The sequence below is a fragment of the Rhopalosiphum padi genome, chromosome 2, assembly GCF_020882245.1.
Source record: "Rhopalosiphum padi isolate XX-2018 chromosome 2, ASM2088224v1, whole genome shotgun sequence".
Lineage (NCBI taxonomy): Eukaryota > Metazoa > Arthropoda > Insecta > Hemiptera > Aphididae > Rhopalosiphum > Rhopalosiphum padi.
The window spans coordinates 3,041,723-3,330,080 of NC_083598.1; the positions used below are offsets into that span (position 1 = coordinate 3,041,723).

The 288,358-nt window shown below is 28.5% G+C and overlaps 24 protein-coding genes, 1 long non-coding RNA gene and 1 other non-coding gene across 40 annotated transcripts; 11 read left to right on the plus strand and 15 right to left on the minus strand.

Moving 5' to 3' along the window:
- Nucleotides 1-252: 252 nt before the first annotated feature.
- Nucleotides 253-6,088, plus strand: LOC132922518 (probable cytochrome P450 28a5). Its single transcript, XM_060986084.1, has 3 exons — nucleotides 253-646; nucleotides 5,744-5,995; nucleotides 6,075-6,088. The coding sequence occupies exons 1-3, from the start codon at nucleotides 253-255 to the stop codon at nucleotides 6,086-6,088; spliced, it is 660 nt and encodes a 219-aa protein (XP_060842067.1).
- Nucleotides 6,089-10,128: 4,040 nt separating this feature from the next.
- On the plus strand, nucleotides 10,129-15,178 carry LOC132921026 (cytochrome P450 6k1-like). The gene is made up of 4 exons (XM_060983832.1): nucleotides 10,129-11,153; nucleotides 12,310-12,534; nucleotides 13,257-13,508; nucleotides 14,492-15,178. The coding sequence occupies exons 1-4, from the start codon at nucleotides 10,262-10,264 to the stop codon at nucleotides 14,662-14,664; spliced, it is 1,542 nt and encodes a 513-aa protein (XP_060839815.1). The 5' UTR covers nucleotides 10,129-10,261; the 3' UTR covers nucleotides 14,665-15,178.
- A 2,064-nt stretch (nucleotides 15,179-17,242) lies between these two features.
- Nucleotides 17,243-19,592, minus strand: LOC132921654 (small ribosomal subunit protein uS15). The gene is made up of 4 exons (XM_060984800.1): nucleotides 19,431-19,592; nucleotides 19,091-19,218; nucleotides 17,516-17,681; nucleotides 17,243-17,436 (listed from the first exon to the last, which is right to left on the minus strand). Exons 1-4 carry the CDS (start codon nucleotides 19,451-19,453, stop codon nucleotides 17,298-17,300), a joined length of 456 nt encoding a protein of 151 aa, XP_060840783.1. The 5' UTR covers nucleotides 19,454-19,592; the 3' UTR covers nucleotides 17,243-17,297.
- A 2,364-nt stretch (nucleotides 19,593-21,956) lies between these two features.
- Nucleotides 21,957-30,307, minus strand: LOC132921343 (protein arginine N-methyltransferase 7). Of its 3 annotated transcripts, none has more exons than XM_060984320.1 (13): nucleotides 30,168-30,307; nucleotides 29,228-29,334; nucleotides 28,668-28,853; nucleotides 26,691-26,795; nucleotides 26,478-26,627; nucleotides 26,204-26,419; nucleotides 25,077-25,309; nucleotides 24,705-25,013; nucleotides 24,393-24,600; nucleotides 24,184-24,324; nucleotides 23,848-24,075; nucleotides 22,655-22,818; nucleotides 21,957-22,361 (listed from the first exon to the last, which is right to left on the minus strand). In XM_060984320.1, exons 3-13 carry the CDS (start codon nucleotides 28,743-28,745, stop codon nucleotides 22,118-22,120), a joined length of 2,076 nt encoding a protein of 691 aa, XP_060840303.1. In that variant the 5' UTR covers nucleotides 28,746-28,853; nucleotides 29,228-29,334; nucleotides 30,168-30,307; the 3' UTR covers nucleotides 21,957-22,117. The 3 variants fall into 3 exon arrangements, with proteins under 3 accessions (XP_060840303.1, XP_060840302.1, XP_060840304.1); XM_060984319.1 differs by having other exon boundaries at nucleotides 30,164-30,182; XM_060984321.1 differs by lacking the exons at nucleotides 28,668-28,853; nucleotides 29,228-29,334; nucleotides 30,168-30,307 and adding an exon at nucleotides 27,474-27,841.
- A 4,118-nt stretch (nucleotides 30,308-34,425) lies between these two features.
- LOC132920049 (uncharacterized) lies at nucleotides 34,426-43,229 on the minus strand. Its single transcript, XM_060982089.1, has 9 exons — nucleotides 42,829-43,229; nucleotides 41,191-41,406; nucleotides 40,093-40,330; nucleotides 39,662-40,024; nucleotides 39,303-39,586; nucleotides 39,115-39,236; nucleotides 38,808-39,041; nucleotides 36,890-37,257; nucleotides 34,426-36,708 (listed from the first exon to the last, which is right to left on the minus strand). Exons 1-9 carry the CDS (start codon nucleotides 42,852-42,854, stop codon nucleotides 36,403-36,405), a joined length of 2,157 nt encoding a protein of 718 aa, XP_060838072.1. The 5' UTR covers nucleotides 42,855-43,229; the 3' UTR covers nucleotides 34,426-36,402.
- Nucleotides 43,230-43,383: 154 nt separating this feature from the next.
- Nucleotides 43,384-46,973, plus strand: LOC132920050 (actin-binding protein IPP). Of its 2 annotated transcripts, none has more exons than XM_060982091.1 (10): nucleotides 43,384-43,553; nucleotides 44,435-44,643; nucleotides 44,732-44,876; nucleotides 44,942-45,080; nucleotides 45,165-45,330; nucleotides 45,395-45,738; nucleotides 45,810-46,073; nucleotides 46,144-46,229; nucleotides 46,288-46,508; nucleotides 46,568-46,973. In XM_060982091.1, exons 2-10 carry the CDS (start codon nucleotides 44,461-44,463, stop codon nucleotides 46,796-46,798), a joined length of 1,779 nt encoding a protein of 592 aa, XP_060838074.1. In that variant the 5' UTR covers nucleotides 43,384-43,553; nucleotides 44,435-44,460; the 3' UTR covers nucleotides 46,799-46,973. The 2 variants fall into 2 exon arrangements, with proteins under 2 accessions (XP_060838074.1, XP_060838073.1); XM_060982090.1 differs by lacking the exon at nucleotides 43,384-43,553 and adding an exon at nucleotides 43,561-43,838.
- LOC132920047 (CCAAT/enhancer-binding protein zeta) lies at nucleotides 46,959-49,577 on the minus strand. The gene has a single exon (XM_060982086.1). The coding sequence runs from the start codon at nucleotides 49,431-49,433 to the stop codon at nucleotides 47,010-47,012; it is 2,424 nt and encodes an 807-aa protein (XP_060838069.1). The 5' UTR covers nucleotides 49,434-49,577; the 3' UTR covers nucleotides 46,959-47,009.
- Nucleotides 49,578-49,731: 154 nt separating this feature from the next.
- On the plus strand, nucleotides 49,732-57,677 carry LOC132920048 (WD repeat-containing protein 75). 2 transcript variants are annotated; one of them, XM_060982088.1, is made up of 16 exons: nucleotides 49,732-50,004; nucleotides 50,678-50,894; nucleotides 50,961-51,139; nucleotides 51,197-51,313; nucleotides 51,389-51,576; nucleotides 51,640-51,798; nucleotides 51,876-51,952; nucleotides 52,012-52,140; nucleotides 52,221-52,408; nucleotides 52,476-52,630; nucleotides 52,747-52,933; nucleotides 53,189-53,367; nucleotides 53,427-53,605; nucleotides 53,665-53,853; nucleotides 53,928-54,008; nucleotides 57,554-57,677. In XM_060982088.1, exons 1-15 carry the CDS (start codon nucleotides 49,925-49,927, stop codon nucleotides 54,006-54,008), a joined length of 2,304 nt encoding a protein of 767 aa, XP_060838071.1. In that variant the 5' UTR covers nucleotides 49,732-49,924; the 3' UTR covers nucleotides 57,554-57,677. The 2 variants fall into 2 exon arrangements, with proteins under 2 accessions (XP_060838071.1, XP_060838070.1); XM_060982087.1 differs by lacking the exon at nucleotides 57,554-57,677 and adding an exon at nucleotides 55,293-55,545.
- Nucleotides 53,991-59,036, minus strand: LOC132920051 (sodium channel protein Nach-like). 2 transcript variants are annotated; one of them, XM_060982092.1, is made up of 11 exons: nucleotides 58,813-59,036; nucleotides 57,509-57,703; nucleotides 56,526-56,673; nucleotides 56,263-56,396; nucleotides 56,068-56,155; nucleotides 55,636-55,790; nucleotides 55,303-55,433; nucleotides 55,060-55,225; nucleotides 54,908-55,005; nucleotides 54,252-54,421; nucleotides 53,991-54,194 (listed from the first exon to the last, which is right to left on the minus strand). In XM_060982092.1, exons 1-10 carry the CDS (start codon nucleotides 58,893-58,895, stop codon nucleotides 54,270-54,272), a joined length of 1,350 nt encoding a protein of 449 aa, XP_060838075.1. In that variant the 5' UTR covers nucleotides 58,896-59,036; the 3' UTR covers nucleotides 53,991-54,194; nucleotides 54,252-54,269. The 2 variants fall into 2 exon arrangements, 1 of the variants encoding a protein (XP_060838075.1); XR_009660688.1 differs by lacking the exons at nucleotides 53,991-54,194; nucleotides 54,252-54,421; nucleotides 54,908-55,005; ... (4 more) ...; nucleotides 57,509-57,703; nucleotides 58,813-59,036 and adding an exon at nucleotides 57,152-57,377 and having other exon boundaries at nucleotides 55,964-56,155.
- Nucleotides 59,037-60,489: 1,453 nt separating this feature from the next.
- On the minus strand, nucleotides 60,490-65,487 carry LOC132922533 (sodium channel protein Nach-like). The gene is made up of 10 exons (XM_060986102.1): nucleotides 65,215-65,487; nucleotides 63,926-64,120; nucleotides 63,312-63,465; nucleotides 63,045-63,178; nucleotides 62,851-62,938; nucleotides 62,395-62,549; nucleotides 61,470-61,600; nucleotides 61,225-61,390; nucleotides 61,073-61,170; nucleotides 60,490-60,653 (listed from the first exon to the last, which is right to left on the minus strand). Exons 1-10 carry the CDS (start codon nucleotides 65,295-65,297, stop codon nucleotides 60,502-60,504), a joined length of 1,356 nt encoding a protein of 451 aa, XP_060842085.1. The 5' UTR covers nucleotides 65,298-65,487; the 3' UTR covers nucleotides 60,490-60,501.
- Nucleotides 65,488-71,828: 6,341 nt separating this feature from the next.
- Nucleotides 71,829-141,266, plus strand: LOC132922453 (integrin alpha-PS2-like). Of its 2 annotated transcripts, XM_060985988.1 has the most exons (20): nucleotides 71,829-72,229; nucleotides 81,046-81,272; nucleotides 106,394-106,515; nucleotides 119,526-119,623; nucleotides 131,321-131,441; nucleotides 132,794-132,855; nucleotides 132,977-133,025; nucleotides 133,545-133,625; nucleotides 134,945-135,120; nucleotides 135,185-135,391; nucleotides 135,741-135,846; nucleotides 135,917-136,327; nucleotides 136,407-136,555; nucleotides 136,626-136,831; nucleotides 136,896-137,142; nucleotides 137,253-137,598; nucleotides 137,751-137,842; nucleotides 137,917-139,845; nucleotides 139,996-140,232; nucleotides 140,591-141,266. In XM_060985988.1, the coding sequence occupies exons 2-20, from the start codon at nucleotides 81,103-81,105 to the stop codon at nucleotides 140,696-140,698; spliced, it is 4,917 nt and encodes a 1,638-aa protein (XP_060841971.1). In that variant the 5' UTR covers nucleotides 71,829-72,229; nucleotides 81,046-81,102; the 3' UTR covers nucleotides 140,699-141,266. The 2 variants fall into 2 exon arrangements, with proteins under 2 accessions (XP_060841971.1, XP_060841972.1); XM_060985989.1 differs by lacking the exon at nucleotides 133,545-133,625.
- LOC132922454 (epimerase family protein SDR39U1-like) lies at nucleotides 140,400-145,660 on the minus strand. Its single transcript, XM_060985990.1, has 7 exons — nucleotides 145,396-145,660; nucleotides 144,395-144,516; nucleotides 144,115-144,325; nucleotides 143,039-143,188; nucleotides 142,777-142,967; nucleotides 142,449-142,718; nucleotides 140,400-140,719 (listed from the first exon to the last, which is right to left on the minus strand). Exons 1-6 carry the CDS (start codon nucleotides 145,448-145,450, stop codon nucleotides 142,497-142,499), a joined length of 951 nt encoding a protein of 316 aa, XP_060841973.1. The 5' UTR covers nucleotides 145,451-145,660; the 3' UTR covers nucleotides 140,400-140,719; nucleotides 142,449-142,496.
- A 128-nt stretch (nucleotides 145,661-145,788) lies between these two features.
- LOC132922482 (uncharacterized) lies at nucleotides 145,789-146,423 on the plus strand. Its single transcript, XR_009661022.1, has 2 exons — nucleotides 145,789-145,999; nucleotides 146,213-146,423. It is a non-coding gene; the product is annotated as an uncharacterized LOC132922482 (long non-coding RNA).
- A 668-nt stretch (nucleotides 146,424-147,091) lies between these two features.
- On the minus strand, nucleotides 147,092-148,746 carry LOC132922481 (epimerase family protein SDR39U1-like). Its single transcript, XM_060986034.1, has 5 exons — nucleotides 148,337-148,746; nucleotides 148,073-148,280; nucleotides 147,866-148,009; nucleotides 147,555-147,745; nucleotides 147,092-147,346 (listed from the first exon to the last, which is right to left on the minus strand). The coding sequence occupies exons 1-5, from the start codon at nucleotides 148,343-148,345 to the stop codon at nucleotides 147,122-147,124; spliced, it is 777 nt and encodes a 258-aa protein (XP_060842017.1). The 5' UTR covers nucleotides 148,346-148,746; the 3' UTR covers nucleotides 147,092-147,121.
- Nucleotides 148,747-149,142: 396 nt separating this feature from the next.
- LOC132920659 (SNF-related serine/threonine-protein kinase) lies at nucleotides 149,143-156,254 on the minus strand. Its single transcript, XM_060983216.1, has 8 exons — nucleotides 155,613-156,254; nucleotides 153,680-153,969; nucleotides 153,482-153,591; nucleotides 152,107-152,455; nucleotides 151,903-152,007; nucleotides 151,718-151,838; nucleotides 150,922-151,656; nucleotides 149,143-150,842 (listed from the first exon to the last, which is right to left on the minus strand). Exons 1-8 carry the CDS (start codon nucleotides 155,835-155,837, stop codon nucleotides 150,594-150,596), a joined length of 2,184 nt encoding a protein of 727 aa, XP_060839199.1. The 5' UTR covers nucleotides 155,838-156,254; the 3' UTR covers nucleotides 149,143-150,593.
- Nucleotides 156,255-158,712: 2,458 nt separating this feature from the next.
- On the minus strand, nucleotides 158,713-164,002 carry LOC132919646 (ATP-dependent RNA helicase p62-like). Of its 2 annotated transcripts, none has more exons than XM_060981402.1 (12): nucleotides 163,842-164,002; nucleotides 163,652-163,745; nucleotides 161,872-162,087; nucleotides 161,676-161,810; nucleotides 161,463-161,574; nucleotides 161,188-161,376; nucleotides 160,443-160,622; nucleotides 160,094-160,377; nucleotides 159,462-159,523; nucleotides 159,346-159,405; nucleotides 159,059-159,280; nucleotides 158,713-158,992 (listed from the first exon to the last, which is right to left on the minus strand). In XM_060981402.1, coding segments are annotated over exons 2-12 (1,548 nt in total). In that variant the 5' UTR covers nucleotides 163,654-163,745; nucleotides 163,842-164,002; the 3' UTR covers nucleotides 158,713-158,906. The 2 variants fall into 2 exon arrangements, with proteins under 2 accessions (XP_060837385.1, XP_060837384.1); XM_060981401.1 differs by having other exon boundaries at nucleotides 163,652-163,769; nucleotides 163,842-163,991.
- An 8,379-nt stretch (nucleotides 164,003-172,381) lies between these two features.
- Nucleotides 172,382-174,447, minus strand: LOC132922562 (vacuolar protein sorting-associated protein 33B). Its single transcript, XM_060986137.1, has 2 exons — nucleotides 174,037-174,447; nucleotides 172,382-173,978 (listed from the first exon to the last, which is right to left on the minus strand). The coding sequence occupies exons 1-2, from the start codon at nucleotides 174,186-174,188 to the stop codon at nucleotides 172,421-172,423; spliced, it is 1,710 nt and encodes a 569-aa protein (XP_060842120.1). The 5' UTR covers nucleotides 174,189-174,447; the 3' UTR covers nucleotides 172,382-172,420.
- Nucleotides 174,448-174,546: 99 nt separating this feature from the next.
- LOC132921175 (oligopeptidase A) lies at nucleotides 174,547-179,643 on the plus strand. Its single transcript, XM_060984040.1, has 14 exons — nucleotides 174,547-174,827; nucleotides 175,022-175,185; nucleotides 175,252-175,463; nucleotides 175,539-175,706; nucleotides 176,243-176,334; nucleotides 176,403-176,591; nucleotides 176,748-176,863; nucleotides 177,020-177,146; nucleotides 177,235-177,441; nucleotides 177,509-177,683; nucleotides 177,768-177,880; nucleotides 177,950-178,108; nucleotides 179,100-179,318; nucleotides 179,388-179,643. Exons 1-14 carry the CDS (start codon nucleotides 174,724-174,726, stop codon nucleotides 179,518-179,520), a joined length of 2,178 nt encoding a protein of 725 aa, XP_060840023.1. The 5' UTR covers nucleotides 174,547-174,723; the 3' UTR covers nucleotides 179,521-179,643.
- A 115-nt stretch (nucleotides 179,644-179,758) lies between these two features.
- On the plus strand, nucleotides 179,759-186,473 carry LOC132921174 (dynein regulatory complex protein 11). The gene is made up of 8 exons (XM_060984038.1): nucleotides 179,759-180,713; nucleotides 180,786-180,990; nucleotides 181,076-181,317; nucleotides 181,382-181,543; nucleotides 184,129-184,523; nucleotides 184,954-185,095; nucleotides 185,436-185,666; nucleotides 185,865-186,473. The coding sequence occupies exons 1-8, from the start codon at nucleotides 179,880-179,882 to the stop codon at nucleotides 186,084-186,086; spliced, it is 2,433 nt and encodes an 810-aa protein (XP_060840021.1). The 5' UTR covers nucleotides 179,759-179,879; the 3' UTR covers nucleotides 186,087-186,473.
- Nucleotides 183,449-183,571, plus strand: LOC132923554 (U5 spliceosomal RNA). The gene has a single exon (XR_009661209.1). It is a non-coding gene; the product is annotated as a U5 spliceosomal RNA (small nuclear RNA).
- A 914-nt stretch (nucleotides 186,474-187,387) lies between the features above and the next one.
- On the plus strand, nucleotides 187,388-187,878 carry LOC132920484 (anaphase-promoting complex subunit 13). 3 transcript variants are annotated; one of them, XM_060982903.1, is made up of 2 exons: nucleotides 187,388-187,541; nucleotides 187,629-187,878. In XM_060982903.1, the coding sequence occupies exon 2, from the start codon at nucleotides 187,645-187,647 to the stop codon at nucleotides 187,876-187,878; it is 234 nt and encodes a 77-aa protein (XP_060838886.1). In that variant the 5' UTR covers nucleotides 187,388-187,541; nucleotides 187,629-187,644. The 3 variants fall into 3 exon arrangements, with proteins under 3 accessions (XP_060838886.1, XP_060838888.1, XP_060838887.1); XM_060982905.1 differs by having other exon boundaries at nucleotides 187,390-187,568; XM_060982904.1 differs by having other exon boundaries at nucleotides 187,392-187,545.
- Nucleotides 187,879-187,888: 10 nt separating this feature from the next.
- On the plus strand, nucleotides 187,889-189,175 carry LOC132920483 (AN1-type zinc finger protein 1-like). Its single transcript, XM_060982902.1, has 3 exons — nucleotides 187,889-188,059; nucleotides 188,238-188,453; nucleotides 188,505-189,175. Exons 1-3 carry the CDS (start codon nucleotides 187,889-187,891, stop codon nucleotides 188,970-188,972), a joined length of 855 nt encoding a protein of 284 aa, XP_060838885.1. The 3' UTR covers nucleotides 188,973-189,175.
- Nucleotides 189,176-190,072: 897 nt separating this feature from the next.
- On the minus strand, nucleotides 190,073-191,897 carry LOC132922467 (dnaJ-like protein MG002 homolog). 3 transcript variants are annotated; one of them, XM_060986008.1, is made up of 3 exons: nucleotides 191,657-191,897; nucleotides 191,082-191,489; nucleotides 190,073-190,723 (listed from the first exon to the last, which is right to left on the minus strand). In XM_060986008.1, the coding sequence occupies exons 1-3, from the start codon at nucleotides 191,658-191,660 to the stop codon at nucleotides 190,134-190,136; spliced, it is 1,002 nt and encodes a 333-aa protein (XP_060841991.1). In that variant the 5' UTR covers nucleotides 191,661-191,897; the 3' UTR covers nucleotides 190,073-190,133. The 3 variants fall into 3 exon arrangements, with proteins under 3 accessions (XP_060841991.1, XP_060841993.1, XP_060841992.1); XM_060986010.1 differs by having other exon boundaries at nucleotides 191,082-191,502; XM_060986009.1 differs by having other exon boundaries at nucleotides 191,082-191,592.
- Nucleotides 191,898-192,816: 919 nt separating this feature from the next.
- LOC132920482 (general transcription and DNA repair factor IIH helicase subunit XPD) lies at nucleotides 192,817-195,600 on the minus strand. Its single transcript, XM_060982900.1, has 2 exons — nucleotides 193,642-195,600; nucleotides 192,817-193,387 (listed from the first exon to the last, which is right to left on the minus strand). Exons 1-2 carry the CDS (start codon nucleotides 195,440-195,442, stop codon nucleotides 192,918-192,920), a joined length of 2,271 nt encoding a protein of 756 aa, XP_060838883.1. The 5' UTR covers nucleotides 195,443-195,600; the 3' UTR covers nucleotides 192,817-192,917.
- A 3,565-nt stretch (nucleotides 195,601-199,165) lies between these two features.
- Nucleotides 199,166-265,312, minus strand: LOC132919369 (protein phosphatase Slingshot). 2 transcript variants are annotated; one of them, XM_060980936.1, is made up of 11 exons: nucleotides 265,070-265,312; nucleotides 244,061-244,116; nucleotides 225,858-226,131; nucleotides 220,713-220,891; nucleotides 219,268-219,333; nucleotides 205,880-206,074; nucleotides 205,510-205,779; nucleotides 204,171-204,317; nucleotides 203,578-204,089; nucleotides 201,773-201,992; nucleotides 199,166-201,434 (listed from the first exon to the last, which is right to left on the minus strand). In XM_060980936.1, exons 1-11 carry the CDS (start codon nucleotides 265,124-265,126, stop codon nucleotides 200,021-200,023), a joined length of 3,390 nt encoding a protein of 1,129 aa, XP_060836919.1. In that variant the 5' UTR covers nucleotides 265,127-265,312; the 3' UTR covers nucleotides 199,166-200,020. The 2 variants fall into 2 exon arrangements, with proteins under 2 accessions (XP_060836919.1, XP_060836918.1); XM_060980935.1 differs by lacking the exon at nucleotides 265,070-265,312 and adding an exon at nucleotides 260,925-261,603.
- A 4,689-nt stretch (nucleotides 265,313-270,001) lies between these two features.
- On the minus strand, nucleotides 270,002-282,704 carry LOC132920128 (choline/ethanolamine kinase). Of its 3 annotated transcripts, none has more exons than XM_060982234.1 (7): nucleotides 282,073-282,704; nucleotides 277,385-277,497; nucleotides 274,628-274,844; nucleotides 272,834-273,069; nucleotides 272,504-272,753; nucleotides 272,278-272,436; nucleotides 270,002-271,711 (listed from the first exon to the last, which is right to left on the minus strand). In XM_060982234.1, the coding sequence occupies exons 1-7, from the start codon at nucleotides 282,220-282,222 to the stop codon at nucleotides 271,646-271,648; spliced, it is 1,191 nt and encodes a 396-aa protein (XP_060838217.1). In that variant the 5' UTR covers nucleotides 282,223-282,704; the 3' UTR covers nucleotides 270,002-271,645. The 3 variants fall into 3 exon arrangements, with proteins under 3 accessions (XP_060838217.1, XP_060838219.1, XP_060838218.1); XM_060982236.1 differs by lacking the exon at nucleotides 282,073-282,704 and adding an exon at nucleotides 281,358-281,517; XM_060982235.1 differs by lacking the exon at nucleotides 282,073-282,704 and adding an exon at nucleotides 277,569-277,683.
- Nucleotides 282,705-288,358: the final 5,654 nt, after the last annotated feature.

The window sequence follows — 288,358 nt, forward strand, 5'->3', positions numbered from 1 at the left end:
TATATTATTTGATGTACTCTCTTTGTCCGTGTCTGGCTGATAATAAATAATTAAAAATAATATGTTGTTATTGCTAATGACAACCATTATATACTGTTGAAATATAAAATATTTGTCGTAATAATATCTATCTGAGACTACAGTTGATTTTCAGCGTTCTTTCTAAAAGCATATATCGAATAATTGTTAGGACAGTATTCACCTCGCTTCTCTTTTTTTCGTATATTATACGCGCATTCGCAACAAATCACGATGCAAGATAACTGCAATGATATTGAGATCGACCGCGAAATAAAACCGGACTCGATGGTTATTCCTATCGTGAAAAAACCGAAAAACCCGCAGACGACCGAGAAGATTTCGGAATTCTCCGGTTTAAAGGCGGCCAAACCGTTCTTCAGATCGATGCCAAACATCAAAATAACGATGTCCGGCGGCGATGGGGATGTACCGCGGCAGAGTCCCGTAGACGCGTCACTCGACGAGTATCGTCCGTCACCGATTCTGCTGCCCAACTACGCGGGGGCCGCAGATGAGGCGAATGATCGCCATAGTGAACGCCGCCGTGATGGCGCCTGCAGCATCAGAAGCCAAATCGCCGGTTCCCGCGTCGTTGTTACCACAACATTCCGGCGACGATCCGACGGTGAGCGCCGTCCAAGTCATTGGTCCGCCGGTGAGGCGATGCGTTTCCTTACCGAATATAAAGATAAGCGAGACGTTTGCCGAAATAGTAACAGAAATTTCGGCCGACGATTATTCGTCCGACGCGACACAAGAAATCGTTAGGAATGAGAAACGCAGATCTTTGTGGAAACGTACGAAAAGGGTTTTTCGTCGTTTGGTTTGCTGCTGCGCCTAGTACCTCAATATACGGCGTAGAATGTTATATATTTGTATCTATTTCAATGTATGTTAATTTATACAGTTCATTATATTCGGTGTACTTAAAATTTTGTTTGACACGAATAAACGTTTTTTTGTTAAGTTATTTTATCGTTTATTTCATTTTTTTTTTTTAAATTTAATTGCAAGATTAGTTTTTGACGTTTTTGTACGGCTTGTGAAAATTGTGAATAGTATGTCGTATGTACTTTTGTTTTTATTTTTTATTTGAACACAACCAAATCTCACCTGGTAACGCTCTCAGGCGCTCGGCGTAGCACACATTTATAGAATGACCCTAGCCATAAGACTTGGCCACGTTTTTTTGCACTTTAGCCGGTGACTTTTTCATCGCCTCAGTAGCAGTGCTTGAATTGTGGTTGAACGTGGGGTGACGGAGTACGTCTTCTTTTTTATTTTTTTGAGCATACCCCTTCTATGTATTTGAAACGGAACGCTAAAATCGTAACATTTGCTGTAGTGAATTTGTAAATCAACAGTTATTTCTGATGCAAAATTTACCTATAACCTATAGCCTTAATATTTGTATATTTGTAATTTGTATAGACTATGAAAAAAAAAGTTCATTAATAATAGTATAGGTAATTAATATTATCAATCGTTAGGCTGCGGAGACCACACCAAGACCATTTTCTATGCTACCGCTGCGATCCTAGATATTGTGAACGTGACTATTTTTCATGTGTTATTACAATATAAATAATAATATATATAAGAAGATTTCAAATCTATGAGTTTTTTTTCAACAAATTTTACACAAATTCACTTTTAACAGCGATTGGCCACAGTTGAATTCATTGCTCAGTTGTTATAGGAAACCTATAAAAAAAAATATTTATAACTATAGGTGCTTATAAATAATAAACTTACTAAATGCACGTGGATAAATGTATCACTAAGAAAAATTTTGTATAACATTCAATTATTATACAATTATTATACGTTGCAATTTCACACACTACTAAAAAAAAAAAAAAAAAAATTAACGTTTCGTAATGTGTACAATGATTCGAACAGAGTCGTATGTCATTCATTGGGTTTTTACGAATATACGTTCTGTTTGGGAAACTTACTTGAACACTCACGAATAATGTATTCCTTACAAATGACTGTTTATCGCGTAATAAGGGAATATATAAAAAAAATTAAATACACAAATATTTAATACAGACGTGACGATCAGTGTTTTCGCAACCGCAACTCTGGCAGTCTTGCGCCCGAACTGTGCCAGACTTATATAAGCCACGGAACAAAACCATGGTCGAATTTTGTTTGTGCATACCAGAGCTTGAGCTAAGGAAATGTTAGAGTTACGAATTAGTTATGAATAAAATCACTATTTAATAATTTGAGTAAAAGCGATATAATGTGCAGGCACAACATAATATGCTAAAAATCAAAAAAATCTCTGACAAAAAATATAGACATCAGATGCCTCCCTTAATCGCGCAAGTCTGCCCGGGTGGGTCTTGCTACGACGGAGGAAAGACAGTGAATGTCAATGCTGGACGTTTCACAGGGCCTTTTATACCTATAGTCCATTAGCGATAACACAGGACCGGTCCGGTGCAATTCACTTTGTAACAGCGATTGGCAACGGCTGAGTTCAGCTTTTATAGGATATCTAAAAAAAAAAAAAAAAATGTGTATAATGGATAATTATTAAAGGTCAAAATAATATTACAAACACCAAAGAAAATAATATAACGTTTTCGTAATGTGTACAATGTTTCGAACAGAGTCGTATGTCATTCAACGACGTCGCAGCCACCGAATAATCGGATCAGAATCGAATCGCACGCGTTGTCAGATCATTACAGCGGCACACGAGACGGGCAGCTCAAACGAGAGCGATACACCCGTAACGCGGAACTCTGACGAGTCACTGGAACTGTGCCATCTGCTCACTAGATCCGACGTACGCGCGAATCGTCATTTCTGCGGAACGTAACCTGCCGTAGCTCTGCGCGTGTCGACAATGTCGATAACGCACAGGGAAACGGGGTTTTTACGAATATACGTTCTGTTTGGGAAACTTACTCGAACACTCACGAATAATGTATTCTTACAAATGACTGTTTATCGATATAAAAAAAAAATAAAATACACAAATATTTAATACGGACCTGACGATCAGTGTTCGCGCAACCGCAAATCACCAAGCACTGAAACACTGGCAGTCTTGCGCCCGAACCCTGTCAGACTTATATAAGCCGCGGAACAAAGCCAAGGTCGGTTTGTGCATACCAGAGCTTGAGCTATGGAAATGTTAGAGCTACGAATTAGTTATGAATAAAATCACTATTTAATAATTTGAGTCAAAGCGATATAATGTGCAGGCAACATAATATGCTAAAAATCAAAAAATCTCTGACAAAAAATATAGACATCAGATGCCTTCCTTAATCGCGCAAGTCTGCCCGGGTGGGTCTTGCTACGACGGAGGAAAGACAGTGAATGAAAATGCTGGTCGTTTCACAGGGCCTTTTATACCCGATTCTTTAGCGATTACACAAGACCGGTATCGTGTTCTGTGACAGATAACAAGAGACCGTAGAAACCCCAATAATGCAATCGCCGATAAACACACAATTTAAATAAAAGTTATTATAAGAATAAAATAATTATAATAATAATAAAAATTGTAATATTAATAATAATAATAAGATTAAGAATAATAATAATAAAAAAAAAGGAAAAGAAGAATCTATAACCTTCCCCGAACGGAAAAATCCCCTCACAGACAAAAAATTAAAAGTTATAATATTAAACAATTATTTATTATGTACAAACTTTTCCAGAGTTTTTTCCAACCAGTTCATTTTGTATTCGCGTAATTTGCATCTTTTGAAAGCCGTGCGTGTATAATACGATTTTGTACGACCGTCGACGAGAGTCCCCCTGACGATTTTCTTCGTTCTCTTTTATTTTCGCCCATAGGATCGCGGACGCCGATCGACGTACGAGATATTTAATTTGTTATTAATAATATACGTTTGGTTCGAAGCCCATTTTTCGATGTACAATACTGTTTTTTTTTTATTCAATAAATTGAATTTTATCGTATTTATATTTTTTTTTGTTCTCGGTAGCTAAGGTTAGGTAAACTTAGGTTTAACCTTTACGTCATATATCTTTAACCACGGGTTGTGCTGTATACCATAAAAGTGTTTCTCGACGACGTTTGTGTCGCACAATACTGTATTCATGTACATGGTTGTATATGTAATAATACATGATAAGCATTTTGTAGGTATAACATGTTATATATCATTATAAATCGTAATTTAAATTATAATATCATTGGATGATGTGTAATAAATAAATAAGTGATTCTTTATTTTAAAATATTTTTATATAATAAATTTAATGATTTTTGTGGATTGCGGGTGGCTGAAGGGGATGTGGGGGCTTTACTTCCCCACACAGGTGATATGACATTGAATTTTGAGTGGAACGCACGTTAATCCAACATCCACTGAGTCCCCCTTCTAGTTTTTTCCAAATCAGGCACTGTACCTACCTGGTAATAAATAAAATAATAATTATAACAATTATACCCACACATCGACATCGCGTATCATCGCAATGTAAAGTAGGTATCTTATGAAACCGATTGATCGTGATTTTAAGTAAGTATATATTAATATTATTACATGTTATTTTGTCGATGTTTCAAATTATTCTGTTCACACTTATATTAGAAATGTTTTCCTTTAAAACATGATTGATATTTTTATTTCATAATCATTATTATTATACCAGTTGTAACTTGTATTTATTAATAGGTACATAATATTAAAATAAGTTCATTTACATAGCCCATAGGTGTACAACTATATTTATTGTAATATAAATAATATAATGACATAATTTGCAGGATGCATGGATGTGCAATTGCGTTGAAAATTCGATCAAAATCAACTTATACTTTATCGTTATTATTATAATTTTTTATTTGAATTGTTTAAACCTTGATTGGCTCGATTTGAACTCACCATATCCACTTCTTACCAGTACAACAAATAAATAAAATATAAGCTCGTTATACCCAAGCGCATAGGTGTAAATTGTCCTTGTTAGAAGGTGAGCTAAAATTATAAACATAGAACAGGCCCGCGGAGAACTTCGCCGCTCCCGCACCCCTTACATAAAAATTTTAAAATTATATTGTATAAAATATATATATTTTTATATATTTTTATATATATATATATTTATATAAAATGTATATAAAAACTTCAATATTATTTATTTAACGGCGTATATACATAACTTTTTATCGTTGTCGTTATAAAATATTAAAGTATAGCTCAATCATTTTACAATACAAAATTCATACATGTAGCTTAAATGTTCACATAACACATATACCTATCGGATATCCTGATTAGAAATTATGTTTTACATAACCCCCCAATTTTTCGAACGTTATTCACTAAAAATAATGATTTTAAAATTAAAAGTTATACTTTTTATTTTTAATTATCAATGTGGTTATAGTATACCGCATACGATAATGTATATTTTATAATACCTAATGACTTGTCAAATGTCGAGTATTTCGCACTTAAAGTAATCTATTATTTCGATTAAACAATAATTATAATATTATGTATGTCATGCAATTATTAATAGTAACCCATATCTAAATTGGCGAAGTAAAAATCAGTTTTCAACAGTTTGCAGTTATCGAAACATCACATTTTTGCATCTTTTATGCACTTCAACAAATGAAATAAAAACAATACCTAGAATCTAGATAAAAGTCGATTTTCTAAACAATTGATATTATGCGTAACGCTTCGTTTAGTTATAGTCATTAATCGTATTTCAGAGACTGCTCGAAAGTACTTTACTGCTTTTAGCATATTGAGAGTAGCTACAAAAACTTACACTCTACCCGACGAATCGTTTGTTATCGAAAAAGGACAAAAGCTTATTGTACCGATGTTCAGCATACGTCGTGATCCAAAATATTATCCCGACCCGATGAGATTTGATCCGGAACGATTTTCTATGGAACAAAAATTCCAACGTCCTAAAGGCACTTACTTGCCGTTCGGCGACGGGCCTCGAATATGCATAGGTTATAATATAATTTTATAATGTACTCGTAATTTAATATTGTTTTATCATATTTAATATTATGAAAATTTACATTTCAGCCAATAAGGCATAACCATAATATGACATATATCTAGATATTAGCAGAGTTGGGCAAAATCCTATCTACCCTAATAATTCGAATTATCTATTTATATAATTATTATTTGAAGAACAATTCTAATAATTTCCTAACAATACTATACAAAAAACAAATGTAATATAGAAAAATTTTAATTTGTTTAAATACTATTATACTAGGTGATTCTTTTATCATAAACTACCATTCATTGTTTCAAAAACTATTAATTTTTTTTAAAATATATCTTTGAAAATTAATCGAGTAATTTTTTATTCGAATAACATTGTTTTAAATTATTTTAATGATTTATTATTCGAAATAAAATATTAGGTAAGTATCTCAATTTCTAAATAATCATCTAAATAAAATTTGATTCGAATGACGCCCTCCTCTGCATACATATATCGGTATGATAACGTCGTATTTAATTTATTTAAAACTTGTACTTACATAATATTATATATATATATCTTTATTTAATTCAATATTATACATAGCCATAAGCGGTTTGCGGAATCAGAGATGAAATTGGCCCTGTCAAATATATTGTCAAAGTTCGAAGTTTTACCGTATGAACAAACCGAAATTCCCGTCGATATAAGAAGCGGAACGGGATTTATTACACCGAAAAACGGTATTGTATTAAAATTTTGACCGATCGTTGAACACTGAATTTGAGTTATATTATTTTGTACTTTCATATAGTCTCACAAAATAATAATATCTATTATCATATTACTAATTTCGTGTGTATATGTGCACGTTATGTGTGTGTGTGTGTGTGCATGTGTGTTGTATTAACGAGGTGTCAATGATGGACTCGTGAACAAGATTCCAGCATAACTAACAATAGTGAATAGGGAATGTTGTTCCTCTGTGGTCCCGCGATCTATAATATAACACTCCTATATATAGTGTACAAATATTTTAATATACAAAAATCGCATATATTAAAATTATATAATTCCGCCAAAAAATACATTAAAATTAAATAATATATTTTGCTATAAAAATTCAAAAGTTAAATAATAAACTTTAAATTCTTGATTATAATTAAATTAATAAAAATAAAAATTAGATGACTGTTATTTTTTTAAATTAAAATTGATGATTAAATATATTTCCAAATTTTGTTCATTAAAATTAAATCTTCTATCACTTAAAATATGTTTTAAACAAAGAAAAGCAACGTTCTACACTTCAGTTATTGGTGATGACGAATTGGTGAATACCTATTTAAAACAATTCAATAAGGTAGGCATTATATCAAAATTAACATGTTTTACCTAATGTTCTAACATAATTCTTTAGTTCATACACGACTTTATCTAAGGTTCATAGTAAGATAATAATTTTAGTATTTTCTTTTCAATTACATAGGTACATAAATTTATCTTTGAACAAGGAGTATTTGTTTATTATAAGTACCTATCTTCAATTTTTCAAAACACATTCATACTCTCAAATAGTACGTATTTTAAGTTTAGACAAGCGGAGTAGTGGACAAACATTTTACGAGTTAACACCCTACCACTCTGCGAATCTAAACTTTGAAATACTTATAACTCATTAACTACTCTCCCTAAATTCGATTTTTATGTATCAAAATACTCAGAAAATTATTCTGCTTAGGAAAATGGAATTAAAACTATGTTGTCGTTTAAAAAAGTAAAAAACTTTAAAAAATATAAGGATAAAAAAATATTTAAAAATATAATTTTTTAATAAAAACGTTGTTTTTTAACAACTTGAAACTATGTCAAAAAATTTTTTTTTCAAAAACATGAATATTTTTTTAAATAATGAGTGTTTTATGATAAAAGAATCATCCTGTCTTTTCAAAAAAAATATTACCTTTGTTAAATGTATAAAAAATTCATGGTTAGGTAGCTAACCTATTTGTGGATTGCTAATTATTACTATGTACTTCATAATAACTATATTACTACCTACCTAGCTTTAAAAATATAAGAGTAATAAAAATAAAAATTATTACTGAATTTTTAACATTAAATATTTAAATTTTAACAATTAATATAACTATACAAATTTTATAAATTGAAAATAGCAAGCATAAGTATAGGTAAGCTTATATAACATTGTTAAAATACACAATAATACATAGGTACATAAACAAAATATAAGTCCGCCGCAAAGTAAGCACCACTAACGGGCCACGTGCACAAATAGTTGCATATACCCATCGAAAATTTCAAAGTGCGGCGGGTCGCTACCAGCGGCCGACAGCGCACCAAGTCACCGAGTACTTACGGTTACCTATCCGGAAGTTGTTCCTCGGTACAGACTAATAATTACCGACGACCATTACCATGTGCCGGTAAACAACCGTACAGTTTCGAATGCCTACCCGGCAACTATAACCTGCTGCGGACACCAATGGTTGACAGACATAATCACTTACCGATCTCACGAGAGCTTAAATCAACAAATATCGATTTGATCGATTAACGAAAAATAAATACTCTTTTCGGAACGATCATCGTCGTGACCCACACCTGACTCGCCTAATCAAGCAATCGTCTCCGGACCAAAAGTTTTCCACCGCCGCCGCTTAAACAGGCACGACAAGAAATGTAATCCCATTTTACCATTGTATGGATGCATTATTTCGTTCAATAACATTGTAAATAGAGCTAAGACTTTCGTCTATGCTGGCCGGCTTAATAGACCTCACCAGTTAGATCCTCAACCACGATGCCACACTTTTTTTTCTGTACTCAGTTTATATTGTTTATAAGTATCAAAAGAACAAAGATGAGTAGTTGATAACAATAAATACGGAAATCGTCTCAAGAGGCGATGACATCACACAAAGAGTACACTTTACACTCTACAGTGTTTCAATGTAAATCATTTATTTGGCTTAAATTTCCAAACAAAACCGTAATTAAATTTTTTTTATTTTTCATCAAAATGTCGAATGACACTTCAAAAATAGAAAAATTATTCTACATAAATATAAAAAAATATATACAAATAAAACTATACGCCGAATATATGGAATCGACAACGTATTGCCGAATACGTGAATTCGGTAATTTGACAAAAATCACAGAATCGACAAAATTTGATTGTTTTTTTTTATGAATTAGGTAGACTTGTGAGTTATTGTAGGTTTGATAATACAATATTCCAGTACATGATAGACACAGATTTATGAACGATTATTAATGGTTTAATTTTAAATAAAAAGTTCAGGCAATAAATTTTTTATAGAAAAATCATTATTTATTATATACATTAATAAAGAAAAAAATTTTTTAAACTTTCCGACGGGTATCTCTCGTATCAAAAGTAAAACATGATTTTTTTTTTATTTGTTAAATACCTAATCCCTCTCGCTGACGTGTAAATAAATTTTTTACTACGCCATTTATGCGGGGTCAATGACACGATTCAAGCATAATATTATAGTGTTATATTATGCTCGTTATCGTTGGCGGGCATCACCAACTGCTATTTAGTATTTTCTACTTTATAATCAGTATAACGTCATCATTCATCAACAAATAACTAACAAAAATAGAACAAATATTTAAAAAGTAATTAGAAACTACATGAACGCGGGAAACCAATTATACAAATAAATAGGAATTGCAAAACGAATTGTCGGCCAAAAACCAAACACATTATTAAGATGATTAGTCAATTATATGATATGTTACCTTATTATAGGTAAAAAATGTTTCTGTTTATATTTCCAATACTAAGTTATGTGTCTAAATATAATTACTCATCTAACGTACATTAAAATATAATGGATAAAACATATTTTACGGAGAACAAAATGACAGTTTGTTTATTGACTGAGTAAAACATCAATTGGCACAGAGTGTTTATGTATTCAGTGCTCTCGAACCGTATCGGTCAAACGAATGGCCTTGTTCACATATTTTGTAATCATTAACGTGATATCCCCTCCGCAACATAAACATGCAAAATTAAATAAATAATCGCAAAAGAGATGGAGTACAACAAATAAATAAACAAAATATAAGCTCACGACACCCACACGTGCGTAATAATAGCGTACATCGCAGCTCATCAGTACTCGTTTGAACTTTCACATGCAAAGGATACGGTTGTCGTATTTTTAGTCGATAGGCGTTCGTATCAGTGCCTCGAGTCGTAAAATACAAGTCGATCATGTTATCGTTTCTCACCGACTTGTTGCTCGACAACGTCACCTATCTTAGCTGGATTGCCGTGTTCACGGCCATCTACTACTATTCCACATCGACGTACGATAAATGGCGGAAATTGAACATCCCATACATACCACCCATTCCGTTGTTCGGTAATGCGTTCAAAATGTTGACGAGATTCGAACATCCGATTGACATGTTCGAAAGGATGTACTACCTATTTCCGGACGCCAAACTGTTCGGGTACTACCAAATGAGAGATTCGATACTAATGGTCCGCGATCCAGAGCTGATCAACACGATACTGGTAAAGGACTTCTCGTACTTCACCGACCACGGTATAGACATGGACCCGTCCATGTCCGTGTTGGCCAGCAGTCTGTTTTTCTCCAACGGCCAGAGATGGCGGACGATGCGCCAAAAGTTGAGTCCGGGCTTCACGTCCGGCAAGCTGAAGGACACATACTGCCAGATCAACGAGTGCAGCGACGAAATGGTGTCCGGCATCGTCGAGACGCTCGAGAAGACCGACCGACTCGACGTGAAAACGATGACTGGAGGCTTTTCCACGGACGTGATCGGTACGTGCGCGTTCGGCCTGATGCTAGACACGATCAAGAACGACGACTCAAAGTTCCGCCGGTACGTCAAGATGATTTTCCAGAGCACCCCGAAACAGATAATCAGACAGATGCTGATGATGATCTGCCCTCGAGTGATGAAACTGTTTAAAATCAAAATGTTTTCGGAAGAGGCTGTCAAATTTTTCTATGACGTGTTCACCGACGTTATCAAGTACCGCGAAGAGCACGACGTGGTCCGGAACGATTTAACACAAACCCTTATGCATGCGCGTAAAGAGCTGGTGTTGAAGGAGAACTCGACCATCGAAGGTAACAATATTATTGTTGTTATACAGGGTGATTCATTTATCATAGAACATTCATTATTTTAAAAACTATCCATGTTTTCGAAAAAAAATTTTTACATAGTTTCAAGTTGTTAAAAAACAACAATTTTATTAAAAAATTATATTTTTAAAAATTTTTTATCCTTATAATTTTTTTTAAATTTTTTTACTTTTATGAATGACAACATAGAGTTTTAATTTCATATTCCAAAGCAGAATATTTTTCTGAGTATTTTGATATACAAAATTCGAGTTTAGGGAGAGTAGTTTATGGGTTATATGTATTTAAAGTTTAGATACGCGGAGTGGAGTGGTACGGGATTACCCCGCAAAATGTTTGTCCACTACTCCGCTTTTAAAAATAACTAAATTATTTAGTGTTAAATTATACAGCAATAAAAATATAAAATATTTTTGTACATAATTTACAATAAATTAGGAAAGCACTAAGTTTATTAAAAATTTATAAAAACAAATACAATATTACTTATCTGACCATTGTCCATTTAAAATACTTTTTAATACTTTTTACTTTAATTTGTAAATATATTATATTATTTATTAATTTTTTAAATTGCTTCACTTTAAAAAAGTTATTATTTGTACAAATTGTATACATTTTTATACACCTGTGCCTATGATATTTGTATTGATGTGACTTGTGAGTTATGATTATGTTGTTATTAATAACATTATGAAATTACTGTTTATCATTTCGAATTTTGATTAGATATATAAATATTTTATGTACCACTTAAATTCAAAATTCACGAAATTATTATCAAAAATAAAGCAAATTTAAACACTCAAAAATTAAAAATTAAGTTATAGACTATAGTGTACAAAAATATACCAATACAACACTCATATGTAATTATAATATACAATACTAATACTTTGTTATAAAAACGTGAACTTGCAGGGAAAAATATAAAGTACGAGAACATTTATCTATACCAATTTCAGCACTGTGTATAATGTAGAATATATTAAGTATACGACGTCACAATAATAATGGAATCAATTTATATTTTATCACGGTCATGCCACAGTTGTATACAATAATAACAACTGAAATAATAACATATAGTCGTGACTATTTAGGACCTCTTTTTTAGTGTTTAATATCTCGTTTGCAGATAAATTCACTGATGCTGACATAATCGCCAACGCTATTCTCATGTTCGCCGCCGGTTCGGAAACCGTGTCGTCTATGCTATCGTTTTGCCTGTACGAATTGGCGCTGAACAAGGAAATCCAAGACAAGTTACGTGCGGAAATATGGTCGGCGAATGCAAAACACGACGGACAGTTGAACAACGATTATTTGATGGATCTCCGTTACACCAACATGGTGTTGGAAGGTATGGCGTATACTACCATGAGTTGTTGTATAAACGAGTCGATTCGACATCCTCGCCACCCTCTTTTTCCTACCTAAAATGTTCAAGGTACTTGTGGGTGACACATAAATGCCATATTTTTAATACTTAGATTTTTGTACCACATCAAGAGTATAAACTGAGACGATACATAAACGTCTGTTTTATAACTCAGAACCTCCCTTTTTTCGCTGTGTAAAATATTCAGCGGATGATTTTTTTTGTAAATCTTAATGTATCTAAATTTAAACGTGTACTCAGTTACCAATTTGGCCAGTCATTAAACGTTATTCATTAAAGATAATGATTTTAAAATTAGAAGTTATACTAAATACTTATATTATTCATCTCCTGCAAGTATCAAGGTCGTTATAGCATGCGTCGTATATTTTATAATAATGACTTGTCGAGTATTGCGCGCCTAGAGTAATCCATTATTTCGATTAAACAATAATTATAATATTTTATACTTATGTCATGCAATCATCAAGACGTGTACTCCTTATAAAAATTGGCGAGGTAAAAATCAGTTTTCAGCAGTTTGCAGTTATCGAAACATCACATTTTTGCATCTTTTATGCACTTCAACAAATGAAATAAAAACAATACCTAGAATCTAGATAAAAGTCGATTTTGTAAACAATTGATATTGCGTAACGCTTCGTTTATTTCAATAATAATTATAGTCGTTTGTCGTATTTCAGAGACCGCTCGCAAATATTCCATTGCTTTTAGCATAATGAGAGTGGCTACAAAAACTTACACTCTGCCCGACGAATCATTTGTTTTCGAAAAAGGACAAAAGCTTATTATACCCATGTTCAGCATACATCGTGATCCAAAATACTATCCCGACCCGATGAGATTCGATCCGGAACGATTTTCTACGGAACAAAAATCGCAACGACCCAATGGCACTTACTTGCCGTTCGGCGACGGGCCTCGTCTGTGCATTGGTAAAAATATAATATTATAAATAATGTACTCGTACTTTAATATTATTTTATCATATTATTATGACATTTACATTTCAGTCAATAAGGCATGGCTATAATATATATGTATGACATAGGTATCGGCAGAGTTGGGCAAAACCTTTATGTAGACTAATATTATTCGAATGATTTATTTTTATAATTATTATTCGAATAAAAATTCAAATAAATTCCAAAAAATACTATACAAAATACAGATGTATTAAGAATAATTTTAATTAGTTTAAATACCTTTTTTTTTCGTGTTTGAAACCGACGCCCCCGTGGGAACTGCTTTCGCATTACTTCCACGGAGCTGTCATTGTTTGTTGGAAATCAATAAAATATAAGTGACGATTGAGGCAGTCAGGAAAGTCCCCGCGAGTAGCCCCCTTACATTCTACCAGTTGCAATACCTAATTCGACAGTTACGTTATTAATATTAATATGTAATTGTAATGTTGGCCGCCTTATAAGCATCTCGTACTGGTCCACTGTCCATGCCCTAGTTTAAATACTATAGTTTAATTATATAGTATATACGAGGAGGTTCTTTTATCACGAACCACTCATTATTTCAAGAAGTATTAACGTATTTTAATTATATATTTGAAAATTAGTCGAATAATTTTTTATTCGAAAAATATTGTTTTTAAATTATTCAAATAACTCATTATTCGAATAAAATATTAGGTATCAAAATTTCATTCGAATGACGACGCCCTACTCTGTATGATCACGTCGTATTTAATTTATTTACAACTTGTACGTACGTCGTACATATTAACAGGCACGTATACAAAATTTAGCAATACAAATTGTGCCGCAACATAATAAAACAACTTTTTCCTCGTTACTTGAAAATATTTCGTGGCGAGTGAGAGGTGAACCCAAAAATCCCCCCTATATACGTGCCTGGTACATAATATTATATACATTTATTTAATTTAATATTATACATATAGGCAAACGGTTTGCGGAATCAGAGATGAAATTGGCCCTGTCAAACGTATTGTCAAAGTTCGAAGTTTTACCGTGTGAACAAACCGAAATCCCCGTCGACATAAGAAGTGGATCGGGATTTATTACACCGAAAAACGGCATTGTCTTAAAATTTAGACAGATCATTGAACACTAAAATTGTACTCTCATAAAATAATAATATCTGTTATCATATTTCTAATTTCATGTGTGTATGTGCACGTTATGTGTGTGTGTGTTGCATTAACGAGGTGTCAATGATGCCTTCGTGAACAAGATTCCAGCATAACTAACAATAAGTTTATTACGCATCTACTGCACAGAGCCAATATTATTACCAAGTAATAAATAAAATAATAATAATAAAAATTATACCCACACATCGCGTGTCATCGTAATAGATAGTATAGGTATCTTATGAAACCGATTGATCGTAGGTACCATGTATTGTTAGTTGTTACATATTATTATTTTGTCGATATTTCAAATTATTCCGTCCACACTTATATTAGAAATGTTTTCCTTTAAAACTTGTTTGATATTTTTATGTCTTACCATTATACATTCTATTATATTTATTAAAAATATGTAGTTTTGTTATTTCTCTTTTTTATAAAACTAAAATGTTACTTAGGTATTGTTATTGGCAAATAAACGTTTATTATTTAATATTTTTGTTTATCATTATTGTGTATCGACTATTTGGTAAACTCTTCCCTAAGTGGCTGAGTATAAACGCCACCACAGTGAATAGTGAAAGTTGTTCTTTTGTGGTCCTGCGATCTATAATATAATATTCCTACATGCCTAAGGTACCAATATATTATAATTTATAAGTACACTGAATTTAAATTTTAATTGCATTGAAAACATACAAAAATTGCATTTTAAAATTATATAATTCCACCAGAAGTACCTACATAAAAATGACATAATAAATTGCATTATAAAAATCTTGAAGTTCTCGATTATAATTGAATTTAAAAAAAATCTGTTATTTTTTTTAAATTAAAATGGATAATTAAATACATTTCCAAATTATGGTCATTAAAATTAAATCTATCACTTAAAAAATGTTTGTACAAAAAATATTATGTTATACACTTTAGTTATTGGTGATGGTGCAATATTTATTTAAAATAATTCAATAAGGTAGGTGTTATATCAAAATTAACATTTGTTTATAGTAAGCTAAAGTAAGAATTTCTTAGTTCATAGTGAGAACTCATTATAAGAGTTAATAATTTTATAGCCTTTATTATTTTTAATTACATACATAAATTAATCTTTGGACCAGGAATATTTATTAAAATAGGTACCTACCTGTCTTCAATTTTTTTAAACATATTCATATTTTCATTTTCAATTTTCGATTCTTCCAAATTTGTAACTTGTAAGATTAACGGTTAACTCAGACCAATGTTATTATGTGAATGCTAAACCACATTTGACTGCATTATTTTATACAAACTTTTTCAGTTTATCCACACTCATAGCTATGTCTTAAACTTTCAATCACATTTTTAAATTTTGCAAAATTATTTGTATAGAAAAGTGCGATATTGAATCATGTTCCCCACCTTGTAATGATAGGTACGGGAAGTAAATGTATACTTATTATATCTGGCATTGTTTTTCTATATTATTTATTATCGATAGTGCTCTTTAGGAAATCTTTTTTCTTCTAAAATAAACAATATAAGTTACAAATGTATTTAGAATTTAAATATTAAATTTATTACCATTGTTAATTAATCTATTCGTATTATAATTAATTTAGGTAAGTCAAATATTGTGTTCATTTAAACACACAGAATTAAAAATTAAATAGGTAGAATGCATAAGTTAAAAGTTTAAAATGTATTATGGTATTACAAAATTTCCATTTATTTAGAGCATGTTATATCTTATATGGTTATATTCATGTATCTTTGGTCATTCAGTACATCATTGTAATTTATAATAAATTATGTCAATTGTAATACATAATGTACATGATTTTCAGACTATGGATAAATCCAAGTAATACACTACTGTTTATAATAATATAATAAAATAAAAGGGAGAATGTCACTATAATATGCTGAACATGAGCACTTAACCACACTATAATCTATAGATATTTGTCTATTTGATTCAACAAATAACACTTAATGTTTGGTTGCAATAACAGACGTAATAAGTACTGAAGAAGCTAAGTTACACTCAGATAAAATAAAATAAATTAAAAATATTCAAGTAATTTTATAGTAAACCACATTAGGCACAGATAGTAAAAGCCACTAAGATGACATATCTTACTGGAAGCCAAGTACCATATTTTACTGACAATTAAATTAAATATTCAAAACATTATGATCAAGTGATTTTCAATTATTTCAATAAGCTGATGAAATATACTAATATTAATACATAATTAAATCACTAATTTATGCAAAAGAGAGAAATATTTTTCTATTATCATGTATCATTTATTATTTGTAATAATATTATCAAGGAATATCTTAACACACTTTTTTTATGTTATAACTAAGACAGCATTTGGGGTATGATATTCAATGAGAATGACCAGTGCAAAATGTGTCAAAGTACAAAGAGAGAAACTTAACTAATCTAAGAGAACAGTCCAATGTGGTATTAGGTAGCTTATTTTCAAGTTGATAATAAAAGAGGAATTATTTCAAGGACTCATATGAAACAAAAAAAATACTAATAAATAAAAAAAAGAACATTGGTGAACTTAAATTGTAAATTGTATTTTTTCAAATGTCCGTACAAATAACAGTTTACTTAAGCAACCAAAGCGGAAGCAGTACTGGACTCGTATCTCCAGTTGGGGGCGATCTTTGATTTGCGTTTGTAGTACCTTGCCAAACGATGAATACGTGATTCAACCAAAATCAAACGGAATTTGGAATCTCTGTCTTTCCTGTACAAAACAATAAGAAAAACAATATTATAGCCTGTACAGTATACATAAGATATATTAACAGTACTGAAATCATTACCTGTTCCTTTCCAAATGTTTTCTGATTGCTACGGCTTTCTTGATCAAATGGTACAAATCTTCAGGGAGACCTGGAGCCAAACCCATAGCTTTCATGATTCTAAGAATTTTGTTTCCAGTCACAAATCTTACTTGAGCGACACCGTGGGAATCTCGCAAAATAACACCTGTCAAAAAATTTAATATTTAATATGTAAAATAAAAATTAAGAATAATTTGATTTAAAACATTAATAGCTCTCAGACAAATGCCTCGATAAGTCTGCACGATAAACCTTAAAAAATTGAAAACCAATTAAAAAAGGTGTTCAGAAAAAATATGTATAAAAATCATCATAGAGCATTTTGTCTTTTTAAATTTTAAAACCTTACAGCCTATAAGTTTAAGTGATCCATAAAATATAACATTTAATATTTTGATGTAATATAAAACTATAAATTTTTAACTTAGTTAATAATTATTTATTTAATACATTTTTCTGTTAAACAATAAAATTATACATACAAAATGATAAACATATTATAATAAAATAGGTAAAATATATCAAACAGAAGCTCTCAGACAAATGCCTCGATAAATCTGCATAGTAAAACTAATAAAACTGAAAACCAGTTAAATAAGTTGTTCAGAAATAATATGTATAGTGATCATCATAGAGCAATTTTCTTTTTACATTTTTAAAAATGCCTAGATTATTGATAATAAAACATTAGGTGGCCATTAAATTTGAATAACAGTTGTATATAAATGAATAATCAAAATCGATATTGATATACTACTGTATTACCTGATAAAAAAGTACTAATGAACAAAGTATATTAAATATTAATTCAGGTTGAGAAACATATGTGCATATACTTAAAATTCGTTCAACTTCCCAATATCAAAATTGAATACAAACTATATTCTCTTAAAATTATTTTTAATACACAAATATTTACAATTTCAATTGAGTGATAAGCAGCTCTCAGACAAATGCCTCGATAAGTCCTCATAATAAACCTTAAAAAACTGAAAACCAATTTAAAAAGGTGTTCAGATAATTGTAAAAGAATCATCATGGAGCTACTGTCAATCTATTAGAAAAAGGCTTAATGACCAATATTTAATTTATGTATTAAATGCAATATGTATAAAATACATTTAATAGTGTTTTAGAAGTTAACTTTCATAATTTATATTTTACAATTCTGATTATAATAGGTAGTCAAGTATATAACAATGAAAGTTGTATAATATTAAATTGTATCGCTCAGACAAATGCTTCAAAAAAAAAAAAATTCAAGCGTTTTCAGCACTAATAAATATTAAAATTATCATCAATGAGTTTAGTATTTATTGATCGTCAACGAATTCCAACGTAATAATAAATAAAAACTAATTGATTCCACAATCTTTGTCTTGGACGGACAATACTATCTAACAAACAACAATATTTATACCATGCTGTAAATCAACGGCAAAAATCGAGGCTTTTAAAACTGTCTCTGCAGCATAACAACATGGCGACTTAATCATAAATACTAATAAATATCTGTGCTTAATAAGCGAGAAAGTGCATAGGCCTGAGCATTACCAATTTTAGATGGTGTCAAACCCTTCTTGGCCAATTTGAAAATGTGGTCCTTGACATCCTCGGACGACGATTTCAGCCAGGTGGCTACGCTGCGGCGGTATGGAAGAGCCGACTTGGAAATACCTTTTCTGTAAACACATCGTAAAAGTCAGTTCGCACGATATACAACGAAACCAAAAAAACAGTCACGAGAATCAAATCGACCATCAACCACTGGCGGTACAGATAATCGATCAGATCGATTAAAAAATTATGTCGTGCGATTGGTATAGTGAATCGTAGCCGTGTCGATGTCGACGTTTTATATTTTTCACAAATATCGAATTATTATAATAATTACCCGGGTGTGTGCATCCGACCCATGTTGAAGTTTTTGTTTTACACTTTAAGAACGATAAAAAAATTATTCCACAATGGAGAAGTATGTAAAATCTCAAAAACGAAATCCTACACACACGTTTGACAAACTCCTCATAACCAAAAAGAATGGTGTTTGGTCTGTTCCCGTTCCACCAAGGAGATACAATCACCGGGATACGCACGCATACGCCAAGGAGCATCCGTCAATAACCGTGGTTTATTCTTCCAGAGCATATCGTTCCGTTCCTTGGAATGTTTAAAACTGCATAAGTTGGTACTTCTTACTTGGGACCTTGTCAAGTTTGTAGTGTTTGTACTTTGTACTGTTTGTAGCTTAATATTTTTTTGTACAATTACAATACAATTTACAATAGTAAAAATGTAAAATTACAAATTTAGTATTTACATTTACAATCACTTCCACTAATCAAATAGTAAATAGTAAATACTGTAAATAATCTGATCACGATTCACGATCTTTTACCTAAATCCTCTTACAAAATGTCTTGCTTGATGCTTGGACAGATATTGAAAAAAATAAAAATATTAATTAATATTTATGCGAAACGTGAATATGCAATTTGTTTGCGAACTGCTAAGTTGATCGAATCTACATAAGTATTCTTATCTATGCGACTATACTCTATTATAGTATTATCTACGACGTACAATTCAAAGCTTCAGAACATTGCCAAACATCAGTATTTTAGTTGAGTGATAGATGATATACAAAGCATTAAATGAAAGAACAAAATGGATAAATCAAATTAAAATTATTTTTTAAGCTACTTGACTGAATAAACTAAACATTTAACAAATTTATTCTGATCACGATTAGATATTAAAATACTGTCAGTTTGAACTACTTGTAAACGCAAAAATGGTTTTTGTCGTGATTTAGAGAATAAAGAAACGGTTTTGAATAATCTACAAGACAAAATAAATTTTGATCTAGGAAGTTGCATCTCATTCTATATACTCTCGATTAATAGCAGACCAATATTAAAATCTGAACCATATGAAGCCATGAAGGTATCTTTAATGTAGTGTCAATGAGATGCCTTCTTCTATCATGTCATCACACTCTGTTTATTAACATACAATTTTGCTTATTGAATCATATTGAATACAGATTATAATATTGCTTTTATTTTTTCTAATAAAAAAAAGTAAAATGTATATTTTGTCAATTTTAGGAAAAAATAGCATATTTAATTGATTCACATACACATATTTAATAATTTATTAAAAATTGATTTTTTCCTTAACCTAATATTATGTATTTTAAATAATATTAAATATAAAAACCAACATTATTTTATATAGGTATTTAATGTCGTTGTTGCACTTAAATATTAAATTGATGATAACAGTGCAATGAGCTTTTCACCCACATCGCGGTAATCATAGACATAATATATTATCTTATTGTAGATAAGTTATCGACAATATTGATATTTTGAAGTATTTTTTTTTTGGATTTTTGAGTAATTATTTTGTGTATACTTTTCTGTTTTTGCTCCTATAACTTCCGAGACCTAATCATAATCATAACTAGGGCTGGGATTTCAATGCAATGCACTTTGCTTTGTTTTTCAAAGCTTACTGTGCAATGCTCGTCTTGTCACAAATTTGTTTTATGTACATTTGAATGAGAATGAGAAAGTTTATTTTGCATTTTTTTGTTTTTAGGTCATTTTCTTAATTTTTTAGGGCATTTTAGAGGTTTTGGAGCATTTTTTGAGTTTTTGGAAACCAAGTGTATGAATTTAAAATTTTATGATTTTTACACCAACATGGTTTTTAAATAAATATAACAGATTATAAGTAGGTACTCGTAATTCGTATTATATTATCGGACAGGGTTTGAGTAACCTCTACCCGCATTTCCTGTTAAATAATAAAAAACCAACGTCCGATGATATTATCGTTCGACGTTCAGTACGAGTTTTGTCGTCGTTAACACCGTTTTATTACTCTAGTTAATTTTTGTTGATAATTTAATATAAAAATGCCAAAAGTAAAATGTTCGACAGCGAGTCGACTGTGTGCGTTTGTACAAGAATTTGGACATAATATTTTAAAATACATTTTTTAAAACTTTTTATTGTAATTTATACTAAAATTATTAAAAATAAAAAAATTTGTAGATCATAAAAGCATTTTTTTTAGGGCATTATTTAGAGTTTTTAGGTCATAAAAGCATTTTTTTTTTTGACATTTTTCGGAGTTTTTTAGGGCATTAAAATCCCAGCCCTAATTATAACCAATGTCCAATATAACTATTGTGTTTCTGAATTTTTGAAATTTATTAACTTTTCAGCAAATATGCAAATTCTGTTGGTAAGAAACATTTTTTAATTTTTTCATGATAAATTAGATGCAAAAGATCTGAATCTAAAAATCATAACTTAAATCTTAAGTTATAATATTCATTAGTTTCAGTTTATCATACTTTACAAATTTTAACAAAATAACTTTCCTTTCCTAAAAAATGAACACTAGATTTAATTTTTATTGTGAAGGTATTAATATAATATTATCTTTATGAGCATATAAATGATCATCCAGAAAATTTAACATTAATACACAAAACAATACTGTTATTATTGTTTTAAAATAGTAAAAAATAAATAAACTTCAATACAAAAATATGAATTTAGTAACTTAATGATCATAGGTATTACAAAAACTAACTAACAAATTGCCATTTTTACATAAAATAGCATCACAATTTATAACATCACCAGAACTAACATTTCTATATTTATTTAAAAAATAAATCCTTTGTCGTGCATAAGGATACCAATCTAAGTTATAGATCTTTCTGTTTGAAGCGCCAAATGAAATATGTATGTCCGTATCCAAACACCAATCTACCCAACAAACAAGTCCATGACAAATGCCTTCACTGTAAACAAATGGAATTCATCACATTAATTTAAAATAGTAAATAATAATCAACATATTATATTAGTGTGTCAATAATAAAAGTAATTGAATAGAGAAAAAAACTGTTTGAAATAATGATAAATGTGTTAAAATAATGAAAAACAAATTATGTGGGTAAATGAAAAATATTTAATTTAGTAAAATGTATATTATTTAACATAACAAAAACTATAAATAAACTACTTAAAAATGACAATACTGAGATATTTATTTTATTTAACATATATATTTATAAATACCAAATTCACTTACTTTTTGATTTTTACAGATAGTAAGTTTTTCAGTATTAAACTGGATTCATTTGCTATGCTTTCAAAATTCAAAGTAAACAAATCATAAGCATTTGATAGACTTTTGCTTGGGTATTCCCACAACGGTTTTTCTTCAAGTAATCCATCTGATATTTTTATGCTCTCCTAAAACAATACATTACATAAAATTCCATGATTTCAAAAGTTTATTGTTTAATGTAATGACTATTAGCCATATTCTAATAATAAAATGTTATGACTGATCCATGTCAATTTATAGAAAGAGAAAAATTAAAATACTTATAAAAGAAAAACTACCCTCTAACCCAATCACTGCATATAGCACCAATTGTTATTTAATATCATTCAAAATATTCCCATAATGCTGGATGTTATGCACTTTGTTATTCAATACACTGTAACGTCTGTAACTTGGTCAACATTATGATTAAACTATTCATTTTTGTCAGCATACCTTATGAGTATTAATTTAAAGTCTTAAATAAATATTTTAATTTTTCAGAAATTCTTTTTTTTTTTTGGACAACACTTTACTATGTTATATTTAATAAATTAGATAATAATATATTTTATTTAGCATTAGTCATATTGTACTGGAAATTAAGAAACAAAGAAATTTCAAAATTGCCTGATTATGAGCTAAATATAATATTTCTGATTTTAATGTAATGTACCATATTAAATAAAATGATCTATTATTTTAAATAAACACAATATAAGAAATAATTATCAAATAAACATTTTTAAATGTAGCAGAACCTCATTAATCTTGACAGCTGTTTAAGGATATTTCCATGAATTTTCCACATATTATCGTAATACTAAATATGTATCTTGTATATTATAATTTATAATACATATTCTTAAATCTATAATACACATTTTTTTGGTTATTTTTATTACCTAACCTAACCTTAAATCCAGACTTCCATTAAACCATTTAAACCAGACAACTAAGAGGCCCAATTAGCCTAGATTAATGAGATTCTACCATAATTACAAAGTAAATACAAAAATACTTAAATATAAATTTAAAAAAAATATACTTAGATTTTGTATATTTTTAAATAAACAATTCCACTTTAATAAATTAAAAATTGTATTTACTACTGTAACTATATTATTTTTAATTTAATAAAATTTTTAATAGTAAAAAAATTAAGAGTTTAATACCTGAACAATTTCATTGAATGGTATTATTTCAAATCCTTCAACTTCAGTCAACGGAGCTCGAATTTTCCATAAATCATCAAATTCTACTGCTTGTATTTTCACAGTTCCTTCTTTTGGAAATATATTAGTTTTTGGATTGACTTGCAACGAATGTCTCACAATATCAATCCATTCAGGTAAAATCCATTTAGACGGTTCCATAAATACTGTGCATATTTCTTCCTCATTCTATTACAAAATTAAATTAATACCCAATTTAAATATTTAATTATTATATAACTAATGAATTTTATAATATTTATTTCTATGTGATAATATTAAAATAAAAATATATACTTCTTTTTGTTTTGAAATTATTTCCAATACTTCTTTGTATGTTTTCAATAAAACAACTTTTTCTTCTAAATCATTAGATCTTATATATGAATGTAAAACTTTGCCAAAACTTTGAGGCCCACTAACATCATAGTAATAAACCTATATGTAACAATATTATTAGCAATTACTGTTAAATAATCAATAGGTTACAATATGAAAATAAATACCTTTGCTGCGCCAAATAGAGCTGCTGCAAGTCCCATAAATGACAAGTTGCCAACAAATAAACAAACACTATTGGGTTGAACATTTTTTTTCAATGCGGTTAAATAATTGTTTGTAAGATAATGATCATTCATTTGTCCTATAAGAGTCCTGCTGATAACTCTATGAAAATCACATTCGCAGTATGGAAAAGGAACATCTAAATATGAACTAAAACAGAATAGTGTGAATATAAATTATTAAATATATGAAAGGAACATAAATAAATAATAATGAAACTTTATAGACGTATCGTCATTAAAAATAATACCTACCTAGACTTATTGGAGTCAAACCAAAACGATAGTTCATCGTGGTAACCAATTAGATTAACTTCTTCATTTGTTTTTAGGTTCACTTCATTAGCAAAGTAATACACTCCTTGTATCCAATGGTCTCTCCAAGGTACGTTATTCTGTTTTAAATGCCATTTAGGAGCACAACTCAACATAATATCACCATCAGTGTCCATAGCTAAATCCCACCAAACAAATGCAGCATGAGCAATACCATTTTCTTTTGATTTACAACGAATAGCATTTTTGCGGTCGGTTATAACACCATTTTTATCACTCCAATTAAATCTATGAACATTTTTTAAACGGTATTATGTGTTATCAAAATAGTAACAGTTCATAATTTATTACCTGAACATCACTTGCGCAGGAATTAAAGTTTTAAAAGACTCTGTTGGTAGTTCACTGAGTTGTAAATCAAATACACTTTCAATACCTTGGCAATTCTTTATGTTATCGGGTATTTTAATCAATAACTTTTTATTATGATATACATCATTAACTCTATTAAAATTTCTTATATACTTGCTTTCGATTACTTGAGCATAAACAATAGCCTCTGAGGGTATTACAATACAATCATCCTAAAACAAAATGATTAAATAAAAATAATACAATAAATAAATAATTAGTTATTGTGGAATATATATTGTTGTTATTATTTTTAGAGTAACAAAATATATAATTATAAATGTTATAAATATTAACCTGGGAAAGAAACTTATAAAGGCCGCGGAGAAAGTAGGATTAACCTTTAACGTTGATAAGACAGAATACTTGATTGTCAGTCGAAGTAACAGAAATTATGGACTAAAACAACATATTGAGTTAGAGGAACATATATTTAGGAAAGTATCACAATTTAAATATCTGAGATCAATTATTACTCAAGATAATGAACTTAAGACAGAGGCGTCATCAAGAATACAATTAGCTAACAAGGGATACTATGGATTAAAAAGAGCACTAAAATTGAGAACCCTCTCTAAAAATTTAAAAATAAGAATGTATATGACATTATTACGACCTATTGTCCTGTACAGTCATTACGGTCATTGAGGAAAGCCGAAGAATAGAGACTAGGAGTATTTGAGAGAAAAGTTTTAAGAAAAATACATGAACCGGTTTTTGACAGTGAAACAAATGAATGAAGAAAATTACATAATTATGAACTCAAAATGCAGTTTCAGAGACCTGATATAGTTAAGATCACAAAAAGAAGACTCACGTGGGGAGGGGGCATGCCTGGCGTAAGCAAGGATCTCTAGTTAGCAGGTAATAGAGGAAGAGCCTATAGGTAAAAGACCTTTAGGAAGATTCAGATTGAAGTGGGAGGACTGTGTAAAAAAGGACTTAAAAAAGTTAGAACCAGGAGTCAAATGGAGGGAAGCTGCAGAGAACAGAGATTCAAGATTTGTATTTAGCGGTATGGTCTTAAAGGCCGAAAACCAAGAAAGAAGAAAAAGATAAATATTAACCGTTAATAGTTCTTGATGAGCATGATTGAACACTGAAATAGCTCCTTCACCAATCAGTTCTGTGTCAAAAACTTCTGTTACTAATAAATTCATACGATGAGGTAAGTCTACACCAACTTTTAACTTTTGAGAACTCTTATGGATAAGAACAATTTTGTCTTCTAAATAATTTGACTTTATTATTTCTTTTGCACATTTATAAGACTCTTCAAATTCCTATAAATAATCAAGAATTAATCTGAGTATGTTACAATAATAAGAATATGTTTAATACTTCACAAGCATAAACAGAATCGGCACCACATTTAGCAGCCATCATGGCCAATAGACCAGTACCAGTTCCAATGTCTAGGACGTGGACTTTTTTGTTAGCTTTGTGTAATCTAGTGATTTCTTTTTTTAATGCTTTATAATACAACTGATTCTGTAGGAAAAAATTGAAATTATATAAATTACTTTTTTAACACATATTATAACATATATTTACTCTATCACTATCGTAGAGCATATCTCCAAAAGCTGCTCTAGCAATGTTCTGATGATGATCAAACTCCATCATAGAATTAACTTCCCAATTTACATCCATAATATTCTAAAAGATAAAAATGATGTTAATGTTTGTTTTAAATATTATGATAAATAACAGTGCATGAATTATTTGTTTACATATACAGATTAATAATACACCATATTGAGACTAAGGGTACATCATTTTCGGTTTCATTGTTTATAATTTTATATAAACTAATTATAGATAACAAATAGCTATTTTATTTCTAAAAATAAGTTGAAATTCAACTATAAAATACACATAATATATTAGATTATTCATCAATTTACATTAAATTCTAATTAATAATGAAAAATAAAATATCTAATTAAATGTATGTTTTAGATTTAAAAAAATCATCTCAAAACATATTTTTGAAAAGCAAGCAATTTACGTTATTAGATATTTATTTTTTTTCTGACATTTACTATACAGTGTTTTTGTTGCCTTCGCAAATACTTTGCCACTTTTATTCATAATCATAATGCAAGTATACATTTTTTCAACTTGTCGAAAACGATGTCTATAATATTACTATATATTTATTAGAATTATGCTAACAGAACTCTTTGCAAATGTATAAAATTAATCTATAAATTCGTTTAATAATGTAAGTAGGTATCAATTATAATACAGAAAAAATTAATAATATCATTCAAAACGTATTTGTCTAACGTACAAAAAAATGGGTGCATACTATTTATCGATGATTTTACATACTTTGAGTTGATTAAAATAAATTATTATTATAGACCCTTGAATGTCTGGCGGTTTGATGGCCGCTAGCGATCTGGTGGCTGCAAAAATTTTGAAAATTTTCAACGCGCAAAACTAAAACACGATGCTGGCTATATAAATAATTAATTCATCGACTAGGTTCGCCGTTTCGTTGATAACGGATTGTGGTAGTGGTGATAACACGGTACAACAACAACAGACGAATCGAGTCGACCTTGAAATAATTGAGGACAGCGCTGCTGGACGTGTTGAATAAGTCTTCTTTTTGACACCACGATTTTTTAAATTGAACAATTTGATTAATTATTTCATTTATATCTTAATAGTGTTTGACACTTAAAAGATAAGATTTATGTAAATTCGATGAAAAGCATTAACTAAGATCTTGGTTATCTTATTTTTTTGTTAAATGTAAAAACATAAAACAATATTAAGCCACATCGACATAATTAATTTAACTATTAAAGAAAATTATTCAAATTATTGTAAATTATAAAAAATAAAAGGTATTATAAAACGATTGTGGTATATTATACTTGTATACAGTATACCGATACATGAATAATTTATTATTGTAAATTTGATTTTCAAATGCAATGAGTTGCAAAACAATATTCCTGATCTGATCAGTACCACAATTTAAATTCGTAATTATTTTAATCTTTGAAAAACAAATTAGTATTATTCTTGAAATTGTAATTAACGTAATTTTTGCATTGTCTAGAGTCTAGACATCTAGACTACTACATAGTACATTGTACATATGAGAGTTTACACTAGCATAACATATAATGGAGTTAATATATCATATATATGAAACAAATTAACTTGCAATTTTTTTTTTTGGCAATCAGACAACTGTTGATAATTTATACAAATTTAGATTACACAAAATACAATTAAGAGCTTGACTGTCGACAAAATTACATGGTATTATTATTCAAGATAATCATAACTATATACATAGTTGTTAGCTTGAGTAAATAAAGAGGTTAAGTTGTTTAGTGACATGGATATCACGGTTTTCACTTGAAAATCTAAAGCTTTTGATGTACAAAAATTCTCATTGAGAAAATATATTCAAAAATTGAATTATTTCAATATATTATAAATACAAAAATGAAAAAAAATATACTATTTTCGTATTTTTGGTAACTTCTTTTTTTAAATATTAACCTTCTTATTGTTATAATACTGCATCAATAATAGTTTTGGATTTTGCAGATAATATTGTTTAAATGTACTGAATCCCATGTGTTTTCCATCAATAGATCAGAATGTGTATACAAATTATAACTTAGTTTAAAAAATTATAGCAAATTACTATAGTTGTCAACTGTTTGTTTGGTCAAATACAGGAACCTGCAATTAAATATATAAATATATTATATTATATACAATTAGTTTTAAATAATTTAAGTCTTTTTTTATACATGATTATCTATCAAGATAGAAAATTAATTTCCTATTAAAAACATTATTAATCTATATTTCAACTGTATTGAGTAAGTAAGTAAGTATTACCATTAACAAATTCTCATTACAAATGGCAATACTTACATTATATAAACAAACGTTTATAGTAAAAATATATTATTAACATAATAATTTGTAAATGTTTATTTGGTTGTATGTTCAATAAATCTAAAAAATTAAGGCTTTACAGGAGTAAGGTAGCTCTAATTCAAAATCAATTATTTAATAAAAAAAAAAATAAAGATAATTATAAACCTTACCAAAATATTCATGTTAAGTTCTATGAGAACAAAAAGAAAATAGAAACACTGTGAACAATCATGCTAATCCAATCTACTGACATTTTTACGAGATCGATCAATAGAACCTTGAAAAAAAAAACTAGTTTCAATATACTTCATTTTAAATTATTTAGTATTTTTTATTATGAACACTTGTTTGTTATTGCTTTGCCATCTCACCATAATATGTTTATTGCTCTACCACTACCACTGGCCAGTCACAGGTAAACAATAAATTGAAAATTCCAATATTTCTTAATATGTTGTAATAATAATAGAAAAAGCACATAATAAAATAAAAAATGTATACTTATTATCAATAAATACAAAATTATAAGAAAATAATTGTTGTAAGTATTTAATTATAATGGAAGCTAGGACTGATGGGTTTATATTTTAAAGAAGTTTTAAAAGCATCTTGCCCATTAAGATCAACACGAATCTTGTCAAATACAAAGCCAGAAAGTTTCCCATGCTTTTTATTGCCCCGTTAGCAGAACCTCACAAATGTCTCAATAATTTGAAATTGTGCCCCTATGATCAATGAAATTATGAGTATGGTGTTATATTCCAGCTAGTCGTAGTTTGCCAACAGTCTGATAAAATTATAAATCTTGGTCTTATAATTTTTGTAAGATGGGTAATAATATTTTTTCTGATAGATTAAGAACCGAGTTATGGAACAATAATAAATATGAGTGGCATGACGATAAATTTATTTCAGTGAGGTGACGGGGTAATAACAAACAAGTACCTTATTATGTGTAATAGTTATAATACAAACGTAATATTGTAATCAATGTAATATCAGCTCTTTGTGACATTTTTATTGATTTTAAAGTAAAATTAAAAATAATTAGCAGTCACTATGTTGATAATCGTAATTTATAATTTAATACATTTTTTTAAACTTACATACTTGCTATTTTACTAGTTACTAGTTAATCCGATGTTAAGAATAAGTGTTGTATATTTTATCTTCACAGAGTTGAATTTTTCTATTTCTTGTGGTTGTCATAAACTGATTTTTCAAATTGGTTTACACATGGACATATAAATTTCGTGTTGACTAGATGATAATATTAATTCCTAAATATTTCGAACAATTAGCAAAAATTTAATTAAATGAGAAGAAATAAAGAGCTAATCAAATAAATAAATACTTTAAGAACTGTTATGCAATTGTTGGAATCCTGTTTTTTTTCATTTGTAAGTTGATCTATTAAATTATCTAATTTCTTTATTTTATTTTTTAAATCCACTGTTTGTTTATATAAATACTTAATTTTCTTATTTTGTTTGGCCACAGTTGATTGTGAAGCAATCCAATATTTTAATCTGTTATTTGGGCTATCAATATCACTGGGGTGTTTAAAATCACCCATAAAACACTTTCTTTTACTAAAACAAATATTTTATTTAACAATATGTAAACACAAAAATAATGTACATATGAATCTATACAACTCACTTATTTGGTCTAAATTTTTCTTCAACTGTGTTTTGTAGAAATGAAAGTGGAATTTCATTTATATTTTGTTTAACAGGTGCAGGTGAAACTGTATTCGTATTTTGAACAGCAGTTTTTGGTGATACGTGTTCTAACAATATTTTTACTGAAATTATATTTATATAATATATTCTAATGATAGTAGGTACACAATTTTAAATACAAAATAATATTGTAAGCATACAAGGTATAGCAGGTGTTACAGAGGGTTGTTCGGCATATACATCTGACAATGACAATGTCACAACTTCTTCTGCATCATGATCAGGATTTGACTTGTGAAATAATGATCTACAAACGTCTAAACATAATTTGTTAATAATTTTTTTTTTCTAATTTTGGATATCATGTGAATTTATAAACAACTTACTTTGGTTCATAATACTGGGTACAGCATTTTTTTTTAAACGTTTAGTTTGAAAAATACTAGTAGGTGTAATTTCATAATCCGAATCAGATAAAAAATGTAGCCCACAAACATTGGTACTATGACTTGTTGGTATGAACAAAGGGTTGTATTTCTTGAGAAATGTAATCCACAACTCTCGAATTTCGCCTTTAGGAAGCCTAAACATTTTGAAAGATGTCATAAAAATTAACTAATAAATAAAAACAAGAGACAAGCTTCTGCCTATACACAGGGAAGTATAAGTTTTTGAACACCTAATCAAAATGCAAAACACTTGATAATAAAATAAAGCATAATAATAATAAATTACCTGTGAAACTTAATACCTTGACCAGCTTTTGACTTGCAACCTTTAACAGAACACGAAGTAACCATTTCAAAGTGCCTAATTAAAACAAGATATGGACTACAAATTAAATTACGAAAAATTTATTAACTGTCAATGTATAATATATTGAAAATAATATAATTTAATTTAAACATGATAAAAAAATAAGTAAATAAATAATATATTGATTACGATTTAAAATCCTGAATGTCTTGATAATAAATTATCATCTCATAGTCCCGGTAGAATTATATTGAAACAATAACCTCAAATATATCGACGTGTGTCGTACTGTCGTAGTGTCGTGTACAACTGTATAAGTGCTTAGAACTTTATGAAAATAAAACTATAAATGCATAAAAGTTCAATGGTCAAAGGAAAGGCTAATTATTTTTATAGTTTATAGATCTATCGTCTAAGGGATGTGGTTCAACGGAATCCCAAATAAAAACCAAAAATATTATTAAATTATTTACCTATTCATTTTATTATATAGGCATTAGGTACTATATTATGCATATAATATAGAAATAACTAATAAGACTAATAAGTACGTAGGTACTAAACATTGTGGATTCTCATTATAACTGTAGTAACTCATTATTCCTGTACCTATATAAAATAACGATTGATTTTATTATATTAAGTAGGTATATCTATAGATATTATATTCTAATATTTTAGAAAAAACTAAAACTATACTACTAGAAGAAAAGTAAAAAAAAAATAGCATTTTAAATTTTAATAAGTACCTATAATTTGTTTTATTATTTTTATATAATATTATGATTTATGATAGTAATAATCATTACAGTATGTTTCAAAAATAATAATTTATAGGTAGGTACGCATGTATTAATAATGACAACAAAACACTTTGCCATTATACATAATATTGTTTTGTATGTCTATGGGAAATTGTTATTTACTGAAGTTTTTATTGCTCTATATTATATTATTATAGTTTATAATTTATATATATACATAATGATTTACCAACCATACAATTCTGATCGTTTAAACATCGTTTAATAAATGATTATTTTTTAAATTTTGGTGCACTCGATTCAAATTTGAGACTAGTTTATTGGTAATTAAAAGGTTTATACTAACTACTAAGGATAATATTCCTTAACAATGATTTGACAAAGATATAAGATAAGTACCTATATAAAATATTAGATCCAGTATTTTTTATTATACTTGGACCATTTTTACATACAAATGATAAATTAGATAATAGAATAATATTATTTACTAAAATTATCAAATCACCATAGTCAACAAATTTTTCAAACCCATTTTATCACGGATCAACAGATTATCCTTAACAATTGGTAGAGAATAGGGATTTTATATTACATGGGCTAACTAGTTAAGACAGGCAAAATATCCACGAAAAATTGTAGAGTATAGGTACATGAAAAAACTTTAAATAGGTATACAACAACTTTATTCATAAGTAAAAACATCTTTTTGTATTGAAAAAATATTTATTTTTAATACTGTAAAATGTCAATTGTATATACTAACGAACAAACATTAGATTTGCCAATTGCCATTAGTTAGGTCAATAACTTATCGACGATAAGATAATATTTCGGCCTATTAGTGCGAATAGATTAAAATATGCATAAGCACAACGCACCGCTGTGGCATTGTCGTCAAATTAAAATTCGACTGCCGCGATAACAATAAATATCTAACTATACGTAAAATAATATTGATTTTCATAATTCAATATTATTTAAAATACATGTTATATAGATTAATAAAGAAAATCATTTTTTTTTTCAGAAAATGCGTATGAAAATCTTGAAATATGCATTTTTCCATTAAAATTGACAAAACATGAAAGATTTGAATTTTAAATTTACCATGGTATTGTTCGGAATTTTAGCTTTGTTTGCTATAACCGTGAGTATATACAATAAGCGACTGCAACAATTTCCTGTTCTAGTAATTAAAATACCTATAGTTAAACAGTTAAATCTGTGATTATTATAGGTACTAAAATTAGATATTTAAATATTATTATACTTATTATATTATATTTTTATAATATAAAATATGAAATATAAATATAATATGACAACATAACTTTTAGATATCTATAATTCTTTAAATTTCACGCTCATTATTCGCATTTGAAACTTTGAAAGTTTTCTTATTGGCTCATGAATCATGACTGTAATTACGGCCTATGTTTACAATATTCATTTACACTACAGCTGGTTCAGCTCGGTTGTAATGTTGTTTAATAATTTATCTTTATTTCATGTAGTTTTGAATATTTATAAGTACCAAACTATAAATACATTTCCAATAATCACCAAAATGACTACTACTTATGTATTTAGCGAGATTGAAAATTTCATGAAATTGGAATTTTTCAATTTTTATGAAAATTAGCCATTAAAAAAACATCGTTTTTCTTTGAAAACCCGTGTTGCCACAAGCCCACAAATTATACAAAAATGGTTTAAACTTAATAATTTGATCGTTAAAATAATAAGTAAATACATACAAAGAATAAAATAGTCAATATTAATATATTATGTTGAACTTTTCCAGTATATAAAAAAAAATAAGAAACAAGATAAAGCACTAATCAGTACTTGATTATTTTACATGCTTTTAATAGATTTATTGTATTATGTTTTAAATACATTTTTAAAACACTTCTATCTATTGCTACCATAGATATTTGAATCACTGCCATGAATCAATACAATAAGATGTCAAGTGGATATTTTTAATTTACTTTCCAAATAGCTATATTTTGTAACTCGATGAGCTGTGTGATAACTTCAATAATATGTTCAAATAGCTTTGACAGAAACACAGGTGTTTCCAGATTCTTCGAATAAGCACTTAAAACTTTAAGATTTTACAATAATAAGTGAAGGTCAGAAACAAAACAAATAGTATTCACTTTTAATAGTTATGATTTATTATATCGTAATATATAATGTTGGCAAATATAGTCTCTATACCGGAAATCCGTTTTTACATCATAGAAATTCATTGAGTGCATAATATTCTACTCTTAACATAAAAAAAAAAAAAAAAACGAATCACCATTACAAATATTACCAATCACTTTATGTATAAGTAATTAAAACTTAAAAATAATTATCATTCATAGTGTCGTAAGATATTCTAAAAAGTATATAGCCAAAGTGTATATATAAACACAATGAACACAACTTAAACAACAAGATTTATAAAATAATAAATAATATATTTTCAAGACGTGTCTTACGAATATGACTACTAATTAATCCGTAATAAAAAAAAAAAAAAAAAACAAAACAAAACAAACAGTTTATTCTCATCATCATTCTTTGAGAGATTAAATTCAAGTTTCATGACGGATTTACAAGTTTAAATCGATTAATATCTCAACACAAAAAAAAATACCTATTAATAATATAGTGCAAATATGAATTATGTAAAAATGATCAACCCTGTCTATTTAAGCAACAAAAAAAAAAAAAGGATTTGTCATTTATATAATTTTAAGTTTTTGTCTTATCGTCATCATTAACAACAATAAACGATAGTAAATTTTAAAACATAAGTCGAGACATATATTTACTTATCATATATATATATGTATGTATATATAAATGTGGTTACTTAAATACAATCAATATTATAATATTATATATTATTTTACTCGTGTTTTAATAACACAGTTGAAATTATAGATATCGATGAATAGAGCAAAGGATAAACAGATTTACGTACTTAAATATATTATTATTATTATGTAATATATATATAAAAAAAAAAAACAATAGCATGAATAAAAGAAATGCACTTTAATGTAGAAACTTACAGAAGAACATTCAGTATTTTTTTATTTTTTTATTTTAATAATATGCGTTCTTGGTTCTAATTCAAACGCCATTATCTTTATTATTATCGACAAATTGGGTCACGTAATATAGAGCTTATACAAAAAACAAAAAAAAAAAAATAATAATGTTAACTTACACATTATTATTATTATTAATAATAATATAAACCTTAAAACTTTTCTTTGATCACTATTATAAAAAGAAAAAAAATAGAATAATAAAAAGAAAACATCTCAATAAAATAACAATATGATACACAAATATGATTTATTTGGAGAAAAAAAAAATCCGAGACGTTTTTTTTATTGGTCGACATATTATATTATATTGCACCACTACGCAAAACTTTAGTAGCTTTCCGCATTTTTATAAATAAATAGAAATACGAATTTTTTTTCACATCAGTCTTTCCATTTCCCCCAGATTTGTTAAAGATGCCACAGAAAAATATATCTAAAACACATTTTTCTTTTAATTGTTTTGTTTATCGTTTTAAATAAATCCCTTAAAATCTAAATTAGGGAACATCGCGCTATACATCGTTTAACAAATATCACAGATCGAGTATTATTATTTTTTACAATATAAATTAATAAGACAAATAAAAATTAATATCATAATGTTAATTTTATCGAGTTTTATACAATTTACATGGACTTGTTATAAAAAATTGACCCTTGGCAAAAAGAAAAAAAAGGAACTCATTCGAATTGTCTAAATATTCGTATAAAACACAATTTTTTTATACTTTTTATAAGACTAGTTTAAATATTTTATTTTAGGTTAGGAAGTAACCATATTTTGTCAATATATATATTATGCATTTCTTCTGGATGTTTCAAGTTTACTGTGCATTTCAAAAGAAAGTATTAGATTATAATAATAGATAATTAGCAATAAAGTTAACTTTATTAGTTAAATTTGGAATGTGACTTCATTTAGCAATTAAACACTGGAAGAAAAAAAAAATTAGCCCCTAAATCCAAAAAATTTTTATAAGAAGTCACAATCGTTATTTAAATTATATGTTTTATATTTAGTTTACTGTTGGACTGTTTGTGGCTGACCATAGTATGGATAACCTGCTTGCGGCACGGTGGTGTAGCCATTTGGAAATGCTTCTTGAGTAGCTGCTGGGGGGCGGTTCTGTTGGAAGAACTTGTGTGTAAGTAGAGGCTGTATGGAAGCATCGCCGGTATTATTCATCACATACTGTGGTGGCAAAGTACTTGCATACATGTCAGCCATATTAGAGAACTGACGTTGTTGGTTAAAGCGGTTTGGCTGATAGTTGGCACGTGGATTGTTAGTGTAGCCATTTTGTCCACGGTTATAGCCAACAGTGTTCTGTAATTGATTTAAAAAATATAAGACTAAGTATTATATTAGAAAAAACTTGACACTTAACTATTGATGATTCAATCAATTCACTTAGTATACTAATAAGTAAATATATAGTAAATCAATAGTCAAGAAAATATTAAATATAAATTGAAAATAATATATTGAATAACGATCAATATCATACCTGACTTTGTCCGTATTTTTGACCAGGATTTCCATTATACTGTTGTGTTTGATATTGTGGGTTTTGGAATTTGGGAACATTACGAGGAATACTGCCTGTCCCTGATTGATATGCTCCATTTTTGTGTTCATTATTATAATTTTTATTTTGGTAGTTTTGACCATTTCCAAAGGTTCCGCCATTAGTATAATTGGTTGCTCCATTACTATAACTGTTGAAATTATTTCCATAGCCGCCACCTCCTCCATAACCAGATCCATTTGTGTAATTAGGGTTAGCAGTTCTAGCATTATTTGATTGTCCATAAGGAGATTGAGTAGCCAGTGGTGTGTTTACATCACGATAACGATTGGTCCACTTAGCTCGACCTAATAATAATAATAAAAAATAAAATAAAATATTGCTATTTTATTTTTAACTATAAAAATGAAATAAGGTAGTATATCAAAACTAATTTTTCACTTTCATGGAAGTGCCATTACATTCTTTGCCCATATTTTATATGTAGGTTATAAGCTAGGAGATTTAACCAAAAAATAACAAATTTAATAGTAAAAAATAACATTAATTTTAGTTGTCCGAATGAGCATTTATTTTCATCTTTTAAAATAATATTATCAAACAACAGAAGGACTTTTGCATTTGAGAATTAAAAAAAACATTTGATATTATTTGAGTATTTTTATTCCAATGGTAAGAATTTCTTACCGAGGTAAGGTAAGGGTTAGGTTAGGTTAATAAAAAGTTATAAATTATTTAAACTGAATGATTGTAAAATCAAGATAATCTGTTTGAGAAGGACTGGTCCCATTTAAAAAGTGCAAATGGGGCTAATTAAATCCTCGGTTACTACTATTACGACAAAATTTGTATCAAGATTTGAAAAAATAACATTGATAAATAATATTTAAGTCGTTACAATAATTATCTATAATTACTATATATTTGATATTTATTAAAAAAAAATAAAAACAAAACCTGTTTGAGGAGGACTGGTCCCATTTGAAAAATGGCTAAAAATGGGGCTAATTAAATCCTCAGTTATTACTATTACGACAAAATTTGAATCAAGATTTAAAAAAATAACATTGATAAATTATATTTAAGTCGTTACTATAGTCATTTTACTCATTTATAATTTCTATATATTTGATATTAACTAGTGTTGGGTAGTAACGTAATGTGCGTTATTCGTTACTGTAACATAGTTACAATTTTCAGTAACGTTATGGTAATGGCAAGAGTAACGACATTAATTATTTATAAGTTACTTACCAGAAATTTACTTATATTTTTATATTTTAATTTTTAGGTGGGATATATATCCCGGTGTTACGAGGGCACTTCCGTGGCTCTTTAGTGTAGCTGGAGACATTATAGTTACCTTTTTTATTTTGTAACTTGTAACTTACCCAACACTGATATTAACTAAAATTAAAATAAATACTGTTTGAGGAGGACTGGTCCCATTTGAAAAGTGGCTAAAAATGGGGCTAATTAAATCCTCAGTAATTACTATTACGACAAAATTTGTATCAAGATTTAAAAAAAAATAACATTGATAAATTATATTTAAGTCGTTGCTATAGTAATTTTACGCATTTATAATTTCTATGTATTTGATATTAACTAAAATTAAAATAAATACTGTTTGAGGAGGACTGGTCCCATTTGCAAAGTACAAATGGGGCTAATTAAATCCTCAAATACTATTACGACAAAATTTATATCAATATTTGTAAAAAAAAATTGATATATTAGATTTATGTCGTTGAAAAGTATAAATATATTTGTATTTTACTCATATGTTTTATAAAAATTCAGGACATAGTTCAGCAAATAATTGTAAAAATACTATTAACTCAATTAATTTTCAAACAAAACTAGCCATAAGAGTGTTAAGGTTATTTATACATACTTGACATATGATTTTTTGCCATATTTGCCATTTCAATGAGTTCTTCTGGGACTACTTGATGAGCTTCTTCCAAGATTGAAATAAGATCTTTGGCTTGTCGCATATTATTTGTGGAAAAGAATGTATAAGCAATGCCTGCTTGTTTAGAACGACCCGTTCTGCCAATTCTATGTACATAATCTTCTGAAGAGTTGGGGTAATCAAAATTGATTACATATTTAACATCATCAACATCTAATAAATAGACAAATAATGTTAGAATTTTGAAAACTTCATTAAGAATTAATAGAAATAGAATTTTATTTACCTAAGCCTCGAGCAGCTACATCAGTAGCAACTAAGATAGGTGATTTACCATTCCTAAACTCATTTAATACATGATCTCTGTCTTGCTGAGATTTATCACCATGCATAGATGTTGCTATATATCTATTAACATAAAATTAATATGATTAGTATATTAGTAGGAGTACATTTTAAATTTTTTATAAGTACCCTTCATTTTTTATTTGTCTAGTCAGCTCATCAACTTTCTTTTTTTTTTCAACAAAGATAATGGCTTTAAATCCAGGTTCATTAGATATTTTCATTAAGAGATCAAACAATTTATAATCTTTTTCGTGATCTTCACAAACTTCAATTAACTGTTGAATATTATGGTTGGCAGCAAGTTCTAAAGAACCAACATTGATTTGAATGTAGTCAACTAAGAAATCTGCAGCTAATGCTTGAACTTCTTTTGGCCAAGTTGCAGACCACATTAATACTTGTCGGTCAGGCTAAAATAATTAATATGGAACAAATTTAAAAAAATATACATACAATAAAAATATATATTATAAAATATTATTTACCCTTATCTGTTCAATGATCTTCCTAATTTGAGGTTCAAATCCCATATCCAACATTCTGTCAGCTTCATCAAGTACTAAATAGGTCACACGTTTTAAATTTGTGGATCCACGTTCTAAGAAATCAATTAAACGCCCTGGAGTAGCAATAACAATTTCAACCCCATTTTGTAAATCATGAGCTTGAGGACCTTTAGGAGTACCACCAAAAATGCAAGTGTTACGTATACTTGAGCTAAACATTTTTGCAACACTTTGTATTTGTTGTGCTAATTCTCTTGTCGGAGCCAATACTAGAGCAATAGGTCCATCTCCACGTTGAAGAGGTTCTTGATTACTAATATGCACTGCTGCTGGTAACATGTACTGAAAATACATTTTTAATTTAAAACAAATTAATTTAAGTTTTAATACTTTAGAAAATTAATACATACCGCTAATGTTTTTCCAGAACCTGTCTGAGCAATACCTACAAGATCGCGACCACTTAATGCTATTGGCCATCCTTGAGCTTGGATTGCAGTGGGTTCAGAAAATCCTTGTTTTTTCAACTCTTGAACAACACTTTCAGGAAAATTACCTTCAATAAAGAATTGACTAGGATCAGGAACATTTGCCCCACGAATAGTGATCGCTTTGTCGACACGATATAAATTTACTTCATCTTGACTCCTAAAATTATAAAAATGTATTTTTTTTTTTTTGGTATAAATCTAGTTTAGTGCACACTCAGTTTTCTTCCACATTGATGGGATTTTCTATGCTAAAAACGATGGTGCAATCAGAATTGAACGGTCTAATTTAGTTTTTAAGTTATAACATTTTTATATTGTAAATATGTTAAATAACTCAATAGGGCACTGTTATTAGTACATTTTCATATACTGATATTTATTCTTTTTTTTTTTTTTAATTTTTAATATTATATTCCGTGTATTTTAGATAAATAAAGCATTGTGCGAATACGTAAAACACGTATAATCGCGAAATCCATGAGGCAGGAATTTAAAAACAAATGATTTTTACCAATTTGTTTTTGGACCATCATTCTTAAAAAGTTGATTTACTTAGATTGACTAGGCTTACTTGGGGTGGTGTTGTATAACAAATCCAGGGATATTTTCATTTTAAAATGTACGAGCGAGCGCAAAAAAAAATATGAAAAATTCGCGTAAGCACTAGGTTATCGAAAAAAGTGCAAAAAATCAATTTTTGTATGACATAATTGACTGTGCTCATCAAGAATTGTAAGGTCTTAACGTACCATTGCATCACACTCGAAGTATCTCGTTAAAAACATACTGGTTATTTGAGGATTAATGTAAACCAAAAATTTTGATCAGCTATAAGTTAAAAACTATTGATTTCCGCCAATTTTTTTACACCATCATTCTTAAAACGTGATTTACCTAGGTTTCTAAAAAAAAAATTTAAAAATTTGCGTGGGCGCTAAACTTGATTTGTTCCTTTTTTTTTTTATCCATAACACAAAGTCTTTAACCTTACAGGTTAAACCTAAAATAAAAATTTACCTGTTAACTGTGTCTACATGTGGAGCATAAAAATCTTTTTTGAATGGTTGTAGAGATTCACGAGTCCAGTTTGGTTTTCTTAATAATTCACCTGGGGCTTTATTCATTGGTTTAAACATTGCACCACCAAAATCTGCATTTTCTGTGTTGCCATTTTGAGATTTCCAAAATTGATTGCCATAGCCTTGATTTTGGGCTGTACGTGGTTGTTGATACCTTTAGTAATAAAAATAGTAAAAGGCAAACATGTATTCTAAAAATATTTTAATATTTTTTGGGAATTTGTAATACATGTTTGTTAATAAAAACATAAATAATAAATATGACTTTTAAAGGCATTGCATAATTATAAATTATCAAAACAAATTAATTTTGAAGGGGAATGCCATAAAATATTTAAAAATAGACTGTTATTTAAATAATTATCTATTTATTAAAATTATTTTAATTTAAGGGAAATAAAAGCATTGAAAGCAGACAGTTTTAGATTGAATTAAATTTTAATGCTACCTAGTTCATTTTTAACTTTTTTTATATAGTTATTAATTATTAAACTCAATAACTGGAATTAAATAGGTGGATTTTTAAACTAGTAATGAAATATTTACGATCAAATTATTAGACTAAACATTATAATATATATTTTTTAAGTACACTATTCATGCTTAGTTAAAGCTATAACTATTTGCCTTTAATAAATATTATCGTCTATAAAATAATGATCTATTTATAGCTTAGTAAATAAAAACGACACCAAGTAAACTGATTACATAAATTATAATCATTATGAAGATAATTAAGAAAAATATGTTAAATAGTCTAATAAATATGAATTAAATTATGTTAATAACTTTGAAGTTAAACTTTTTTTCTCAACAAACAATCAAGTAGAAATAAACTCGGTAACGTATAATATAGTACAATGATTGTTATATATATAACATAACACCATAATAAAACATTTAAAAATCAGGTATATAAAATAAATGACATACACAACACATAATTCTAATTTTACAACTAGATTATTTATAGATACTTAAGGTATACTTTGTTAAGAAACCTTTAATATCATGGTCAGCATTAATAGTAAATAGTAATTACTAATTATTTCACGGTACTCTCGTTATTAGTAAGAGAATCGATTGTTAACATTTTTGAATAGAAAAATCATTTAAATAATAGTATAGTATTTAAATGTTTTTAAAATTATCAACTTAATTTCAGAGTCTCGTGTCACTCGACATATCAATCATCATAACGTATTGATACGGCATTGTGAATCACAAACGTAATAAAGCGGCGTATCGGGGGGAAAGCAGTAGGTAAGAATACTCCCAAAATAGTAAAAATAAAGACCAATCCTAACTGTTTGGCTAAAATTTGTCTGTAACACGAAAAATAAATTTTGGTCTCAACAAACGAAAATACTAATCACAAAAAAAAAAAAAAAGATGCGATACAAACAATAGGACAAAGATTACAAATTACAAATGTTATTATAATAACCCAGACGAGACGATGACCGCAGCGTGCTCGACGGGTGCGTTATACGCAAGACAATTGAACCGTCACCACGGCATAATAGTAGTATAATATGAAACATTAATAATATTTTAAATCGTGTGTAATACTCACATTGGATAACCCGTGTTGTTATACATAATTTCGATGCAGTTTCAAACTGAATGTCGAGAGGACTAAAACGAGCCGACAAAGGACCAGACGGGGGGATATGATACTATTAATATTATAATAGGTGAGTATGGTCGCTTCGAAAACAACGCGTCGTTTATTGGACTTATTGGAGACAAAGCGTCGACGGCCGAAGATAACTCACCGGGAATGGTGAAAAACGGACAGGGGGGATTTTGTTCGGTAGGTTTTTCGGATCACGCACGGACTGACTTGTTTCGTTGCAAATGGGTACGGCGGAACGATTGTCGTTTCAAGACGGAGAAGCGGCCATGTTTGAAAGTACGTCCGTCGTCTGCCGCTCGTTCGTTCGGGTTCGACGTACGTCGCGCTCTCGCCCCTGCGTACACCAGCGATCGCCTCCCGGTGACGTAACGCGATGACTAATGGATGAAAAAATCACGCGCCCCTCTCTATTCTTCCATGAAATTTCGCGATTTCAAGGGTCGACCGAGTAATCCCCGGTCCCGGCATCCCCCGCCCACCGTACTAATGTGTCGGCGGCCGTTGTGTACTCGTCCGCGGGGCTGTTCATTGATACTTAAATTTGCATTGTAATTTTCTATTGACGACGCCGCCGCCGTCGATTTTACCCTTTTTTTCCGGACCATATGTTTACGATGCGCACTGATAACTCGTATCACCATTCACCAACACGGCAACATAATGTAATGTAATTAGGGCGTACAATTTTTTTTCTAACGTTGTTTTTTACTTAAGTCTATTACAGTAACAGTGTACTATAACTGTATTCACTATACAGTATACACCTACATTTCTTTATTTATACATATACGTTTTATCACCTCCCAATAATAATAATAATAATAATAAATAATAATATTCGTAATTGTTATTTTTTTTTTTCGAATTTCGTAACATTGTTCACACGCATTATTCTTCTCAGTAATCAATGTTGAATGTACAAATCAAGCATTTAGCATACGATTATGGTTTGTAACAATTATTGTTATTAACTTGTATATTACAGTATTGAACTATAATATTAAGTAATAAATAATATTCGAAATGTATGTAGCCATTATATAGATACACATAAGAATGGGTACACTAGCACAAACAAGTACATATTTAGTCCACATTTTATTTTTTCGTTAATGTTCCTGCACTAACATATTTGGACAATTGCAAATCTAAATATGTATAAATAAAACTTTCTACTGTCACCTTTGAAATCAATAGTCATATTCTCGTGTGTAATAGCGTTTGAACGTTTGCTACGTATAGTTATTCTTTATTAATTTTATATAATACATTTTTCAACAATAATTCTGTTTATTTGCAGTAAACTATTGATTATTGTTTTGTGTACTGTTCAAATATGTACTATTAGTTAAGATATCTAGTGTATGAAAATAAGTTTCTCTTACATATATGTCGCATGTTTTATGTCATATTGTTTAAACTATCCCATTAGACAAATTCTTAAACTACATATTATATTTAATACAATTCAAGTTTAAATATGAATAACTATTTTAATCATGTTTTAACTTATGAATTTAATTATATTTTCTTAAACTTTTAGTTCATTGATTTCTTAAACTATCTCTAATGGCACCAGCTGGAGAAGAAAATGGTGTGTTGGGTTGCACATCCAACTTGCCCACCTTTGATGTTTCAAACAAATATTATTCTAAGCCACATATTGAAGCATTTTTAAGAGGATTAAATAGTTTAAGAAAGAACAATGTTTTCTGTGATGTGCAACTTGTTTCCAAAGGATTTTGTATTAATGTATGAAAGAATTTAATTAATTTTTTGATTTTCTTTTTAAGATATATTTACACATTTATACTTAATATAAATTCAAACATTGTTGTAGGCGCACAGAGCAATTTTGGCTGCCAGTAGTCCATATTTTTATGCTATGTTTACTAATGGATTATTGGAAGCTGGTAAAAAATCTATTGAACTTCCTTCAGTTTCTCCCAATGTACTTGAAATACTTATTAACTTTATTTATTCTGGTAAAAAAATCCTTATACATAATATTTATTGAATATAATAATTAATTCAATGCTTAAAAATTAAGGAGAAATAAATATTTATCAAGAAAATGTAGAAGAACTAATGATAGCAGCAGATATGTTACAACTTAATGAAGCTGTAAATTGTTGTACTAAATTCATGAAAAGTGAATTAGATTCATCTAATGCTGTTGGACTACTTAGGTAATGATTAAAAATTATATATCTGTATAATGTTTTAATAATTTTATCCAAATGTACTACATTATATGTATTATATATTAAAAGGTTTGCAGATATGCACAATTTTACTGCTTTGCACAAATTATCAAAAGATTTTATTTATGGAAATTTTGTTCAAATTTGTGAAGAAGATGAATTGGGTGATTTATCTAAAGACCAATTTATTAACTTTCTCAATAGTGAATATCTTTGTGTAGATTCTGAACAACAGGTTAATCATTTATATTTATTTGGTAAATGTATTACTTAATATACTAAATTAAGTTTTTATTTAGGTGTTTCATGCAGCTATGAAATGGATTAAACATGATCTCTCCGACCGCCGTCGTTACATTTTTGAAATTCTTTCATGCATACGTATACCTTTAATGAGTACCCAGTTTCTAGAACGTGAAATTAATGATAATACAGATGCGAGCTTAAGAGTTGCCTTACGTTCTATTTATACTGACATAGCTGAACGCATTGGTAATTTAGTAGCTTTACAAGTTGAACCACGGTTAGGAGCCAAAAAAGATATATACATATTCGGTGGATCTAAGAGAGAAATACGTTCTGTTTGGTCTCGATATACTGAGTCTACATTTGAAACTGTTGTCAAATTCAACACATTCAGAAAGTAAGTATAATTTCCTTTTCTTTTTAAACTCATTATAATTGGTATACCTATTTTTTTTTTATATATCTTAGGGAATGGTGTGACATAAAACCAATGAATTTTGGTAGGATAATGCCAGGAGTAGCTATACTAAACGGATGTTTATATGTTGTTGGAGGCGAAAACGAATCACTTATCCTTTCAAATGGAGAATGTTATAATCCTATTGAAGACAAATGGACAGAAGTTGCTGATATGACTGTTCCACGATGTGAATTTGGAATGACTGCGTTAAATGGATATTTATATGCAATTGGAGGATGGGTTGGAGATGACATAGGTGGTTCTATTGAAATGTGAGTTTTATTGACATTATTATTTAAATTTGTTAGGATTAAATTTATTAAGATTCACTTTTGTCTACAGTTATTCACCATCATTAAATCAATGGACAATGTGTAATAGTGTGCTACCTGAACCACGATTTAGTATGGGAGCCGTGTCATTTGAAGGTGTTAAAAATAATGATTTAATAATGTATTGTAACTAACTTGTTGCAATTATAATTAGGTTTGATTTATATTGTGGGCGGGTGTACTCGCACTAAACGACATCTTCAAGACTTATTGAGTTTTAATCCAGTGACTGGAGAATGGTCTATTTTAGCACCAATGAAGGTTCCACGTAGTCAAATGGGAGTTGCAGTTTTACATAAAAATCTCTATGTAGTTGGTGGTATTACCAGCAATAATGAGGTTTTACATTTGGTTGAGCAATATGACTTTGAAGAAGTAATAATCATTAGCTTTTAGATATATATTATTGGTTTAATTGTTACAATATGTTACAGAATACTTGGAGTTTTATAACCCCAATGAAGGGTCAACGTGCAAGTCCAGCTGTTGCAGCTGCTGATGGAATGTTATATGTAATTGGCGGTGATATAACATACACAAGTAATTCATACAGGTCCCAAGTTACTATTTCTTCAGTGGAGAGATACAACATCTTAACTGAACAATGGGAAGATCTACCATCACTTCCAGAATCCAGAAGCGAGGCTGGTGTTGCTGTACTATAAATTATAAGCACAAATTCATCAGCATACATATATTTTTTAATTTTTTTAAAGAACTGTATGTATAATTATATTATGTATGTTTGTTATTATTCTACTAAGTTCAAACAAGAACGCACACTTATTTGTTTTATACCTGATCCTAATAATAAAAAACAATCAATTCAAAAACATCAAATATTTATTAAATTAACATTAATTGATAACACTGCAATTATCGGTTTTGAATACGATGTCGTTTTCTGTTTTTTCTACCATCTTCTAATCTTTTCCGCTTTCCACCACTTTTCTTTTTTTCCCATTCTAATTGTTTTTTTGAAGCATTGTCTCTTATTAATATGTCATCTCTTCCGCCAGATTTTTTTTTGCCAGCTGCATCCAACATGGCTGCAAACTTTTCAGCAGGCACAGCTAAGTCTGCCAAGTTCTTTGATTTACGTGGAACCACAAATTCATCATCATTGTCATCGTCACTATCAGATTCTTCTATGGGTTGCTTGACTTTTTTAGATTTAGCTTCCTTCTCAAAACCACGTGAAAAATCATATTTTTTCTTTTTCTTAGCACCCATCATGCCGTCTAATAACTCATTAAAATCATCACTATTAACACTGTCAACGTCACTAAACCCATCTTCGTCAGGATTTTCAACATTTTTATTCTGTTTTGGTCTTTGTTTTAAGTATTTGTATAAGAATACTTCATCTAAAGGTATTTGTTTCTCTTCATGTCTTAAATATTCTTCACTAACTACAGACATGCTTTTTAACCCTTTAGGGGCATAGTGTTTTCTAGATGTACCAACCGATCTAAATAGTTCTTCATTTTCTTCACCTTCACCCTGTCCTTGTCTAGGTTTTTTAGGGTTTTTGAATGAAAACCGATCAAGAAAATGTAATAAAGTGAAATCTGCTAGAGGGTTACCATCATAATATATCGATTTACCAGATATTAGTCTATTAGCAAAAGTTGCAACAGTAGGATGATAGTGTCGGCTTAGAGGAATAAGTTCAGCTAAAACTGCATGTTCACCTCCTGAAAATCTTGGATTTCTAGCGGTATAATCATAAAAATTTTTAATTTCTCGTTCCTTGGGCCCTTCTGGTAATTGTGGTTCTTTTATTATTTGAGGAGCTTTAACATGATACCAAGAAGATTTTAAAGGCGTTTCAGTTGAGTCTGTTAAATTTGATTGTACATCAAAATATTTTTCTTCTTCAATTTCTTCATCTTTAATTGTATCATTTAAAATAGGTAATGGTTTTGGAATAATTTCAGATTCAATGTCTTCGAATTTAGATTTACCAAGTATACCTTTATGTTTCTTCATTAATCGCGACGACATACAAAATATTCCAGTAACCATAGGAACTGGACAATATAAGCACATTTGAAATATACGTTTCATGAAAGCTACCATACGTTCGGGACATTTATCATCCCAAATGGATTTGTAAATTAAATGAATACATATAGCTTGATGTGACGTACTGATCAATCTTTCATCAAATATTTTTTTATACAGTGCACTATAGTACCTATCATTATTTTCCAATTGCCTGATCAACAACAAAGCCTGTAAAGATATGTTGAATGGAGCTAAATGGACAATTTTGTACATTGTTTGTATTTGTTCTGACTGAATACCACTTCTGACATGTGGATACGATTTATTAACACCAACTAGTAAAGCTCCTATGAGTCGCGAATCAATTGCTCCTGTTTTTACACATGCTTTGAAGAATGACAAATAAAGTTCAATTACTTCTTTTGCCATTTCTTTAGTGTCGATTTGAGTTAAAAAGCAAATACCATAGTATTGAGCTCTTTGTTTGATGTTTGAACGAAATAGTAATTTTCTCACTTCTTCAAAAATAGTTAGATTGAGATTTGATCGATGTTTCAAAACAAGCCGCAATGTATACATAGCTTTTGAAGCAACCTTATGAACTGTATCACCAAATTTGTTTACAAGATATTTAACAATCTGCATTTCACATTCAGTGCTACTGATTAATAATTTGTACATGGCTGAGATACTTTTTTCCCGATTTACCGGCACTGAGTCTAATCCAACAGTACTTAGAGCTTCGACAAAACCAGAGTATAAATTTTTCAGTTTTTCTTCAAACAACCAAGAGCTAAGCAACAGCTTACGTTGTTTCAAGTCGTCCACCTTTGACAACTCGCTCAACGGTTGATGTTCAAAAGGTAACAGTTCGGATTTCAATAATACTCTGGTGAATAATTCTGTTAAAGAATCAATGACGAGAGAACACTGTTGCTTTTTGCCAATTTTTACCATGTGCACAAGATTCTGCAACGCGGCGATGTTGTGCAAAGGATCTTCTTGGATCTTTATGGTGAGTGCTGCAATTTTGTCTGAATACGTACCTTGTTTCGCGATCTCGGTTATCCATGATTTCTTTTTATCGGTCTGTGGCTGATGTTCCAACACTTTTTCCGCTTCTGATCGCAGGGCTTCGATTTCGGACGCCGGAAGTTTGGTGCAATTTCCGAACGACGGTAAGCTTTCGTACCATTTGGGCAAGTCTATGTCATCAGCATCAGAATCCGAATATAGTTGATCGTAACCATCGTCGCCTTCTAACTCGCTTTCCGTTTCCGATGAACTCATAATTTTACCGCAATTGACCAACTACTAAATATGGAATGAAATTTGCAAAGATAAATTTCTTTTTTTTTAATGTTTTGTTAATTAAGTTAATGTATCGTAACTTGTTAATCGTGTCTAACGTTGTTTTGAATGTTTTCAATATTGTTATTTGTTATCCGAATTTTAAAATCAAGCATGAATATTTTTTTGGTTATTTTACAGTGTGACAGTGTGAACGAAAACCAAAAATGTTAATCATTTGATGATAAGAAACTGAAATGTTGACATATCTTGTGATTATATCCCGTCTTCTCACGTGGGTACTGAAATAGTATAAAGTTGATAATTTTTTTTATAAACAATTTATACTTACTATTTTATTACTTTCGAGTAACGACTAACGACTTACCTATTAGATATTATTATTGTGACTACTATACAATGTCTTCGGATAAGTGTTGACTGTTCGCCGTTTAGATTTCTGTTTTGTATAGGAAGTTAAAACAATCACAATGGAAGACAATATAGTCGTGAAAAAAGTCGAAGGCGGGAGTATCATAAGTCATCCGCCACTGTTTTCTGAAAATGGGAGGTTAGTAAAAATAGATTATATTCATTCTATATTAACTACTAAACGGTATTACGTAGATAAATAAACGTAAGATTGTACGTCTATATGAAATTATATTACCTATCTGGCTATCTGATTTACAAACTGGTTTTAATTCTTGATACAAATGTATTGGTTCTCATTTGTTCTTGAGGAGCCAAGTCGTAACTTGTATAAAATTTGCAAAAAAAAAATATTATGATTCTTAACTATTAAATATATTTGATATACCTGATTCCAATCAAATATGAAGATATCTAGGTTTGTTTAAAACCAAATATCAGCCTGATGCTTATTTTTCTGGATTTTTTAGATGACTCACTGGGAAATTTGAAAAAAAAATATAAAATTATAACATTTTAAATGATCACATTAATATTCAATTTTCTATCTAAAGATGTGTAGCATTTTGAACTTTTACCGACCCTTCCCCCCCTAAAATAACATTGAAAATCTCATAGGTAATTTCCTATTTTCACTTGGCTGATATTAATTTTGTTTTTTTTTTTTAATTGTATTTTATGTTTAATTATAATATACCCGAAAATATACCTAAACATTTTTAAACTTTAATAAGTAAACCAATAATATATTTTAGAAAATAATTTGATATTTTAACTGTTTATTAAATTTTAATTTTCAATATTAAATATAGATTCATATATGTGGGCTGTGGTGCAGACATCAATTGTTTTAGTGTGAGCTCCGGTAAATTAGTTGCCAGTTACACTGCTGATCAAAATTTTGGTAGGATTGTTAACTTATGTTTTCATCCATCTGATGATAAACAATTGGTTGCTATTCACTTGAATGCTGTTATTGTTTTTTGGAATTTGATTGGAACCCAAGCTGCCAAACTTTTGAAGCAACAAGTAATAATATTTAAACTTAGTATTTATAATTTCAATAATTATTTATTACCATTTTTTTGTTTAAAGGAATTGGATTTAAAAAAATATCATGTAGTAAGTGCAAAATGTTTGTCAAGAACTTATTGCTCTTATAATGTGGATTGTATTGCTGTATCATATAAATTACTAGAAACTAATAACAATGATATTAATATTGGTTTATTTGCATTGGAAGAAGGGACACTATTACACAAGTTTGATGAAAAGTAACTGATAGAACCATTAAAAAAAAAAATCATATTTAATGTATACATTTATTTTAGTTTGGAGAATTTGCCACATATTTGGTCAATAGGAGGTCTTGAAGATGTACCTTATATTGCCTTTGCTAATAAAAATATAATATATATTTACAATTTATTGAATTATAAAAAAAATAAGTATGTTAGTTTTAAATAAGAATATTTAAAAAATATTTAATCAGTGTTATTATTAACTGACATGTCTCTTGGTAGAATTAAATTAGGGTCAGGCAGAACAGTAACTGTCGTACAATGCCATCCTAATTCTAATACTCTTGCAATCGGAGATAACACGGGAAGAATTGTTTTGTATTATAATGTAACACATAAAAATACAAGATCTCAAACTGTTTACCATTGGCATACACTTCCTGTAAATGATGTTATATTTACCAGTAGTGGTAAGATAAACCATTTTTTTAACAAAATTAAATACATAGTAAAATGAATACATTTTATTTCAGGTAACAATTTTTATAGTGGAGGTGCTGAAAATGTGCTGGTCAAATGGTTTTGTGAAAATACAGAAACTAGACATTATTTACCTAGATTATCAGCCAATATTGTTCATTTATCTGTTACAGAAGATAGTCAATATGTTGCCGTGTCTACACAAAGCAATAGTAATGCTACTTAGTCAAATATATTATTTAAATAAAAACATCAAAGTATTTATTGTCATTCAATTTTTATTTTTTAGGCATTATAATAGTGAACTCACAAAACCGTATACATTCTGTTATACAGACATTCACTTGGGGAGTGCATGCTTCAAATGTAAATATTTTAATTAAATATTTTTTTTAAGATTTATCAATACTTTTAATTTATTTTAGGCTGATGAATTTGAAAAAGTCTTTCCAGCAGGTGTTGCATTCGATAGTCGTTCAAGATCCCTTGTAACAAATGGATTGCCTGGCCATATTCAATTTTTTTCACTCGACCAATCACAACTAGCATTTAATGTTAGTGTTTGTTCTTTTTAAGTATATTGATTTTATATGTAGGCAATGGTAATGAAATTTATGTTTGTGTATTTTAATAGCTGGATATTGTGTGTCAAAATTTTACGACCAGAACAAGAGATCAAGATGTATTCAATGCTGATGTTTGTTTATTGGCGATAAGTGATGATAGCTCATGGCTGGCAACGGTTGAACGAAGACCAATTGACGATAAATATGTAGTAGATGATGTTCTTAAGTTCTGGACATTTAATGAAAAATTGCAAATGTAATATACTAATATAGTAATATCTGTTATTTAAATTTGTTTTTAAATTAAATTTGTATTTTTTTAGCTATAAATTAAATACTTACACAAGTTCTGTAGATAGAATTTCAAAATTATGTTTTCGTCCATCAGTAGATTCTGACGGTTTACATATGGTTGCCACATTACATGAAAATGTATATAAACTTTGGTCTCCATATAATTTATCAGAAGACGAAAAAAGTAAATATGAAAATATTTCTTGATATCTTGATTAATGTATTAAAAATAAATATTGAAATGCTTCATATTTTATTTACTATATTATTATTGATAAATTTATATTTAATAATTTTTAGATCCAATTAAATCATGGCAACATGAGTATACGAGCAAGCTTTATCATAATCAACCATTACATGCAATTAGTTTCTCTGAGGATGGTTGTATATTGGCAGCTGCTTTTGGGCCAAGTATAGTTTTAAAAGTTCTCGACGACTCAGATGACTTCAAAACAAGCCTTACTCATGGGTTTGAACATATTAGGTAAATTTATCTATTTATTCAAGTAAAATTATAGTTAGTATTTTTTATTTTGCATGATTGGTTAAAGGCATACAAATAGAACAGTAACTAGGTTAACGTCACCATGCCCATTTTTTATGTCTTTTTTTTATTATTATAATTTTTGTTTTTTGTCATAATATAATATAGTATTATAGTATAAATATCTAACTATATTGATATTATTAAGTAGTGTTATTTGTTATTAATTATATTCTTTTATTTTGATACATATAGATTTTTAGAGTTTGGTAAAAACGCAAGCAGTTGGATGCTTGTTGCTGCATCAAGCACGAGACTTTTAATATGGAATGTGCTTAGTGAGACATTGCTTACAACTATTTGGGTTCAAGTTGAAAGATTAATAGCTGATCCAATGTCAGAATATATGGCTATTTTTACTACTAATAACGATTGTTAGTAAACTATGATTTGCATGAAGTTCATATTTAACTATTATATTATTTATTTTTAGTGTTTGTATTCACTCCAAATAGCAAAAATATAGTGTATAAAAAACAAAATATATTTGGCAACAATGACAAAAGCACTTCTATTTTGTGGGCATTATTTGCCCCAAAGTCAAATCATCAAAATGGACAACATTCGTCTTGGTTGGACAATTCTACATTGTACATGTTAACCAACCAACAAGTAATTTATTGTATTTTATGCTTGAGAATGGATAAATGTACTAATGATTCTACTTTTAGGAACTTTTAAAGTTTGAGAAGACTGACACTCTCCAAAAAATGATTGAAGCTTTTGTGGATGATAATTTTACTAATCTAACACCTCTAGGACGTATAATTTCTAACAAAGAAATTAGGTATACCACCAATGACACGAAAAAAATTCCCGAGTTTGAAACATTAATTGATGAAGATAAATCAGCATTTGAGGTAAGTTTATAATATTTCTTACATATTATTATAAGCTTATATTTGGTAATATTTTTTTTGTTTGTTTTATATAGATACTTGAAGAGCCAGCTCATTTAATGTTACCATTAGAGACACATCTTGAGCGTATTTTACTTGCATGCTTAAATACATAAGTAAGTATATAAAATAAAAAAAAACTATACTTAAATAATTTATAGAATGAAGTGTATATAATAATTAATTAAACTTGATTTAACTAATATTTTATTATGAGAATAACATTATTTATTTGTTACTTTAAGCATTTGTATAATGTGACTTCAAAAAATAAAATATGTGCATCTAAATTTTGTTCTGTCCTAAATAAATAAAATAAATGTTAGACATATTATAATGAAAAAGAGATTGTTATTTACCAATTATTCTACTATTTATTATTTTATCTTGAATTCAAGTTTTGACGTCTTAGATCTTTTTAAATTTGGAATTTTAACATTGCGCATACGTATAATAAAATAGTAAATAATTTCCAAAAAGCTTAATATACTTGCTCCAACAAATAATGCAACAGAACCTCCTAATGAAACTGTAAAATACATCTTAATAAATAAATTTTGAAAAACATAAGTTGACATTATTTTTATGTCAATTTTTGCATATTGTGGAGTTATGACATATAAAAGATCTGTTAAAGTAATTAAATAGTTCTTAAATGAAGTGGAGTGTCAAGCTAGAAAAAAAAATAATTCAATCAATCGTACATTAAAGATTTGAGAATTATAAAAATATAAAAATATGATTGAATAGTATACATTTTGAATCTAATTTAATTTAAAAATGTTATTCATTGATCAATAATAATATTAATTGTATTTTAAATGATCTATACCGGAATCATAATGAAATGTTAATACTAACTATAAATTATTTATTTAAATAGTAAAATGAATTTGTTTAAAATTTTTTAGTGTAGCTATACTAGCATTTATCATTTAACAATTATCATACTTCATAATGATATATTATAAAATAATCTTATGCATATGATTTAACTAAATTTAAACAATTCTACCTAAGACATCTAATCTTCCTCTAACAACATTGCGTTTAAGTCGCTCTGCTGGTAATCGGTCCATCATTAATTGTATAATTGATTCATTTTCATTAGTTCTATAAAATTAAATAATTTAATGTTTTGTTTTTGAAATGTGTAAGCAAACTTACATAAATGATTCAACTGTAATGACATTTATTTCAGCTTCAATACAGGAAGGTACACAATGACATTCTAAACCTGGACGCTTACTTTTCTTTTTTTTTAACACCGATAATTCTGCATAATGTGTATTTAAACATATAAGTCCATTTATATCACATTGTTCATTTGCTTCTATAGAAATTCCATATAATTTTGTTTATTATTATTATATATTATTTTTATTTTATATTATTTTTAGGAAAACATACTACTGTTAGGCATTAAATGAGAAGTACAATTACACATCTCTAGTTGCTTTCGACGACGGCAGTCTACAATGCAAGAACTATAACTGTATTTTGAACTGACAACTAGTTCATTCTCTAATGGAAATCTGCATCTAAACTTGTGTAAAAATATTGTAACATTACTATCACATTTTATTAAACTAACAAATCATTAAATAAAATTATATTTTGTTATAAATAAATAAAGATAGTTTACAACATCAATCTATTTGTTATACTAATTTTATTTATTTGTCAACCTTAAATGTAACAAAATGTGATATAATATATTTTTCATAGAAAAAATGTTCTCACCTGCGTTGCGTAATGCCAACAAATTTGACTTCATCTTCATTTTCAATGTCTTTAATAACAAACTTATATTGTTTAAAAATACCCATCATGGCAGGTAAAATGTCAGTACTTATTGTATTATAATATGGTACGTCTACTACTGAGTGAATAAAAACCTATGCACAATGTACATACTAAAGAATAAGATGATTGTAAAACACATAAGGTGATATAGATCACCAAAACTCATACTAATACCAGAACTACGGCTATGTTAAAAATAGTAGATGTTTAATAATAATAATCATTAAACCCTATATTTTCAAATCTTGTAAATGTAATGCATAGCTCAAAGTATTGAGTTTATTTAGTTATATAAGTTTTAGTACAACAATTTGGCTGGTATGAACAGTCATTAATCATTATGATTGGGATAATATAAATTTGAATCACCTGACTAGGTGATGACAATTTTATGAGTAAATTGCTTGGACCTGTACCCCGGTTTGAATACATGTTAATGTAATCATCAGAATCTGGCCTGTAAAAATAATTAAGATTAGAAAATTACAACATATTAATGCTATGTAAGTCTTTCATTTATAACTTGGTACATGTTTACATGACCATATTATGTGCCATACTAACGATTCGTTTTCCATTGTAAGTGTGTAGCAAATTCCCAGTTCCGTTTCAGTAAGAACAAAATGCTTACAACAGTCAAACTCACGATTGTCATTCCAAGTGCAATTTAAAAATACTTCATCGCAAGTACTTCTTGTCTGGATAAAAATTAATTAGGTACATATATTTTATTAACTATTCAAAATACTAATAGGTATGGTATGATATTACAATTTCTGTTTAGTTATTCGTGTACAAATAATTAGTTAAAATCAACGGCCACTTACAGACATTGCTATTTTACTGAAATTATTTTTCGGGCAATTATATTGTCCAGTCATACAAAATTCATTGATATAATAGGAAGTTCCTTTGAAGTAAGTTATCTCTTTTACAATTTCATCCAAATTGAAATTCCTATTGTTACCAAATATCCTAAACGCAATATCAATAATTGTATTAGGTATTTAATATTAATACGACGGCTAGTAGGTACTCGCCTACTAATACTTGACTTGAGACAATCTTGACTGAGTACTAAAGGTATGCTTATTTTGACAGCCCATTTGTGCCAAATTTACTTGAGTAAACATTTTACATTAACGACTTGGTTAATTCATATTTTTAAATACGTCGTGTTTGTAACGTAAAATAAATTAATAAAGTTATTTTTATAAGTCTATAGATTTTAATACTTTGTATATTATTATTTTTATTAACTACTATTACCTATAGTCTATAGTTTATAGTATACCAATACTGATTTTTGTTTCAAAAAAATATGTATTATTGGTTATTATTTAAAAAAAATTCCTACAATTGACTACGATTTAAATAAAATTGTAATAAAATCTTCACGCCTGATAATTATTATTTAATCGATTGTTATTTGAGAATAAATTATATTACCTACCTTATTATAATTATATCAGGTACATCTGGCGCAAATTGGCTGTCGGAAAAAATGTACCTTTTTTATTTTGATACAAATGGGCTGTCCACAAAACGAATTAATTTTTTTTACGTAAATAGGCGATGCCCGGTTATATTATTTAGTTAAATTCTTGTGTTATCACTTATCAGAGTTGTACATCTATTATTTTTTATTTCTAAGTCAAGCATCGACAAATGACAATTATTCATTATAAATTAATAATATATTATTATTATATATTATACTTATCAACTATTGTATATATTATTATAGGATATGATATAGACATAGTAGATAATCAATGGTGCAACGTGTGAAAATTAAAATCTATTTAACTTGTTTGCCAATTTCTGAATGTTAGCAACGTTATTCATTTCGCAGACGCTGACCGCCGGAAAAGTCGTTTGAAACTCCAACGAACTGGTTTCCACTACGAAACTAATAGCGTTCGTCTGATACGCTTCCCAGGAGTTCATCATCAACAACGCGGAACCAAACCAACTCAGAATACAACAAATTAACCAAAACAACCTGTTTGTAATAAAATTCTATTATTTTATGATAAGAATCGAATTATTTGTATTAATATTGGGATTGGGCTATTATCCTTATTCCTTAATAAATAGAAAAAATGATTCTCAATAATCTCAATCAACAAAAAAGTTTGTAGGTATTGCTACAAAATATTCTTAAGATGGTAAAAAACTAATTTGAAAATTTGGTCTTTAAGTATATTTAAATGTTTTAAATAGTCTTAATAAATTAATTATTAAAAGGTAAAATGGGGGGGGGTGATTTATATTGTATATTATAAAATTTATGATAGAAAAACGAAATATATCATTTATTACCTATTTAATAGCTCTAATTTAGCTAGGTAATATAGGTATACTTGAATTATTAAATCCATACAGTCGACAGAAGATTAAATTGTAAGTAAAATATAAAACCAAAATAATTTTTTTATATGTATGTACATAGGTATCTATATGGTACCAATAGTCAATAGATTATAATTTATTCTTTTTCGATTTTATCATTTTTACCGTTTCAGGCTTTTATTCATCATATTATACGTATATACTATATATCTATTACCTAGTACTCGTATATCAAATAATATTCCTCAATAAATAATAATACCAATAAATATTAATTATATCTTAAAATGTATCTGTAATATTTCTGTTCAATTATATAGGGACATCAAATTATATTATACTTCTACCTATATTATCAGGTACGTACACAGGGCTGTGGCCTGTGGGTGTTTTGGGACTTTTGGGTGTTTAAATACGCCTCGAAATATTTGGGTTTTTGTATGATTATTTATTTATTCAATTTTAATGTTAATATTGTTTTAACAATGTTTATATTTTAAAAAGTATTGTAAGAATACCTAATTATCATAAAACAGTTTTGTATATTTATTAACAAAAGTTCTACTTTTCAATAACTGATTTTCAAAAACTCCACCTAAAACTTTTTTCTAAATACGTCCCACTCGTCCCAGTATCATTATTTCTTATACAACTTTGCCCTTTGGTTCCTAATATACATGCATAATATATATTTATTAAATTTACCCGTATACCGTAACGGCATAGCGTACACTTATATAGATATTTTAATATACTCACCTTTCCGTCCAGTGACACTTGACGTTGCTCACATAGTGAAGACCGTGTATGGTCGATTGATCCGCAAATTCTTTTAATATCATTGCTCCTATTTTCCTATAATGTATTGTCAGGACGGTTTTCTCGTTATTTATGAGGTGAGATCTAGTACAGTTTGCAATCGGTAAGAGCAGCACTCAATATAATAATACAATATGATTTCACTATATTAATGTCAGTCCTGTCCATTATTTGTCATCGAAATAATATTATTGAAAAAATGTTAACTTATTCGGCGTCCTATCAGATACGATCTTTATTAAATATGCAGATTGCATAGGTATTGCACGGTAGACCAATACTATTCGAGGTGCAGTATATATAACTAATAATAACAGTAATTCAAGTTTGAAAAATATAGTCACGCTAAAAAAGGAAAAAAATGATGGTGTACATGATAATAATTATCAAGTCACACGACATACAGGTACCTTATTCTGTTGTTTATTAGTTATAACTTATATTATAAATATTATATATTATTATTATAATACCATGATGGCGGTTATATAATATAATGTATTTATGTGTATATATGCACAGTCGTATATCTAAAAGTTAATTTTTCTATTACCTCTATAGTAGTGCAGTATATTTCCGCTCCTAAACAAAATTAGGAACTAGGAAATCGTCATTTTTGATTTTAAGTTTTTTAAATTATTTGTTTGATATTACTTATTATTAGTGTACTGGTCGGAGTTAATAAATAATAAACATTAAAAAATCACGAAATATATTAGTAAAAACAATGTTTTATAGAAATAAATTATGATTTTTGTTTTTCATAAGCATAAAAACAAGTTATATCAATGTTATTCAATTATTAATTTATGAAAAAAAAATAGTTTAACATTAACGATCGTAGTAAAATAAGTGACACACATTATATGCTACTTTTAAAACATAATAATGTTGGATATACTCGTAGGTAGACTTTTCCATCTTTTTTGCATCTACTAAATAGCTTCAATAAAATCTATATTTTTCTATAAATTGTATAGTTAAATATGCCATATAAACACTATATATTATCATAGAATTATAAAATTTGCTCTAAAAACTGAAAATGTTGAAATATACTCCTAAAATATAATATTTTATTTAAATAAAATTTTATTAAGTAATCAAAACAAAAACGATGAATATAAGATCACACAAAGAAATTAAATACCACCAATAACTCGAAAAAATTCCTTAATTTGAAATATTATTTGATGAAGATAAATCAGTATTTGTAGTAAGTTTATAATATTACTTATATATTTAATAAGCTTATATTTGGTAATATTTTTTTTATTTGTTTTATATAGATACTTAAAATGCCAACTTATTTAATGTTACCATTAGAGACTCATCTTGAGCGTATTTTACTTGCATGCTTAAATACATAAGTAATTATATAAAATAATTTACAGAATAAAGCGTATAGTATATAATAATTAATTAAATTTGATTTAACTAATATTTTAGTAATATTTATAAATAACATTCTTTGTTTGTTATTTTAATCATTTGTATTTTGTATAATATGACTTCAATAATATAAAATATGTGTATCTAAATTTTGTTCTGTCCTAAATAAATAAAATAAATGTTAGACATATTATAATGAAATATAGATTGTTATTTACCTATTATTCTACTAATTTATTATTTTATCTTGAATTCACATTTTGACGTATTAGATCTTTTTAATTTTGGAATTTTAACATTGCGCATACGTATAAGGAAAAAGTAAATAATTTCCAAAAAGCTTAATATGCTTGCTCCAACAAATAATGTAAAAGATCCTCCCAATGAAACTGTAAAATACATCTTAATAAATAAATTTTGAAAAATAGAAGTTAACATTAATTTATTGTCGTTTTTTTTTACATATTGTGGAGTTATGACATACAAAAGGTTTATTAAGATAATTAAATAGCTGTTAAATAAAGCCGAGTGTCAAGCTAGATAATAATTTAATCAAAAAATTCTATTCATTAATCAATAATGAAAATAATTGTACATTAAATGATCTATACACGAATTAGGTAAAATGAAATGTTAATACTAAATATCAATTATTTATTTAAATAGTAAAATGCATTTATGTTTCAAATTTCTTTATTGTGGCTATACTAGCATTTATCATTTAACAATTATCATACTTCCTAGTTCATAATGATATATAATAAAATAATCTTAAACATTTGATTTAACTACATTTTAACACCTTTACCTAAGATGTCTAATCTTCCTCTAACGACATTTCGTTTAAGCCGCTCTGCTGGTAAATGGTCCATCATTAATTGTATAATTGATTCATTTTCATTAGTTCTATAAAATTAAATAATTTAATGTTTTGTTTTTGAAATTTGTAAGAAAACTTACTTAAATGATTCAACTGTTATAATATTTATTTCAGGTTCAATACAGGAGGGTACACAAAGACATTCTAAACCCGGACGTTTACTTTCCTTCCTTTTTAACACCGATAATTCTGCATAATGTGTATTTAAACACATAAGTCCATTAATATCACATTGTTCACTTGCTTCTATAAAAATTCCATATTATTTTGTTTATTATTATAATTATATATTTTTTTATTTTATATTATTTTTAGGAAAACATACTACTGTTAGGCATTAAATGAGAAGTACAATTACACATCTCTAGTTGCTTTCTACGACGACAGTCTACAATGCAAGAACTATAACTGTATTTTGAACTGACAACTAGTTCATTCTCTAATGGAAATCTGCATCTAAACTTGTATAAAAATATTGTAACATTACTATCACATTTTATTAAAATAACAAATCATTAAATCAAATTATATTTTTTTATGAATAAATGAATATAGTTCAATGGCGTATTTTTTTTTTTTTTTTTTTACTGTCTTGCGGAAGCTGTAATTATGAGTTAAATTCCATTATTATGAGTATTATGACTATAAAATAGTACATATTCGCCTATCATGCGTTGATAATTTCATTATTTTGTAATGCCTTGTTTTTTCAACTTTGGTTAGAAACTTGATTGAGGTAATGAGGTCGAGTATGGGACAAGATCGCTTAGTTGGATTGGCTTTATTAAATATTCATAGACATGACATTCAAATAGATGAGATCATTTTATATCTTTGCTGTCACGAAAAATGAGATATAGAGTTTATATTATAATTATTTTGTGACTACCTATGACTATAGACAGACTATATTATATTAAAATTTAAACTCCTGATCATTTATTTTGGATCATAATTGAACAAGTTTGAACAAGTATCTAAAACCTTAACCAATTAAAAAAAAATAAACTATTGTATTCAAATTTCCTTATATTTTAACAGCTGAGAGATTTTCGTATTTTGCCCCCCCCCCCCCCCCATGAAAAATTATTTCAAATATGCCACAGTTTAGTTATATCAATTTATTTGTTATACAAATTATATTTATTTATCGACTTTAAATGTAGCAAAATGTATGTTTATTATAAGTTTTTCAAATACTTATAAATAGATGTTATAGTGATTAAATATCATAGGAAAAATTTTCTCACCTGCGTTTTGTAATGCTAACCAATTTGACTTCGTCTTCATTTTCAATGTCTTTAATAACAAACTTATGTCGATTAAAAATACCCATCATGGCAGGTAAAATGTCATTACTTATTGAATTATAATATGGTACGTCTACTACTGAGTGAATAAAAACCTATGCACAATGTACATACTAAAGAATAAGATGATTGTAAAACACATAAAGGTGATATAGATTAACTTTTAAGTATTTACTAAAATTTAGATTCGCAAAACTCATACTAATACCAGAACTACGGCTATGTCAAAAATAATAGAGATACAATAATAATAATTATTAAAACCCTGTATTTTCAAATTTTGTAAATACAATGCATAGCATAAAGTATTAAGTTTTACAATGTTTTAGTATAACGATTTGGTTGGTATGAACAGTCATTAATCATTATAATTGGCATAATATAAATTTGAATCACCTGACTAGGCGATGACAATTTTATGAGTAAATTGCTTGGACCAGTTTCCCGGTTTGAATACATGTTAATGTAATCATCAGAATCTGGCCTGTAATAATTAATTCGTACATTAAAAATTACAATATTTTAATGGGTATGTTAGTTTTTCATTTATAACTACATATTTACATGGCCATATTATGTGCCATACTAACGATTCGTTTTCCATTGTAAGTGTGTAGCAAATTCCTAGTTCTGTTTCAGTAAGAACAAAATGCTTACAACAATCAAACTCACGATTGTCTTTCCAAATGCAATTTAAAAACACTTCATCGCAAGTACTTCTCGTCTGAATAAAAATTGAATACATATATTTTATTAACTATTCGAAATACTTATAGGTATAATATGATATATTGATATAACAATTTTTGTTTAGTTATTCGTGTGCAAATAATTATTTAAAAACAACGACCACTCACAGACATAACTATTTTACTGAAATTATTTTTCGGGCAATTATATTGTCCAGTCATACAAAATTCATTAATATTATTTGAATTAATTTTTCCTTCGAAGTAAGTTATCTCTTTTACAATCTCGTCCAAATTGAAACTCCTATTGTTACCAAAAATCCTAAACTCAATATCAATAACTTTGTTAAATAAAATTAGTACAACTGTCAGTACTTGACTCAGGACAACCCCGATTGAGTAGTACAACTACATTTTCAGATAGTTAATCGTACTATAGGTCGCATAATGCGGTAACCACTTTTTTACGGTTTTTTTTTTACATAATTACATTATATTGGTCTGTATTACGAGTTTAAAGATATAATAATGATAATTTTTGGTTAAGGATAGCAAATTCTGATTATATTAGTTATAATATTTAGTTAGAAAGTAACGAAAATTGTAAGCCATCTATTATATTTTATTTCCAAGTAGTCAAGCACCGACAACTATTTATTGTAAATAAATAATATATTATTATTATATTATACTTAATACTTATTGACTATTGCATGTACTATAGGATATGATAATAATAAATAATCAATGGTGAAGCGGTTGAAAATTAAAATCTATTTAACTTGTTTGCCAATTTCTCAATGTTATCAACGTTATTCTTTTCGCATACGCTGACCGCAGGAAAAGTCGTTTGAAACTCCAACGAGCTGGTTTCCACTACGAAACTAATAGCGTTCGTCTGATACGATTCCCAGGAGTTCATCATCAACAACGCGGAACCAAACCAACTCAGAATACAACAAATTAACCAAAACAACCTGTTTGTAATAAAATTCTATTATTTTATGATAAGAATCAAATTATTTGTATTAATATTGGACTATTATCCTTAACAGTTAATACTTAAATAGTTAAATAATTACAAGTGGAAAAAATGATTCTCAATCAACAAAAAAGTTTGTAGGTATTTCTACAGAACATTCAAGATGGTTAAAAACTAATTTGAAAATTTGACCCTTAAGTATATTTAAAAGTTTTAAATAGTTTTAATAAATTCACTATTAAAAGGCAGAATGAGGGTGATTAATCTTGTATATTATGAAGTTTATGATAGAAAAACGAAATATATAATTTATTATCTGTTTAATAGCTCTAATTTGGCTAGGTATACTTGAATTATTAATTCTAGACAGAAGATTAAATTGTAAATAAAATATAATGACAAAGTAATTTTTTTTTAATGTATATGTACGTATATATGCATGAAATTGGTGTACCAAAAGGTAATAATTTATTATTTTTCGATTTTTAGCATTTTTACCGTTTCAGGCTTTTATTCATAATTTTATATTATATACTTAGTACTCGTACACCAAGAATATTATTCAATAATACCAATAAATATCAATTAAATCTTAAAACTAATCTGTAATATTATATCTGTTCAATTATAAGGATATAGGATTATATATTTCTACCAATATTATCATTACTTCTCAGTTCTTATACAATTTTGGCCTTTGATACATAATAATATATTACATTAAATCTACTCATAGGCTGTAGCGTATACATATAGTGTGGTATATGCCAATAGGACACATATTAGAATAAACAATAAACAACATAAATACTAGACAATAATTATAGAATTTAGGTCAATGAAGCAAATTAACGGAGACAATAAATGTATTAGATATTTAAGAGAAAATCTATCGGAATGTGAACAAGGGATTCTTAGTCTTACCGAAAGTCACGGTACGGAAAGTACTGTTATCAGAGGACGAATTTATATGTGCTTGAATAAAGATATACCATTGAAATTATAATTTGTTTGTGTTTATTTAAATTTTAAAGTATGTATATGTTTCACGTTAGTACGTATACAACAATAAGTATATGGTATACTCACCTTTCCGTCCAGTGACCTTTGACGTTGCTCACATAGTGAAGACCGTGTATGGTAGATTGATCGGCAAATTCTTTTAAAATCATATTGCTCCTATTTTCCTATAATGTATTGTGTCAGGACGGTTTTATCGTTATTTATGGTGTGAGATCTATAAATTATAATATATAATATGATCTTACTATATTAAAATCAGTCCTGTCGGTTGTTCGTCATCGAGATAATATTATTATTGAAAAAAATATTAACTCACTTGAGGTCCTGATACTATCAGACTGATAGATACGATCTTTATTAAATATGCAGATTGCATAGATATTGTACGGTAAACCAGACCAATACTGTTCGCGGTGCTGTATCTATACCTAATATACCTAATAATAACAGTAATTCAAGTTTGAAAAATAGTCACGCTAAAAAAAGGAAAAAAAATGATGGTATACGTGATAATAATTAATAAGTCACACGACATGCAGGTACCTTATCGTGTTGTAGATATACTATAGCACCCCCCCCCCCCCCACCGAAAAACTAACGATGTTTTGTCATCATTTAAAAGCATTATAAATGTATCCAGTATTGACTTGATCTACTGCCCACCAAAATTTCAAACACTATTTGCGCCTATGGGTATATTTCCACCTCTGAACAAACTTAGGAACTAGGAAATTGTTATTTTTGATTTTAAGTTTTTTAAATTATTTGTTTGATATTACTTATTATTGTAGTGGCCGGAGTTAATAAGTATTATAAAATCACGAAATATGTTCTTAAAAACACTTAATGAGCGGTAAAATATGCTGGTAAAAACCATGTTTTACATAAAAAAAATTATGATCTTTGTTTTTTTAATAAGTAGTGGCCCGGTTTTATATGGAATAAAAATCTATAAAATATGCAGATTTATATCATAAATATGCAAAATGATTTTTTTACAAATTAACAAACTACGGTTTTGATAAAAAATATTACATAAATATATTATGTATAAAAATGTTTAAAAAAAAAAAAATGCGAAATAAAATTTTTAATGACATTGTGTAAGTATAAAAGTATTATAAATTAATTAAAGTATTATATTTTATTATTATTATTATTATTATTACTATTTTAAAATTCAAAATAACATTATTTTAATGAAATCGTGTTTAAATATTTTATTATAAATGATGTATTATGTTTTATATAAAATTATTATTATTTGACGAGTACTACCTAGCATGAAATTATAAAATTCGATTTAAAGTTTTCGAATACGTATTGTTCAATATATGTGTACATAATATACTGATATCTAATGTGGACGTGTTTGGGTAATAACAAATTTACCACTAGAAAATCCAATATTTGTTGTCAACTTTCGATAACGATGTCGATCACTTAAAGATGTATACATTATTATAATGGGTTATTTATAATCGACAGTAGGTATCTTTACAGACGCAAATTCTATCAAATATGAAAAAAAATGCAAAAAAACAATTAACTATAGAATCTAACATTACGAAACGTTGACATTTATAATCAAAATTGTTTTAGGTAAATTGTAGATTTAAATCCGGGCCCTATAATAATAAGTAAAAAAACAAGTTATATCAATTTTATTAATTATTAATTTATGAAAAAAATAGTTTTAACATTAATAATAATGGTAAGTTACGTGACACAAATAATATGCTACTTTTAATATATAATGTTGGATATCGATAGACTTTTTCATCTTTTTTACATCTACTAAATTGCTTTCATGAAATCTATATTTTTCTAGAAAATGTTAAGTGAAATAAGCCATAATTAACACTAAATATTACCTTAGAATTATACAATTTTTTATAAAAACTGTACAATGTTGAAATAAATGAAATAAACTCCTAAATAATAATCGTTCAAAACTAAAATTGTTTGTATTGTAATAATGTAATTCTCAGAAAAATATACTTCTATCGTTGCGGAATATGAAATAAAAAAATTTATGGTATCATTAAAAAAAATATAAAAAGATAACGCTAATAAAAAAAATCACATCAAAAATGTTGTTTTGTAATAAACTAATAACTTAAAAAAAAAATTAAATAAAATATTTACAAAAACGATAATACTTTTTGAAAAAACAATATTGTATACTTTAAAAAGAATCATGATGTATATTGTATTTTAACTATAACTGTTAAATGTTAAGGTCATACAATTAATATTATTTTAATAATTTAATATGATTATATAATTACCATCTGAATCATCTGATTATTCTGATTTATTTTTATCTATAGTTAATAGTTATGTATAGAAAAATCTGTTAAAAGGAATTATAGGGGTAAAAACCGTATAGTAGTTCTATACGTCTCTGATTTCACAAATTTATTTATGGGGTTGTTGGGCTACACCTCTACCTCTTCAAAAAAAAAAAATGTTTCTAGTTGGGCCAATAATACATGAACACTATGAATAATACCTATAGCTAGTAATTGGTATTATACTTTATGCCTACAATGTAAGCCCTATATATACCTAAAGAGTATACTTATAATTGGAAAATCTTCAATAACGTACTATTAAATCATGTAATAATGTATTATCTTTAATATTAGATTCGTCGGTTTCTACATAGTCACGACCCATTTGTGCGTAATACCTATCTTTCGACTCTCTGTACAAAACGTATTATATATTAAACACGTTTTTGTGTATTAAAATAAAAAAAGCGCACCGTAATAATATAACGCGACTCGAAGGGGCTGTCGGTTGCAGCAGTGAGTAAGTACACCAATTAAACAAACACAATATTTTTAATTTTATAGTTATACATACAATAACTTACCTAAACGTGTATAATATACTCACGATAACTATATTATACACATGAGTACGTTTACGTATACTTAGTGCCCCCCGGTGAACTTTCTCCCAGATTTATATATTTTATACTCACATATGTACCTATTATACTATTTATATGTCTGTAGCTTGTACATTGTACACATTATAAAGCAAACGGTTTGTTTACAATCTCGTTATATGATAAATATATATATGTTGTGTTCGAACGAAAATGTTTTGTTATAGGTATTCGTTATTATAATTACATTAATGAATCCGTGGATAATTGGACCGGTACAATATAACATTGAAAAACAAATAAAATAATATCGGTTAATGAATGCCTACTCACAAAAAATACAAAATATTAAATGTTTATATTAACCATATTATACAGAATGTCCCGTGAGGATTTACCCATTGCAATATCTCTTGAAATAATGGAGATATCATAATAATTATTCTGGTTTTTTAATAAGATTCACAGGTACAAGAACTACAAATATTTCATGTTTTAATTTATATTAATATGTTTTGGTAAAAAACTTAAAAAATATATTTTTATGTATAATTATTTTCAAAAAAATTGAAGATAGCCATTTTGTAGAGATTATTTTTCTGAAAATATTGACGTTTCAAAATTTTAATTTCATTAATCTCCTGATTTTTAATATTTTTTCTAGTTTCAAAAAATATGCGAATTATTTAATACGTTAGTAGTATTATTGCATCAAGCAATGACGCGCGTATTCGTGTGGTCGGCGAACTAATCGGCCGGCTTCTAGAAACTAGAAAAAATAGTAAAAATCAGGAGATTAATGAAATTAAAATTTTGAAACGTCAATATTTTCAGAAAAATAATCTCTACAAAATGGCTATCTTCAATTTTTTGAAAATAATTACATAAAAAAATATATTTTTTAAGTTTTTACCAAAACATTAATATAAATTAAAACATGAAATGCCTATTTGTAGTTATTGTCCCTGTGAATCTTATTAAAAAACCAAAATTATGTAAATCTCTATTATTTCAAGAGGTATCACATTGGGTAAATCCTCACGGGACATCCTGTATATACCTGTATAATGTATTAAATTGAGTTATTACTCACTATATACGTATTTCATCATGTGACTATATATGAGCTAGAAAATAAATATCTGTTATAAGACATGTCAATAATTATTATGATTTATAGTATTAATAATAATAAAATAATCAAAATTTATCATTCACCAATTAATGAGGGTTCTTTTTTATATAATTGAGAAATATATTCTATAAGGATTATTATATTATTTATATTATACATTTTGTTAAATGTAAGTAATCAAAAATAAACGATTAATATAGATCACACAAATGTCTGGGATATATAAATACATTATAATATATCATATATGTGGATGTGTGTGTGTATTATAATAAAATAGAAAAGTGTTCAGGTACATATACAATAATCCATTGTCTAGTTTAAAAAAATATTCTTACTTATCTTGTACACTAAATACACATAGCTTCTATATAAGTTAACAGACTTTAAAACATTATGTGAAATAACTATTGCATAATGTTGGTCGTTGGATATACAAACACAACATTTTGCGAAGTTCATAAAAAACCATAATAATAATTAAGCCACAAATTGTATTAAGAAAAAACAGAAAATAACTGTTATAATATTTTGTATGAAGAAAAACAATTTGGGTTGACACAGTACCGATTAGCTTGTAATTCATATTACTTGCGACACCGGACACACAAGATAAAAATCCGATTTAATAGGGTTTATAATTTCAATTTATCAGCCGTCCATATTATGACAAAAATATCCCAGCGACCGCAATAAGTCATTCACATTCTGGTAACACCGTTTTCCAAAATAAAGCAGCGCGCCAAATCGTGTTGACACGCTCGAAGAAGACCAATGACAGTTTTTCGGGGACTTTGTGAATGTTTCGGAGGTTGATTTTCGATAGATGTGTCCACAATCATAAATCACATGGCCTATAACTGATGGAAAGCTGTCGCACACGAATACACGATGTCCGCGTTACGACGACTGTCTGTCCGACGTCTATTTTCGACCTTAACGGTAATTGTCATTGTCCAAGTACAGATATTATAAGGACGGTCGGCTGAGCTGGCCGACTTAGAGCCGTCACAGGTCCCGAATAGTGTCCGATACAGGATTAGAACGGGACGACGATTCGGACGATTTGGTGACTACAGCGATCATAAGACTACAGTGGATCTGAGAAAATCCGGTGAGTAGGTAATATTCTGCTTACCATGTACGGGCTTTATACTATTGTTTTTCGACAGCTTAAGATAATGTGAAAGAAAAATTAGAGAATTTCTTTAAAATAATGAGCGTCTTACGTTAAATAGATCACTTCATATAAATATATCATAAAATATACTAAGTAATATGTCGACAAATCGTCTTCGCTTAGAATCGTTTTTTGTATGCAGTGATTTATCCATGAATTCAAATGTAACACTTACATTACTGTGATTTACTCATTGAATAGGTACACTCGATACTTACTGTACAGTAGAGTAGTAGAGTAGTTATCTACTTTTTATCTTTTTTATATTTAATTTTTTTTTCGTAGTTTGGGAATTTATAATAAATACTTTTAACAGTGTAACCTTACTTTTTGGCGAATAGGCAATACAACACTCGTTTAAATATAACATCTTGCATGTGCACAAGACGGCGAAAAACATTGATTTTATTAATTTGAATAAAATATGTAAAATATTGTGATACTACGAAAAATGAATTACAAAACATTAAAAAAATTAATATACTTAACTACTTACCTATTACCACTGTTTGTGTTTGTTATATTATTTAGATTTATGTGTTAATTAAAAGAAAGAAAAAAATTTTTATAATTTAAAATTTTATAATAATTATTAATTAGTGTAATATTGATAATTTTCAATCTACAGATAAGTACTTATTACTTAATTACAATATAAATTGCTTTTTTCACAATCAAAATATATTACCTATTTTTATTCGCGTGGTGTATAATATAAGGACGAGTGGTTAGTGGTTTTCATAGAGAATGACGCATTCAAATTCAAAAACTTTTTTCGCGTAGGAAAATATTATGATGATTGTTCGTTACTCGTTAAAGTTTTATATCCGTTTAAATCCATATAAAATGAAATAAGAATATCGAAATACATGATAATTATGAACTTACGTCGTGCGTTTTATGGAGGTTATGTGCAATCTGCATAACAGAACATAAAACGCCCGTAGAAAAGTAAAAAATGATATGCCGTCCGATAATCTATTGCAAGGAATTATTGAGTTTATTGTTTAGTACTTTAATTTAATTTTCTCTCCTTGACCAACATAATGTTATACCTTATTTAGATAACCGATATTTTTTAAACCTGAACTTCGCATAATCGATACACTTACCCAGTGTCGTCACATAGTGCAGTACACAAAATAAAATCGAAAAGTACGAGATTAATGTACGAAAAGTACTACCGCAATATTGAAAAATGGCAAATTTCGATATTTCTAAAATGTTTACCTCGGGGTACACCTCCGGGATTCTCGCAAGTTGTCGTCATAAATCAATTAATTGTTTATCTTTACGGTCACACGACAGTTCATCAATTAATTACAATAACATTATGTTGAAAACGACGGAAAATGAAAATCAAACGAACGACGTGATCCAACGGTTGATGGGAGGAGGGGGGAACGTATAATATTATTTTGGATGTGCGCTCTGTCGGTACGCATCGTCGCCGCTGCCGTCTTCAGTCTTTGGTGTGCCGGCGTCCGTAGAGTAGGAGAACACGCGCGTATCACACGTCCCGTGTCCCCGGTACCGCGGCGAACAGCCCGCCAGTTTTAACTCGTGTGTTGCATCGCGCGCCAAAATTCAATATATTATTATAATAATAATCGAGTGTTTAATTATAAACCGTAACCGCGTGCGCCGTGCGTGTACGTATCGTCGTAATTGTTAATTTTTATTATTATCATAAATAATATTAATAAAACGCATTCTTACCCGAGGTGTCCGCGACCACGTTCCGAGTCCAGTGAAAATTTTTTTTAATTGTTTTTCACCCTCGACGAACGTGAAAAGACGCGAAAAGTGCAAGATCGAAATCTTATCTTGTTCGCCGTGGTCGTTGTCTTCCGACCCAATCTGCAAAGTAGGTCTACATGTATAATATTAATATAGATAAGTATAAATTCGGACATGATTGATTCGCGTATTGCAGTTCCACTTGATTTACGTTAATTTTTGTCAAAACTGCACTTTATAATATAGCGACTACCATATATTTTTTTTTTTATCGATGTGGCTAAATCTACACGTAGCTTAAACTTTCTGAGGATTTGGAGGCTATTTTTCAAATCAATACAAAATGGGTTTGCAAACTTATTTAACGGATTTATAAGAAAAATATATTGAAATTGTCGCGCTCGGCGTATTATAATAATATGTCTGTGTCTAATAGGTATATTATAAACTTGTATTATGTAATGGTATCTAATTTTTTTTTAAATCTACACTTATTATTTTTTAATAATATAAAAATTTAAAAACACCTGCATTTTTTTATGAACGGAAAAAAAGAGTTAGATAAGAAAAAATTATTTTAATAGAAATAATGAAAATATACTTATTAACTATTTTTAATTGGCATATTATTGTGGATCAGTGGAACATTATAGAATTTCTTAACAGTTTGTGTGTAAGTAATTTGCATATTGATACATTAAATTTAAATATAATATTTTGTATTTTTAAAATATTTGGATTATTTTTTCGAATCGTCAATAATATCACTGGAATACGAAATTCTAAAGCAGTTTTTATTTATCAATTTAATACACTATAATTAAATATTTACACAGATTGTCTTCGTAGTTGTACACTTATATCACAAAAAATCAAAAAAACCAGAATAATAAAGAAAAATTAAAAATAAATAATTATGAATATATATAAAAAAAATTACTTCCTTTGTTTACTTTTTGACTTAAATGTTTAAAACCATTAAGTACCTATGCATTTTGTAGCAACGTACGTACGTTATTTGACACATTCGTTAAAGTATTTTTATTAATTACGGGTTTGTTGCGTGGATATTATCATACCCAAATGTGCACCAAAATATGTAATATTATACTGTGATTTACTCAAGAAAAAGTTCATTGGTAAAAAATTTCCGTGGGCGGTTTCTTTTAATTTATATGGGTTATTCGTCATCCGTCACACAAAAACTCGAATTTTATGTACCTATAACAGCCTTGCACCTCATCGTGCTCCGTCACGGGATGAAGTCATTTTCTCGGCGTCGATTATGTGTGAAGGTACGCCGCGGCAGGCGCCTTAATCGCTGACAATTACGTCAAGACGTTTTCGGTTGATATTCTAATCATTGGTAGAAAAATTACATTTAGAGATATACACTGTATAATAATGTTATAATAGTCTATTTACGTCTTCGAGACCGAAAACCGAATACTTAAATATTATATAATATACATAAATAACTACATAATACATATATTTAAAGAGACAATAGTTATTATTTTACACAAAGTGTTATATCGTTTTATTGTTATATGGGTACGTAATTCAATCTGTAATAATTTATTAAATAATAAATAGGTAATTCATTTTCATAACATATAACGATGAATACGAAAAACCGTGTGCAAAATGTACAAATAACGAATTAAAAGACCATTCCACACCTCGATAATACTCATTAAAGTATTAGTCATACGTATACTCGCAGTATACATCCCAGATGATGATAAGTCCCCCGGGTGGCGATCAGAATCGATTTGAATATAATACATACTAATCTAATATAAATAAAAGGTACATTATCGACATTACTATAATACTTTAATAGTCATAAACTCATAACCCATTAGTCAAACAAAAGACTACGAGAACGGAAGTGCGTAGTTGTATAATATAGATACCTACACGTAAATTTATAACGCTGACCGACTTTTTTCCGGAAGTTATCCAACGCCCGGCGCACGCATTTCCTATTTTCTTATGTGCAACCTTACAACCATTTTATTTTTTGCACGGAACTTGTATTAAACAATATATTTATGTTCGACCTTTTTTTTATAATTTCGTTTCTCACGATCGTCACTTAAATATAGTTCAAACTTCGTAAATAGTGTAATTAAAACCTGTTTTTGGTCATTTTTCCTATTATTGTGAACACCTAATTGGTCTTCATTTGAAAATTATTATTAATAATTTTTTTTTTCAATTAGAAATTTTGAATAAACTATGGAACGTGATACATTTCTAGTATATTATACTAATATTAACCTTTAGTTGGGTCAACAATTCTAAATTACGTTTTTATTTACAACTATGTCAACTTATCGAGGCCTATTAAATCTACTCATTATACATTTTTAAAGTATTTTATATATGATATGATATGTGTATCTAATAAGTAAATAATGTGATCTATATATAATGTTAAAATATTAAATAGTTTTAATTCATTATTGATATGAATTGTTTACAAATCATATTTCTTGAATATCTGTACTATTTAAATACCATTTTTAATGTTTTTCTTTTAGTGTCTAGTGGGTTTGTCATCTTTGCCATAAAATTGATGCATGAATAGATCATTGGTATAAATAGGTTAGTGCACACTCCTACGTTACTGTAACTAATTCTATACTGTAGAGTAGGTACTGATTTGATGTTATTAAGTAGCATATACTTTCAATAAATATTAATATTCTTACACTTTTTTAATCTAATTATATTATAAAGTTAAATGAATCATTTAAATAAAAAATTCGTTAGAAAAGTATTTTTTTAATTAAAAACTAAATTTACGTACACATACGGATTTTTTTTAATAAGAAAACATGTGGATACCAACTATGATGGAAGTATAAAAATAATTAACAAATTATGTTAGAATAAAATATTTTTAACTTCATACGAAAGGCCATAATAATTTTTAAATAATATAAAATGAATGTAATTTTATCTTTAGCTTATGTATAATAATTTGACTGTGCCAAATCTAGTATTCGCTGTGTAATTATGTAAATAAATTACAAAAAAATTCAATAAATTCTTATTACTCAATAGTAAATACTCACATTACTTAGTAATTGTCAATAAAATTCAAATGGATATAAGAACGTCGTATATTTCGACGAATATTTCATATTCTCTTTAGATTGCTCAATAGCTACATATACTACTGTACATCAGCAATGAATTAGTTTTATAAAATAAAATCTATGATAGGTACAAAAATATGGGATTCTTGAAATAATTTCAAAAATTAAACTTTAGTGTAGGTAACCGGACCTATACATATTATTTATATTAATTATAATAAATTAATCAACTAGCGCAAAGTAGCTATGTCTACCTACTTATTATAAATTTAATTTTTATTAATCATGTCGATTGCGCATAGTAGACGTCCTATATATAGTATTATTTTATAATTATTCATTATTAATTATTATAAATACATAACAAGATACTTGTTAAGTGTATGTACCAATATAACTACCTATTAATAATAAGGAATTTAAACGTATAATATGTTCATTATATAATTATCTGACTACTGTCTACTTACATTTTTAATCTCAAAACAACTTTGTTCTACTCCAGTTAGTTAAAATATTCTAAACATTCTTGAATTAATAAAAAACAAACCGATGATTTACGTTTAGAAAACTTATAAACATTACACAGCTAAATAATATAATATACCGTAGTGTCGAAGTAAAATACATAGTCACATAGATATCGAGTGTAGAGAAATACCCGACCTCGCGCTTCGCGTCTATACACCGCATGTGCGCCGGATAGGTCCACCGATCGGGTTAATATTGTGTTGGTCACGATTAGGTCAAATGTTAAGTATGGAGCTTCTTATCGAGTACATCACCCGCTTACGGTCGTTCGGATACATACAGCCATACAGGTACCTAAAAAATCTCAAATTGATTTATTGTCACTTGAATATGACCACCAACGGTCGATATGCTCGAGTAATTCAATCCGTGATTGAGATAATAGTTGTGGTGATGAGCGAATAGAATATTGCCACTGAAAATATAAAATATCGATATTTTTTCAATTGTTATTTAATTATACGACATCCATGTTTTCCGATTTATTGATATATAGGTACACAACGGGCATTCTCATAACATGACTATAAATACACTTTTATTATTGATATTATAGTTTAACATATAATAATACACGCGTTATATTGTTATATTATAAATATTACGTTTATGATTGTTGATAACTGATAAAAATTAAGTGAAGATGTATTAAATAACTTTTACGTTTTCGGTCTAACGTATTTTCATTCAATTATTTCACGGAAATTTTATGAGGTTTGCCGATAGATAATGTATCATTTCAATCGAATAAAAACGTTAGTGGGCTACCTACATTAGTATTTTTGTAGACTAAAATGTTTTTTATTTTTATTTTAGACATTTAATGTTTTGGTGGTTTATATAGTATATATATATATTATTACCTACTATATATTACTTAGTAGTGTCATTAATCGCTTTATATTTAACGAAAAAAAGTAAAACACTGGTCGTTCAGTTGTGTAATTTTCTGAACGATTAAATTGTTTATACTTTATAATAATAATAATCCAACGACGATCGAGTTCTGGCGTCTAAAAGAATTTTATGTCTACGAAAAAATGAACGCATTGCACACCCAAGTGGGCGCACACATGTCAACAGCTGTAGTATCACACCTGTCTCGTTTTTGAATTTAATTTTAATAATAGATTATTCATTCAAATATTCAATAATAATAATGATTATATGACTGGCGTATTAACTCTATTATTTCATAACAATATTTTCTTTATACCATATTTTTCTTTATGGTACACATTTCCAACTGTCAAGGTTTCATAAAATCAACTGAACCGCATACATTTTATTAGTTCTCAATCGTTAACATGGATCATAATGTCTAGATTTAGTATCTTGCATAGGGTTCTAGTTGTTGTATTCCAAGACTTCGTCCGTGGACAGGTTGAGTCACGTTTTAAATTTAGATTTTTGCGAAATGGACGTATGCCAAACAGAGTAGTGCTTGGCCAAAATGACCAAACCGCACAAATAATCATGAATGAAATATAAGCCTATCCAGTAGGAGTCGTGTATATATCTTGAAATGTCAATTGAACAAGAAGCCGTATGTATAGTTGATAACAAATGTTTAAAAGTCGTTGTGCTGGATAAGTGTCATGTTCTTGGCAAAACAAATGGCCTTGAAGGCTTGAGAAAAAGTGTTCATATACACAATATAAAGGTATAAATCAAATAAATTATAAACAGCATAATGATTAGATTATAAATGGAATATCTATAATAAAGAATAATAAGTCATTATACCTGAAAATTATAATAATTGGTACACATAATATCTTAAAAACTTGAACTTTTAAATATTTTATTTATAGCTCAAGTTTTTATACTTATTTGTATGTTATTACATTTTGACGCAACTTTGATAATTTATAAAAAATATCCATTAGAACTAACAATTTATATCGAATGGACAAATCCCATACATGGCGTTAGACATATTTTTGTAATTGGGTGTGTGGGAAGTACACCTACAGTGGAGTGTGTTCAATGTAGAGTTATTATAACAAAGATAAGGTATGGCCTGATATAAAGACAAAAAGCCCACTTTAGAATATATAAATGATCAAGATTTAGATGTATTAATTTGTATTATGCACATGAAACTATTATTGGTATTATGTATTTATGCATGATATATTAAGTTAATGTGCACTTACATATCTGTAATTTTAAATAAATGAATCACAAGTGCTGTATATTTGTATACTTGACATTACCTGTACCAGCAGTACCTGAAATGGTTGAAATATTATTTTAATCGTTAAAATTAAATTACGTAATTTGTAAATATAAGTGACCAATGAATATAACGATAGTTTGTTTTTCTGCTATTAAACACGGCAATAACATCAAAGGCGAAGCTTTGGGAGAAAGTGATTGGTTTAGAAAAATTGTGATGTGGTAAGTAGGTAATGAATATTGAATTCTGCGTAAGGCGTACATTTGATTTATTATTATATATTATGCTCGCCGTGTTACTATACATAGATTGTAAATAATTTACCTTATAACAATAGTCAATAGTACTTATATTTACCATTCTACCAATGTGTTTATATATACATACACAGGACATGGCTGGTCGCTGGTGTATAAATAAAACGTATGATAATCTAACGACGCGCGCGATATTGCAATAAGCAATAAAATAATGCGTTATCCTCTGTAAATCTCAATCCGGATAGCCGTCTATCGATTCGCGTGAACTTATAATATGCAAACGCGAAACCGGAGTGCCCGTCTATTTTTTCAGAATATATATTATTGTGTATAATATTATAATACCTATACCTAGTCGGAGTTCTGGATACTCGCGCTGCGGCTTGTCACGCACCGTCGTCCTCGTCGTCGTATTACCCGTTATACGCGAATGTGTATGTACCTACCCGACGCCGCAGATCACAACCGTAGTACCTATACTATACCGACTATACCACGATATTTCATTATTATTATTATTGTATTTTTTTTATTTATTATTTATCATTATTGTTATTATTATTATGCACGGCTCGGTTCGAGCAGCAGTCCCTGTTGGCGGGCGTCCGGGGGTAAAGACGAAGGCTGCTGCAACCATCATAGGCTCCGAGTGTATAAGGTCTATGGCAGCAACACATATACACGCACACATATACAGACAGAGATAGCTCGATAACGATCGCTGTACATGGCCCGTGGGAATGAAACGCTCACTTCTCTGGTAAATATGGAAATATTGTGCGCCGCTGCCTTACACACGTTTTCGCGAGATGCCTAACGGATATAATTTTTCTCGATCGACTGCCGGCGATCTCTGTCACGTAAAACGTGTTTTACAAGCCACATATATATAATATTAATATAATATATCCTCATCTTCCTTTGCACGGCGGCCGCGGCTGTCGCGCACGCGCGCCCGTAGTCCGCCGGTGGTTTTGTTTTTGTAACGAGCTCTGCTCGTATAATAATAGTATTACAATATTATATTATTATCATGTGTGCGCGCGTATAAAATACATTGTACACATTATAATAATAACGATGGCGTGTGCATTATTTGATATACATTAAAAAATGCATCATAATATTATATTATAATAGTTATGTGACACTATGACCTCAATGGTGAGCTTAGGAATTTCTCACGGGGGAATGCTGAATGGAGATATAAAATTTGTTACTTAAACTTTCGTATTATATATACCTATTATTTAAGGTTTTAGATTCTTTTTTTTATAAAACAAGATACAATTTTTTGAAGAGCATGGTTTTTATTTTTATAAGCCCACCGGGAGATATGACCCCCATATACCACATATCCCATACCTACCACTCGCTGTTAGCTACAGTAGATCCGCCGTCACTGTATGACGTACGCATTAATGCGTATTGATCCATATATATGGATATTATATTTATATATAATTTATAAAGATGTAATTTTTATCTGAACTGTCATAACAAGTGATTTCATGCAGTATAAATGACATAGGTATAGTTCTATAGATAGATATGTTATTATTATTATTATGATGATGATGATGATGATGATGATGACATACGAGTTTGTGTGGTTTTCGACCACTATAGAGTATAGAACAACTGTAGTATATATTAAATTATATTATTATACATAATTTATTGACTGATGGATGTATAATTTTAAGTATACAGATATTCGAGGTAGGATGAGGATGATGACGATTCGTTATGCACCATCGTTGCGGATTAAACATTCAACAGTAAGCCCTATAATAATTAATTTTTATGGACGTTATAGGAACTGACAAGACAGACGTTAGGTTCATACGTGGTATAGGTTCAAAGTTATGAAAAATACTTATTATTTTGATTTCAATTTTTAATTAAAATAGTCGAAAAACGAATTATGACTTTTATATTTATAAAATACCTATTTATTATTCTACTTATAATACGCTTAATATATAACTTATAAATACTGTTGATCCCGTTTATGATTATAATCTGTACACAATTCTCAAAAGTCTAGGTAGTTTTTTTTTTATTTCTTCTGTCCATCGCACTATCGCAGTATCTTTGTCTAAATACATCGAATGCATATTCATTACTCGATTGAAATTATACATTTCCTGTTGTTTTCATTACTGTCGCACTTAACTATTACATATAAATATATAATGCGTATAACGACTGTAACGTTATAATAATAATAATCATAATCATATCTGCAGGGCGCTTTCAATAATCTTTCTTTTCTATTCAAACAGAAAACAACTTTTTTTTTATATCGATGAATAGATATTTATCTCCTAAAACAAACTTATTATACAATTAATGCGTGTAATAATATAAATATTTAATATTTCATTTATATGATATAGTTTCCGAATATTCGATTAATAGGTACCTATACGTCATTTGCAATAATTATCTTTGAACAGTTGTACGCTTAAAAAACTAAATCACATTATTGAATGTAAATAATATGTGAAATAGGATGTATTTATTCAATATGAGATTTAAATTTGTTTGATAAATATTTTAAAATTTGCGACCGGTGCATATAGATGTGTTCGGTGATAAATGCAAACTCTCGCAAACCAGACTGAAATCGTGAGTGCCGTGTAAATCGTATACATGCGTGTCGTCTGCACGCGTTGTTGTATTTGTTCATTTTTAAATAACTACCATTTCACACCTTATACAGAGATAGACATCTTACTATTACGCGTGGATTTACAACAATACTGCGTTATAATAATAAATATATATATATATATATATTAAATGAATATTTTTATAATCTTAATTTATCGGTTTTTTTTTACAATTTTTTCAGTGTTCAAATGACAGACGCGTGTATATTATGACCACGAGAAGGGCATAGCAAATCGAGATGACTCTGCCGTCATCACGTCCCTTATCCACTCTACTGGTGATTACATTGTGCTGCAACGCAGTGTTTGGCTTCAATGTGGACGTTAAAAATTGCATCAGACATCGGGGACCCGAAGGGTCTATGTTCGGGTTTAGTGTAGCTCAGCACAAAGAGCATGGTCGGTCATGGTAAGTTATTTTTAAATTTAATTTTACTTCGTATGACTCGTCAGTATAGTATCTCCGTACGATATTATATTATGACATAATAATAATAATAATAATAACAACCTAATCTATATGACCTATTGAGGGGAGGTACACTATTCGACGTGACTAAATCATTTTTATCTTCTCAAGCTTAATAATATTCAACTTTTTTTATTCTATAATTGTATTGACATTTAAAATTAACAACTACACTTATACAATAGGACGTACAATGTACATATTATTATTATAGAGTATGAGTATTGCACTTTCTATAGGGCATAAAATGACATTTTGTTCGCGGTTTACTAATCCGAGACCTTTAATGGTCTTGACAGTGTAAATATAATAAATACAATAAAATATTTATTTTAACATTGCGCAGGATGAAATATAGATTATAAGTTTTTTTACGTGATTAAGTATCCATAATTCTTTATATATATATATTTATAAATATACCTATATAGGACTCGTTAAGTCGTAACAATAACATGTTATTTTTTTATATAAGGCTTCAGAGTACCTATACAAGCTATACATATATACGTTGTCTTGCGAAGTTGCGATGCACTGATTGAGTAAACAAATACATACTAGATTATTTCCATGGTACTTAATATTAATTTCATAACATAATATATTATATTATATTGTGGTTATCATTTTTATGTAAATATTAGTGTGAGCAATATGAACTAAACATTTAATATGCATAATATGATGTTGCTGTAGGCTATATTGGGTCTGAAGAAATAAATAAATTTGCCATTTATTATATTGTGTTATTATACCTACACTTATAAGTTATTGTATGTACCTATGTGGCTATGTCTGTTATCTTATAGATTGTATTTTTTTCTTATTCTTATTAAATTTAAAAACTGTGTTATTTTAACGTGGGTAAAATAAATTTATTTGAATACGTCTAGTTTTCATTTAAGATGAAAAAAAAAATTACTAATTGAAAGTATACAAATAAAAAAAATATATTAATAATATGTATGTATATATATATATATATATGAATAACTAGTTTTAAGAAATTTTCACGCTTCTCACATCATACGGTATAAAGTTGAGTACTGATGAGAGATGCCAATTTGTAGACACACATTTAGACCACGGCTCTGTGTGGGCAACGACAAAGATAACAGATTCCTTCAAAAAAATAATTTTACAAAAATATATACAAAAAAAACATTCATCTTTATACATATATTTAATAAATACTTTCAATTATCAAAAAACAATTTATAATTGAATTGGTTGAATTATGCCATAGGCGTAAGGCGTAACACAACACCGTTCCTTTTCCTTAAATTCGGCCCTGCAAGTTCGATGTTAATAATTCTGATTTATGATTATATTTCTGTTGTTATTGGTTGGATAGAATAAAAAAGTCATCACTGTCGCCTGAAATCCCCTCAGATATGTACTATTGTCTATCATTAAGCCCAAACTACTATATACGTACGTCCGTAATTCCAACTAAGTGGCAAGCTCCATTAGTTCAGAAAACCGTTGTCATTTCAATTGACATTTGACACTATCGTATATTATTTATATATAATATATATATTGACACATTACGAATGACTTGCAATTATATAGATGCTTTTATTTTACTATTATATTATTATATTGTTCATTATTATGATACCCACGACACTCGTCTGTATGGAGTTAATGTAACATATAATGGCGGTTTTTATTCATATTTTTTTTTTATAATATCATTGTTCAATTGTAAAGAAGCCGTTTTCAACTGTACCACTTAAATAATATTATGGATACGACTCGGAACATCTCGCCGACGTCTTTTGTTTCCGTTCTAACGTCGCCAGATGAATATTTATTATAATTGAACACACTGGACTCATGTCAATGGGCTATATAATGTACATTTTATCATTTATGCATATTATAGTGAAGAGGGAGTATATATAATATACGCGTTGATATTATATAGATTCATATTTACAATTGAATATTGTGTTAAATTAAATGAATATAGGTACATAACTGATTAAATAATTATTGATAAACTAGATAGATATTTATTAAAATGATGCTAAATTTTATGAAAATTAGACATCTATTGTAAAACTGTTTAAAAATATTTTGAGAGATAATAATTAATTATGTGACAATATACTTTGACCCTTACAACAGACAACAAAAAAATTATTTTTACAACTTTTCATTTACAATATTTTTGAATTAAAGTACTGTTATAGGTACATGTATAAGAAATAAAATACTAATCTTGAGCCATTTAATTGTCTGATAACTCTGATATATAAAGTTAATAACCCTAACCCCTATGCATTATTGGTGCGATAGCCATTGACTGGATGACAGAAATGTACTGGAAGACAAATATAAATAGTAGCCAAAAGTTATAGTTTTTTTTTTTTATATATATATAGTATTTAAATTGTATACGATAATATTTGATCAAAATGATTTTACGACTAAAATAATGAACAATAAAATGGGTGTTTAACTCAATTATTTCTGAAATAATAAATAGATATACTTTTATAGGTAATTTAGTTTTCTTATCAATCAATGTTTTTTTATTATACCTATTATATTTATACCACAGTTGCAAGTAATGTAAAATATATTTAAATTCGTAGTTTTTATTTGGTCATAATAAGGGTTTTTCTATTATAATTTATAGTTTTTAACTCTATACGATAATGATGTTGCATTGCATAATACTTGCACATATAAACTGAATGTAATTTACTCTTTATCCATATAAACCAAACCCTTACACACATTACTTCCGTTTTGAAATTATTATTCATCATTATTGTTTTTACCATTAACAAACAGCCCTATGGTATGTTTGGTGTTAAGTAAACATTATATAGGTACCAACGGTAGGAACACTAAATATATCACTTGAATTTAAATAATTTTTTTAAACTTTTATTTGTTTAAAATTTAAATATTTTTTTTTAACTGTAAATAACAATCTTGTCGGGATGGAGGTGACTTTGAGATATAAAATACTGCTACACTACACGTAGGTTCTTACGTAACAGACACAATGTTGTTTCTGACCTAAAGAAAATATTATTAGTTACTATAGATAGTTTGTGTTTATTTTCAACGAAGTTTTCTAAACATAACACGTAGTGCTAAATTCTATAACAATATTAAAACGTTATATATTATATATAATTTAAATTTTAAAACTAACAGACGTCAGATAAGTACTATTATAACATATCAATAAAAATATTGACTTACTTTAATATACCCACATATCAATAATTAAACGTGTATAAATCGGTATTGTAAAATGTAAATTAGTACGACGAATAAATTTAATTTTTTTTATATTAATATAATAACACTATTTATTAAACGAATGCAATAATTAAATGCAATTATATACAATATATATAATATATGAGTAAATTAAAACATAATTTAAAAAATGCATAACCAACTGCTATGTTGTAGTTGTATATATCAATATTTGTAAACATTTAGTTGTATATACATAATACGCATTAATTTATATAGTAGCGCCATATAACCACAACTAATATAAACCAACAGGTACTTTAAAGGTGCGGGTTGCCAGTGCACTGAGTCAAACGTTTAATTTTAGCATTACTGAATATGTTTTTATCCTTGACATAGACTCGCCGGAGTTAATGATATTTAACTAAAAGTTATAAAATGTTTTCTAAACTAATAGAAGTCAGATGTTTATTAATTATTAACCACCTCATGAAGCCACCCATTCTTTTATTTTGTTTGTATATGTCTCTTCGAATCATTAGCTAGTAAAATTCCACAGACAGATGCTAGTCCATATTATATTATTCTCATCCATCACCGTCCTGATTGAAATATATAAACTAGGAAGAACCCATTAGCGTACAGGGAGGGGTAGAAAATAGTAGCGAAGCCGTTTCAATAGGTTGCTGATGAGGATGAGGTGAGTGGTAGTTGCCCCGTGGATTATTATTTGTTATGCGTGTACCTATATGGCGTATTACTATTATATAGGTACGCATTACGTGCTTATTTTATTGTCGTTAATACTACGTAGGTACCCAGATAGGCACCTGAAACAGACTTTATTATTATTATATTAAGTTTGATTTAAATAAATGAATGGACTATGAAAAAAAATATGTATTAAAAAAAAACTTAAACAGTTTTCAACTACATTCGTTTTCTACACAATAGGAACTATATTAACAACATATGGTGCCTGGAATTTAACTCGCAAACGAATGCAAATCAATATTGTGTTTTACTATAAATAAATCTATATGCATTTTTTGCAGCGCGCAGTTGAAACAATAAACTGTCACATGCAAATGGATATCTGTCAGAGGATTTCCAGTTTAGTTGGAGCGCGTGTATAAATTAAAATATAGAAAATAAACATTGGGTATAATATACATATTATATTTCATAATAATTGTATTCACTGTTCATAGACCTACACAATATGTAGTTAATACTATTATTAGTAGTATAATATTTATTTTATTGATTACCCACTGTTGGTGTTGTAAACTGCATTACACTTCGTAAATATTTAGATTAAGTATTTAAAGACATAATTCCAAAACAATTAAACTTTTATTAATTTCAAATTTTTGAATTCAATTTTAGATTATTATTATGGTAATAAGGTTTTTATGGAATAATAGTTAATAATGTGCTGTAATATACACAACTTAAAAAAAAATTCTTGTTGGATAATTTATCGATTCGTATACCTACCTTTTATATCACCACCCAGATCATCATTTTTAGAGCATGACTGTTGAAAAAAAAACCATATGTGACGCTCATGTGTATTATGTTAGGATTATTTAAGGATACAGCTGACGATGACAACAAACTATACGCAAAGACTAGAAAAACATTTTCTCAATTATTATTATTGGCGTTGAAAAAATAATTTTTGGCTAACATTCCTATATTTCTATTGATTATTATTAAAAATAAATAAGTATACATTTAAAAAGTCAGTTAAAAAAACGTTTAAATCAAAATAATAGATACAATATTATTTTTTTAAATTTATTTAATTACATATTTAAGTCAACAATATATATATTATCTATAACAAAATCCATATATTATATTATAATACACTAATATACGTTTAAAACATTTAAATATTTAAATTTAAAGGTTTTCAAAAATAACTCTTTCATTTTAGTGTATGAAGTAAAGATTATTTTTTATGACAACACTTTGTTTAAATGGTAATCTAATGCAAGAATTTTTACTTAAAACCATTCTACTATTTTAAACCTTAAGAAGAAAAAGGACGGATATTATTATTACCATGCACGTGTTGTTCACATTGAGTTATTTAGGCAAAATTTAGGACCGACCCTTTGGGTAATAACAAGAAAAAAATGGGCCATAATATATTACATAGTTTGTTATAATTGAAAACATGTTTGGATTTTTTCTTGTGTAGTCCAGTAAAATAATAAAATATTGATGATAAATATATATTTTAAAATGTATATTATAATATAATATTGAGTAAGTATATGTTGTGATATTTTATTTTCAATAGAAAAAGCCGCTTGGCATTATATTATTCTATCAATGATTTCTAAAATATAATTTATACTAACATTGACTTCACTTACACGTTACACGAGTATACATTAATAGTCATTGCAGTATGTATCGTGTACGTTGTGTACAAATGAAACTTAAATAATTAATCGGCTTAACGTTTTTATAAAAATCTAATAACGAAAATAATATATTAACATGTACTACGTCTGTACACGGAAATCTCGTTAGAACGGTTAGTGATGCAAAATTGTAATATATATATATATACACCTACAAATATTATTATACAACTCCACCGGTCACAGCCATCGGACCAGATGATCCTTCCGGCCGCGTTCGCATATATTATTTAAACGCACACAACCAACCCACGAGAAAACACCTACACGAGTTCGCGCACACACGAAAAAACGGCTATACCTCCTCTCAACAGGAGTTTCGAAGGAAAAAAATGACATCTTGGTGTATGTATATTATATACTAAATTACCATCTGGCGCATATGGTACTATAAATACGCAGTATATATTGAGCATTTTCGTCATAAAAATGCCCCGGTAGCCTTGACATTTCGATTTGACCCAAATATACATTTTAAGCGAGCTCAGCTTGAAATGTCATCAATTTTGTTAATAAAGACCAATTAAGGTCACAGTAGTTGTTCGCTAATTACTAAATGGATTGAACATGATTTTGAAAATTTTAGTTAGCTGCACACCCATTATGTTAATGTTTTTTATATATGTGTTGTATATGTATATTATATACATATATAAATATAAAATATTATATTTTGAAATTAACTAAATAATGCTAATATATACTGACGTGTTTTAAGAAATTAAAACGATATAATAAAGTCTAAAATGTATTAATTAAAGGCAATCAAAAGCATTAAATATAAACCTTTTTTTAAATATTATATTTATTTCATAATTGGATATACTTAAATAAACAATATTAAAATATGGCGCATTTGAAGTCAAATATGCACAATAATCGTATAGGAAATGAACGGTTAAATGCGATAATAATAATTATTATTTATGTACACCGATTAACTGGCAGTTAACTGCAGCCATTATCTTATTGGTATAGGTAAAATAAACTATCATGAAAAATGACGAAGTATTGAAATAACGAGCGAACATTTTAATATGCCTTGACTCTTGTGCACATTTATATAATATAGGTACTTATTCTTAATATTAAGTTAATTGAATATGTAATGAGCCGATAAACTAACAATATATTAATTTATAACAATTAACCGTGTTCGAAATAAGTTTTATATTGTATGAATAAAAAAAATGCGAGAGTTATTGTTCTGTGATCTTATCACACTATATTTTATTGTACACATATAATTATATTATTATATATCCGATATTCATAATCATAATACAATATTATATATGTTACAAACGATTGTTAATAATAATTTTTTAATTAGTACTATATAAAACTGTTATTCAATCGGCTTCAGCACAGGAACGCGTTGTTTTTCAGTTAACCGTTTGTATTTTATTTTCATCATATATAATATTATTGTATACGCACAATAAACACATACATACAATATACACAAACTCATATATATAATATAATGATAAAACGACGACTATAAAATTCGTCCGATTTCGCACCGCTGCACAGTAATATGGAAAAAATAATGAGTTATTAAATCATCAATCACGATTAAACAAACTAAAATCGAATTTTTATACTGTTTACGATTATATAATGGTGCTTTAAAACAAAACATTTAGCTTTTTTGTTTTTTTTTTAATAACACTGTTCTCCAATTCTGTACCATGCACAGTCTTAGGCCTTCTGACATACTGCAGTTGCAGTATACTCGTAGATACTCGTGCAATAAAATATATTTTGTCGTTTCATCGAGACGTTTCTAAAATACCCACGTGTGTCTCACGAAATCTGTTAGGGGATGAGCCTCGGCAGTAGAATATATTGTATATGTATAGTAAACTCACGTACACACACACAAGAAAATCGTTCATAGGGTCGACCGAACGGGGTTTACTTGGAACCTCAGGAAACACAACACACTGCACGCATATATAATATACATATATATATATATTATATTATTATAATGGTTGTATATTGGTGACGGTCTCCGCACTGTGTGTGCGTGTATATATATATATATATATATATATAACCACTCACACAAACCATATGGGCAAATATATATAATAAGATGGGAGCGCCGTAAAATCAGAGGCCCACGCACACGGCCGTAAGCCGCTCTCCGTCCGAAACCCACACGTTTTGCACACGCGATATTATATATATTATATACGAGCATAATTCGTACGAAACTCGAACACATTATTTTCATTAAAATGATTGTAAGGTATATATAATTTTAAGTACCCGAAAAGATTACAACTCCTGTGGGGATGTATGTCGTCGTTGGGTCGTTGGGCGACAAATTTATACCAATTTTTTTATGTATCGAACATACTGCGTACATTTACGAGTTATATCGTATCGCGTGTGTGGTTGTAGATCGCGGACAAAGGTCGCACACAGCTGGGCGTCGTTAAAGCGGTGGCGGCGGAAATGTTTAGCGCGGCGTTCATACATATTTTGGGAGAGAAAAATAATACGAGACGTTAATAATAATTATACCGTTTTTTAATAGTCTGTAAAAACGATAAAATATGACTCAACGGCTCATACGTTTGTCGTCGGTGACGTATTTATTCGTTACAAATAATATTATTAGTGTACGGATTTGTAAAATTTGGTTTGAATTATTGAGGTCTTCTGCCACTATAACAACAGTACATTAATTAGGCTTAACAATTCAAACTTCAAAGTTATCCTACGGCTTTAATAATGACAATACACTATAATCACTCTGTAATCGATGGGCGATGAAATGATATGTAAATGATATTTATATTTTAACTAGACGTTTGATGCCCAGTTCTAGAACAATGAAGTAGTATGACAGATCAAATAATAATAAAAATATTTTATCATGGCGACTCCATAGTACTCGCGGTTTATAATATAATATGTTTAACATAAAAGATAATCAAGTGGCAATGATTTGAGGGTTGTATTACTTGTATTGTTGTAGATTATTATAGGATTTGGGACGAGAAAAATGCATATCGTTTTCTCACTATCGATTCGCAAATTCATATAAAGTAAAGAAAAAACTGGTTCCAAATGTTCCAATACAACCTCATTCTAAATAAGTTATACCTCCTTCCATTATATCTTTTCATTGTGATACGATTGTGATCGGAAATTATATTCCATCTACAATTAACGCCTGGATGTATCACGTGGGCGAGACGGGATGACCCTGACCCCAGGGTATTGGGTTTTTTTTTCAAATCACTTCTACCAGTCTCGATATTCAATTAATAGGTGTAAATATCGGTGTATGTAATTATATATTTTTATCCATATGGGTATTGAGTGAACTCATCAAAAATATTGATTTATAAATCATATTTAAATAACTAGATGGTTATATATACACATATGTCTTCAAACCTGTTTTAAACCCCTATCGTCAAAATATTTAGGGTTAATTAATATAAGATAAACGTTTTACTTAATAAAATAATATTTAATTTACTTATATAGCGAGGGTATCTGTGAAAATTATACAAGCCGAACATATTTAACAAAACGATAAACACAAAATAATTGTATTATATGTATTAGAGTATTTTTTTAAAAATATTTTATTGTTCATTATACAAATGTATAGATAAAATACAATACAAATATTCAATAAATTATTTTTACATACATGTATTACTAAAATAAAATTGTAAAATTAATATTTCAAGAGTTAAACTAGGTTTATATTCATAATAATTGTCTTAAAATATCATAATAATATGTAACTGGTTGTATTAGAGGCGGATAGGGCTGTTTTATATTACGGCGAATTGAATTCATGGGCCCAGACATTTTTTGATCGCTTCGCTCGCAATATATTTACAAAACAAGTCTCTATAATTCTTACTATAATATTATTTTATTTTAATATAAAACTATTCAATCATAATTATTAATACATTAATTTTTTTTTTTCAATACATCACTTTATGCAGCCACCTTATCAATAATACCATTAGGGTTTATTTTAGTTAACATTAATTTTTCAATACTCATTAACAATAAACTTTCTAAATCCTCTTGTGACATTGAATGTCTTAAATAATTTTTTACATACTTAAGAGAAAAATTCTAGTTATATTTTATTGCACTTAGAAGCGCTTGTCATTAAAGGATCATTCTTGTTATTTTTTTATTTTCTGAGCACCACTCATAAATACGATGCATTATAATAGGTAATAGTAATATATTCATTATTCATAATATACATAGAAAACGGGCATGGGCCTAAAACAAAATTTCGTTTTGGATCAGTATACCAATAATTGTGTTTGATAATATATACTAATAAAATGCTTGCAAATTAAAACTTATTTATTGATCAATTGATTACTGATTTAAGTGACTGGGTATTTTATAACAGAATCGGGAATTTTATGAAACGAATTATAATGTAATATAACTGGTATTTAATTTCGAATAATTAACGATAAAAAAATAACTTGTACTATGCGAAAAAAAAAAAATTTTTTTATTTATTTTACTTATTATTATATAAAGAGCACAAGGCTCAAGGTGCAATTATGTATTAATACTCATAAAAAATCGTTTAGTGTTTTCATTTATTATATAATAATTATAAGTTATAATTTATAACTAACTAATACATTTTCTTTAGTTATTGTAAAATGTTTTGAGCGCAATAAATTAGTAAACTGCCTAGAAAACGTCTATTGTCTATATATACAATGTCATATATTATTAACCTGAACGCAAAAGTATTTATTTCATTTTTAATTATAAACCAAATACCAATAAAATAAACTTAATAAACTGTTTCCAAATTGTATATAGTTCGATATTATTATTATATAATAATATTTAAAACATAAAATACTGTGTTGAGACTGGGGGTTTATAATTTGGTACGGGCAGGGGCCCACCGGGAAAATCCCGAATTCCCGATAGGCCTATCCGCCCCTGGTTGTATAACTTACTGTCGGTGTCGTATTAATCTTACAAGGTTCATTAAGTAAAGAGTAAATTAGACACCCCTATAATATTCAAAATCGCCTAATTTATTATTACAGTTGTTTGTGACCACCCAGAAGTCTTACATATTTAAATTTCAAAGATAAATAATATAAATATATATATAGGTATATTTACAGTTAAACTAGAATATAGATTTATAAAACGATTAATCATAGCCCATCATAAGTATAATTAGGTTTAGTGAGATTAGGTTAAATTTCTCGCGTGATAAAATACATTAAATTATATATATATATATATATATATATTATACATATATATTTAATGTAAACTTTTTCATGGATTGTTAAAAAAAATTTCAAAATTAAAACTTTTGTGGCTAAAAAGGCACTATAGGTAAACTTAAAAAAAAAATGAAATTTACAGTTTTGAATTTTTGATAGCATGCTATCGCAGTGTTAAAACTATATAATAAATGATAGTTTATTAGGTCAGGGGACGCGACAAGTAATTATTTACAAAATACTATGCCGTTGATTAATTTTTAAAATAAGAAAAGAAAACATTCTATTTTTCTATTTATGGACATCTTATATAAATAGGTACACATTAAAGGTTACTTGGTCAATTATTAAATAAGTTGTATGTATATAATTTGTATATATATTACATACAATGTACAATGTACATCCTATAAATTGCTATAAAGTTTGCATATTAACCGTAAAGACAGTGACCTTGATAAAAATCTAACACCTGTTATTGTTGACGTTTACTCAATGACAAAAATGAAAATCATTATTTAAAATACATTGATAGATTAAGTAAAATCGTGATAAATTAGACATTTAGCGATATCGCAACAACTGATAATTTTATTTTGCAGTCTCTACGACTACAACATGAATGTAGCTAGAACATTTAACGAAAAATATTTTAATAGTATGATGTAATTGTAATATGTAATATTTTCTTTATTAGAAAAAAGTTTTGAATTAATATAGATAGGGTAGGATAAGTAGGTACCTCTATATGTATAAAGCGTTTATTTTTTAAATTTAAAACAAATAGTTGACAATTATTTTTGCATCAATTCTATAGGATTAGATATAAATTTAACTGCATATCCGGTATAATATAACATTATTATCTTAAATTGAAATTAAAATACGTAGTTTAAATGTATATTATAATTGATTAGTTTTTTCTATAAATTAATATTTGCTATCGGAGAAAATTTCAACTTGTTTTAAATATTTATAATATTTTTGTAAATTATATTTACCCAGTAATTATTATAATTACCTAGTGAATGATTTCTTTAATTTTAATTATTTTTATAAATTATTTGTACAACAATATTAAATGTAGCTATAATATATATTATTAGATATGTATATTATCAATGATATATATTAAGTATTTAAGTACCTTAAAGTTAGAAGAAGTAAACAATTTTGCTATGTATGCGAATTAACCTTACATAATAGGTATAAAGTAATTCATAGAATTTGATCGTTATTCTAAATTTGCACTAACAACAAGTATTTCTTCGAAATATTGTAGAAAGTTTTAGTTGTTCATTCATGTTTGGCTTATATAAGTGGGTGTCTGATGAAGGTCGGTCGGGGGCCACATGGAGCACTCCATATAAGGTTAAGGTGTAGGTAAAATAGGCCTCGCCCTTCACTTTACTTATTAGCTCATTTTTGTGATTTTGTTGCTGACACTGTCGAGTTATTGCAGTAAATTGACAAATATGTAAGCGTACGTCTATATGGACTGTATGAAGTTAGCGTATGTTAGGTATACGTACGTTTTAGTTCATTAATAATTTATAGGTATCAAACATTTTTAATTACGTGTTAATATGGCCCTAATCTTAGTATTAGCCAAATTCCACTCAGATCTACCAAACTAAATTCATACAAAGACTAACTATAGGTAATATTTAATATAATTATATAAATTGTAATCTTAAGTTTATATAAACCGCTTCGTCCTGATACTACATTTGTTTTTCGATTAATTTAAATACAATACGTGTATTTTTTCTAACATATGAATTAATATATTTGTTTGAACATTTTTTATTTTCATCTTGTACTGTGCATATACTAGTCAGTAATACAATAAGTAAAAGTAATCAACGAACAAAAAAATTGACAAATAAGGAAAGACAAGAGAAAAAAGTAGCAACCTCAGTGTAAGACAAGTTTTGAGGAGAGAGTATAATATGGATATTGGTTACCTTTCAGGCGACTAAAACGAGTTACCTGGGCTTTTATTTAAATCTGAGATCTAAGACTGATGAAAAGTGGGTTTTATTAAATATAGAACCTTCAATTGGATTTTTTTTTCAGTTCGGAAAAGCAATAGTTTATCTAATTTTAATGCATGTGTAATAATTGTATATTATTAGTTAAGTTAATTAAGTGATCTGTTAAGCGAGGCAAAGTTCGTTTGAAAGCCATTTAATTATTTTGTCAAATTTAATATTAAAACTTTAAAGTTTATTGTTCAGTCCAATAGTAACTCAAAAAAAAAATAAAAATTAGGTATTTAATAAATTTAATTGCTTTATTGATTGTAATGTATTGTATAATTTTTTTTTTTATCTGGATTGATTTTAATAATATTTAGGTATTTAAGTTCATTTTTCATGTTAATTGTCATAATATTGATTTTATTTTAGTTTTTGAGTGGAGAGTTGATTCTATTGATTTTACAATTCTGTGTGGTATTTTTTGTTTATTTAAATTAATTATCATTCTGTTTAATCAAACGTTGTTCATTTTAATATTTAATTTACTTTGCCTGCCTTTATTTGGCCATTGTGCACAATGCTTGGATAGACTTTAACCTTGACCCCTAAAATTAAGCGTTGTGTGCAATAACTTTGCTTTTAACATAAATATTGTATTATATATATATACATACAAAGTCTTGAAACTGTATAAGTGTTGAGTGTAGCGGGTATAATAATACCACATGCGCCTGAGTAGAGTTGTATTAGTTGTAATGTTTGATTTTAAAAAAGCTTAGAACGAAGCTGAAGTGAAGTAAGCGACGTTGTAAACAGTGTTGCTGTAGCCCGCAGGACAAAAATAATTTGTGCTTATAACAAGTGGTTTGAACTTTACGAAGATGCTTCAATGTGATCTATAAATGTATAGGAAAAATCGTAACAGTACAATCGTTTTTAAATGTTTCTTCACATAGCGCGCAAAATGAACCTACCTCTATACTATATAGCAGGGGTGGCAAACGATAAGATGAGTCGTGAGCCACACATTATAATGAAAAATATGTAAGTCAAGAGCAGAAAAAAAGGTTCTCAATTATTATCGTAAATAAGATAAGATATAAAATTTAATAAAATGTGTAAAATGCAAAACAATATAGCAGGGGCACTAATTTTAATTTTAATTTTTAAGTTTTATTTATATTTCATACATTATGTAATGTGCATCTACATACTTTAATAATGATCGTTTAGCCATTTTACAGATAAAGAGCCTGTGCATATAATAATATTTATATATATATATATACTTAGACGCGTTTTGCAGTTTTTATATATTGCATTCAATTCGTTATTTACTTGAAAATGGCAACGTATTTCATTAGACCGGAAGTGATCCGGATGCTCTCATATTTACGTATAGGTACAACACTTCACTTACTTACAATTCTAGAATGGCAACTCGAAGTTTGTTCAACAATTATAATTGTTGATAATTAGACAATGCGACGGACGCAGAAAAGACAGTCAGCTACCGGAAGCTACCAATAGATATTAATATGTTCTCATCAACTGAAATTTCATGTTTTGAAAATTTACTCCAAAGTAAAGACTAGATGACAAGTTACACTTTTGGACATAAATATATTCAAGGAAAATTTTTCCATCAATCAAATTATTATTAAGTTTATTTTTTTTTTAAAACGTAGGTATCTAAGATTACTATAAAATGATGTGTTGATCGATATGGCTACATAATGGGTTGTGTATACGAATAAATATTAAAATAAATTGACCTCGATCCGTAACTTACGAATAGCTTATTTAACAGCTAAAATATACTGAATGGCATATTTGTTAAAACTTTTAATCGATTAAAATGGTATCAATGTATCATTAAATAAATTAATAGGTATATGTTAAACGTTTTTTTAACATTAATAACAATCAACTTTATACTAGTAATATGTATATCTAGATAAATATTTTGTTATTATCAGCAATAAATGTAAATTAACATAATTATATTATTATGATTGTATTGATCCCTGCCATTCAAAACGTTAATCATTTCGGTGATTTGTTATGAATTGCATAATATCGTGCGTACGGTGTACATTTCATTCATACTGCACTTTCAACTAAAATATAAAATTGAAAACAATACAAAAATTTAATTCATTATTTATTTTATAAGTCTTATTATTATAATAGTATAATATATGTACTTAAATCGCCGTTCGAAATATTATATTTTAATTACTATTTTAAGTACGCGTAAATATGATGGCTAAAAAAATTGTCTTATTTATTCATGTATTTATGAATACAACTGTACCAACCATTCGAATTCATCTATAAAAAACACATTTTTATTATATACTAATAAAATTATGATAGCTACGATGAAATGGTTATCCCGATGATATTGGTATGAAGAAAATAGCAAAATATTTTTATATAGGGTGCAGGACACGGGTACATCCTTCAGTATATTATAGCCAAGTATCGAATGCTGTCACATTTTAAATTCAATGAGAAGAGCAAAAACAATTTTATTTGATTCGGTTTCTTATTTCAATCGATAAAAAAATTAAATTATAAATATTACGTAATATTGAAGGTCTGACACGGTTAAGTGACAAAAAACTCAATTTTTGGTAGAAAATAAGTGTCGTAAAATATATTATTTTATAAATTAATAACTATATAATAGTGCATTCTTCTCCGTGACGTCGACGTAACCTTTAATTATTATAGGTACATAATCTCGCAGGTTTCACCGGTAACGCGCGCATTCATGGGCGCGTGCGTGCATGGCGCTAAGTTTGGACTTGGCGACCGCGTGTGTATGTCTGCGACGGAAATAGCCGCCCGCACGATTACCGACGACGCTACAGTCACCGCGTTTGCCGCTCTCGAATGATTTAGCGCTACGACTGTATAGTATATTTTTGTACGCAACGGCGTCACTGCGGCAGTGTTGGCCGAAACGATTTTCGAGACGTCTACATTTTTTTTTCAAAACAACACAACCGACAAAAAATACCTACGCACTCGATTTTAATATTAAATTAATTTATAAAATGTGTGTTCGAAAATAAAAACAAAGATTCCGAATTTCCGTTTCGCGAATGATATAATAACACATAAACCAACGAATCGGGGGCGGACGATATTATTAACATAACGTAATATGACTAACATGTATTATATATTTGTATATATACCTATAATATTGTTTATTTGGTATGACAAAAGTGGCAACGTGTGGAGGTACAGGCGTGCATATCCGAAGTGGGCTGTGAATTGCGATGTGTATAATATTATAGCGAACGCGACTCGCCCAAATATTAATTGATTTGGAGGTCGATGTTACGAGAATACGGGATTCTTATAAAACGATTAACACGTATTGAACGATTATTAATGAAAAAAAAAATAAATTGTATATTCTCCGATGCCTGTCTCGTCGTCAAACGGTTTTAAGATAAAAATCAAAAAACTTTTATTTTTTTTAAAGTTACATGTTTTGAGGGCACTTGACAGGTAATTTTCCGAAAGGAATTGCCAAAAATAATGTAGAATATTTGATTTTGTATGGGCGAGTCCAATTGTTTTCAATATCATTTCATTGTTATATTATTATTTCATTATTGTTTTTATTGTTTAAAGAATGTTAAATGCAGTAATCAGTATGCAAATTATAATAGTTGTAATTGCAATATATTCTCAACTAGGTTATTTTTTTTTCATTGGATGACATATAATTAGTTACTAAGAAAATCGCAGTCATATCATCTTTAAGATTAAATCTCTAGTCAAAATGTGAGCATTTGGTTTAATCAAGAATTGATGTATGTAATATTTAAAACGTTATCTTCGTTGCTTCTTTATTTTTACACTGACATATTTTTTAAGACGTATGTGCGTTCTACCGCCCGTCAAACGACTGAACGTACAATTTAATTTAATAGTGTAAAAATAAAAATAATTTTTATACGAGTATTTATATATATATATATATAGGCTCATGCAATATTAATAATTTGTTGCCCCAAAGCGTTTCAACTAATACTCACCTCGACTATACTATACAGTGTTTCCGCCTCTAATAATATACTCATATACGGTTGTAGAACGCTGTACCACCGCTGTTGAGCCAACTTTAAACACATGGTGTAATTAGTGTATATCTCTTGGACCATTTCTCACCCCCTATGTACTGAACATTTTGAACCGTGTTAGAAACTAACTGACACGAAGTTGTGTTGTACTAATATGTTATAACATGGGCCTCAATTAATCTGTTCAAGACGTCGCCGTCGTAACGTTTTACCGTTCGATTTATATTTAATATACCTATAATATACCTACTGGCTACTACTTGTACTATTGTATACTCGTAGATCATCGTATCAAATAGTTTTCTTTTCTTCCTACTCTAAATCACCAAAACCAAATCATACTTATTAGTCATTTATTTTGTAACACTGAAATGTGTTGTATTTTCAGTAGCACCACTCAAAGAACAACATTATGGCTACTTTTTTTCACATTTATAGAAGCGTAGGTTGCAGGATACTACGGTATACTTGAAATTAAAAACCTGGTTAGAAACCTGATATTTAAGACCCATTGGGCGGTTTGGCGGCGAAATAGGACACCAAAATTATGTGACTGCTGTCAAATATCTATGACACTGTACAAGAGCTCACTATCTATGGATGTATAATAATATCATTATAGTCAATAACAATAAATTTTGTATGAAATTCGTGTGTAAAAAATATGTTACTTTTTGTCTCTTACTCTCGTCTACTTAAAAAAACAATGGAAATCTTATATCAGTGATGTATCGGAAAAACATTTTAGATAATTGCACAGTTCTAAGTCTGCACAAGGAAGAAGCTTATATGAGTTAATTATGTATACAAAATTTATCTGTAAATATAATCAAATATATTAGTATATATATATTAGTCTAAAATTGACTTGCGTCATATCATTATAAATTTAATTCAGCCTATATACTGACAAGGATTGGGCAGGCCGGGTTAATATTAGGGACTAAAGGGCTTATGGTAAACTATTAATAACGTTAAAATATGAACGGCAGTATTTTTAGTTGTATTAAAATATATATATTCACAAATCAAATGTATCAAAAATTATGATTATGATTTATATTGTTAAATATATAGGAGCATAAAAACATTAAGAACTCAATATCCGTTCCTGGAAATAGAAATTAAATTAAATATATTATATTTGATATACAAATAAGTATCATTATTTACAATCCACTAGCTGAAAAAGTTATAGCGAAAAAATGTCGTCGGCCCTCTCACTCATTAAGACGTTTCTTTACGTCATAATGTTTTGATATCTTTAAGCATATAAGCAGTTATGACACTTATGTATAATACAAGATTAATATTCATATTTATTATAACGTATATGTAATGAAAGTAAGAAAAAATAATTTTATGAAATTCTGCAATTTCCATCATGTACCCACGGCTGTACATATGCCTATAGGCTACATTATATAATTACAAGTACAATCGATAGAAAAAATACACGCTATTAATTGTTACCATTTACGTCGAGTGTCTGCGTTGCTTACCCATGGAAAAGTTGTTTATTTCCTATTAAACGCGTTTTATGTCTTTAGACAAAGGAGCAATAAAAATACCCAGAAGAAAAATATAGAGCATTGTAGGTAGTCACTAGTCGATGTATCTTATTATATTCCGTTACTAAAAAAAGCTATTAGAGTTTTCAAACCCACAATCTCTCCGAGATCTAAATAATTGTCACAGTCATTGAGATGATTTTTTAGATAAATACATGCAATATCATGTAATTTCTCAATTATGTTAATTAATATGAATTCAACGATATCTTTAATTTTATAATATGTATGTATTTGAGATAAGTATAGTTTTATACAAATAAGAAAACCTATTTATTGTTATTTTCACTATCGAAAGCTAGCATAATATAATAACTTCGTAATATTCACATGGTTTTCTTGCGGTAATTCATTGTAATATAGTGTTATTATAATAAAATATAATATATCTCATATGTATAGATATTTATACCATATAGTAAATTATATATATATGTATACATTATACACATATATATTTAATGGGTTAATAGATACACACTTAATATGCAAGTATGATACCTATTAAATAACATTATAATATTGTTACAATATAATATATTCACCTAATATACATGTGGCCTCTATGTTCTTACAAAATTATTATAATTGGCAATTTTGAAAATTTTGCGTGTGCTATCCTACTAAAACTGCACGCTGTAAATATCGATTAAAACACGAACATTATATTTTTTAAATAAAAATTTTAAAAACCTGACACAATAGGTATACGTACCTATACTTTATTGAGGTTAGTATAATATATGAGGTACTTATCTTTTATAAGGTATTGACAGATTGTATTCAAAATCATGTACAATTTAGAATAAGAAAAATGTCAATACTGATAAAAATCGGTTAGATTATTCTATCTCAAACTGTTATCTTAACGATTTCAATAAAAGTGCCAAATACATATGAAATGTCAACATAAAACTAAATAGTAAAATATTTTGTATACAAAAGATTGATGACAGATTCAATATTTTCAATAAAATCAGTTGTTATAAAATAAATGTGTTACAGGGTCAAGGTTTGCGTGTATGTATATACCTATATATAGTAAATTATTGTTCAAACAAGGCCATACATGTGTTATGTGTATATAAGTGTATTCTTTTTTTTTAAAGATATTTTATATTTAATATACTATACCTAAATAGCAGTTATATAAACATCAACCGTCGTATATTAATCGTAAATAATATAACAATCGAATAACATCTGTAAACGTTTTGAATACACATACTTACATGCGATTATATTAGGTAGCTATATATACTATTCATCACAATACTAACATTCTACACCATGCCTAGAGCATTAATAATTAAGTATGTAGTTATAAATCAACGCGACTTGAAATTAAATGGTAACTTGCCATTCGTAAGTAACGCGAAATTAAATTTTTTTTTGATCGCACGATTTTTGCAATCGACTAATGCGTACCTATAGATTTAATATTGGAGGGCAATATATTATGTGATTACACAATTAAAAACAGATGGTACTTTGTCGACTACCGTGGTTTTACATACGTGCAAGAAATAACGATGCGCTGTTAAACACAAATTTAACATGCTGCAAAGCAATGACTATATTATATATCGATGACCTTTATAGTTTTTAAACAATTACATATATTAGTATAGACAATTTAGTGTTTAGATGAAATATTTAAATATCAATTTAATAGTGGCAATAGTGCAGTAGCAATTCGTTGTGGATTATATAATAGACAAATCGAAAATAGTAATAAATAATAATAGTAGTTAACAAAACAATTGTCTGTAAAAATACGTAAAACTCATAAGACAAATAATAAGGTCACAATTGTTTACCTACAAGTTTACTAATTTTCGATTAATAATGATTTATAAATAAGAAATAACAGTATACCTACTTCACTTTAGATTCATGACTTAAAAATTTAAATTTATATAGGTAATATTAGGTTTAAACCATGTCGAGATTATTATAAATTAATAATGTAAAAAATATATAAAGTAACACAATTGATTTTGTCCTTATTCATTTCAGAATAGTAAAATATGTTCCCACTTTTAAAGTGTGTAAAGACAATATATATTATATAGACCATATAGGATAGTTCATAATATAATGTAGGTACCTAAATCAAATTAAACACATATTTTCAAGCATGTTTTTTGTAAGATATCGTAAGAAAATACGAGTATAAATCACTATTAATTTTAGTTATTATAATACATTTCATCGATAGTAATGATAGTATACACCCACAGAGCAAATAAATGAATATTCTATAAGTATACAATATGATATTGGTATTAAATTATAGATAATTAGGTATTCACTTTTATACAAAATTCGGTGATCGTATAACTTTTATTGTGCTAACCAAAAACTTGTTGAAACAATATAGGGTATTATATAGGGTTCCATCGTGCGCGTTATGGTCAAAGAATAAGTCGAATAACGAAAAGTTAATACCTATAATAACATATTATGTATTAAACCCACTTTACATCATCGTCATCATAATAATCGATTTGGAAAACATTTTATTAAGTATCGAAAACATCGTGAGCGCTTTATATATATATATACCTACGCATAGCAATAAAGGGTTCCTTTTGAAACGCAACGCCCTGAATTATATACACAAACATCAGGGTGTGGCTTCTTTGACCTCTCCGCGGTGAATATTCTAAGCACGGGATTTTATCACTCTACGAACAGTCGATCGGTATTACTTTGTTTCTGCTCCCCACTCTCTTAATTTATTACCTCTATATAGACCCAGTGATCCATTTTTTGTTCGATTTTTTTTTTTAACCACAGGAAACCGGGTCACGAGTCATTAAATACGGCCGGAAGGGTCCTTTGTCTTTGGTTACCGGTGTTTGCTAAATTATTGAAATTCCGGGGTGGTCTGAAAATAAACTCGTTGTAAATTGCGTGTAATTTGAAAATAAAATAAAATTAATACAATAATCAGACAACAATGTGTAAAAACAATACGCATAACTTAATAATAATTACATTTTTATACTTACTCAAATACATAAGAAGATTTTTTTCCAATGCCTAGTAGTTACTATTTGGTGTTGTATTGTTATTATCATCTATACATCTATAGATTATTTTTTGTTGCCTTTTGCAATTTGACAGATACATATATTATGAGACATTTATTAACTAACAAATTTAAATAAGTTAGAAAGTTTTCTAAATGCCAAATATCTTCGCTCTCCTTAGAATCTAAAATAATATAATACAATAATTTTATCATATATAGGTACGTATATTATATTCTATAGTTCTATACTTAATATAAATATAACCTTTTTTCAATTATTTTATTATTACTTTTTTCTATTCAATATAGTACTATTTATACTATAGTGATTTTCTAATTACTAATAATAATTTAATTTGTCTAAATAATGATCATATAGTAATAACAATGGTTATAAATTAACTTTTGTACTTACGTCTTATTAATGTGCAATTATGTTAGGCACCGGCAGTACCGCACTGTTTAAGACTTAAGTACATAGATAGGTATACAAGTAATATATTTATTATATATTTTTAGTAAAACCATATCACGTTAAGTGTTTAACGGTGTACGATTTGGAGATATAATTTTTGAAAAAAAATCATTAGTTACAGATTAAACTTATCGTTGACGTATTAAGTGGAATAACAAAAAATAACATTACAAATTATGTTTGTTAAATAATGGACATTGGACAGGTATATAAAGTAGTAAATATAATATATTATATAAGTACCTATAATATTATTATGTAATGATATTTTTTGGTTGGATTTTCATCAACTACGTGAGTTTATTTTATTTTATTTTGGAGATATCATTTTAATTGTTATATCTCTATTTTCTTTATACGTGAATAAATTTCTGATTTTTCGATCTAAATTCACATGCATATATTATATACCGCAGAATTTAATTTATTTTATAAATTTATTGTTATTACTTAAATGGCAATGATATGATAAACTATGTATTTATAAACAAATTCTAGCGATAAATGTATATTATAATACGCACTGCAGCAGTTACTAAAAAATATTACATGTACCCAAGTCCTGATAACCTCTACTCTCTAGGTTCTAATACACGTGTACCTATATAATTTAATATGTGCCCGTAAATGGAAATGTGCAACGTATCTATATATATTATAGTACATTAATATTTTAGAAGCTTTATCGAACACGCGTTGAAATTCGTAAGGTATACCTACTGCAGTACTGCGGTATATTATAAATAGGTATCTATATACATAAATATATATACACAAGACACATAATAGATTGTATACCGGGTATTTATACACAACTCGTATATGTTGGTAATTCGATCACGATTTTCCATTAGAATCCCGTAACTAAATAGAAATTTTCTATTACATAATATATACGAATACGCTAGGTATACACGGTGTCGGGTCGGTGCTATGTTTAAGCAAGGCGTTGAAAACGAGACCCGATATATATATACACGTAAATAATATCATATTGTCGTATAATAATATGTGGTACGCGTTTTATAAATTCATTCGATAATCGTTTAGCAGCTTTAATAGTAGGCCGACAAAACCACTTATTACCGCCGTTGAAGCTATTAGCGCCCAGGCATCTTCTCCTCGGAGAGCACGCGATTTTCCACACACACACACACACGCACTACGCATATAATACGTCGTATGTACACATTACCCGTGTCCCGGCGTTGCATTAATTAACGACTGTCGTGCGAGTTTAAATGCATTTAATATCATATATGCGCCTATGCGAAGACGCCGCGCCGACTAAATCAGTGTTATCGTGATTTTACTCTTCTTCTTCTTTTTGCGGTGCTGTACAACAGCTGTGATTGCACTTATATATATATATATATATATATATCACCATCGCGCATACAATTATTTATGCGGTTTTCAGGCCCTACGCTATTATTATATGAAAAAACGATTAAGAATTTTTATTTCAGTAAACGGCCGTCGAGCAATATTATGATGTTGTCCGCGACTCGCGTTATGTATGTTGTTTATACACTTTGTACAACTATATACGATATTGTGTATTCATTATAATAATTATAATACTTCGTGCAATCCGCAGTTGTATAAAACTTAGTCATACATACGCTGTAGTAATAATCCGTATTATCTAGCGATCGTAGATATACATTATACGCAAGAATAAAAACGTACAATGTTTACATACGTGATTTTATGTTTACTCTTATAATCTATAGTATATAGGACATATATTTCAAGTGCCAATATAACAACTCGTGTTTGTTTACATTGCTAAAAATTGTTTTTTTCAATCGCATTGATTCGTATTTTATACAAGGTGATCTATTTAACTGGTTACACTTATTCTTTAGGTAATTTTTTGAAGTTTTGAAAGAAAATAAATGTTTTTATTTCAGAAACAAAATACTCGTATTTAAAAAAGTGGTGATTTACTAATATTGGACATTAGATAAAAAGTTTTATTTTTATTTTTATTAAGGTTAAGATGAGCGTAGTATTAGACCACCCCTTCTTATCTAAACTTAAAATTAATATAAAAAAATAATAAGTATTTGTACACTAAATTCAATATTTATTCATTTAAATTGTATAAAATTACCAGTATTCTACTTCTGAAAATGAAATTAAAAAAACCACTAAGATAAAAAAATTAATGAAAATTGGATTATTGTATAAAATACTTTGTGTACTACCCACCATAAAAATGTGTTCGGTTCAAAATCACGAAAATTCACTTAGAAGATTAGTGTGGCTATTTGAACCAATCGCCCGGTAGCTATTTCCGAATGGTAACGTTTCAATTTCAATAATGCCGGTAACGACGAACGTCCGATCCTTGGCTTGTTATACTGTTATTATAGGTATATATTATGATATTATGTATGCGTCTCGTCGTGTGTTTATACTGTGACGTTTCGAGTTACGGTCCAATGCTCGTCTTATATCTTCAATATAGAAGTCTAACGTCAGTGTGTGCGTCTATAATACTCGTATATACATATACATATATATATATATTCATATGATCCGTGCTTGCTAGCAATTTACAATGCTTCCTGTCTGCACCCGAATTTTAGCCCAAAGCGTATACATACATATATAATAGGACGGACAAAATGGCCTATACAATAAACACGAAACGTGTAATCATATTATATATTATTATAATACTACGAGCATATAATACGTATACGCGTCTAAACGTATGGAGATGCTGCTGATGCGTATATACGCATTCTTTTTGGATTGAGCAATTTTCACGTTTTTTTTTTAACCTAAAGTCATATCCTCCCCGTCCCCCCATAACTGCATACGATAATAACACAGTGAATTCTTTGATAATAATTCAATTACATCATCATTATATATTTTATTATTATGTTGTATATATGCATGTATAATGACATTCGTTTACGGTTTTCCAGGCTGCTGATCGGAGCACCGGAGGCACAGACGGCACAGCCGGGCGTCGAAAAGGGCGGCGCCGTGTTCAAATGCGGCACGACCAGGGAGGACGATTGCGAGCAGATACCGTTCGACACGAGAGGTGAGTTTTCTCACGCCGGCCAGCAGCGTTATATATACTGCAGCGAACCGACGGACGGACCGCGACCGACCGACCGATCTGTTGTAAAAAGCGCCGCGGCCGTTATTATTGGACACGGCCGTCGTATAATTTACGACTCGTGTCGTACATAATATACGAGTTGCGATCGTATATGAAGACATTAACCAAATGTATAAATTATAATATAATATACCTACTGCATAATATATATCTATATATATATATTTAGAGTGTATAAATGGTTATGCAGTTAAATAATATACAATATAGCCAATATAGGTATCGCGCGCTGTGTTTCCCGACTTACGGCACATAAATATACAGAGTGATTCATTAAGCATGCACATATTGCACATCCTCCTTTTCAACTTAAATACCTGATGTATTTATAAGAATCCAGATTTTTTGAATTTTTTAAGTACTATCTAAGCACATTAAAATACCATATTTCAATATTTCATTGATACTTCAAAATAAAAGCAATCTATACATTAACAATTTATAGTAGGTTCTTATTTTAAAAACAAAAAGTTTATATCGTCAAAAGACACTCCTGGTATATAATAATAAATTGAGTACCTATTTAAAAAATATATAGCCTTGTGTACTTGGAAATTCCAAAAAACCAAATTTAAATAAATGCATTATTAAAAGGTTAGAATAAAACATGGAAAAATGGATGAGTATATAATTTTTACAATATTCGATATGTATATGTGTACCATACACAAGTATATCGACCGATTCTTTATGATGTCCTATGTACAGCAAAAAATGCATTTGCTAGAAATCATACACGTATTTATAATAATTTAAATAGCAGATGATTAGGTATAAAGACGCAATGCAGCAACATAATAATATATAAAATATGTAATAAACATTATATAAATATGGTAATGCAATTAAAAAATAATGACTATAATTTTAAGAAAAAAAGTAAAAAAAGTAGATATGGTTTTGTTTTGTTAAGTGATATAAAGATATTTGATATTTATGTAAGGTTAATTTTCGCAATAACGCAATAACCAAACGGGACTGGAATAATGCGTGTTCGGTACTATAGAATAATCTCGCACTTGATTATTACTTATTATGTATCGATTATATAGCCATATAGGTACATTTTTGGACATCTATCGCTTATACATATTGTAATAATATGTTCTATTTTTGAGGTGCTCGCCGGGCGTGTTATGAAATTTAACGCCTCTTTAGACGCCGCGTGGTTGGGTTGGGCGTCAGGAGGTGCGGTAAATAATTCGCGCAGAATCGTCGCGCGCTTACAGATGAAATGACACGACTTATGGTGCTATATTATATATTATTATTTATTATTTTATATTATAGATATGTGTGTGCGTATGTATATGCTCTGCGTGTATGTACATTTAATATAATATATTGTACATTTATAATATACGATTGAACAGATGGCCGCGGAATGTGCCACGGTATACACACCGCGAGGCCGTAGGCCAAAACGAAGTGAAATTTATTATTATTATTATTATTATCATTATTATTACAATATTATTATTATTATATTACGTGGAAGCTTGTACGCGGCAACGAATAAAAGGTTGCGGTCAGGAAAACTGAAACGGATTGAATAGAAAGACAAAATAAAAAGAGAAAAAAAAGTGCACCGATAGTCTGGTTTTTATGATTGCTGCTATATATGTGGATCACGAGTTAATGGACTCGGTGAAGAACGAGCGTGAAAGCGACGCTGAAGGAGATGAAAAAAAATATAATCTTAGTTTTAATGCGTACCTATATGTATAGGTACTATGATAATATTCGTATCTCTGTGTTACTAAATTAAATAGAGTCGTTGGCGGCAATACTTATACGCGTATACATAATAATATTATTACAGTCTTTTATATATAATTTCGTAATTAATGACGTTTTATAAGGATGCTTCAGACTACTTCTGTTCGCCGTCTATGTATACACATATATAATATATATGCATGTGTGTCTGATTGAGCTGGTGGAGTGCTAACCTCTTTAACGATAAATTCTATATTATCAAACAGGCGGTTATTACCTATGTTCATGTACCTAATGGTGGCAGCGGCACTATAATATGAATTTCACTAATGCGAACAAAGCTTCTATAACTATAATGTTATATTATTATGCGTTATTTTTTTCATTTAAACTTCATAGGAATATATAGGCAAGCAATATAATTCTATAAAAAATAATATAATCGTTAGAAAAACCGAATAAAAATATTCCAACTAACAAATGTGATAAAATTTAATATTCTAATTGTGTATTTTTTAATTCATGAAAAGAATGTATCAAAATATCAAAATAATAGTATAATTTAAGTATATTTTTAATGGCTTACAAACATAATAGAATTTTAATGAAATATATATGTACGTTTAATATAGAAATATTTTTTTTATTATCACATTGTTTCGTCTAAGAAAAACTGACACCTAATAACTTAACTTATAGTCTTAAAGTAATAAAAATTTGGACACGGACTTATAATTTGCATTTAATTTGCATATAGGTAGAGAATACAAAATATTAAGCTGATAACTTTAATATAATATTTTAGTTTATTTAATTTTTTCCCCATTAAAATATTTATATGTATTTAGGCAGCATCTAGATAGGCATCAAAAAATAGTTATGCACGTCATTCGTTTAATAAATTTTGACAGAAAACGATGTACAAATAAAATGATCACGAATGTTATCCCGTAATACACAAAAAATATAATATATTCCGAAAAAAAATTTGATCGAAATAATACATAAATATTATAAGAAATTTTTATCATAAAAATACTCGAAAACGACCAACCCCCGAGTAAGTTCATTGAAATTTAACGGAGCTAGTTTCTTCTATTCGACGTAGCAACTTACGTCTAAAAAAAGCCACTTCTTGAACTCATTTTAATGTACACGAACGTAATTAGATGTATATATTAGAGATTTCAAATAGTCAAAATGACCGACAGAAACTTAAAATAATACTACTATAGTACTGTGTATAGTGTGTATATATACACATACCGGAGTAGAGTATTTATACAAGTTTTTATTGTTGTTATTATATACTTATAACTTCTACATCTGTCATATATTAAATAGACTTGAAGAGTTGAAGTTCGCTTTTCCATTCCGTGTTACTTAAATTTATAGTTTTCTATTTGGTAAATATTATTAAACATACACTATGGTTAGGTTAGGTTAGGTTAGTGTATCATAATATATAAATAGTATCATCAGATAAATTTATGGCAAATATTTTAGCCTGTTATAATATATAATAATAATATAAGCTGGTAAAAACAATTTGGTCTCAAGTTTTATTTTTAGTAATCTTTTTTTGCATTATATTATTATTTAACATTTTAATTAGCATATTTTAGTTGTTTTATGTGCATATTTTTATGCATATCTTATGTTTATTGGTTTTAACTTCTATAACTTCCAAGCCATTTAATCATTAATGTTCGTGCACCATAAGGCGTAACTTCTGTAAGCACATACACATGTTACTGTCGCGGGCGAGGGACCATTTTTTTTCACTATAAGTATCATCTCTATCATCATACCGATGGTCATCATAATACTTCTAAAAATAGATTTGAGTTAATTATTAATGTTAATCTAGAATAACTAATCAACTTTTTCATTTATGTATTTTATTTCCATACTAATTGTATAACCTTACAATTGTCAATAATTGAACAAATAAATATATATTAAATATGGCTACGTCACTGTATCGGAGCATCTTTGTTTTAGTGTACCTCCGTACAGTCATAACTTATTATCATCCGTTTGTGCATAGATTGTTTTTTTAACTAAAATAAAATAATAGTAATAATAATAATGTAGGTGTATATTTATTTTTTGTACGTCATACCCGATATGTATGTACTGCGTGCATATTATAATCGACCAGCACTTCCCGTCTACTTGACTCAGGCATTTGTCAAACGGGACTCTAATGCTGTCTGTAAAAACATCGTCACTGGGCTCCGGCTATAAATAATATACTCATATAGCTATTGTATGAAATAAATTTGCCGCTCCGATCTTGATAACAAATATAGGTACAGTAGGTAGGTACCTAAACGTAAATAATAATAATAATAATATATTTATTATATTATGTATATATATATATATGTGTGTGTGTGTGTGTACACTGACGTATAGTGCGTATAGTAGCCGTTGCAGTATATACCTATTTATAATATGTTATATTATAAACATTATACACACACGTCGAAAGTCCGAAAGACAAATAAAGCGTACATATAATATATAATCATATAATACGAGTCATCTGTATTCCATGCGCGCACGCGGTATAAACGTCCGTCGTCGTGAACCGCGGACGTTTCCCGTACCCGTTTTTATATATACATAAATATATTATAATTTATATAATAATAAAAATATATACGCATCAGCCGGGCCGGCGCACACATTGATATGCACACCGTTTATCCCCGTTGCAGCGTGCCTACGTAAATTTACGGTGTCGGTCGTATTATATACGCGGTATCTGCGGAATATCTCTTGACACCCCGTCATAACGCACCCCTCGTATGTAAATGGTACAGGGGGAATTTTTTTATCCCCGCGCGTACATTTTAGAGTGAAAAATAATTACAATAAAAAAAAATATATTTTAAATACTCATATATATATATATACTAATATATTTCGTATAACATAGATGCAGGTATTTCTGCGAGAAAATAAACATTTTTAACACACGATTACTTTTGGTTTTTACCTCTGCTTTTTTTTATTGATAATTTTTGGATTTAGCTTAACAACGTTTCTAAAATAAAATGTGTGAATATTTCACAATCCAGCTAATATATTTATTTTTCTATTTACAATTGCTTAAAATGAAGTAAAATGTGTTAAGTGGCTATAGAGGTTATAAAAGAGTAATTTAAGTTTACTTGAAATCATATAAAAGTTTTTTTTTTAACACACAAAAATTTACAATTGTAACAATTAAACAACCTAACCTACGTTCGGTTGGTTTCAAAAGAGTCACTCTGACACCCTATACAATATATTTTTGATGTGATTTTTTTTCCCTTATAAGAATCGTCGTTATACAACGCATATATAATGGTCGTTGAAGTCTCCGCGTTGGAATACACAATAATTGTTTATTTATTAAATTGCCGCGCACATATTATCCATATTATCATATTATCTTAACAGTATCAGTATGAATATGCCATATGCGCATAGTATTTACGTCATAGCCAAATGGAATGTATTAAACAAAATATATTCGGGACGTTCGTCAACGCTGAGGTTGTCGTCGTCAATGCATAATCTATATATTACCTATATATAAATGAATGTTTCTTTGTTTTCTATAGTCTCAAAAACTACGGGACCGTTTTCAATTAAAGTTATAACATTAGATCCCATAATACTCGGAGGGTGTTAATAGAATATTTTTTAACCTGAATCTATTATAGGTTACTTTAGGGGTTATAGGACTATAGTTAACTAAAAACTGTATAGAGAAAAAAAACAAATATTAAAATCTAATTAGCATGAGTACGATTACGATAATAATTACTTTTATGAATTGATTTCTTAATTCCGGTCAAATTTTTGACATAAATACATAAAGACAAATCTTTATTTTATATTGAATTTATACTAGTCTTTAAACATTTATTTAATCTATCTCCAGCTTATTGTATTAAAATCAAAAATATATCTAGAATTTAAAAAGAAAATTAAATATAATCGTTTCAATTTTATTTGTATTATATACTTCAACTAGTTCAACTAAAATAAAACGGTGAACGATAGAAAGATAAAGATTAATTTTTAACCAGTCTAAGTCGGGTAATACAGTTATTTATTATATTTATCTATATAATGTTATAGTAATTATAATAATAATATCGTATTTCGTATGTATCTATAATAACGAGACGTCGGAAAACCCTTGTCGATCTGAAACGCTGACGTATGGCGGCAATGCTTTATCGCTTTCTGAGGAATAGGCACGCGTACGTTTTAGTTAACCATTATACATTATATTATAATACGAGTATAGCAATATCACCAATATCATATCGGTATACCGCGATACTCGGTGACATGGTTACGACAAAATCGCCGTCCGTTGATCTTAATTTATGTCTACCATAATTGTTCGCTCGTATAAATCCTTCAACTACAGCTGGTGTATAATATAATATACAATTTTAAAATTGAAAGACGTACATATATTTATAAGTACATTATATAAATAAAACACATTTATATTCAATATCACTACAAATTCTGATGCTGAATTCAATATTATTAAACACGAACATTTGATACTCATTACTCAATCATTTAATCTATTTTTTCTATATGTATATATACTATATAGACATATAGTATATACCGTATAAATTGCAGGTTAAATTTATCATATATAATTGCGATTTACTTTAATTTGATTATTCATCATTATTTCGATCTAAAACTAATAGAAATATTAAATATATAATATATTATGTATATTGTATACCTATTATTCGCATTTAAAAAATTAATTCTATCATAAAGGATAAATATATTTTGAATGTGAACTAAAGATATATTAAGTGACCTAGTGACTTTCTTACTAATTCTCTTTTAATATCGTTTTAAATGGATTTTATTTTATTGTTAATTTTAAGATGGATATTAATGGGTATTTCGTTTTTATTTTCTCATATTAAAATCAAATTAAATAGCAATTATAATTAAAATTAAAATTACTAATTAATACTTAAATTATTGATAAATATAAGTACTTCAATAGTATTTATTTAATTATTTAATTGCTATTATTATATCTACATAGTTGTCGTAGTTAATACCTACAAGTATAATGTATAGGAACAATTTTAAACTTTTGGAATTATACATTTTTTTCAACGAATAACTATTAATATTTTAATTTGTTTTTCGATTAAAATTATAATACATTAAACAATTGAAATAAACTATCGGTAGATAAATTTAATATTAAATAAAATCAATTCGACAAATTCAGATCTTGACATCCTGATGTATTGGAATAATTTCCATGGCATAAGTGTCAAATTAAAAGAGGAAAAAAAGCATTTATTTATAAGTATTTGTCTGCGATGATGTGCCAATACATAATATGTACATCGATCATCGTGCGGTTGATTTTATATATATATATATATTTATGTCTAAAATGCCTTCAATGGCGGTGCGTATATATACATCGATAATCGCATGTCGCATACTACCGTAGATAGTCGCGATGTAATAATATAGTCTGGAAAAAAATATCTTTCGGCGTACAACAGAAGGCAGTCGCTCGCATATAATAAAAATAATAAAAAAAAATTTAGCAAAACGCGAAACGGCACTTGCTTCCAGGCAAGAACGGATCGGCATTCAACTGTCGTCGGGCCACCGCGCCGAACGTATATCAAACGGAATGCAATATTTTTTTTTATTTTTTTTTTTTTATCAAACCTCCCGAGATTTTCTTTTTGTTTGTAATTCTTTTTCAATGTAAATTTTGCCGATAAACAGAATATGTGGGGCAAAGGAGACGCGGATGGCTAGGCGGCGTGACGAGGGGATAAATAAGAAAAAAAACAAGGAAAAAAGCCCGGGCCGTGGATATACTTATACATAATATATATGTATAGAAACCCGTTTTGGTCTCTGTCGCCGCCGCTGATGCTGCTGCTGTTGCTGCCGCGTGACGATATACTGTATATTATGCGTCTTACGGTGGTGGAGCATGTCCGTTTTTTCTCGAAATGGCTACACGTAAAAAAAAATCACGTCCCAGACGCAAACACGGAATCGATTCCGTTGGCCGATAGATCAAGCACGAGACAAATTACAAATTGGTTTCTATACAGAATATAGTAAAGGAGGTATCAGCTATATATATATAAACATACATATTGTATAATATACTATGTGTGTATAATACACACACAAGGGACGACTGCTATACAAATGTGTGACTGTGTGTTTTTCTTTTCTTATTTTTTTTTCTCTTTCAAATACATCTCGTGAACACCCCGTTTTTACGTCTGTATTTCAAGGTTCCGCAGTTTTTGCACTCTGTCATGTGGAATACTTTTGAACTGGTCTTGAAAAAATAAACCGTTTCGATTTATTAGGGCAACATATCGTCCATTATAATATTATATTAAAACTGCAGTGAACTCTATACCTGCCTACATATTTTATATACTTGTTTCACGATTTTTGATTTGATTTAAACCAACTTAATTATATAAATTTGACAAATACAAACGAATTGTTAAAAAAAAAAAAAACCGTGTTATTTAGATTTTTCGCTTTTGTTGAAATATTTCGTATAAATAAACGTGGTATGGAAAATAACTATAATATCTATTTAATTACCTGTATATAAATTTTACCTATTATTAATTAATAATTCATTATTCGTTTTGTAAACAATTAAACCAGTTAACATCCTAGATAATATTTTATTTTAACATAAAAAATGATACACATAACAAGACGATGACTTAGAATTATTTAATTTACATTACAATTCTCTATTATACTTACAAATCACGCATTGCGTTACATTGAATTTAAAGTAAATAAATCATCAACAAGTACATCGTGAATGAATGGTGAGTTAGTATTCAAATGTAAGTACTATTAAGTAGTAAATAAGTTGTATTGTTGTAAATTCATAAATGAGAAATCATTGTAAGTTTTTTTATATAATGTAATGTCCATTATAGTTATACATATTCAACCCTAGTGTATACGGTACATCCCCATACATTGTACTCGTAGACCATGATCATTGTAGATTTTTATGAATATACTTTAAATATATATAAAAAAAAAATAATAGGTACTTTAACGAGCTACTGATTAGAATAAAAAAAATATATATTTATTAACATTTTATATTCTTACGCATTATAAAAATAAAATGTTGTGTAAAAATGGAACTTAAACAAAGACATTTAAATTAAAATAAATAAATAATATTCATATAATAATAAATACATGTAACCTAACTTATTAGTTAAAAAATATAAAAATAAAAAGAAGAAAAATACCTATTTTATACTGTAACAAATACCTATTTGGAAACTACAAAAAGTTTTTAACATTAATTAATTATTTTTTAGTTTTAAATTGATTAGCAATAATTTATATCATTCGTTCTGTAGTTCAGTTCCCTTTTAAAATATTTAAATCATTATGAGCACAATATCTTTTTGCTAGGTATTTTTCATTATTTACATTTGCACAAATTTCAAATATTTTACAATGAAATTAAGGTCTAAGGGTGAAAAGGTGCTAATAAAGCATATATTTTTATAAACTCCAACATGATTGTTTCATACTATTTAATATAATTATATTTTAGTCATTATTAGGTACGCACATAAAAACAAATTTTTAAAATAGAATAAAAATTAGTTTTTTGAGTTTAAGCGTTCTATAAATTTGACAATTTTAATTTTCATCGCTTACTTTACTCTAAGCCTAAGTTTTCTATCGAATTGAACATATTTTATTAAATAAGATATTTAATCAAACAATCCGTGAGAAAAGTTATCCCTATTAAAAAAAAAATCACCCTATACTTTAAATTAGTTTTAGGGCAACTATTCCCTGTATACCTCCTATACTTTTTAATACGATATTCTTCTTCCTTCTTGTTAACAGCTGAAAATGAATGAAGGGTTTTTTATGTTCCAATGATTGAACACATTGTATTGAATTGTATCTCGCGTGAAATCAATCAAACGGTAATAACTAATAATACAATAGTCATTCAATACATAGGTACATTTCAAGATCTTCAACGAACACACGCACAGAACGCTGGTGTAATAAAAATTACCTTATTGCATTTTTCGCGATAGATACCCTTAAATAAAGTGTACCTACATACTTACTACAAACACATTACTAATAACAAAAAATCTATACCGCATACTATGGTTTATTGTTTAATATTTAGTTATTAAATTTAGCCCTTTATATCTGTATAGCATTATAAGTTTGTATGAAATTATAATACCAATGCATAGAGAATATATTATATACCTATTATTATTTTATAAATTGTGTATCACTAAAATAATGTGCATTATTATGCCACATTATATGGGTCAGGTAGAATTATTTAATATGTCGATTAGTACATTTTATAGTGAACTTAGAAGTGGGGTTCGTTAACCTCGTCGAGGAAAGGGTACTCTATAGGACGATAGAACAACAACAGTATAATATGTATAAGAGAAGTGATTGAAAATAATAATAATAATAATAAGACGAAGAAGAAGAAAAAACATAATATATATAGACACTCGCCGGTAACGGATCTGCAGCAGCGGTCGTATAACATTATCATCCGGATGGTTGTTTGACGTCTGTACGCAAACAAAACTCTTTTTATTTATTCTGCGTACGTAATACAACTAGTCGTCCGGTTAAGGAAAAGCGCGTTCCAAGAAGATGGAAAAAAAATATAAAAAATAAAATGTCATACACCGCCGTCGACCGTGCATAAGTGGTCCGGATGATGATGATGCTGCAGCTATATAGTGCGCGGGGCTCTGCAATATATGTAGAGAAACACAGAGAGAAGGTCGTACCGAGTTCTTCGGTGTTAAAAAACACACACCACCACATACATAATATATATATTCGTCTCTTCTACGCGAGTTCGTATAGTTTATATAGTGGCTTGACTATATTTAGGTATTGTTTTTTCAATATACACACAAACCGTCCGCACCGCAAGTCCATATCTGACCCACTATAGAGCAGCGGCTACTGCACGGCGGCATTCGATTATTATTAATTTTGTCGCCACCGGTAATACGCGTACCTATATATATTATATATATATATATATATATATAAAACTACAAAACGCTGCAGGCCGTTGCAGCGCAGACGGATATGTACTCGCCACGGTGCATAATACTCGTATATAATAATAATTGTTGCAGGTATTATATACAGTAAGCCTATACTGCAGAGATGTATGGCCATATGGCCGGAGCCTATTGTTTAGCAAATTGTTATTGTCGTAGATCGCTGCAGTGTATGCTGTAGAGCTGCGGCTTTTGATATCAACACCTATGACCCGCTATACGCGAATCCAGGCCCGTATTTAAGCCTTAAGCGGAGTCCGGGGTGAGCGATCGCCCGCTCCCTCCGACAGAACTCGGGAGCGGTAAATTATTATTATGATATTATTTTTTATGTACGTATCTATAATACAACGTAATTAAAAAAATGTTTTGTATGACATATTATATTACTAGGTAGGTATCGATTTTTAAATGGAAATTTAAAAATTAATTGTAGCATATGTGAAAGTAAACAAATTTATAAATAGCATTATTTCTATTATTAAAACCGAGAATTATTATATGTTTTATTAACTTATTTATGTAAAAATATACAAATTAAAATTGTATATACACAATCATTAAGTCATTCAACATATTTTACTATAAACTAAATACCTATTTGTTTTTTCCAAACAATAAAAAAATACCAAATTATATGAGCATCTACCTTAATTATCAAATATAATTTAAACTTTTATTTAACTTGGATAGAGGACGTTAATCAACTATAGGATCACCATAAGTCTCGGTTTGAATCAGGACTATACCGGTTTAGAATAGTGCATCCCGATGTCGACATCGCTGTCATTGATAGTGTAGTCAGTTTTTCCTCTATAATAATATTATGAATTTATACTAGTAAATTACGTATATTTAACTTACACGGTTGCAAATATTGAATATTTTCTGCATGTTTACATTAACTATACCGAGTGTTCTATTTAACACAAAAACCTAATTATTTCAAGAACTATTTACGTTTTTGAAAATAATTTTTCTATGTTAACCTGCCTTTTTAAAATTCATTATTTCAAAGCAAAATATTTCTTGAAGTAATTCGATAGTATTATATAAAAATTGAATTTTAGACGGGTAGTTTATTAGTTATTACTAGCGGGAGTGGAGTGGTAAAGGCTTATCCCGCAAAATTGTGAGCCACTATTGTCTATTCTACTAATCTAAACTTTAAAGTTTAAATAGGTATTTATAAAGTGAAGGTTATTACTTATAAACAACTAATCAGAAATTTGATTTTTCCTGATCAAAATACTCCAGATAATATTCTGTTAAGGAATATGAGATAAAATGTATGTTGTTATTCAGAATAATAAAACTTAAAAAATAATTACTAAAAATGTTTTTTTTTGTAATAACTTAAAATGTATTGTGTAAAAGAAATATTTTCAAAAATATTTGTGTTTTCTGAAGTATATATATCGTTGAATGAATCACTCCGTATAAATATAATAGGTATTCGTAGGCGTTTATCGTAGGTAGTTTATTATTGATTTATTAAAATATATCATTAACGGAAAACAATTTAAAAAAAATCCATGACCTAATCAGAAGCTGCCGCGAGATAAAATATTTTAATTAATTAAAAAAAAAAAGTTTTTAATGTTTAAATATACCCGATTTTTAATTTTTAATGAAATTTAAGAATTTGATAACAAACTCAATCAATATTTTTCGATTAATTTATATTTACAAATAATTATTAATACTTAAATTATGTATTATAAAATGGAAAAATCATAATATATAAATATTAAAAGTCAAACGTTGGACGAAAAGCCGTTTTCGTTATATTGTATCATATTATATAGTATTATAAATATCTGTACAAAACAGTTTTTTTTTTTTTAATAATATAATAGATCGTTCATTTATGTGGTTTACAGTCTACTAAACATATAATTAAAGTCTGTAGACTGAAGTGCGAGTAATTTGTAATTAAACAATTCTTTGAAAATGTTTAAAATATATTGTATAGGCTATATTGTTATCAAACTTTTAAACAAATATAATTAAAATATATACTTTTTTTTTAAACAGGAAACAACAATTCATCCAAATGGATTCAAATAGACAGTAAGTCACGTCAATGGTTCGGCGCCACCGTAAGGAGCTCCGGAGACAATGGAGTAGTTTTGGTAAATATTAAACATTCGTGACTATTAACAGTATTAACAGTTTAACTACCTACTTAATATATTCAAAGCCCAAAGGGTGTGTACAGCGTTTTATTATTAGATTGTTCCTCATTAGTTAATTCAATTGTTTACTCTTTTTTTCGATTATTCGATTAAGTTCAATTTACTTTTTCATACCAATTACCGGTACCTAATCAACTTAAAATGCTATCTCCTTTTGTCGTCGCATTCACATATTCAGTCATTCAACACTCCGCAAATGTCCACAATTTCAATTATTTCGGTTATTATGTTAAAATTATCAAAATAATAATAATAATCTTAAATCTGGCGTCTTAATACTGTAAATGCATATATATGGCTTATTTGTATTTTCAGAATATTTGTAATAAAAATGTGATTTACTTTAACACGCACATTAGTATATATTGTATATTATTTTTAAGTTAATCCGTTTACATTGATTTCGATAAATATCGAAATGCAACATCCGTCGACCACCCTTTTTGTATTAAAAGTTATTACTATAACTTATATGGCTATTATACGAGTATAGTGCTATAAAACATTAGGTTTCTTTTCGTGTCACACAAAGGATGTAGGTACGTATTATATCAAATTCCGTCACGCGTAAACATAATATTATATACCAGTTTTTGTTAAACGTGTATACATTTTACGAACCCCCACGCCGTCGAATTGTGAGCGCATGTGGAAACAGTATTTCCTTTCGACTTCAATAAATCGCCCTGTAAAATGTCTGCTTCGATTTTAATAAAATATAAACCCTAATATATATTGTTCGTGTAACTACTAAAATAATCATTAATTTAAAGCGATCACCAAAAATTGACTCTCTTACGAATAAACTTTTAACATATTTATATCATATCCACCCTCGAAAATTTGCGAACGGTATATACTCGTATGTATATTGTATACACACGTTTCAACAACACAATATTATTTTGGCGTATTCGAACGTGAAGTTCACTATGTACAAATGCACCGCCACTCATCATTATTTGTCATCAGTGGATTTTATAAAGGCCATGGAATGCTAATGACTCATTAATATTTATAATAGCGCGCTGTAGGTATGGAGTGATTTATTACGAAATTTGTCATGAGTTCGGGAGGTTTCTTTCTTGCAGCGGTCGGCAGTCGTACCTATATAGGTATATTATACGTATATATATATATATATATATAATCTACTACCCGTTGGCTACTGCAATCAATCAACATCGATTTGCTATCCGAATAATTATTAATGTTTTACTCTTCTCGGCATAACGAAATTATAATTAAACTCCGCCTTATATTATTATTATTAAACACGCATCTAAATAAAACGTCGTTTCGATTTTCATTTTTAATTAAGTATAGGCTGCACGAATTCAATTTGTCTATTTATCGGCGTGGACGGAGAATCACAGGAGGTCTATATAATACTACTAATTTTCTTCGCTAATTGAGTTGTTGCTGCAGTTAAGTCCACTTCTAGCCCACATATTACATGCTTTCATTAACCTTCCATTTACGAACTAAATAAATTACATTTTATTAACAGTATAGCTATGTATACTATATTGTATTTTATGTAAATATTATATTATATATATTATATAATATAACTTACTGTCTATTTGAATCCATTTGGATGAATTGTTGTTTCCTGTTTAAAAAAAAAAGTATATATTTTAATTATATTTGTTTAAAAGTTTGATAACAATATAGCCTATACAATATATTTTAAACATTTTCAAAGAATTGTTTAATTACAAATTACTAGGAACGAATAGAACATCAATTTTAACTAAAATTCGAGCTTAATTTTTTTCTTAAACTATTTTTATACATTTTGGAATATCAAACTTTAATAATTTACTGCATGATTACAAAATTATGAAGAGTGATTAGAGGACCATTCAAGAAATAAGAATAGTACCTATACCTATTCTAGTTTCTAGGGTATAACTATATTTATAATGCTAATATCATCGATGTCGAACTTTTCGAATTTTAATTTAATAAGATCGAAATCCCATCTCTAATTTAATAATGAGACTAATTATTAATAAGCCTAAACATAAAAAAATACTTAAAAAAATACTCCAATACTAGATGTTAGCATAAATAATAATAATAAATATAATAGACGAAAATATATACATGAAAAATATTACCACATATAAATGTTATTAAATACCTACGCAGTACGCATTAATGAACATAAACGATACCGCGATTTACCTACTCATAGTGATTGCGACTTGCGAGTAACGGAAACCATATACATGGATAGTGATCACCTTGACCGTGATATAAATTCGTTGACCATGTTGTATAATTAACGGGAGGATCGCGAGCAGATCTTACATGTCATCTGCACGCCAGTCAGTTAGAAAATATTAAAGTCATCGTTGGCCCTTTTTCTCCAAGTCCATCACGCCGTTTAATTCTCGTGATGCAGCTGCTAATGTCTGTGAAGTGGCCCGAAGACTTATTTCGATCGATTTGAAAAATATACTAATAATATTACCATATTTACACCTATATATTGTGTCTTGAGTCTTTCGTTTATAAGACAAAGTCACCTCTATATCATATTTTTATGCAAGGACCTATGATTAAAATTAATAAAATATCTATATTGTTATAATTACAATTTTTTTGCCAATTAACATAAGTATATTGTAAGAATTAAAAAAAAAAATTTGCATTGATATCCGACCGATTCACGAACAAACAATAATGCAATTTCGTTTAAAAAACGTTTACCGATTATAATATCTATTTATAATTATAAGTATACCTGTTACGTATAATATCAAAATTCATAAACATTTATTCCGCAAGTGTTACGTCGTTGAAACGTACAATAATGTATTATATTATACCATATAAAAAATGTAATCACATGTAAGCGTGTATGTACCTACGTGAACCGTTTATAGTTTACAGCGAGTCAGATATTTTAGCGGTCTTATTGTACCGGCTAATTATTCATTAATAAGCCTAAGCGCAAAAACATAATATATTACAAAATAAATACCTACCGTACATTATAATGCGTGTGCTTAATACACCGAGGAATTTACAATCGTTTAAAACAATTTATACTATGTGTCTTGTGCGCGTGTATAACAGGATCGATAATTTCCCACCGTAGGCGTTTAATATAATATATTATTATCATGTGCTACGTATGTTCTGTAAGTTAAGTAAAGGTGTATGCTTTCTTTCAAACGTGTGAAGTAATTAATACCTAACACCAGGTGGCATGGAAATTCACACGTATATTTGTCTTGAATTTTATTTAAATACTATTTCGTATTTGTAAAGATAACAAACATAAACGTATACAATATAAAAATCTCGAGGCTATTTAGTATTTACGACAAAGACTTTGTACATAAATCAATTACGGGATATACTTATATATGTATAATATGTATATAGTAACTACAGTTTCATAAAAAAAGGTAAAGTTATTTTTATAGAGTTTTGTTTAATGATTTGAATGTAGTGTTTATTCGTCGATTGTTTTCACGGGATAATATAATGATTATTGCTTAGAATTGTCTTTTGTATTTATAATAACTATCAAATCAGATCCCATTGCCGACTTCTATATGTTGTTATACGCTTACCTATTGGCTATTCCGACTCCTAATCAGGAAATATTTTTTCCCGTTTAATTTTAATTTTATTTTATTTCATAATATAACGCGAACAACTGATATTTTTAAATATATTCAGTTTGTTTTCCTGTTTCCTTGCCATAATTTAATTATTAAAATAATCAGCAGTTGCAGCTATTGCAGTAATGTTGCATAAGATAGAATTCAAAAGTAGGCACTATTTGTCTTATAATTTACCATTGCAACGATTTATTTTTTACAATATACGTTTAAATAAATATTTTCCGATGAATCCAATATACTCAGTAGATTGAATATAGCATAAATAGTAGAATACATCTGCCTGGAAAACTGCACTGTCAATAGTCACGTCGAATAAAATGTTATGGTCATGTCCGAGTCTAAACCAGTCTTATTTTTCAAAGAATTAAACGGTGTGCACAAGAATGCAGCAACTATATAGTATAAATTTTCTACTGCGACACGCATCGATCTTTAGAAGGAAAAAATAGATAAGACTGATAGAAACACTACACGATTAAAAACGTATACTTTATCGTACAGCTTTATATAAGGAGGATTAATGACTATATGACGGTTTTCCGTTTTTAAATATTTTAGCTGTAGATAAATCCGATATCCGCACCGCTCTATAATGTATAATATTGTTACACATAATAATATAATGTGCACGCATCGCCATGCGTTGTCTAGGATAAATCCGTTGGGGTCTCTATCTCCACAGGTGGTTATTGTCAAAACCGAGGAGTATGTGTTTAAACACGTGATGGTTCGGAACAATCTCGATTGTCCCGATTTGGAGGCACACAAAAGATTCCGAACTCCTATAAGTCTCCTCTCTGGACCACCAATCATAAATACGTGTTACGTTCCGGATGAAAATTTCAAATTTTGTATACTGCACGCATAACAACGCCGCGAACAACGAGTTAAACGTTTATTTACATTTAGTCGCGTTTGTTTACATTATACAACGGAAAAATAAAGGGGGCGAACGGCGACGGATACGTATAGGAAATAGGAGAGACTACACCAAAATAATTGTTAACGGTCGTATTATATGGATTATTATATTATTATAATTAGATCGTCAAAATGTATGTTAATGTTGTGTATGCCGAACGTGTATAGGATATATGCATTTAAGAATCGCTGATTCAGTGCATTTTATTTGTGCATAGCTCACACTCACACACGCGCACACGGTGGTACTATACGTCGTCCGTTCGTGGCGAATAAACGATTATGAAACCCGACACTCTTGCACCGATGACCATAATATAACATAATACTATATTATTAACGTATATAATATTATAATGTCCCCGAGTACAAGAGCTACCTACATATTATAATAATGTACAACATTTTTAACGATGGACGATGTGCGATCGAATATTCGATGTAATATAGGAGATATAACATATATATGATACATAAATATTGTATTATACTGTGCGTATAATTTATACTCTGTAGGTCTTCTTATCATCATTTTATATTCTGCCGTTGTTGTATAATAAACGACGTGTGTACACACATTATAGTATGTATGTAATAAAGTCTCGACCACGGTACAAAAACCCAAAGTCTGTCTTGTTAAAGAACACTTTTATCAAGTACATAATATACTTTTACTTCTACGTGCAATAATATTACAAAATATAAAATAATAAATATATGACAAATATCAAATAGATAGATGCATTTTTATTTTTTAAACATATAATATATATTATTTGCTACTAATCTAATGAACTTATCGCTCATAGGGTGCGTGTTTATAAATATTGCAGTAAATATACGATAACAATTTGAAAATCGATATCGTTTAAAAGAATAAACTTAGTACCTACTATAATATTGCAGGCAGTTATAGTACTCGACAGATAAATATGCAATTGATATGAATAAACTATTATTCCAATGATTGACTGAATGTCTACATAAAAAAAAATTGTATTTAATATGCATTTTTTAAATTTTGAAAACTTTTAACTTCCCACTCCTGGAATACTATATTTGAAGAAAATCATAGAAACGCTTTTGGCACTCGTCTGGTAACATATAATATGAACTATATTTAATATTATACGTAGATAACGTGCCATATTATAGTATAAGCGGATATGCGTCAATTCGTCGCATCGGAATCAAATTCATTGCGTAGGTATATACTATATATATACTTGCAAAAATGGTATTGCCGCACACATACACACGCAGATGCATAGCGCATAGTATTATACACACGATATATTATATTACGCTGAATGAAACAGAACGCCGGTCGCCACGCATCCGATCCGGTTTGCACGAGGTCAGAGTGGATTGTAAAACGAGCATGTCGCACGCCTAAAGCTCCTCCACGCGCGTGTATGACGTTAAGACGACGTAAAAGGCGATTTTTTTTCCTGTACACCGCTGTCCATTGTATTCGATACGTTTACTCACCCGCGGTGTACAGAAAAATCCGTATTTAAATATAAGACGCAAAAAATAAATAAATAATAATAAATAAAAACCAATAAATATTACAACCGATGTGTACATATAGTGCGCGCAGAATACCTTTTACTCGTATACGTACGTTTATATAATACGTATAACCGCATAACATAATATAATATAATATATATAATATGTAAACGTAGTCGAATACGCCTCGCGATCGTGTGCGGTTTTGAAAAAAAAAAACATATACGACTCCTAGTGCGGCTTAAGTTGATATATAAGTCGTGGTTGTCGTGCAAACAATATCCGCTAGATATATAATAATATTATGACCCCCCGTCCACACGAGACTTGTCGTATTGTGCGGTATACAGCCGCTGAACACCGCGCGCAGTAGGTACCTACCTTTATTATATATTATTCACATTTTCTGTTGCCGAGGACACTGCAGCAGTCTTGCCGCAGAAGTCGGTCTGCGCGACAAATTGTCGCGTTCGATTTGATTACACGCCAATGAGAGTCAACTGTACGGTGCATATAAAAATCACTTGCGTATACGGTTCGTGCCCGTGATATGTATATATATATATATATATATATGCCTGGCTACATCCATATATAGGTTTTACCGCCAGCCTGTATAGCGAACGCAACAATCAGCCACAATATATGGTATTTGACCTATAGAAATGCCCTTTCGCGATCCCGCGACATAGGAGAAAACTGCAGAAGCTAGCAGGGGAGAAACACCTACTTTATATTTATTAAATTTGTTTTTTCACATGAAAACCAGCCAACTTTTTTTCCATGTAAAATGTTAAAAGGAAGATTTGTTTTTTAAATCTGATGTGTCTAAATCAAAATTTGGGTGAGTCATTTTTGAGTTGTTTGACTTGGTGTACTAATAACAGAATATTAGGGTCTTGAAAATTATAGTAATTAATAATTAATAATAATCTATCTACGTTTTATACTCTTAAAAATAATCTGTGTACCTATAATAAGTACTAAATTAAATATAACATAATAAATAATAATAATATAATAATATATAGCTATTTTTTTATTTTTATAAAATAGTTGAGAAACTACTAATTTGAGTTTTGATTTGTATACATCAACCGATTTTAAAAAAATTATTTATTCTGTTTAATAATTTATTAATTTACAATCAAAATTGTTGGTTCTTGTTTAAAAAAATAAGATAGTGTGGCAGGACACTTTTTAAATGGTATATAAAATCTAAGTATTTAAAAATATGGTCATTTAGACATTAAGTATTTAGAGCACGTAAAAATTTCAAAAATTATAATTATAATAAATTAATTACTACACAAAACATGAAGGTGAGTAAGTAGAGTATGCTAACGAATCAACCTTTACATATATATAAACACCAAAATGTTTTCATTTGAGACATCCCATTAAGTTAAGTACATCATTAAGTTTTACATATTATATAAAATATAATTAGCTAGATATCATGTTTTATCACAAATTAAGTAAATATATCATCTATGGTTTATACCTACTTAAAATAAAGTTCCTTTACCTCAATAAAATTACCCAAGTTGCATCCATGTCTGACAGCAATTCATAACATATAGTGATATAACAGCTGTAACGCCTGTAACAGTCATCGACCACTTAAATGTATAAAAAATAGCAAATACTTAATATCAATGATAGGTTTTACGTTTCATGAATATATCTATACACAATTTACAAATTATTTAGATTTAATAAATAATCTCATAAACTATCTCGTTTTAAAATTTTAAATCCATTCACATACATTATTTTAAGCACTTTTAAACAGTTTGATTTTTATTTTGGCATTTTATCAAAGTCTAAAAACTCGATCACTTTGCTGATGTTTACCTACGTGGTTATAAGTTTATGACTTTTACAATAAATGTGTTAAAGCTTTATATTTACATTTTATTTTCAAGTTTTTATAAGTTATGGACTGTAAATCATTGGAGTGAGGTTTAATTTAAGACCGTATTATAAATTATAATATATAAACTAAAAATACACATATCATATATGTAATAAGACTAGCTATATATAATAACTAATAAATAATAAGATTCATAAGATTCAATAACGATAACGAATTACAAACTTGATTGATAATAATTTAAAAATATATTTTATGATGTACAATCTTTAAAAATAAAATCATGATGCTGCATGACTGCAACTCTCGATAATTTTTCGATGATTTCCCGATTGTATATCAATTAAAAAGTAATTGCTGATACAGTAAATTCAACACTAACCCTAATTTTTTTTAAACATGGACGATTAATATAAGCAATGCTTATTAAGCATATATTAAGGACAGGATAACCGGATGTGCAGAAACACCCACTCGAATATATTATATATCGCATACGATTTTGTCGAAGAAAAAAGGCAGAGGTCCAAATTTAGAAATGTCTGGCTCAAAGACGATTTAGTTACAAATAATATGTTACAATATTATAATATGTAGTATATATGATGTTGTTGATCACTCATGTGACCGGTTTATATCATCACGGATTACCCTACGCGTATACTCTACAAAAAATGCAAACTAAAATCGAATTATGTTAATATTATTGTTTATTATATTGTACATATAATATAATGCAATTAGTGGGTTCTGATCATGACGCGATCGAATAACGGACAAGATATTGAAAAAAATGAAATACATGGTGTTCTATAAAGAATCTATGAGTTTCCAAAAATCATAACTTCGCAAGTTTGGTTACAGTGTTCACTATTATTTGTTAAATAAACCAGAATGAGTCTCTATTTTTCTTTACTTTTGCCAAAAAGTCTTGAATAACTGAGAAAAAGAATCGAAATGGCTGTCGGCTTGATTACACTTAAAACATATTAGCCAAGATTCAGCCAAGTTTGGTTATCGTTACGATCTCATAACTATCGATGATACATTTTGAATATTTGTGAAAATAAAATAATGTAAAAGAACTTGATAACTTACAGTTTTAATTGATATCTGCTTCAGTTTTATAATTAGATTACCACTGATTACATATTATTATTTATAATCAATTATCAATAGTAAAACTTTATCAAATATATCATTTTGAAGTCTTAACATTCTTTATGGAACATTCTGTATATAATATAAATATATGGGTACCCACTAATGTATATTAACAAAAATAAATCACAGGTCAACTCTCAAAACCTAATCTACCTGCAGGGCTGCTAGCCATACGGCTATTTACTTATACCTGCGCCGATACGAGCAGTCTGGCTCTGGTACTAATTTAATATACCTACCTATATAGACACAGATGACTCGCATGATGAATGACGCGCCTCCACCGCCGACGATGGACAGCGGAATGGCGGTTCGCCTACGCGAGAATAGTATATTTTGTAACTCATGAAAAAAAAAAAAATTAAAATTATAGTCGAAACGCGTGCGTGGAAGTCGATACGAAAAAAAAACTTATTATTATCATAAACATCGTTGTTGTACACCTATTCTTGACGGGGGGGAAATTTAAGCGAGAAACCCCGACGTACCCGTTTGTGCGCGGGAAGTCGAATACGACGTAGGTATACTCGTATATTATAATTTATAATAATATTGCGTTATCGAAAACGGCTTTAAACGCACACGATTGTCTCGGTCACGAAGAAGTAGCACTGTTTTCCAAGATATTATAATATATAGTACGGAGCGACCACATTAAATAATATATGTGTGCATTAATTATCATATTGTATATTGTGTAGTGTGTACATAAAATAAAATTGGATGTATATAATATTATTACCCATATTAGAACGATATGTTTTATTTTATTTCGTTCAGTTTGATTTTTTTAGTCTTCGGCATACGCATTCATAAGTATAACGCGTGGCATACAAATATTTCGGTTTTTCGAGTTCCTAGGTCCTACATACAGTTTATATAAGATTCTGAGCGAAGAGATGGATGCATCCGTGTCTTTAATGACAAAATTTTGTGCTTTCTTATGTCCATGTTAATTTTTATTGGTAGGAGGAGTTAGCCGATATCTACTCCTCGTGCTGGTCTGTTTGTTTCCAGAAACTTGTAAATTATAGACGTATCGTACTTTAAAGATTTAATTTCAATTTTCTCTTTTTTTTGTACACTGCGTTAATAAAATACCTAAAAAAAAAATTCTAATTCAATTTAATTTTCATTTATATCAATATTGATTATTTTGTTATACTTAATATAAAAAGTATATCAACGCTAGATCTGCTTAAAACTCTCACCAATTATTTATTATATGTATCACAAAATACAGATAGCATTAATTTTTCATAAGATTTGAGCATTTTTTTATAAGCTTGTTATAGGTAAATGTATCTATCTAGATTGTAAAATGTTGATAATTGTAGATACTTATTGATTTATTTATTGTAAATATTTAAATCCTGAATTTTAAGCGACAGCAGTACACAGTCACATACTCACACGTGAACCAAATCGAAACCAAAAATAACATTAATAACAACATGAACACACATTTTTTATTGAAATTCAAACACTGAAGGGAAAATATATTTAAAATAGTATCTATTTATAATAACTGCGACTACACATTCAAAGGTATAACGTATAAATGATGCGATTTATGTGTTCGAGGAACTTAATATATATATATAACTATATAAGTATTAAGTATATTAAATAGGCAATAGCATTCCATTGTAATGGTTCATGAATAACAACCATAATATCTTTATTATCCCAATGACTCAATATTATTAATGGCTTTACTGAAAATACGAAATGCGCGTTAAATTGTACTTATTCTATTATACATACCCATACGCGTAGTATATACACTGCATTAGCTGCATTTTCTTTTTAACGAAATATAATAATCTAAAAAAAAGTTACATCGGGCGGCATAATTGAGATAAAATAATTTTCGTAATAAATGGTCTTGTTCCGTATTTGTAACGGTCGATTAATCAATGTCTTCAAATCTAAGAGCTACTTGGAATGAAAAAATAATACATATAACGAGACCATCATTGTTACACTCGTACATCACACGTTCGTCGTCTCTGGATATGTACTATACTAATTTGTCTGTCAGTTAAGGCACGACTGAATGGAATCAAAAGACCGCAATTATTTCCATAGTCATCGGCGAGAAACTGCGCGCGCGTTATAGTTAGATCACAGTCATAAAAGGGAACAGGGTGATGAAAAATTGAGTTTACTAAAAGAAATTCGTTTGTAGTAGATGCACCTGTTTTATTTAAATTCGTTTTAGATTCTGAGCGGAGCGATTAAAGTAGAAAAAATATGCTTTGATTTTCAGCTTAAATATTTTTTCTAGTGAGAAAGTGAATCTAGTTGATACTTTGAAAAGATCGAAAGTAAAAAATTCCCATAACTTTTCTTAATAATTAAGAAAAAAAAAAATTGGGATAAACGGGAATTTGTACGTAAAATTAGTAGATTATACTTGTAGTTTAATTATAACACTTATACTTCATACCAATTTATTTTTTATGTAACTACATTTTAAAAATGTACTCTTTTTTTATATTTCAGGCCTGCGCTCCGAGGTATGTCTATTTCACTAGCAATGGCAACAAAAGAGAACCTGTGGGTTCGTGTTACACCACCTCAGACTTTACGACAGATTTCGCTGAGTATTCTCCGTGTCGAACGCGTAAGTAAATTAAGTTTGTTCTATTGAAATATCAATGAAATAATCAAGAAAGCTAATATAATGCTATAAAATCAACTTAAATGTTTATAATATAAGTAATTGTACGATTTAAAAAGAAACAAAAAAACCATTATAAAAGAAAATTGATTTAAATTCTTATCTTATATATATATATAAAAAATATTTAAATTAATAAAATTGTGTCGAAGACAAATTTATCATATAATATAAATATAGTTTCACTAGTATATCAGTACAATTTTGTTAAGATGAACAAGGATAAGTTAGTTTAAACTAATCGTATATGTAATATGTTATTAATTATGTCGAACGGCATTAATACCAAGTTTTGAGTAAATTTGACCTAAACAATATTTACTTATTTATTTATTTTCCAACTATAGTTTAACAATTTATAAGAGAAAAAAAATTTACATTGCAGAAGTTGGTCACTTCCAAATCATTGGCTGTACGGAAGTGAGAGTTATTAAATAAATAATATTAAATTATACAATATACATACGTGAAAAAAGCATTAACAATAAAATATAATAACAATGATATGATAAGGTATGATCTGAATTAATAAATAATAATATTGGTTTGTAAATTTTAAAGAATATAAGTAACAAGATAAATGAGAAATTACTCGAACGACATCAATGTTTGGCTATGGATTACTTTATATTTTCATTTAAGTTGCATAATGTGTATGCGTTTATTGTTTGTCTTCGCCATTTAATAATCATGATTTAACAATAACGGTTAAATTAAACACGAAACCCCGAAACAATAATCGTAATAATTTGCTGAATTAATATTTTTTTTAAATAATGTATTGTCGTTTATTTTGAATTTACATTACGAATATCGTATAAGGTATTTATGAATGCTTGTACAGCATATATATACGAGATTTATTGTTATTTATTATCATATTACATTACCCAGTAAAACAATTTCAGGTCCTAAAAATATTATTACACATAATATATTGTATGATGTACCAATGCATTCTACATTATTATGCGCATATATCGTGTATTGAATTAACTTTAGTACTCTCATCTCTTAAATGCAAATAAAAATCATCGTATCGTTTTCGACATACAAAACAGTATTTTAAAGTTAAAAATTAAAAAAAATTTTTATAGACATACTATATTAAATGGGTCAGATCTATAATAATAACAACAAAATAATATATCAGTCTCATATTCAAGCGCTCGCGCATACACGCACACACACACACACACACATTCATACACAAATATACGAGTATTATAGTGATTTAGAGTGAAGTCTACTATAATATATATAGTATATATTATCTATGTGTTGGTCTGTTTCAGGGAATTGGGGTCACCATAAACAGGGTACTTGCCAAGCTGGACTCGGGGCATCTGTTTCTAAGGTAATTCAAGTATATATTTAAAAACCCGAGCTTTTGAAAACACTACTTGGCTTTGGTCTTCAAACCGCATTTAAATAGGTTGTTTTCACTTTATTTGTTTGTTTTTTCTTTCTTCCTATAGGACGGAAAGCGATTATTCATTGGTGCCGTCGGAAGTTGGTATTGGCAAGGTGAGACAATTTCTTCCGAATTATTTTAAAATGTGATAATGTATGCCTACTATGCATATACAAATAATATATACATATATACGTTCTGAACATAAAATAATATAAAATTAGTCGTTATAAACGCCATAGTATAATTATTCATTTTATTGTTATAAGTTATAATTTTGTATATCACAGTATGTACCTTTATGTAAAATTGTATTTTTCCTATGCCTGCAGGTTATTAGAAAAGATGTGCCTCCTATGCATGCACTGTTAATTTCACAATTCGGCATGTAGTTTATGTTATTGCTTTATGTCTGTATTTTTGGGATTCGTAACTACATACTCGTAGTATACGATCCTGGCGAAAACACTATTTATCATTCCTAAATAATTATTACTGTTTGCGGGAAAGACAACAATGTGCATTTTTTTTACATCTACCGAACGTTTTGGGCATGTTTGATTTGTCGGGGCGCTTTTTTTTTTTTACTTTTTTCGGATGTAAAACACACTGTTTTTAATGTTATTTGGCAGGCCAATTATACTCAGTCAATTCGTCAGCTCGATTGCCGTTTTTACCGGCAATACAATATATCATCGACGACATCGACGAAGGTAAACACGTGTTGAAAATGAAAACGGAACTACAAATATATACCTATATACGTATATACTCCCTCCGGAAGTCATTGATGACATATATTAACCCATTACAATTTAATCGCGGGGCTTGAAATTATAACCCATGAACATAATAATATAATGTATTTAAATAAAACGATTAACGTTTTAATTGAGTCCTTTTATTTTTTAATCATATAAATTCAGTATACCTTTAACGTCTATTAAACTATTCATTTATTTTAAAATATAAATAGATAAACCACTTGGCAATAAAAACAGAATCGACATTAAATTGTTTTTGAATATATTTATGGTCATCTACATACTTACGAGTATTATATGACATCATATTTTTTGTAAAAAGTTCATTTCAGCCATATTTAAATGCTTTAATTTAATTTAAAAGTTTAATTACGTTATTCATTAAATTTACTGTTTTCAATGATTTTATTATTGTTCAAAGTATCTAAATAGTTAAATTACTATACCTATTATAGGATTATATTAATGAGGGATCGTAAAATGATTTTTTTTTTACAAAAAAAAAAAATCATTAATCGTAAAGTAAATTTCAAGCCCAGTTTAATTGGCATGATTAGGATGTGTCGGGAAATTGCATTTTTGTAGAAATTACTTGACGCTTTCCTGTTTCGCTTTGCTTTGGTCACTATACTAATGTTTGCTGCTTATTGCCTGTGTTCATTATACTAATCTTTACTACTTTTATTTAGTTTTTGTTAAAATGTTTAATAATTTATAATATTCCAGAGAATAAAAATGAAATAATAATATTTTAATCCAAATAATTCCTAATGACACACTTAAAAACACGCACCTAATGGGTACAGGGTGTTTCAAAAAACCATTCAAGCATTTATGAACTCGCAAGTTTTATCTTTCAAAGCCAAAAATTAATTTGAAAAATAATAAAATAAAAGACATAAATGTTTGGAAAAGAGTTTAAGCGAACGTTCTATAAATAGTCTATATGGTAGTTTTGGAGACAGGTGTACTGCTGATGACAGATGCTCATTAGAGTAACACGTGCAACTGCAGTAGATGACAACATCCGATAGACACTCGAAAGTCGAAACATCCTGTACCAAAGAACAAATATATTAATTCACTTAAAAATAAAAACACTAAATATATACATTAGTACATTACTAAATAGGATAACAAAAAATAAAGGTGGATTAAATCGTTTTTAAGAAAAAATTTAACTTTTTTTTAACTCACTAAGCTTGGAGAAAGGCGGATTATCGCAAGATCTAAAATGAAAAACTATAATAAGAGTTTATATTTTATAGGCCAATTTTACTCGCAAAACTTGTATAGTCGACCGGATGTACTTTCGACCAACGAGGGACCGCCAGCAGACGACGATTCGTATCTCGGGTATTCGGTTGCCGTCGGTGCTTTTGGATTTGGTTCGGAATCCGGCGCTGCCGTTGGAATGCCTAGGGGCGCAGGACTTTTTGGAAAAGTAAAATTCAACTACCATAACGGTTTTTAATTTGAGATCAGTGATATTGATTAAATATGTACAGGTCCTTTTATATTCCACCGACCTAATAAATTTGTACAACATCACTGGCGATCAACTTGGTGCATATTTCGGTTATTCGATTTGTGTGTCAGACGTAGACGGCGATGGTGGCGACGACATAATTATCGGTGCACCGCTATACAGCGAGTTTTCCAAAAACGACGGATCCTATGAGACTGGAAAAGTTTACGTGTACTTGAAAAAAGAGGTACACGATAATAACAATGCATTTATAATTCTTACTTTAATCAATTTTATGATATTACATTATTTTAATATCGTAATATCGGTTGTTGTCTTACACTGATCGCTTCAATTTATAAGTGATAATTTTATAAAATAATTGATAATTCGTTAACAATTAAAACTATTTCTTATTTTAATTTATAGTACGTATAGTTACTTATAAGTTATAGTTAGTAAAAATAAAAAATTCTGATTTTTGAAATAGCGTACCTATATGAAGTAATTTTGTTTAAGTTTGACGAAATAAATATTTAATTGTTCGAAATAATACATCAAATTAATGTACTAACTATTAATGTGTTTATACATAGGGATATAAATTTTACGAACGGAACACAAGAATGGGATTTAACTCAAAATCTCGTTTTGGACTTGCTTTGAGTAACTTAGGCGATATAAACAAAGATGGATATGGAGGTGAGTTGTTCATTGATTTTAATTATCATTATCGAATAAATTATTAACATAAAGTAATTTACAAATTCAGATTTTGCCGTGGGTGCTCCGTATGACGGACCCAATGAATTGGGCGCAGTATACATATACCACGGAACTAAAACTGGCGTTCGGGAAAAGTATTCTCAAGTGATCAAATCGGAAGACGTATCCGTTGGAGTGAGACCTATATCGACGTTTGGTTTTTCGTTGTCAGGCGGAACAGACTTGGACAACAATCAGTATCCAGATCTGATTATCGGTGCTTACGAATCAGACATAGCTTATTTCATGAAATCTAGACCCGTAGCTCAAATGACCACGTCCGTATATTTCAAGTCTGAAAATAAGCAAATAGCGCTGGAACGTAGAGAGTGTACGACCAGAGACGGTACTCTAGTCCCGTGTTTATTTTTGTCCACTTGTTTACAATATACGGGAATTGGCGTCGATGATCAACTGAGTAAGTAAACGGTAGATATTAATAATATAAACATAAAAAATTAGCGTATACAAATATTACTGATGATTTATTTTTGAAGATATTGAAATGCAACTGATACTGGATGCTAAGAAACCAAAATCTCCAAGAATGTTCTTTTTATTGGACGAAAACCGAAATGTATTGAACCATAGTTTAACGTTAGATAAGAATGATCAATCTTGTAAGACATTCAACGTTTACTTGAAGGTATATTAGGCTTGAATAATTTTTTTAAATATTTTTTTCAAATAAAACTACATATTTTTTTTAATTTTAGAACAATGTTAGAGACAAGTTGACGCCATTAGAAGCAGAGTTGAGATATAGAATTATTGAGGAGAATAGAAAATTTACTAGAACTCTAACACCTGTAATAGATCTGGATAACGAACTATTTGCCGTCTCTAGAGACTCTATAAGTATACAAAAGAATTGCGGAGGAGATAATATTTGCATACCAAATCTTCGACTTATTGCTACACCGTAAGAGCACATTACTAAAATGTTTTTGATTAATTTTTATCAATTGTTTATTATTTGGTTTTAGGGACTCCGAATCTTTCTTGCTAGGTTCAAATAAAAAATTAAAAGTTGACGTTATAGTACAAAACGAAGGTGAAGATTCTTTTGAGACCACTTTTGACATGACTGTACCCCCAGGCATCAATTATGTAAAAATAGAAAGAGTAGATAATAATGAAAACGATATACCTGTACAATGTTCAGCTCCATCAGAAATTACAAACAACACTTTACATTGTGACATTGGAAACCCATTGCCCCGAGATAAAAATGTTAGTTACATTTATAACTAATAATAACTATATTTTATACTTACACATTTTTAAATAGAATAATAATATAATATTTAACGATTTGCTATTTATTAATTAAATATTTTTAGGTACAATTTAAAGTTGTTTTGGAACCATATCAAACTACTGAAACTAAGGCTAAATACGAATTCAACATGGTGGTGAACAGCACAAATCCAGAACGTTTTGATTCCATATCAGATAACACCAAATACTTAGGGGTACCTCTTTGGGCGGAAACCGATTTGATTATTGTAGGATCGTCAAAACCTGTGGACGTACATTATAATATAACGATGGAAGAATCTCTAAATATTACCGACGAAAAGCAAATCGGCCCACAAGTTATTCACATATACGGGATTCGTAATAAAGGTCCTTCAGATATATTAGAAGCTGAAGCTTATATTGACTGGCCCATGTTCACATTGGCAGGTAAATACATTTTAATTTAACTCTAAATTGACCGAGATATAAATATATATAAGTACATATAAAATATGAAATTTAACGTAAATTAATTTTTTTCGTTTAATTGTAAAAACAAAAATAAAATAATTTAGTTTAATAGAAATTTTTTATCATAGGAGAACCACTGTTATACTTACTTGAAATGCCCGAAACAAATGGACAGGTAAAATGTGAAGCAATTGAAGAAATTAATCCATTAAAATTAAATGTAAGTATTAACTCGACGAGTATATAAACAAGTACCCACTTATCGGTATTAATATTTTTTTTATGCGTTTACAGATCGATCGTAAAAGGAAATCGTATTTTGAATCGAGTGGTTTAATCTCTAGCGGCTCAGGTGCGTCGGTCACTGTTAAGGGTTCAGAAAGTACTAGTTCGAGTTCTGCAGGTGCGGTCGTTACGAAAATCAAAACGTTTGCGGAACTGACGGAGGAAGAAAAAAGACGTTTCATGGAAATCCAAAAGAAGGAAGAAGAAGAATCGAAATTGCAGTGGGGAGACGGTTCGTACGAACAAAAAATTCGATACCAAAACTCCAAACACGAATCGAGCGGAACGACAGTGAACGGCGGTATAAGCCATAGTCGTAATGAGGGTTCCGGAGCGACGGTCGTTACCGACGTCAACCGAGGGCCAAAATTCATGATTGGATCATCGGAGAGCGGCGGAGGCGGAGGCGTAGTCCACAGCGAGTATTCGGGATCGAAGTCAACGAGCGTGGTGACCGGTGGTCAACGTGGCAGCGAAGTATCCGGCACTTCGGTTGTTACTAACGCAAACCGAGGGCCGGCGTTCACCGTCGAGTCGTCTGAAAGCAATGGTGGCGTAGTGCATAACGAGTACGAATCGAAGTCCTCTTCTTCGGGTTCCGCGGGTGGCGCGTCGAGTACGCAGGGCAACCATTGGTCCGTGGCCGGTGGAGCGGAGAGTGACTCCCGGTACGGTTCATCGTCCCGCGGTGTGTACGGCGCCGCTCACTTTGACGAGTCCGAGTCGTCGTCAGGCGGTTCGACTTTCCAGATGGGTGCGTCGTCGTCCGGGGGTACGTCACGCGTCGAGACCGTGAACACAGATTCTCGTTTTGCGGGATCGTTTGAAAACAGCGCCGGATCGGAATCCCGTGGTCAGTCGTCCGTGACAGTCATCCAGAGCGGATCGGAAGCACGCGGCGGATCGAAAGTATATAGTGGATCGGAAGTACGCGGCGGATCGGAAGTATATGGTGGATCGGAAGTACGCGGCGGATCGAAGGTATACGGTGGTTCGGAAGTACGCGGCGGATCGGAAGTATATGATGGATCGGAAGTACGTGGCGGATCGAAGGTATACGGTGGTTCGGAAATACGCGGCGGATCGGAAGTACGTAGCGAATGGTCGTCCGGCGGTCAATCGTCAGTGAATTCGCACGGCGGAGCTAATGGTTGGGAAACGTCTAAGTCGACCGCCGAATCACGAGGAGAAAAATGGTCCCGTGACAATGGGGTCGGCACACAGTGGAATCAGGGCAGCAGTGGCTGGCACCAGGGCGCTAAAAACTTCACAAATTTCCGGGAATCAGAAAAAAGCCACGTAGCCAACACGACGTGGGACGACTCTACAGGCGGTGGTATGCCTAAGACGTACGTGACGGACCGATGGAGGACCAACAACGACGGAGTAGTGCGCAACGGCAGTTCGTCGCACGTCGTGGACGGTGACGCGTTGGACTACCGTGACGCTGCGGTGCGCAGGATGAACATGGCGGCGGGAACGGGCGGCGTGACCAACGTCTTGGGCGGTACGACAGGCGACGACAGTGACCTGTCGATCAGCCTGACCGGCGGCGCTGCAGTCACGGAAAGGCAGAACCAAGGATTCAGACAGACCAAAGTGGACGAGTCGGAAACGGTGCAAAGGTGGCGGACGGTAGACGGAAAACTGTACCGCGCCAACGCGGCAGGCACATGGGACACGTTGCACATGACTTCCGACGGTAGTGGGTCGACAGACGTGTACGAAGCGCAGGATTTAAGTCCGCAAAACTACGTCAAACCGACCGACGTCGACGGCAAGTTCAAGCTGTACACCCGGTTCCGGAGGGATACGCAAACCAAGCGGTGTGGACCCACGAGGTGCGTGACCGTCAAATGTAAGATTGGACCACTGTCCAAGGACCAAGAGGTGTGGCTGTCGTTTAGGTCCAGGGCTTGGGTCAGCACTCTGAAAAAGGTATTTATTGATGATCGACATAAGTACCTATTTACTTTTTTACATTTAAAACTACTATACCTGACAATGCAAAGGAACAAAGTACCTTTACTTCAAACCTGGCATAGGTACCTGTTACACGGCTATAATATATTTGGTTTCCATTTGCAGGTGGCGCTCAACAGACCGGTGACGCTGAGTTCCACGTTATCCGCAAAAGTCACGAAGCTACAATACATCGGCAAGCCGGAAAGTAAACTCGCCCAGGTCAGGAGCTACGAAGTGTTCACGGAAGTCATCCCTCGAGACCTGGCTGTTAAACCGGACATCATTCCGCTTTGGATCGTTGTCTTGGCCGCCGTCGCTGGAACGGCCATCCTGTTGCTGCTCGTGTACCTGCTCTACAAGGTAAATTTCGTCATAAACAAATCATAAAAGTGTGAAATCGAACGAAACTCAATGTTTTGAGGTCAAACTTTTTCCCCAAAATTATTCATAATTATTTTTTTTTTTAATTAAAAACTCAATACTTTGATAGGTTGCCTGTTGTGAAAATATTAAAATAAGTATACTGATATTAATTAATAGAACTTTATTTAAATGGTAACAAGTAAAATGTCATAAACTCATAACACATACATAATAGTATAAATATATAATGTAAAATTATTTATGGTATATGATTTATTTCATAAAAACTAATTTTACAAATCAAACATATGTAAAATGCATTTTTTTCAATAATTTATTTTTTGGTTTTTGGTAGTGTGGATTTTTCAAACGCAATCGGCCATCTAACGCACCAGAAAAACAACCATTGACACACAGAAATGGACAGGCAGAGCTTTATCAAACAGGAGACGAAGCTTTGTAGAAACATCCAACTTTTTTTCTGCTAAAAAAAATAGATTTAAAAATTAAAATAAATATGATTGGAACTTATATAAATCGCCACATTAAACCACCTAACTGATATTAATTTGTTATAATTTATTTTGTAAATATTTTAAAATAACTATTATATATTATGTTTTTTTTGTAAATAGTATATATACATTTGTTTTATTTTCTTACATTTTGAAATAATAATGTAAATTTTAGTCTTATTGTAAATTAAATTATTATATGAATCTATTAATTAATTAACTGTACTTAAACCTTGAGAGTAATTATTTTTACAAAAATGAATTAAATATATTGTTTTAAAATTATAACGCTCTAGTCTAAAAATAAAAATTGTAAATTGAGTTGCATTTTCATTTTTTACAAAATTAACATTCAGTTGTAAAATTGAAGTTTTTAACTATGACTTAATAAGATATCAATAATTTATGCTTGTGAAATTAAACAATTATCAATATTCAATTTACTTATTTTAATAATGACTGATAATTTTTGGTTTATTTTTAATTGAAAATAAATTATGAAGTGTAAATAATAAATGTTTTCTTTTTTCTTCATATAGATATTTATTTCTCAACTTATTTTAGTTGATTACATTTATTATTGTTAAGTAGAAAAGATTTACCGTAAAAACATGCTTACATATTTTTTTTATATAGAAAATTATGTACAATATCATGTTTGAAGAAAAAAAAATGTGAAAAAGTAAATGAGAATACATGTGAAATTAAATATGATGTACCATAGAAAAATGAATGAAGCTAATTTTATTTTTTTATTTACAAGGCAATGTAACAATAAAAAAACCTTAATTGCATATGCATGAGATATAATATAATAATATAGGCTATAGAGATATTATCTCTGTCAATCAAATAAGTCATGGGGTAAAGTATATAAAAATGCCTTTAATAGTTTCTGGAAATTAATTTTAAATCATAGAAATCTATCTATAAATGTAGGAAAATTTGTTTACTTCATTTACTATTAGTAAATCCAATTTGAATTATAATAGTATTACAATCAATAGTTGAATAATAATAAAAACTGTAATCCGGAGAATTTGTAAAATAATAAAAAAAAATAGTTACCTAGGTATTATGTTTTAATCTAAGATGGCATTTGTATATAAATAATTTAATAGGAAAGCTACATTTTGTGGTATATAAGTTGGTTAAATTCAAAAATATGATATGAAACCAAATAACTAAAATAATTTATCTTTCATTTTATGATAGTCAAATTTTTAATAAATGCACTTTAAATAAAACAAAATAATATCGTTTGAATTTGTTTAAATTACCATACATTACAAGGATCGAAAAATTATAATTACAAAAAAGTGATTATTTTTCTATTAATATGTAGGTTAATATTAATACATTTAAAAAATTTTAATTTTGTGTATTAGTTGAACAATTTAAAATAGCCAATGATCATAAGAAATGTAATTGTAAAAAACAATATAGAAAAAATGTTTTTTAATGTATTAAGTAATTACTTGATATTTTATGAGCATTATGAAGTAAATATTTATAATAACCTACCACCAACACAAACTATAAGTCTAGGTCTCTTACTAGGTCAACAAAATCATGATTGAGAAAAATAATTTATAATAAGTTTTAATAAATAGAAGAAAAAATTAAAAATATACTTTTTAAATTTGCAAATTTGAGTTATTATTACGAACAGTAATAAAATAAGCCATTTAATTATACCTCATCTTTAAAACTATCTATATTGGATACTGTTTCCAATGCATCAAATTATTCTTTAGATACACGACACAATGCTGTTTTGACATCAGGCAATTTGTATACAAAATTTAAACTATTTAATTTGGTTGGTTCAACAGCTTGTCCTTCTAAAACCATTTTTGCGCGTTCTGTTCCAAATATTAACTTAAAAATAATTCCTGGAACTTTTAATACAAAACTATGACCAAAGACTTCAACAAAACTCTTGGCAAAGTGTTGATGGGTAATAATCTGAAAAACAATAATATTAACTAAAATGTTTCAAATTTAGAAAAAAGTTAAACATTACTTCAGGTGCAACTCCATTGACAATACCCTCTACTCTGTTATTTTCAATAGCAAATAATACTATACGACAAACATCGTCTATATGTATCCAAGGAAAGAATTGAGAACCATTACCCATACAGATTCCTAAACCAAAACGAAAGAATGGATAAAGCTGACTTATAAATCCTCCATGTCGGCCAAGTACAACCCCTAAAAATAATATATAAGTTGATGAAATTCAAACATGTTTTGGAGAAATAAAAAATAATAATTATACATACCTAATCTAATTATTACTGAACGTACGTCATCTGATTTTGGTATAGCACTTTCTTCAATCCCAATTACTAATTTCGATAAGTAATCAAACTCTTTAATATCATAACTCTCTGTATATGGTTTACACTTGTCTGTATTTGGAGGATATATACCTAAAAATTAAATAAAAAGATATTTATTTATTTTATAAAATTAAACATCTAACAGCTTTTGGAACGATATAAACAAAGTAATAAAAATGAACATTCTTGTGATAAACTGATATAACAATAAGTTGTAATAACATATTATAAAATTTATTTTACAATTAGATAACAGTGGATTACCAATAATGAGGTATTGAAGCTGGCCAGGTACAAAAAAATTATATATTACTATTGGCTATCGACTACATTCTAATCAGGGGAGAATTATTAGCAAAATTATTATGGTTAACTGGTAGCATTGATTATAAATACTATAATAATATATAATCAATGCTGGTAGGTAAAATAATCCTATAAATCTGGTGCTACTAGGAACATGAATATCAAGTCATTCTAACAAACAGGGTACATCTTTATTTCCTTCAATAAGCCAATTAATAAAATGACAACTGGAGATATAATGACGATCAATTAATAATTTAAGACCAAAAAAATTACTGATATGACTATTTAATTGTGTAACTACCAACAAACGATTTTAATTAAATAAAAATAACTGTTTAATTAGATTTATATATAAATTATTATTGAATATTTTGAAAGATAATATTAAAATAAATATTTTAAAGCAGTGTTTGCTACGATTAAATTTGTATACAAATAATTCCTGTGAAGAATAAAAAAGGGGATTTTAAAAAAGATTCAGAAAATAAAAATATTGATGTCCAACTTTTGCTTGTACCCATGAAAAAATAATTATGCGCTTACAAAATACAAATAGTTAAATTGTTATGATGACCATGTTATAAAGCATCAAATAATAAGAAACATGATTCTTTTTTTTACTAGCCAGCATATTATTTAATATTTTGAACTGTGCTACACAAGGTCAATTAGAATCATCGGCAGCAAAAATATTAATTGAAACACACCTACTCCAGAAAAAGATATAAATAATTTCGGTTTTGGTGTATTCATATTATTGATTGCATCTACAAGGTATTGATTAGTCATTACTCTACTATCCCATACAGATTTCTTGAACTTGCTGGTCCAGAATCGTGTAGGTTCGAGAATTGGTTCACCAGCAGCATTAATCACAGCTACAGTATCAAGTGGAATTTCATTTTTTTTTATCTGATCCTATAAAAAAAAAAAACATAATTATATAAAAACTTCAGATTAATATTTTTGAATTGATTAGGTTTTTACCCAACTTATAACAGAATCAGATTTATTAATATCATTGTTTTTTCTAGATATGATAGTAACATCATAGTTTTGGTCCTTAAGGTACTGTTTTAAATATTTTCCAACAAATCCAGTCCCACCTCCTGGAAAATAAAACAGGTCATATAAATAAAAGTAGTAGTAAGAGAAAAAGTGCCACTGAGATTACTTGATGTATTTTGTGTTGTCTCTGTCTTACAAACTTACATCATAGCAAATATGGGTTCAGCAGAATTCTTAGATTTTATATTTTAAAATATTTAATGAGTTTTTTTAAAAAAGAATATTTTACATACATATAACTTGTTTTATAATTAAACAAGACCACAAATAATATTCTTACCTTTCATAATTTTAATAAAATTTTAAAAATAACAATACAAAATAAATTCTACTGAACAAAAATATAATAATATATTGGTTGTTTGTAAGGCAGAAACAACACACGCAGTTATCACATTCACTAAATGAATAGGTAATAACTAAATAATAAATGGTAAAAACTTTGATCTAAAATATTTGTTCACATAACTAAGCAAATAAATGTATACAATACTTATACCTAAACAAAACAACAATAATACAATTAATTTTATCAACAGCCAAAATCTAAAACAATAACAAGTTATGGATGGCGGGACTGTGTAATATATGAATTTCTTAAAATATTGTTAACTGAACGATTCAACATATTATTATGATGACTAATATTTAAGTAATTTAATTATAAACAGTAAAAGTAAAAAAGTTTAATTTGGAACATTTAAGTGATGTAAATGTGATCACTTTCTAAAACTATTTTGATATTGTAAGAAATACATTTCAATCTCTTATTGAGAATAAATCAAGAATTTAAAATGTTAAGTCACACAACAATACGGCACAATAATTTACTATATGACCTAGGTATTTACAATTTATATACAAAAATAAATATATAAATACATTATATATGAATTGATAATCCAACATTAATAACATACCGATTAACACTCTCCCTTTACTTGTCATTGAATAACTTCGGCTTATAGAAATCATGATCAACTAGATTTATGATTAATATTAAAATTTAAAGGAAAAGATTGAAAAGAGTCAGTGGCAAAAACTAAATTAACTTCGTAGTTTGTAAAACCGTATAATCGTACTTTTTATAGTTTTACATTATGGTACTGGTAATTGGTATATAAAATATAAATACTTTATGTAAAAAATAAAATAATAATCAAATTTTTAAACTTAAAAAACTTCTGATATCACGTATTTTCAATTTTGTATTTACATTACTATTATCATTATTTCTGTACAAAACATATGGACAACCATCAAACTGTACAGTGCTGACAACTCACTCTGATCTCTAATACTTTCACCTCGTTTCTGTGCTATTACTTTTTCCTTCCTGTTCCACGTTTCGTTTATACGTAAATAACCTCAAATTATTGTTAATCATGTTGGATACACTGTGTCTGTGAGAAATTTCTCTGGCTTGTTCGACGGGCCACGGCGTCATCTTTTATTCTGTCACAAACAAATTTGTTCCTGAATCGAGCTGAACTCTCTGTTCCGCTCCGAATTTTCTCACCTTTGGTAAGTATTTCAATGTTTTATTTTAAAATTTTTTTTCTCCACTATTCGTTAACGTTAGCATTTATTCGCACAATTATTTACAGTAATTTATTTTAACCATTTCTCTTGGACCAACTTAATTTTTTCTGTAGATGCCGTTTTTTATATCCACCCTTCACACGTGTTTGCATGTTTCGATAGCCGCTTTATTTCTTTATTTCTTTTTGTTTGTAGATTTGTCGTTAGCCCGATTATGAGGGCTAAATGGCGTAAGAAGCGTATGCGTAGGTTGAAGCGCAAGAGGAGGAAGATGCGTGCAAGGTCCAAGTAAACCTCGTGGCCCGCACCGGACATACTATCATGTTTTGGTAAACATTAAGCGATTATGAAACTTTTATATTGATTCATCTAAACAGTAATAAACTCTTTCTGTTCAACATATAAACCACTTGTTTTGTTTTTTATAATTATTTCCAATCCAAGTAAATATGTCGTATTTACTTTTTTAGGTTAACTAATGAGGTAACCCTCGTGTATGTTCAAATCAATTTTTTTCTGCACAAATGAATTTACTATGTATCGTTTTTAAAGCAGCCAAGATTTTAGAAAAAATGAACTTATTGATACATGCTTATTTTAACTTGAATATCTTTTAAAACATTACGCTCTATAAGTTACTATTTGGGTTGTTGACCGATTTTTATGTTAAGTCATTCTTAATGTGTTATATATTTATAACAGAAGGTAAAGATAATAAATTTGCTAACCATAGAAATGTTGAGCAATTAAATACAATTTTTTATAAATATAGTATGTACCAAGCATTAATTTATATCATGGCCATTCTTGGTTTACTGTGATTTTGAATAACTAAATTTTAGTATAGTTAATAGAGAAAGATGAATTTTTAACTATTATGTATTATTAATATGTAAAAATTCTTTAATGATATATATTATGCCGTAATGGAGTTAAATTTCAAATATAATTGATGTGGTATTCAATTGCATCTTATTTGCTGGTTACAACATGGTGTTGATATATTATTTACACTGCTGAATTTTAAAACTACCATTCAATAATTTTTAAGTTAAATAATGATCTGCAAACATCTGACAAAGTAAGTATTATATTATTTATTTTTCATTTATCCAAAATATTTCTTAAAGCACTTTCAATTTCACAATATTGAAAATTAAATCCATAATCCAATGTTCCCATTGGTAAAACTTTTCTTCCTTCCAATATTAGTTTTGTTCTTTCTTCTCCGAACATTGTCTTAAGTAATATTCTAGGTGTATTTAACATTACTGATGACTTTTTTGATATATGCTTGTAAGTAGTAATTAATTCTTCATTAGTTGTGCTCTAAAATTAATTTAAATAGTATAAATTATATTCAGAACGATATACCTAACTAAAAAAATGTCAATATTGCCTTGTGATATAATGAGAAATTATGGAAAATGCTATTTTTCTACCTTACTGTCATAAAAATTAAAAGCAATTAGTGGGAATTCTTAATTTTATAGTCAGTTGATTAGTTAAATAGTATTAATCTTTTTATCTTTATTACCTTTGGCGATACTCCATTTAATATTCCACATACTTCCTTGTTTTCTATTGAAAATAGTATAAGGTACAGTAAATCACAAATGTGTATCCAAGGCTGATGCTGACACCCATCTCCCATCTTGGCCCCTATACCTATAGCAATTAATTGTTTCAAGCATTTGAGAAATCCACCATTGTGACCCAGTACTGTTCCTAATTGATACAAATTAAATTGATTGGTTAAAATTAGCATAATATTGTATTATGAAATATTTATTAAATATACATTATAATTTATTATTATTATTATTAAATATATCACATAGCGCAGACCTGTTCTAATCGATATTCTACGAAAAGGAAAATTCTTTGAAGCTTGTTCCCAATCTATTCCTAATCTAGTGAAGAAATTACAGTCTATCATTTGGTCTGAAGGAATAAATTTTTCTGTGTGAACTCCCTCTGATGGATACATATCTGTTGATTGTTAATTTAAATTATAATATTTAAAAAAAGTTTTTTTGTTAAAATCAACACTACCAGTACTAGTGATTGTAATAAACACATCAGGCTTGCATTTGGTGGAATTTAATAAATCAGTAAGTAACATTGTAGATCCAACTCTGCTAATCCAAATTTTTTGTTTAAAGTTACTTCCAAAACGTTTAAAAGGAACCATGATAGGTTCGCCAGTCAAGTTGACCACAGCAGTTATGTTATTGGGAACACCATTGAGTATTAAATCGGCCTACACATTAAAAATATTACTTTAAAAATATATAGTTTGAAATCCTATAAAATTACCCAATTCATGATGTGTTTCTCTCCATTCTTAATTCTAGATAATACTGTGACTTCGTAATTTTCTCTCAACAGCAATTCTTTCAAGTTTCTACCAATAAATCCAGTTCCACCACCTATACATCAATTATTAAACATGTTTATTACAACATTGATATCTTTAGAAATACTGTACCGATTAGCACATGACCCTTGGTACTGTATAATACTGTTTGTATAAATCTAAATGTATTAAGTAAATCACAATTAGCCAATGGGTTCTTCATATTGTTTATATTAAGTTTATTAAATAACAGGTAAAATATAACCGACTATTGTAGAAATTGTTCAATTTCCAAATTACTAAATAAAAATGTAGCTGTATTAGTGTTTAAATCATGAACTGAGTAGAACTAGTTCATGGTTGAAATCAAGTGATGTGTGGTGTACGAAAACAAAATGCATACTAATTTATTAATAAGGAGAATATGCCATAGAATGTTAGAATGCATAAAAAATAATCCAAGTAATAACAATATATGATTGATTATTTGCAGTGTTGCATGAAAAATGTATTAAAAGACCACTACATTATATATTTAAAAAACCATTAATTTACTATTGATTCATTAAATGTTTATAAATTGTTCATATACCCTCAACCCTGGCATATATGTCAAAAATAAAATTATATACTACTACAGAGTATATAAATGTAATATTTTAATCATTTTCAAGTGATAAGAGATAGAAATTAAAAGGATTTTAGGTAATTTCTAAATTAAAACCTGTTTGGTATGGTACGAAAAATATAAAAATACACATTAAAATTAAATGAAAACAATTTTTTTGTAATATTTATATTATATTCTAATTCCATAATAATCACAACCAATTCAATTTCGTTTAAACATAATCAATATTTATAACATACTCATAACATAAATGAAAAAAAAAATTTAATTTTATAAATAAAAATAATTACTTTAATAATAATACAAAACATAAACAATGCAACTAATAAATAAAAAAAAAAACAAATTTAAATAGGGAACTGTAACTGTAGTGTAATATTAGCTTAGACATAGTTATGTGTTATATTATGCTGTCTACAGTTTTAAAAACAAAAATTTAAATAAATTTATGGTAAGTGAGAAAAAAAATGTAACCTTCGATTGTCAACTTTAATGTATTTCAAATTTCTAATACATATATAGTAAATATATTGCACACTTATACATTGTTTAATGTTTATAATAACATAGTTTTTGGTATACAAAATTAATATGTTGAACGATAATAAACTTATCTATATCTTATAATGATATAATATAATATATAATTATTAATGTATATGTAATAATATGGCACTATTTTTCTAACATTTATGCCCATGGTAAAAAGAAAATGTATTTTATTGTTGTTATTATTAATAGTATTCTTAGAGAACACGGTTATGATATATTAGTAAGATTTTAAACATAGAAAAATATGTATGTTCAGTGTTTTAATTCACAACCAATCAATAGTAATTATAGTGTTTTGTGGATAACAATAAAATACATTGATAAATATTATCTACTTGTCTATATGTATGTAAAAATCAACTATAGAGATATTATTTATTAAATATTATAATTTTAAACATTAATCAAAAATAATAATAATAATAATAATAAAACAACAATTTAAATAAAATAATATATAAAACAAATTGATTTCTTCGTGACCTTTACTGAGAGTAAAATTGACTAGTCTGATTTCATTAATTATCTAGTAAAATCTTATTGTTTCTCCTTTTAACCAATATATGAATACATTACACAATCAAAAATAATAACAATTTGGTATTGACTAAAAAACTTAAAAACAAAAAACAAATAGTTCAATGTGCGTCTTAATAATTGTACTGCACATTTAAGCAAGTCTTATGTATAAAAATATATGCGTGTAAAAATTAACTTTGGTTAAATAATTAACAAATTTAATTTTCTTAAAGAAAAAAAATATTTCTAAACTAAAACAAGTTAATAATTATAATAATAGAAAGTATATTTAGTCAGTAATAGATTAGTGTTTAGGGAATATTGTGTTTAAAGGCCAAAATTAAATAAAAATCACTGTCGTCATACGTAATATCACCAATAGGAGTCATATAAAATTATAAATAATATTCTTGCAGGGATTAAATGATAAAAAAGGTAATAAATTAAATTATTGTTTGACATAATAAATCGGGACTAAATAATAATACATTTGTTGTGCGGTACATGAAAAGGGATTAACACCTGTCAGAGCTTACTTCTCTTATAGCAATTTTGGAGTTAGCCATTTCTGAACACGATTTTGCCTTATATAAACGGTTATCCGTATTCTTCTTGCTAAACAGAATTTGTGTACACAGTTTTTTTTGTAAATTCAAATACTTACTAAACAATGAGATGCGTTTGGATGTCTGGTGTTTTTTATATTGGGGTAAAGCTGATATGGTTGCAGGGTTTTTGTCAGCAATAGTATTCTTTACGGATACCTAAAAAAATAATAATAAATATTTAAATAATTTGACTACGGTTTCTCGGAGTCAATATTTATTAATTAACTGTTCTCACCTGACAGTTTTTGTTGGTAAATTCAAAATTATCCGAGTTAGCAGTTGAACTTGGGGTATTTACTTCAGATTCTTGGACTTCAGTGATACGATTCAAACTTTGACTCTCTCTTAATCTAGTTTCAGCTGATCTACCCCTTCGACTTCTGGCATTCGCGCTTATGCAGCGTCGTCTGCCTGCAGCACTACCACTTGGTCTTTCTGTTTTATTCCCACTGTTCCCATCTGTTTTTTGGACATCAGTATCGTGTTCTTGTGAGGGCTCTGTCTCTTGCCCACCAGCATTTCCCATTCCATCATTATCGGGATCCTTATCATTACCCTTAAATGAAGCCAGTGACCTACTACTGCCTCGCTTTTTACGGCCATCAGTATCATCATCACTGGTTTCAGAGCTACTACAGGATGCTGTACGGTTTTTATGCATTTTGCTCCGCCTTTGTTCGTATGTTATGTAGTTGCCAGTTCTATTTTGTTTATCATCAAGTAACTGTGGTGAACTGTGAGAAGACACAAAGGGTGGTGGGATTTTGTTAGACACAACAGAAGCAGATGTTGGATTTGTTTCATGTACTTCAGTGATCGAAAGTTGTTTTGTTCGTAGTTCAGAAGCTATTGTATTCAATTTTCCTTCTGACCGAGAACCCCTTCGATTTAATGAACTACTATCATCATCTTCTTCCTCATCTTCCTTTTCATCTTCTTCTTCAACTACAACACTACACTTCCGTGTTCTCTGTTAAATCAAAAAACAAGCAATTAATAATGTTCATAAACAGATGAATTCTTCTTATTACTTTAGGACGATCAGAATGCAATGATCCTAATATAGCAGATTTAGGTGCTACATTGACTATCGTCGAAGCATTATTTTGATTAGAACTATCATCTACTTTTAACTGAGGAACATTCATATCACTGGAAAAGTAAAAAAATTAATAAAAATGAACAATAAAAATATTTAAAAATATAAGAAATCTACTTTTTAATAGCTTGAGATTTTTTGGGTGTTGCAGACTTTAATTTTCTTTCTGCGAGTAAATAATAGGTAGCTGTAATATGATTATACTCGTTTTTATCTAGAGCCCTGAATTAATAATAAAAATATTAATTAATAACTTTACATTAAATCCTTATATAATTTGAACATAAAGATTAAAGAAAAATGAAAAATTAGCCAACTTACTCCACAATTTGTTCTTTTGAAGCTATTTTTCCACTAATCATTTTTTGTATAATTAATGCATGGTCGTCTTCGTTAATTAACTGTTTAGACACCAATGGACTCTCGTCGTCATTTATCACCTTGACATCTTTCAACCAAACATCTGCAGCAATCTCGTCAAGAGTAGCTCGTTTCTCAGGATTCCTCACAAGCATACGACCAATAAGTGCTTTACATTCCTCAGACACATGACTGGATACTTTGTATTTACAATCCATAATCATTGTTAAAGTTTCACTGTCATTAGCTGAATGAAACGGTGCTTCGCCACATACCAACATGTACAAAATTACACCCAATGACCAGATATCTACAAAGCAATATACAACAAACAAATTATCAATATTAGTTGTATAACTTATAAATTTATTGAATGAATATCATAAGTATATATATATATATATATACTATAATATTAGTATATCCACAATTATATTTGATAAAACAACAATCACTAGAGTATATGATTAGAAATTTAGAAATCATTATAATATTATCTTCTAATCTAAGTGATTTGTCTAAATAAAATAAGAATACACCAAATACACCATATTTATGATATTTGAAGTAAAATATACATATATCATTAACTTTTTTTTATTAATAAATCAAAAGTTACATTGAGTTGAATATTAAAATGCTCACTGAAACATTAATCTTTAATTGGATATAGATTCAACAAAATCTCAGTAAAGTAGCTATAATCTATGAAAAAGTCTGCACAAAAATAAAATACATTTTGATTATTTTTAAATTATGCAATTAAAAAATGTTTTAATATAATCTTTTAAGTTTTAGCTGACCTATGCAAACATTTTATAATAACTGTGCCAATATTAAAACTCATGACAATGCTTCAACTACAGTATCTGAATCAATGACAATACAACAAGCCATCTATTAATATAAACAGTGTCGAGGACTGTGCAGTAATAGAGGGGTTAAGAACATGTGTGCGAGCACACTGCATACGACAACACTTGTCGTTTTATTACTATATACAAAACAAATAACCGCTCAATAAATTAATTGTTTTGAACTTTTCTAATTTAATGACTTATCTTTAGACTGAACTCTCATATTTTTATTTTATTATTATGATAAGACTATATTACACAATCTATGTAAATACTGTATAATTATTAAAATATTATGTGATAAGAAAAGAATAAAATAATGATTGCATGAGCAAGAAGTCATCAATGAGTGACACTACTGACACTAGTTCCCTTACATTCAAAATAAATATGTAATTTAAATTGATTGAACTACAGATTTAACTACACATAAAATCAACTTGTGAAAGTAAGTAACAAAAATAAAGCATTGTTCTCACCAACAGCAGTAGCATTATATGAATTTCCAATCAAAATTTCAGGAGCCGAATAAGCCAACGAACCACATGATGTTTCTAATTTTTGACCAGGGCAAAATGTATTGCTAAAACTATAAAATAATATTTTTGTTAATTTCAAAATAAATAATTAAATAATAAACAAAATATGGTAATTATAAAACTAACAATATAACTCACCCAAAATCTGTAAGTTTAACAATCCCTTGTTTTTCAAAAAAAACCACATTTTCAGGTTTCAAATCTCTATGGACAACATGTAATTTGTGACAGTACGATATTGCTCGAACAATCTGTGCAAAATATTCACAAGCTAATTGCTCAGACAATCCGCCTTCATGTCGCATAATGTAATCATATAAATCTCCACCATCAGCTAACTCAAGTATTAGATATAATTTACTGTGTGTATCAATCACTTCATATAATCTCACGACATTAGGATGTTGCACTAATTTCATACATCGAACCTGTTAAAAAAAAAAATTCTTAATAATTTTCTCTATAATATTAACCAAATCATAAATAAACTAGTTATTAATTAATTAAATCATTAACCTACTAAAGCACATTTTTTTTCAATCACTACTAAATAAGAAAATAGTTATTATACATAAGGTTGATCATGAATACCAAATTTATTAAAATAAAATGTTAAAATATAAATTATTTTAATAAAAGATACATTTTGTATATATATAATATATTCATATTTTTTTTAATATAAAATAATTTGATTTTAAAAGAAAAGTTACTATAAATAAATGTGTGTGGAACCATAAGAATGGTTAATATCTATGAACATTGAAGTTATATTTTAATTGTTATTCATCATAATAAACGTGTCATAAATTATAATGCATGAGAATATTCTATTTAATTTTGAATTATGAACCATTAAATTAATTACCTATAAGTAGTTCAAACATTTTATAGTATTATTAAAATAAACAATCATTGTCAAAAATGTTAAATTGCTATGAGCATACAAAGGTTATTGTTTTACTATTTCATTTTCATACACAATTATAATCAGCATAATTAACTTTTGAATTAATAACTAATAATTGATGAAAACTTATTAACAGATATAAAATAAAAAGTAATGACTCAGATTGTTAAAAATGTAATATTTATAAATATATATTCATTAACAATTAAATTATTATTTATTATTTGATTTATACATATTAAAAATTAAAAGTACCTACTTATGTAATATAGATAGCAATTGTAACTTGTAACAAGATAAAAACAATCATATCTAAAGCATTTGGTAACAATTTTCTACCCACTTCAATATTTTCTATTTACTTATCTAGTAATTGCATAAATTATTAAAACTACATACCTACTTGTTGAAAACTTGTTAATAATATGTCTTATACATAACTAAACTATGAATACCTAACTACAATTTCAAAAGAATATTAATTTATTACACAATGGGTAAAATAACAACTAGTGATTCATGTTCTGTAATTCATTATCAATAAAAAAAAAAAAAAGAATTACAATACCTATCCAGTATCCACACAACAAAGATAAAAATTGATTGAAATCACTAATGTCTGAAATCAATAAGTAATATGATTACTTTACATAAACATTATTTTATGTTGTTAGTAAACAAGGGAAAACCATAATAATTGATAGATCAAATTTTAAACAATTAAATACCATCTATTAAAGATACATATTATAACCTAAACATAACAGGCAGTCGTTAGTGTAGGTGATATTTCTACCACATAAAATTGTAACATTTTTCTGATTGACATCACAATCGATACAATAATAATACGGTTATGTTGAACCAGAAATTAATTACTCGGGGAAACGATAAATTAATAGAAGAAGAGCCAGTAAAAAATTGGTTTGCACACAAAAATTTAATAAGAAACCGTTTAATCTAAGTATTATGTCAATCAAAATCAAGGAGAGTAACCATAACACAATTGTGGTCAGGTTGAATTAGTTAAAAATTAGTGTCGTTCTACAGATATTAGGCAAAAACAGCATCAAAAAAAATGTCTCCACAATGCATCGAATCGAGAATAAATATACAAACGAGTGCAAGACTGCAACAATGATACAACCCAATGGCACTCACCTCTTGGTACAAATGATTACGAGAGACTTCTTCCAGCTTATTCTTGTCAATCACCTTGACGGCTACTTGTTCACCAGTGAACACATGCCTAGCCATCTTGACGACAGCAAAATGGCCTTTTCCGAGCGTCTGCTCCAAATCATACATACCGGCGATGTTGCCACCATTATGTTTGGCGGGTCTGACCGTGTCCGGTTTGCCGATCACCCCGCTGCTGTGTTGCATCGTCTGCAAGATCTACAGACACACCCCGACAAGTACCGATCTATCCAGACAGGCCTCTTAACGTTTCAGACGGAAACGATCGCGGATTATTATGAAGTCCATCGTCGTCCGGCGACCGACTCTTCTGGAGTAGCACCCCTAACGTCAGACGGAGTTCTTTCCAGTCGGTTTCACCTGACGTTTTCGGTGCCTAACGGTAAGTATCAATTTGCCGAAACAATAATATTCGCACCAAAAAAACGCACAGCTACGATAACAACGGTATTATTTTTTAGTGTTTATTACTATTATAAAAATATATAATACATATCTATAAGCACTACTTAAGTCACTGCCAGGCGCCAGCAGCTAGTGGCTAGTGCTCGGCGCTAGCTAGACCACCGCTACCGTCCGCGTAGGTTTTTTTTATAAAAATGGACACTGATAAGAAACTGGGAACTATCAAACGCGCGCTCTCACGGCCACCCACGAAACAGGTCCGTACCACAGAATAGATATATAATATTAATAGACCCATAAAAAAATCATACACCTGTACAGATCGTGGAAGGGTGCGTGAACAGTGCTGCCGTAAAAATAAAAAATTAAAGTATAACGCACAATATTTTTATTGATCTAAAAATTATGATATTTCAATGGTTTTATGATGTACTTTTCTTATTTTTTTACATCAGCCATATTACGTTTAGTAGTAGTAAATTATGTTTAACATTCAACTTTGAAAGTACCTAGTTCTGGTTTCTGGTAGCCAACTGTCTAGTCAATAATGTCGATACAGTGGTACTTTAGTCTTTAGGCGGTCAAAAACACTAAACAGGGTAGACGAGTTTGAAAATAGGAGAAAGTATAAATAGAATATATTATTCTAACCACAGCATAGAAGAATTGATTGTGACGTATGTTACAAGAATTAATTTATCTCTGACGTCATCATAAATCATAATTAACCACCGACAACCCAAATATAACATAAAGTCGGTGATAATTATCAGTTACTATTCATCGTAGGTATAAAAAATTAAACAAATATATTTTATTATTTATGTTATATTAAAACATTGTAATATAATAATAGACCATAAAACGTTATAGATGGGCAATTATAAGTAAGAATATAGTTATTTATATTCAGACCGTCTGTAAATTGACTTTTAACATGCTAACTATTGTATTTAATTTGATTAATACAATTCGAATTATCAAAAGGTAGCTCAACGTTTGTATTTTACTCTCTCCCCCGTAAATTAATTTTAAAATATTACACGCGTCATATTATTGCCCCTAAATAATTGTTAATAAATATATTACACACTAGCCGCTACTCGCTAGGTTCCAATTCATTTACGTCACGGCATGAAATATGAACCATAATCATGATCGACAACTTTTTATTGAGTCTTGTCCAAGGACGTGACATTAATCTATCAATCGTAAAAATAAAAATATTCAATATTTGTCTTCTGTTACAAAGTAGGGAGTAATTTATTTACCTAGTACATTTTAATTTTTATTAACGTGTATAACAAATAATATATTAATATTATTATACTTAACTTTTATACATGAAGTTTAATTACTGATGTCGAGCAGGACAAGAAGTTTGTTTTAAATAGTAATATTTTTAATATCTTATTTGAAATAGTTCTATATCATGATCTTACGTGGATTAGGGTTGCTAACGAACACACACACATTAATTTTAAAATAGGATCTGTATGTTATGTGTGTTCCGTATATATATGTTCAAGTTAATTTGTTTTAATTTTATTCATAATTTACACACACGACTCCTCAATGCAGTTGTATCTGAATGAAGGCTAATTGGATTTATTTATGCTTTCACTAGAAAACAAAAATGATTTAAAAACGCTCATCATAAGCAAAGTGTCAACTAACAATTTCATTCATGTAATATTTTGAGTTTTTCGGAAATTTTCGGTATCCGTAATATACAAAATCCCGAAGTCAATTACTCAATAGTTTTTAAATTCGTTGAATCATATTAAGTTTCACTGCCTGGATTTTGTTTAAAACTATCCTTTTATGGAACATAAATCCAACGAGTATGGAGACTTTCTGTTGAGAAGCTGAATTTCCCGTAAGTCATACATATAAGACCTAGTACTAAATCTATAGTTTGTTTTTTGTAGGGATATTTGTCAAATAGTAAGTAACGAGAGAGACAACATGAGATTCATGGTACTAGATAGAAAACCAGATGTCTTTTAATTACAAAAATATACACAAATAATAGAATTAGGTAAAAATCAATTGGACAGTCAACAACACCAATACCTTAGTTAGAAAATTACATACTGCATCCATAAAGATCAACATAGATAATGCTAATAGTAGAATAAAACAATTTTGTACAAATAATTAAAATATATTTTATTAAAATATATTTACCATAAATGAACAAAAATTGATTTACTAATATTACAGCAAGTAATCAATTTTGGGATACGAGTTTATTAAATGCAATTAAATAACGGTTTAGAATAATATAATCTATGTTAGACACTAGTACTTATTTAACATATACAATATTATTTACTGTTGAAAATTCCACTTACAATGTAAAATTAATCAATATAAACAATGATTAAAATTTAAATTAATAAAAAAAAATATTGATGAAAAGCTTAGTGCTTAAGCTAAGCTAAGTACAATTATTAATTTCATCTAAGATTTTAAATTACTATTCTATAGAAATTTTAATTTATAAAAGTAAGAAACCTAATTATGAGTTATGTATGTAATCCCTATAAATTATTTTTATACTTAAATTAGAAATACTATATTATTTCTATAACTAATGAAACACCAAAAAACATAAGTTTCTTAGCTAAGGATTGAAATAATAAAAAAAAAATGAATAGAAAACTCATTTAATATTAGTTAATCCCAACGTCAAATCTCTAAAATACAATTTTGAAACCGTACGGATGGAATAAGGAGGAATGAACAATCATACTTTACAACACAAATCAAACAGAATCATATCCAACCAGAAGTCAAGTTTGACACAAATTGATCATTTAAATACACACTGAATACTGTTTACACTTAAAATTTTCTGTGGGCTGGTCTTCCACCTCCCCAAGATCTGTTTCCACCACCACCGCCGCCGTACCATTTGTTACCACCACTCGCTAAAATAATAATAAAAATTATGTTTTATTTATCAAAACAAAAGAAGAGAATGAGTATAAACTTACGGAAAGAACGTGCAGCCATGGCAGCTAATTTGGGGTCAATACGTTGGTTGGCTTCAGTAAGAACAGCCACGAGGTCTTTGGCTTGCTTACTATTGGAATGGGTAAAGAATGCATATGAGGTACCTTTTTGAGATGACCGCCCAGTTCGGCCTATTCTGTGAATATAATCTTCTGAATTGTTGGGGTAATCAAAATTGATAACAAATTTAACATCGTCGACATCTGAAAATAAATTATATGTCTTAATAACATGTTCAAACATGCATTAGTATTAGCAAAATAATTACCTAAACCTCTGGCAGCAACATCAGTAGCAACCAAAATATTAGCTCTTCCATTTCTGAATTCTAAAAAATTAATTGAACATTAATATAATGAATTAAATAGTTTAAATAGAACTTACGTTTCAATACATGGTCACGCTCAGATTGTGATTTGTCTCCATGAATTCCAACAGCTCTTGCCCTAAAATTATTAAATTAAAATAAGTAAACAGTACTTCACATTAAAAATATAGCTGTGACTAATGTAAAACACGCAAATCAAATGACAAGATTATACTAAAAAATAAATCTGAACTCAATATTGCCAATGAAGCAAATTATCACCAATTTATTTATTTTAATAAATATTTCTTATACCTATAATCAGATCTTCTTAGAGGACAGACAAAACAACACAAAGTATGTTTAAAGAAGTGGATCATCATGCAAAAATTATTTAAAACGTAAGCAAATGAGTATAGATATCAATTATAAGTGTAATAACTAATAAGTAATAACTAAACAAGTCAGATCTTCTTAGAGGACAATAAAACAACACAAAGAATGTTTTTAAAGTAGAATCATCATGTAGCTTGCAGAGAATAAATGTAATTTTATAACAAAATAAATAAAAATAAAGGCTAAAATTCAGATCTTCTTAGAGGACAAATTAAACAACACAGGTGTATGTTTTAAAAAAAAATATCATCACATAATTTAGCCTTATTATTTAAATTATGTTAAATAGCACAGAAATTCTTTGTTTACTTACCCCATATTAGTTATTTTACGTGTGATTGTATCAACCTTGCGCTTGGTTTCTGCAAAAATAATAGTTTTATTTTCTTCCATATTAGCAATGTCTTGCAATAGATCCATTAATTTGTCTTCTTTTTCATGTTCTTGACACACGTCCACATTTTGTAAAATATTGTGATTGGCAGATAAAGTCAAGGAACCAACATTCAATTGAATGTAATCACTCAAGAAATCATTGGCTAACTTTTGAACTTCTTTAGGCCATGTGGCTGACCACATCAAAACTTGTCTGTCAGGCTACAAATAATAGATACACTTGAAGGATATTTGAAAACAAAACATTAAGTATGTAAATAACTTACACGAATTTGTTGAATGATTTTTCTAATTTGAGGTTCAAAACCCATGTCAAGCATACGGTCAGCTTCATCCAATACTAAATAGGTGCAACGTTGCAAATTGGTAGCACGAGATTCTAAGAAATCTAATAGACGACCTGGTGTAGCAATAACAATCTCAACACCATTCATTAAATCTCTAGCCTATGAATTCAATTCACAATTTAGTAAAGGCAATAAATAAAGTTATAAATTTAAATGATGATTAAGTAAGGAAGTAACAGTTTCATAATGCATTCATCGCTGGGCACTGAAAACTCTTCGTTCAAAACTGATGAGCTTTAACTTACTGTTTTTTCAGTGCTGCGAGAAGTAACATGCTGACGATATTATTTTCCGGTGTCTTAAGGAAAAAAATCTAGGATGAGAGTTCTTAGGAAGAAAATGTATCGGTTACACGTTGAACCGAAAAATATATGGCCGCCAATTAATACATTAATTGTTTAAATTCGGTTTGCAGCGCCTCCAAATGCATGAACACGACTTATATAATTATTATTAGTCATGGTCCAAAAACACTGTGCGTTATTAAGGTTACGTTATTATTTCATTATGTAATAAAAAAACCGTTTCTGCAAAACCGAATTTCAAATGGCGGCCTGCAAAGAACAAAAACAGAACAACTGATTAGAGAAATAATAAGTATAAATAAATTGAACATTTAGATGTTATCAATTTATTACCTCATGTCAAGTGTAATAATTTATACCTGATGTGATTTTGGAGCACCACCATAAATACATGTTGACCGTAAATATGTGGACTGATTGAATAATCCAGCAACTTTTTGTATTTGCTGGGCTAACTCTCTAGTTGGAGCCAAAACTAAAGCAATAGGGCCATCACCCTTTTTCAATGGCTCTTGATTATTTATGTGTACTACAGCAGGCAATGTATACTAAAAAAGTATTTAAATTTAAAATGTCATAGATATCTTAAATATTGAACTTTTAATAATATATACCAAAATAGGACAATACTTACACCCAGAGTTTTTCCAGAACCAGTTTGGGCTACTCCAACCATATCTTTTCCACTCATTGCAATAGGCCAACCTTGTGCTTGAATAGGAGTAGGTTCAGTAAAACCTTCATTGCTATAATCATAAAAATATTATTAACCAATGAAATTGTTTTATTATAATTCAATTTAAATTAAAGTAGAAATGCAAGAGAAGAAATTACTAATTTATCTTACCGTATAACTGTCATAACGTAGTCGGGAAAATTTGCTTCTTTAAAATGTTGAATTGGATATGGAACAGGGCTCCTGTCTGAGCTCATTACAGTAATATCCTTTCCAGTTCTGTATTTGTCAACTTCTTCATAAGATCTATACAAATTAAAATACATATAATAACGTTTGAAATTTCAAAATTATATCAAGGTCTTACCTTCTTTCAATAGTTGGATGAGGAACATAAAACTCTTTCTTAAATGGTCTTAGTTGGACACGGTCCCAGTTGGGGGCTTGTAAATTGGCACCAGGGTTTTTCTTGGCACCACCCATTCCACCACGGCCACCGCCGCCGCCACCACCATATGATGATCTTTGGCCTCCATAAGAACCATTACTTCTTCCTCCACCTGTACCATTTCTTGCATAAGACCTAATTTAAATTATAAGAAAATATTATTAAATGTTAAGTAGTTAGAGGCTAAATCAAGGTATACCAATTATTAAAAATATTTTGATTTTTAACTGTATAAAATAACCAAATGAAATATAACATCACTAATTAAATTTGAACTGAAATAATTTCTATTAACCAGTCAGTGGTGACGCTAAGAGAATTTTGCTCACACAATTGCTATTAAGAACCACTGGTTTAAATATTATTTAATTATGATAATATTATATAAATGCTTCACCGAGTTATTTACGAAAATGAATACAGAATTTTTTTTTTAGTATTTATTTATAATATAAACTAACATTATTCAAGTCCAATGTTGCCATATATGTAATTATGCCGTATAGTTAGCATTTTACTCGCTCGTCACTGATCGCTTTACCATATTTTTATAATTATACAGTTTTAATTTTCTTGTTATTTTATTATATAATATATTATACTATAGCAGTTTAATATTGACATTTGTCAGTACCATGGTATTTATATTTTACGCTCACATGTGTATTTTAATAGGCGAGCGTTTCCTTTAAAATTTAACAGTGTTATAAAATTAACATAATTAACGACGGGTTAAAATATTAATTAATATTATTTTGTTTATATTGATATAGGTTAACACAATTATTTTAGAGAAAAAAAAATTAATACTTAAATTTTGTATTATATTCAAATTTAATTATAGATGTAGATACAACAAAATTGGTTTTGGATAATACATATTATTGCCCCATTAATTTTTGTTCAATATGCAACTATATAATATAAGGTAATACTTAATTTTTTTTAAACAAAAATCCTTTTAAATTATTAAAATAAGTTAAGAATTAAATAAAATATTCAACTTGAAAAATAACAAGCACAATATTAAGGTTTATTGAAATTTATTGAAAACAGTTAATGAATAATAAGTAAAATTAGATATTAGTATTTAATTTAATTTATTTAAAAACTCCCAATAAATGTAATTTGTACAAGTGTGAACTAAAACCAACCCAAACTCTATTGATTTAGTTGTAAGTAAATTTACTTAATAGACTCAATGGTCTTAGCACCAGAGAGCAGCACAATAACACGTTTTATGTAACAACTGTAGAAAGCGCATAATATTGCTTTAATTACAATACACCCGAAGTCGAAAACGATAAATCAATAAATTTATTAGAAAAAAGATCAAGAAATTTAATCACGACTTAACTAAGTCAACGTTCATTAGCTTCATAATAATTTAGGTTAAGCAAGTCCTAACCTAACAAATTCGATATTGTGAATTTATTTCAAGGCCACATTACTGACCGGTTGATCGTAACTAAAGGGCTTCGTAGATTACAAGAAACTACGGGTTAATTAATTTGATAATACCAAAATAGTAAACCAATATTTATTTGATAAACAAGACAACAACTTGAACCACATTGTTTCCACATCATCTAACCTTACATTACACGCGAATAAGAGCGCGTTAAAGATAGTATCTAATTTCTTGTTCCATAATAATAATAACCTACACACCGACGATAATATATGGTTATATACTTACATTATGGTTATTTTTTCTGTAAGCAACTGTTGACGATTCGATAAAGATTTGATGTGTAGCGGATTCAATATGGCGGACCTGACGACTCTCAATCCTTGAGCAAACATTATAAATTAAACTAAATTAAATGTAATCGCATATTAATTAAATTAAAAGTGAACGTTTAGGAAACCACACGTTCGATACTTACAATATACTAGATAATGTGTTAAAAGTGTGACGACGTTGAATTGTCGTTGAGACTGAAGGTTAGGATTGACCAAAATTCGTTTCGACGATAGATATAGTGTTACGTCGACGCCTGTTAACGAAAGAAAGAACGAAGTTCGATCGTCGACTCTATACAATTCTATCGGACGATCGATGACGTATTTCCGCGAACAAACGTTTGTGCGCGTGCGCAACACTACAGCCGTACCACACTCAAACGGTGCTACCAACCAAATCTTACGAACGTGGTTCTGAAAATTATATACGTATATATAAAATATTTTTATATATTTCACATGCGCAGTTGCCAGTTTGCACTAGGTACGACTTATAATTTCGTCTTTTGTCATGGACCTCATGCCCTCATCGTGGTAGTCACATTTTTTTTTAAGAACCATCACGCCATCACGGCCAATCTCAGTTTTTCTAACTTTTCAGTAGGAACACTAGGAACAAAAACTGTTTAGTTGTTGCTTTCTATGAATTATGATAGTGTGTACTGTGTACCTATCCTTAAAGTAATTTAACTAAAATAACATACATATATACTTTAACTATAAAACGTGTACAATTTACTGCGACTTTCTGAAAAGTTATTTTTACTCGAGTTTGTACTAAAGATCCATGTGTTGGCTTTGATCGTATACTTGCACTTAAAATTATAGGCTGGACCTATACACGGCGTTATCCGTCGAATTCATATTTTATTGTTTTATATCGAATATATAGGTACAGCGGATGTTATACGTCACGTCACGTTTCCGTCCACGGTGGAAAACGCCAGTGGAATGGAGTTTTAGCTGAAGAAAGCCGAACTGTCGAACTAATAAAAACCCAAACTCTAAATGTCATATTGTTTTAAATTAGGATGAGTTATGACGGAAAGTCTGAAAATGCGGCGTACGAAACACGACGAATACACCGTGTATGTATACTGTTTAGCTCCAGCCTTACATAGGCCATGCTCAAAAACCATAGGCGCAATTTCAATATAAAAACTGAGGGTACTTAAGCTCTACATTTTCCGGGCATAGCGTTGAATAGCTATTGATTGTAATATTATAAAAAAAGTATTTGAGGGTGCTAATACCCCCTAAGCGCCCCCCCCTATTTGCGCCTATGTCAAAAACTATTGTAATCAAACAAATGGAAATGGAAAATGATGAATTATAATAATATTAATAATGATTTGATTCATAATTTATAGATAAGATTTATATTTATTTTAATTGTTTTAAAAAAACCTAGGGGTGATGATTGTGTGTACTTAATTAGAAATTTTCCTTATAGACCCTTACTATTAGTGTCCCTGAGGCCCAGCCGCCCAGGAAAATACAACTTGCTAGAAAGAGAAACCTAAAAGCATTAATAATTAATAATATATAAATATTCATTATGATATGAACCTCTCATCCATAAAGTGTTTATTTAGCCATGGTCTGTCCATATCTTTAATTACCTACAACCTCCTTTAGATATTGTATAAGTATATAAGTATAGAGCTTATGGTCCTATAAATAACATAGATTATTCTGAAAACACGAATCCATTATTGTATATAAAATGGCAATTTTAATTTATTGAGATGTGTCATAATAATATTTTCACTTAATTAAACGATAAAATCTACTACAACTACCTATATTGTTTTTTTAAATAGTTTCTGAACATCCATATATCTTACGTATAACATTCAAAAATATATTTTTTTTTTTTGTAATAATCTGTAGATTAATTTTTACACAATATGTATTTGGGAGCTTGTTAGTTGTTATAGGTCGTTCGAGTGGCGTGAGCAAAAAAAATCCATCGATAACAATGAGCTATATGCCTATATATATAATATTATGAGAAATATTTTTATTTACATTCTGAAAGAATGTACTTATATTAAATACTTTTCCAAGTATTAAAGATAATTGGTTATATAATCGATTTAATAGTATAATTTGATTTAAATAAATCAGTGGGTAATTTAAGCTTAACAAGTTTCTATTAATATTGTGTATTTGTGTCGGAGACTTGGTATCTGTTTATGTCTTCACAGTTCACAAGTTAGTCGTTTTCTGTTGTAATATAATATATTTAAATGACTATTATGACTTGGGACTTAATTCTAGCATCTAGATGATCTAATGTCTGCATGATTTATGTTTAATTTATTGTAGATAACTGCAAAACAAAAATGATTGTAATTTTATTATTATTACATTGTTCTTACGTAATTCTAAATGCGACAATCTAATCATAGACATTAGCTACCTTTACCTTGAAAACTTATCTTTTAAATTAAAACCAAAGAAAAATGTATTCGCGATATCACTCCTCGGCAACACTAATACAAGGTGGATATATCTACCTTGCCCTAATCTTTTCCTTATCACCGGCTTCTATTTTATAACTAAAAAATGAATGATTATATTTTCGGTAACCTGTTTGATTATACATAGACGACGTCATCGTGCCGAGGTCACGGGCAAAAAACCGTGGTAGAGGTGTTTGAACCCGTATCGTAGTCCATGGATCGTAATTACTAATTATGCCCTTATAATTATTTTTACTATACTATTCTGTATTCTATGATTACACATTTACACCTATATACTTTATAGAATACCTGTGTACCTATATAGTTATATACATATTCCATTATACACTAATACAGTTGATTACTATATGGATTGAGGTTACCTATATATTATAATATTTTTATTATTATATAGATAAATAAATGATGAATTGTGTGACTATAAAAGTACCAAGTACCAACAATAAACCATACCCTTATACGGTGGGGGAGGTTAGGGGTTCAACCTCCCCCCAACCGAAATTTTTAAAGTATAGGTATATATTTATAATATAACAAAAACTAACTACACACTTTTTAGTTATTTAGTTCATGTATTAAAAATATTTTAACCCCTCTCCCCCCCCAACGAAAATTGATCTTGGAATCTGGATACGTGCTTGCAATAAACAACACACAATGCAATAGTGGTCTAAAGACTAAAACGTTTTTTAATATATGCCAATACACATATCGTCACATAAACTATAATAATAATAAAAAAAAAAAATAATAATAATAATATAATATTATGTACAAATTATATATATTTCATGTATCATATTATGAAAAAACACAGAAGGTAAAGAATACTATAAGGACATTTATATACATACCTACATACCTAAACGTCCTAAACATGTAGGTATACTCGGTACGCACAACTGAATTACTATATTAGTCTCTTACATAGTTACATCCTATTCCTGTACGAAGATCATGCAGCTTGTTCAGCATTAAATCCCCGCTCCTATATAGCTTCCCATATCTGGCTAGTTTTATTTATTTTACTCATTGGCCATTGATTAAGCTCTCGAAATGCAATGATTTATGTACATAATTAATGAGACAATAATATATTATTAAGATTCGAGAAAGGTCTGATTACAATTTTTTGTTATTATTGATTCCCCAGATAAATACACCGTAAAAATAACCCTAAAATGAAAATTATGTGCTCCAAAACTTAAAATAATACATTTGAATTAAAATGTCTAGGTATATTAATATAAACTAAAATAAAAAATCATAAAAATAATTCATTATATTATGAGATTTATAATTTTAATATTATTTTTAAGTATAAGTTATGATATTTTTAAAACTGTACATTTTAAAATTATCATAGTTTACTTAAAAATAATAATATAAATAAAACGCTACGTGGGGCCTTGGATAATTATCTTACCTTTAAATTTTATAATAGGTCAGTTTACTCTATAATATCAAAACTAACAGCACAATATTGAAAATTCAAAATAGTGAACGAAAATTTGGTATGTCGCACATGTATAAGATGGAGACAGACAATACATGCGGGTTCTACGTCCTCTTAAGTTAATGAGATTCGTTTGAGTATTTGACACGGTACCTACGCAACGGTTTAAAAAGTAGTGCAATAGTGTGAGTGCGTGCTGCGTGGTTATAGTCTATATATAGTGAGTAGCGACGTGCACTATCGAGTAAAAACACTAAATACAGTAAAAACTATCGAACTATGACTATACCCGATAGTTTTAAATTATATCTATTGACTATTGTTATAATAATAAGCTACATTAGTAGAATAATTTTGTTAAAATATACACAATCAATAATAATGGACAATTGATCGAACATACATTTGACATTTTGAGGCATCAACTTATTGAACGGTGTTAATGCTGATATAAAGTATTATTTATCTATGATTAATTTGAATCACGATTCGACTATTCGAGGTTTTTAAGTAGTATAAAATATACCGTATTAAAATATAAACGAACAAAATACTATATTTGGTGCAAAAAACCACCCCAATGGTATGGGGAAGGGAGTAGTCAAACGTGCAAACTGTAATATTAATGTTTACTATTAAATCTTACAGTAAAAAAAATACCGAATTTAAATAAAAGTTTTATGCGTTTTTGGTGTTAAACATCTTCGTTCCAATATTTGAAGAAATAATAATCACGTATTCGCCTCAAAGACGTTATAGTTAGGCCGTTAGGCACTCGACAAAATTGTTCCTGCTATGAATGTTATGATCTATAAATTATAATCCATTTAATTGTTTAGGCTTAAAGAATGAACATTTTAAAATTGAAAACTATCAAATAATGAAATAAATTCGATAGATAATATCTATTCAATTGAAAAATCACTCGGTTGTTTTTTAAACTATCAATAGACAATCTATAGCTATGGTCAAAACTAGTTGATTCCGCCCAAAACAACCTTTTAATATTTAATATTTACGTGCATAATTATTCCTGATTATTTGTAATTTTAGATTCTGAACGGAGTGATGAATTTATTGATTTTACAATGATTGCTTTTTTATTTATTTTATTTTTTTATTTTTGTGTCTGTCATCGCGTTTTGGAATAGTAATAAACAATAGTGCTTTGATTTTTGACTTCAGACCCTCTTTGAAAAGGAAATTGAATCTAGTTGGTACTTGGGGGGGGGAGGAGTTAAAAGTAAAAAATTTCAAAAGTGATTCTTATTAAAATAGGTATATATATTATATTATTATAAATAAATAAATAATAATATGTTTTAGTCATTGTTTTTTGTATAAAGTTTTGTAGGTATTCTTGTAATCTTGTTTATATCCATAACGATTATCACGTGATATTTATAATAAGACGCACAAACCTACACTTTTATTAATAATAAATAATAATATCAATAATATCATGATGACATGTGTGCACATTTTTGCACACTCGTGTAACGCTCTTCAGTCGCCGTGGTTGACCTGCAAAATCCCATTTCAGATTATTCGCTAAATAAAAATTGCAGTATTATGACGGGCTTAAACATTATCGTCTACGACTAACTGCAATTAGTGAGGGTGACCATAAAAATAATGGTTGTAAAACTGCAGTATTATGACGCGCTTAAGTATTAATGTATTATCAACTGCACCTAATTTAGGGTAACCATAAAATTAATGGCTGTCATCAATGATAGGCGATAGCTAATGATTTGTACACTCTTGAAAAAATTGTTATATTCAATATTTACATAGCCACAAAACTCTTTCAAATTGTTCATTCCATGCAAACTGCAGTATACAAATTTAAAATATTGTTCATTACGATTACATCAATAGGTGTTAATTCTGTTATATCAGCACTTGATTGCTTTGCGATATGCAAAATATAAGCTGTGCAACTTATCCCACATTCGTTTTTAAATTGTTCATTTTTTCCTTTTCTCAAAACACCTCCAAAATTAGTATTACTATTATCGTCAGAAAAGTCAATAATTGTATCTGATGAAGTGATAACATATGCTTTTTTAAACTTTCAATTACATAATTTGATAAAATATCTGCTGTTTCTCCTTTTAAATTTGCCACTTCAAAAACTTTAATTTGTATTCCTAAGTTTGGATTGAAATGATATATTATAGTTTATAACTGAAAGCAAGCATTCTTTTTATGGCTATGAGAACAAATGTTTTCATCGAATTTTAGTATCCTACTATTTATGTGCCACAATACACGTCTAGGGTCTACTATAAGCCCAGACACCCAGTATATAGGTACGATGACTATTATAGACAACTAAAACAGCCCACATAGTACAGACGAGTGAACGAAATAAAGAATACCTAATCAATAACATTTATCATTTATATAAACATAATATGTATATGTGGATAAAAATTAAAATAAAATATAAATATATATATTATAGTGCGCAACACATACAATTATGTCATACAGTGTGCACTTTTGCCTACATAATACTGGTCATGGGGACATGGGGACCATTATGGGGTTATTTACTAATAATTAAAATATTTATACTAAAACAATTTTGGTGGATTATTCTATTCTACGAAGGTTTTTCAATTCGTTTAGGTTGCTACAGAGTGATTTACTCAAGAAATTCGTTTCGACACGAAAATCGAATATTGTTTTTGTTTATATATATAGAGAGTTGTTATTAGTTACAGATATAAAAGAATCTATTATATAAGCTATCTATATAAAATTAATCTATGTTTGTTCCTTAAGGTTCCTATAGGTAGGTACTCAACAATATTACAAGACTGATTTTGACGAAAATTTCAGAGATTGCTCTTAGAAGTTAGAAATACCTATCAAGTATAGAGAATAGTTGAACCAAGTTTGAAAATATACAAAGTGCTATTTACAATCTGACACAAATATCAGATCACAGATGGATTGGATTGTTAATCTCGGTCATATTAGTTCATAAACCAGGTACACAGACTCCAATTATTTGTCCTATAACTGGATATAACCGAAGTAAACTGTACAGTGTACACTATAATTTACATAGCACCGTATTTTATATTCGTTCATTTTTTTCCCAAACGAAGTCTTGTTATACAGCTATAGTTGTCTATAACATGCAAATTGTAAATATTTTTTATTATCAATAAAATAAAATAAATAATATTTCAGTATTAATTCCCTAAGATAAAGATTTTTTCATAAAAATTATTTGTTTTTTTTTTATAAATGTACACACATTTGACTTATTACCTACCCATAAATCGAATTTAATAGTACCTATATTATCTTATTCCATTTAAATAATGCTATATAACAATTAACAACTACTTTTTATAAAAATATTTCTTTTAAAATTGCTTATCTACTATATTGTATTAATTCTAATGGATGTGTTAAATTTAAAATTATAACAACCACATTTAACATATTGTTACTACTTACTAGTATGAATTATTCGTATTTACCAGAATTCAGGACTTACAGCATTTGAATATTAATCATAGTCCATAGATGTAGTAAAACATAGCAGAGTGATATATATACAAATTAGTAGTTACTAAATACCGCCTATACAGAGACTCAAATATATAATTTTATTTTGCTTATTTTTAATTTTTTTTTCATATTGATGCATATTCAACAATTTTTAAAAATTATGAATAATGTAATTGTGCAAAATGTATTAATTAAAATGTTGAACGATTAATTACAAAAATTTGTGCATAGTACAATACTATTTGTGTAGTTATCTATCACGTTAATATTGCACAAATACCTAGCTACTCAATAAAAGCAATTTGCAATGATCAAAAACAATGTAGTTATCCAAGTAAATAAATATGTTTATACAATAAAATGCTCTTAGTTCTTATACAACTTCAATATTTTTAAAAAACGTTAATAACATTCCTATAAGTTTTCCTAAAATATTTAAATATACTATTGTAATTTTATAAATAATGCATTTTTGTTACCTATTGTAATACCTACTGAAAGCTTAATTGATGTTGACATATTGTAGCTAAATTTTTTAAAGTTGTATTACAGATTATATTAAGTCATTCGATACTTGATAGACATGAATATAACAACTCTGCACAGCTTTTTAAAACAGCGGTCAGGGATACAATTTTAATTTTTGTCTCTACATCTTTATAGTTCTTATCGAGAAATTATAATTCACTAATGTATTCATTTTAAATGAAAATAAATTGTTTGTAATTCATCATGAATGTTTCACTCCCTATTTGGCCTATTTTCACAAAATGTTATACTGAATTATGTTCAGTAATCTATATTATGACATAAAAATTAATATGTAATAAGTAATAAAATAATAAATTATGCTATACTAAATTATACAATTATCTCTACAATAAATAAGTAGTTATAATATATTTTAAATTTTTAATATTGAAACATCTTGAAATTAATCAAATAAAAATTAAACATCAACAATGATTTATTATTCACTATAAACTATAAAGATACAAATATACCAACTATTGCACAACATATTAATATTCTATAAGTTTTGATAATAGTGTTAAAAATAAAATTCTCTGTAATAAATTAATTTTTAATTTTTTATGCATTATTTAATACTTTTTGTTTAGTTTTTTAATTCTTGTAAGGAAAATACAAAATAGGGACTGAACATTATAATTTAACAATCGTTGTAAAAAGTTACAAATAATTTTCTATTTATGGGTAGTTTATATTGATATAATAATATCTATAAACAAGAGTTTATTAAAATATTTCCATTAATTATATTTGTGCTGAAAATAATAATTTTTATATTCATTGATTTTTCTAAAAAATGGAGCGCTGCTTGTTCAGCGTATGTTATACCTCCGATTACCATAACATATACTGTTTTTATACCTGTCTTAAAGTCATTAACTTGGAATGAATAGTTAGATAATAATTTAACAATTTCTTCCTCAGGCATTTCTTCTTTACAGATAATCTCAATTATTTTACCAATAGCAGGAACATATGATCCGCCAAATGCTGCACTCATACAATGTTCACTATCATCTACAAGCCTTAATTTCTGCATCATGTTTTGCATCATCTGCTTGGTTTTATTAATTGATATAATTTTATTTAAATTACTGTTTAAAACTGAGCTATTATCATGTTTTACTATTAAATTCATTTTTTCTAAAACGTGGAATGTCTCAAAATACTTGAATCCATATTGGTGTAAAAATTTTGTTTTAATATTATTTAATTCTATTGATGTAAATCCATCTTGGGATTGTGAAAATAAACAAATGAGTTGAAGTATATTGTTGGCACTACCTTTTCCAAAGGCTAACAAATCTTCTATACAATTTAAGTTTTCTTTGCGACTTCTGTTTTCTAACATATTTTTTTCAAGTGTAATATAGTCAATAAATTTATCACCTATTACTTTTGATACAACTTCAGACGCATCTATATGGAACGTAAGGTTTTTTTTTGACATTAAGACACTTTGTAACTCTTGAGTGACATACTGTTTCATTTCGTCAAGCTGCAATTTTTTGCTCTTTTCCAATTTATCTTGCAATTCTTTGGATTTTGATTTCCAGTAATTCAATACATCACCAAACTGCTTATATTTGACATATTCATATGTTTCATCAGGATTACACAAGTTTTTTATAGATGTTGTTCCATCATTTTTTTTTATTTCTACTATACCATTTTGTATACCGACTACTTGATCTAAAAGACTGGCATATGTACAAGGAGTTAACAGAACACTTGCATAATCAAAATCCCTATCTAAAATACAAAAACACGATCCATTATTAATGTTAGGCTTTCCTCTTTCTGTGAAAAATCTATTCAATAATTTATAAACAGCAGTAGATGACTTTCCATTTACACATACAGTCTTAGGAAACCCTAAAACCATAAAAGCTGTCCACAGAGCTTTAGCAACAGGCATTAACAATGATTGATTTTCTTCAACAAACACGTTTTTGTAGAAATCTATCATCTCCAATGAAAGTAATGAATCTCCTAAATGAATGAAATCCCATTGAAATTCAAATATTTGAATGTACCCATAGACACCTTCCTCTTCAAATTGTTTTTCAATAGTAATCAATGACCTAGGAACAAGAATAATTTTAATAATATCTTCAGCTAAGCTTGTCATACTTAGACATGAATTAATGAGATCACAAATAATTTTTGTTGCTGGTAAATTAGATGAAACCAAAAAGACACACTGCCGATTGGTAATTGGGTTGACCGACTCTTGCAATTTATACACCTTTTCTACCCCGTAAAGCCTAAAATAAAAACACATTTTATGAATCATCGTTATTTATAATTTCAAGAAAATCATACCTTAAGCTTTTCATATCAATGAACATTTCAAGAGGTTTGAAAAGTCTATGTTCTACAACCAAATCTTTGGGTCCGGGCATATCTTTCAGAATATTGATTAAATTTGTGTGGGATATTTGAGGAAAAGCATTTAACATCTTTTTGTCAAACATAATTAATATTTCTATACGTCATATAATTTTAAAACAAAAATAATTATAATAATAAATGCATTTAAATATTCTGATGTGAACCTGCAGGTTCTGGTGCATACAGCAAGCAATGAGTAATGAAAACTTAAAAGTTATAGCATAATATAATATTATATGAATTAATATATTAATATATAATGAGCTTGATACTTTAGTGGGATAATTATTAATTATTAATAATTATACATAATATATTAATTACATATCCTACCTTTTCTTACCAAATATTCATGATAATATTTATCAAAAGGTCTATGGTGATAATAATGATTGTATTAACCTTAAAATATTATTGATAATTTCTAAATGATAAGAAAGTTCATTTCTATTTTTTAAAAGCGAGAGCAAACGCCAAACATTAATTCATTACATAGAAAATTAATAAATGTAAACTAAAGTGTTACTAATTTTTTTTGTATTATAATTGAATAATTAAATATAAGAACGTATCAAATTAAATTTTTATATAGTTAAGTCAATCAATTATTGTTTCAAAATGTTGTTTGTTTCACGTTGCACAAGATTGTGTCAAAACATAATACCAAAACACAAGAATTGTGCATTAACCAGAGTACCTAGTCGAAATGGATATATTGTATTGTAAGTAAATCAACAAATGAATGCTAAAAATGATTTTAAAATTCTTTATATAAAAGAGCAAAAATAACTATTATTATTTTTGATTAATTGAATATTAATAAAACAACTATTGTAATTTATTGTTGTACTTTTCTTATCCAAATAGTGTTAGTATTTGAATGAGTTCAATAAATAATTAAATATTGTTGTCTTAGATTGCCAGAAATCAGTAAAGATTTGACAGAAAGTCTTTTACAAGTAAATGCTGACCATCCAAATTTTACGAGTTTAGATATAAAAAAATGTGAAAACACAATTAGTAATCAGTTTATTGATTTTGAATGTGGTATACGTGATATTGAAGATTACCTTAACTCAGGTAAATTATTTTGTGTAATGATTATTAAAAAACTTACCATTTAACTTTTGAACCTTTTCTTTTTAGTTGAAGATGGAAAATATGACTTATTTAAAGATGTATTAGAACCAATAGAAAATCTAAGTCTTAAATTTGATCAAATGTGGGCTGTATTAAAAACATTATATTTGGCTGATATGTCAGTAATGCCAGCTAGAATATATTATCCAATACACAATAAAGCGTGCATGTCTCATACAACAAAATACAACAGCAAACCTATTTATGAAGCATGTAAAGTTAGTATTCTTTTTTTAAACTTAATTATTTTGTGTGAATAGGCATAAAAAAATGTATAACCTTGTTGTTTATAGAAAGCTGATTTGTCTAAATTGACAGAAGAACAAGTAGCAGTTGTGAATAAATTTATAAAAGAAGGAAAACTCAATGGACTTGAACTTAGTGAAAAACTAGATTATTCATTTAAAGCAAATAAGCAAAAATGTAGTGCTAAGCAAAAATACTTTAAAATTCGTTTAGAAGTAAGATTTAACTATTTATACTGTTTAATATTGATTTTGTTTTAGCTAAACTATATAAATATACCTATTAACTGTAGGCTATAATATTTATATTATAATGATTACCTGAATTGGATTATTGATCATAGTGGTCTAAAAAAATCTAATTTTGCATACTAAGCATTGGAATTATGGTTTAGTCAATGATTGCTTCACAAAATTATGTGTTTATATATACCAGAGATGGGCAACTGAAAGTTATTAGAGGGTCAATTTTTAGAAACTTAAAATTTAGCAGGCCAGAGTATAGAGAGCAAAAAAAAAGGTCAATCAAAATATGCATTTTAATTTTGCATAGACGTAGCATAGACTCTATAGAGTATAGACGATTGACTTTGTAATTGTATGATGTAATTTGAACATGTAGCGCGGGCCAGGTAAAAAAGGTTTGCGGGTTGCCAGTTGCCCACCCCTAAGATATACCATACATTATTTGGTAGCAATAAAATCTGTAATTACTTTCAAATTATCTATCTAAATTAATATTATATATTTAGATGGCATGGAGTCAATTTCAACAAATAATTGATAATCCACAACTAGTCAAAGATTTTCCAGAAGACCTTTTGACATTAATGGCAATAAATAAGTAAAATTGTATTTTAAATTATTTTGTAATTAAGAAAAATATATTTATTATTTGTATTTATTTTATAGAGATAATCCTAAGAAACGTCCGTGGAAAGTTGCCTTGACATGGGGTATTGCTGATAGATTTATTAAGTATTGTCCAGACAGAGATATACGTTGGAATGTCTGGCAAGCTTATGAAAAAGCTGGTTCACCTGCTGACGAAAAAAGAGAACTTAATAATGGTTTAGAAGTTGAAGAAATCCGAAAATTAAGGTAAGTTAAATAATAATTATGTTCTTACCAAAAATTTTCAAAAACAATAAAAAATTCAATACTTATATATGTATTTGTTCAAATATTTGATTAGTTTTATTTTTATTTATTTCATTGAATTTTGTTTAATATTTATATAATTTATATAAATTATAGACTTGAAGCTGCTGAAAAATTGGGTTTTAAAAATTACGGTGAACTATCATTGATTACAAAAATGGCACCTTCAATTTCAGTCATAGAAGATACATTATTGACAATATTGGATAAAGGTACTGTACAATCAATATTTTACTATTTTCATTATTTAATATTTTGCTTAATTGTACAACAAATACATTTTTGAACAGTTTAGATTTGATATATTATATTTATTACCTATTTTATTATGTACCTGAAACTATTATTCAATAAATAATCATTTACAGCAAGACCCTTACAAGACAAAGAAATAGAATCATTACAACTTTTTTCAAATAAAAAGGGTAATGAATATCCTATTCAAATGTGGGATGTTGGTTACTGGGCAAGATTACAAAAAAAAGAACTTTATGGGTAAGTTATGTATCCAATTACATTCTTCTTTATTTTTCTTCGTCATGTTTTATCCATTTCCATATAAAATTTATAAATTTGTTTTTAGTTACGATGAAGTTCAATGGTCTGAGTATTTCCCATTAGACCGAGTTTTAGATGGTCTGTTTGAACTATGTAGACGACTCTATGGAATACGCATTCTAGAAATGCCAAACAGAGCTGACCTCTGGCATCCTGATGTAAAATATTATGAAATATTACATGAAAATGACCCTTCTATTGTAGCTGGATTTTATTTAGACCTTTGTTCTCGGTATGTACTTTAATTAGTTAATTATTTATAAATTGGCAGTGAATGTATAATGAAAAGTTATTTTCAGGCCACAAAAAATGAAAGCTGTCGGTGAACCTGGTTGGTTAGTAACTCATAGGACTGCTTCATCGATACCAAAAAAAGTATTACCTTTATCAGCTCTAATAATGAACCTTCCATCAGTGCAGAATAAAAACCCAAGTTTATTGAGTTTTGATCAAGTGAAAACCTTGTTTGGAAAAGTAAATGTTCTATTTTTTGATATATAATTCAATAATTGATAATATTCATAATATTCATAATATTTTTGCAAAATTAAATTTTAGTTTGGTCATTTACTGCAAAATGTTCTCTGTCAAGTACATTATGCTGAAGTATCGGGTTTAAATAATGTCGAATGGGATGCTGTCGGAATAACCAGTAATTTTATGATTCATTGGTAATTAATATTTGATTAAATATCTATATTGCTATTTATATTCATTTAAAATGTTAATTATTCCTCTAGGTTGTACGATAAAGATACATTTGACAGTATTAATAGCCACTACAAAACAGGTAAAAGATTACCAAATGATCAATTGACTGAAATCAAACAACACATGGCTGGATTCAATACTTGTGATGAACTATACAAATCTATGATTGACATTAAAATGCATACTATGTAAGAATATAATGTTATAATTTTATAACACAATAATTTGCATTGTTTAGAAATTACTGAAATTTAAAAATAAAAATATTATATTTTATTATTAATTAATAATTGATAATCTTCAGTGGCAAAACTTCATAGGAGATAATGAGACAATATCTACCACTTATAATACAGACAAATAATTTGGTTTTGTATAGAAAATAATTACAAATTTAAATTCTAATATATATTTGTCAACAACTTTTTGTTTATTTAGTATTTTTAGAATAGACTAATTATGCGAGTCAGTGGTGTCCCATATGGTAAGTTAATCAAGTAAATATCCTAGTATAATATAAAAATAAATATGAAACAATGTGAAATTTGTCTTATTCTGTCAAGCTTGATGTGCAGGGGAAATTAGAAAATGGGCAGTGGTTAACGTTCTGCTATAAGACATGTTTTGACGTTCACTTATTTTTAAATGATCATTATGAACTCAGTTATCAATGTCAACTGACATGTGTAAACTTGTAGGTGTGGTTGGTTTTTAATTTATTGTTTGTTTATTTCTGGTATGATATTGTCTAATTATGATTGTAATTATGCCGGTTTCTTTTTTTTATTAACATATTTTCAACCTAAAAAATCATGCCTTGCCACTGAAAGTCTTAAAGTAATATATTTTGTATGTTTTATAAATAAATAACTTTTAAACAAGACTTTTGTAAAACTCTTTTGTTTGGCAAAAAAGAACTATTAAAGTTTACAATTTATTTATTAACTGATTTTTTTAACATTAATTTCTTAAATAATTTTGGTCAGAGTAAAAGAATAAAAAATTACACTTTCTTTCTATAATTTAAATTTTGTTTAACAAATAATTATTGTGTCAATATTTTTTATACTATCATTAATATTTATATTATTCTATTGAATTTGATATATTGGGTATTTAGTTTATAATTATATTTTATTGTGTTCTTTTTTATATACAAATAATATTCTTATCTTTTAGCAAAACCAATTGGAATGACCTGGTGAAAGAAATGTGGAGTAATTATTATGGATTTCCATTAAGTAAATGGAACAGTTTTCCATGTAGGTTTGCTGAGGTTATGTCTAATGAACAAGGAGCGGCAAGTTACTACTCAGGATTATGGTCTAGAATAATAGCAGCTGATGTATTTCAATCATTTAAAGTTCCTGATGAAACTACTAAAAATTTAGGAAACAAGTAATATTCTAATCTCATCATCATCATCAATACTTCATATTTTACATTTTTGATATTTAATAATTTTAGTTTTCGAGATACCTTTTTTGCATTTGGTGGCAGCTGTCCATCTGGAGAAATATTCAGACGTTTCAAAGGACGGGACCCTAATCCTAAAGCATTTATTAGTGATCTTGGACTCGATAAAGATGATAGTAATTAAATTATAGTTTAGTTATGTCCTATGTGTTATTATGTAAACACATCCAAAATAAGGATATTGGTTATGTTTCAATATGTATGAAATATTTTCAATTTAATATACAATAAAAAGTATGACATTAAATTGTTTTTCTTTGATTTAAAAAAATGTTGTGAATAATAAATACCTGAATAATTTTATAAAACATGTATCCCCTTATATAAGTATTCTTATTTTGTTGTATCATGGTTGACTGAACACAGACATAGTTACACATTATTATTGATTAAACATGAACAACTATAAAGGGTTGAAGGGTTGATAATAAAAATAAAATTTACTTTGTTTTTGTTTAACTTAACATTATTAAATGTTTGATCATGTCTTACCGAACATATAATGAATTGTGGGCACAAGCTCAATTAACACTGGACGAGGCAACAAAAAATGACTCAAACCTACTTACATCTAAAACTAATAAAGATAAAGTTGTTGTGTTCAAAGAGTTGTCCACTGTCATGGTCAGTTATATATTAGCTATTAATAAATTGGATGAGTGTTATGATCAAGTTATTCAACCTCAGAAACGAATACTTATTAGAAACATTCTAGAATTATCTTTGGGGCGTTATTTAGAACTAAAAAACGACATGGTCAATTTAAACTACAATGAATTTACTTATTTAGACTCAGCTATTGCACAACTGGGGTTATTACCACAAGATGTAGAACTGGCAATACCATCACATTATCGAAATGAAAGGCTTAAGACAATTGAATGGCAAAATAATTTTATTGATGAAGTATTGAAGAAAACGGGTTTTTATGAAGAAGAGAAAATTGAAGTTGATATGCCCATCCGACAAGCGATATTATTGATACAAAAGCATGAGAGGGCACGTCAAGGACGAATGAGAGCTCAATTCATGAAGGAGGTTAGAGCAATGAATAAACCTGATGCTGGAGACGTGGAACTTAGTGATAATGCAAGAAAAGCTGCAATGAAAATACAGAGAGTATGGCGAGGTTTTATAACACGGAGAAAAATAAGAAGCAGAGTTGTTGAAGAAATGTTGTTGATTGGCATGTTACCCCCAAACTCAATTGACACTGAAGAGCAACAAAAAGCCGAAGAGGTTAAGAGTGCTAGAAGGATTGTTCAAACAAAACGACAGCAGGAATATGAGCTAGCACTAATACAGGAAAAAGAAAAAGTATTAATTTTATTAATTTATGTCTTTATTTATGATTTAATAATTTGACAATAAAACATTGAAACTTAAAAGATTAAAGACCATGTAAAGGAAAAAATGAAAGAAGATATCAGAGATGAAGTAAGAGCATGGTACATGGGAGTCAAATCACAAACTGGTAAATTTCCAGATTTACCATCAGAAGAAAGTGGTGGGTCTGCAGTAATTTATACTAGATACAAAACTGCCAGTTCTCATAGTAAATCAACTAGTCAATCATCATCTAAAGGAACCAAAAGTTAGTTTTGTTGATTTTATTTTAGTAACAAATTGTAGAATTCATTGTGCATAAATAATGTTATAAAATTAATGACTTTTATTAGGTCATAAGAGCAAATCAATTGCTGGAAAAGAGTCAAAGGAAGAAGTTAAAAAAAAGGCTGATGAAGAAGACACTGGTTTTAAAATGGGACCTTCAAATTTTCTTCAAGAACTCATGTTGGCAAGTTCAGAATATGAAGAAGTATGGAAAGGAATGGATGAATCAAAAAACACAAGTCAAATGCATATTAAAAGTATTGTTAAGGCTCAAAAAGTAGCGGAAGTAGAACGTGAATTACGGAAGGTAACTTGGTGGTTATATTGATACAAAAAAGTGGATTGAAAAAATGTTTTTTTTTCATTATTAGATAGTTGATGTACATTTGAGAGCTGAACTTGAAATTTTGCAAAATGCACTTGATAAAGATAATGCTATTCGTATCAAAAGATCAAAAAAACAGAAAAAAGTAAAAAGAAGTAGCAAAAAAGCAAAGAAAAAACGGGACAAGGATTTAACTCCTGATAGAACTGTAAATATTAAGAATAATTGGTTTTATTTTATAATTTAAACAGCAAACAAATCATCAATGCCTAAGCAGTAAGCAATAATAATATAATTAAATATGGAAGTTCATAGAGATAGAATAGAGGCAATAGTGATCTTAAAGCTAAAAATATGCTTAAAGATTAAATATACTAAGTGTCTATGTTTAAGCTTTATATCTGTACATTGATTTACTGCTAGGTAATTTGGTTTTGGTTTTAAAATAGCTTTTATTATATTGCAATATGGTAAAAAAAATTGATGGGCTTTCAATATAATGTTTATAAAATGGTGTAAAACCGAAAAACGATAATTTTAAGAAACATAAACATTTGTTCCAATTGAAATCTAAAACATTTGTAATGTGTAGAATTATTTAAGTCTAATTTTGTTAATAAATGTTTATGATTTGTAAATATTTTAAAAGTAAAATTAAATTCAGTTGCTATTAATTATTAAATAAATGCACAGAGCACACTATTGAATTAAGTAAGTAGTAAATACACTTACATCATAATGAATATATAAATAAGGATATATAGTTTGAGATAGCTCAAGTATACTAAGATAAATGTTATTACTTTTCTGTTCAATTTATATCTTTAGTATAATTTATTTATTTATTTAATGTTTACGCCTTACAGATTTTATAAAATAGTAACAATACCAATAGATTTCTCTTTATTACCTTAAAATTAATTTATGCATTTCCATTATCCAATATTATTTTTACCTAATTCTTCTACTATATAAGTATATAACAAATAATATGACACAAGTATTTGTATATTAATTACATAAGTCATAAATAATAACTTAAAAAACTTTATTTTAATTTCAATTATAATTTTATAAGATTATAATATGTATCTATTTTGCCAAACTAGTAGTGAACCTTATGAATTTAGGAATAAACCATATTATAATAGGAGGTACCTTATAAAATTATAAATATTTTTTTAACAGTTAAATTATTATTTTGAATTTTCAACAAAGGCCAATACTTAAGCTGATGAGCTAATATTTTTGGACAAATAATGAGAAATTAAACAAGCTTAATTATAATATGATTAACCCATAGGTCATAAGCCTAATACAATATAGTTTTATTTGAAATTTATAGTTCTGTAACGCTTGTAACAGATTTATACTAAAATAGGTTGGATACTAATTATTAATATAGTAATCGCTACTATTTTCAAACAGAGCATTCAGCATAAGTTTTGTTTAGTTTAAATAATAACCTAATTGATTAATTTATTTGGTCATACAATTATTGTTCATAATAAATTAGGGGGTCTTGATTATCTAGTGAATGGACTAAACAATGACTACTGTAGTAATAATAATTAATATATCATTGATCAATCAATGATATTTACTGGATCCTCACCTATGTGGCTATGTATTATTACAACACTTAAATATTCATTATTACATTAATAATTTGAGTTCAGTGTAGTATAGATTATATAGACTGTATAGTTTAAATACACATACACAATATATAAATATTAAGTATTAAGTAATATTGTAATAATATAACATACATATTATTATTAATTAAAATACCTTCTCTGATACTATTCGGTATAAAAATATAGGATGAAGATTAATATTATATTTTATCCCCAGTAGATGGCGCTTATAATATATTTGTTTAGAAATATGAATTTATATCCCTATAAATTAAATTATGTTCACTTTATACAACTAAAATTCATATTTTTTTATTACATTGTATATTAAAGGCAAGTTGTTATATGCTGAAATGAAAAAAAAGGTATGAATTAATTACAAAAAAGAACTTAAGTGTGGTAATCCATATTTTATTCTACATACCAATTGAGTCATACAATAGTTTAAATACATCTACACAACTTATGATAAAGTACTCCGGCGCCCTTTCAAAACGAAAAAATCTTTCGCCTTTTACTAAAGATTTCCGTGGAGGGGTGCACTCAAAGGAGTGTGAATTTTAATTTTTTTAATTGCCCGACTTTCGAGTTGGGCTTCGATTGCTTCTAAAGTACTATTACATGTTTAATAAATGTTACTGACAATAAATTGAACGTCTTGTCCATCGCCCATAAGATTAACTTGAAATTTTAAAATTACCATTGTCGTAATATCATGGATAAAACTAAAAAAGTACTATTTACTACTTTAAAACTTAGACCATGGTATTTTAAGGGGAACCCCCGCATGTGTTGTCTCCGTCTTACAAATGTAAAACAGTAAAATCTGTTTAGCGCTGGAAAGAATCAAAAAGACTAGTCATAACTAAAGTTAACTAAGGCAACAAAATTTTCAACACATAAAAAGGAGAATATTATCTGTGAAATATAGTTTTTATTTTTTTGATACCACTTATATGAAAAAAGTTCTTATTGTTTCAAAATCCATTATTTTCCACTATTTAACAGTTTATAAAATAACAATTATATTGAGAATCATTATATCGATACATTTAGTTTATGTATAAATATATTTATATTTTTAGTCAGTGGAGGGATGAGAGGGCACCATGCAAAATTAACCCTCCTTATTGACTCTAATATACTGTTGCAGTTGGAATCGTTGTTCGAAGAGCTGGTTATGAACGGTATCATACATAAGTATCCAGCCACCCGGTTGAACTCGTTCAAGGGGGACGCGTCGTACGCTGGTTGTGATGTCATGCGGTGGGACAACGACCCGAGCCCAACGCTTGGCGATGTCAGACATGCAGTCAGGGACAGCTGCGTGCTGCCGATGCTCAGCGACCAGATACATCAGGCCGGGCCCGCGGTGCGTTCTGTGCTCATCGCCGGAGCGCACGGATCCGGCAAACACACGCTGATCAATGCAGTATGCACCGAGTTGGGGGCCACGCTGTTCGACTTGACTTCGGCCAACATCGTAGGAAAATATCCCGGAAAATCAGGACTCACAATGTTGCTCCATCTCGTCAACAAAGTTGCTAGGTCGTGTCATATTATATTAATGTGTTTACACTGGGTTATTATTATTTATTATACCATTTACCGAAACTGTTATTTTAATGCGCTGTGCTTGCATCGTAAAAATATGCATGGGGCGCGGGGTTGTGAAAGATGGAATTGTAGCGGAAAGCTTATTTATAGGGGTCCCAATGAAAATAGTGAAAAAAATAAGTATTTTAAAGCTAGATGTTTAAAAGACATAAAATAGTTAAATTACTAAAAAATTATAATTTAATGTATTGGTTATTGAAGTTTTAATTAATTAAAAATATTTTTAAAATTTTTAATGTGTAAGTGCATGCTCATATATCACACAGTATTTATTTATATTATATAAATATTAATGCATATTGTATATTATATCAAAATGTCAAATGTCTAATTTACATTATACTTATACTATTATATATAGGTTGCTTCAACCGTCAGTAATATTCATTGAAGACGCGGAGAAGACGTTTATGAAAAAAGTACCGAAAACTGATAAGACAGATCCGAAAAGGCTAAAAAAAGACTTGCCTAAGCTTGTCAAGGCTATCGCTCCAACAGACAGGGTTTAGTATATTTATTTAACAGCTACCAACTATAATATCAACAATCTACATGAATTACTTTCATATTATACAATACACGATACACTACCAATTTGTACTAAAAAATATAAGGGGGGCACTATAGGGGCAATATAGCTACTATTTTACCAAATACCTAGTCGAGTTAATGATGGATGAACAAGTTGAGCTGTTGGGCAGTTAAGTTTGAATATTGAGCTATTTGTGATAATTTATCACTCTGTATTATGTATTATGCATGTTTATTTGTTTATTAAATATTAACTATTAACTAATACACGTCTTGTATGATAACTATAATGTTGACGTACTCGCGCTTCAGATATTGTTGCTTGGCACTTCTTGCTGTCCCTGGGACTGCGATCAAAAATCTTTGACCGGCACGTACGGGAAAATAATCGTCATACCTCGTCCGGATTATGCCAGTCTGTATCACATATGGAACGATCTTTTATTCCAGTACAGTGGACTCAGCAGAAAATTCGATGTTAGCTCATTGGCAAAATTATCTGATGGCTACAGCGTCGGAACCATCATTAAAGTACTTCAAGAGGTATTATTATGTTTTTTTTTTTTTTTTGAAGCGTTAAAATTTTTAAAATATTATGTACTTAGGCACCTATCTCATTAGAGTTTATTATATATTATACAACTTTACAGTATTTTCACTATTTATACTGTGTTTCATTTCTATAAAATACATATAATATATTCTAATATTTATAATGAATTTTAATTTGTATCTATGTAGGTAATGACTTGCAAAAGAGTGTTACAGCTGACAATCCGACCTTTGATGCACGTAGAAATCTTAAACGCACTCGCTCGTCACGATCCAATTTACAAAGAAGAAGATGAAGCGTTCAACCAGTGGTATTCGAGAACCCCTCTCGGTCGGAGAAAGCAAAAGGCACTGGATGCCGAGGTGGAAAGACGAATGATTGAAAACGATAAACATGCGGTTGCTAAATGAACAGAATGTAGCCTATTTCTAAAACATTTTTTGAAATTTTGGAAAACAAGAAAAACCTGTTTAAAAATCTACTCCAAAACAATTTTGTATAATAGGTATATACTATAATTAAAATGTACATGCATTTTTGTTTATATTGCTCAATATTTTAACTTTAAGTTATTTTTCTATGATTGATATCTAAAATTTAAGAGAACATTTTATTTCAGGTACTAATTATAATTTATATGTTTAAGAACTCGATACTCATAGGTGTAAATGTAAAATATATACAATTACTTTTGGTGTTTATAGTTATAATGTGATTATTTCTAAAGAAGGAATGTCTGATTAAAATGTTGTTATCAACTATAATTAAACTCAGCAATAAAAAATTCGTATTTCGAAGTTTTTTTATTATTTCAATACAAATAATGTTTGTATTTACAATACAATCAACCTTATCGAGGTCTATGAATACAATATACAAAAGTATATTAATAAAATGAGATACCCAGCTGCAAGGTCTATAAGGGCTATAATATTTTATATATTTTACATAGGTAAGTACCGATTAAAAACATATAGAAATCTATTAGATTTAATCTAACACTCTCGAATTAAAATACTTTGTACACATGGGTGAGGGGTATAACTGTATAAGGTAAAAAGCAACTGCAAACGTTAAAAACGCTTTGTGGCTTATAGGTATACGTTATATCAAATAATATGCCGTCTTGTCGAGATGTTCAAAACCATAACGTTTTACTATTATTAATTTAAAATTTTACATACAGTTGGTCGGGTCTGTGCACTGTGCACATGCTTATTTTGTCACTTTTACATTTCCACTCTCACAACCTGGTCCGTGTATATCTTCGACGTCCATAATTATTAATGCTTATTGCTGACTTGACGTTAGCTGTGAATTTCTTTAGCACAATTGAATACAAAATTAATCTTTTTTTGTGTTGTTGTAAAATTAAAAAATTTTATTTCAAGGATTCAATCGATATATATTATATAATATATTACAAGCTTAATGTTTTGATTGGCTAACGAAAAACAAATTATAAATCTAGGTTATGACATTGACAAATGGCTATGGGTTTGATGTATGAACATAAATTCAAAAAGAACTTACCTATAATAATAATTTATAATTCATTAATTAATCTTGGATTGACGGAAAAAACAAAAATAAATTCAAATTTGTTAATAACGCGGTATTAATTTAACCATGGTATAGAAAGTAGTAACTACGAATAGAATATTCTAGACTTCGTGGTCATAACGATTGTTATCATTTGTAACAGTAAAACGAGTAATCGTTTCTACTTTATAAAAAAAAATTTAAAGATATTTGATTTAATATATTTTTGTCGTTTTTTTTTAACGATTTTTAGTAAGAAGCTTGTAAGCCCAGATCATTTCTAAATAATAAAGTAAACAGTCTTTTGTATTCTATTATTGAATGTAAGTAAGTGATCTCAAAATTAAAATGTAATTTCTACCTCATAATAGGACATGATTTATTTTTTTAATGGAACATTTTTATTTTAGGTAAATTTTTAATGTTATGGATAGTTTCCCACCAGCTAACTGTCGTTTACAAATACTGATTGACGATCCTTGGCGTCAAGAAAACTTATCATTTGACGAAATAGTGGTTCCCATCAAAGAACTTCCCGATCCTGAGGCAGACGCCACCGATGCTCATTTGACGCTTACCCAACAGGACACAAAGTGGACAGACTTGGCTCTTACAAACATACTTAGTGACAATCCATTGCCTCCACCACCCCGAGTTTGACACATTTATCATGGAGTTTCCAGATTTTGGTAAACAATGTGCCAACAAGGACTGCAAACAATTAGATTTTTTGCCAGTCAAATGTGATAATTGCCATGCTGTGTTTTGTAAAGACCATTCAAGATTTGATAGTCATCAATGTGTTCCCATCGAATCTACTAATGATTTGGCACCAAAGTTGGTAAGAAATTCAGTATCCAACTGCATAATATTAATTTTAGAATGATTAGTCATAATTAAACTTTAAAATTTGAATCATATTAAATATTAAAATTATTTTTTACTTGATAAATCCTAATGATAGTTAAAGGTACTTAAAAATTGTAAATTATAAATTTAATTTATTTATAATATTTTAGGATACAATTTGGTTTGAATGTACACATGATAGTTGTATATTGAAAAATCCCTGTGAAATGCTATGTCCTAAGTGTAATAAACATTACTGTCTTGCGCATAGACATCATGGTTGTCTTGATGAACTTCCAGGGAAAGAAGCTAGAAAAATTTTAAGAGACGCTGCTAAGAAATCCAAAGACCAATTTACAATAGCTAAAGAAGAAGCTGATAAAAAAGTAGGTAAATAAGTTTATCACTTAAATGAGTACTAATCACATTTATTTTAGATTGAAGCAAGTCTAAGGCAAGCGGAATTACAACCAGAAAAGAGACGTATGGCCCAACAGATTCGTTTAATGAAACTTAAGGGGAAAGCATTGGGTGATAATAAAATACCAGTGATTGACAGAGTTTATTTTACTGTCCACCCACCGATGAAAGATAATAAAGTTATTTCACCTGTGCCCTTATTCACCAGTAAGACCTGGACAGTTGGTAGAACAATAGATTTATTTGCGGTTCGTTTGAAAATTGAAAATCGAAATGATAAAAGTAATACTCCTAAACTGCGTGTATTCAAACTAGAAGATGGTGAACATTTATCGAATAAAATGGATTCTGTAATAGGTCATATGGTCACTGATGGATTAATATTTAATGGAGATTCATTAATTCTTCATTATGTTGATGCTACAAAGAATCCTATCGAAATAGAACCAGAAAAATTAGAGGAATATAAACTATCAAGTGTTTAAATACTAAATATAAAGAATTATGTTTTTGTGTCCATTATAATAAACATTTTGTTATACACATTGATAAAAATTGTATATTTCTACATTACACAAATAACTTTGTTCAACATATGTTCACTGGTTTTGTAACTTATAATTTGAACGACTGTACTTATTTTATATTATTGAAAAACAATTAATATAGGATAATATTTTCAATATAATTTGATGTGTTCTTGTTTTGATTCTTTTATTTCACATATACAAAATTGTAAATTTTATTAACTTCATTTAGTTCACTAATTTGGTTCACAACATAGCATAGGTTGAATAATTCATTGATAATTTGTAATTAAAATAAATAGTAAATATAAGTTTATTTCATGAATATATAAAACTATAATTATGAACTTATATGTTTGATTAAAATTAGCTAAATTAGGCAATCAGTATATTTCCTGGCTATAACTAGGAATTTAAAATTATTTCTTTTAGTCTTATTATTTATATTATATAGACTCATGAATTTTATTTACATTTATAATAATTACAGGTAAATTTAAGTGATTGAAGCTAAAGAAATTATGTAGTTAAATATATGAATCATAGTTCAAGGTTTAAAACTAACTAGATTAATAATTAATTCAATTCTATTAATATTTTTTTGATTTATAAGATCTTTTTTGTGGATTATAATTTTCATCAAGTATAGTATAGTCATTGATTATAGTGTAATAAACCAAAGTATTATGGTCATATCCAGGAGTGTATGTTAGCATGGATGATAAAATATATATCTGTTTACCATTCACTATTGTAAAGTATAGATTGAGATTCTAAGAAAAGTTAGGTAGTTTAAAAAACAAAAAATAATAAAGAATATTTTCTTCTATAATATTATGATGAACAGTCAAAATGTCATAGATGATTCAAAATATTTAATCAATTAAAGTATTTTCTTTCCTACCCACACTTATACTTGTAAATCTAAGCAGTATGCACTACTCTGTTATTTTTATACTAGTTTATTTACACATACACACTTGTGCCATTCATATTTGATAATAGCTTTTTATATCATTGATGTTAGTATCTTGTAGAAGGGTATGCATAATACACAATTTTGTAAATTAATACTTTTTAATATATAAAAATTAATAAACAGAAAAATGGTAACAAAATTTAGCCTTTAAATTTGGCATTATTATCGTTGTCAACCAGGTAAAACAAGTAGAATGATTGACCTCTTTGTACTCCCTTAGGTATATTGACCACTAGCACTTTTTCATTTTCACTAACATTCACTCTAACTGCTTTACCCTTTATTGCTTCTAATTCCGTCAGTTCGATTCTTATTGTTCGGTTTTCGAGCAAACTCCTGATGAACTCTCCTAATGCACTGTTAGGTGATGATGATGATATCAGCACATTATAATTCAAATTCTTCAATCCCCATGTCCATAGATATTGAAATAAATGAAACAAAATCCATTTTAATGTACGGTTTTTGATAAAACTCAATAACATTAAATCAATTTGAGTTTTTACAATAGTCTTGGGTACTGTAATTACGTTTATAAATACATTAAATGGTTTAAGTGGATCAAAGCCTCCAGCACGTCTGTTTCTTGTATAACTGTACTCAGTTCTTGACCAATTTTTATTATTAGATGTATATTCATAATCTGTGTTATAACGACCATAAGAAGAATTGGATGTCCAATCACTAGATGTACTACTATTCTGATTTCTATAATTATTATTTGAAGAACCTGCAAAAAATAACATAATTCTTAGTTAATATTTTCCTACTTTGGATATTTAAATATAAATGTAGATACAAATGTTAATCATCTATAATCTGTATAAACAAACAAGAAAGAAATAAACTAGAGTATACTCTATAGTCTATATAAATTTAAATTATTTATTTATTGTTACCTATTCCTGAATATTTCATACATACTTTTAATTTGTTCAAAAATATGACATGTTTAATATGTTATACAAAAATAATATTATTAATTTTTAAGATCAAGAACTAAGTTACATTGGAATTTGTCAGATAATTAATAAGAAAAAAATATATGTAATGAAATACATGTACAAATATGTCAGTGTTTTAAGTACCTGTACCCATGCTGTTATTGTACTTCATCCGACTAGATTCATTGCTCAATATATCGTATGCCTCTTTGATGTCTCTAAACTGCTTAGTAAGTACTCCTTGATTTTTATCGGGGTGGTGTTTCATTGCCAATTTGTAATAAGCGTCTTTGATTTGCTTGGGATTGGCATCTCTCGGAACGCCCAGTACATCGTAATAATTTTTTGACGCTCTCAACGGGATAGTAACATTGAAACAACGTCTGGGAGCAAAACATATCGTCAGCTTTTTCCTTGATACAATGGTTAGGTCAGTCCGCCAACATTTCAGCCAGAACCCATGGCTCCGCAGTGTCACGACGTCGACAGTAGCAGCGCACATCAGCTTTCCAGAAAACATAGTTTGGTACGCGCATCGTGCAGCCGACCAACCTGCGGTATAAACCTGCGTTAAAATGTGATTTTAGAAAACATTCTCTTGATAGTTTCATGTGTCGCAGTCAAATGGACGGCTCTGCACTACTGTATTAGTGAACTACAAATGTCAAACACGTCATACATAAAATTATATTGAAAAATTAAGTTCACAGTACACTTACGCATGGTCAATCGAATATCACGAACGGCTCAATTCCGCTACGTACGAAAACGTCTCCGCAGTGGATCTGATTAAAAACATTTACTAACAATAAACAGGGCCCACCGGCCTCAACAGATGACAGTAGTGCGAGATTTTCGAGTACTAGTTAGTAGTTTAACATTTTAGCAAAAACGTTTCACAATTATTGTCCCTCAGAAAAAATATATTTAAAGATTTGTCCGCTGTCGGTTTTTGATACTATTATCATTTTTTGTGAAGTTACTATAGTAGATAATATGAATTCATAGATATAAACCATAGAACAGATGATAAAAGACTAAACAACACGGCCATATCTATATGGCCGATATGGCCGTGCTAAACAAATAACAAAACTGTTTAGCATTCGCCAATATTTGTATATTTAATCAATGGTTATAACTTTATAAGTGTCTACTCTACTTCCGAAAGTATTAAGCAGCCAATTGGTAACCGCTCTGTTTCATATGTAACTACTAATTTGCAAGAGTCGAGTATACCTCGTCATTGAATAGACGCTGTTATGACTTACATAGTTACATAGATAATGAATGTGTTAAATTTTAATTCAATTTAACTTTTTGGTCACCCAACAATTATTTCAATGATAATATTAAAATGTTAACAAATATTCATATCATTTTTAGTTTTACCTGATTATTTTAAAAAAGAACTGAGAATTTTTTATTTTGAAATCTCAAAAGTACCAATTAGATCCAATTAGTTACAAAAAATCTCTATCAAAATTGATGAGCAGTGAATTTTTTCTTGTAGAAAGTGTTACCAGACACAAAAATAAAAAATATATCTAATTGTAAAATCGAAACATTCATTGATACACTCAAAATTTAAAAAACATTGGAAGATCAATTATAAATAGAAAATATATAATTTAACATATTAATATATCAATGGACAATGGTTAAGTCTGTTAAGAATACACATGTTTAAATTCAATTTTTTCACTTTAATGTAATAAAATAAATATTTTTTTTGCGATTCTCAAGAGAATTAACATACAATTTAAATATAATTTATTATTTTATTAATAGTAGAAAGGTTACTGTTTTTGAGGAATTTTGTAAATAATCTTATAACAAACTATAATATAATACATTTTTGGTTACAAATAAAAAATAATTTGAACACTTAAAAGAATAAACTTTAATAAAGTTTAGACAAAATTACAAAAAATATAAATTACATAACTATACATTATGACATGGAATTGGAATACCAATTCAACATTTTTGAACCACTTTTGTTAAGAAATCAGTTTTATTCAGTCCATTTACATCTAATAATGATATTCCCATTTGATTTTCAATTGGATCAGGTTGTGCTATATATCTTAGCCAACGTTTAGACATTTGTGCAGCTTCGTCTACCGTTAAGTTGCAAACATTGTCAGTTAGATATGCCTGTATCCATTTAGGCAATTTACTTCTTTTATCATGTCTGGCAAACCTTTTGTCTGCAAACACCATGATGCCGTAGTCCATTTTACCACGGATTGCTCGTCCGACACACTGGGCAGTGTGTCTCATCGCATCAAATGTTAAGAAATCACCTTCTGATATTTGGTATTGACTGCATAAATATTCCATGCGAGCTTTTAATATACGACATTGAGTATAGACATATGGCATACCCAAAACAATTACTGCTCGACCATAATGATGATCAAAATCCATACCTTCAGACACTTTACCTGAAAACAAAGATAATTTGTATTATTTAAAAAATAAAACACAAAGATTTTATAATTTGACATAAATATTTCAATAAAATATGAATAAATGTACTTAATATTTTCAAATTGAATAAAATGGTTAAATAGTTATACAATTATTTATAGTTTACTTTTTAGTCAAGTATAAATAATGAAAATGGTGTTTGTTAAAATGTATTTTTGAACAATATTTCATTATTAAAACATAATGTGTGAATATAAAAATAACAAACCTCTAGCAACAGACAACAACAACGCTCCTTTTCCTCGTTCTATGGCTTCTGCATAACATTTTATTGCATGGTTAGTGACAACAATATTTTGTGTTTCGATAAATATCAATTTGTAGTCTAGAATCTTTTCAATTAATCCTTGATCATACCAAGCAGCTACCACAGATTTCATGTATAGATATGATGGAAAAAAACATACGACACCATCGGGTACCACTTTTACCATTTCCAATAACAAATGTCCATAGTTACGTGCAACAGAAGAGTCTTCTCTTGATTCCCACTTGGACGTTAGTGCTACTTGATCATTACCTCGACCGACCACCATTGGTAAAAAACACTGTCTGGACAACGTCATGGTCAGAGACGTCATTATAACTGGGTTGATGTTCAAAATCTTGGGGTACATATCTAATGGCGATAGAGTTCCTGAAGTTATAAGAACAGTATTGAAATAATCTAAAATTGGTTTAATGGCAATCGAGGCATCTAAACAGCTAAAATGCATGACACAGCTATCTGTTGATGACCTTTCATCAAACGGTTCTATAATTATCATAAATCCTTTCATGTAAGTAGAAACTAAAGTGGCAAATTGAGCAACTGTGATAAGCGGAGAGAAATCTATGATTTCAGATATTTCTAATGTCCTTAGCAATGATGATAACCGTTCAGTACAAAACCTCAGCGGTTTTCTATTTATACATACTTTCTGGTACACATCTTTAATGAACATTATAGGAGTTTCTTGTACTACAGTGGTAGAGTTCATTCTGAGTTTCAGGTACATAATAAACCTTTTCATAAAACCAATATAGTGTTCAGCACTTCTGATGCTGCCCGGCAATTCGGTGATTTTTAACACCTGATCGGGTACAATTGGATTAGCTAGGGCTGCATTGGCTTCGCGGTTTCTATAAATTTCCCTCAAGCCGTCAACCATTTTTCTATATTCTTCTTTCAATCTTTGCGAATCCCTCTCTTTCATGGCCGTGATCTCAGTGTCCAATTTATTGAGTCCTTCCAAAGCTTTGTCTAGATTTTTGCTAGTGATGTGCGAACTCAACGAGTCTATACAGACATTGTCAATGTTGTGCGCCTCATCAAACACCACTATAGTGTTCTTGTTGAAGTCCTTAGAAACTATACCGGCGATTTTCGGGTCCAAGAGGTAATGGTAACTGTATATGACAACATTAGCATGTATAAGGGTCTGTCTGGCCACAAAGTAAGGGCAAATGCCTTGTTTTACACCCAATTCTTTCAGGTCCTCAATGTTGTAGATGTTTGGAGGTAGAATCGTGTCTCTGCCCAGGGAATCGAGTTTTTCGTAGAATTCGCACACGCTGACGGTCTCGCCGTCGGCATGGCGAGCCCGTACGAACGGCGCGGTCAGCGCGTGACAGCGAGCGTCCACCACACGCCCGTTTATTTCGCCGGCGATCGACGGATGAACGCACAAGTTCTTGCGGGACGACAGCACCACTCCCAACACGCTGGCATCGTACTTGTTCGACTTGTAGTAGTCGCACAGCACGCGCAATTCTTCAGCCGCCTTTTCGATCTCGGACAGCGTCCGGGTGCTGTACAGAAGCTTGGCGAGTTTCGCCGGATACTTGATCATGTAAGCGACGATCAGCGATAGTATAGTGATGGTCTTACCGGTTCCCGAGGGCATCTCGAGCAGGCAATGCCCCTTGGCGTCTATCGCTTTTTTCAGTTCCACCATGTACGCGTACTGCTCGGGGTATATGTACTCGTACGGGAATAAAACTTCCAGCTCGTCGATGAAAAACTTCATTTTTTTTTTTTGTGGTCACACGTTTTCACGTTAATAACTTAAAAGTGTTGCGGTGACATTGACTATCTGTCGAAAATTTTTTTTAAAATCAAATGTTTGAATTTAACGCACATTTTAATAAATATTTTATTCGGCCACTCGAGTCTCGAGTTTGTTTTTATTTCGTTATCGGTAGTGATACCGTCCTTATCAAAGCCGACACAGGGCGCAACAAGCTTGCGTCGACAAACGACATTACGCTCAAAATGTATTACTCCGAAATATCGAAATATCATTATGTCGAATAATTAATTGTATTATTATTGTTCTGCTGCGTGTTTGTTTTTCCGTGCTATTCGAGAGTTCGAGACGTCATAGTAGCCCGAAAGTGATTGATCCTTAGAGCCAGTAGCGTTTAATACGACCCACTCCTCAGGCCCGTTCAAGTGGGCGAAAAACAATGCTTTTATCACTTATAAAAAATATAAGAAATAATTTTTTTTTCATCAAACAAAAGTTTAAAAAGTTAATTTTGAAGTATAGTATAGCGCGTATACCTAACTATTATTTAAAATATTGTTATTAGCTTCTATCATTATTCATTACACTCTTTCTAACATCACTAATTAATAATTTCAATTCATTTTTTGAGAAGGACTTCACTTCCTATAAATATAGGCAATAGAGCCACAAAATTTCACTGATTGGAACTAAGTGCTGACTAATTACTTTTGTTGCTCAAAGTTTTTAAAGTTTGTTTAGATTAGGTTATAATTGTATAATTAAATTCGATTTGTCGATCTGTATTCTGTCCAAATTTATGTTTCCGTCATATGAAAAAAAAAAACGTCATAATATTTAATATGCTAACGGGTTCCGGGCTGTACATGTGTTTTGAAATAATTAAAGCTGTGTAAAGTGTTATTCTATTTTTGGAATATTTCGTAGTTGAGCCGGATAAGACTATTTTTTTTTATACTAACATAATAAAACTGCTAGAATTCGCGAATTTCGCGTACAGAATCACGTATAATATATTGCCTATGTTTAACCCCTTAAAATCTATCCACTTAGATATTACGTATTTTATTTTGTCAAAACAAAAAATAAAAATTATTTCTGTTTAAAATCTGAAAAAGACCTAAGACCACGAATATGGGTGGTAAAATGCTTTTAAAAATAATAAATATTTAAATGTTATAATTTATAAATATTATTTAAATCTTTTAATATTTTGTTATAAATTTTTGTAATTAAATAATTTAGGTACGATATTATAATATCAGCTTTTTTTCTATTATCAATTTTTAGTGTACATTCTTGTCTCTTTACATTTTAATTTTTATATATTTTTTTGTGGATTAGATCATTCATATAGCTAGAAGTTATTAGAGCAAATATAAATTAGCTAGAAATGAGAAAACATGTAAAAATATGTATTTTAAAAATTACTAAAATCTAGTAAAATTAAAAATAAATATTCTATCAATATAAAATATTTATACAGGAATATTTTAAACTATGTTAATTTATCATTAAATTTTAAAAATCTTACCTATTCAAAAAAAAAAAACAGATATTCATTCCTTTTATTAGTTATTTATCTTGTACACATTGGATAATAGTGTAAAAGTAGATATAATTACCTTTTATTACTATTGTCGACCTTGATGGAATGTAGTGATATATTTACAATTTTGTCTTTAAGGAAAGGGGGATATGTATTTACCTAGATCTTACTAACTCTACTGTATGTTATATAAAGTATTATACACACTTAAATAGAAAATTATCTGTGAGAATTTCAACCTTCCAATTCGACAACGTAGGATTGTCCTAACCTAACCTAACCTTGTCGATGGATTATTGGATCCAACCTAAAATGGCGCAGAAATTTTCTTACATGTAGACGGAGTAGAAGCTGGTAGTAAAGTCTATAGAGACTGATGACTATGATGACTTTATTATTTCTACAAATAGATTGCAGGCTGTAACAGCCAACAGGAATTATAAATGTTAATAAAAGACATCGTCCATCATACGCCGCCATAATACAATCTTCGGAAAATTATGAGCCACGAACCCGACCTTTTAATGGCGACAAATCAAGACACGGAGTGATGATTGTGGATATTGTATCTGTGATGGATTGTAACGCCCGAGGTTATTATCTACGAATTTTAAGTTAATAATAAACCCGTAACAAATAACAATGTTTAACGTAGATCGGCTTATAATATTTAATACAACGTATAAAGGAAGTTTTTTTTTAACATTTTAAGTGTTTGAGTGTACTAGATTTCTATGTTTCTATACATTATATGTAAGTAGGTAACTATGCGTTTTTCATCGCATATTTATTATTTAATAAGTCCTGATTTAAATTTTTATACGACTTATTGTTTGCGTTGACTTTAATTATCGAATATGATTATTCATCAACAAAAATATCATTTAATTAATAATAATAAAACATATAAACTAAATTTGTACTTATTATTCGATTTCTTAATAATTTGGTAACCATGCCAACAAATTAATGTGAGTGCGTTAGAATAGTCGGTATAGATGGAAAAACGAGAGTGTGACTATGAGAATAACAATTATTGTAATAAATCGATACTAGATGCTCTAATTCTTAAACGTTTTATCAATACGCATTTAATTTGATGTAAATAAATAAATAAAGGTATAAATGAAAACATAGTTGGAAGACTAGATGGACGGCAGTTTTGTTAAGAATCCTTCAAAAGCACTTGAAAATAATAACAAATTTTAAAATATTTAAAATAATTTACAAATACACTGTTTTTAATCCAATACATTTGATATTGAAATATTTGTGTATATTAATAATTAATTACAAATAAATAAATTTTTATACTTACTATTTAATATTTATATTAACGTTTAAGTAAATTTAAGAATTCCAGGTTCGGGGTCGATCTGGTGTTAGTTTTTTTGTTAACTGCTATTTGAAAAAAAGTATTTAAAAAAAAGTATTTGAAAATACTTAATAAAACAGGTGGTCACTAAAACACGGTTTAACAGATTTATTTCAATACGAATGAGACCATTTGCGTGGTTAAAATATTAAAACAAATTTGCAGTCACTTTAATTAGCGAGACATTTTAACAATATATTATAGTCTATAGATACTCTTTTTAATTTTTAACGCATATTCCGTTTAAACATTCCTCCATTTCGCTTTTATTGTAGTTTTCCACTTTTTGTTGGCTACATTATTACATATTATAATATACTATAAGGAAACAATTGACCATCCAAAAGTGTGAAGATGTCGCAATTGACAGAACGATTATTTATATATTATATAAGTTTTATGTGTTTATAATTATCTTTATAAATATAATTATGTATCTATATGTTATTATGCTATTAACTATTATATTTCGATAATAAATAAGTGTTATTGGTTATACACTTAACTGCGAAATGCGAGTATTTACGCTAAGGTTTCCCGTTTTCCATAGAATTAATTTAGTATTTTTTTTATTTTGATATTATGTTAATTTTTTTTTAAAACTATTATTTGTGACTGGCAAAGGACAATATGTTACTATTACAAATAAAATCAAAATTATCTAAATAATAACAATTATAAAAAAAAAAATGTAAACCTTCATAATATATACTTAATAGTTGTTGATGAAGAATTGATGATAGTATGACATTGGAGTATTGCCGGGAATATGAATAAATAATTCAATAACAAAGCAAGATATTTTTAAAATGTATACACACTTTTTAAAATCATTTATTCAACACACAATATAATAAGCTTACAAAATTATATACACAATATTATTTAAATATAGGAGGAGAGTGGTGCCCACAACGGATCGACCAACCATCAAATATATTGTTATTACAATCGCCGGAACACGCGAGGAAGCAAATGTTTCCGCCTGAGTAAGCGATAAAAAAAAAAAAAAAAAATGAGATCTACAACTTTGTAAGACAATATTGTAATTTTTTTTTTTTTGAAAATGCAGATAGCATATATTATTATACGAGAGAGCGCACCTATATATAAAACAAACAAAAACAATTTTTTTACTTGATTCTTGTGCTAAAGTTATAATATGTAAAATATATCATTTCATTATTGTTTTTGCTTTGAATAGCGTGTCTTAGAGTAAAGCGACGTAGAGATTCTTGTAAACAATGGTAGGTATGGGTAAATTCTCGTATTATAATAATTGAATAATATTATAATATATATTATGTACACAGTTGATACGGTGGTTTTGCGCGTTAGACTAGAAAACAAAAACAAAAGTCTGGTGGGGGGGGGGATGAAAAGAAGTGTTTACTATTATACATTTATTATTATACTGGGAGTAAACGGATTAGAAAAAATTGAAAAAAACGTTACACAGATGAATTGTCAAAGTAAAAATAGATATAACATAACAGAGTTTCAAAGGTACAAAATAAAAAAAACAAAACATATTCATTAAGAGTCAACACGTATATAGTACATCATCATAATAATAATAATAATAATAATATTACGACTCACGAGTCAAACGCGTTTTGCATTTTACGGTTTTCGGTGTTCTGTGCCCATTTGCTCACATGCTGTTGTAAACGGTGCTGTTCACCTTCAGCTGTTTGAACGACAATTTCGTCAGCGGATGTGATTTGCCCTGTTGTAGTTTGTTGTTGGCTGCCCGGTTGACGGACGCGCGGATATCGCTCTGCTGTATGGGCAATACGACAGTCTTGACGACGGGATTGCATTCAAACTTACGGGGGCCGATTGCGGCCACATCCAGGCTGGACATGCGTGGTGGCACAGGCGGCTGCTGCAGGTGGTGTGGATTGCGCGGACAACCGCTGTCCTGCACGAACGTCTTGGACCGGGCCCTGCCGTTTTCGTATTTGCCCACAAGTTTCCTGACCGATATGTCCTCCATAGAAGCGGCCGGGCTGGGCCTTTGCGTTACTTTTGGGTGTTCACTGACCGGCGACGTAGGTAGGCTTTTGACGTGTTCGTTACCGATACCGTCGTCATCGGCCGAACTCCCACCGCCTCCACCACCGCTGTTCTTCCTCGACGGTTTTTCAACCGCGTCGCCTGCCTTGGCCTCGAACTCTTCTTTTAGACTTCTCACCAGACTGCTGTGCTTGTTGGTGCACGCAGCAATGACGGTGTTAGTGGCGGTGGTGTTACCCAAACCGGATATGTTTGGTTGAGACGCGGTCGCCCGGTTGGCCAGCTTGTGTGAAGCGCCCTGCAGGCCCAGCGTCGGCGAACTCGAATAGCAGTTGGGCAGCAATAACTTTTGCTGGTCCTTTTGCTTCGGTCTCTTGGCCGGCCGGTAACACGATTCGTCCACGGCCGTTTTGGTGGTGGAGGCTGTGGTAGAGATTACTGCTGGCTTCTCGCCGCGTTCGCTGACGTACTGCATGGTCGGCCGGATGTCGTACGAGCCCCAAGAACTGTTCCTAGACGGCAGCGTTCGCGTGTCACATGAGCCCCACGAACTGTGTCTAGATATGACGTCGCGCAGCACGACAGCGCTGTCGTAAGAGCTCCACGAGTTTTGTCGCGACACGTCACCGCCGCTCACTGCCGTCGCTTGATGGTCGGCCGCGGGTTCGCGACACTGTTTGCGCTCTTCGCGATCGAACACCCTGTCCAGTCGGGACGAGAACAGATCGCCACCGTCCCGTTTCTGCGAGGTGCAAATGGCGATTGAGGGAGGTCTGTTGACGGCCACCCGGCTGAACTTTGGCGATTCGGCCGCAGGCAAAGTTTTGACTAGAACGTTTTCGTCGGAAGGGGAATTAGCCGCGCTCGAAGATGCTACCACGCCCTCGAACTGGGTGGTAAGATTCAGCACCAGATTTCGGCCCGGGTCCGCTGTCGATTTGCGGTCAGGACTCGACGTGCAACCACCGGTGCTGCTGCTAGTCACGATGGTGCCGCCGCTGTTGCCGCTGGACTCCAGTTCGTTGACTCGTAGTTTAACCGACGACGGTCTGAAACACAATGTTACGTGTATGATGTATAAATTACAATGACTAAACTATTTATCTGTATTTTGTGTAATCTTCATTATTATAATTATTTAGCAATTAGAGTACATATCAAGTATAACCCAAGTACATATATCGATACTTTTGTTACAAAAATTCTATGATATTTCGAATATCATAAATGATACAATATTTTCCCTAATCATCCTTACACACACAAGAATACAAATAAATAAATAAATATAGGTAATTATACGAATATCGTATACTTATTAAAAAGACTTCTTAGACACTCAGTGTATTTTCTAGATACATTATATTAGTATAATAATTTACGTTACCTTGGGGGTGGAGGTGTAGCGGGTTGCAACTGAACGATTTTGTTCTGCGACACGCTGTACGATCTTAGTCCGTTTCCGCACGGCATGAACACGCTGACGTTGTACTTATGGGCTTCGAATGGAGGTAATGGTGGTGCCGGCGGAATATTTGGAACTTCCACTTCCACTTCAACAGCGATTTTATCCGTGTTAATTTTCTCCAACGATTGCGACAATGACGCTGAAAATATTCATATGCATTTATTATTATTTTTATAAATAACCCCTCCTAATATTTTTTGATGGTGCGCGTTTTATATTTTTTAGACACCAATAAAATATATATGATGACTATAATAACCTTCGTTTGGTTTTCTTAATATAGATTATCTTTACGAATGCTTTAAATACGATGATAATGCAATAATTCTACTCATTATAGTAGTTGTAAGCTATTAAATATTGTCTTATAACATATTATGATATTTAACGAAGTTTGCAAACCTTTAACATTGGTATTAAAAGTAGTCATTTTGAACTACAAAGGTAAACAAATGTAATGATACAAATATGATTGCATGCATATACATATATATGTATTATACACATACAGAGGCGTACACAGCTATTTTCAATGGGGAAGGGGTTGATATTTAAAAAATTATATGCATATATTTAATACATCAATAAATCAAAATAATATTATGTTGTTTAACTAAGATTTATTAATTATTTTCATCATAAAACAATATCTATTTTCCTAGGTTTTTGTCCCAACTCATCAATGGCTTCTTTAGGAGTTAAATGCATAGCCCAGTACATCGACAACATGGTCAATTCATTTAATCTGTCCTGTGTAAATAATTATTTTTCAGTATAAAATGTAATAAATATACGGATTAAAAACACTTGCCAAGTCAGAGATCGGTATACAAACTTTCTTGATTTTCAATTTTTAGAAATTTATAAATTGTATGCAATATGTATGTATAATGTATTTTATTTTCATTTTCATTTTCATTTAGTGAGATAGATCTCTGAAACCAGAGAGAGGATTTTGTCGTGTGGTGTCTTGTTAGATTCACATTGGCTAGGAGAAGTGCAGTAAAGATTTTCAGAACATTATCTTTTATGTTTTTCAGCTTTATAGCTTTGTAGTAAGTTAACGATTGAAGATAAAGTTCTGAAAATCTTCACAACACTTCTCCTAGTCAATGTGAATCTAACAAGACCCCAAATAACAAAATCCGTTCTCCAGTTTCGGTAATCTACCACACTAAATGAAAATCTAGCAAAAAAATAACTATTTTTTTAACTGTAAAAAATTAAATAATTTTTTTTTGAAAATGTTTAATCTTACATTTTGTATCTATTTGATAATCCCTTTTACATGAGTTATTAACCAGCTTTTTAACTATAATAGTTTTGAAGAAAAGTTAAAAAATATAAATTTTGGGACCGTTCACGCCGACGTTTTTGTGGATTCAAATCGTTATACCGCTTGGGTGTGATATCGGATCTCTCTCATTAATATTTTATGTTAAAGCTAGCTTAATTACCCACATACTTATTACAACTGAGTTACATTTTTATCATTTTCCTATTTAACAAAAATTCTTGAAGTTTTAAAAATTCAGACTTTTTTCATTTCAATTACCATACTTACTTGAATAAAAATCAAGAAAGTAAAATATGTATGATAAAAAATTGTTAAATAGTTTTATTTTAAATAGAAGTCATTTAACACATATTAATCGGAACAACAGAGTAAACCGTATTTTATTAAACGTATAGTCAATCTATAAATAGTTAATAAATTAACTTACTAGAGTTGGTTAAAATATCAGTGGCAAAATTATTTTCTGGTGACCATGACTTTGGTCTTCCGCCGCATTTCATCAAATCATATCCACTGATATCTAATAACTTTGGCGGCATCAATCGTGTCGGCGGACTAGGCACGACAGGTTCGTCTTCTTTGTCTAACCGATCCGGTGGCGTGGCGTCTTTGTCACCTTCGCTTTGGGACCTCGGGGTATCCAAAGGCTTTTTAGGTGAATTAGGGGGTGTGATAAGGCCCGACGTGGCCACTAAGTTTGTTTCGGATTTGGAACGCTGTAATTTCTCGCGGTTTTTCATTGCGGCCAATATTCCTTGATAAGTCTCTAACTGTAGGATAAAGTGCTTGTTGGGTTTAATGCAGGTGCGTTTAGATTGTACGTGGTCAAGCGCTTTTTTAAAAGACCAGTTGTAAGCCTTCATAGCGTACGCGATAACGACGCTTGCAGACCGACTAACGCCCATTTTGCAATGTACTAAGACTTTAGAGCCCTCTTGTCTGAAAAAATAAAATAAAATACACATAAAGTATAATGACGTTGATATTATAATTTTATAAATGTTTGTAAGTTTTACATACTCGGCTTTTGTGATGTATTTATATGTGTTGTCCCAGTGTTTTAATAGATCAGTCTTATCATCGTCATACACCCTGACGTTGAGATATTTGAACGAACCGGGGAAAAAATTGTCGATTTCCCTCGTCACATTCAGTATGTGTCGTACACTGAAAATAAACGCGAAATATAATATAGTATATACATTATACATATACATATATATCATGGGCATAGGTAGGAAATATTTTCGGAGGGGTTTTTTGTCTAAATCTATATTAATATTATAAAATTATGAATAATTTATTTGTATGTATTAAATAATACAATTGTTTTATATAATTTCGGGGGGTGTTTGAACACCCAAAACCCTCCCCTTACCTACGCCCATGATATATATTATATTATTATGTATGTATAATGTATATGTTATAGCGGTAGGAGACAGCTATTCGAATTTCATCTATTTGAATATCAAGTGTTTGAATTGTTTGAACAATATACCTACCTATATATGTATATATATTATATAATGTACAAAAATATTTAAAAAAAAAAATAAAATTTTAAATATTTATTTTTTAAACTGTTAAAAACTAATTTATTATTAAAATAATACAGATGTACATTATATACTAGTTATAAAGTTAAACGTTTCAATTTTCTCAACTTATTTTATAGTAATAAATTCGTTTTTTTCAGTTAATTTAAAAAATAATACTGTAAGTTAAAACATTTTATACGTTATACATATGATAAATCTAAAATTGTAGTAAAAACGAATTAATTATTTATTTATTTTATCACATTTTACGCACAATGACTTTTTATTTTTTAGATAATAATAAATATTGCAGAATGCATTTTAAACAAAATGTCAAATTGTTATTTAAACAATTTAAAAATTACTATTCGTATCTAAGATGGTAATAAAAAATAAAATTATTTTAACCGAGTTATTATTTTCTTTTATACGAATTTAAAATTTTTAAAATTAAATATATTGTTTGTTCATCACTATTAATTTGTAACTTAACATTGATAATGTTGAACTATGCCTGACTTTGTTCTAGTTAGATAATTATTTTCATAAACTTGTTCGCAGCTTTGAAAAATAACCAATACCTATTTGCTTAATTCATTTAAATTTAGCTTACTTAAGTTATAATATGATTCGAATATCGAAATATGCGGCCTTCGAACATTTTTTATTCGAACAGACGGTAATTGGACACGTGACTCACTCCCAATATAGGAAAATATATTATATATATACAAACGATATATCATCCATATATGTGATTCAATATCATAGCATAATAAGGTATGTGCATTGTGTTTATTAGTACTGTGCTTATATACCCGTTTCGGTTGAGTTCGTCGAGGTTCGATGCATTCCACTCGGAACCAAGGTAAACGTGAGGGAATATTTGCGTGGCCGCATCCATCTGGCCCAACACGGTGAGCATCTCTTGGTCGATGAACGGTTTGTATTCGCCCAGGTCCATGTCTAGCGTTTCCTCCAAACGGCCCCTGATGAACTTGGACGTCACTTCGTCCAAGTCTACGCTCATCATGATTTCTTTCAGGGCACTGCGTATCACCCGTTCAGTTTCTTCGCGTTCACTGGGTCTATAAGTAACCAAGGATGAAGAATGCGCGTGATAAATACAAGTTTATGTAGTTATACGATTAGCATTATAGTTATTATTGTTTAGACGATTGGACTTACTTCGTCCTCAGTGAATCGGGTGATGGAGGACGACGCGACTCGATTGAATCCATAGCGTTCCATTCGTTCAGACATGACTGGTCGGAGGAGATTTGTTTTTCGTAATGCGTTATCCAATCGTGGGTAAGGCCACCTTCGAAAAAGTTGTGTTCACGGGCTTGAGCACTTACCCGGTGTAAAGATTGGAGAGCCGACCTAGGGATACAATTAAATATTAATTAATATGAATTACTTATGTTTCTAAGTATTGAAATCTAATAACAATATTGCTAATAAAACATATATTTTAAGTAAAAAATTAACTATCCCACAAAAAAAAAAAAAAAATAGTTTAAATTCTAACCGAATTTGTGATAACACTGATAACAATAAAATTTAAAATCGGGTCTATACTCTATAATGGTCACTTTTAAATGTAATATAAAAATAGTAATATATAGATAACATTTATTATATAACAATAAATAATAAATATTTAACAATTATTTATTTTATAATATGTCAATCAGGAAAACGCATTAGAATTTTGAAAACGTTAAGGAGTTTGTACACAACAAATAAATAATTGTTAAGGACTTGAGGCACGGCATACATTATATACCTGTATAACATATTAATACAATAACAACAACAATAACAATCGAGTTCGCGTTTTGACAGTTTCAAAACGACTGCTCTAAGTGCAAACGTTTCAATAATATTTGGCCGTTTCTCAAGATTTAATAGTTTTTCATTTTGAGAGTTTTGTTCTCGGTGCTCGAGTCTTGAATACACATACACACTTATAAATGAATATAATTATTTTATAAGTTTTGTCCTAAATATAATGAATATTATATATATATCGTGTCACGCTGCAATATTCATATACGAAAGGACTTCATATTTAACATATTATATGGTTAGTGCTTTCTTTTATATAACAACCAGATATAATAGTACAATCGAAGAGAGTATACATGAAAGTGTTTAGTTTGCCGAAGCCCACAATCGTTTTTTTTTTGCAACTATTGTCTTCAGCGTCTATCGAAGAATAAAAGCCGTCACACACACACATACATTACTGTCAGCTATATGGTGCCAGTACACCTGTGCATACAGTTTGAATAACAACGAAATCGTTAAAATATCATAAATCATCGAAGACAAAAAAAAAATAAATAAAAATAAAACAAAAAAGAGCACTACGATTCATCAACCGTTAAAAATTTAAATAAATAAACCAGCTTTCTTTCTCGTCGCAGGTATAATATAATAATATGTAATGTACCGCAGGAGGACCATATACACTTGTTTATTGTTTGTGTTGCAGATTGTGCGTAAGGCCAAAAAATCAAATAATAACCGACTTGTGCGGGATGTAGTGAAAGCCGACGAACATTTCTTTCCGAATTGGCTAGTGGCCATAAACGCGAGCGCGCGCTCGTACATTATTTTTATATGATATTGTTTGCCCGAGAGCCCGTCATTTTATTTTCCTCGCGCCATTGCCTAGAGATAAGCTTGTCTATATAAGTAATACATATGGTCTCGTGTAAGTTGAAGTATAATAGTGCGATTGCATTTTTTTTTTGTTCCGAGAAAAATATATTATGCGCGTACTTGGCAGATGTCTCGAAGGAAACAACGGCGAGTACGATTGCAGCGTATATACGCCGACATGTAAAATGATTAATGCATGAGTTGTAGATGCTGCACGCGTGCATTATGGTGCATTGAATTTAGACTCGAACAGGTTCGGACAAACAGACGCGCGCGTATACTAGTGCTGAGAGTTTGAGACGGTCGTCGAATGTATAATATTGATACCTGTATAGAGATATGTATAGCCTATACACTGAAGGTATTTACGAAGGATAATATTTATTAATTTATATCTACATTAATTTTTTTTTTTAGTGATTTTTAAATAAATGTTTTTATATGGTTTCGAGTATTTATTATAATAATATGTCCTTTTACAAAACATCTATTATTTACCTTACTGCGATAGAAGAGAGAACGGAGTAGTGGATAACAAATTTCGTGGTTGTATAGTTTGTACCCCATGCCATTACACTCAATTAAACTCTAACAAAATATTGATTGTCATAATAATCGAATTGAAAATTAGTGGTCAATTAAATGAATCATTCTGGATGTATAACACGACGTAATTCATGTTGTTTTATAATATTGTGTTCACTATGCATTATATCTTGTTGAAGTAGTAAAAAAAATTTGCAACGTAGGTTACGTAACACATGTAAATATGCATTTTTAATGTTTTGTAGGTATAATAAAGGCCAACCAGTCTTGCGTACGACATTAGATGAAGGATCTGACACAGATTAGAATATTTACGGAAACAAAAAAAAAAAAAATCTCAATAGAAAAAAAAACGAACGAACAGTTAGTTTACACCTGCAGTCGAAGAGTATAGATATATATATATATATATATATATATATAAGTACATTGGGTATTCGTCGTTCTGGTCGTACGATTTTGCTACGGTATAACCGTTAAATGATTTACGGGATTTAAAATATGTTTCAATCATGACAACTTTCTTTTAAATTTAAAACGCAGCAATAACGCGTCGAATCATTTTGCAGTTCCGCAGTGTGTGTATGAGAACCTAACCTAACCTATGAGAAATTATAACGCATTTTTTTACCGAATCAATATTTTGAATATATTCGAAAATAATAGCTAAAAAAGGTAATTTAAAGACCAAATTTAATTTAATTGTTTTAAAACAATAAAAACGATTGAGCATGAACAATATAGTTTACATAGGTGTGTAAATTTTTTTTTTTCTTTTGAAAACAGGATGACTTTAGCAAACAGTCAAATGATCCGTTGACGGTGGTTGGACACATGGCAATTAAAATATGAATATTATATACTTACTTACGTATACATCCCGTAACATTCATGAATAATGTGTCCTAGCGATTGTTGAAATTAAATTCTATCGGCTGTAAGCGCGTGACGAATAGCGCATGGTTCGATCAATATATTATACATTATATACCTACATCATGTTATTATTTATTATACAATACTAGAGTTCTTAAAGCGCGTACGTTATATATATTTATTTTTATTATTTGTTATCTGAAAGTTTTTTGCGTTCACGGCTAGCCGTTCGGACGTGAAACGCCGACAATGGAAATCTAAATGGAATCCCGTAATAATAGTAAAGGAAGAGAAAACCGGGTAAGTATAAACTACATTTTCTTATTGTGTCAGTGTCGCGCTCGGAAAATTGGGAATGCTTACATAAGAAGTATATAATAATAGTAATAAGTAATAATATAATACGACGCCAAGAACGAATTGTATATAATATTGTCGTCGCAACGGTTGTTGGTATTATATATATATTTCGTTTTAAGTCTATGACAAATTACGTCCTCGTCGCGCCCCGCCTGGTTATAATATACGCTATAAACAGCATGATACTATCAATAGTAATTATCGTAATTCCAAAATATATTGACTTTTTTTGAAACTGAATATGATCCTAACATTCTTTGTATTCTAGATCTATAATCTCATCTTCAATCAAAATTGTATGTAATAGTGTGTTGTGGTTTCACTTACGAATAATCTGTGGGTAGTATAATAAAATGTTAGAATTGTGTATTATTCAATATTTAAAAAAGTTGATCAATTGGTCTTTGTTAAAAGTATCACTCTGTATACATTAAACATAAATTTGTATATGTACCTACAGTCTACACTGTATATATAGTTGCGTTTCAATTATAACAGGGGGCACGTGGTTCTACATAATAAGCAATTGGAAAAAGCCAATGTACTCGTAAAATCCGTACACGATGCAGTCATTACACTGAGAAGGGGTGAAGTTTACGAAGGGCGAGCTATTGTATATAGGGGTTGTATATGTATGTATAAGCCCGCAAAACAGGCGCCACTTTAATCGCATTTTAATGGTGGGGGTCTCGATGAAAAGGGCTTTTCCAGATCCTACACGATACCGGACTCACGATTGGTTTAGAAGATATATATTTTTTTTTCAATTTCATTTACACACGACTACTGCTGTACATTATACTGCAGTGCAGTGTATTGGAAAAATAAACTTAAGCAATAATTCAAATATGAATATTTGTTGAGAATACAATGGTTAAGTTAAGTTTTTTGTGCATTGAACATGTTGACATTTCAACGAAACTGGGTCGAGTGAATATAGGCCTAACTAACTAAATGCAAAACCTACAGCTGATTCACGGTTGCAGTGAAAACGAAGGATGTTTACAGCAAACAATAACAACTGCAGAAGCAAGTCCTGCGTATTTTAAATGAAAAAATATTAAAAACGTAAAATAAGAGCAACAATAGGAATCTATTTATTGTAAATATTACTCAACTACAGAGTATTAAATTAAGCGAAAACATCATATTTATTTTTACCGAGACAACTACAGATGATACTTTGAACTTAAAAAAATTATGATCACGGATGTATTGCGTAGGCGCGCAATATACATATATAATGTAGGTATGGAATACATTACATATTGAGTAGTACAAAGGGTAAAGGTATACTAATGATGTAATATATTCAACAGAGTAAAATCGTATTGTGTAAGACTGAGATATTAACGCGTATATTATACAAAAATTTAAAATATTGGGGTATAATATAAATAATTTAAGGATTGTAATATAATATGAGATGTCGTCTTGCAGTGATAAATATTTCGCTTATTTGCTTTATAATGCGTGACAATTACAAGCTTCGTAGTAAATTATATGGTTATAAAATAATGTTATACATTATGGTTGCGTCGTTTGTAGTATTCGGCGTATAAATGTTTTATTTAAAACGATTAGTGACCGCAGAAGATATATATTTTTAAAAATGGGCTGATTTTGAACCGGCGACCTCAATGTTTTTGTTGACGAACGCGTATTTCAGACAACGTAACATCAATAGAAATAATAACAATCCAACTATTTCAACGCGATTACAAGTGGTCGTACACTGGTGCGGATTTAGAAATCTGAAGGGGTGGTGTGGAGGGAGAGACAAAGCAAGGGCAAACCTAGAAATAATAGAGTGGTCGGGTTACTGATAGCGTTGAAAACAAACGGTAACCGACCTTTTCAGAGAGTATAAAAATCGGTGCCAAAGGCCCATTTAAGTACAGGCAACGAGGAGGCGCGGGTGGGATACCGATGATATACATATTAATCAGTCCTCCTCGGCTAATTTTAAAGCGTTCTTAATTTAGTATATTATACAGTTAGTACACACCTATGAACAGAGATGGGAATACGAGTTATGGAAGGGCAGAGAGAGGCGAAGGAGTGATTTTTTTTATATAGAGATTGGGATATGTCACGAGGGTTTGACGAACTTTTAGAATTGGCTTTTGGCACCAGCAGCGATTAGTAGGTCTCCAATTATGTGTCTCTGTATCGGCAAGACCGATCTTCTCGTCAACGCGTTAAATGTTAGGCGGGAGACGAGAGTCGTTGTCGACGATGCTGCCAACGGAGAAGCTTACGGACGATGCAGAGGTCAGGGCCTGATAATTAATATAAGTACCTCTATACCTATGTACAAATCCGTGGCGTTTTCATTTGGATGGTACACAATTTATAATATATACGTATAAAATGTATAATATTATTATTGTGTGGTGGGTAAAAGATAGGACAAAACGACGTATACAATAACGAGCGACGGCCGACACACCGAACCGGTTAACGGGATACCCGCCGACGACTATAATATCGCGATAAAAAGAACACAACAAGCGCGCGCGCGCCACAACTGGTTCGCTGCGCGGTGTGCTACATCGGCGAACGATGAAACCCGCTTACTATACTAGCATCGTGTCTTCGCTCCGCCCGTCGTTCCAAATTTAATAATATATTATTACGTTTAAGTTTAATAGCGACAACGGTCAACAACAATTGTAACGTATTTAGGGCTCTAGTGGTGTTTAGAACTGGGAATGATAGTTCCATTAAAAACGTTACTTTATTTTACTAAATCTGTTGGTACTGTATTGTAAGCGCGCGGATAGTAAATAAATAACAACATATATGTTCTAGCTGTAGATGGCCGTACATGGTAATAAAATCGTAGAAAATCGGTCTGTTTTAGTACCTAGACGAGTTGGAAACTGTGACATTGTGATACGTAGGTATAGATCGATAGTACAAGACTCGTATAATATTATGATTTAGTGTATAATATTACATTATATGTATAATATTGTAGTGCACGCACGAGATTAACCTCTCTCGGCGCGAGCAGTTCGAGAGCACGGAGATCAATGCAATCAAGGCCGCGAATACAGTACGCTAGCGAAGACTGATAGACGGGCTCGACGAATTATTTCGTAATATACCAACGATAAGCGCAATACGCATAATATTATAATAGATCCTATTCGTGCGAATGCATGTATGTATACTGAATGTACGCACAGTGGACGCGTCCGGTCACGATGAACGCTCGTAGAATCCCATCCCGAACAGTCACGACGACTTTCTAACGACGAAGGATGATCGAAATCCGAAATATTGCGATCCGTGGACCGTGGTGCAGGAGAGGAGAAATAGTGGAAGAGATCGTGCGCTGCAAAAATTAGACGCGACAGCAGATACCTATAATACAATATTGTTTTGCGACCGCATAATTCGTATACCTACACATATAATATATATAATACACTGAATCGCTATTTCCGTATATAAATCGTTAATTTAGTTTTGATTAGTTGCGTGCTTACGAAGTTTGTTGCCTTCACTAGAATTTTACATTTTTATTTCGATATATTTTTGATGATCATGCTCCCACCCATATTATGTATTTATGTATGTATATAATAATAGGAACCCAGTAATCGACGCTACTGTTTATGCTATTTGATTAACATTTTTCATTGTTTCAATAAAACTACGTCCGTTCTAGCTATAACAATTTCATTACTTTTGAGGTTAAAATACGAATTATTCATTATATGTGTATATTTATGAAAATAATAAACATTGGGACAAACATAAATATGCAAATAATACTCGAACACGTTTATAGGTTTATGGACCTTTTAAAATTCTTGTGTCATTTATATATATGTTTATTTATTAAAAAAAACATCACCTAATGTGCAGATGACTTATTGAAAAATTAAATAAAGATTACGTTAAATCTTTATTTTTATTTTTTAAATCCTTACTTATATATTATCAAATAGTGACGTGGTGTCCGTGGTGATATTTTAATGTCAGACTTTGGGTCGAAGATAATACGTAATGAGATTTAATATTGTCATTACTTGACATATGTAAAAATGTAAAATACATGTTTTTGTGAAACATTCAAGTATAAAATTTAAATTGCTAGTTTAGAGATAAAATACGTGATACACTGATACGTCATTTACATGTTGTAGGTTTATAATAATAATTAATATGTTATTTTATTATATTATAATACATCACCATACACAAAATCTCTGTATAGACGCGACCTTATCAAACAATAATATATTATACAATTTATAAGTTTAATTTTTGCACGACGTGTAATCTATTATACACGAATTGATAGTTTGACTGGCTTTTATAATACCTATTCTGCGTTATAAGCAGAGATCGTCATTATCCCTATGATAGACACCACCTGTAGTTAATTTGAATTTTGATTATACGCGGATAATGTACGACCGGAGAAATTCAAAATTTAACTTCTATAGGTGCGCATATATTTTCGTTTTAATTAGATACCTGTTTCGATTTATTAGGTTATTTTTAATAAAAATAAAATGATAAAATCTCAAGATATATATTACTAAATATTGATCTCAATGATTATTAAAAGAAATAATAAATTAATAAATATACAACATAAATATTATACATATGATATGCCTAAATCTAATTATTAAATTTCCAGCAAGTAATCTAGAAAAAAATATTATATATAATCATCACTATTCACTTGTCAATCAAGACAGCCAACCAGAGGACGTGCCTATGATGTTCATACTATATAGTATGAGTGAGGTGTACCTTCGACGCGCGACGTGCTGACGTCCATAAATGGATTAAATTCAGGTATCCCCAAACTACTGTGCTCGGTCGAGATAACACTCTTCATCATTATTACTGATGTTATTATTATTATTACTATTACTACTAATAGTACTACTTTTATTACTATTAGTATTATATTAAAGAGATGGAATCACGTATGTAACATACCATATAAGGTATAACGACTGTTTTGTCGGTTTTGTGCAGCTAAAATTATTTATTCTACACAAATCGTTGGACGGATGAGGTTTATAATTTTTTTCTCTGTTCTTTTGCAAATCCACCATCAAATACCCAGATGAAAATTACCTAAATGATACATGTAACAGGGAAGTGTAGATGACCTATAGTTCGCAGTTATTCTTATTGTTGAACATAAAAAGTTCGTTAAACTCGAGTAAAACAATTTCAAATCGTTACATGTAGCACGTTGGTTATTTATTATTACTATAGCTAGTATATTATTATACATATAGTCTAATTCTATAACATTGGAAGCGATAATGTTTCATAACAAATTGGTTTTTGATTAAATGAATGAACCTTTTCCAAAGACTATTATACGATTTGCAGGCTGCAAGTGCATCTACGCTGCATTATTTAAGATGATATGTGTATTGTAAAGACATTAAAAAAAAAAAATAAGTTATATCAACAGGAATATTATATGAACCCACAGAAAAATAAATAAGTAAAACAAAGTTGAAAAGTGTATAATGTATATACACTTTTCAAGTATTACTAATCTAAATGCTACTGATGTTTTGCATATTATGCATAATGTATAAAATTGCATCGATAATTTATGTATAGAGGCACATAAGAAAATCGGAATAAATAAGTTTTAGGTTTCGTAATTTTTACTTCGTTCTATCTTTAACAAACAAACTTGTAAACTGTTAATATATTATCTGACCTTATTTGGGAAATTACTTTTTTTCTTAATATTGTACATTTTAGCAAGTAAAAATTATTAACCATAAAACTTAAAAAACACAATAGTCGGAAACTAAATTTTATTTTTACCTGTGTAAGGTAGAATTAATTAATTAAATTACTGAACATAATATTAGAATATTGTTGCACAGCGTTAAGAACAAAAAAACAAATTCGAAATATATAATACTTTAGTAGTACAGTGTAGTAAATGATAATCTACTTTTTTTAAAATTTTATAGGATTGTCCGTGATAAATGTCTGTGAAGACTCGAATAATAAAAAACATATACATATAGTATAATATGGACGATGTTGATAGTTATTAAACCTAATTGTTGAATTATACCATATCTATTATCTATACACATAATATTACGATAAAAACTGATCATTTTGTTTGTAAATTAAAGCAAAACAAATTTGATTCAAGATTCCAAGAATTCTTTAAAAACAATAATTTAACAATAATTCACACATATAAAATTTTGTTTAAACTTTTTGAGGATAATTTTACGACAGTATAATTTTTTGTTTGTATTTCTTTTCGATAAAAACACAAAATGTAAAAAATGACATGATAATACAATTGGTATATAATATTGTCAGCAATATTTGTAATTTTTTCTACAGTAAAAAATGTAATTATGATGCTATTAACAAACGATACACCATACACAGCTTATATACGTGGTAAATAAACTCATTTACTGGCATAACAAAATGATAGCAACTACTATTATGTTTTTAAATCTATGGTATTGCAACAGATACCTCATTATTTTGTTTACTTATATTTTATGTTGCGGTGTAATAATCTACTTCTAATGGCTTGAGAAAAAAAAACGTTTTAGTGTTGAGTACTTGAGTGTGTTTGAGTTATTACACAAAAAGAAAATAAAGAAATTGATAAGCACGTGAGAAAATTATTTTTCATTTGACATGTAACTCCTCTTTGTAATATACATTAAAATAAAAGTGTGTTTTTCAAAACATCAATAATACTTATTGATATGCTGTAACATATTAAAGCAGAGTGGTTAATTTTAAGAATATTTTAAATTTATAGTTTAATATTAAATGAAAATTGAAATGCCCATAACTTAAAAAATAAAAAAGTTAGACCCTCTTTAAAGGGTATTTCTTCATTATTTTAGGTATATTTTCATATGACGTCGGTCGGTCACTTCCCCCGGAACACATTGCATGTATAATGTATATAGTTATTTATATTCATAGACTTCAGTAAAAAATGCAAAAAGTAAAATTGAATTTGCTATGAATTAATAATTAAAGAAAAACAGTAATCAGAGATTTCCAAAAATAATAGATTTTTAAGGATATCTTTGTAATTTATAAATTGCGTTTTGTGTATAGACAGTTTAACTTTAAGCACGTAAAAGTGGACAAGTGAGTACTACTTTCATATTAGGTGTCGAGTAACCCACTATATAATGAATGTGTTAAATTTGAATTCAATGATATATTAATATATATATATATATGAAAAACTATAGTCTATAATGGCCAAATTCAAACTTAAGCTATTAAAATTTAACATTTTATAGAATTTTAACTATACAAACATTTTTTGCAAGTTTTTATGATTTTTGTTAACATTTTAACTTCAAATATTGTAATAAAGAAAATCAGGCATATGAACCTTTAATATTTTTATATAGTTTTAATAACAACTCATGGTTCCCCGTGTATTGAATTTTTAAATTTACGACTCCGCATACAATAACACCTATAGGCAGTCAAATACTAATTTTTATTTGTTATTACAAAAGTTTATAAAATCTATTGGAAATCACATTGTAGTAGTTATGAGATGTCACATTTGAGATTTAAAAATACAATTTCTGATATGTTAAAATCACATTTATGCACACAGGAAATTTTTTGACGAAGCTAAATTTTTTATCTATAATTATTGAACAAATTTTTAAAAAAAATAAAAAATTCTCATGATGCCTATAAATAATTCAAAGAGTCAATATATTTTGAAAATTATACAATGTAAAGAAAATACTAATGCTTGAGTAAACATTTCGTAAAAATTTCAAGTATCTATTATTAGTAGTAGTAGTAGTATTAGTATCTATGGTTATTATTATTTTTAAATTAATCCTAAAATAAGAAAATTGATTTTGTCGAAAATTAGTTTTGTGTAAAAATTTTAATTTTTTCTATCTAGGTCCTTTGTATTTTGAAAGTACTGCAATTTTTTATTTTGACTTCTTAGAGTACATACCAACTAATTTCTTCGCTTTTACATCAGCAAATATATTAAAGTCAAAAGATTTTTACTGTTTTAAAAGACGATGACAGACCAAAAAATGGTGGGCAAGTGGATATCGCTCTGCTGTATAATAGAGAAGGAGAGTAGGTCACTATAATGTTTGTGTTAAATTTGAATGCAATAAAAGGTATCATTGTATAAAAAAAAAACGATTCTGAACGGAGATGATTTATCAGTCTAGGATAATTAGTAGGATATATTAAATAATTATCTATAATATTTAAATTGTAATATAACGTTATTTTACGAGATTTCGTAAAAAATTAAATTTCATACGCTCATAAAAATTTTTCTACATCGACGCTAGATTTTTTTTTTTTTACAGTTATTTACAGAAAAAGTTAAGGAGAACCTTGTGTTGGGTTTTTTAACCTTAGATATAAATTACAAAAATTTTATGAATTTTCTACTTCAAAATTCCTTGCAAATTTTAGCGATTTTGACATATTTTGTAAACATTTGAACTTTTAATGCTTAGGTATAAACAAAAATTGTGACTAACGATTTTTGATTTTTTTTACTATGATAATTACAACTTATAATAAACCTTGTATTAAATTAAAAAAAAAGATTTTTTGGAAAGCCAAATTTTTTTTTAGGTATTTCAAAAAAAAATGTAGAAAAATCGAAAATTTCAATAGTCTATAAATAGCTTAAATAAGTTTAAATATTTTGAAAATTTAATGATAAATAGATAACGCTAATATAAACATTTGGTGAAAATTCAAGTATTTACAATGATTCGTTTTTGAGTTACAGCAAAATAAAAAAAATCGATCTTGTCGAAAATTGATTATGCGTAAAAATTCCCGTTTTCCCGTCATCTCTTTAGAGTTTTTCCAAACGCTTTTGAAAACTACTGGACATTTTTTGCTTTTGACCCCCTAAAGTACCAACTAGATTAATTTTCCTTTTAAAAGAGGGGCTGAAATCAAAAATCATTATTTCTACTCCAAATTGTGATGATAAGACACACACAAAAAAAAACATACATCGTTGTAAAATCAATACATTCCTCACTTCGATCAGAATCTAATAGAAGAAATACAAAATTATAAAATCAATACTTTTATAGCCTCGTTCAAATCTAAAATATATTTAGTAATTACTTAGTAATTTATGAATAAATGTAATAGGTATATTTTGTCAACTGATAATGAGTTATTAATGAATCATAAATAGGCATAAACTATATTGATAATAAATTGTTATTTATAATTATAATCAACGATACAGTATCAATAATTTAAAATACACTGCGTAACCAAACAAGAGTTAAAGACATTTAGGTATGAATCAACTGGCTTCCAAAAATGCAGTTTTGTTTGATTGTTTTTCTTACATTAATCTATTACAGGTGAAACATGTGTGCCGAAGTTGTTTTCCGTTTTGTTATCAAAATGATAATTGCAAAATAATATAAAACTGGTCTCACGGCTGAATTACATAATAATTCCATTTGGGAACCGTGTCACGCTGCGCCGCCGCCGCCTTAGAGCTTCTCCATTAACTGCGCAGTGGTACGTCGAGCGAAACGTAGTTTTAGGGACTAGCTAGCATAGTAGCATAATATTAAATGTGTCGAAAATCGTAATTTTAAGATATATAACTATATAAGTATTTGCGTATTATAAAATATACGAAAATTGTGTACCTCGTTATGTGATAACACAACGTATTATAGTCTTATCGGTCCGCTGCGTTATACGTCTTGTGAAACTATTGACTACAACAAGGTTATATACTAATAAGTAATATTCCTTATAAGTTATTATTGTAGTAGTAAATACGAATTTATTTTAAATTATTTATTAATGCTATTTATTTTAAAATAATTTTAATCATGGCTTGGTTTCATGCACTAATAATAAACATTTTAATATTTTATAACACATTCATCTTGTATATGTATTATAATAGATATATACTTTTTATATTAATAATTATTTTTGGTAAGTATTTAAAAAGTTGATGGTAGAATGGTACTATTATATAAACGAAGAGAAATATAAAAATATTTTCTTAAACAATTTTCATACAATTATAGGTAGGTATAATTTTATAAAACACGTTGACTTACCACATGGCTTGTACCGAGACGGGTTTAAAAATATGTTGGCGGCTGCATACGCTAACGCTAAATCCTCTGAAAAATAAAACAAATGTAATTTAGCCGACGAAGAAATAAAAGAAAGTTATTCGAGAACAATATTTTTGTCGATTATGAGCAAGATCGTTAAATATTGAGATGCAAGTAATAAAAAATGTATATATTGTTATTTTTCTTTTGTACAGTATAGAAACAGAGATGTATATAGCTGGAAACTGATAATGGTGCTTTACTCAGGGGAGTCCGTTGGCAAAAGCCACCATTCACCAATAAAACCAAAATAAAAATTACTTTGTAAAAATAAGGAACTTTACAATAGGTCTCATAAAATATGAACTATATTGTCATACTAAATTAAATAATAAAAATAATATAATAACACTAAAAGAGTAAAGTAAAAAATTAATATAGATAAAATTGAAGATATTAACAGTACAGTAAATTTTTTTAAATAATATTATACTCATACAGTCACGCCTACATTATGCACATCGTTAAAATTTAAAACAAATTAAGTAAGGAAATTATTACCAAGTCAATATTTGACAATTTGAATGAAAATTAAAGAATTACATAACTATGAGAAAATTTTTATTCAAGTAAGTGCTAAAATGATTAAATAAGTATAAGTTGTTATAATTAATTATTATACAGATAAAAATATTTAAAACTTAACCTAAACTGGTTGTAGTATGGAAATTATAATTTTACATTATTCATTATTTAAAATGCATATTATTTACCAACTAAGAATTTTAATGTTTCCTAATTTACTATGCAAATTAATAGTAAAAATGTATTCGATAATATTTTTATCGTTTGTAGAATATAGATAATAAGTATTCTCTTTATCCATAAAATAATTATCATACCGAAACTTAAATGCAATCAGATAATTGTAATTTAGAATATCTTGAGTGGAGTCTATCAGGCATATTAAAAAATGCATAATCGAGAACATTATGAAATTTAATACTATAGTATATAGTAAAAACTAAAAAAATATTTTTTTTTAGCGTTGACAACAACTTTAACGTTTTTATATACAAAACTTTTTAAAAAAGTTTTCATATAAAACTTGGTGTAATTATTCTATTTTAACGTTAAAATATAACATAAGTAGCTATAGGTATAATTTATATATATATCCTATAATGTATACAAAAATACGTAGTTATATCTTATGTTTAAAAAAAATTCATAATTTGTTATTAAAATATGTGAATTTTTAAATAAAAAATGTTTATCTGTATGGTACTATCTTGATTAGTATTTTTATTTAAGAAAATTAACTTTTCTTGTTTTAATCTTGGTCATGAATATAAATTACGACAAAATTAAAACGATATCGTATAAATTCTAAATACACAGTATATTGTTGTAAACACTGTATTGTTTAATATATATTTATTTACCCATCTCCGTCCAACGTGATCGTGGTATCCGCCAGAAGTCTAAGCACCAGCCCAATAGTAGTACTTTGGTTACAGTCAAGACCCAAAAGACAGGATTCTTCTTGACAATTTCCATTTATACAAGAAACTACAACTAAATATCTGGTACGGCCAGAATGTACGCTTTCCAGCTTTACTGCCTGAAAAAAAAATATAATAGTTAAGTATTACATTATTTGTGGCTTCTTTTAGTGTTTAATAAGTTTAAGTCATTAAATTTTTTTTATTTATTTAAATTTTGTTTAACAATTTATGTTGGTAACTTATTGTAGTTAAAATTTGAAACATGATATTTAACATGAAATTAAGTTTTTATATAAAAACATTTTTAAGTTCATAATATATAATAGCTACAATTTTATTTTAAAATTAAAGTATATTTAAAAACATTTAGTTATTATCTGCCGAAAAACATGCTTTTAATTAAAAAACTAAAAATAACGACAAAATATACAATATGCCTTTATAGGTAAGTATGTCATTAGGATATTTTGGAAGCGGCGAAAATCGTAAGTTCTATTACCCCGGAAATATTATACAGGTATGTTTTAAGTTAATGACTTCTATTATGTGCGTACTATATAGTATGTTAGAAGTGCTACTGACATTGTATACTAAGGAGCCTTTTAGTTTTAACAATTGAATCATACCTATAGTAGCTCAATATAATAACATGGTTACTAACTCGCAGTCAACATACTCGCATGTCATATTATATATCGTTAAGTTAACAAACATTATATAGGCATATTTCCCTATCAGTAAAGATAGAAATGTAAATGTCATGTAAATTTTGTTTTTCTCTTATAAATTGTTAAACTATAGTTGGAAAATAAATAAAATTATTATTATTATTATAAATTAAAAAAATTATAGTAAAATATAATTTTATTGGAAAAAAATGTCTTGAAAGACAACAATTAAAAAGAAACAATATTAACATCAAATTATGTTCAAAAATACTATACTGGACAATATAATTAATTTGTCAGCGTTAGACGAAATATACTAATATAGTCAATACTCAATAGTCATATAATATCATCACTATATACGACTATATATTATTCGGGTTATAGATAGGTTATCATAAATATTTCTAAATATTATGAAAATAAAAACTTCCGCCCACGTGCAATTAATACCTATAAGAAAAGATTAAGTTACATTTAAAATAAAATTATTAGAAAATTATTTTTTCGATTAATGTATTCGATATCCGATATATTTATTGAGATACTATTTTTTACAGTGATAATTGATCTCTTCAAGAATTTTTATTACAGTAAAATTTGGTGCGTGTAAATAAAACTTGTATTTTTGTACTAAAGTATGATGTGTTAAATGGACTTGATGGATAGATAAATGGTCGAGTAAGTGAGTTTTAACTCTTATAGTTGACACAAAAAAATATCTTTCTAAACATCTACCGGTTTAGGTTATCAACATCGTATTACGTTTATTAACACTATTAACGTTATAATAGTATATATGTATAAAATATAATATTATACCGGATGCAAATAGTGACGAACAATAAATAACATGTCCCGGCGGATCCCTCGAGGCTATTGGCGTTAAGAGGTGAAAACGCGCAATCAAAAACAAGCGAAATCGGTCGTCGATAAGTCTTTAATTTTCCCTTCGGATCAACATGCACGCTATTCGGATACTTGGGTGACTAGGCTATTATAACACCATTAACGAGATATTTTTAAATTGACAAGTAAATAGCGTCCGTCAAAAATAATATACCCATGTCCCATAACTACCATCTCTTGAGGAGCAACGGTATTTTATACATTCTAATTAGTTTTAAATCAAGTTTTTACAGGTTTAGAAACTAGAAATTATTTGAGTTTAGCAGTATATGTTTAATTTTATAAAATGCACCGATTATCAATTATTATTATTGTAATAAACGAATTATATTTACACAAATGTAAAAAAAATAGAGCAGTAATATTATCCGTAAAAATAAATCGAAATACAATTATAAAAATATAATGGAAAAATGTAATCAATAAAATTATTATTTTAATAGATTAGAACACGTTAAACTACTATAAATTTTAATTACATTTATTGTATACACGTATTACATTATAACATATTATTATTACATTCTATATTACGTTTACATAATAATTTCGAACTATTGAGTATTAACCTTCTACTGTGTATGATTTTCAGATTAGTATTTTAGAAAATAATTTAGCACAAAGTGCATAATTATTTATTTTTTAAATTATTGCACCATATTCGATATTTTATATTTTATATTTTTTAATCTTAATCCGTAAAATGATTTTAATTTCCAAATGATAATCTTAGTTTATACACACATACAGAATTATAGCTGCAGAGAGGTTTTTATATTTTTTAAATATGAAAACTTGGGCTCAGATCGTATATAATAACTGGTAAATAGATCTTTTAAACCACAGGAAAAATGGAATAAAATGAAGGTCAATATTGCTTTATAATTTTACACGGTATAATATATTAGTAATAGTGTTTTCGTCCTTAATAAATTAATTAAATTGTTTGTTTTATACGCTAGTAACTAGACAATGACTATAAATTTAGATCTCATTACATCAACTAATTAAACAATAGAATATAATATAATGTTACAAAGACACGATATATTTATAGATACTAGGAGGTTTTCTGAACATAATCACTGTTTCATAGAGTTTTTACATAAAAAATATTGAGTTGTGTGAAGTTTTATGTTTATATACATATTATAAGTCTAGTTAGTTGATCAGATTCTTAGGATGATTGTCACCGATTTGATAATATACCCAACAAATTTATTATAAATACACATGCAATTCGACCGCTGAATTTCCTACTATAAATATATGGTAATATTTTTGTTTGTTTTTAATACAACCACGGCCTTGCATCCGTGAAAGTGAATTCGATTGTTTCGTATAATGTGTCAACCCCACTATATAATAATATATCTGTTTGAGAGGTATCGATTGTGCCCCATTAGAAATCTACGTGGGCACACCCTTCAAATGTTTCATACATTGTTCAGTTATCAACGATAAAAATCAAAGAGCTTTATGTCATCACTGATATTATCTGATGGGTGGGCGTTACGTTTATAATCCGCGATGATCGCAGTCGCCTTACCTCAAACTTTCTTCCAATGAGACATAATATAACGTCATCCACAAATTAGTTTTGGTCTAAAAGTCGATTATCCACGATTTGAGAATTTGTTTGTTAATTTGAACTTTATGCTTTAGCAATCATTATTGTGGTATATTAAATCCATTGTTTTTCATCGATCGCGGTTACTATTCTTATCTAGACCTTCAGCAACAATAATGACACGTTTGCATGAAAAACCAAAATCACCTTGGCCTACAGGGCGCTATACATATACACATACAATTACGTGCAAACAGTGAAAAATCGACCAATTATCCGGGACAGACAAGTTAGTTGAATATGACCTTGATATTTTATAATACGATTTTGACCCCTACATTAATGATTGCTTCCAGCAAACAGTCGCTATAATAAGCTATTAGCTAATCATTTATGTGTTAAGAGATAAACTGCTATGTAAGGAAGCCTCTTAATGAATTTTTTATTGGTATGTTTTTGAAAAAATAACATAAAATACAGGTATTTTAAAGACGTTTTGCAGGGATAGTGTAACTATTATAAATTATAATATTGATTTAGGTTAAAATTATAAACGAATTACTTAATACGCTGTGTATATAAATTCAAGGTAGTTTGACAAATATAAAAAAAAGATCTATGATTGATCACTTGTTATTTATGTTACTCTAGAAGTATAAAAATGTTGACCCTCATCGTTGCTAGTCATTATATATTTAAGTGTATATTATACTAAATTGCATTTTTTTATTGCTTTAATTTTTCGTATAATTAATTGAAAAACAACCAACATATAAAGTTTAATAACAAATAAAAAAACTTTATGCACATTAAGAATCGACTTGCCAGTACGACATCTGTACGACTATCAATTAGATTTTCGACAATTGTAAAGTATTACTATAAAACGACCTAAATATATATTATATTTAAATTGTGATTTACAATTGAAATAATAATTTATTTTCATTTAAAAATATGTAACACGTTGAATTAGGTTTGTAAGCAGTTTTGAAAAATGTTTGCGGTGTAATTAATAACTAGTATTTTATTAAAAAATAAAATATGTAGGTAGCTAATCTTCCAATTCACCGAAAACACAGTATGGTACAATGTTAACATTAACAACAATACTTTTTTATTGGAAACCAAGTTATTTAAATGACATATCATATTATTTTAAAATATATAATATAACATGAGGAATGCGTAATTTTCCTCATACATACACCTAGTCCGAACTTGTGGATGTAGAAAATATAAGCGGCATAGGTACGTTAGTTGCATTTAAAAATGTTAACTTGCACGTTTAAGAAAATAAACCACGATCGTCTGTCTCCTTGTGAAGGTTACACACGAGTTTAAAGTCGTGAGGTAAAAGATTTCGGTCCAGTGTAATTATATAGCAGGATAAATTAATGTGCTTTACTGAATGCATTGCCTAACAGGATAATTATACAATCTACACGACACAATATGTGTTGTTATACTACATAATTTTATGGGTGACGCTTTTAAATACATGGTTATATTATATATATTATATATAACAATGCATTATAATTAAGCTGGATATTTCATTTTAAAGGCGTAATTGCAGGGGTAGTGATATGGATTCCCATCTACATTCATTATTTTTTTTTTGTATATTCTGTACAAAATTTGAAATCAGCGGGATAATAAAAAAAGAATAACCAACATTTTTTTGAAGTACCTACAATTTAAAAAATATTTAATATCACTAACTAATTATTAATAAACGTCACTAACTTAATTTAGCTATACACTACAATCATTATTTAGATAAGTAAAATACATTTTCCACATTAATAATTCAAAGTTTATAGATCTACCAGTATTATATTTTAACGTTCTTTGCGTTTTTTTAAATAACAAATGGCAACAATAATAAATACCTATAGATACTTAAACAATCACGGATCCGTAATAACTTACCATGTTCAGACTGTCGTCGGGCCTGAGTATGTGGAACATGGACTGCAGATGTGCCTGTATGTCATTGGCGCGGGTCTGCATCTCGTCTTCGCCCGAGGACAGCCGACTAGACGCCGGGGCGGACAGCGACTGGTGTCTGTGCGGGTGCAGCGAGTGATGGTGGTGTCTTTTACGGCGAGGCTGTTGCTGTGGTTGCTGTTGCTGTTGCTGGTGTGACGTGAGCGAACACAGCACCGCCGCCGAACCCTTGTTGGCGAAATAACACTCGCTAAGCCTGCGGGACATAGTCAAGACGGACGAATTAGTTAGATGACTATTATACTATAATGCACACATAATATACATAAACGCATAACATTAAATACATGTCATATACGTGTACAACGTCTACATAAACATTATACTAAACATATTATTTATTATTATATTTCGTTGGATATTCATAGAAAAACAAAATGATCGGCGTGTGTCGTAGATCCCGTGTACAAATTATTATTGTCCAATAAACGTCACGGATCGTACCTTCTCAGCAGAATTTCGTCAATAGGTACGCGCTACATAATATTATTATAACGTGTTGTCTGTAGAGAACCATAATAATACACTCAACATCATCTATATAGGTAGGCACAGCAGTTGTAGGTATATCGTGTTATTGTTTTTTTTTTTCGAGGGGGATGTGTGTTAGTATGTGTGTATGTGAGCGTGTGCGTGTGTAATTGATGAAGAAACGATTGTATATTATATATATGTGTGTGTAACAGACGTATAATGATAATAATGTGGTCGATGTGGGTACCTAGTACCTACCACACGAAGGCACTGGGTATAAATCACGAACTGCAGCGATCGTCATAATACAAGAAATTCGATCCGCACAGACTCCTCATCATCGTGTCGGTCGTCAGGCCATGCGTGCAGTTCCTATCGTGTTACACATATTAATATATTATGTATTATAGCTGCTATTACTGCAGCGGCAAGGTATATATTGATTGTACTAAACCTCCAACCACTATACAAAGTTTGTTAGTTCTAAATAATTTTTACAAAAATCTCGATCCCTTTTTTACGTAACGGTACACCAGCCAGATAATATTAGTGGATTGCCAACCGATAGTTAGCGCAAATCAATTTTTTTTTTTCGTACGGTTGTATGCGGTGACCGAGGAGGAAGGATGGTGCGTGTGAGCAATAATACATTATCACATACGATTTATTTTATAAAACATAATATACAGTTGCAGGACGATTATTGGTGAATGACACTCACGCAACGTGAAGAAAGCGGGAGAACGGTAGCTATATTGGTAAATATTACACAGTCAAAAAATATAAATGCGACGTAATCTTGGTAATTTTCTACGTAACAGAGAAAAATAATATAGGATATTATCCTGACAAGTACCTAATAGATATAGTTATTATTCCACGTGGCAGGCGCGTGTTACGCATCACGTGTAGAGCGAATACATACACTATACATTATTACATTTTCTTTATATATTACGATGATTGTCATAATTATACGAAAACTATATTATAATATTATATTTATGGCGCGGGTGATTTCGACATACAGAAATAAATTATAATAGAACTATTATCTTTTTTTTTTTGCACAACCGTTATGGTACAAATTGATAGACTATTAAACAAATTATAATTATATCATTTTCGTTCCTGACTTTTACTATTTTAAAACATTAAAATGTTATAAATAATAAATTACGCATACAACGCTGCAACTAATTATTTATGATCATATAATATTTATCCTAATTTTTTTAAAGTTTATATACCGAAAATTGACATAACTATTAAATATAATTAAATTGAGAAATACAGTAGTCGAGTTTTCTTTTTATTATTATTATATTTTTATTCAATTTTAAATTATTCACGCTAAAGAATTAATTACAGATAAAAAAAAATACAATATTTTTATTATATTACTACCACGTAATAAAAATAAGGAAAAAAACAAATGTAAAATAATGAAATATAGACGCTGAATTATTTTAAATAATGAAAAAATAAAGTTATAGACATGCCAATAGCAATAGTATAATAATTCAATAAGCTTTCTACCTTTTAAGCAGTTTATGATTATTATGAATGTATACGTAAATAAAAATATTTAGAATTTTTCATAATATATATATTCTAACATTTTGACTATTTTGAGTTAAAAAAACAAATTTTTTTCATAAAATCATTAACTTTAATAAAAAATAAAGGAAAAAGAGGGGAGAGAGAGAGTGATAGAGAAAAAGAAACGGAAAATAAAAATGATCTTAAGCCATCTCGTCCAAAATAAAAACTAGGCTCGTCATTATATGCAGTTATTAAAAAAAAAATTAAACGGGTTAGTTCGTAAAATAAATAACTAGGTATACCTATTGTCCGACTCCCAGGAAATTTCTTGTATACATCAACCCCCTTTTATATATGTAATATATATTTTTCACGAATGCCCGTTGTGCATAGTGCATTCAAGCATTTCCTGTTGTGCTTGATATATTGAATATTTTATACACACATCATAGACACAGCAGGTGGCACTCATAAGTTACACAAGTCTATCCATTATTATGGTGCGACGTACTGCACTACAATATAACTTTTTTGTTCAACACATTTTTTCGATAACCCATATTTTCAATATCATAATGTAGTATCTGAAAACTGAAAATGTCTATGAATTATGAATAAATATAGTAAATTGAACAGATATAGGAAAGTACACATAATATACGAGCGTGTGAAGTTAATAAATGAATAATACATATTTGTATATGTATTTTTGAAATATTTATGATATAATTTTTATTATAAATAACTAGGAATTCCAACTATTCTATATAGAATATAGAGTACTACATACTAATATCAATAATAACAGTAACAAATTAGTTTATTTTTAACAACTATCTACTTAACTTATGTTGGCCGTTTAACATACGAGTAAATGGTTAAGAGAACTAGAAACTGTAAAATATTAACTATATATTACAATAGTAACTTTTAAATGGGTTGTCGCTATAGGCGAAAATCGGTTGGGGTGGCTTGAGGGAACTAAGCCCCCCAAATGTTTAAAGTACAGGTCTTAGCATTTTATATAGGTGTAATGAGCATATATTGCTCAGCCCTCACAGTAATTTCACCAAATTTCCGCTTATGGTTGTTGCTATCTCAACACCAACATAAGGGTTCAAATTTTTACATAAATTGTATTTTTCCTGTAGTCCGTCTAGCCGAATAGCTTAAATGCAGATTCGAATTTAAATTGTCTTCAAAACACATAAGCAATTGGTTCAACCGTCTCCTACTTCAACTTTTTTTTGTTAACAATTTAAAAAAAAATATAAACTACCGATACCTAAAAAAATGGGCGTTTGGAGTTAAAAAGTTACCCAGTTAAAAAAAATGGACTAGCAAACGATCACCGCAACAGGGGACGTGTTATATTATCGGCTGGCACGATGTCCGATTTTTCTTGTATTCGTATTTTTAGTATACTCGGCGTAGGACCTAAACTACAATACACCTACGTTCGAACATAAATGTATAATATAAATTGCAGTAAACAACATAACGGGGAACGGTCTGAAAAGCGAACCAATTCCGAACACATACTCGTATATTGGTAATGTTATTATTATTATTATTATTATTGCCACGGCGCATATTTGCAAGAAAATATCGGCTGCTACAGCAAGGCCTTAACCCGGCAGCACAACTCGTTTCCACCCGATTGGTAGGTAAACCGGTTATATATATATATATATGTGTGTGTGTGTGTGTGTAAATATACGACAGCAAATTCGACGGATGCGAGCTGTTATATGCGTATTAATGTATTTTATATATAAAAGTATACCTATATTATTATAATACACCAACACCGATGCCCGGCTGCGGGGTAATGGTGGAAAAAAAGCATGATCGAAAACCGAAGGACTCTATAAACAGAATAAACAACACATACACACACACTCGCACACTCAATATACAGAGTGATTCTTTTATCATAAAACACTCATTATTTTAAAAAGTATTCATGTTTTTGAAAACATATTTTACATAGTTTCAAGTTGTTAAAAAGACTACGTTTTTATTAAAAAATTATATTTTTAAATATTTTTTATCCTTATATTTTTTTAAGTTTTTACTTTTTTGAATGACAACATAAAGTTTTAATTTCATATTCCAAATCAGAATAATTTTGATTATTTTGATACATAAAAATCGAATTTAGGGCGAGTAGTTTATGAGTCATACGTATTTAAAGTTTAGACAAACGGAGTAGTGGACAAACATTTTGCGGTGTAACCCCGTACCACTCCACTCCGCTTGTCTAAACTTTAAATACGTAGAACTCATAAACTACTCGCCCTAAATTCGATTTTTATGTATCAAAACAATCAAAATTATTCTGCTTTGGAATATGAAATTAAAACTTTATATTGTCATTCAAAAAAGTAAAAACTTGAAAAAATATTTAAAAATATAATTTTTTAATAAAAACGTTTTTCTCTCAATAATTTGAAATTATGTAAAAAAAATGAATACTTTTTGATATAATGAATGTTTTATGATAAAAGAATCACTCTGTATAATCCAATGACTTTGTCCAATAATATTTTCCTGCTACTATACAGCTTAAGTATATATGCTACAATGCTACATATTATATACGATTGCAACGGCCATATAATATAGTATTACTATTACACACTTTTTTCCGCGTTAAGCCCGCGCGAATCAAAACAATACAAATTACATAAATACCAGAAACAGCCGAATCGAAAAATGCGATTAGCGTCAGTTTCTAAGTGAATGGAAACATTGCTGAAGCGGATCAAATGCTAATTTCGATAAATGTACTAATGCAATATTATTATATTATTGTACGCGTTTCGTTATAGCTAGTATTCATAAACTATATCAATATAATCACAATTCATAAGTTATGCGCACAAATAACGAAAACTAATGTTATATATTATATTTAAGATTAGTTATGTAATAAAAACAAGAATAGTTGAACCACAAAAGAAGCTGCAGTAGATGAGCATACAATATTTTATTTCAAAATACCATACATATTTTTGTTGTCATACGTTTAATATATTTATATGTATTCTTTATCGTCCCTAAGCAAAGTATTTGACACAGCCAATAAGAATAAGCGTTATTAAGAGGACGTTATACCCGCATGTGTTGTCTCTGTCTTACTAATGCGTAGATAATAGCAAATTTGCGATCAGCAGAACACATTTAGTGATGTAAGCTTTAATATTAGAGTAATTTTATCTATTATCAAATTTAAAGGTAAGAATATTATCTAGGAAATATCATATGCTTTTATTGGTATTATTATGATTTTAAAGTGCGAGTTATATCTATGTAAAATATTACAACTTTCAAATATTCATAACTCACTTTAAATTTGATGAGGTAAATTTACTCTAATATTAAAGCTCTAATTAAAGATCTTCATAATAGTAAGACAGAGACAACATTTGTGGATATAACGTCCTCTTAATATTTCTGGACTAAAAAACGGTTCAATTACGATTAAGTTTACGAGGGATAAACGCTTTTGAATGATGCCAATTTTACTTTTATTTTCTGGAAATTGCCCAATTATATACATAATATATCTAGGTGGATATAAATATGGAAAAGACGTCTATGACTTATAAGATAGTAAAATGTCAATTTTATTAATTGACGAACCAAGGTGTTGGCATTATTACTTTATAGGTTAAGGTTGGAGAGCTCGGTTGAACATGAATATATGATAAAATAGAGTAAGAATTGTAAATATACCGGTACTAACTACATAAAATAAAAACTAGAAAGAAAAATTAATTTAAATAATATTAATTGTTAAAAATTAAACAGGAAAAATCGAATACATATAACAATTTATAACTTATATTTAAAGGGGTACTAACAGACAATCGTTTACACTTGTTTAAATAAGTTTGACTCAAGTGAATTATTTGAAAAATTCAAAACATCTGTTTGAACACATTTTTATTGAGCGCCGTTAATTTGCAAAATGTTGAATGACAAAACCATAAAACAATTTCAACAACGCAATCTTCATAAAAAAAATACAATAAAATACTATGGTATTAGCTCAAACGAACTCAAAAGCCTTTTAATAATACAGTACAATATATAAACAATTGTAATATCTATTATTTAATTCAAATCTTATAAGTTAATAATAATTATATTATTATATTAGTATTGACAAAACCACACAATTAGTAGAACAAATACTTCGATAATATTTTAGTGAGAAAGAACCAAAAATATGAACCGAAAAGTAGAAACATTTATTATATACATTTGACGCATTAATGTAGGTTTTTTTTAGATTTATAAAAATTCATCATAAATTAGATTTTGTTGTAAGAAAAACAAGATATATTGAAATTAATAGTCTTCAGTAAGAACGTCTGGATCATGGCCAAGGTCTTTAAATTTGATCATCAAATTAAATTTAATAATAATAAGTATAATTTAAGTTACACAAGTTAAATATAAATGTTGTATATTACTGATAATATATTTAAACCTACCTATCTAATACATTATACATATAACTATATTGATTTAAATTTTAGAAAGAACAGTTCTTAGAACCATAAAATATATACCTAGTCTCACATCAATGCAAATAAAATATTCAGATAGAATTGCATATTATATAACACTAATAGTAAAAATTATACAAATGTATTATTTATTCTAATATAAATACATAAAATAATAACCGATAAAAAATCGATTCGTTTTAAAATATACAACGGATGGAAATATGGAATATAAAAAATTACCAACAAAAGCGTGATAGGTATAAAATCATAGAAACTTTAATCTTATATAACATTAGGGCATTTAATGAAATAAATATTATTTAACATTTGTCAGATTTATATTTATTAGAGATAAAAACCATCAGTCTTACTTTCATCTACATAAATATATATTATCAACCAGCATTATTAATTCAATAAGAATCAAAAACCAACACGCAGTGATGATTTTGTAGTGTTAAAACTAGTTTTAAACAGCTGCTGTAAGAAACCGTTTCTAAAGAATATGTTTACACACAATAATTGTATAATGAATATATATTTTATTTATAGGAAAATTGAAACGGTTACATAATATATTATTAATTTATTATTATTGCTATTTTTAAAATCTATGAATCGCCAAATACGATCCACCTGACGAAATTAATAATTTGCTTATAAATATTATTGACTTTACCGCACTTTTAATATTACAAAATAAAACTTATATCTAGTTTCTTGTAAATATAATAGTGATTAATTTATTAAACAAAAAATGTTGAATGTATTAATTAAAATAGATATGTTTTACTGTCTCATGGCAACAAGTGACAATATTAACAGTTATGATTTGAGTAATTTTATCTTATGTATCGATTGCAAAAATTTTATTTTTTTTGTTGGCACTCATAGAACTATGACATTGTTTTTGGTAAAAAGAAAAGTACTTATTCCAGCGCAGTGTTATATTTAATAAATTTCCCTAGTTTACTCAAGCGGTTAACAATGATTTCCAATACACGAAGAATTAGTAATGCCAAAAATAAGGTGTAAAAAAACAATTATAATACATATATTATTTAGTTTCATTATTCTAATTTCGCGATTTCTTTTTGAGATAGAAATTCACGTACTGAACAACTACGATTGTCCTTCAAGAATATTAAGTTTACACAATAAGTATAAAACTAGATTTGTACGAAAACAGTGTAATAACGCAGTTGGCAATTTTCAGGATGATGACGATGTTCTTTAATGAACATATAATAATAATAATAATAATACATATTTTACTTTTAATATTTTCTCATATATTTTTAGAACTACGATATTGTACATATAGATATAGGATAACATCTAAACACGTTTCAGATACAAGTACGGACATATACTTAAGATTGCAATCGGAAGGTTTTAAGATGTCAAATACTACCATTACTACTTTACAATATACTTTGTTTATTCAACCCTGGGGGTATTCAGCTTTCTCGCGTGTAGTTTTCTTATAGTCTAATCAGACGATATCAAAAGAAATTGACGTTATAATGTGCTTTGAATAGGGTATTAATTAAAAACTTGTTAGCTTGACGTCATTTATACGCACGCATTTAATTTTTTATTAATATTCACAACTGTACTCCTATAGTTTATACAAAATTACAATATTATTGAGCATTTCCGATAATTACTGTCTATACGTATTTTTTAAAATTATTTAAACAGATGTAAAATAATAACTATAATTTTTATAAATAGTTTTAAAAAAACTCAAGTTTTGAAGTCTGAACTATAAATTGATATTATGGATATAAATGAAACTCGAAACATGTAACATTCAACAATAAACTAGTTTATAAAGACATTTGCTTGAAAATCAAAATTATTCAATGAAAATATTTAAAGTATTGCAATGAATTATAACGATTCATCAATTTTTTATGGGTCAATAAATGTGTTTATACAATTAATGGACTATCAATGATTAAAATCGATAAGAAAACAATTTAGCATTAAAACAATAAAGAATAATTTATATTGTAGATCCCTTATTTTTATAATTATATATTTTTAAAATTTGTTTAGCCTATATAATAAGTACCTATTATAGGTAATAATATTATAAGTACAAAAGCATATAATATTAGGTATTTTTTCTTAAGTATAACAAAGTTTAAACCAAAGAACAAATTGTATTTTAAAATAAGAGACAATAAATAATAATTTATCCTACAAAGGACTTCACTTTTTTTTAGAATGACAAACATAAAACTTAATATTTATAAATATAGTTACAAAGTCTAATTATTTATTGTGTTTTATTTAAATTAATAATAAATTAAAATAAACTAATAAATGTATTAAATGTATTTTATTTTTATATTTACAACTAATGAACTGCGAAAAGTCATAATACCATTATTATTATTATATTGTATACTCATTCATGTGCAAAGAATGTTAGGTAGGATAATATACTGCAGTGATTAACCAAGCATGCATGTTCACTTTTCTTCTTCAAAAATGTAATCAAATTATTCAAAATAGGAATTTTTAAAAATACAAATATATCATATTTTAAAATTATTAAAATTTTTATACTACTCAGTGTTGTGTAGAATACGAACGTCTTGTTTTTCGAATAAGAACCCCTTATTTCACATACACTTAATTATTTAACGGATAACTTTAACGTATCAAAATCAAAACTCAAACAATTGGTTTTTGAATTATTTAATATTGTGTACTAAGGATTCAGCTTAATGGGGGTTAAGAACATATGAGAACTATGGTGATTTAAAAATTTTAGTTATCAAAATTAATCTATAGACATTTATAATTTATAAAAATAGTCCAAGTAAAATAAGCACTAGTTTTTATAATACATCTATTTGATATATTTGTGAAATAATGTTTAAGGATTTTTATCCTAATAAGTATAAGCACCTAAAAAACGCCTGGTTCAATTTTAAATTAGATAGATATATCAAACCTTTTAAAAAATTTATCCGTAAGTAATTTACTGCAGTGTAAAAAGGGGTTCTCATTTTAAACAGATACAGTTTGTTTCACTATATGACACTCTAGTAGTACAAAAAAATCTCAAAAATTAAGTATTATTAAAAATTACAAAAATTAGAATTTGTATAAATTTGTTATTAAAAGAAAAAATGGGGATGAGGCTGCTTGGTGAATCACGCTGTATAGTATAATATAAACTATGGACTCTATGGACGTAGGTCAATGGACTTAGATTGAAATAAAAACAATGAGCATAATAATAATTAACGTAAGAGGCCATTGTTATGAGTAACTGACGGTAATTGAAGTTATTCTTCAAAGCATTAGATTCGATGAATGGGAGACTTATAGTAGTGATGTACACAATGACTAATAAGGGAAAAACTTAGCGAACTTATAGCGTATACAAGATAAAAGGGTTTAAGTTTATTATTAATGAAAAAAAAGTATTATGCATTATATGTACTGTTATTATTATACCACGACGAATTTTGTAGAAAATAACAATAAAAAAATAATGTTCTATCATGCTACATGTGTGTGAAATATATCTTTTTTCACGAGCGAGTACAAAATAACTTAAATAGAACATAAATTAAATAATATATATTAAAAAAAAGGAATAATAACAATTTGAAAAACATCAACTCTGGCAGTATTATGATAATGAAGGCCGAAATATACTGCATGTTCGCGAAGAAAATGGAATAGGTACAATCAGTACAGTATATATAATATATATATATATTAATATTTATTCTTCAGCAGAAAAGAGAAATTTTTGTCGCAGGCGTCAACCGCATGGTGTCCGGACGAATATACAATAGGTCATATTGCGCAACTGGAAGTTTTCCCTAATTATCGAATTTACGGACGAATCTTCTATGTATGTAGTATACAAAAATATAATATTATGTATATGTGTGTGTATGTGCGCGCACGCGCATGTTATGTCACCGCTTTATTTCGGTAGTAACATATAGTAGCCGCAACACATGAGTTTCATCCGACTGGCGATAACTATGTTATAGCAATGTCGTTATTGTGAACAGCAGGAAATGATATACTTTAAATTTTAATATGACCTCATCGTCGTCTTTATTCATCTCGCTTGAGTTATTCTTGTAAATATTAACAATATACCTCTATTCGTACCTATAATACAAGTGTAGTATAAACTTTAAACTCGCCATCGCAGAAAAGGGCAAAAAATTTAGATAATTATACAATAACAACATGATCCCGATTAACGATATTTTTGAAATTGCCCATGCACTCAGTGCATTACACTGAGGAATACTCAGATTTTATATTGACATAAATTATATAATTCATTGTTTTCAGAGTTTTATATTTTAGAGATATTATTTAAAATTGAATGCAGACAATACAGCAGTATAGCAGAAATTATTTTTTGAACATTTTAGTAGATTTCGATTAAATACCGAAAACCAGTAAAATAACGATAATTATATTTTTATTTAATAATGCATGCCGGTAAAATATTTATTATTTTTGGGTAAAGCAAGTTCTTTAGATTAATTTTTTGATTATAACTATATTTAATTAATTTTTTTAAATAATAAATGGTTTATTGTGTATTTTTTTTAAATCAATTATAAATAGGTATATCCATAATAATTCTAACTATTATAGTTAAATAACTATTACTTATTATTATTAAATATATATATATTATATATATAGTTTTATCTATATGTTTGTAAATGCAATGCCTTACATAAACCATACCCATTTGGATCATATGGAATAACAATTATGAATTATAACTAAGTATTAAATTAGTTTCATGTTTCAAGATATACAATGAAAATAAATAAATGAAAAAGTAATCTATAGCATATTATAAAAATACTAAGCCTAAGTATAATAACAATCATGTAGGTATACAAATAAAATTATATTTTTTTTTTGGAAAACTAAAGAAATTATGATGATAAATTATGTGTACAATATATTATATTATTTATATAAATGTAAATTTGTTGCATAATCTTAAAAACCGTTTATCAATAACAAAATGTTTTATTTGCATAGATAATAAAGAATATTCTTTATTATCTATGGTTATTTGTTTATTACTTATCAGTCTTATCAAAGTAGGAAATCATGTTTAAAAAATATTATTATGGTATTACCAAAATATAATTTGTAAATTTAAAAGATATACCATCCGTAAGAATGTAAGATTATTATTGTAACTCAGAATAAATGTAGGTAAAAAAAAATATGTTTTATAAATTTAATCAATTTATACAATGTTATGATGTTTATTGAATAAGATATAATACTAAAATCAAAGAAAAATGATCTTATAGAATTAATTATTTCTTATAAATTTAAAAGTTCATAGAATAAAGCAAAAACTGTTTTGCGCGGGAAAGAACCGGAAAAGCTACAGTTATAATTAAAAAATGAAATACCACATAAAAAGAAGAACTTTAGCTGTAAAATATCATTATTTTTTGGATATCGGAAATATAAAAAAAGTTATTCAAATTCAAAAATAATAGATTTTGAAACAATAAGAACTTTTTTTGGTATAAGTGATATTAAAAAATAAAAACGATATTTCACAGATATTAATCTCAACTATATTGTATATAAATTTGGAATCTTAACTATCAGTACAGCCTGAGTGGTTCTATCCTACGCAAAACAGTTTTTGCTATATACCTATTTTACATGTATAAGTCGGAGACAATACATGCAGGTGTAGCGTACTAGCGTTCTCATAATAATATACATTATAGTGTTCGGTATATATTTCCTAAACTTAAATGTGATTGTTATATCAATTAATAGTAGATTTCGTGTTTTATGAAAGAAGAAGAAGCACGTACATTATACAAGTTATAACAAATACCAAAATATACTAATATAGCATTGGTGATTTATTGTAAACTTATGATAATGTAATTTTAAAACATTTATTCAATAACAACTGATGAAGACAGAAATTGTAAATAATTATTAGAAACTATTTGTAGTTTTGATTATTATTTACGAATATTTAGTTTTTTCAAAAATAAAGGATCGCTATTTGTCAATGATAAATTATCACAATAGTTGATAGTTGACAGATAGGTATATATTAAATATATTATTTAAAATTTCAAAACTTTTTGTTAATCGGCGAATTGGCTTTTATGGATAAAGATGCAATAATTAAAACGTTTTTTTTTGTTCACAACTATTTTAAAAGGCAAATTGAATGCGACTTTCCGCTTTGATATATATGAAGTGACTGGTGAAATAAGATATAGCCCTATTATATACATATATAAAATAGCGGACGGAAAGACTATATTGGTGAATGATGATTTTGCCTTCGTCAATTACGCAACCATGGAAATCGACATCGGCTATCCCGAGCGTTTAACAAAGACAGATAGAGAAATGCAAAACGAAAAATATCTATTGATAGAAACCATGCAGTTGTATGAATGGGAATAAAAATACAGTGAAATTCGCCAATTATCATCGGCTATTGTTGTTGATCAACCCTGGAACGTGAAAGTCTTATTGGCGACGAACGCCTACAACTATATGAAATGATTTTCCGTTGAACAATTGCTACCACGGGGTTTAGGCCACAGAAAATGAAATTCTATGTATTTTTCCGATAGAAAGTAATCATTGCACGATCAAACACAAAAAATAACCCACCGGATTCACCGCAACCAAAGTGTAAATGAATGAAATACACCGTGAATGTTTTTAGTATTACGGCAAAAAATGGTAAAAATAAATACTTTTCTACTTATATCTAAAATAGCTATATAGAACTATACATTAGGTAGTGGTGTTGAGAAATCATTGATAGAGGTTTGACCCGATTGATCAAGCTCATTGACGTGTAGCTAAACGACGGAAATATAACCAAATCAAAACTAGGGCAGACTTGTCATTTATTTTTTCATTCTACCTAAAGCGTTTACTGCTTTATAAAATAGTGAGAGAGCAATAAAAAAAACATTTGTCACATAAACAAACGAATAGAACATTACTCCACGACTGCACAACCACAAAATTGATCAATACCGGTAATCTATAAGTTAAAATAATAATTAGAAATCCAAAACAAGGACATTGATTTTGTTTTATACGGATTAAATTGTAGGTATTTATCTAATATTTATCTTATAAACTTTAATAAAAACAACGCATTTTTACACTCGTATTATTTAGTTAAAAATATTACAAAAGTTAATAGTATGTGTAGATTTTATATACAGTAGTATTAACAAATTTAAGAAAGGCATTGATCATAAAATTAATTAACTTAAAATGGCGAATGGGTCAACTACTGTTTTTATATAGCAATTATTATTGTCGGTTATACAATCTAAGATAACGTTTCTTGTCTGCGATAATAAATTAAAAGAACCTGTAGGTGCAGTAATTTAAACTGTTTATTCAAGAGGTCACATGACTTAATACGCGCAAGTGGTATTGTTTAAATTTAAACTCTTTAATTGCAAAAGTAAGCGATTCAAGAATATATAAGTAGATAAATCTTTAATTTTTTTAAATAAAAAACAAATTTGTTACAAGTATTGAGATATGAAATCAAACTTAATAAATCACAAGTGTATTCGTGTATAAATATCTTTTAACAATAGTCATTAAGATGATACATTACTCGCTGTATTATCTCGTCTTACAGACGTACAACATAGTGAAAACCGTTTTACACAAGCAAGAACCATTAGGGCTGTAGTCCAAGTTAAACAATCCAATTTTCACACTATAAAAAAGAAAACATTGGCTGTACAACATAGTTTTTAATTTTTTGATATCACTAATACGAAAAATTCTTATCGTTTCAAAATCTATTATTTTTGTCTTTTTTAAACTTGAATACTATTTGTATAGTTCTGATATCGAAAAAATAAAAACGATTATGTTACATAGTCAAAAATCACATTTTAGTGTAAAAATGTGGTTGTTTAGCTTGGGCTATATAGCCTGAGTGGTCCTTACCAGTGTGAAACTGTTTTTATTACGCATATTGTACGTTTGTAAGACGGAGACAAAACATGCAGGTAAAACGTCCTCTTATAATTATAAACCTTTAAATTTGAAAATATTGAAATTTATTAATTAAAAATCAATATAACATCATAATTTGTGGAAGTAAAACATAATTATAACCTGTTAGTACTGATAAATAACAAGGTACTAAAAATACTCATATTATATTACATATAAAATATAAGGATTATTGGAAAAGATCGATTTTTATATTATAATCATTCGACAGAGTGAATTAAATTAGAAAAATTTTCTTTTAAACTAAAGAAGGTTTTTTTAGCTGCAGTAGTATTAAATCTCTATTTTCTCTCCTTTAAAACAATAAATCTAAAAAAAAGTCTTTAGCCATATAATGTATATCAGAATACTGTTACAATCCGTATTTACACAACTGGTTATTTTCTACTGTTTATGTATAACTTCTCTTTTAACCTAAACTCATCAATTATCTATCTGACATAGATACATTATCATTTATGATCAATTATATATAAAAAAAATTTGACTGCAATTTATAAATTTAACGATACTATAATAAGAATGACGGTGACAACCTTTTATTGGAGAATTTGTATAGTTTCAAGGCAAAAACCTACACAACAAATATTATTATATCAAGAAAATTTATACGGTTTAAATTATGTTATTTAATAGATGTACAAATTGAGTTAGGAAATAATAAATAGTATTATAAAATATTCATTAAAATTATATCTTATTGAAAATTATGTATAAATTATATATATATATTAATTTTAATTTATATTATATTCGTGATCGTGTGTAAAGTTTTTTAAATAAAGCACGTAGTAAAGTTAATACATCAATTGGTTTTTCTTATAATATAAGAGTCAATAATTTGTATAATCTTTTCGAAATGTAATTGGTATAACTTAAATAATACTACACTATAATAAAATATTAAATATTTAAGTGTTGAAAATATAAGTATTAGGTATTTTTTAATTTCGGCCATCTTCTAAGTGCTGCTGCTTAATATATTATAACATGATGATGAACAATCGATTAAAAATGACGTAATATTTCTATAACTTATAACTTATAAGTATACTTAATAAATCGTTGTCACGATATACATTATTACATTAGTGTAAATGAGTATTATTAAGACTAAGACATGCAGATTTCTCCGGATGCTCTCGAGTATCTTTATTCCCGGTAAGAAAACACTAATAATAATAATAACAAAAACCAATGTAAAAATATTACATAACGATTAAACTTAAGCCAACATTTCTAGATAGTAAGTATATGCATAACATAGTATTGAGTGCAAATTTTCGTATGCATGAACATATTTATATACAGGTATAAGCTAATATATTTATTTATGTATAATAATGTTTTTTGCATAGAAACACAGTGACCGATACGGTTTTACAATAAATTAAAATTTATTGAATTCGGTGGTCCTGATCAAGTACCCACTGTTCTATCGCCTTCGTTATTGCTCTTTAGACCTAAACGATATTAGACCTTGGAACGACCAAGGACGTCGCTTCAAACGAACCGTTTACGAGTTAGCGTCATCTCGGAGTATCGTACTACAGATAATACCTAACGATTTAAAAGAAAAATATGTTAATGAAATACAGAATAATAACGACTAGGTATAACACTTTTATTAACATTATTATAGGTCGATACCTGTTTTAATGTGCATAAGCCACAAGGTCATTATTAGCTGATATGTTATGTCAAAATAAATTATTATTGAATGGAAAATCATTATGATTTTGCGGCAACGAATTGTGAAATAAATAACTAATGAGTTCGTTCATCAAAATCAACATATTAAAGTGTTTTTCATTATTTTTTATTCAAAATATGACTAACAAAATAGTATATACTTTACGATATAATATGATATTTTAAAAATTATTTAGCTTTAAATTATATTAATATATTATACATACGTATAAGTATAAAATATGTGTCCGTCAAAATTAGAATATTACGAATATAATTAAGAATATAAGATGAATTATGTAAATTAAAACGGTATAAAATTAAATCAGAACCTAAAAAGAAATGGTTACAAAATACATAGATAAAATAGAAATATTATCGTTTTGAACTCGATCACTTGATGTTTCGTAATACAGATTTTTAGATATTTTTTCTTTTGCATTATATCCGCCGATATCGAGTAGATTAATTATTTTAATCCCGAGAATATGATCAAATCAAAATAATTTAATTATCAATACAAAATATAATATTGTTATGTTATGTAACTATATGGTATTATTACAACCATTATACTCCTAACCTAGCTTAACCCTTATAGATTTAAAAATCAAGGTTAAAAGCTGTATATCGCCAATTGCAGTAAAGTAATCTTACTAATATAAATATATATAAATATGTAAAACGAAAATTCATATAAGTATAAAAATTCCATATTATGTAGTTACATACTATTTTTATAAAATGTTAAAATAGTTGACTTTTGTTACCTATGCCCATTTTTTTTTTTTTTTTTTAATGAAGCTCGTGTATTTTTTTTGAAATATTCAATACATTTTTTTAACAATAATAGTCAACAATTTATTAGTATTAATATAGTCACGTGCAGATTCATTTCAACATAGTATGTATCTTTAAACATCATATGTATTATAATGTATGTTTTAAAAAAGTTCATGACAAACGCAGACACAATCCAAAAAAAAACAATTACTATATACAACTCCTAAATACATCAAAAGAACAGGTACTGTCAATATAACTGTCATAATAACATCAACAAAAACAACCAAATGACATAATAATTATACATTTGAAGCGGATAATTGTAAAAACTTGCTTTGAATTATTGCATTTTTTGTGATAGTGTTGATATAACTAAATAAATTATAAATAGTACCAGATATACAGAAATTTTAGATTTTTATATAAGACGATTAGATAAATTCAATGAAAATGTAAGTACTACTTTTACAACTATAATATGACAAAATAAGAAACTGAAGAAAAATGTACAGATACGTATTAATGATCTGTTTTTTATATACCCACAAGTACTTATAGTAATATTACGACTAGATCATGTAAGTCCCGACAAATACAATCTGTTACATAGTACATAGATATTTAGTAATAACACACTCAAGGTCTTTCAAGTAAAGAGCACTATTGTCAGGAAAATAAAAAACCGTTGCAATTAGTTCCGTTCTAAATTTGTTTGCTACAATAAAGGCAACGCGGTAACAACAATTTTGGGTGAAAGTCTTAGATTTATTTTTGGTGCCAGGCGTAGGCTACAGTATCCTTGAGTTGTTTAGAAAATCGATGAAACAGTAGCAAATACTTATCACACACACGCGCACACGCTATAGAGGTTTTATAACCGTAGGTCGCATTATGGACATTTGTCGGCTAACCGTTTTGGCAAAGTTCCACTCAGACACATATATTATTTTATGCAAAAGCATAAGGATACGTATTTTGTACGCAGTTATCAACGTGTTATAGATCCATCTTATATAATTTTTTTCTTACCTGCGATTGGTTTTAATCGGCTCATCTTCGTCCAACGAACTGCCGGCTCCCGAATCCTACAACAATCAATAAATAAAAATTCATTAGACAATTAAATCTCGTGAATGAATTAAATTATACAGATTTATATATACGATATTATGTTAATCATTTATATTATATTATAATATATTAATATTAATAGTAATGAATAGCAAATACTAAAACATATTAATTATAACAGTTGACCTATACTTTTAAAACAAGTTTTAAAAGAAAACGTGAAGAAGTAATAATTAATGCAGTTTTAAATGTTTGCCCGTTATTTGAAACTGTTGTTTTCGTTATTGTGCATTACATTCGACTTTATTTCAAGGTCAGATTTAATACGATAAAGTTGTACAAAATTGTAGTGTATAATTAACTAGAACAATTTTATTGAATCGAATTTTTTTTTTAACGAAAAATGATTAACTATACAGTACAGTAGCAGCTATATTTAACACGGGAGTTGAAAAAAACAGATTTATTTTATTTTTATAGTTCCTTCGTGTGATGTATGGGCCAAGTTCAATGTACTGCAAACAATTGTATATAACAGTACACAGCCTGACTCCGTCGTTCAATATAATAATTATCATTACTGAGCGCTGGAAATTGTAATGCACCGTATCTAAGCAACTAACCGCAATACATAAGCCTAAATAATTTTTTTATGAAGTTTATTTTCATTGTTGGTATTACTGTCAGGCTTTCGAGCAATCCACAATACTATATACTGCAAATATATTTGTATCAGTGAACAAAAGAGATATTAACTACAAACAGTTTGTGGTTACAATATCACTTTCCGCCGATATGATGCACTTTTATATATGTACGCAGTACGCGTTATAATAAATATATATAAGTTCATAATAAACAGTTTTAATTACAACTATAATTCAAAAAAATTAAACATAATATTATGATGTCTTAAGCACAAGAATGCGATTCATTTCATCAGAAAAATCATAGTTGATAATTATTATTTATTTTGAACAATACAATATAATATAGTATCTCGTATAGTATACACAAAGACGTTAATTAGTATAATTACTAATTACAAATAAGATAGTATTATTTTATTGTTTGACAATAACGACTTATATTTCCTGTCATTAAAATAAAAATACATTATAATAGTATAATCTTTCTACTGAACACTTAAAATTATATACTCTGTTCATTGATACTTCTAGTTGTAATGTCCTCATTTCTTTTAAATTAATTAAATTTATATTATATTTTTAATATTTCAATAAAATATGTAATTAAAGGATATGATAAGATTTTATTTTAAATGAATTTAAATTATTATTATTTAACTATAAAATTATTACTTACAAATGCACTTAAAATATTAATTGTTTATTTTTTTTTATGATAATAGAAAAACTCATTACCACAATTTCAACACACTTCAGTTTCATAAACAGTTATGACTTAAAAAAAATCAGTTTAACGTACAATGGGTTCTCTACTTTAAAAACAATTATTCAAAATAAATGACTCATCACAAGATAATATAGTGAAAGCTTGTTGAACTATAATGATATTTATTATTTACCATTCAAAACCCCACATTAATATCGAATAAGTAATAGGTAATTGTAATAATATAATATACAGTTTCTTAAATCCTAAAAGTAGCATTATACATTTATACCACTCATCATGATGTTATTTGAAATTTTACACTTAAATCATTGTTTACTTTTATATACCTACAGATTGTATCTAATGATTAAAGCAAATTAAAGGCTATTATCTGTTTAAAAAAAAACAAAAAAATAGAAACAAATTAATAAAAAAAAAAAAAAGTTGCAAAAACTTACGAAAACCAGACAAATAACAAGATCATAAGACAAATGAAAACATGTCTTAAATTAATGCCACGCTCATGACTCAAACTACTACATTTTTTATAAAATAAGATATTTTTTCGTAATATTTTTAAACTTGAATTTACTAGTAACATCAATTTTTCAAAATTATATAGGATTTATAGGAATTTTCACATCAAAATTCAGCTGAGATGGTAACAGTGTTAAAAATATGTTAACAGATTAGGCGCATGACATCGTGGCCTACAATTGAACATAGGTAAATCTGCAAATTTAATTTGGCGGGTAGAAGATTCACGTCCATACAATAATAACAAACGATTGTGTGCCACAGACACTTTCACTGTCACGACCCCGGCTTGCACGACCGCGACAAAATACGGTTATAGTGGATAGGGTTGTATTTAATATACACTACCAAAAATTATAAAGTAATAACAATAATAAATAAAGAAAAAATGAAATGAAATGAAATTATAGCCATTTAAACGATTTCGAAACAATTTTCTCGATTCTAGGTCATGGAGAGGCAAAAAAAAAGGTTAAAATTGAGTAGACAAAATTAAGCCATACACACTACGTTGGTACGTGCCACAGCTGACCCGTGATCTCTATAAGTTGTTTAGTGTTATTCACATAATAAAACGTATAGCCCGTATAAGTAAGAGTTAGTGAGTGTGTGTGTGTGTGTGTGTGTGTGTGTGTGTGTGTAATGTCGTATATATATGATATATTTTATATTATACATAGATAGTTTAGCTTTTAATATTTATAATTAAAGCTTTTACTTTTATTCAATAATATATTAATATGTCAATAACAGTTTATCATAACACACTACTCATTAAAGCTATCATATAATAATTGACATTCAACAAACATATTTTCAAGTTTGTCTAGTTTAAATAGTGTTTTGAAATTTTCATAATATACACATTACACAGCTATAGGCTATATACTATATAGCCTACGAAGATACACTAATTTGAATAATATTGAAAGTGTATAGGACGGACTTATAGGTAATATATAGGTATAAAAGTACAAAATACACGTCATATTATAATACACGGATAATAATAAATACTTATTTGATACTACCATTAATTATGTATACTATATTATATTATTATATTTTACTATACATAATCTACATAATATATAGGTTATAGGTAAAACTTAATCTTCAAACCTTTCATTCCAGAAATACACATCCATCAACAGTAAATAAGAACATGTAATAAATTAATACTAAAATTTAAATCAAACAGCTTTTGGTAAATAAGTTTGTAATGTCCGAGGTATCGCTTAGACCAAAATACCAGATATTATATTGTTATTGCCAAGCTTCTAGAATCGAATCGGAATATAATGCAATAGCAATACCCAATAATATTATTATTATTAAAGTCCTTTCTAAAATACAATACAATTAATAATACCTATACTATTGGGTGAAAAATGTTTAATGGACATAAGAAAATTACTTTGTTTTTTAAACATACCGTTTAAAAAAAAAATTAATAGTTGAATGTTTTTTTCGTTAAACAATTGTCAGTTGCAAATTATATTAAAACGCAAAACGCAAAATTTAGTATTATAATTATAAGTATGATGCTAAACGATTACTAGTACAACCACAAGAACAATAATAAAGACAACATTATATATTATGACACGGACAATTTATAGGTAGACGGCGTGTGTGCCATGTACATTAACAACGAATTAAAAAAAACATTATATAGGCACAAATTTTATTGTGCCGTCACCGACGACAATTGCACACAATATCGACACGTACGACCTAATGGCTAGTACAAACATTATATTATTATACTTTTGATCATTGTTTTGGAGGATAAGCGGTTGTGAATACTGTGTGTCTCTGTTACCGTTTCAAACTGCAAAAATCAACTTTAGACCGGAGTACTTATGTACAATAAAGTAACAGTCCCTATATGACCCTGTATAAGGAGTGTAAGGGAATATCTAAAAGGATTTTCTGCTCACGATTGACCAACTACCTTCCGTAGTCCCATCTATTGAAGTTACAGCTTTAAAAATAACTAGTATACTACTGGTATGTTATACGCAAGACAATTATTAATTCAGCAACTTTTTTAAATTTGACTAAATAGGTGTTTTTGTTAAAACAAATAATATAAATAAGAAATAAGAAATTTAAATATTTAATAAATATTACATATAGTTCATCTTTGTCTACATTTTGATTTACGTTATTGCAATAAATAAATGGTCCCAAATATATTTTCTTTGAGAATTTAAAATTAAAATTACTCCTTAATTTAATTAATTAGTCTTTGTTTAACAATCACTACAAGTGAGAGGTTTTCAGGTTTGCAAGTATAACATTAAAAAAAATTTACAATAAAATATAGTAGGTATATTATATGCGAAAAGTGGTTACAAAACAAAAATACTTATATACCCAGAAAATCTGAAGATACCGATCGATTCGCATGAAAAAAATCGCTTACTCCCGCAGGTAGTATATTCATGAAATATATAATGCGCGAACCCAATGCTGTATTACGTGTGCGAGCTTAAGGCTATAAAACTATACGGTTGCAAAATCTACTATACAATAGCTATTCAGTGTACACGTTTAAAATATAATATTATAATATATTATATATTATTATGCACTGCCGACGTCGCGCGGTGGTGCAGAATGCAGATATAGATATATTTTATTTATATTAAAAATACGGAGTGATGCAACAGTGCAACACATATATTATAACATATAACATAATATTTAGGTGTGTATATATACTACGTATACGGTATACAGTGTGGTGTACCGGTGCTGCTGATGCGTTTTTCGTGTTCGACACACTATGTGGATAAAACAATTATTATTATTATCGTTGATGACTGTCGTTGTGGTGGTTAACTCGTTGCAAAACTGCAGCAGCACGCGGAGCCCAATGCGAGATGTGCATATGTGTAAACACTATAATACAGACAACACGAGTTATAATTGACGGTTATTGTATTTGATATTATTATCGCTGTTGTGACGGTAATAATTACTATTATGGAGACATACGCGTGTTGCACTGCAGCAAGTATTGCTGCGGTATATTGTGTGATGTATTGATGTATAGGCTGTACCTATAGCTGTATTAATTATAGGTAGGAGAATAAATCACAACTACGCGCAAAATGGCAAATCGATCCAGTTAATGTGTAACGCGCGGAAGCGAACAGTGCGCCGTTTTGAATTGAACATTTACGAATTAAATAATAGAAAAATATTGCGTATTATAACATTGACCTTGTAAAAGGTGTCTTTTACGTTTTTTGTATAACGACTGTTAAACACGAATGACGCAAGAACTTTACAAAATACAGCATATTGTGTGATTTACAAATATATTAATTTACAGTATTTTTTATTTTATTCTTACACAGGACAACAGAATTATACGATTAATATATTATTTGAAACCCTGTCGACCGTCGTACCTCTGACACTAGGTGGTACGAACATGGTATCTATATCAGCAGCTATTTGCGAAACGACGTCACGGAACTAGTATACGCCCCTATGAGTTACGATTTTAGTTTGTATTTATAAATGTAATTAATGACACATAACTAAATGACGTATACAGCATAATATATATATAACCAAAAACAACTTGCACAGTTGCACTATATTACTATAAGCAAGTTATTGAATGATACGGGAAAATATAAATTTTAAATACAAGCATCATTTTTATATAGTTGAAAATTCATAAAATTAAGTATCAAAAACGGTACAATCGGTACATTGATGTCACACGTGCATGTGTTATTTCTGTCTTACAAAAATACAATAATACATTTTCGTTTAAGACAAAATTGGTTCCGCTTAACCCAAATTACGTCTTGCGTTTATAAAAATCTAAAATTATACTATAAATTTCAATCTTTAATATAGATACCTACCTATAATCCAGTATTATAATTATAGATATCTATATACTAATCAAATTAATAAAAACAATATCAATAATTATTTTTTTTTAACGAGGCATTTGTAAATTTACTACAAAAATATTCTGAAAGTATAATCAAAACACAAAAAGAGCTAGTATCGATTTATACTAAAAACAATAATTGGCTTTAAAAATATAATGTTGACGTGTCGTCTTTGAGACGTTTTGTGCGTCTAGATAACGATGTAATTGCCGAACGCTAGTTTTTAATCGACTTGATTCAATGTTGTAATAATAATATTGTTACATGGAACGAATGTAGAAAAACGTATTACACCAATAGAACAAATCGGTAATTGGCGAACAAAGCGAAAAATATCGTTCAAAGACCTTCAAGTTCAAATACCCGATATGTGTACCTATGTACGTAGTGCAAAAATATATATATATATACAAATCTGAACTGGGCATCGTAGCTGGTATACATACAGTGTGAATGAAATACGTAGACGACCGAAAAAACACAATCCCAGTCGCGCGTACGTCGGCGGCATGTCTTAAAATGGCAATACCGTTCGAGGGGCGATGCGGCACGATAGTATAGAATAAAATGAATAAAATCGACATCGATTGTGGAAAAAAATCGATGACTACGAATATATATTTATATAAAACGAATTAACATACCATCATATAGTTATTTTTTAAAGAGTTCAATAAATTATTAAGTTAAAAATAGTGCGTAATCCCCATAGATAGGTCAATACTGAAACAGTATAAAATGCAGTAGTTTAATTCTATAGCACTTTCGTTCTCGCTGTAAATATAAATACCAGAACGCTAATAGTCATAAAGAATATTAAATAAAAATACATAAAATAATACATTTTATATTTTTATTACACATTAATGAAATAACTGCACAGTTTATAAAAATTATGACAGAGTCCAGTTAAGAAATTCCAAATAACTACGGCGTCTATCTTGACAAATGTTCATACTTCATACACAAATATATAAATATAATGTATTAACTATATTATATAACCTCAACAAATTAATAGTTTGGAATCTAAGTTAACCTATACGAATTTAACACTACTATGCAGTCTACCATTTAAATTAAAATGTATAAACATGACTTCAATGTAATCAAGAAACGATGATAACTACAATATTTAAATAATAAATAATAATTTACAATTGCAAACAAGATCACTAACTCAAAACACTACTAAATACAATATAATTGAAAATGTATAAAAAAAGAATAAAAGAGTATTATATTTTTATTTGTTCATTTTGAATAATTAACCATTTTAAATAAACCGTACATTTTTATATGGCAACCGAGAGATGTACACTGCAATATCTACAATAAAAATATAGGTCAACACAGTTTCAATATTATAAACTTAAAAAAATATAAAAATTAATAATAATGAATATCATATCCCAAAAATTAAGAAAAATAGATCAATTGAATAATAATACGATCGAGAATTTAAAAAAAAAAAACAAATAGAAAACTTAATTCACAATTTTTTGCACCACTAAAAAAAGTATCATAAAATATACATTATATTGAAATATGATCATCGGACGATAATTTGTTGCGTTTATATGAACGTTATTTTTCTGTTTATAAGAATAAAAAAATATATAGCGATCTTCACGTAACTATGAGTTATGTCTGCCGCAGAAATACAACTATACCAATACCATAATACATTATATATATGTGTACACTGTACAGTGTATAATAATATACTATAAATAAAAAATATTATACAAACACGTTTGTCGTCGATGCGTAAGACATTATTACGTATTATATTAGTATCGGGTTATATTATATGTATTAATGTAAAATACGCATCATAGCCATACCACAGAATAATACTGTGGCTGTACCTATAAAACACGTATGGATAATATCACATTATTATACATCATCGTTACCAACAGCGAATTACAGAGATCCGAGTATCCGACCGACAGACAATAACAAATCGACGACTACCGCAGAAGCCACTAGTGCATCGCACCTACAAAAAACGAACACGAAACACAATAACGGACAGCCGTCCGCGCGGATGTGGGTCGCCCGGCTGTCATTTAATATACACGGCATGTACCTAATATTGTATATAGGTTCATTCTACCTAAATCACTATATACTACAGCGGCGAGCATGCGGAAATAATGATCCGAAGTCGTCTGCCCTCCGCACGACAACGACACGGCTGAATGATATGATATCAGTGGTAATGGTACCTACATAGTGTTATGTACACAACATTTCATTATATACATACGAAGTAATATCGGCCGGTGCGTGTTTTTTAATCGTGGATTTTTTTTTGTTCACTGACGAACATAATTTATATTTTACTTTTAAAACTAGGTCTGCGAAACGTTTACAACAATGATGACAGATGGATTAGATGAAATATAATATATACCGCACTAAATAGAATACAATATAAAATATTGTTATTCGCGACTCATCGTATAAGACACGGCCCCGCTACGTCAAACCAGTGCTGCAGTCTTCAGTATAAAATATGCATAAAGAAAATAACTATTAATTTAGGTGGGAACAATAATATACGAAATGACATACAATGATTGGTTTTTTTGTTTTTATTTTTAGTGTTGTATGAATCCTGATGCAGTGTATATAAAATATACCTACAAATAAAAGATACGTTAGATGCGTTTGCAGGCTTTATTCTTTTAAGTCGTTCAACTATTATTAATATATAAAAAATAAATAATAATTATTAATTATATTCCTTCGTAAATTTTACTATATACGTCAAAACTGAAGAGAAGAAAAATATAATAAAAATATTGTCCAGTTATATTTATACATATACTTAAACGAAATCATCGCGCCATCGTTTTCTCAGATTCAGTCAATCCGAATTCAGATGTATATTTGTTCGATACAACAATATAAATAGACGTCTAGGAAAATTTATAATATAGGCAGAGAAACAAAAATTATTCAACGAAATATTGACCGACAATTGTGCGGACGGGAAATCATTTGTCCGAAAGCGGAAAACAATGATTTGAGAATGCATGTTAAGAGCAGTTAGGTATATAGACAAAAAGTTAAAGAATTATAACGGTTGTCAAGAACGGATTTAAAATTTATTTTGAATAAATGACAACAAATTAAAGTAATCTACTTTCTGAAGTATACTGTTAATTTCAAAACAACTATTTTTTTCAATAACTATATTATAATATAAAAATAATACAAAAATTAATTTAAATACTTATTTTAATCAAGAGTCGAATAATAAATTTAAATTATATAACAGATATAAAAATATTAATTAGATTAATTTTCTGTAATCAAATCACAGTTAAAATATAACTAAATTACTTTAAATTCTTATCACTTCAATAAAAATGATTTTAACTGCGTGAATAGAACTGTCAAAATACAAAGTCAAAAATAGTTATTTGTAACTACATAGTAATAATATACTAATGTACAATTATTATTCGTTTAAGAACATATCATTATGATATATAATTAAATTTCTACTTTCGTTTATAAAATAAATATTTTTTTCGCACATCAAAGTATTATAAGCTAGGTTTGGCTAAAAAGGTATACAACAAGAATTAAACTGTTTATTAAACTCTGAATCAATTTTAAATTATTCTAATTTATAATTAAATTTCTTAAATTTGATTAACATGGAAAATTGAATTAAAAATAAAAATATAATACAATACCTTAGCGGGCTTAGAGAATAAAAACCCTATAAATAATACGACAATTTTATAATCAATTAAAGTAATAGGATATAAGAAATAGAAAAATAACTTAAATAGTTAAATATTATGTATATATAACCAGGTCCTAGTCACTTATGGTGGTTCCCATGACGACGCATAATATTGTAATTTACGTCACGTCGTCATCTCTCTCGATAAAGAATCGTTGGCCAGCTGAAGTTATAAATTAAAATATACATGGCTCAATAAATATAGTAAAGCAAATACATGTTATATATATTTTAAACATTTTATTCTCTCGTTTATTTAAATATTTGAGAATAAAGCGAACACCCACAACATATTTCTTCTCGAAATATAATATAATATTATTATAACCTAATCATGATTAAATCTCGTTCTGCCATGCAGAGTATTTGCCGTGCAAGACTTGAGTCACTTGCTGTTTTACATGTTTTTTCTGACCTTCCTTGGATCGTCGCCTTATACAACCTTAACTAGCACAACGCCATGTAGTGGTCTATCCTGGTCTGATAGCTTCTAATATTTGTACACCAGCAATAACCAGCGGTCAGAAAACGATAAACTAAACTCTTTGAACTTTCCAACTCAGTTGCAACACAGTTCATAATACTACAACTGCTCAAGATTTATTATAACACATGGATTGAAATATTACGCAAAACGAGACGCGTCAATCTTATTCACAGCGTATCTTCTATGGCAGCGCTATATGAAAACCGCCAATCCCTTAGTATTCAATGGCAAACGCTTGCTAAAAATATCTTATCCCTTTGTTTTCAGATCATCGTAGCAGGACTGGCTTATTTTTCTATCATATTGATAAGTCCAAATTGATTGGTTGTCAGATATGTGCACGAGTTAGCTTATTCTTGATTAAATAGTACACTTTTTTTTGCACATAATTGCATATATATAAATTGTTGAGAATCTTATTAATTTTCAATGGTATTTATTTAATAAACGTCTATAATTATTGGTTTATTTGTCAAATTATCGTAAATATACTACCTATTTAAACTAAAATAAACTTTATACTAAAGAAGAATAAGGGATTCAAAACATTTCTAAAAATGTTTAACAGTGATTATAAAACGGAAGAAAAAGATGTTAATATTACTCAAAATCAGGGACAAATCACGTCATTTAAATATGCTCCGACAACGTCGTGTGGAAAGCTTTTAGCCAATATAAATCTTCGATTTATTCGCCGGTCGTTCACATTTGAAAATTTAAACAACATGATCTAATAATAGCATGTAATAATATTAACTAATATATTTAAAAAAAATTGTTTTTGCATATTTTACTTTTTTTTACTGCATAGAAATCCTAGCCCTAGTAATGTTATTAATTTATTATTATTCATTATTTTAGAATAGTATAATATAGATTCAATTGACGTGATCGCACATTTTTTAAGAAAATTATAATATAATACATAATTATACTTTTAGTTAAACTGTTCATTTCATAACAGCATATAGTCAATGTTTAAAATAAAATAATTTTATAATCACGTATATGCTCAATGAAATGATGGGGAAATTAGTTGCTGATTAGTGACTTCGTTCAGCTAACCTCGGTGTAGCAAAGCCATTATTTTATTATTATTATACGAGTACAAAAAAAAACTTCAATAAATCGTGGCATTTAAAAAATATTTTTGAAAGTTTACATCCAAAACCAGTCATGCTTGTGATTAAAAAAAAATCAACTTTTACAAAGTACAATTATCTAATCAGGGTTTAAGCCGTTTAAGGTCTAACATATATAAATATAACTTCTATATAGCCTATTGGTACATTTATTGTTTTACTGTCTAAATAAAATAAATAACGCATATAAAATAAATAGTTAATAGTTATAGTATAAAACAAATAGCTCCCTTATACCAATCAGGATTTAAAATATAAATACTTAAAAAATTTATTGTTCATCGGCATTATAGATATTATTCAATAGTTATTATCAATATTATCGTATAATAATACTCAAACACCATTAACATATTAATTTGATTCAATATAATATTTTTATCATTCAATTTAATTAGATGAAAACAAATCTTTAATAGTTTTGATGATCTTATACCTATATAATTGTAAGGCAAAACTATTAAAATCATTTGTCTCAGTATGACATGCAAATTGATTAAATCCTTATCGTTGTGGGCTATGAAACTTTTATGCATACAGCAGTATACTTTTAGTTTTTTAAGTATATAATAAGGCATTTTGTAAAGAATAAAAACAGGTAATAAATGCTCTCGAAACATCATTTATTTACCGGTGTTTGGAAAAGAACTCGTGTAAAATCTGTTTTGTTTTGTTATAGGTACTATATACATTATACATACTATTAGAGGATTAAAACCATCATGGATGACAACAATGAATATAGTTTTATGCTTTAAGAAATAACAACAATGTATACATTTTAAATGTTTATTTTTTATCGTTAAGAGGACGTAATACTCACATGTGTCTATGAATATTTTAAAATTGTAATATTTTACATAGCTATAACTCACTTTAAAATGATAATATTAATAAAAGAATATGACATTTTCTAGATAATATTCTTACCTTTAAATTTGATTATAGGTAAATTTACTCTAATATTAAGGCTAACATCACAAAATGTGTTCTGCTGAACGCAAATTTGCTATGATCTACATTAGTAAGACAGAGACATCACATGCGGGTATAACGTCCTCTTAAGATAATATAAATTATCAGTTTAGCAGTCTCATAAATTAAAAAAATATATATACAATTATTTAATAGATAAATAAATAGGTACCTATAGTAGGTAAAATAATGCAATACGCGTAAGGCGTAACTTAAATTTGTATTAATAAATACAAGCACGTCAATTATTATTCAATTACAATGCAGTGTGCGTTACTCAGTTTGTTACGTATTTTAGCACAATATTTATATACCATACATAATAATTAGAAACAAGTCCAGAATATACAAAAAGCTTATTATGTTTTATAATACATAACTCGATTTACATTTTTTATAATTTTAAAATAAAATAAATTCTTAGTAAGCTTAAACAAAAAAATAAAATTATAATATGCATAACTATACATATAATATTATTAAAATAAAAAAAGAATAATTGACACATAGATATTTTAGAAAAAATTAAAATAACAACATACAATTTTTTACGGCACCTATTTATGTATAGGTACTCAATACTCACGAATAGGTAAAATAAAACATTCTCGTCACAAATGGTTTTTGGCTCTCTTTTCAAGTCAGTTATCTAGTCACCAATAATTCTATAAACTCAATATATTTTTAAATTAAAATGTTTATATCAGAAAGATAGTTTATCTTCTTAAACGACATAAACACGCCTGTCTTATTAAAACAAAGTGGATAATAGGTTTTAATTTATTTACTAAATTCAATTCCACACAATAAGCTTTTTCATGAATAATAAATATTGAAATTATTTAAAAATTTAATACTAAAAGATTCTATCAAATTATTAATTAATTATTAATCTTGATATAGGTAATAAAAATAACACACTATTAAATTAATTAAATGTGTCGTATTTCTTTAAGACATTTTTAAATACAAATTAAATACATTATTTTGTCAAAATTTCTTATCTTAACATGTATATATTACAACAAAAGAATACATATTAATATATTATACAAGTTTTAGAACGAGACCAAAGATAATTTAAATTAATATTACTAAATTATTAAAATTAATATCAAGAATATTAACGGTGTATAAGGTATAGAATGTTTAATTTTAAAAATAATTTCTAAGTGACCATAGTTGCAACTAGGGGGGGGCTTGGGTGGGCTTAACCGCTTAACCCACTCAGTTTTATATTTTAGTGTTAATATAATTAATACTAGTGCGATAAAGCCCCACGGGTTGCTGATATCATTTTAGCCTATCCAGAAATAGAGCTCTAGTTACGCCTATGCAAGTGACAATATATCGTATTGTACTACACCATATAGCTATTAAAAAAACTAATTTAGACACCAATACCTACATAACAATCAAAATTATTATCATAAAATATTTGTATTAATAGTTCTTAGTAGTCTCTTCAGCATAGCAGTAGATTACGAACGTTATTAAGCAACCAATTACTAAAAGTATAGGACTTATTATGTGGACCATGATGTGTGATGTATCATGTTACGAAAACAAGTTTGTCCGCTCTATTTAAGCAGTTATAAGTTACACTATAAAGGGATCATTTTCATAAACAGGGAAAGTGTTTGAGTATTCGCATAATACTTTCACGATTAATATACACGAAATAATAAACAAATATTTTGCGACAATGTTCTTCACATATAAAAAATTATATAGGAAATTACTTTCTCTCCCCATTATAGATAAAATTAAAAATATACATAATTGTATTTCATAAATGATAGAAACAATAAATAAAAAATTTGAAAATTATATGGTCAAGAATGCGTATCATAGTGATGTATATGGTTAAATTTAAAGTAAAAAGTTGCGTCACGATTTTCAAACAATATACCAGCTACCTATAGGTATATATAAAAAGATAATATTAAAAAAGACTTAGCCAAATCATGAAAATTGATTGCCTGTTCATGTACAAGAAATCTTAATAAAGGATTAAAGTTAAAATGGCCAATCAACTATCCTATAATAGAGTATGTAGCCATGTAGGGTTAATGCCTACAAAAATACAATATAAATTGAATAACATATTTTTATGATGAGTAAACATGAAACTACTTAACTGATAAACCTAGTTGAGTATCACGCTCATCATTCGTAAGTATATTACATAGACATATGGTAGATACAATAAAACTGGTAAAACACAAATAAGAAATCCTATCAATGATCGAGTCACATAGAAAAATATACGAAAATTATAACTGTAAACATTTAAATAGAATAAAAGTCGATATAATCTAACTAACCTAAGTTCTGCGAATACCAATCCAACATTTAAACTGTTCTTAATTTATTTAATTTATTGCACAATTATTAATAATTAATAACTATATAGGTGTGTTTGTGGACAAAAGTTAGGCAGAGTGATTATTTTTTTTTAATATTATAAACTTGTCAAATTGCCGGTAGATCACTAATTAATCATTATATCGAATCTTCATAACTATTTTATTTTTTATAACTAATGGCAACAATAAATACTGCAATACACAAAAAAATATTGTATTTCATTTTGTCGATACAAAACCCAATAGGGTTATATAATAATATGAGCCCATCTTTAAAATTCGAATTTTTAACAATCGTTTATTAGTGAACTTCTACATTGTAGTATCAAAGTATTATGAAAATTTGAAGTCTCTACTCTCTATAGCTTCACTGTACGTTGATAAATCAGTCAAAACATTTTCTTTTTATCGCGTAGTTTAATAATAATAACCATAATTACGTAATGACAGCATTTATAAACTTTAAACTTAATCTATGTACCCTTCAGATATTAAATAATATATATTTAAATCATGACAATTGGTCCAGCAGTTTAGAAGAAGATGTAGAAATAATAAATTATATTGAACTAAGGGATAGAAGGTTTACGCTTCAATCCATCCAACTATATTGAAAAACATTTGACAATAAAAGTCATTATAAATTCTTAAATTTAAAAAATATAGTGAATCTTTAAAAATATTAATAACTTAGATTATTTTTTGAACCATTAAAAATTATAAACAACGTTTTTATAATTCGAATTGATAATTGCTGATAATTTTGTATGAAGTGACATAATTGTAAACATAAATAAATATTTACCTATAATACTATACATACATCCCTATATTATCTATACATTTTATTTCGCTTAAAGTACTAGATGATAAAACCTTAAGTATTAAAATTGTTTATATACACAGGATCTATATTATAATACAAAAATGATTTCGACATATTCATATTTATTATAATATATCAACCAACCTTGAATAATTTATTATTTAATCTTACTTGACAATACAAAATTCTTCAAACAGCATACTTTATGTATAATATATATGTGCATAAATTCATAATATAAAAGAATGTATTGATCATAAACGAATAGTTATATGGATTTAGAATACCATTTCTATGCTATATGAAATTACAACTCGTATTATAACGTAGACGATAGTAATTAGTGTTAATAATTTTTAATTTTACATAGGTACTTAATCTATGCACTGACAGTGTATGAGCAACATTTAGTTTGTACAATAATATACTGTGAAATAGTCAAAATATTGTACGACTATTACGGGTACAATATCTGATTATTTGGAAGTAAACAATAACCCTGGAATGTGGCAGTTTACTAAATTATTAAAGTCGTTTTTAAATACTATTAAAAAACCAAGCATACTAAATTTTAAAGTTTTTAACAATATAGAAGATAACATGTAAATTCATAATTATAGCAAAATTAAAATTGCTAATCTTGCATCAAAATAAATAATAATCAAAATTAGAACCACGATGTAAATTGTTTACCATTAGAATATTTAGGAATAATTAGTTTACTAGAAAAAAACTAAAAAAAAACCGTTAATTATTCAAATTTCTTCGCATTTATATACAGAGAGAACGAGATTCCAAACCACGTGTCAACCTTCTTTTTTAATTATACGAAAACATAAACACATATTATATGTTTCTATTCTCTAAATTATAAAAAAAATATATAGCTATACAAACACATGCATATAAATTAAGATACGATCAAAACTGAAGCGGGCAAAACAACATAAACATTGTATAGTAAAACAGTTATGGAAGTTCGTTTTAAACCGGTATGATGAAGCCACACTTCATGATAAAAAAATAATGATGTCATCAGAAAGAGCACCTGTACGACTGTACAGGTAGTGTTGGTCGTATAAATTATTTGTGTATAATATAAAATAATTTTAATAATGAATGTAATAAAACGATAGAACACCATTGCGATCGGAACTATGCAAATGAGTCGTATCCAATGATGCCTTTGAGTACTTTTCAATATATATTTTTTTAATTATATTATTTATAATATATATTAAAAAGCAATTTAAGTCTTCGCTTGATGGTTCCTGAATATAAATATATTTATTTGTGACTTAAAACATGCGAGCCCTAATCCATCTATAACGCATATATTATATTAAACATGTATGGTGTCAGACATTAAATCTTGTGCGATCCCCCCTCCCCCCGGGGGTAGCAGGCAAACCATCTAAAATTTCGAACGTACCTCAGGACCCGCAGCGTCCACCGAAGGTTTCCTGGGTGGCGGCGGACGGTTATTCTTTTGGACGGCGTTTAGCCACGCTTTAACCCGCCTGTTGTTGCTAGCGTTCCGTTTGTACGTCAACCGGCCACCGTTGGCCACCACCGGTTCTTGCTGGCCACCATCACTACCACGTACCGACGAAGGTCGCGCGTCGTCGCACAGAATTGTGGACCACGGTGACGGTGGTCCAGCGGCCGCCGGTGGCGGCAAGACGTACAACATCATAGCACTGCGAATGGCACGCGCCCCGAAACTAACCCTAAGCGCAGTACGACAGCAGCCGCAACCACTCGTAAGTAAGATACGTGAAATAGTATGGTAACAACGCGCCGTACGACCGCGAACTCAACACACAGACTGAAAGAGGCCATCCGCGATGGACACTCGGGACGACGACGGGTTCATCGCGGCGAACGGATTAATTGCTTCGAGAAATTCGATTCGGAATACGACTACTACACAATAAGTTAAATACGTTTACGGTTAACAATTATTCAAAAAACGGTCAAATCCGCACACGATTTATTACACTCGCGCGCACGCCGCAACCACACGTGTCAAGGCGGTTGTGGATTAGTGAGCGCACACAACCCAAACGCAACGGCAGTCACGCAGACGACTGACTGACGCACCGGCAACGACGACACGCTGCGGACCTGCGAGTTCAGCTGGACGAGGCCGCCGCCGCCGCAAACACCACCACCACAGGGAATCATGCTTTGTCGTCACCACACGGTGCGCGCTACGCGGAAATCGAGACGATTTTTCGATTTATCGCTGAGTTCGATAGTGACACCTCAATAACATTATATGTTTTCCCTTGGACTCCTTGGAGGTTTTATCGAGTTTCTAATTTATCGTTTAGGATTGATTTTAGATTTTTTTGTTATTTAATTTGGTCGAGAAGCCTATAAGCGTTAACGCGCAGTTTATTATTATAATATAACAAAAATAATATGTTCACGTCTCAGGTCTCCATTATTTTTAACGGCCGTCGCGATTATCACCACGTGATTTTAATCCGGAAAATTACCCATATTGACGCCTGGGGGGAAACAAAGAGCCAACAAATGAATCGATTTTTTTAATAAAACAAAGAAAAAATAACAATAATAACGAATAATCATTGTTGCGAGTCAAGTGAAATTGTAAAGTAGGTATCCTATTTTAAAGAATATAACACGGACAACAATAGATACGCTTGAAACGTATTTACTATAAACAATAATAGCTACTGAATCTTACGCATAAAATAAAAATAAGATAATGACCACATATTCAAAATCAAGTTAGATAATCAAAATCATGTTTATTAGTTTGAATGTTGTAAAATAAAATACAACACAATAATCTTATTATTTAAAACTAAGAACGATTCAAAATTATATTGACGACATCAAAAATAAGTACCTACGGACAAAATAATACCTATTTAAAGTATTCATAAAAATGTTTTGAACTTTTAATATAAGTAATGAAACAATAAATAACTTGTGTTCATTCGAGTCGTAGCAATAGATAACCAAATATACATGTTTAGAATAAAATTTCGGTTGAGTTAATCAGACTATAATTTCTTGTTGGGTAATACATTTGCATGAGATCTAAAGAAAGAAAGAAACAACAAAATCATATTTGAGCTTAATAAAAATATTATAAACTTAAATAAAATTTTAAAAACTTTTAAGTTCATGACTTGCTTAGCTTTAACCCAAATTACTGAGTTAACACTAAGCAGTAAGTTTATATACTAGTATAAACCTATCATATACCACTTTTTTAAATACAAAATATAATGAGTTTAAGACATTATCTAAAGTAAATATAAGGTCAATGACTAATAAATCATTTGTTTTCCTATATTTAACAAAATAATTAGGTTTTAAACTTTAATTTAAATTTTAAACAGACTAGTTCTCAAAGATTTATACCTCAAAATAGTAAGTTATAAATTAATTAGTTACTAGGTACCCGTATTATGAAAATGTTAAAAATTATATTACCCACATCCCCAAGAGTAAATATATTTTTTTTTTATCTAACCAAGTAAAACACATAGTACCTGATTTAATTCTTAGTAGAACATTAACATTTTATTGTTTCACAGAATGATATCAATTTACATATTAAACAATAAATTCCAGTTTTCTAGAGATCTGGCATTATAAGTAAGGAATAAATATGTTATATTATAAAGGTACTTACTTTATACATAAATGCTAATCCTGAATTAGGTATTTAAAGACAATATGGTATCAACATGATTACACTAACACAAGTCTTAACTTTAGTTACAATGATATAACATTATAGAGTAAATATATTTGTGTCTTGTATTAATAGAATGAAAGAAGGCTCCAAACAAGACCCGACAGCAATAACATATACTGCATAAAACTTTTAATTTCAGGGAGAATGGCAAAATGTGTGGTCAAATCTAACTTTATCACCTATTTATGAAAAAATTATTTTTAAACATTTATCCTAAAAAAGGACATAAACATAAACATCCACCTCTTACTTATATATGACAAACCATAAAACTACATATTAAATCAGTATTTTGAAGAATTTAAATAATGTTTACATTTTCATGCAATAATAAATAGTTTGTAATTATGAGTTATTAATTGAGATCTATAGTTAACTCATGACAAACACACAGACAAAATCTTTATCTTATGATGCTATGTTTTAATAACTATGTAATATGTAATCAATAACAACTTAAACATATGTCATATTTTATGTATCAAATAATATTAAGTTATATTAAGTTATATTAAGTTTTATTTAAATTACTAGTTTGAGGAAAATGTATGACAAAAACAAAAAAATATAAAATTGAATATACAAGTATAATAAATACTCAAATTTAACCTTATAACCAAAAAGAAATATATTTACCCATTATCTAAAATGTATAAGTACTTCAGTAGTCGCAAAACATATCTAGATGTATATTACCACATTATATTAATATTATAATTATCTTTTGAATATTTAAAACAAAACATATACTGATAATTAACATGTAATTACAACAAAATACACACCAAATCAGTTACACTGAATGAATTCTAGTTATTTAATTATTCTAGGTCAACTTTGTTTACATACCTATAACCTGTTACACTATAAATTCTCATTTAGTTTTTTTTTTATTCAACAAACTGTAAAGTGCACTTACATAACAAATAATAATCACATTTTATGAATCAAAATATATGAATCTTTTTATACTAGATAAGTTAATACTTTTGTATAGTTTTTAAATTAATTGAAACTTGATAACATTTTAAAGACATTTCATGTGTCCCCAACAATTTTTCTAAATTATAGTCATCAGAAATACACAATAGAAGTACTTTTTTTGTCCCTCCAACCTATCATTTACTGATTCAAATGTTGTTTTTTATGATAACTATTGAAGCTTTAATAAAGGTTATAACAGAGATTATTATAAATCAGAATTAAAATATGATGCTTGAAAAAATTATATAAAAATACTTAAATATAAAATCTATAACCAAGCACAATAATTTTAGAATAACATCTTTGTAGTAGGTAACACATAGTTAATAGAAAAATGTAATAACAAATAATATCATATTTACTCAATTAGCAAAAACAATATTTTCCCCATTAATCTATATTTACAATTAGTATTAGTATTGATTAAAATACTATATTATTATAAATTTATAATAGTAGTATATATAATTGGTGATGTTAAGTTTTGTTTATCAGTTGAAATAATTAAATTGTATTTTATACAACATTGATTAATCTTATAGATAATCATATTTTAAATCAAAATATTAAAATAGATAGATGTTCTGCAAGATAGTAAATGCATTAAACACTCATTTACAAGAATTTTAATATTCTTTCAGATCAATGAATAATTCAAAACTTACGCAGAAAAAATCGTCAGATACACGAATTTGGAATTAATTTTCGTAACTTTAGTTTACCTAGTTAGGTCAAAACACAAAAAACTACATTCGTTCGTAGTGGCTTCTTACGAATAATATCTATCAATCACCTTGTTGTATCTAGAATATTGAATTAAATCGTATACTCGTATGATTTAAGGAACTCACCGAATTCTGTTGTGAAGTCCCTATAGTCGGAGACGTCTGTACGGCGGCTAAAGCCATACACGCCCGCTGTGTCTTTGTTTTGTCCGACAATGGCGAAGATCAACGGAACGTAAAATAATTCTAAATGTTCGATGTGACTCAATGTAGATAAATTATGAATTTGCCGTTGAAAATCTTAACACAAAAACGAAAACAACCGACGAACAAGCAACTTAAAAAACAAATAAAATAACAAATATTACTTAACTCGTAATCAGAAAAACATGAGCGAAAAAGTACGGAAAAGATAACAGCCCGTAGTTACCGTGGTTGCGGTACTATCTATAAGACTGTTCAAAATGTTACCGACGTAGTTATTATAGTTTATGGATCGCTTGATAACGACTCTTCGACTATACGTCAGTCGTTCCCGAACAATTTGTACACCACTCATTAATTATGATACATAATATATCTTAATTCATGACACCATTATTATATAAAACTATTTTTTTATTGTGTGTATGAGCATATGGATGATAGAACTATTAGGACTACGGTATATAATTACTAACTTTTATTATTATTAAATTGTGATATTAATGATATTATTATAAATGTATTATACATCATATATATATCCGATATATGAAATATGTTTAGTACACTCACGAGTCACAAGACACGAGAGTACGAGACATGAGGCATTGAGGCATATACTAAAAATGTATTATAATAATGGACCAGGTCCAAATAATTTGTATGACTACATTTGTTCATAGGCGTAAATTGGGAGGGCTTAGCCCCCTTACATTTATAAAAGTTTTTCAAGAAATTTAAGGTTATTTATTAAAGAAAATTATAAAGTGTAAAACGTAATTCATAATCAAGATATCCGATAGATGTGTTATGTGAACATTTAAACTTCATGTATGAATTTTTTATTGTAAATTTCAAATTTGTAATAAAATTAAAATGATTGAGCTATACGACAATGATGATGGCGTGGCAAAAACCTTCACGTGGTGCCCCTGTTAATGCTGTATTCTCACAGCTTACTAATTCTGACAACACCGGTGCTAAAAATGCCATATAGCTCCTCAAAACGGTCCTTTTCAGGACCAACTTCTGTTAATGCCTTGGCATTTACAGTTTTCGGACACAACAAGAAGAAGACGACAATGATAAAAAGTTATGTATTATTAAACACCGTTGAATAAATAATTTTGAAGTTGTTATATACATTTTATATAATAAATGTTACAATAAAATTGTAAAATTTTAACCTAACCTGTAGGGATAGCGGAGTGCGAAGCCCTCCGCGGGCCTGTTCTATGTTTATAATTTTAGGCCCGCCCCCCTTCCTTATAACATGACAAATTTATAAATATATAAACTAATAATGTACCTACCTAAATTCATGTATTCAAATTTAGGTAAAATACATTAAGATTTAAAATAAAAGTACTTAAAATTTTTGGAATAAATTCTCGAATACTTATCAAAATTAATATTCTCACATTCTCAATAAAGTATTTAAAAATTCAAAATAGATACCTACTAAAATATTCTAATTTCTTTTAAAATATTTAAAAATGATACTTTTCTTCGGGAAAATTTAAAATCTTAACTAATGTTTAAATATTTGTAAATTAGTTGTTCATTTTGCATTTTTAATTTTATTCTATACATATATATAAATTATATACAATATAATATAATATTATAATATAGATTACTAATTGAAACACTGTCGAGTTATTATACATGTTAAATGTACCTAATTGGTTCTTAAACACGTAAAGTAGGTCTAATTCAAATATTAACTATGATAATTTATGATTTACAACATAATAATTTGTATTAAATTATATTGAAATAGGAAATCTAATTTGAATACTAGTAAACTATAAAAGTGTTCCTTGCTATTCCTTCTATATTTGGATTTCTGAATTTTCTCTAAGTCTAAAAGTACCTATTTAGATTATTAATTATGTAATTCAAACAATCAAATGTAGGAGAATCATAGAACGTATATTATACCAAATTAGATATTAATATAATAATCAATTAATTCTGAACAGTTTCTATCGTGAGACCCAAAACTCAAAAGTGATTATATATTTTTGTTAAAAATAAAAAAGGATGTGCTATTTCAGCTTTTTGTCATATTTTTTTCGAAGATTTTCTCCTCTTAATTTATACTATTCGAACTTAACAATAACCAAATTCTTACCACAGTTAGACCTGAAGAAAGGAAACACAAAAGTCAATAACTGTATACAATGTACAAATACTTATAATTGTCTTATATACATTATACATACTAATATGATAATATATTATACGATTATACTGAAAGTATACCCATTTAATATTATATACTTTAAACAATTTAAACAGTCTAAACCACTGTATCACTGGCGATGGTCAATTAAAATAGATTAATTGTTATTTGTTATTACCTAGGTATTAAAAACTAGCAATTTCATGGAATTGAAATTAAAATAATGTCAACCGACATGGTGACGTTATTATTGTTGTTACCTAAAGTTGGTAGAGATTAATTGCAGCACCTGTTACAGCGTAACGTCGTGCAGTTCGCAAAAATTAAATATATTTATTTCATAAAAACAAATTATGCTAAGTCTGACTATTTGAGTAAATAAGTAATAAAAAAATAAATAACCGGAGAGCATTACAACCTTTATAATATAAACTATAATTATATATAACATAGTCTGCACTAGTATCTATTCACTATCTACTATAAAAGATGAAAAAAAAATTACGGTATAATTTAAAACTGACCATTTAAAGTATTAAACATTAGTATAATTTATAATAGGATTATTACAGATTTGTACATTCGAATATTCGATATCTGCATAATGTATACTCTTCGTGACTCCGCCAAACAGTCATAGGTAAGTACTTAGAAATAACAAGTAATTACCCATATCTAAAAGATGACTAATCATCGTAATCGATTTATAGGTTACTTATTGAACGTGTATAAAAAAATTCATTAAAAACCAGACTTTCGTGGTTAGTCATATGTACTAATAATTATTAATATTACAATAATATGTTTTGTTATTGTGGCGCAATACATACTAACATACGTACATAATATACTAGTATAAACTCGTAGAACAGTATGAACGGTTTTAAAAAAGGGGTTTGCGGTAGGCAATTTGAAGATCACTAATTGAAAACTTGAATTGTAGAAACTAATATCACATTTATACCTGTATCCATAGGCGTATTTAGGGGTGCTTGGAGGGATTAGCCCACAAAAAATTTTGGGCCATTTAAATTTTAAAAATATTCAAATCAATAATTTTTACGGTATTTAATTGTCGTTGATCAAAAAAATTATATCGATAAAAACAATTGTTTATGTTTTATGCCACTTTATCCATTACATTTCTTATAATATTACACAATAGTGCGTTATTTTTGTTTGTCAATATATTATGTTGTTTAGGTTAAATATTTATTAAATTACAATATTTATATATGTACAAAGCAAGAACAATAAAAACAAATATTAACAAGTGGTTACTACTCTGCTGTACATTAGGTGTCGAGTGGATCACTATTATAGGTGTGTTAAATTTGAATCCAATAATAAAGTGGTGGTGCCAGATATTTTTTATTGGGAGAAAGGGGGCGATACCCAGCCAAATTTTTTACTGATGAGGCATTTGTGTATGGCTACTCGATCACCCATTTATTTGTTTTTACCATATTTTCAGGAAAGTATTGCACTATTGCTAAAAATGTTTTGAATATAGGTAATATGTTATATTTCAGATTTCTAAATAAATTCAAAAAATATACCTGTACTATATTATTATCACAAATGTACTACAGTAAAACTTCAAATTTCCTCCATTTTATTTTATTTATATGTAACATATACATAACTTCTTATTTTTTAATATATGAGATTTTAGAAAGTCTGTAGTAATTATTAACTTTATTGGATATTTTTATTTCTAAATGTGCAAAAAAATGGTGACGGGAAAGTGACCCGATACAGCGATACCGCCCCTGATATAATACATCATAGTGTATGAAAAACAGTTCTGAGCAGAAACAATCTGTTAGGCTATATGACCAAATATATCACAATATGTATTTTTGATATAGCTATTTTAATTATTTTACGTTTAGTATTTAATTGCTATAATAATATATATTTACATCATATTATATCAACTTGTATAATTCAAAGTTTAATAATACCTTTTTGTTAATTATGTAAACGAGTAAAAATAGATAGGTAATATCACAAACGATTTTGCATATTATGTATAGTAAAATTCATAATATTAAAAAAAAACATAAAAGTATAAGTACCTACTAATAATTTTTATTTGTTTAACAAAATAATTAACATATTATCGTTATTTATTGTTTAAATAATTAATTTTGTAGATCGTATAAATTGGACTTAAAATGTCTATAAAAAATAACTGTTTGGTATACATGTATTTTCTAGATCTTATGATCTCAATATGAAGTACTAGTGAGGAATCTCATTTTAAATTTTTAAAAACTTAGTTTTTTTAAATTTCCAACTACAAACGAGACATATCTGTTAATGGATGTATAATAAATTCAAAAGTATTATAATTTCATTTCAATCTTATGTTAATCAACAAATGTGTCCATATCAATATTAATTCTTAACCACAAAAAAGTTAATACGAAATATTACATTTTTAACTTCAATAACAAAACAATATACACGTAAATTCCATGTATTTTTAAGATTTATGTTTTAAATATTAAAGAGAATATAACTTTTAACTATTATAGTATATAACAGTTTATAGTACAGATTATAAATATAAACTGCTTTTTTTGGATAATTTTGGATTTGAGAATCTATTGGAATACACAGCATTAAATTATGATTACAAATAAATTATAACAACAATATTTAAATTATACAAGAGTTTTTAATTAAAACTTAAATTTAAACACAAATATTATATAATAATAAAAAAAAAATTATAATTACTTATAACAATAAAGATTAAAACATAATAAATGTGTAGACGGTAGAATAATAGTAAGCCAGCTAAGTTTAGTTCAACCACAGAGAAACCATAGAATAAAAAAGTGTGACTGATTATAATAAATAGTAATATTAAATGAGGAACAAATAAAATGAGGAAAAAAAAATTAATATCTGCCCAACAACCCAAATTGTAAGGTATTCATATTATGTAATATGTAATTCAGTACATGACAAAGATATTTTTGATTTTGTATAAATTATGATGGGGTATATATAATAATAATAATAATAATAATAATAATGTAATTATAAAAATATGTGCAAACCCAACAAGCATCTTATTTTGTTAACAAAATATAATTGAGTTTTATTATTCGGTTATTGATTAAAACATATTCAAATCTTATATTTTATTATAAGTTATTTAATGTGATTTGATGAAAAATGGTGCAACCATTGAAAAATGTGTTAGAAAAATTAATGACGACAAATATCATATTTTAATATAAACTTGTACATTAATGAATCTACTTTTGTGCAAAAAAAATAATAATTTGATTAACAAATATGTAAATTTGCTTAACCAAGTGCAAACAGTAAAATATCAGATAAACAGATTTATTTAGCAGAAATTCAATAATTTTACATATGATTAAATTACAAAATTAAACATTTAAAATTTTGATATGTATGTGTTTATACTATATAATGTGTGTGTATAAATATATATTATATAATTTTTTTTGTACTTTTTTTATAAATAAGTTTAATCAAATTTAATATTCTTCAATAATAATTTACAAAGCCATTCATTATTTCTTAAAAATAACATAATATTTGGTTCTCTCTCTTTAATAAGTAAGGCAATAAACCATCAAAATGTATGGCTACTAACAAATAAATACTACAGGATAATGTATCTAAACAAAATAAAACCGAAAACTCCTAAAGACATAAATAGACATAAATACACAGTAAAAAGCCTTTAAGTTAAAAAAAAATAGTAAATCACATTTCAATTACACATAATAACAGCTAATAGGACACACAATAGCAATATATAAAAAGTACAGGATGGATTTCATAGTTATAATATTTAAATATGTTTAAGTACAATAATCACATGTTCTTGATATAATAATTATTATTGCACAATTTATAATTCAGTTTTTTTACATTATAAAATTTGTAACTTCACAAATTCATAATGATTATCAGAGTATGAGTACTTAGCACCAGAATAAAGAAAAATTGGTTTTCATTAATTTTACAAATGTTGAACAATATGAATAACAATAGATACTGGTCTTTATTATTAGTCAAAAATTAAAACTCTTGTTATAATTTTTAATACAACATAGATGTATAAAAGAAGCTCACAATATAAGTTTAAGAACACTTAAATAAAAATGATGTAAGTGAAAATGAAAAATAATCAGACTAATTAAATTAAGGACCAAACTTTTGAAATATAAATCAGTCTTCCCCAGAATATTGAAACATATTGGTCTACAATTAACCTATTCCTTTTATAAGTACTCAAAGTATTTCTGTATTACATACTATTTATTATTTATTAAACTTTCTTTAAGCTTAAAATATGATTTGAGCCGTTCTATTGCGTATTCCTAAAAAAAAGTAAAAAAATATGTATTATGGTAAAATGTTAAGTGAATTATTCAGCATACTTTTTGTTTTCTCTTTTTAGCCCATGTACAATATAGACTAAACACATACATGTAAAATCATTTTTTTTAATTTTTGGAATTATTATCTTAAAGTAAAATCACTTATTATTAATTTACAAAATGGTTTTTTATTTTTATAGTCAAATATTAAATCAAATAATAACAAAATATAAAACCTATATGTTAAACTCTTAAAAATAATAATTTCTATAATTTTTATACAGGATTTCATTCTAAGATTACATAAAAATCACAAAAAAAAACAATTTTATTCAAAAGTGTTTTATCAATATTGCATGTGGTTTGGATAGAGAAAACATATATTATGCTGTTATCTTCTTAAGAAATAATTGAAAATAATAAACTAAGCTTTTGATTAAAAACAACAAAGAACTATTAATCAAAGCTCAGGCAATTTTAAATGGTTATAAATAATAAAATAAATCTATTCATTTATATTAAGGAAAATTAAAAGAAAAATATAAATGAAACACAAAAATATTTACTCTGTATCCAAAAGTAATTTTTGACATTCGACTATTGACAATGCTCCATACACCCCAGAATAAATGTGATGCCAAAATAAAGTGATTTACTTCATTGAGTATCAATTCTATGGATTCTTCATTTTCCATACATTGCGAATACCGCTTCAAGAACTCAATCTAAAATAATCAATAATAATTAAATAAAAGTTGGTTAGTAAATTAATATTCATAAATCACTATTTACTTGTTGGTCTTTTGTCGGAAACAATTCTCGGTTAACTGAGTAATGTGGATAAATGGGATTTGTGTAATCATAAGTCCATTCTACAAAGTGGTTAGCAATATCAAAACTACGATAATTATATGCACAATATTCATAATCAATTAGGCATAATGATCGACAGCCAGGTTCATTTTCCTTCATTAAAATATTACCCTCTTGAAGATCGTTGTGGCAAAATACAACAGGTGACCTCAACTTTGACAAATGTTTTCTAGAATTAAAAAAATAACCATGATTCAGATATTTTTAACATATGATTGAAGTTAAATAAAACATGGATTATATTCATACTTAAGCCAGCGGGTTTCATCGCAGAGATTTATGGATAGTATCTGATCAAGCTCCATGTTGTCTCGTGACCAGTTTACATCTTTAATTGGCTGTTGTAACCATCTGTCCATGGTGTCCCATAACCACGTTGAGTCTTTATTGATTGGAATGTTGAGCTGATGTAATTCAGCCATTTTTTCTGCAATCATAAGGCTTAATTTGGGATCGCTTAACTCTTCAGATTTCAATGATCGAGCCTGTAAGATTTCATAGACACACAATATATATAATTTACTTAATATAATAATTTTATTCCAAACGAATGTCGTTTTAAACAATAGTTGACTTCTGAATGAAGTATTGGACGTTTTATTAATTTGTGTACTTGTTCTAAATCTAGGACAAAAATACATTAAATGTGAATAAAACATATCTTATACAATATAATTAATGTCTCTAAACATTCCTATCAAGTGCTTAATGTACTCAAAGCTTAACTTACTGATCAGCTATGACTATCATCATAATTTGTATATTGTTGGACTTGACCCACGAGTCTGAAATTTATGCTCGACTTTTAGAACAATATCAACATATTATCCAAAAGTTGTTAGAATATGTTATGTCAACGTCATTCAAGCATGTTGATATATATATATACATAGGTATATTTGCATTTTTTTTCATTTAAAACCCAAGGACGAGTACCGGTAAAATGACAGCAGTGGGCCTAAATTTTTAAATAGCCTACATTGAATGAAATATTTTATTTATATCTATAGCCAAATGGCAAGGAGCCACAGAAAAAAAAAAATAACTATCACTTAAAATTTATCTCAGTATTCAGTAACATTAGATGATTCAAAGGTTAGGTTATTAAGGAGTGTATATATAAATTATTTTAATCACATAGATAGCAAAATATATTAAACCAACTTTACAAAGCTTTTTGTTTTATAACTTAATTAATTAATAACCATTTCAAAAAATGAGTTGTATTATATTATAAAATTGATAAATTTGATTGAAACAAAATAATGGTGTTGGTGTAAAATAAATACATGTGTGCATAGATAAAACAATTATAATGAAATTTCGTTTTTGACATTTTCTGTAATAAGCCATTCATACTATATTGTAATAAATACGTTTAAATGTATCTACATCTAAGATTAGCAAAAATAAGCATAAACTGTAGTCAACACAATTAATTCAGATGAAAATGATAAAAAATATTATTAAAAGAAATTTTATTTATCATGTTCTTGAAATAAAAAAATATTTAACGGTTTTATTGTTATTCAATTATTTAATTTACAAATTTATAATTACAGTCATAATTTTTACAAGTTGCGCGTAAATCTATGAATTTGATCTTTGTATAAAGGGAGTTTGGTATATTAAGTCCTTACAAAGACTGAAAGATGTAACCTTTACAACAAGAATTCTGGTAATTTATAAGTAAAAATTTTATATAATAGTATTTAATATCGATTAAAAATATTAACGTATTTGATTGTATGTATATTATTTATATTTTATACATATTTGTTAGATTGGGCACTTACAATTTAAACATCAAGAGAATGTTATGCAGTTTAAAGGTAAAACAAAACGGCTTTTATATTTGTAAAATATAAATCTGGCTGTATTTTATTGGCTGTTACTCGTTTATACGTTTAATTGGCATTATTATTTTTTTTTTCATGGCAAACTAAATAATTTATTCACATCAAATTAAATTAACTAGTTCAATTAAAGAAAATCACAATAATGATGACTACTAAATGCATTACTGAAGGTGAACGAGCTTACCGGAATGTATTCTTCGAGACGGCCTCCAGGGAATATTCCATGCAACTTAGGCCCTAAACCACGCTCCGACAGCAATGTGAATATCACAGACTCTGTGATTATATTTTCGATAGCATTCTCGCCGTGCGTTTGTCCGTATAACCTCATCAATACATCCCGAGGTTCGGCATTACCTTTAAGTAATGTCACCCGATACAGCCAATTACTCAAACCACCACTGCAAAAACAAAAACTCTTTGTTACATCTTTGCATACAATTATGTACTTTACAAAACGTTAGAAAACATTAGAATGTACAGACTATTATTGAAAGCAAAATTAAAATTGACGATTTTTTATACATAGCTATATTAACCTATATATACTATTAAGGTAGAGTTAATTTTTAAAATAACAATTTAAATATTATAAATATTATGGATATTTAAAGGTGGACACGTTCGAAATTCGCTATATAATATTGTAATGATATGTTTTTTAAACGATTTTCCTTACATAATCATTAATTGCGTAAAATATACAGGTCTGATCCACGGAACAAGAAGCAGCCTGCTTTAAGCAGGATGTTAAAATTCCAAATTTAATTATTATGTAGATACTACACATTAAAAAGTTTTGGCTTTCTGAAAAAATAGCAGATATCCAAGAATAGTTTAAGAATACAAACGTAGTGTAAAAAAAAATTAATTATACAATTTAAAAATCAAGATAAAATATTTTATACTCATATTATTTTACTTTACATTTTGTTGTATTGCTATTTTGTCACATAACTAATGTTGATTTTGTTTATATAATTAATTGTGTATTGTGTGTAAAATAAATTAAAAATAATTTATTCAAATTTTTAAAATAGGTATAACTATAGATGTAATATATAAAAAATTCAAATCATACGTATACATTGTACATGAATATCGTCGGGCTTCAGTGCAAGTTCACGTGAATCAATTTTAAAAATTGTACCGTAGTAGCAGAATAATATCACAGTAATCTCATCAGCAAATATTTTATAATCACAATTGACTTCTGGTTTATCGTATTTACGAGTATATACTATTATTGTTAATCAATAATCAATAATATTATGATATCGGATTTAAATTACAAAAGAAACGCATTAAGCCTCGTTTACACGGTTTATTTTTGATGATTATTTAAGATGAATCACCCAGAGCGAATGAAAAATAAACAGTGGTAACACGAAAACATCAAAAGCTCTAATTCATATTGAACGATGACCGAAGTTAGGCAGTGTCGATGTTGAACTTTTGTTTACTGTGAATGATTCATCCGAAATGATCACCTAATGTAAGCCACGTAAACGTGACTTTATTATATAATACAACAACTTGTGTGAAAAAAAATGTACCTAATAAAATGTCGACATGTATATTTTATATACAAACATATTATAAATATGGCTTGTTAGGCAATAATAATTTATATTTTTTAATGTATCGCTTTTCTTTTTTTTTTTTGACGCCAAAAGATATATATTTAAATTTTATAATATATGCACAATGCATATTTGTTTTTCACCTGACGCCTAATAGCTTTAATACGCCAAATACGCGTATACGTGGTTGACTCCGAAACACACACGTCTTCTGTTATTGCGTCTCAGACAAACCGTCGTCTCCTGTGAATCAATATTATATGTATATATATATATATTTATATTATATATAATGTACTAACACGTGACTGAAGAATGAAACCTCGTAAAATTCCACCGCCACCGGTTAATAATACTGCGCCGCATTAACCTGCAGCAGTGCAGCCCTTCCCTCTCCCAGTCACTAAGCAACGATTTTGGTTTGTACTACTATTATAAAATATTATACGACGAACTTCACAAAATATTATAACTACATTATTTAAACCAAACATTTACGTAATAATGAACGTTATTGTATTCAACAATATATCATTATTATATATTATTATTTTCGTCTTTCGAACGAAATATATATTAGCATAAAAATACATGAAATTGCTAATAAAAGCAGAAAATAAGTATGAAACATAACTGCGTCTGGCGAGAGAATGAATTGTTCATTATACATTAGCCTGCTCGAGTATACTAAGTTAAAATTTTGAAAGTCTAAAAGAAAAATCAATTTGTTTATACACTTTAACAACTTTAAATAAATAAATAAATAATATCATCGTTATATATATATGAAATATTGAAAAAGACTCATTTCTAAAAAAATAAATACAGAAAAAACCTAATCTATGTATTTATTGACTACCTATCTATATATTATATTTTATATTATAATGAATAATCCATCAAATTAGAAGGAAATAGAAAAGACTAATACATTTAAATATACGCTAGTTAATATAATATAGGTATATTAATATATTTTTATTTAAATAAATTGAATTATTATAAACAGCCAGCGAATTCATAGAATCTTAGCATTATTTTTCTAAGAAATGTAATTATTAAATTTTTATTACCGATTTTTTTTCTATTTACAACAGAAAATATGTATTTTATGTTTTTTCAATCTATCGTATACAGTATATAAATATATTACTATTTAATACTGTTTAATATTTATCATACACTAGCTTACTAACTTAATCATGTTTTTCGTTTTGATTTTTATAGAAGTGGTCCACAGTCTGCAGTTTTAAAAATAAAACTATAAGTATATCATCAAGTATTAATTTAATTTTAGCCAAAGAAATTATATTGTATGAATGCCTAACCTAATATTTAAGATTGACGAAAATAGTTACCTAATTCGTTTTACGCATATGTCCTTAATTGTAATCTTCTTCCAGGATCCAGGTAAGTAACTCCTGCAAAGTCTGGTCGCCATTTCAAACATATCGTTGTATTGTGCAAGACCCTAAACAAAATATCACATTATGTAATTAATATTTAATATTAAATAAAATAGTAAATACACATACAACATACATAATATATTATATTATTGAGAAAGAATGGTATAACGGTCAACAAGTAGATACATAAAAGTATGTGTTTGATCAGATTAAATGTTTTAAGTATATAAAAGAATATTAATTTATCCAATTATTTGATTAAATAAGTTAAGTATAATTTTTCAATCAAATAAATTATGCAGAACGTGATTCATAGGTAGAAACAAAGATAAGAAAAATAGTTCAAAGGCTATTTTTTACAGTGTGTTCACTAGGTAACAAATAAAACATTTTATAGGTACCTATTTTAATACCATAGTAAAAATTTAAAATAAAACATGAAAATAGAATTTAAAATTATTTGTTTTTGTCCCAAGGTATACTACGCACATGTTCGATATCCGATTATATTATTTACCCGTACAATATTAATTTCATTAATTTTCGAGAAATAATTATCATGTTATGTCTTATGCATAATACACTCATTATTTTGAATAATTAATTTTATTGATGAAAAATATTTATTATATGCAGTTAATTTGTATTCAATTTTCAATCCATTTTCATAGTACCGTATTGAATGAAAATATTTAGTTTTACTGCCTCAAAAAGTGTGAACAATAAAGAAAATGTTTAAAAACAGTATAAACCTTATCACTGATATTTCGAAGAAAATACTTTTTAGGGGTGGTGTTTCTAATAACGAATTAGATCTAGTTGGTATTTTTGGGGGTCAATAGTAAAAAATACTAGTACTTTTTTAAGAATAATCTTAGTAGGTACTTTAAGTGTTCATAAAATGTTTATATCGATATATTTTAAAAATGTTTAAAATATTTTTTAATAGAAACTTTAAATTCAAATTAGGACAAAAATAGATTTTAAACAAAAAAACGAATTTAGCTATTTTGTTATAATTTAAAAATTGTGGGTATTAAAAAAGTTGAAACAGTAGAAACGTTTAAAGTATATTATTATATTTTACATACCTACCTAAACATAATGACATTTTCAAACACAATGTTTTCATCAAAAATTAATTCAACCTACTCTATTACTGATGGTAAAATATTTTTTTTATATAATTAATATACCTCATATAGTCTGACCATCTTCGCTCAGATCTTTTTTTATGTGCAATGGTTTATCATTGAATTCAAATTTAACACATACACAATAATACATTACAGTGACTTAGTACTGACTTACTCCTCAATGACGAGGTACACTTGTAACTTACTGTATATCAAAGCGGTTTCCTACTTATCCCTTTTTTAAATTTTAGTTCATTCAATGATTACTTTTAATTTGAGTGTTTAATATTTAGTACATTACTAGTTGTATAAGTCGATTTTACCCGGGAAAAAAATAACAAACATAAAATATGGCATTTAACTACGGTGTCTTATAATGTTAGTGTATCTACCTTAATTCAAAAAATATAGTTTTCTTTTCAATTTTCGAGGAATATGTATGCAAAAATTGGTTAGGTAAAAATAAACGTACATTATTATTTATATATATTAATCGATATATTTTTATCGTTTCAAATAATTTTAAATAATTTTTTTAACACATGTAGGTACATTACATTATTGAATTCATCGTTTATTATATTTTAGTTATTTTAATCTTAACGTATTAATACATGTATGATAATAATATGTAAATATGCAATTAATAAATGTCAAATTTTGTACTATAGAATTTTTTTTTTTTATATCATGATGTACTTCATTTTGATAAAATTATTTAGTTATAGATGATTGAACAAAATTGTGTAATATCAGGCAATATTAATCATTTACGACCAAAGTAAAATAACTTCAGAGGTTTTCTGTGATTAATAAAAACATTCGTTAATTACTAGAAACGTTTTTTCTTCACTTTGCTCAAATACATAATATAATAATCAAGCGAGTATTTTATACTTTTTACAGCTATTTACACAAATTAATATTAAACAATACACACATTATTTTACAATAACGTTTTAAACAATATTTCAGCTAAATATTATACGTTGGTTTAACTATTATAACAGTTACTTCCTTAAGTAATTATCGTTAATGTAAATTAGAGATGGACATTAGAAAAAATTAGGTTTTTGCTTTATCGCATAACCTGCGACTTGCGAGTAAAAATATACAATTAAAATATTAAAAATAAGTTTTATTAGCATATTAAATCAAATTTCTATCGCTATCATGTAATAAAAAAAACGAATCGAAATAGTTTTAATATATCTATATTTAACAATAATTAATATTTTATCACTGTTTGAATCAATATTTGAAAAATATATACTTAGTTATACACGTATAATGTACTAAGTACCGGGAACATTTAATAAAGAATAATAACAATATTATTAGTATTAGATACCTACAATAAGAAATTGTAAATATATTGTACATTTTAAAATGCTCATAACTTGCTTCAAAATCAAATAAGATTCTGGACAATATGATTAAATTTAAATTGTATAATAGGTCAATTCCTTCTAGCATTAAAAATAACAGAATACAATTCTTCTGAACATAATATTGTCTGTTATGCGTATAAACTGAGATGACAAGTGAATACGATGGCCTCAAACTTGTATATGTGTCAAATTCATGAAATATATTTGTTTACTTAAAAAAATAGATATGTTAATTATATATTTATGACGTATATAATGTAGACGTTTCAGCGTGCAAAAACAGACTACATTATAAATAGTTATATGTTGGTAGCACATTGAAATTTTACAATAAATATAAAAAGTTAAAAATTATTTTAAAACGAATAACAATTTTCCAAACAACTAATTCACAAGGAAGTACGCATCTATTCATTTTATGTTGACCTAGGTAATAGTTATTCAAAGTACAATGGCCTTGCGATCAGTATTTACTGTTTAACAATTTGAAGGGTTTGCCAGACGTTTAGATGTACTGCCTAATACCTATATATATAATTTATATATTAAAGGGCGTGCCAACAATCTTGTTAATTTTGTGTACTTTAATATTAAATAATAGATACTCTAAAACCAAATAAAATATACATAAAAATAATTTTACAAATATTTTTTAATTAAATACATTACACGTCTGGATGTTAAAGATAAATTATGATAAATAAATAAAAATATCACTTTTTATATTTTGACCTATTTATGTTGTGTTAAAAAAATAGGAATATCTGATTTCCTTGCTTTTATTATTTTAAGATAATCTCTTAAATTTTAAGCTAATGTTGTTCATGAATATTATCAGTTCATAATCCTGTCCCAAACCGTTTCAATTACCATCATGGACGAGATCAATTCAAAATCCGATTTTTAAATTACCAATTTATTTTATAAACAAAATAACAAATATACAGTAAAAAAACTAGTTTTATAATAAGGAACATTTTTATCAAAGGTAGGTATTTTCTTAATGATCTCTATTTAACATATAACATTATTATATTCATTACAATACTAGGTAGCAATTAATAAAGTAGTACTATTGTAGATAATCACCATAACTGTACAGAATTTCGAAAAAATATAGCAACCAAAGATTGAATGATACAATTGTCAATTTGTTGACGCTTTCAATTAAGTACATCTTATTTTTTACATCTAATTTATTCTTATTCGAAATGAAAAGAGCTATAAATATTAACCCATCACCCATCTAATATTAACCCTACTCAAAACACTCATAACACTGGTCGTTTCTCGCTGCGCAGAACAGACACGATGCGGGTTTAACATTAATATTATTCATTAATTTTTATAGTCAATAATAATATATTTCAAACGATAAAACCGATGACACATTACCGATGAGTGATGAGTGATGACGAATACCAAATGAATATTTTATCGACGTTTCAATTAAACTTGCCTTGACCGATGAAGACTCGAGTTTTGTAATTGTTCCCAACAATAATAATAGAGTTTTTACTCGTTACAAGTATATTTTAAGTTATAACTTAGAAAACAATATATTAATATGCATCGTACAAAATCAATAGATAGATATTTCGACTTCCGCGAGGCTATCAACCGAAAATATAGGTCACCGCCTCGCATAATAACGTATCTACCGTAACTTTCACGCGCCTTCGTCTACCGCCGTTACGGAAAATTGTCGATTTTTTTTTATCGTCGAGGAACGCTTTGTAAATGCGATTTTTTCATTAATGTCTCAATAATGATCAAAAATAATCGCCTATAGATCGGACGAATGATTTAAATCTAACCTAACGACGCCGGTATGGGGCAAAAAAAATTTAATATAAATCCGAACACGGAAAGGAATTAAAACGCGAGCGACGTGGTGACGCTCCGGATATGGAGCTGGAGTCCAGGACAATACGGCGCCAGTCGCGCCGGCGCGCTGCTCAGGGCCGGAGGTTCTCAAAATTCGCCTCAGCGCTCAGAGTAGACCCCTCTACCCTAACGCAGCCGCCGTACAAACACGTCAATCATTATCAATTATCGTTGTCGTAGTCATCGTTATTATCGTTATCGTTATCGCTGTTATCGTTGTTACCTGTTTGTCGGCACCGTTAACACCCATTTTGCCGGCGACCACTTTGTACAAACGGACGGCCACGGCGATGACGAAATTCTTGGTCTTGAAGATGTTCATCCGCCGGACGAACGGACGTACGTTAGACACGAGTCGCTTGCTGTCGAACATCAAACGTGCACGTGTCGTATACTGCGGCCTGGCGGGCGGCGAACGAGATGGATCGGACTCGTCGGTCCTGAGATAATATTACCACCGTCCGCCGGTACGACGGATGCTATGGACAGTATAACGACGCCGGTTTTGCCGAAACGTCGACGTTGGATTGAGTGCACGCGTGTGTGTGAATATGAAAATAATAACGAAACAAACGTGTTCGTTTTATCGAAACGAAAAGTGGAAAAAAAAATTTAGAGAAAAATCAATGAACGGAACAGTTATTTAACTTTAATAAGCAATAGCGTTGAGCGGGGAAAAGGCGCGATAACGACGGACGACCGCACCGATAAGCGGCTGGAACGAAATTGATGGACTATTAAGTTATGCTCCTGTAGGTACGTTGCTCGCGATGTGCAATATACCTACAGCAGCAGCAGCTGTCCGATGCGTGACGTCACGCCCGGGCGGTCGTCTCGTCGTCGGTTTTGGCGGCGAAGCGGCCGAGGGCCGCGGTGCTGTTCGTGTGACGACGGCTAAGCGGCGCGAACGCGGGCGGCCCCTGGCGTGCATACCGGGAATCTGCGTGCTGCGTTTGTTGAGAGTTCAGACCACGTAGACGTAGCGTGGCATAAGCGCTTGGTGGCGCACGTCGGCCCGCGCGGTTTAAGAGCGCGTCACACCGGCAAGGTCTCCGCAGTCGAACCGTCCGTCCATCCCTATAATAATATATCATATTATATTATTATTATATAATATCAATACACTGTAAATGTATTATAATCGCACGCGGAACGCGTAAGTGGTAGAGATATATTCGAAAAACCAGTTCGCGTTATCAATTTTTTAATTGATACAAATTTATCCTCGATATAGATAATGTCTTATCGGTCCTTATTATTTTTTTGATTGACAGCATTAATACCTATATGTTTTTTAATTCATATTCCGAAGCAGAATTTTAACATAATATTTTTGGGAATTTTTTAAATAATTATTTAAGTGTATATTTTTATAAAATATACATTTAAATATAATAATCACATTTTTAATGAGTAATTATTAATTAGATGTAACTAATAGAATATAGAATTTGTAGAAAAATGCATTATTTTCAACTTATTAAAAAATATATTGCTTCCTAAACCATAAGTTTGAATATGATAATGTCGCCTAGGCATAATCTAAAATTTTTGATTTAATGTCTAATGTCTATTTATTATAGTTTTTTTTAAGTTTTTTTAATATATTAAAGTAATAATGCTTTTCAATTTTGAGGGGACTTAGAGACTTAAAATAATTTCTTATTGAATGACCTTATAATTTATATATTTTATTTTTACTAAACTTATCAACTCACAAAAAAAAAATCACTATTGACAAAATTCTTGTTGATATAGAGTCGACAAGATCACCTTGTTAGATTTATAATAGGTATTTGTATTAATATGATAGTATTGTATACTATGTACATAATATAACTTTTTTTTTTTTGAAAAATTGAGTTGTAATACATAAATAAAATAATTTACATAATATATTAAAATGTTTACAATAAAATATTTACTTCCATTAAACGCAATGCTTGTGATAGTAGTAAAGAATTATTACTACATTACATTATAATTTATAAAATTAAAATACATACTAATAAGTACTACAACTTAATGTAAATAGAATAGCATAGAATAACAAGATAAAATAATACACGAAAATTAATAATGATAAATGTTCAAACTCTTTTACATTAAACCATTCTTCATAAATATATATTAGTTCCATACATTTAAATTATTAATGAAAATAACCTTAAGTTAATTTGGTTTTTTATACATATTATTTTGAGATTCTCAGTAATTGAAGAGTATATGAATTTTATATATATTATAATGGCATTGAATCGTTTTTGCACCTAAATAATTAATGTATTTTTGATGGAATGAGTTTTTGTAATAATTTATTTTAAAATCAAATGCCCTTTCTTCCTTTTTTTTCTTATATTTTCCACATCGAAAAATGTTTCATAATTTTTAATTACATGTTTTTATATATAAAATAGTCACCCTCTATACAGGATCTCGACTAATAACAATAATAATAGCTTAAAATGTTCTCCAGTTGAACCTACAAGGGTATTTTTACCTAAACAGATTCTATAATTCTAATCATTTTTCTTTGTAATATTTATAAATTAATTTTTAACATCAAAGAAAAATGTATATGTTATATAAATTAATACGATGGAAGTAATTTATTATTATTATATGATATACTTTAATCTACTTTATTTCTCATAAATCTCAAAGCTTACCCAATAGGTAATGATATAAGCTAATTCCCTGATAACTATCAAAAAATACTCTATACAAAATGGTCAAAAATGACTTTTTACCGTAATAATATCCTTAAAAATACCTTAAAACCTTAATTAACCTTTTAAATTTTTTATCTCATTGCATAATATAACCAATTGAATAAGTACATGTTTTTATATTTCAAGTTTCATAATTTTAAATTAAACAAATTATGACAAAAAATTGAAAATGACTCATCGACGATGGTTTTTGTCGGTAAACAACATCACCTTGGGGCTACATTATTTATTGCAAACAATTGATTACTAAAAAATATAAAGCTACGATTAGGTTAAATTATGTTAAATTATACGAACAATTATTTTATGTCTGTTAAATTATAATCATTGCATTAACCCTAAAAACATTTTACGAGATAATACTTTAAACTAGTATATATAGTATATACTACTATACTAGTATACAGATATTCTAGTGTAATATAGAATCAAATTATAAATACTAACTTTAAAATTGTAATACATTGTTCTAAACAACAACAAAAAAATGCACGTTGCATTGAAATTTGAGCCCTATAGTTATAAATAATTAAGTACAAATCAAAAGTTCAATTTTATCTTAAAAAATATTGTGCTTACAATTATGAAATTAAAAAATTAACCAATTTTAGAAATTAGGTTCAATGAAAAAAAATTTTTTTTTAATGCATCGTTCTGTTAAGTAATGACTTCAAATTGTATAGAAAAAAATAGTTTCAAAAATGTTATTAATTTTCGAGTTGTATAAAATAATAATAGCTACTGTTGAAAGAATCAACGTGAATTGAACGGTCTTAGCTCTCTAATCACTTTCCAATAATTAACAGCAGATATCTTCGGTGATATCACAAACCGCATTAATATGCCATTGCCATGTTGTGTAGAGTGATGATGAGAAACAGAGATGACAAACCTTGGTGTAACGTTCACTTTTAATAAGTATGACAGCAACCTGCAACTATTTTCTTTTTTACATTTCCATACGAAATGCGAGCGTTTCTTCATCAAAATTCCCGAAACCTTCACGTTGATGGGAATACCTGAATGTTAGGTACCCATAGTAAATCAATCATAATATTATATTGAAATATATGCAAATGCACAGTCGCCGGGAGGACTATAACGGGCATTGCGATGTAAACATATTATTAAATTATGCCCTAAATTTCTACGTTAGAATAGCAAAACTATTACAACCAACCTCCGTATAAAATATGTAAAAATCAGTAACCATGGAGTATAGATGCATGTTATTATTTATTACACGTTTTAAATGATTTCTCTACCAAGTAACGCTGTATACAATAGGTATAGGTACTCTTCCGAACCCAATGACTTTTTAAAAGTTATCTGCAGGTCAACGCAGCCTAAATAGCAGGGATAATGAGTTCAAAATTAAATTCTAAATACACTTATATTAGAAGGTGTTGACGCATGGAAGTTATTATTTCGTCAGTGGTAATTAATCACTGTCGATATTCCTGAAGGTTACTTTTTCTTCAGACAATATAATATTGAAATAAATTTGCTCTAAACTAAATGAAATTATGTTAAGTTTAATTTATTTAAATATAATATAATGTATCAATCATGCGTTTGCTTAATTAGGTATGTTCAATTGCTGTCACACATTCACAACGATTCCAACGTATAGTTTTATGAAATGATACAATTTATTGTATAGTTCCTCCCTGTTGATCTATCGACTAATTTTCAATTTCCAATGTTTATTACTTTTCATTTATTATACTTGAAAGTAAACAATCGGTTTTGAACTTGTTAATATGGTATTAATTTGGATAGTATTCCTTGTTATACTACTTATATTATTATTATTATTATTGTTCATCGGGAAACTTTATCAAATTGTTTATTGTCCTGGACAAAATAGTTGTTTAAGAATTAATATTTTAAATCAATAACAGGTATATTATAGCTGGCATTATAGACTAATCAGTTTATCACTTACTAATATACAATAATATTTTTATCTTGAATTTGTTCTTTGCCTTACATTGTCTTTTTATAATATAACAATTATATGATTACTATTGATTTGGTTGGCTATATCAATAATTACGACTTATTAGTTACTATACTTATATAAATATTAAAATAATAAATTTCATTGTAAATAAAACAGGGGGTTCTTATCTTATATTTGAACCGTCTCCGTTCATTGTCGTTACTATTATGCTACTTATATACCATGACATTAAATGACCGGAGAATTAAGCCATATTGAAAATATGTAAATTATATAAATATGTTCATAAATTCTAATGTCCATTTAAAACTGATTACATTACGCAACGTCGTAGTTATATTACAACGTATACCGAAATCAATCATGAATTTGTCTACACTTTCATTAGTAGGTACATAATCAGTTAATCTATGTATACGATTTAATAAACATTCATAAATTATAAATATGCATTAAACTATAAATTATAATCCAATTTATTGAACTTATATTAGACGTAAGGCTTTATAAAATAATATTTTCTATTATATAATATATATTATTATTGAAGATAAAATTGGATCATCATGAGCCACTCAAAAATTCTTTTGCACTGTCAATAAAACATAATATTTTACTATCATATTATATTTTATAATTTATAACAATTTATAATCTGTAGGTGCTATAATACATACTACATAGTCTAGGTATTTACATAGGTATCTTTTACGATAGTCCACTCGACTGAAAAAAGCAACAATTGCAACCTATAATGATTAATACTTATAAAAAATAAAACTTTTTAAAGGGCAAGACTAATCCTGATAGTGTAGTGGGCCAGCAACTGGTCGTCGAAATTACAGGTCGTGTCGAAATATTTCTAAGTGTTGTTTATTAAATTAATTGAAAATATTCTAAGTCCAAATGATAGATTTCTGGTGTATAGACTGACGTGAAGGTGCTTGCGCTCTGGTAAATCACGTCTAGAGGAGTCCTCTCCAGGGCCCCCTATATAGTCAGTGTCCCCTGACCTACTACCCATGTATCCTCTAGCCTATTCCTAAGTGCGTTATTTGTTCTCACGCTATTACGCATTTCTGGATGCACGTGCGATGATTAATCTATATATGACTCCGGTGATGCTTGCCCAATGCCCACCCACCTGGACCTGTGGTCAGCCTCGCTCGGGATTCTCAGAACTCGAGATTAATTTAAAATCATGTTTCGATTATAGGCTTACAATTTATCATTGAGTTCGTTCATCTCCGATTTCCGAAGGTTAAAGTAATAGATATTTTTAATTCTCCTATTATTATTATTCATATCGATTAGGCCTAACATATTACCGCCCAGGTGTGTAGATACTACCCATTACATGTAGATGTTTATTTCTACGTCGTAATATTCTTATTGCGCGTCATGTTATAATAATATATGGGTAATTGTTATCCTAATACTTAAGCCTACGTCGTAGTATCCTTTATTGTGTACTATATTATTGGTATAGGACATCAGAGCACGTAGCAATAACAATAGACTGAAAAATCAACTAACTTTCTTATCAAAAATATTTGAAGAAGTTATACACATGAGATTTTATCGTGTTTATCTATTTAAAAGCACAGGGTTTTATTTTAAAATTAAAATTTTGATTGAAAATATTTAAATCAAATTTACTACAAAATTTTGGTATAATAGAATTTAATATCTATGTATTAGTACTTAATTAATTTGAAAAGCTCTGCCTTACTTTACTTCAGAGTTCAGGTATTAATGTATTATTTTTGTTGACATTTCTAAGTAAGGATGAGTGATAATATTTTACACGA

Excerpts from the sequence above, each read along its gene's own strand:
- LOC132922518 (XM_060986084.1), top strand. The coding sequence starts at position 253 with ATGCAAGATAACTGCAATGATATTGAGATCGACCGCGAAATAAAACCG. Across the intron at positions 647-5,743 it reads ATTCCGGCGACGATCCGACG|AGACTGCTCGAAAGTACTTT; the intron begins GTGAGCGCCGTC and ends ATCGTATTTCAG.
- LOC132921026 (XM_060983832.1), top strand. The coding sequence starts at position 10,262 with ATGTTATCGTTTCTCACCGACTTGTTGCTCGACAACGTCACCTATCTT. Across the intron at positions 12,535-13,256 it reads CACCAACATGGTGTTGGAAG|AGACCGCTCGCAAATATTCC; the intron begins GTATGGCGTATA and ends GTCGTATTTCAG. Across the intron at positions 13,509-14,491 it reads CGGGCCTCGTCTGTGCATTG|GCAAACGGTTTGCGGAATCA; the intron begins GTAAAAATATAA and ends TTATACATATAG.
- LOC132921654 (XM_060984800.1), bottom strand. The coding sequence starts at position 19,453 with ATGGGTCGGATGCACACACCCGG. Across the intron at positions 19,219-19,430 it reads GGTCGGATGCACACACCCGG|AAAAGGTATTTCCAAGTCGG; the intron begins GTAATTATTATA and ends ATGTGTTTACAG. Across the intron at positions 17,682-19,090 it reads TTTGACACCATCTAAAATTG|GTGTTATTTTGCGAGATTCC; the intron begins GTAATGCTCAGG and ends ATTTTTTGACAG.
- LOC132921343 (XM_060984320.1), bottom strand. The coding sequence starts at position 28,745 with ATGGGATTCAGTACATTTAAACAATATTATCTGCAAAATCCAAAACTA. Across the intron at positions 24,076-24,183 it reads TAATTTCAAAACAAAAAGAA|AATGAGGAAGAAATATGCAC; the intron begins GTATATATTTTT and ends ATTTTGTAATAG. Across the intron at positions 22,362-22,654 it reads CTATCTGTAAAAATCAAAAA|TGAAGGCATTTGTCATGGAC; the intron begins GTAAGTGAATTT and ends ATTTGTTTACAG.
- LOC132920049 (XM_060982089.1), bottom strand. The coding sequence starts at position 42,854 with ATGTATAACAACACGGGTTATCCAAT. Across the intron at positions 40,331-41,190 it reads CATGTAGACACAGTTAACAG|GAGTCAAGATGAAGTAAATT; the intron begins GTAAATTTTTAT and ends TTATAATTTTAG. Across the intron at positions 40,025-40,092 it reads GTTCTGGAAAAACATTAGCG|TACATGTTACCAGCAGCAGT; the intron begins GTATGTATTAAT and ends ATGTATTTTCAG.
- LOC132920050 (XM_060982091.1), top strand. The coding sequence starts at position 44,461 with ATGGCACCAGCTGGAGAAGAAAATGGTGTGTTGGGTTGCACATCCAAC. Across the intron at positions 44,877-44,941 it reads TATTAACTTTATTTATTCTG|GAGAAATAAATATTTATCAA; the intron begins GTAAAAAAATCC and ends TTAAAAATTAAG. Across the intron at positions 46,074-46,143 it reads ATAGGTGGTTCTATTGAAAT|TTATTCACCATCATTAAATC; the intron begins GTGAGTTTTATT and ends TTTTGTCTACAG.
- LOC132920047 (XM_060982086.1), bottom strand. The coding sequence starts at position 49,433 with ATGAGTTCATCGGAAACGGAAAGCGAGTTAGAAGGCGACGATGGTTAC.
- LOC132920048 (XM_060982088.1), top strand. The coding sequence starts at position 49,925 with ATGGAAGACAATATAGTCGTGAAAAAAGTCGAAGGCGGGAGTATCATA. Across the intron at positions 51,140-51,196 it reads TTACACAAGTTTGATGAAAA|TTTGGAGAATTTGCCACATA; the intron begins GTAACTGATAGA and ends CATTTATTTTAG. Across the intron at positions 53,606-53,664 it reads ACATGTTAACCAACCAACAA|GAACTTTTAAAGTTTGAGAA; the intron begins GTAATTTATTGT and ends TTCTACTTTTAG.
- LOC132920051 (XM_060982092.1), bottom strand. The coding sequence starts at position 58,895 with ATGATATTAAAAGAATTTGCGGATCAATCGACCATACACGGTCTTCAC. Across the intron at positions 56,674-57,508 it reads ATTCAGAAATTGGCAAACAA|GATATTTGGTAACAATAGGA; the intron begins GTTAAATAGATT and ends TATTGCGTTTAG. Across the intron at positions 55,434-55,635 it reads GTTGGCATTACGCAACGCAG|ATGCAGATTTCCATTAGAGA; the intron begins GTGAGAACATTT and ends ACACAAGTTTAG.
- LOC132922533 (XM_060986102.1), bottom strand. The coding sequence starts at position 65,297 with ATGATTTTAAAAGAATTTGCCGATCAATCTACCATACACGGTCTTCAC. Across the intron at positions 61,391-61,469 it reads TCATTTAATGCCTAACAGTA|AAGCAAGTGAACAATGTGAT; the intron begins GTATGTTTTCCT and ends GAATTTTTATAG. Across the intron at positions 60,654-61,072 it reads AGGAAGATTAGACATCTTAG|TTTCATTGGGAGGATCTTTT; the intron begins GTAAAGGTGTTA and ends TGTATTTTACAG.
- LOC132922453 (XM_060985988.1), top strand. The coding sequence starts at position 81,103 with ATGACTCTGCCGTCATCACGTCCCTTATCCACTCTACTGGTGATTACA. Across the intron at positions 139,846-139,995 it reads GGGTCAGCACTCTGAAAAAG|GTGGCGCTCAACAGACCGGT; the intron begins GTATTTATTGAT and ends TTCCATTTGCAG. Across the intron at positions 140,233-140,590 it reads TCGTGTACCTGCTCTACAAG|TGTGGATTTTTCAAACGCAA; the intron begins GTAAATTTCGTC and ends GGTTTTTGGTAG.
- LOC132922454 (XM_060985990.1), bottom strand. The coding sequence starts at position 145,450 with ATGATTTCTATAAGCCGAAGTTATTCAATGACAAGTAAAGGGAGAGTG. Across the intron at positions 144,517-145,395 it reads TAAAGGGAGAGTGTTAATCG|GAGGTGGGACTGGATTTGTT; the intron begins GTATGTTATTAA and ends TTTATTTTCCAG. Across the intron at positions 144,326-144,394 it reads CTGATTCTGTTATAAGTTGG|GATCAGATAAAAAAAAATGA; the intron begins GTAAAAACCTAA and ends TTTTTTTTATAG.
- LOC132922481 (XM_060986034.1), bottom strand. Across the intron at positions 147,746-147,865 it reads TAGAATATCGATTAGAACAG|GAACAGTACTGGGTCACAAT; the intron begins GTCTGCGCTATG and ends TGTATCAATTAG. Across the intron at positions 147,347-147,554 it reads TAAATGGAGTATCGCCAAAG|AGCACAACTAATGAAGAATT; the intron begins GTAATAAAGATA and ends AATTAATTTTAG.
- LOC132920659 (XM_060983216.1), bottom strand. The coding sequence starts at position 155,837 with ATGCAACACAGCAGCGGGGTGATCGGCAAACCGGACACGGTCAGACCC. Across the intron at positions 152,456-153,481 it reads ATATAATGCTACTGCTGTTG|ATATCTGGTCATTGGGTGTA; the intron begins GTGAGAACAATG and ends ATTGCTTTGTAG. Across the intron at positions 151,839-151,902 it reads AAATCTCAAGCTATTAAAAA|TGATATGAATGTTCCTCAGT; the intron begins GTAGATTTCTTA and ends TTACTTTTCCAG.
- LOC132919646 (XM_060981401.1), bottom strand. The coding sequence starts at position 163,758 with ATGTTTGCTCAAGGATTGAGAGTCGTCAGGTCCGCCATATTGAATCCG. Across the intron at positions 159,524-160,093 it reads CGTAAAATAACTAATATGGG|GGCAAGAGCTGTTGGAATTC; the intron begins GTAAGTAAACAA and ends TAATAATTTTAG. Across the intron at positions 159,281-159,345 it reads TGTTGCTGCCAGAGGTTTAG|ATGTCGACGATGTTAAATTT; the intron begins GTAATTATTTTG and ends ATTTATTTTCAG.
- LOC132922562 (XM_060986137.1), bottom strand. The coding sequence starts at position 174,188 with ATGTTTGACAAAAAGATGTTAAATGCTTTTCCTCAAATATCCCACACA. Across the intron at positions 173,979-174,036 it reads ATTGATATGAAAAGCTTAAG|GCTTTACGGGGTAGAAAAGG; the intron begins GTATGATTTTCT and ends TTTTTATTTTAG.
- LOC132921175 (XM_060984040.1), top strand. The coding sequence starts at position 174,724 with ATGTTGTTTGTTTCACGTTGCACAAGATTGTGTCAAAACATAATACCA. Across the intron at positions 176,592-176,747 it reads GAAGAAATCCGAAAATTAAG|ACTTGAAGCTGCTGAAAAAT; the intron begins GTAAGTTAAATA and ends TATAAATTATAG. Across the intron at positions 176,864-177,019 it reads ATTGACAATATTGGATAAAG|CAAGACCCTTACAAGACAAA; the intron begins GTACTGTACAAT and ends AATCATTTACAG.
- LOC132921174 (XM_060984038.1), top strand. The coding sequence starts at position 179,880 with ATGTCTTACCGAACATATAATGAATTGTGGGCACAAGCTCAATTAACA. Across the intron at positions 180,714-180,785 it reads TAATACAGGAAAAAGAAAAA|ATTAAAGACCATGTAAAGGA; the intron begins GTATTAATTTTA and ends GAAACTTAAAAG. Across the intron at positions 185,667-185,864 it reads TCATTAAAGTACTTCAAGAG|GTAATGACTTGCAAAAGAGT; the intron begins GTATTATTATGT and ends GTATCTATGTAG.
- LOC132920484 (XM_060982903.1), top strand. The coding sequence starts at position 187,645 with ATGGATAGTTTCCCACCAGCTAACTGTCGTTTACAAATACTGATTGAC.
- LOC132920483 (XM_060982902.1), top strand. The coding sequence starts at position 187,889 with ATGGAGTTTCCAGATTTTGGTAAACAATGTGCCAACAAGGACTGCAAA. Across the intron at positions 188,060-188,237 it reads ATGATTTGGCACCAAAGTTG|GATACAATTTGGTTTGAATG; the intron begins GTAAGAAATTCA and ends ATAATATTTTAG. Across the intron at positions 188,454-188,504 it reads AAGAAGAAGCTGATAAAAAA|ATTGAAGCAAGTCTAAGGCA; the intron begins GTAGGTAAATAA and ends CATTTATTTTAG.
- LOC132922467 (XM_060986008.1), bottom strand. Across the intron at positions 190,724-191,081 it reads CAATAACAGCATGGGTACAG|GTTCTTCAAATAATAATTAT; the intron begins GTACTTAAAACA and ends TATTTTTTGCAG.
- LOC132920482 (XM_060982900.1), bottom strand. The coding sequence starts at position 195,442 with ATGAAGTTTTTCATCGACGAGCTGGAAGTTTTATTCCCGTACGAGTAC. Across the intron at positions 193,388-193,641 it reads GTTGTTGTCTGTTGCTAGAG|GTAAAGTGTCTGAAGGTATG; the intron begins GTTTGTTATTTT and ends CTTTGTTTTCAG.
- LOC132919369 (XM_060980935.1), bottom strand. The coding sequence starts at position 261,188 with ATGATGTTGTACGTCTTGCCGCCACCGGCGGCCGCTGGACCACCGTCA. Across the intron at positions 204,318-205,509 it reads GACGAACTCAACCGAAACGG|TGTACGACACATACTGAATG; the intron begins GTATATAAGCAC and ends GTTTATTTTCAG. Across the intron at positions 201,435-201,772 it reads GCTACACCTCCACCCCCAAG|ACCGTCGTCGGTTAAACTAC; the intron begins GTAACGTAAATT and ends ATTGTGTTTCAG.
- LOC132920128 (XM_060982234.1), bottom strand. The coding sequence starts at position 282,222 with ATGTTCGACAGCAAGCGACTCGTGTCTAACGTACGTCCGTTCGTCCGG. Across the intron at positions 274,845-277,384 it reads ATATGCGTAAAACGAATTAG|TGGTGGTTTGAGTAATTGGC; the intron begins GTAACTATTTTC and ends TTGTTTTTGCAG. Across the intron at positions 272,437-272,503 it reads TTCCGACAAAAGACCAACAA|ATTGAGTTCTTGAAGCGGTA; the intron begins GTAAATAGTGAT and ends TGATTATTTTAG.